This window comes from Trifolium pratense, linkage group LG6, assembly GCF_020283565.1.
Source record: "Trifolium pratense cultivar HEN17-A07 linkage group LG6, ARS_RC_1.1, whole genome shotgun sequence".
In the NCBI taxonomy this organism is placed as follows: Eukaryota; Viridiplantae; Streptophyta; class Magnoliopsida; order Fabales; family Fabaceae; genus Trifolium; species Trifolium pratense.
In genome coordinates this window covers 32,019,289-32,296,675 of record NC_060064.1, presented here as the reverse complement: position 1 = coordinate 32,296,675, position 277,387 = coordinate 32,019,289, and the positions used below count along the sequence as shown (strand labels likewise).

The window sequence follows — 277,387 nt, the reverse complement described above, 5'->3', positions numbered from 1 at the left end:
TAGTTTTTCATAAACAACCCTAAATTCAATGTAGAAATTCTATGAAGTACTTTTTTAGTTTATTTCAGTGTTGAACATCGTAATTTTTATGAAAGATGGTTTAGCCTAACCTAAAGGATAAGATGATTAATTATTTACCCAATGATTAAGGAAATTAAAATAGGAAATTAATAACGGTAAAAAATAAAATTAAATAATGATATCACGTTAACATTGTACCAAAAAAAATTAAATAATGATATCACGTTAACATTAACCCTTTTAGCTTTGGTGAGATATCGAAATTGACTGAAATATAGGAGAAATAAAGTTAATTTAGTGGTTGGGGTAGAATGGTAGGAAATAGAGTGAATGAAAAATCTATAATTCTTTTTTGTCAAGTAATCTAGTGACTTTATAATACTCATCTTATTGGACATTGTCCGAACATCATTCAAGGTCTATTTAAAAATACATATTTTACGTGTTTAATTTGAACAAGAATCATCATGAAACTAGGAAATATTCTCTTATTACTTGTGGTGGCTTTCTTTGCTCTCTTCAACCTCCCATCTGAAGCTGGTATAGTACTTATTACTCCTATTATTATTATTATTATTATTATTATTATTATTATTAAGAAAGTTTTATTAATTAGTCTCTTCAAGACACTAGTTAAAAAACTTAAATGAAAAATAAAATAAAAAGTTATACATTGAAAAAAAAAATTAAAATATAGATTTTTAATGTGTTAACTATTAACATTGAAGGCAATCATTATGCTGATAAGCTAGCAAACTTAGGCCTTATAATTATTGATGGTGTTTGGTTTGATAGTTTTCCTTTTATTATTAGAGGAACTATGTTAAAAATAGATTAGGCTTGTCTTACTTTCATTTCTCTTAAACCTTGGGGAAGGTTTGTTGTTTCCCTCTCCCTGTATCATTTTTCTTTTTTTCTAGTCTTTTTTGGGTAGCCTCTCTGGCTTTCCTCTCTGTTTAATTTTTTTGTGTGGATAAAATGCAATTTTGATGGAGCTTCAAATAGTAACTCATAGCCTTCAGCTTGTGGTGATATTTTTAGAGAAAATCAAAGTAATTTTGAGTGACTTTATTATAAATCGGTTTGATTTGTCTTATTTCCATTTTAGTTAACCTTAGGGAAGGTTTGCTTTGTATCCCCTTCCTTTGTATCTCTCTTTTTGTTTTTATATATTTTAAGGGTTAGTCTCCTTGGCTTTCCTCTATTAGTTTAAAAAACAAAAAAAATATTCATTGTCATCTTTTGAATTAAAATCAAAGCAAATCATTTCCATTTAATAGTTTTTTTTGTGACTACTTCTCTACCCTCACATAAATTGAGGGCATATGCCCTATGATGTGGCACCAATGAAATCCATCCACATGTATCTAAGTCAAACATAAATATTATTTTACCACAAAGTAATTTTGACTACTTTTATTTTTAATTAATTATATTTTAGGTTACTAATTTTCTTTAATTATATTTTAGGCTATTTGGGTAAACAGATCTATTTACCATCAAATTTCATCACAACAAGCTTCAGCCACCAAATTTTACACGATCATCACCGCTTCTTTCCATTCTTATCATACATTGAAAGCTTGGTTGAAGCTTGATTAAAGGTTGAACGAAGATTGAAATTTCAAAAACCTAATTACTAAATTTCAAAATCATACTAAAATTTCAAAAACCCTAAATAATTTAACAATAAACAAATGAGAAACTGGACCTGGATTTTGAAGATCGAAGCTGAAGGTTGAACGAATCTGAGGAGAAACTTGAATGAAGGTGAAATCAGAGAACGAATCTAAAGCTTGAAAGTGAAATCAGAGTGGTAAAAAATGAGTATAAACGATCACTACAAGAAAACATTGATTTACAAACGAAATTTAAAATTACTTATTGGCGGATTTAACCCTCACTAAATTATTGGCAAAAAAATCTGCCACAAAGTAAGAAACAACTGCCACTAACTTTATCAGGAGATTAAAAAAATTAAAATTAAAAAATAAAATACTTATTGGCGGATTTATCTGCCAGAAAATTTGAAACGGAAATTAAAAAATAAAGGCAAAAAGTTTGTGACGGAAATTTCTGCCAATAAATTGTCTAGAGATTCAAAAATTGTACTGTTACACTTAGTGGCGGAAATATCCGCCAATAAATGAAAAGCTGGCAATATTAAATTATGATGCCTCTCTTGCTGGTTTTTCAGCTTTTCTTTCCTTTTCATTTTTTATTTACATTAAATGCCCCATTATCAACTTACTAAAAAAAACTTGGTTCATTTTAACATTTGTTTGTTTTGTTTTGCAAACATTACATTTCTTTTCTATGAGTTTTATGTTCCACCGTTTGTCTTCTCCACCGCAACTCTCAAGCAGCCGCGACACCAATCGTTCCGCCATCTTCTTCATCGCAACTCAGAATTCAACTTCAAGAGATACGAGAAACACTGCACCGTCAGATTCGAACCCAGATTCTGCGTTTCAGACTCGATTCCGATCGTTTCTCTCTTTCTTCTACGAAGATAACGCCGCCGCATGATTTGGAACCAGTTCTACGTTTCAGATCTGAACCTAGTTCTGCGAAGTTGATGTGCTCCACTGCTAAAATGTCAATTTTCGATCACTATCCACAAAGTTTATTTGCTTCATGGTCTGAGCATCTAGCCAATCGACATCTTCTCCACATCTAATACATGCTACAACAAAATCAATGATTCAGACATGCTTATGTGTTTTTAGATCTATTTCATTTTTTCCTTTTTTTTTAAACCATAACATTCATTTAATATTGCTTCAATGATCATTTTTTCCCTAATATTTTAGTAAAGTAGAGTTTTTTTTGTTATTTTCTTTCTTTCTTTTATCTATACATATGAGATTTTTTTTTCAAGATCCATCAAATAAATTAATAAACAAAATAATAAAATCATTGAACATATTTGATATTTTACTTTTGATATAATAATGGGTTGGTGCGGTATTCTAATGTAAATAAAAAATAGAAAGAAAAAAAATAAAAATGTCAAAACGAGAGAGAGGGGGATGATTTAATTATTTTTATATTAAATTTAAATTCTTTTATTAATTAATATCATTAAAAAAGAAGTATTTATTGGCGGAAATTTTTTTTTGTTTGTAAAATAGAAGTATTTATTGGCGGAAATTTCTGCCACTAAATCTACTTTTCTGACATACAGTACTGGCGGAAATTTCCGCCACTAAGTTTGAGAATCTGTTGTACACTTTTTTGACGGATTTACTGGCGGAGTTTTCTGCCACAAAATTTAGTGACAAGCGATTTAGTGGCGGACCTGTTCTGCCACTAAATTATCACTTAGTGAGGGAAAATTGCACTTAGTGAGGGATATATTCTGCCAATATATCAAGGTTTTCTTGTAGTGGATTGGAAGAAGAAGAAGCAAACGATTGGATGAATTGAAAGTTTTTTATGCGCAGAAGAAAGTTGTGTTAGATACGGTAAAACTATTGGAAGAAGAAGCAAACAAATTAGAAGCAATTAGGACAAAAAAGTAAATTCATAGAATATAATACCTAAAATATAATTAATTTAAAAATAAAAATAGTCAAAATTACTTTGTGGTAAAAAATTAATTATGTTTGACTTAAATACATGTGGATAAATTTCATTGATGCCACATCATGCCACATCAGCATAGGGCATATGCCCTCAATTTATGTGAGGGTAGAGAAGAAAATTTTTTTTTTTTTTTTTTACATGAAATGTTTTACATAACATATTAAATCGACAACTTTTGTGCCAAAACTCTACCAAGGTTAGATAGCAAGACCGTGACAAAAATTGTAAATGTGTTACCTAATTGCTTTTCCCCAATAAGTTAGATAGTCAATATTTAATTAATATATTCAAATAAATAATAATATATTTTGTCTTTTATATTTATTAACAAAATTTGAGAATTTAGCATTATTTAAATATCTAGTAAAAAGTTCACGTGAGCTTAACTCATTTGGTAGGGATATGACTCTATATGTGCAGGAGTCAGAGTTTTAACTTCAGACACTCGACTTATTCATATTTAAGGTGAATTTTTTGGCTACTTGACAAAAAAAATAGTAAATTAAAAAAATTTATTCCCTCCGTCCCAAAATATAAGGGAAATTTAGTCAAACAAAATTAATGTATTTAGTCTAAATTTTTAACCAAATACATCAGCTTTCTTTAACCAATTTTCTCTTATATTTTAGGATGGATGAAATATTTAAACTTTCTAAATTAATACTACATGTTGTAATAAATGTGTCAAAAACTTATGTTTTAATAAATGTGTCAAAAACTAAATTAAGTTTCTAAATTAAGTTTCTAACTTATTTATGGTCATGTTAAACGGTGCCCCGGGACGGGACACTTGTTAAGCATTTTCCCTTATTTAAAGTTTCACATGCATTAAGAAAATTACTTGTTGTCATAAATGTGTCAAAAACTTATGTTACTTTTACATGTTTATCCATACAAATTACTAGAGATAATTTATGTTTTCAAATGATAAATTACATAGGATTTTTTTTGTAAATAAATATTTAATATATGTAGAATCTTGAAAATGGTCTTATATTAATTAAGAAGAAAAGAAAAATGAAAAAGTTTTAAAATTAGAGACAAAAGTTTAGTCACAAAAAAAAAGAAGACAAAAGTGACTAATTTTGAACTTTTTGTATTTGACTGATTTTAATAGCTAGACTGAACTGCATATATGTATATATATGTGTACCATTCATCTTATTAGACATTGTCCTAACATAATACAAGATCTGTTTGGAAATATTCCCTTCTTGTTTGAAGCAATATCATCATGAAGCTAGGAAAGATTATCCTCCTTGTGGTGGCTTTGTTTGCTCTCTTCAGCCTCTCCCATGGATCTGGTATATAGTACTAATTATTATTACTACTCTCCCAAACTAATGCATATTGTTAAATTGTGTCATATTACTACCTCCGTCCCATTATAAGATATCATTTGACTAAATGAACTATTCATATATTTTGTTTTGACTGCATTTTTTAAAAATTATATAAATATAAATATTATTATATAAAATTTTGTTTGATTTGTTTCGACGAGTATTTTCAAAATATTAAATTTCTATAATTTTTACTAATACACAATTAAAGATATTCGTAATCAAAATTATGTATTGGTGTACGTGCAGTGATCAATTAGTTCTTATATTTTGGAACGGATGAAGTATATTATTTTGAGACAGGTGAAATAATTTATAAAATGTTTTGATGATATATTTTGTTTCGATTCATATAATGTTATATGTTTAGGTCAAAACATCAAATATTGTCTTCGACAATTGAAGGGGTTGAGAGGTGATTGTCTCCATTCTCTGCGCACATGTGATGATGAATTTAAAGGAGCCCAACCTATGCGTTGTAGATGTGATACCACTTCTTCATATACACACTCATGCTCATGTTGTGTAGTTTGTGGATTGAAAGATGAGAATATTGGTTTTTTAAACCATACTAATTTTCCTCCTCAATGTTAATAATTAAGGGGATTTAATAATGCATCACATCATTGTCAAAAAATAATAATAATAATATCATCACATCTTATTGAATGATGTGTTATATTTTGGGTCAAAATCTTGATTCTCTATTTTTCAATGTATTTTAAAATGTGATGTTTCTCTTTTTCTCTCGATGTCGGATCTCGAACCGAGTTCTTTTAGGTTGAAGATTCACTCCTCATCAAGTGACCTATCGAAAGACAAACATTAAAATGTGATGTTTCCCTCAAATTAAGTTGCTCTGACTGACTTGCCTATTCTGCTTCCCTCCCGCTTTTGGGCGGTTCTTCCTCCTGCAGCCTATTCTTTCACTGTTTTTATGCGGCTTATTTATTATATATAAAATAAAAATTAAATTATGAATGCAAGATGTATTGGGGTCACAAAAAATTATTTATGAAAATAAAACGCTGTTAGTTTAGTTGATTCAATATTTAACAACTCTAAAGTGATTTAGGAAGTAAAAAAAAATAGAACGTACTGTACTTTTTAAGAAAGAAGGGGAATTTAATTAACAAGGAGGTTCCTGTCAAAAAAGTTAACAAGGAATTTAATTAATATACCGATACATTCAAATTATTCGAATGTACCGTAGAAACTCCCTAAATTTATGCCTATGCCTTTAAGAAATACTAAATAATCAATAGTTTATTACTGTAAATCCGTAAACCACCGAAATATCAAAAGTGTACTCCTATACTCTTATGGCCATATCAAAATTTGTGCCTTTTAAATTTTTTTTTTTAATTTTCTATATTGGAGGCGTTGCATTAGAAAGAAAGTTGGACGTTGGAATTAGGGATGGCAAAAATATCCGTACTTGCAGATATTCACAAATAAAATCTGCCACGGACACAGAGCGGATAGCCTAATTAATGAATATTTGCGGGTAAAATAAATGAAAATTTCAACTACCCGATAGTTAATATGGATAATGATGCGGATTTAATGGTATCCGTATCCGCGGATATCCATATCTGTTAGTAAATAAGAAAATTATATAAATATTCTTAGTTATCGGCCTTTTTTATTCTTTAGAATTTTATGATGAACTTTGTTTTGATTATAAGTAAAATGTATGAAATTTTTTATTAAATTGAAAGTGAAATGTATAAATATTATTATGTGTTAGTAATCTTTTTCTTGTTTTTTTATTGAAATTCAATTCAACTTTTAATGAGGCTGTGTGTCAAACAAAGTGAGAGAAGTGATTTTGAAAGAGAAAATTATATAATTAAGTTGATGAATAACGGCGACATGATGCAGAAGTGGAGCGGTTAAATTTTGTAGAGATCGACTGATTAAATTTTGAACCATGAACAAAAGAGAAAGAGAAGCGTTGGATGAATACTAATCTACGGTATAGAAAGTTTACTATACATTATCTAAGTGAATGAATTTATAGTATTGCATGTGTGAGTATGTGTGTGTGGAGTCAACATTCATTTTATGTAGCTATTTTTTTGTGTCCACATTCATTTTATAAAACTATTTTTTATTAGTTTTAATAATTTTTATTATTTAATATTTTTTAAATATAAAATGATAAGTGTAATTTTGTGTCAACACTCGTTAATATAGATGAGGAACAATATATATATATATATTTCCATAAAAGTTGACCTAACCTTGACCACATTTATTTTTGGCGTAACTAATATTTAGAGTATTGAATAACCTTTAGTAATATTTGTGTATATATATGTCTCCTCTTATTTGACATAAAGACACCATCAATCCAACATTTTAAGAGTTTCATCGAAGAATATTGTGTATTTTGAAATAACCATTAAGATGAAGCTAGGAAGCATTTGTATAATGATGGGGGCTTTGTTTGCTCTCTTTAGTGTCATCACCTATGGATCAGGTATACCCATCACCTAATAAGAGAGTATATACTTACATTCTAAGTTAAATTTACTTGTATTATCATATATTCTAAGTTATATTTACTTATGAAATGATTTAATTTTATCATAGTTTCATTGTCTATATATTGTTGTAGATCTATCACTCGTTGAAGATAAGATCCCTTTTTGCCCGCGCCATTTGGACTTGCCAGGCACTTGTCGCAATTCTCGTAGTTGCGGGGAAGACCTCAATGCTGCATTTGGAGCAAGTGCCATGGTTCAAGACTGTATTTGTCAAGATCTTCCCAATAATAAGCATCGTTGTACATGTTGTTGTGCATGTCAAGACGGAAAAGATGAGAAGGCAAACTTTTTTCCAAGGAATTTCAATGATAATGGATTACAATGTAATAAAATCTAAACACTAATGCAATAATCCGTCACATCTCAAGTTTGAATTTTTATTTGTAATAAAATCTACGCATTAATGGAATTTGTCCTAGTTGTTTGACTTTTTAATATTTTTAGTATACAGTACTTTAATAATGTATTTAATGCTTTTTGATGAACAATACCTACAGTTCCCACCGTGGTCAAGAAGCACAAGATTTTATTGATTCTCTGTCTCAAATTATAAATAAAAAACCTTATTTTATACATTTACCGTCCTAAATACATAATTATTTGATTCATAATTTGAACTAAATACATTTATTTTTGTTGAATAATTTTTGTTTATATTTTAATACGGAATGAGTATTTTCCTTGTTCTAAATTATAGGAGAAAATAAAAATCACATTTACTAAAAAAAATTTAAAACATGAAAGTTTGAATTTTTTTTTTTTGTGTTTTCCTTGAAACAAATTTCGTAGGAAAATAATTTTGAGTACTTATTAAGAAAATCAAAACATAAATAATTTAAAGCTTATCTCTTTGTCATATTATTTTTTTTATAGAGAATCTCTTTGTCATTTTTGTAAAATAAGTTTCATGAGAAAATATAAACTAGTTTTCATTAATCATTTCTCCTTAAAACTGTTAGATCGGAATCAGATAGCTTGTGTTTAAATATCAGAATTGTTATATTATAACTACGTACATTTAAATCTGAACCGTTTGATTTCTATCAAACAACTGTGATGCAGTGCTGCATCACGGTGACTGCACTGTATCCATGTCCATGTCCATGTCCATGTCCATATATACTTGCACAGTATCCAATATCCATGTCCATACTATTGGGGACAAATGGAATTGCGGTTCGAATGAGCACCATCCACATTAACTTTGAATTAACTTTGTATCTTCGCATTGAGGTTTTATCCAAACTCTTGTATTCAAATTGCTGGTAGTATTAAGGTGTTGGTCATAATATGAGCATTATGAATTTGATCCACTTGATTGGTAAGATGGTGCCATAGATTACCCTCAAGTTTAGTTTGCTGCGAAAATATCAAGAAGTTACAATCCTTCCATAAGCAATTAACCGCGACTCCAAAAAACAGATTCCATGACCAAAGTGAAATGATTAATGAAAATTAGTTTATATTTTCTCATGAAACTAATTTTACAAAAATGATAAATAGATTCTCTATAAAAAAAATAATATGACAAAGAGATAAGCTTTAAATTATTTATGTTTTGATTTTTTTTAATAAGTACTCTAAATTATCTTCCTATGAAATTTGTTTTAAGGAAAACAAAAAAAAATTAAAAAATTAAAACTTTCATGTTTTGAATTTTCTAAGTAAATGTGATTTTTATTTTCTCCTATAATTTAGAACGGAGAAAATACTACCCCTGTCTTAAAAGAAAAAATTGGTCAAGAAAAATAAATGTATTAAATTCAAATTATGAATCAAATACATTAAATTTTGTTGACTTATTTTACTTATATTTTAAAACGGAAAAAGTATATAATAAGTTTTTTTATTTATAATTTGAGACAGAGAATCAATAAAATCTTGTGCTTCTTGAGCACCGTGGGAACTGTAGGTATTGTTCATCAAAAAGCATTAAATACAATATTAAAGTACTGTATACTAAAAATTAAAAAGTCAAACAACTAGGACAAATTTCATTAATGCGTAGATTTTATTACAAATAAAAATTCAAACTTGAGATGTGAGAGATTATTCCATTAGTGTTTATATTTTATGGAAAATTCTATGGTGCAGCCCCTTATTTGGACGGTTTTGGTGCCGTCCTAATCTGACCAATGAAGATGGAATGTTCATTCACTTTGAATTATACGGTACAAACCACTTATATGGTACTTATCATGTATCTTTATATTTATTAATATTTCAACTAAGTCTCTACCATATTAAAAGTTACAAAACTACCCCAATGTTTAAATTGTTTTTAATTTTAATCGTGATCATAAATCAATTAAAACAAAATTACAATTAAAATTGAAATAAAAAACAACAAAGTCACTAAAATTGAAACTTTTGTTTATCACTTGTGTTCATCAAAGTCACTAAAATTTGAAGGTGTTAAGAGATACAATGAATAGAATTTACGAAAAAAAATTCCACAACCTGATAATCACTACCACTAATAATCGATGGATATGCATCTAAAGAATGTAGAGGACCACACCACCAAGTGAACCAATTTGCAATTCTTGTACACATCGTATAAGACTACCAGTAATACAAATCCCCTATGAATATTTGACAACCCCTTGCCCTCACAGAGAGAAAAGAGAAAATAGCAGTACAGAGAAATCTTAGATCTCGAAGAAAAGGAGAAATTGATGATTTTTCAATTTTCATTGCATCGTTTTCTTCCGGAAAACAACAAGATGGAGACGAACAATAGGTAGAATTAGGGATTTAGGGTTTTCAATTTCATTTTTAATTTGGTCAAATAAAAAACATTATAAATTATATTATCTGATTTGTTTTAAATTGAAATAATTTTTTTTTTGTAATTTTTAAATGAATATTTATTTGATGGGGGACTTATATGCAATAAATAAAAGTTTGTTAAAAAAAAAAGGACTCACCATGGACTTGCGCTAATGTTGAAATTAAATTGAATTCAATTGGTCAAAAAGAATGACTGCACCAAAACAGTCCAAAAAGGAAATGCACCATAGAAGCTCCCATATTTTATTACATTGTAATCCATTATCATTGAAATTCCTTGGAAAAAAGTTTGTCTTCTCATCTTTTTCGGCTTGACATGCACAACAACATGTACAACGATGCTTATTATTGGGAAGATCTTGACAAATACAGTCTTGAACCATGGCGCTTGCTCCAAATGCAGCATTGAGGTCTTCGCCGCAACTACGAGAATTGCGACAAGTGCCTGGCAAGTCCAAATGGCGCGGGCAAAAGGGGATCTTATCTTCAACGAGTGATAGATCTACAATAATATATAGACAATGAAACTATGATAAAATTAAATCATTTCATAAGTAAATATAACTTAGAATATATGATAATACAAGTAAATTTAACTTAGAATGTATGCATATACTCTCTAACTAGGTGATGGGTATACCTGATCCATTGGTGATAACACTGAAGAGAGCAAACAAAGCCCCCATCATTATGCAAATGCTTCCCAACTTAATCATGATGGTTATTTCAAAACACACAATATTCTTTGATGGAACTCTTAAAATGATGGGTTGATGGTGACTTTATGTCAAATACGACGATACACACACATATATATATAGATTACTAAAGCTGTCAAAAATAAATGTGGTCAAAGTTAGGTCAACTTTTATGGAAATATATATATTGTTCCTCATATATATATATATATATATATATATATATATATATTAACAAGTGTTGACACAAAATTACCCATATCATTTTCTATTTAAAAGAAGATTAAACAATAAAAATTATAAATAAAAACAAATAAAAAATAGTTTTATAAAATGGACGTGGACACAAAAGAATAGGTATATAAAAGGCATAAATGTAGTTTTGGCCCCCAAGTTTCACAATTGCTTGATTTTGGCCCATCGCATTTCAATTGCTTGATTTTAACCCCCTAAGTTTCACATTTGCTCGATTTTAGCCCTCCAAATTTCAATTACTCGATTTTGGCCCCTCAAGTTAATCCATTTTGCATTTGCTAGCCCCGTTGATTTTTTTGATTAAAAATTAGTTAATTATTATGTGACATTTTCAAATTAAACAAGTATTTAAAATTAAATAAAAATGTTTTTAAATTTTTTAAAAAAATTACAAATTGTTTTTTAAAAAACTAAATTATAATTTTTTTATTATTATATGTAGTTTATAAAATAATTTTGTTATATAAAAAAGTAAAAAAAAAATTATGAACTATTTTTTAAAAACTTTGTAAACTTTTTTTTAAATAAAAAATAATTATTAAACCTTTCATTAAAAACACAATTTTTTAATACATTTTTGACACACTCACATGGATTCCGTGGGGTGTTCGGAGGAGCAGTGGCTCAAAGCACCAAAATTTTAAGACACTAACTTTTTTTAAGGATATTATATTAATACTAGTGTGATGCTACTTGTATATGTTCAAATTAATTGATACATATGCATAACTATTTTTGTGATAATTCTATTGTAGTTTTTATTTTTTAATTTATTTTATAAGCATGTAGTTTTAATTTTGTGTGATCTTTTCAATATTGTTATAATATTTTACTTTTTTTTTTACAATTATCTATATTGATAATTATATGACTTTGCTTCAAAAAAAATTATATCACTTATAAAGCCGTAAGAAATCGAATTTCTGACCACATGCTTTAACTTTTATCACTTGAAGAATTTTTGCCACTATTATTAATAAAACTTGGGAGAGGCTAAATAGTGTCTCTTGAGAACATACATATATATATATATATATATATATATATATATATAGGGTTTTGCTAACGTACACCCACTTGTTTTTTAGAAGGTGTGTATTAGCAAGTCATAACTAAAAAGTGGTAACATACACCTTGAGGTGCATGTTGCTAAAACACTTCTTCTAAAAAATAAGTGGGTGTACGTTAGTAATTCCTATAAGTATTTGCTAGAATACACCCACTAATTTTTTAGAAGGTGTGTTTTAGCAACTAATAACTAAAAAGTGATTAAATACACCCTAAGGTGAACGTTGCTAATGCACACCTTCATAAAAATGGGTGGGTGTGTTATAGCAAATCCCATATATATATATATATATATATAAAATGCTAAACAGTACCCTCGAGATGTTAAATAGTGCGTACTTGTTGTTGCTGGTTGATTATAGTTGTGTTCTTTTCCCTAGGCCTTAGCCTTTTCTTTTTTTTCTTCTCTTTTTTTTTTCTTCTCTTTTTGTCTATCGTGAAAAATGATACATATATTAAATCAAACTTATTATTAAATGATAATATATAATTGATTTTATTTTTTATCTTCAACATGAATTAACGTAATTAATATCAAACTTAATTTGTATATATATTAGTTTCTATTATTTGTCATTGTCAGCATTTTGAAAATTTCGATTAAGAATATTGAGTTGAAGAAAAATATAATAAAACAGGAGATTATACGGACGTTGTTTGCTCTCTTTAACTGCACCTATTGTACATCTAACACCAATTATTATTATTGTTGTTATTATTATTATTAGTTAACTTGGTTTGCTTTTATTAGTACACATTCAAAATCTTGTATGTAATAATGTTGTTGATTAAAACCTTGTAAACTTATATATCAACCAATTTGTATATTATTAGTTAAAGCTTGTATGGAAATGGTCCAAGAATTGTCTGGGATTGAGTTGTGTAGTGAGTATAGTGTGACTAACAATTGACGATGATGTAGAAATTGTAGCCAAAAGAAAGATGGATCCAGAGTGAAAAAGTAGCATTATGTCAAGCTTTTGAAAAAAATTGAGGTTGAATAACAAGTAGTTTTAGGAACTTATCATGCAAAAAGTCAACTTCTTTGTATTAGTTTTTGTTTGAAAATGGAGAAGACAATTGAAATTAATGAGTGCAGACTACTTTTGTAGCTTTTCTTACTTCTATCTTTTGACTTTGCAAGACTTAGGTTGTCTAAGAGTAAATAACATTTAGGGATGGACAATGGATTGGATAGGAAAGGAATGGTTCGGTCCCAAAAATATCATCAGGCTCAATCTACGGGTGAAGCCGTGAAGAAATATTAAACTAATTTTAGGCTTAAGGTTAGGCGGGTTCGAGTTAGATGGTTGCAGGTTAGTCAGTTGGTTTATTTCGAGTTGAGCTAGTTCTAACCCAATTAATTTTTTTAATGAGACCTTTTTAAAAAGTAATGGAGCATTTTCCTTGTAAAATTGTGCTACTTTGTCTTTTGAAAAATTATCCTCCTCCATGACTCTTTTTTCATTTTTGACCTTGAATAAAAATTTCGGAATACGTTTTTTGAAATTTTCCTAATGCAAATATTATTTTTAACCGTAAATTCAAACAAAGCCCCCATTATGATGCAAATGCTTCCTAGCTTCATCATGATTATTGTTTCAAAACACACAATATTCTTAATGGAACTATTAAAATGTTGGGTTGGTTCAGTGATGATTGACGCTGAACTTGGTAGGGAGGACCGCGGTTCGATCCCTCACAACTGCGATCGGGAGGGGGTTGGAACCAGATGATTGACGCTGAACTTGGTAGGGAGGACCGCGGTTCGATCCCTCACAACTGCGATCGGGAGGGGGTTGGAACCACTTAATACCAAAACTGAGCCCCAAACCAGATTAAACTGGTGATTGAAAAAAAAATATATATTACTAAAGGTTATTCAATATAAGTTATTAGTTACGTAAAAAATAAATGTGGTCAAAGTTAGATCAACTTTTATGGAAATATATATATATATATATATATATATATATATATATATATATATATATATATATATATATATATATATATATATATATATATATATATATATATATATATATATATATATATATATATATTGTTCCTCCTTTGTATTAAGTATTAACTGAATGTGCGTTGGTTTTTTAGTAATGACAAGTGAACCATTCTCTTCTGTACGAATGGATGATGGAACCGGTGCTTTGTGTGCGGTGATAGTTTTGGGTCTGAGAGCTTTTTTTTCTTTCTGGTGTTTGTTGTTGCTGCACCTGCTCTGTTTGTGTTTTTCCTTGTTTCTACATTATTACGCGTTTCTGCTGGTGTTCAGGCAGGGGGTTTCTGGTTTATGTAGGGGTCTGTTTAGTTATGGGCCAGTTTTGTAGTGTTAGCCTGTTAACATTTTCTGTTTGGGCCAACAGTTTATTGTAGCTCTTTTTATTTTTTATTTTTTGGTTTATAACCATCTGGTTCTTAAGGGAAATGGGTCATAGTAATCCAGAGTTCGGCCGCGAGGTAAATAAAGTCTGGCCAAAAAATTGTTCCACCCAGAAATCGAACTCGGGTTCTCCCGAGATCCTTTCTTTTTTGTGAAGCTCATTAACCATTTGTTTAGTTGTATTACTTATTGTGTACTTTGTGAGGGTTGTTGTACACCTTGTACGTTTTCCCTCTCTTTTATAAATATTCATTTTAGCCTTTTTTTTAAAAAAAAAATGAATTTATTTAAATTTACTTGAACCATGTAATTGTTAAAAATTATTTTATGCAATTGTTAATCTAGTATTATTCAGTTATTTGTGCTTAATATTTTTCATATATATGAAGAGAAAAAACCATTCAAAACGTTGTTTATTTAGTCTTTGTGTATTTCATTTAGCTTGCTTTGGTTGTAATTTTATTTTTTTTAATGGCAAATTGTTAGTTATTAGTAATGTTATGTTAGTTTTTTTTCCTTGCCAAAACTTACTCTGAACCTCCAACTACTTTAACTCTTAGCTCAACTCCTTGCTTTGGATGTACGTATAATGCTTTGGTTGTCATTTGTTTACTTACAATTTTTTTTCTTCAAAACGACTTATTAACGAATAGAGTATTGTTTGTTCCGGATAAACCTTGAACTATAAGCAGATCTTGAATAAATTGTTTGGCTGTTTTAAAACATAAAAAGAAAATCTTGGTTATATCGTAAAAAAGAAAATCGACAATCAAATACCATTAGTTAGGTCATTGTGTTACGTCATTATTAATGAAAACGTATCAATTTAATTGTGTGACGTCCCAAAATACAATCTCATCTGTTACGTATTATGTATACCTCCTGAACACCGATGTAAGATATTAATCGTCATAAAATGTAATGTGAAAACATGGGTAAAAATAAATAAAGTGAGGGAATGGGTCAAAAATTAATATATTTTATTCAAAATTTGAATTAAATAAATCAAATTTTTGACTCACTTTTGCTTAAAATTACTGAGATGGAGAGAGTATCCACAATATATACATTTAATTTGTTAATTTATAATTAATATTGCTCACTTTAGAATAACCAGATCCTATTAATGTAGGGATATATATGTACCCAAGGTTGGACCATTATTTGGAGTATGAGCTTCTTTCAAATTTAAACAGACAATTTATTTGATCAAAAAATAATGACCTACATCACAAATTAATTAAATTCAAAATAATATTCGTAATTTTTTTTACTCTCTTAATGTTTCTGGAGAAGATTTAACAATTCATGTGATTCCCCTGTTCTAACAATAATTAAATCATGTCACCTTTATGATTTTCTCCCTAGGATAAAATCTTTTAGAGATGAAAGACAAAAGCTCAAACAAAAAAAACAAAAAAAAAGAAAGAAGAAGAGATGAATGACAAAATTTATTACAGGAAAAAAAATTTTGCAAACTGTGAATCATAATATCACCATTTCAAGCTACATGATTAGCCTCAAGTGGTAAATGAACTCATTTAAAGATAAATCGTTTAAAAATAAAGCAAAGTTAAAATCTTAACTGAAATACTTTGAATCAACGATCTGTCAGCTGAGCTTCAAATTATAAGGTCTCATTATCCTTAAGAACAAGATAGTTAAGACGAAATTAAATATTATCATTTCATTCTCTTTAATTTACATTTAGAAGAGTTGATGACTAGAATAGAAGTATATCAACTACAAAATAAAAAGAAGAAATATTAAGGTATTTATCTTGAATTGTTGATGGACAAGAAATTGAAACCAAAACAAGAAAAGATTAATGAGAAAAACTTCTAAAGGAATTTGTTTGCTAAATATGGCTTATGGATGAAAGTGGCTTAGCCAAATGAGTAGGATTACTCTCTCCAGGCATAATCACAACAATCTTTGGCTCTAAATTCACCTGATCCATATCCATCACATGCATGTTGGATGATTTATCTTCATCATTAGGTGAGGTAGAAGATGAATATTGTTTAAAAAATGAACAAGCTATGAGGAGTAGTGCTATGGTTATAACTCCAAGAATGAAAGCTAAGCCACCAAAGATGTAAGGAACTGGAGAACTCAAGTTTCTTAAACTATTTGCTTCTGATATTGATGTTGCATTCATGGTGGAAAGGTTTCTTGCTAAAGTGCTATAAGGACCCATTTCTAATTTCACAATTTTTTTCTACAAAAAGATTTGGGTAAATGTTACATTTGATGGAATTTATAGTACACAAAGTACAACTGTACAAGTAATATAGGACTCTCTCCGTCTCAAAATAAATGTCGTTTAAAGTTTTTGTACACATATTAAAAAATGTAATTATGTTGTCAAAGAAAATAATATTTTTACTAAATTACTCTTATAAGTTATTGGTTTGTTTTTTTAAGAATAGTCTATTGAAAAGTGAGAGTGACATTTATTTTGAGACAAAAATTTAAGAGTTTAATTGTTGTGCATTGTCGGTGTAAAAATTCTTTACACATACATCCAATGATGCGTTGCCACATCATTTAATGAATGTGACACATCATGTGTTTTTAAATACCATACACGATGTGTCAGTATATTATTAGATGCATGTGTAAAATAATTTTACACTGACGGTGCATATAAATTAAATTCAAAATTTAATCCTAAAATGACACAGTTATTTTGGGATGGAGTAATTTATTTCTAGGAGGATTTGTGAAGTTAATTACCGAAATGCCAACGTACCTTTAGAATACTCTAGAAAAAAAATATTAATTCATTCTTTTTTTTTTTTACCGCATTCTTAAAGGATAAACTTAAAAATATTAATTCATTCTTATTTTATTTTTGACAGCATTCTTATTCTTTTTTTTTTTGGTCAAGTAGCCTAGTGGCAATTCATTCTTATTCTTAAATGATAAAATTGTTAAACATAAATTAATTGTCAACAAATTTTTTTTTTTTTTTGGTCAGAATTGTCAACAAATTTAATACCATAATCAATTTTTTCAATCTCCGTAATTTTTTCAACGCGGTTATATATCAATCAATTCTTAAATGATATTCAATTAGACCACTTTTATCATTTCATTTCACCTACACAAAATAATTCTAGTATGTAAATTTTTTGTTATATTAAATGTATTTTCAGAACACTTGATTTAAATTTCCTGAACAAATAGTAGCTTAACTTTTTTCTTCTTAATCTGTTTGCCTTTTTTTTTTTGGTGGCGTAAGAATATTTTCTTGACCTGCTTTTTTATTCATATTAGGATAAGATTGCGTAGGTTCTCTTCTTCTTTTTTTTTTTTCCTGTAATATATGATTCATTCATGTTATAACAATGAAGCAACTAATTTGAAAATAAATTATAAGCAACTAACAAGAAAACAAGGGGAAAATTGTGGACTACGGAAGTCTTTACATATTCAACTGTAGGCCCCACAAAACGTGTACTCTCTCCGTCCCAAGATATAAGCAAAAGTTTGTCAATAAAAAAGAATATATTTAGTCTCAATCTTTAACCAAATATATCAAGATTTTTTTGACTCAATTTTGTTTATATTTTGGGGCGGGTGGAGTATATGTATATTCAATTCCTAGTATGACATATCAACCGTTTTCTTTTACCCACATTTTTCTTGGCAGATATGCATTTCTTTCGTAATATTTTGAGAAATATATGTCACAATTTTTTCTTTCTTCTATAAAAGTTGCTAAAAATAGTGATTTCTAGTTAATAATGTTGCGTAGGTTCACAATTTTGCTTAAGTTGTTGTAGCCCATGTGAGCATGTGAAACTCACGTGAAACAAAAGAAGACAATTGCCAAATCCCTAGTTTTCATGTAATTGAGACAACAACACAAATAGTGTAATTGAGAATTGAGGGAGTGTGTGACGGCTTCATGGAGAAGAGAAGAGAAGAGATCTTTAGTTCTAAGTGATAAAGAGTGTGTAGCAAATTACTTAGATTGAGTTAAATAGATAGATTAAAAGAATTTTATATATCTCTGTATAACAAAATTGTATTAGAATTTAAAATCTCATAATCTATGTCATATTTTATTTTGTGTGTAAGAATATCACAACAATAATTTTATAATAGGTTATATTACACTTTTGATCTCATTACTTTCACAAATATACAATTTTAACCTCCTGACTTTTCATAAGAATATTTTTGTCCCTTAATTTTAGTCCATTTTACAAAATGTTTGACGGCAATAATTTTGAATAAGTTAACGTACACGTGGATAGTGGCTTACACGCCATGTCAGCATATGTGGCAAAACATGCTGACATAACATGTGAGTCTACGTATGCAAGATATGTTGACATTTCATGTGATTCACTCTTAAAGTTGGTGGAGGATCAACCTTTTGCCAAAAGGGCTAAAATTAGGGAGCCAAAATTGCAAGTTTGTGAAAGGGGGTAAAAAATGTTATTATGAAAGTTAGCGAGTCAAAATTGCAAGTTTGTTAAAGTTAGAGGGACACCAATACAATTTAGTCTTTAAAGTTTTATAGTATATGATAATTAAAACTTCGGCGAAATTTAATCAATCCATCTAAAAATTAGGGATGACAATGGGTAGGGTACTATAGTACCCATCCCCATACCCGTAGTTTGAAAAAATACATGTACTCATCCTCATACCCGTGTGGGCAACACCCTTTGTACTCGTCCCCATATCCTATGAGTACCTAAGTACTCATACCCGTACTCGTTACCCGCAATTTTACTAAAAATAAATCGATCAATTATAAAATATCATATCATTTTAATATAATTAATTCTTTTTTTAAGATTTTAATGTTGACTCGTGAAAATTATAAACAAAAATTTTATTAACATCATGTTAAAGTTCATTTCTTTGTTGACATATTCACATTGTATTTGTATTATGTTATAAATAAACATTTTTATTAAAAATGTGTAATAGTTTAACGGTGTTGTATTTTTTAAAATTGATATACATGTGTAATTATACAATAATATATATATATATATATATATATATATATATATATATATATATATATATATATATATATATATATATATATATATATATATATATATATATATATATATATATATATATATATATATATATATATATATATTATGCGGATATGGAGTGGGGTGGGTACTAAGGTGGTACCCGTACCCGTACTCATATTTGTACCTGTACCCAAAATGCGGGTTTTTATCCTACCCGTTATTAGTATTTTTTGCGGGTGCCTACTGAATATGGGTCAAATTGACATCTACTAAAAATGGTTCACAATTATAAGAGGAAGACGAAAAAAATACACCGTTCACAATTGGTCATAGTCTCATAGACATTTTTGTCAAAGAAAGAAAATAGTCTCATAGACATTGTATTATGTTGTTTAGCATGTCAAAAAGTTATGAAATTTAATGATGTGATTTTTATTAGTCTAAGTTGAAAATCAATGGGCTAACACATTATTATAGATTTAATGTTTGTTTAATCAAGTCATGTGGAAAATAGAATGAAGATCGATGGTAGCTGGGTGGATTGGTATAATTGCATAAAGCAAAAACTTTTGAGGGGTCATTTGGTTTAAAAATAACTTCAAGTGGAAGTAGTTGATGGAAGATGGGTCTCCCTTTAAGACTTGCAAAAATATCAGGTAAGGAAATTTGTGGAAGGGTCCCTTAGCACTCACATTTAAGAGTTTACATTTTGACAATAGAATTCGTATGATATTCAAAAATGGCGAACTGCGGTGTCTGATGTCTGATACGTACTCGATATCGAACCTTGTTTGATATTTTTCGATACACGTATCGGAGAATTATCGGCAATTAATATTATTTTTTTTAAAAAAATATAACTGATACGTGTCGGACAATTAATGCTCTTTGATGATGAAAACGTAGGAAATGAGACTGATACAATTCTTGTTTACTTTTAAATATTGAATGTTTGAGTTTGATATTACCAACTATGTCTTTTTTGGGTAGTACGTATTTTTTTTATAAGTAAATTGTTAGTATATTATATTGTTATGTTAGCTTTTCTTCTTGTCAGGACTTGAACTGAACTATGGATTTTCAACTCCTTAACTCTTAGCTCAACTAGCTTAACCAGTTGAGCTATCCATCGCAACCCCTTTTTGGATAGTACTTAACTTAAGTTAAGCTATCCCGACCGTATCGTATCGGATATTTTAAAAAATTTCCCGTATCGCTGTATCGGTGTCGTATTGTATCGGTATCGTGTTATGTATCGGGGCTTCATATGTGGTTATCTATTTAAACTCACCTTATTTTTTATTGGGAAAATTCGAATTGATTGACTTTTAGTTTGTTTTCCAATTTCAAAGGACTCTGATACTTTTTCAATCATAAACAGTGCATTGTTAGTTCAATCGTGAGACTTATTAATTTAATGGAAAAAAAACTTGTCTCACTTGTAGACTATATATTTAGGGGTGTTCAAAAAATATTTTTACCACTAACCACACCACTGACCAAACCTTACTCAAATTTTAATAGCCCAACCCATTTTAAAAAATAACCACATCAGCCCAATAAAAAATCAACGTAAACTGGACCCCAATAAAAAATAACCACATCAACCTATTTTAGTTTGACTTTTTGTTTTTCTTTTGATTCTTGATATGAATTTTTTTTAGAGTTCCAATTTTCTAAAAAGATTGTCATTCTAATGTTTATTTTTTTAGATTAAATTTAAGTTTTGCTTTGAAGTGTTATTTTTTTATTTGTTTTTGATCTATGTCTTGTGAAATTTGTATTGATTTGAAATCGTTTCCTAAGAAATCCTCTAATGATGATCAAACCAATAACTTTCGTTCTTCTAAGTTATCCATGCGGAAATTATATGGAGACCTGAATGAACTGAAGAGGCTTTCTAATGTTTTTCTTCCCATTTCCATTGTTACAATGTCTTTCATTTTTTTTTATCTAGGATAATAAGTCGGCAATAAGTTGGGCTACAAAATTCTTTATGAACAAGTCTTCTCCAATCTCCATGATCATATTTGTCAATTGATAATTTGGATGGTTTCTTTTTCCGCCCCCAAGTTTTTCTTTTGGGGCAAAATATGTAGAAAACTTTGAAAAACATTTTTCGGAGTGTTTTTTTGGTGTAAATTTACACAAAAAGAACTTTGAAAAACATGTTTTTCAAAATACTCCGCACATAAGGAAAATCTGGAGCTGGAAAGAGAAAATCCTAACCTTAGTAACCTATATGGGCATTCATATCTTTGGTGCAAAGCGTTTTAATGAACTTGGCGGTGATTGAAATCCAAATTCCAAACATTGACAGATAATTCAATTCGTAATGTGATTTGACTTAGAAATGTGTAAAGTGTGAAAGTGAAAAAATTACGAGAATTGATTTGTTTGTAAACACGGAAAAAGCATATTGGTATTGACCAGTTGTAAATAGAGAATCCATAAGTAAATTTGTAGCAAAGATATTTGGAACAAAACCATTAGATTATACCATACAGCATAAACATCAACGAGAACATTGTGTTGTTTACTTGCATGCGACTAAACGGAAATCATTTTATTGAAATGAGTAATAATTTTGCGGTGTATATATATATATATATATATATATATATATATATATATATATATATATATATATATATATATATATATATATATATATATATATTATTTGAACTCTAGACCTCCAACTACTTTAATTCTTAGCTCAACTAGCTTAACCAATTGAGTCACCCTTTTGCGATAGCCTGTATATATATCTTATTCATCTTAATATCCATCACCCACAAATTCCTTTGTCGAGGAGGCGGGTATCGATAGGAATTTAGGGTTTTTAATGGAATTGAAGTTTGTATGTTTTGCCAAAACCATGGTTTTTTTTTAATCTTGTTGATTGGAAATTGGGTTTGTGTTTTCATCATGTTTGAGGATGTGATGGTGTGATTAAATGACTTGCAAAATATATGTGTACACAAGTTCATTGATTTTTATTCGATACTCTCTTTGTTGTAGCTAAGGAGACTAATAGAGGTACGAAGATAGCTGATTGATCGAAGAAATCTGAAGAGTCTCATTATATAGATTTCATGAATTTGTAGTTTCTTATCTGTATTAGAAAATCTAAATCTCACTTTTGTGACTTGTTTCCAAGATATATTTTCTTATCTTGTAGAAGACTCTCTTGTAGTTTTAAATGCAATTGGATGGTATTAGGTATTTGAACAAAATTTACTCTATAATTTTAACGTATCAAGTATCAAGAATTTAATATTCCGTTTAATATTTTCGATATTTTATTTGGGATGTTATATTAGTTGTGGTTAGCTAATCTTCTAATATATTCTTTTAATCAATTATAAACTTTTCAAGTTTCAATTATATGATCGGTTGTCGTTAATCATATGTTTCTGTGTCCAACAAGTGATGAAAGATCCGTTGTACCTATTACTCCTTCCGTACCACAATATAAACTCAATAATTTTGGGGACAATTTTGTTACTTTTCTTAGGTCCATGCACTAGCGGACCTAGGGGTGGGCTGAGGTGGGCCGCGGCCCACCCCCACCCCAAAAAAATATATATTTTTTTATATTAAAGTATTAATTTAAATGTATTATTAATTTAGAGTTTATTATTGATGATTATAAATAACTCGGTGCACATATTAGTTCAAATATTATTGTAAATATTAGTTCATGATTAATTGAATTTATAGTATTAGATAAAATTAGCAATTGAACTAGCATATATAAATATGAAATGACATTAAAAAAAATATATTTAATTAATATTTAATTTTTTAAGTTCCATATTTTCACATTTGTTGCAATTTTAGTCCTATCTCATTTTTTTTCTTTTTTGCCATAAAAATAGCGGATTTTAATGCCAAAAAAATATGAATTTTGGTCTCAAATTTGATATTTCATCTTTGGAGACAATAAATCACCTTTATGGCCAAAAATCTCAATTTATAGAGTAAAAATATAGATTGTTGATACCAAAATTGTAACCTATGAAAACAAAGGGACCAAAAAATTCAATTCGAAAATAGATCGACTATTTGCCGGCCCACCCACAATATTTTTTCTGGTTTCGCCACTGGGTGCATGCCCTCACTTTTGTTTGCAAGTGTAGAAACTATCTTCACACTGAAGTTGGTTCTGCTCTGCTGGAGTTTGTAGATCTTAAAGCAATATATTTGGCCATGGTTAGTTCATCAATGTGCTTTTGGGGCCACGAACATGTTTTCTTTTCAAAGTTGAAAGTTTGAGACAACTCTTTCATTAAGAACCTCTTCTTTTTCTATCTTGAAAGCAATACCATGATTTGTGTAAATACTTTAGCAGCTTACACGAAAAATAATTTTGTTGTGTTAAACCTCCGATTTTCAGTAGAATCAGGCCCTAATTTAGAGTTCGGCCGAAAATAACTAAACTTTTACCAATGTTTGGACTATGTGCATAATTTGAAATACGGATCTTCCAAATTATTTGTTATATAGAAAATAAAATTTTAGAATGAAACATAAGCCTATATATTATTCTCACACTCCCTAAAAAATCACTAATGTTTGTCTATAACAAACAACGTTTCCGACAAATTTTTCCTCAGCAACTACGATAGAAAAACGCGCCTTTCTGCAATAAACTGACACAAGAGCGTATTCTAGGAATATTTTTTCGGTAACATTTGACGTTTGCGAGGAACCTCTTTTCCTCGGAAAATTTTGTAGGAAACAGAGAATTTCTAGTAGTGGATTGATAATGATCATTTCATATGATCATTATCAATTTTATTTATCCGTCTTTACAATTACTTTTTGAAGATCATCTCATATGATCAAAGCCAGTAAAGTGTATGACATACAAAACAAATAAGGGGGTATTAATACCAGTATATATGCAACAACCTTCAAGAGTTTTTCTACTTTGTTCTATATTGTATCTCATGCCTTTTATAAAGTGCATGCACTTTAGAGGACCACTATGTGACTCTTGTAACTAAAAGACAAGCTTATTTCTCCTGTATTTTTCTTTTATTATATTCGAAGATATCTTATCTTTCCAAATATCTCTTCACTCACATCCTTGAAGAGTTCATTTTTTTGTTAAGTAGGGCTAGAAAACCCACCTTAAAGATGAATAAGTGAAGTGTCCTGAGTTCGAACTCGGCTCCTGCACATATAGTGTGATGTCCCTACCAATTGAGCTAAGCTCACGAAGAAGAAAAGTTCATTTTTCTAATCAATTAGGAGTTTGTGAAACTAAAAATTGCTATATTGGGACCCGTTTATTTGAAAATATTTTTTGGGGTGAGATGGGTAGCTTAATTGGTTAAACTATAGTTGAGCTAACGGTTAAGGAGCACGAAGTTCAGGGTTCAAGTCCTGACAAAGGAGGAAAAACTAACATAACATTGTAATACTAACATTGCTTGTTAAAAAAATGAAAATATTTTCTATTAATTATTTCCTAAAATATATGATATAACGATTATTGGGTTTAGTTGGAACAATGGCTTAACCAAACTTTTCTTATTTATTGTTGAACTCCAAATTATTAGGGGCTCATCCCCTAAAAATCAAAGAGTTAACATTAAAAAAAATGTATAGTTAACATTTAATTTAGTTTTTTTTTTATTATGATATTGATATGAAATTTTTATCGCCGTTAGTTATCCACATATTTAAGGAGACCAAAACCCTACCACTTGGACCAATTCATTGTTGATAACATTTTATCTTTATTCGTCATATTAATAACCCACTTCTATAACTCTATTTTTTCGGGTTTTTAAGTAAACCTAACACACATTTTTGAAAGAAATCACAAATGTTTGAAAGAAAAAATATTTGTACAAAGTAAACAGACTCTTAAAATATGATTTCATTGTTAAGTTGTCTCATTTATGAATATACTTTTTATATGAGTAAAGGTCTACAGACCTTTAAATTAGACAAATCCAAAAAATAGTATAACCATAATATATTAACAATTAATATGATTTTTTTATACAGCTTATATATGATAAAGAATATTCCAGCCACTCTGGTATATATCTTTGCTTTGCATTAATTCATGAAATGTGGAATGAATGGTGGCTTTTGTCACTAGCTAAAAAACATGTTGCAACCAATAGCTTTGCTGATTTTGATTATTCCAATATTTATGGACCATGACAACAAGGAAAAAGATAACAAAGCATCCCAACTTGATTCATGCATGATTTTTTAATTATCAAGTGTTGGGGAGTCCACATTGCATGGAGAGCATCAACCGACCAATGATCTGTTCTAATAAGAAACTTTGATACAATATCTTCAAATAAAATCTTAAAGCTTTAGTATATATAGGCTACATATTTATTCAATGAAACTATCTCGATTGATAAGCTAAGAGATATTGAAGGAGTATGAAATCAGGAGATCCCATGTTTGATCTCAGAAACTAACGTAACTATTAATTACTAACATTTGTTTATAAAAAATTATAAATTATTTTTCTCATATATTGGGTGCGTTTGTTTTAGTTTTAAGAAAGTGATTTTTTCTTTGTATTTTTTTTTTGACTAAAAATAAAGGATATTCATTCATTCAAACTGATAGAATACATCGATGTAATACAAATTCAAATTTGCTAAAAACAAAAAGGATGAATCTGCAAACAAACTCACAGCATCCATGTTAATAGCATAAAACGGCAAATTACATAAGCCTACATATATGACTATATTGAAGTGTCTGGAATGTCCATGCCCCCAGATCTGCAGCGTTGATGACACAAAAGTCGACATTGGATAGATTTGTACTTGGTCGGATCTAATCCTTCAACCTGAAACAAATGAACACCGCACAAAGACGGGAAAACAAAATACACCGCACAGGGACGGCACAACAGAATACACCGCACAAGGACGGGATAACAAATAACACAAAACCAAACAAATATGTGAAAAATCACACTTATTTAATAACGAGAAAGAAAAAACAATTTGGAGGGGTGATTTTAGGTCAAGATTTGACCTGAAATCACCCCTTTTTGATAAACTAAGAAGAAGAAAAAAGGTGACGGCTAGGGTTAGAACCTAGGAGATGAGAGAAAAAGAGATAGGATGTTGTAATTAATTCTTTTGTTTTGTTCTTTTTTCTTTTTTTCTTTGTATTTTAAAAATGTTTTTTTATGATAACTTGATTAAAAATAGTAAAAGTTATTTCAAATTCATCTTTTTATGAATAAAAAGAGTGATTTTGACATTCCATAACTTAAATATTAATGTTAGAGATTTTAAGTTAATAAAAATCATAATTTTTTTAAAAAATCTCTCAAAAATGATTTTTATGAAAAGTTATTTAAAATAACTTTTTTTTTTTTTTTGAAATTTTAAGATAAGCTATTTAATCCGATTTTTCATATGAAGCTTTTATAAAATAATTCTTTGTTAATTTTTTTTTAACAAAAGTCAGTACACTACAAAAATAATTTAAAAAAATGCCAAAACAAACTGATCATTATCATCTTATATGAATCTAACCTCTCACACAAATTACATAATCATCGATCGTCATGGATGACTCTGCCCTTAGATTCATTTAAATAATTTTTTCTTCAATTTTAAGTAAAATATTCACTTCCACGATGGCAAAAAGTGCAAGGAAACTTTTCTAGAGCACTCCAAGATTAGGAAGGGGACAAAACATCACAATTTCGCCTTATTGGTGAAGAGGGTCATATTGATTCCTCTTTAAGTTATAACTCACATCACATTGAAAGTAAATCTTGTAATTACATAGCTTTTGTATTTCATTTGAAATTACATTTAAAGTGTTTGCATGATATATAATAGAGAATCGATTAAGCTTTATTTGCTTAAAAGGTTTCTTTATTTGTTTCTTTATTACTTTCTTTTCCTTTATCCCAATCCAATCATATGTCAACTAAAATGTTTAATCATGAATCAAGTTATTAAAGCTAATAAAGTTTCAAATGTATGTTCATACAATTTGTATGTGGTAAAGGTCAATTCTAACATGCACAAGTGCATCGTATTTTCTATCATTATAACAAATACGAATTTTACAAATTTCACTGTTAGATTGATAGTTTATATCATATAGATTATTCATGTCAAATTTTAAAGAAATTGAAAATCATATGATGTGTCATTGAGATCCATCGAAATTAACGGTATTTAATAAACCGTTAATCTTGACGGTTCTCAATGACATATCATATGATTTTCAATTTCTTTAAAATTTGACATAGATAATCTATATGATATAAACTTTCAATCCAACGGTAGATTTTGTAAAATTCGTATTCGTTATAACGCTATTGTTAACTTGTGTATCATAAAAGACATGATACACTTGTTCATATTAGCCAAAGCCTGTGGTAAATCCATCATTACATGTGCATAACTTTTCAAAATATAAAAAAAGGTATTATACTATTATGGCATTGGCAGCTAATGCTAGACGATCATTTATAGAAAAAATATATATTTTCTTCTTTTAGAATATCACAAAAGCTCTCATAATTAAATTGGATGATGTAGGTCCATTAAAACATACAGAGCAATGATAGAAGAAGAAGAAGAAGAAGAAGAAGAAGAAGAAGAAGAAGAAGAAGAAGAAGAAGAAGAAGAAGAAGAAGAAGAAGAAGAAGAAGAAGAAGAAGAAGAAGAAGAAGAAGAAGAAGAAGAAGAAGAAGAAGAAGACAATTTTTTTTTTTTTTTTGGTTTTTTACCACCAGTTTAATTTGGTTCGAGGGTCAGTGACATCAAGTGGTTTCAGCCCCCTTCCTATCTTAGTTGCGGGGGATCGAATCGTGGTTCTCCCTACCAAGATCAGCGTCAATCACCACTGAACCAACTAACGATTGGTTAAAGAAGACAGATATATGGTCATTGGCCATGTTATAAAATCAAAGAAATGATTAAGGAATTATATGCATGATTTATTAATCTCAATTTCCTATCTAATTATTGGTTTTGTTTGGATTTTTTAGGTTCTTTGGTCTATCAACCATAGAACATTAATCCACAAGTATCTAATTATTGAGGGACAAAATTAATTGATATTTGTTCCGGATTGAACTAAGGCCCACAATGTTGGTAGCCCAATAACCTCCTAGGCTCAATATAGCTCACTCTCGTTTCAAACTAGAGATTCTTCTGCCATCTTATCTATTTTTTGCACACCTTACGTGTTTCCATTTATACTCTTCTGCTACTTAAGTAGATGACGTTATAAAAATGATTTTTTTTTAAAAAAAAAATGCCGTCCGCTACTTAAGTGCGGACGTTATAAAAACAATTATGGTTGGATTTTCCACTACCTAAGTGGCGGACATGAGTATTTTTGTAAATTCGTAGGACGCACGAAAAAAATCAGTAGGATGACAAAAGAAAATCCCTCCAAACTAAGACTCATCACCCTCCCATAACGGATAAATGACCCTTGTCAGCTCCCTATGGTGCACTACTCACAACGAATAAATGACTCTCGCATAGAAAGATATATTCTTCACTTCACTCACACTTTGGGCCGTAAACACTCCCACTACTTTAAGGACTAAATTGCTATTTGTAAATTAGAGGGGCTAAATTCACCAACCCTTTAAATTTCATGATAATTTACTATTCAATCCCCAAGTCAAGTTAAATCACTTGAATGCAAATTGTATAAATTTCAAGGTTTGAGGAGCTTATGTAAATATGTGGCAGCCCTTGTATATGAAGCATCTTAAATTTAACATCTAAATGATGAAGTGTTGGAGACTAGAGAGAAACATTCTTATTGCCATATATATGACTTGAGAAGTTAATGAGTTTTGGTCCCTCAAAGTTAGTTAATGATTCTGCATATAAGATATAAGATATAACCAAAATAACAGTCTAGGATAAAATGCAAAAGCAATATTATGGTTATAATCCTCTTTACTGTATCAATATATATATATATATTAATTTATTAATTTATTCTAGAAATTACACACCACAATACAAATTGAGAAAAATTACAATTTTTTCAAAATATGCTGACTATAATTTAATAACTTAATAATATAAGGACTGTATTTACAAATAACAGTCAAATTCAAAATACAAGAAAACAAGATAATAAAACATATATCTAATTAGTAGAAAAACTTAGTAATAGTAAAACATAAGTGATAGCAATTTTCTTTGGTCATGTTTCTCGACCTTCCTCTTAGTGCATATTTAGAATCACAATGAGTTTGACGAAATCACTGTGATTTTGTTGAAATTTTGAGTAAATTTTGACAAAATTACCGTGTACACGTAATTCTGCTAAACTCGATGTCAATTTAAATATGCTCTTAGTTTTCTGGTCATTTTGTTTAACCTCATATTTAGAATGAGGGAACAATGCCATATCCAACTTCCGTAATTAATGATGTGGAAAACATTTGATCAACTTCAGCATCTGCATCTGTTCGCTTTGCGAATCGACCTTTTATACGCGGTCGAGTCTCTGCATAGGCTTTCCTTGAGGCATACCTAATTGTCTTCTCAAATTTTCTTGTTTTCTTTTTCTCTCTATACCTTAGAACTCTGGCTTCTCTGTCCATTGGTGAGAAATGAGAAGACATTTGAATTGGAGGACCTGAAAATAGGTCAATTGTTCCTTTTGAAGTTCTTGAATAGTTCATTGAGACATCTCTCATTGTTGATTCTGGTACAACACCAACATCCATTGATGAAACTGAAACCTAATTTTCAATAGGAAAAAAAAAATGAAATAAAAATTAGTAACCAAAAAAGGTTTATGAGATCGATGTTTTCTATGTATGAAATTTACACAAATGACCATTTTACAACTGTCTTTCGAGAGAATTTGAACTCCGACACTTATAAAATTCAACTCTTACCACTAAGCTGGCATCATTAAAGATCATTATGTTACAACCCATATCGCTGTCGCGGATGGAATTTCTTGACAAAGAAATAGCATCGATATAGAAGTTAGATTTGGCGGAATTAGATTCTGGAGGTGGAAAATTGAAGAATATTGCCCTTAAGATAAATATTCCTCCAATTATTAGTAATCACTACTTGTCCTAGCAAACATATTAGAATCTAAAGGGAAAGCCTTAAACACAACTTGTACTTTTTGTTCTGTACTGATAAAAGGCTATAAGGAATATACTAAGAAAATTGATCAAATCTACCTAATAACATTTGGAAATTAAAAAGCTAAAGCAAGAAATTTTCTTATGTATATTGGAAAAAAACAAACTTAGAACGTTTCTAGCAACAAAGCATGATGCTTGGTCCTTAGATTCCTTCCACAAAAGAAAAAAGTGTAAAGAACAAAAGGCTAAAGAAAAAAGGGTAAAGAGAGTTGAAAAGTTTCAAAAAGAATCAGAAACACCATGTTTGTATGAAATTGTTCAAAATGGAAAACAATCTAGGATGAAGATTATGTTCATAAATCAGTACAAATGCAGAATTTGAACCATAAAGTTAAAGTTTACAAGTTTTGAAGCCAACAATGGCAAAAACAACATGCTATTCTTGGGGAGGCCAAAAAAAATTATATTTCAAAAGAAGAAATACTTCAAATTTATGAAGCAGAAACACGGACACCGAATACAACACTGACAAATAGAAAATTCAACGTATTCAAATGTGTTGGTGACATGTGTCGGACATCAAACAAGCCTTTAGATACCAATTCAAGATGCTCGCACAACCTTGGAGAAATTGATATTACAAAAGGAGATATATACCTCAAATATCATCAATTTATTCAAGATACCAATTTATCTGAAATAAGAGTTTGACTTTATAATCTTAATGAGCGGAGTTAAATCCTCCTCTCAGAACCCGTTGCAAAATGACAATTATTGTCATTTTAATTAATAATTTCCTCTTCCCTAATTTTTTTTCCGCTAAAAAAATACAAATTCAAGAAGCTGGAGATCTTGAATTAGATTAATTTTAGATTCACAAAAATGATTGTTCAAAGAATGCCACTAAGTTCAAAACAAGCTAGAAACCAATAATCATTAAGTCAAACAAAAACACAAGGACAAAAATAAGAATTGAAGAATCTTACACTTTGACTAATAGAACCACCATTGTAACTGAATCCAGCTTTGGAAGATTCAAACTCCAACCCAAGTTGAAAATTCTGTACTTGCTGTTGTTGAACAGGAACAACACTATCCCCAACATAGCTCTTTTGAGGAACACCATAATGATCTTGCTGTTGATGACTATACTCATCATGATGAGTAGTAGTAGTAGTAGTAGTAGTATTGGTAGTGAAAGTGTTATCACCACCACCACAAGAATTACAATCCACAAGATCCAAATACTCATCAACCTCACCACTAAACAAAAAACCATTATTACCCTCTTGATTATTATGATCATTGCTATTGTTGTTGATGTTGTTGTTGTGGTTGTTACTATTGTTATTGCTATTCTTTAGTGGATTCAACAAAAGCCATGAAGCTGCTTCATCTTCCATACCTTCATCCTCCTCTTCCTCCACCTCACCACCGGCACAACCACCGCCGACAAAGCCTTCATCGTCGGCACCTAAAAGGGTCGTCGGAGGACCGTAAAGGTAACCGGAAATTGGGAGAATTGGGACACGTTGATGGCGGCTGGCAAGAGGGTTAGCAGAGTGGATATCAGCATCACAAGAGGAGCAAAGAGAAGCAGCATCAGCTTTACAAAGAAAAGCCGCCGGGGCACGCTCACAGGCCTCACAGACCCAAACACGCTCGTGCCTCGAGGCTACTCGGTTTGCTGCATGGATGCGCGAATCGCACCCAGCGCATAAATATGCTGAGTCTGCGCGGCAGAATACGGCGCATGGAGCAGAGCGGCATGTGTCACATGCACGTGGCCACGTGACCGCAGACCTAACACTTCCGGTGGCCGAGGTGGTGGTGAGGAATTCGTGCTCCAACATTTATGGAGAGAGGGAGGGATGAATGGTTTGTTTGTCAGTTTTGGACAGACAGTGTTAAGGAAATTAAAATATGTGAAGTTTGTATTTGCATCGATTGTTCTTGCTGTTTTGGGAGGTATTTGGAGTTTTAAGAGAATCTGTGTAGGACACGTGGCAGAAAATTAGTGGAGTGGGAAGGTTGTGACATTATCTATCTTGTGGGTGGCTATGATTTGTGGTAGGGTCATGTTTTAGAGTCAGAGGATTGAGATTGTAAATGTGCTTAACAATCATGAGAACAAAAAGTAAAACTACTAACAAAGGTTTAATTAGAGACAAAAGTATGCATTCAGCTTTTAAATTTGATCATTTTTTTTATTGGTCTTTTAATTAATTTATTTTTTATAATTGATCTATGTTACATTCTTTTTGGACGGTTAACTTTTAAGTTAGGTTAAAATATGCATTTGATCGTTTAAATTTACCCCATTCTTTCTAAATTATTGTTATGAAGTATTAAATTTTACAAGCTACTTTGCAAGATGACGTCTTTGGGGATTAGAAGAGCTCAAGGATTAGGCCTCTGTCACGCAGTTTGTCTACGGAGATTTACTTATAAATGTCACAGAAGAATTAATACTGTAATATATGAAAACACCATGATATGACCGCATATTTCATAATTTTATAGTTGTTAATCTTGTTCTAAGATGTTGATATCATTATTCTTTGTTTTGGCATGTGAATTCTTGCATATGGACATGTAGACATGGCAGTGTTAACATTTAACTTGAGCAATATGTTGGCCCTGGTTTGTTATATGTTTGGAAGACAATACAAGAGGCAGAAGCCATGTGTCAGTGTATTTCCATAATGATAAGGTGTTTTCCTATTCAACTCTAATATGAAGTGTTGAGTCATATATGAAGTATTGATATTTTAGATGTTTATGTCACCGACTAATTACTCCCTCCGGTCCTTTTTATAAGGAACAATTTGGGAAAAAAATTTGGTCATTTTTATAAGAAACAATCATTAAATTTATTCTTACAATTCCATTTTTACCCTTATTAAATTGTATCTATTCCAAAGTTATGCATTAATTAGAGTGATATATTCCCTAAGGATAAATTAATACACCAAGGTTAGTTTTGGAATAGATTGTAAATTTTAGAATTTTTATTAAGAAAGATAAGATTTCTTGGTATGTGTGTTTTTTCCAAATTGTTCCTTATAATAAGGACCGGAGGGAGTATGATACATCGTTATATGTAACACTCATACTAGTATTTTAAAACTTTAAAGTTTATCATTTATAAATTTAACATAGTAAGGTTATAGCCTTATAGGGAGGAATTTTTTAATCTTTCCATCACACCATATATTGTATCTTATAATAAAAATAGGAGATGAAATTCCTTCCTTTTTAATGAGCAAAAGAGGTGACAATTTCTTGCAATTGAAATTCCGTCATGTTTTATAGTGCAATAGCGGTAAAATATATTAGATTTAGTGATAAATTTACTCTTTAAATCTAATAATTTTTACTGTTGCACCATAAAAAGTAGTAGAGAAGTAGAGAATTCATATATCAATTATTGAATCTTTTAAGAGATTAGGGTAAAAAAGAAAATGGAATGTAGTGTTAAAAGTGCTAATTAAATAATTAACTTGGAAGGAGGGCTAGCTTTAATTCCAACCAAAAATGAAGATGGTGAAACCATGTGCAAAGTGCTAATCTTTTCTTCCTCTTTAGGACTTTATTATATGATGATAGCGAACTTGTCTTTGAATTAGTTTTAGTTGTTTTGAATTGGAGAAAACATGTGGTGGATAACACTCTAAAGCCTACCTAAATGGCAAGGGGATCATATCCACATTAAGTATATAATTTGTTTATACAATTATATATAAATAATACTAATACTTATTTTTAATATATTTAAATATATCATTTTAAAATATATCGATCAATTCATTTACATTTTAATTTTTAATGGAGCAAACTTTCATGGTGGAAACTTTTGAGAATATATACACTTATTTTTCTGAGGGCAAAAGAATTAATTGCATTTACTTCAATAAGTGTGTAGTTACGCTATTTTTAAACGGTTCAGTAAGCCGGATACCGGTGATTATTATAAGGGATCTTAGCTCTTTTTCTGTTTAATTTGGCACATTTGCTTGCTTTTGTAGATTTACTATTATTTTTTGTATTCATGCTTTTGTAGATCATAAAAAATGATTTGAATCCTAGGTTTGATTTTCTAAATCGATACAAGTGACTACTTTTTGCTAACTTCCATATTTTAATCGCAAGAATTAAGAAGCTAACTTTTTGGTATGTACCTAACACTAATGATATAAGTCAATTTAATTATATTTTTTTTTGCTTGTGTTCTATTTTGGGAGCAGAGCACTGCCTTATCATAATGCTAAAAAAGTGAAGCAATATAACATCAATTAAATCATGTATATAAGGCTTTTTCTAATGTGAACAAGTCTATTAAGTCTTTCACCATACACAAGATTTATAATTCATTGGATTAAGGTATTACATGGAACTTATAATAGACCACCTGTAGAGTATGTTTCCCCTCTCTTTGCAATTCCTAGTGTTTCATGGTAGCATTCGCCTACATATAAATATTGATTGTGAAAACTTGTGTCAGTTAGACCATAGTCCTTACCAATATAAACGTAGTACCTTCACATTTGAAATTTGCGTATCGAGTAATTAGTCTCAAGTGATTAATAAATTTTTTTAGAACAAATCGTTTAAGAAAAAAATTGAGTTTAATTTTTTTAAAAAATTGATCAGATTTTACGTACCTTATAACTAAATTTTATATTATAAGAATAATTTCTTCTAAAAATCGAAAAATTAACATAAAAAAAATATAATTAAAATTTGCCATGAGGGACATGTTTGTTATCACAGTTGGAAAAAAAGTGGAATGCATTTATTTATGATATAGTACCATCATTAGAATGAATGGCTGTGAAGAGGTTGACTATGCAGTTAGTACTGAACAAGTGATAATTCCAATATAGGGTAAGCATACTATATAGTTGGGGAGTTGGCGGTTGGCCTAATGTTAGCTTCAAATGTCTATGTTAGGCAAATGTGTTTATGAAGTCACTTTGATGAAATTACGCTACTGTTAGGTAACGAAGGCGTAGTCGGTCGGAGATCATTCACATTAGATTTAAGAATAACTCTACGACTACAAGTGAGTTTGACATCACACTTTAACCCAAAACTAATGCAGTCGCTTTAAAAACGAGAACATAGACCGAATTTTGTAATCATACCACTTTAAAGGAGGAAACATAGTCACAATTGACCTACTTAGAGTTGTTGTTCTAAGGAAAATTGGGGAACTATTCAGAGCACTTAAATGAGATTACGCAGATATCTTCTAGCTTAATTAAGGTCGTGAGTTCGATCCCTAATTTGGGCATGCAACAATGTTAAAATTTTTAGAAAGAGTTTGTCACTCATTTGAGTTTCATAAGGTTCGAGATATTAATCTCTACAGTTCCGCACAGAAATATCCGATTTATGTAAAAAAAGAATTGGGAGAACTGATACATGGTGTGGAGCATATTATGTGAATGTAAGTATAAACTGTAAACAGGTGAGGTGGGGCAACAATATTTAGAGAAAATGTCACTGTAAGTGTGTAACATTATAGGCAATAAATTACATTCAATACTAGGAATCAATTGATATTGTTGAGACAGTAATGAAGTTTATGAACTTACCCCCCCGAACTTTGTGTTAGTTTAATATCTTAGTAAGTGTTATAGGATGTGACATCATAGTCATAGTGAAAAACAATATCTTAGTAAGTATGCAGGATGTGACATTATAATGAACAAGATATTAGGTTGCATTCAATGGGAGAACACAATCTTAAAAGTTGGTTATTAGTTGACAATTTCTGTTTGATAGGATTTGAGGTTCTATGATGCCTAAATTTGTAGATAATGTTTTATTATTATTTCAGCTTAAATTCACATGTTTTATTATCAATAACATATTGAACATGTTTGTTTCGGCTTTAATTTTTTTTTTATATATTTTTGAAAATAGATTTTCTAAAATTGTTTTTCAAAATATTACAAGTTTTTTATATTTGTTTTTTTTTTTAAAATTGAAACACTAATTTTGACATCATATAACATAAACACATATTATTGAAGATCAAAACATAGTCAAAATCACAATTTTTTTCAAAAAGTTGTACTTCAAAAATGATTTTTATGAAAATCTATTTGAAATAGTTTCAAAATTAAGTGATTTTTCGAAATTTTGATATGCAAAAAAAGTTTCAATTAAATGATCAAATATCTAAAATAACATTTTAAAAATAATTATTTAAACCAAATTTTTATTTGATGTTTTTATAAAAATTTTATTTGTAAAAAAAATTTACGCAAAATTATGTATCACTATAAGGATCTATTTTAAAAAAAAATTATAACAAACAGGCTCATTGTATGTGTGTTGATTTAAACCCAATCATCTATTAACAAACTTTGTCTAACATATAAAAGAGTGTTTTAACTAGTGCATGATGCATAAATCATGAATAACATTATAACGAATATGACTTTTACAAAATTCACCGTTGGATTGAAAGTTTATATCATATAAATCATCAACAATATTTTTTAAAGAAATTGAAAATCATTTGATATGTTATTGATGTCTATCAAAGGTTAACAAAATCAAAAATCTTCATATTTACAAAGGACTATTTTCATATATATATATATATATGGGGAGGGATCAAATTACACCGATGTAACATTTGGGTAATGTTACACCGCTCAATAACGCTTCAACGAATACAAATTTTACAAAATCCACCGTTGGATTGAAAGTTTATATCATATAGATCATTCATGTTCAATTCTATAAAAATCTAAAATCATTTAATATGTTATTGAAATTGATCAAGTTTAACGGTATTCAATAAAAACACATAAAGCGTTAATTTTGATCAGTCTCAATAACATATCAAACGATTTTAGATTTTTGTAAAATTGAACATGGATGTTCTAAATGATATAAACTTTCAATCCAACGGCGGATTTTGTAAAATTTGTATTCGTTGAAACATTATTGAGCGGTGTAACATTACTCACATGTTACACCGGTGTAATTTGATCTCTTCTATATATATATATATATATATATATATATATATATATATATGTATAAAAGCCTAAAAAATTTAATTAGAACCCAAAATGGCAATTAGCAAGAATCAAATTCATAACATTTTAATCACAAAAACACAGTCTTAGGACTACGCCATATAGAATCACCAAGGGACCGAATATAGAATCTTGTGATAAAATATAATTGTTATACATATATGTACCATACTAGTTAACAAAAATATATACCTATTAAAAATTAAAATTTTGGGATGGGCCGCAACCCTCTCCTATCCTAATCTAGTTCCATTCCTATTTATAAATAAATTAAACACGTCAGATTTTGATAGGGAGGACCGCGGCTCGATTCCCCGCAACTGTGATCGGAAGGATGCTGAAACCATTTGATGCCAGAACTGATCCCCGAATCAGATTCAACTAGTGGTGAAAATAAAAAAAATAAAAAAAAAAACACATCAAATTTTTTTTTACCAATTTTTACTCATCATTTAAGATGAATTGAGTATTTATGATTAATTATCATTTGTAAAAATTAGTTAAAAAAATGTGTTCACATTTTTTATACTAATGCCATTAGAATTTTCTAAATCCTTCAATGTCGATCAAGATTTAAAAACTTTGCTTTAAACAAAACAAGGTGTCAATTAAGTTGAAAATTTAAGCACAAACAAGAACACATTAACATCCTAATGATGACTTGTTTGAACCTTATTTACTACAGTTGTGTGAATATATGCTGATGTGTAACCAATTGAATGCTTGAAACAAAACACAACATCAAGAAAAGAGTGAGTCAGATAAAAATAAATATTGGAAATTACAAGACAGAGTATCAAGGTGCCGCGTAGGAACCAAATAGATTAGGATGCCTCACAACCACAAAGTTTGGTGGTCCTAACTAGGATGCTGACCCTTATCTATTCTCTTCACATGGCCTTGTGGGTCACTATAACTTTGTTTTTTCATCAATTGGTATTCATAAACAAAAAAATTTGATGTGCCTTTAGCTAGTGATCTTAGCATGCCAATGAGGCTTATATACGTACTTTGTTTAGTGAATGATGGGTGACTTATTCAAATTTGTTTTGGCTACTATCAAGTTAGTCCAAGGCTAGTTGAGGTCTTAGAATACAATTTTTTTGGTGTCAATAGATTGAGAAATTTTGATTGTCTGCACTCTGCAGCATTTGGAAGCATTTGATATCAATAAATTGAGATCAAACGGTTTAAATATTAATTTCGGCAGCAATTGTGACCGTCCAATTTGAATCCATCAATTTTAAATTTGTGATAGCTAGAATGCATCAAATTATCAACAGCAGAGGATCTAAATTTCAAATCATGTGAAGAGATTTTATGTGTCCATTTTTATTATATAATAATATATATGTATTTTTGCAGGTAATTTTTTTTAACATAAATTGACAGTATTTTTCTTACAAGGCAAATTTTAATATTTTATTTTGATTTTAATATCTGGATTTCTAATGCACCTCTTTAGATTATAAATTATCTGAAGCATGATTTAAATGGTTCAATAGTAGAATAAAGCTTTTATAATATATTTTATATTAAAAGTGCTTATAATTTTTCTTTAAACTAATAACTTACCTATAATCCACACGGGACGCGCGAAATGCGAGTGTGTATTTTTTTTGGTACAAAAATGCGAGTGTGTATGTTTAGATATTGAAAAAGAAACCAAATTTGTTGTTCAATATTTATAAATGTTTGAAAAGTTAACTAATGACTTATATTTAATAAAATAGAGAAACAATTTATTGAAATGTTTTAAAATATAAACACACATAATATATTACATAAGTTATAATAGTGCATAAGAATTGTACATGCATAATATTTAGGAAAATAAAAGATAAACATAGTAGCATAATCTAACTAAACAAAACATAAACAAACTAAAGTACCATAGTGTATAATAGAAAATGACACGGTAATAATACAGTAATAGTCTCCATTGGACTAATTAAGGTTGATGTACTATTCCTTTAATATTATTTAATATAATTTCTTTTTTCCTTTTTTTTTAAGGTTTTTTTCCTTTTACTTATGTTGTTGTTGACCAGAATCCTTGGTTATCCAAGATGACATGCGGGTAAGGTAATATGGTTTAGCAACTTGGTACTGCAAATTTTTCTATTTGATATGTCGGTATACAAGACTAAGATAAATCAAAATATTATAATATTGCAAACACACTATAAATGTGGATTTTTTTGATGTGGTAGGTTAATCATTTGGGGTGGGGTTGATGCACCAGTTAAAGCCTAAAGCTATGTTTGGATTGATGGAGTAGAATGGAATGGAGCGGAATGGAATAAAATGGAGTGGAGTGGAATGGAGCGGAATGGAACAGATATTTCATCCCGTTGTTTGGGTATTGTTAATATGATGGAACAAATTAAAACTTTTTTATTCCAATTTTATCCTTATTTTAAAATATTATTAACATGTAAAATTCATTACTCGTGAACTTTTATCTTCTTCAACACAATTCAACCACTAAAAAAGCTAAAATAAGGGAAAGAAGGAAGAATGGAAAATTCATCCTTCTGGAATAAGAATTGTGTTGCTTCTGGAAAATAAGAATGGAAAATTTATCCTTCTGGAAAATTAATAACATGTAAAATTCATTTTGGTCGAATTGAAATGATTATAGTAATTATAAGCAATAAAACTAAATTGGTAGACAAGATTCATTTATATATGATTGTGGAGAAGAGCTGGTTCACTTGGATATGGTAAATGTTTAGGAACATGACCTGCTTGGCGCAGGTTCAGATCCTAGCATTTGAGGTTGTGGTGATTCTGATGATGGTGGAGAAGAGAAAAACACAAATGCAAAAACGGAGAAAGAAGATATTTATTGGTAGTGCGTGATAATAAAAGAAGAGGGCAAAAGAGTAAATTTTAAATTTGAGAGAGTGATTCCATCCCATACCTCCCAAATTGGATGGACCAAAAATTGGGGGATATAATGGAATAGGATGGAATACATCCCACTATGTTCCATTCCATTCCATCGTAATACTTTAAATCCAAATAATGGAATGATATATTATTCCATCTCATTCAATTCCATTCCATCCAATGCCACCAATCCAAACATAGCCTAAAGGTTTGTCTAAACAATACGTACAATATGTAGACTAAAAACTAATTTAGCATGTGTGTTATGAATTTGAACAAAATACACTGATCAGTGATCAGACAAAGTATATAGTATAAAATTTAATGGCAACTAAATTGCAATAAGAAGTCTCACATAAGTTGAGAGATGGTCTGAATATATATGTGTTTATAAAGTAGAAATAATTTTCACCTTACAAACCGGTTTTGTAAGGATATAGGTCCAACTCAAACCTAAGATGGTATCAGAGTCTCCTCCATGATCCGTTGGGCCGCCTGCTATCAAAAAAAAGCTTCAAGAGCTCAACCAGAGTTGAAAAGCTAGCTCAGCAAGACAAAACTCAATTTTCTAATATTTCCTCTTTCAGGTGAGTTACAAAAGTGACCGAAACATTATCTCAAATTGGTCACCAAGAACAATATTTCACTAATTTTTTTCTCTCAACCCTTCACTTGATAGTTTTCGCTAAAGAGCTCACTAAAGAAATTAAGTTTAGATTTCCTCCCATGATTTTTAGCTATTCAAGTTTAAATTAAGTTTATTTCTCAGCCCTCGATTCTCACTCAAAAAGCATCAAACCTTAGTCCCCAAGTTTCCCTGTGAATAGCCTCGCGCGTGCTAGCTTTCATTTGTGATGCCTCAAATTTTCAATCGACAAGAAATAATAACTAGACATAATCTATCATAAACATTAGCAAATAAATTTTTAATATGGGGTCTTGACAAGTTAAAAAATAAATTTCAAGACATATGTAGACATTCAAAGAATTGAGCACTTTAACAATCAAAATTTATGTGAAAGAAAAATCGTGACATGGTGTTGTCTATTAAATCAGGACATGCAAAATGCGAAGAAAAAAAAAACATAACTTTTAAATGTAAAAATGTAAAAATATTAAAACAATGCAGAAAGATGCATGGTAAATGCTTGAAAATATAAATTTTTAAATGTAAATGATGGAAATTTTTAAAGAACTTAGAAGATTAAATAGCATAAAATGTAAATGACAGAAATTTTTTAATGAATTGAAAAAGTTTAGACAATAATGTAAATGAAATAATTTTTTTAAAGGGCAATAATCTTAAAAAGACCTAAATATCCTCGTAATGACGTGTGAAACTAGTCTTCTTTACCACTAAGCCGTTGAGCTTAATAGGTAAATATGTTTATAAACCTATTAAGATTTTTTTTTGGTGGATTGTGACCCTGAGACAATGGGAAGCTCTACCCCTGCATGTACAATGATCCATTGATGGTTATTTAAAGAAAATGGAGGAACTATAAGGACCCATAACAATGGCATGAACTAAAAAGGTTCAGGGGCATCTCCGAGTTTTAGGAGACTCTGTGCAAAATATAAAAATGGCCCCTTAATAAAAAAAAATAATTAAAAAAAAATTGTTGATTTAAATTGCATATAATATAAAAAAAATCATTCTTATAAACATATAAATTATCAATATTAAATTAATTGCATTAAATTAAATGGAACAAGAAATACAAAATAATTATCTTTGTATATAACGTCAAAAATGAACATCCTAATCTAAGATCAAATTGTATGCAAAGATTAAAATGGACTAAAACTATATTTACGATTATAGATAACTAATCTATTGATTCATATGATATTTTATGAACATTAACAATATATAACTATTATTTTAGGGCCTAAAAATTAATCTATTAATATACATTTGATATTTTATAGATATAAATAATATATAAGTAATATTATATGACCTCAAAGTTTTGAGTTGAGGCGCTCAAAATTTTGAGGCCCGATGCCATCACACACCTCGTACATGTGTGCGAGACGCCTTTGATAAGGTTACGGATGCTTTACACTATTGGGTTATTATGTATCCACGAAATATAGAGATGAAATTAATCTCTCTCCAATAGAGATAGTTTGAGATGCTACTTTATAATTTGAAGACAAAAATGAGCATTTCCAATGTCTAGACGAATACATCGATAAAAATATTCGTCCCTTTTGATAATTTTCATTTTTACCTCTAAATAAATTATTAAGCCAAATTAATCCTAAAAGACAAATAAATTTATTTGTCTGTAGCAAATAAATTCCGTCTCTAAATTTAGAACACAGAGACGGATATCTGCTACATGCATAATAGTCTGTAGCAAATAAATTCCGTCTCAAAATAGTTGGTTGATTTGACAAATTCATGTTAGATACGGTTATGTGTTCTAAATTCTAAAGGAGTCATAGAAGGTCTAAACTTTCATCATGAACAATTTTAAATGAAGATGCCAATGCATAGGGGATCAAGATAAGCATGACAAATTAAGCCTGTCGACAATGAAATTACATAGGCGTGTTCATTTGTGTAGATGTGACATGAAATTACAATGACTCTTTTGGATTATGATAATAATTAAATAAATAATATAAGGGCAAAAATATGAGGGCAAAAATGTGTGTGGCTCAAAAGTAAAAGAAAATGTTAAGAAACGTGGAAGGTTTCTAGAGAGTATCCTATTGCACATCCTTAATTTGTTTGCAGCTAGATTTTGATTGATTTGTTTGAATAGAATTTGGTTAGCTTAATTGCTCAATAGTATTTAATTATATTTTTATTATTCTATAATAAAATGAGAGCCATGTATATCAAAGCCAACCATCTTACTTACTACGATTAAGATTATGGCTAGTCACTATCTACCTACATCTCCTCCACTTTGGCATAAGAATGCCCCAACCAAATAAAATAAAATAAAAACATATAGGAAATATAATTAACACCTTGAAAATTTCAGCTTAGTTAAAAGACTTGTTATTTTTCTCTTCTAAACCACATTAAATAATAAATACTTGTATGCGTTTTTTATATTTCTTTCATAATCCGCATTAAATATTTGTATGAATTTTCTATATTACTCTCATAAATACAATGCAACATTACTCATAAAAAGATATTAAATACACCCACTAACCGCATATGTTAGCGCTAATTTTCTATACTCTTTTCATAAACTACATTGGTAGTACATTATAGATTATACCTTTGTATTTGAGTTCAGTATTTTTTTGGGTTTCACAATTTATTTATTGAATAATAATTTCTTTTTTACATAAATATTATATGTAAAAAAATATTACGATAAAAAACATTTATATAATTTAAAATTTAAGTGAATGATAAAATTATAAGAAAATAGCTTTATATCTAATGAGTTTTCATAATTAACTATTTTTAGAGTCATTTTAATTAAATTAGAGTTCTTGATTTAAATTAGAGTCATTTTAAATAAATTACAGTTCTTGATTTATTGAGTCAATTAGGAGCTAATTCTTTTAATTTCTCTATTAACCAAATATTCTATGTAGTTTTTATTTTCTTGGTTCAAGTTAAAGGTTTATGATAAAATGCAAATATTATTATTATATGTGATTTAGTGTATGGACTGGTGTGAATAGAAAAAGAGAAAATCTTTACAAACTGCCCCAGTGAAGGGGGGAAAAGTACATGGGCCTTAAGGTTGTATGTTGACCCGGATCCAAGAGACCAAGGGTTTTAGGTGACTTGGTTGAAGCAAGGAACAGAGAATTGAAGGGAGCTTGTGAACTCTGTTAGACACCCCCCCCCCCCCCCCCCCCCCCCCCCCCCCTCCCCACCACCACCAACACCACTTTCTTTATTATCTAAGTAAGTTTATAATTGATTATAAAAAAAAAAAAAGTTAGGTTTTTTTGCTTGGTTTAGAATGAACCATGACTAAAATAATTGAAAAACTCTTATGTCTGGTATCAGAGTAGTTTGCTAGCGAATGAGACTAGTACAACTTTAGTACTTGACGTGATTTAAACGAAATGGAATGAGAAAAGTTTTAGATTCACATTATCGTTGCATTACATTGAATGTGATGTATGTAGAGTTCCTTGATGCTTTGATTATGTGTTAGAAACAAGATTTTCATGAAAATGAGGGGTTTTTGGAAGGGTTTGGAGTGGTGGAAAAAAAAAGTTAGTGGTGGAGGATAGAAGGGTGAAAGAATGTAAGTGTGACAAATCAATGAAATTTTCACATGTCCGCTAGTTAACCAAAGAATTGTGTTCCCCGATCAAATAGCGAAAGGGGTATTTTAATCTTTTTAGAAGGCTCGCGATAAAACTTAGGTAGCACCAAAAGAAGAACACTCTAATGGATTTGCTCCATAAAAAATTTAAGGGTGAGCCTTTTAGATGCCTCCATAAAATATGTTCATACATTTCCTTTATTAAAATTTGTCATCTTTCATCGTCGAACCAACCACAAATCACAAAATATTTTAAAATCGATTCTAATCTATTCTCTCTTCTTCTCTTTTTTCATCAAAATCTCTGCTTCATATAATATTTATTTTAGTCCTTACATATTACATGAGCCAATTCTAATATAAATAAGTTTACAAGGACTAAAACTACAGAAATCAAAACAAAAACTGATATATTTGTAGAAACTAAAAAGAAAAAAAAAAGTTTTTACACACCGATTAAAACAAAAAAAAATATTATATTTACAAGGACCAAAAATATATTTAAATCAACTCTTAATTTCATATTCACTCTTTAGAAAACTTTAATATATAAAAAAAAATAATTAAATTGACTCCAACAATTCACCTTGGTCCTGAAAGCTCCATAGCTTGTACTAATAACACAGAATCATCAGTAAGATCAGAATATCTATCTGATAAAGATGGTTCATGGTGTTTGAATTTTGAAGTGTCAGTTCTTTGAGATGCTTCCCATCTCTCAGCTAATCCATCACCTTCAAGCATTCTTACAACTTCAGACATTTTAGGTCTATGACTTGGAAGGTATTGAGTACATAAGAGTGCTACTTGAACCATTTCTTCAAGCTCAATTTTGTCATAGTTGCTTTTTAGATCTTTGTCTACTAGTAATTCAAGTTTCTTTTCTTGATGAATTTTCTTCACCTGAAATGTCAATAATATAAGGATTTTTTATTTGATTTGAGATTGATGAAATGTTTTTAAAACTAGGCCGAACCGACTGGTTTTACTAATTGAATATGAAAGAGCGGCATGATTTTGCCGGTTGGTTTGATTCTGGTTACATTGCAGTCTAGTTGAACTTGAACTAGGGATAAATTAGGTCGAATCAACCAACTTTTATTTTTAATATTTTTTACATTATTTATTTATCTGTTATTCAATTCAACCATGGTTAAACCAATTGAACCATAACATGTAGGTCATGTTGGTTCGACCTCTGATTGAATGTTATCATATGTGTTAGTGTCGTGTCAGTGTTGAACGCATGTCATACATAACACTAGACATGCCTTTGATCTAAAATGTCGGTGCTATATAAATATCTATGAATTGAACCTACAACCTCGAGGTTTCAAGGCAATAACCTTATCGTTGCACCAAGTCTAACCCTCTACGATTTGATTTAAGATAAAGAGTAAAAAAGAAGCATTAGTTACCCAATCAAGCATGGCTCCTTTTTGGTTAGCAGCTTTTCCAAATTCCAAGGCTCTTTGACCAGTGATTAATTCAAGAAGAAGAATACCAAATCCAAACACATCAGTTTTCTCAGAGGATTGTCCTGTGGAAAGATATTCTGGTGCAATATGTCCTACAGTTCCTCTCACTGCAGTTGTGACATGTGAATCTTGATGATCCAAAAGCTTTGCCAAACCAAAATCTCCAACAACAGCTTCACAATAGTTATCAAGCAATATATTTGCAGCTTTCACATCTCTATGAATTATCTTTGGATCACATTGTTCATGAAGGTAGAGTAGTCCCCTTGCTGCTCCTAATGCAATGTTCTTCCTTGTTCCCCAATCCAAGACTGGTTTACCTGAAAAATCACAGCATTGACATCAGAATCAGATACATAAATTCACAAGTCCTAGCTCATCTGGTAAAAAATGCTGAAATTGTTAGGCCGGACACCATGACCAGGGATCGAATCCCGAATCCTCCACTTGTGTGTGTGAGTTTATAATGACTAGGATTTGTATATGAAAGTTCGAGTAGAGTAAATATCTAAATTGGTCTTCGAATTTGTAAGACTTTTTAACCCTAATTAAGTGCACAATACAAAAACTACAACAATGACTCTGTCGTAGAGATATAAGGACAATCGGCCGAACTCCATTGTCAATCATTGTGTTTTTGTACGTTTATTTTATCTGCTTACTTTCGAACCGGATTTTGTATTCCAACAGAAAGTTTGCAAACGAACTTACCCTTCAAACGAGACGCAACACTTCCGTTGCACATGTAAGGATAAACTAAAAGCCTTTCATTAGATGTCATGCAAAATCCATAAAGTCTAAGGAGATTTCTATGCACTGCTAAGCTAATCATTTCAACTTCAGTCTGAAATTGAATCTCTCCTCCAACTGCATTTCCATCTTTAAGCCTCTTTACAGCTACAACAGTTCCATCTGAAAGAATTCCTTTGTAGACATTTCCAAAACCACCTTTTCCAACTAAGTTTTTGCTGCTGAAGTTATTTGTAGCAATCTGAAGTTCTCTGAATGGAAACCTCTTCAAGTTTCCAAGGTAAACTTCTTCGTGATGCCGATCTAAAACATTTAACAATAAGTCACAAATTAGACAAACTATACGGAAACTCATTTTAGAACGGATGGAGTATATTGCATATGATCATTGTAATGGAAAAGTACCTTTGACATCAAAGAATGCTTGTTGATTATGCTTGTGTCTCCACCAAAGAACAAATCCAAAACCAACAACTATCAAGCAGAGACATCCAAGACTCAAACCAAAGACTATAGCCATTTTATGACTTTTTGGTTTGCCTGATGGTAAAGCATCTAGAGAAGCAAAGATGTTGCAATCAGCATTAAAATAGTAACTATGCAGAATATATCAAAGTACTATACATAGGAAGGTGGCACATGATTAACTATGAAGCACCGACACAGACATGACCACCAGACATGATACTCATATGTACACGTAGGCACTGATAATAATATGAGAAATAGAAGTAATTGAATATAACTACACTTGTCAGTGTCGTGTTGTTGTTGAACACCGCACACACCTTCAATATGATGCGTCGGCGACACAATGCATGACTAATTAACTATGAATATGATAAACTGACACAGACAACGAAACCGATGCCAAACACGATACTACTCAGACAAGTAGACACAATTAATAATTTAAAAAAATAGAAGTGATTGAATGTAACTACACGTGTCAGTGTCGTGCCTGTGTTAGACACCACACACACTTTCAATCTGAAGTGTCGGTGCTGCATAGATGATTAACCTTAATTTTGATTTCAAAGATCTTACCTTGAGTATTGTTTAAGTTCATGGAAATTGGCATCAGTGTCATCCCATGACAATTTGGTTCATTTCCAGTAGCACAAACAAGAGGATTACCAACAATGCTGAAATAACAAAAAATAATTCTCACAATCTTTTACATAGTACACAATTCTCAGAAAAACACATGCATTCAAAGAGAGAATTAATTACCTGAATGATTTGGCCAAAATTCTTGGGACTGGTCCACTAAGATTGTTGTAGGACAAATCACTGAAATATGCAGCACAAAACAATAAGAACAATTTTTTAGTACACAAAAAATATAAACATAATTAATGCATAATTTTTTTTTGACACAATAATTAATGCATAATTAACAAGTGAAGAAGTTGTGTATATTACAGAAAAGCAAGTTGTGTCATGTTAGCAAGTGATTCTGGACATTCACCAACAAGACTATTATTATTGAGCCTCCTGAGAAAAAAAAATTAATAACTTTCAGCTTTCAAAATAACAGATTAATACTAAAAAAGAGCTTAAGCTTAAAATTTCAAAATCATATATCCTTACAAGTATTGAAGGCTTCTTAAGTGACCAAGAGAAGGAGGAATATCACCACTGAAGAAATTATTAGAGAGATCAAGAGTTTGAAGCTTAGGGAGTTTTCCTAATTCTGAAGGGATTGATCCAGTTATGTTGTTATTCTGTAGCAACCTGAAAAAAGTAATCAAGAACAAATAATCTCAGTTACATTGCAAACAACTGATTCACCCGATGGTATTGTAAGTTGCAGAGTGGCCTTTCTACCATTATCCACTGAGATTCAGTCCTTATCACTTCGATTCGTCCAAAAAAACAAATAATCTTAGTAAATTAAGTAGTTTTTCAGAATTCAATTACTTACACAATCTGAAGATTGGTTAAATTCCCTATGCTTGGAGATAAAGTACCTGATAAACTTTGACTAGGAGTGCCCCTACACAAAACAAGACCAATTTCATATAATCGGTTTAACAGCGTAACTGCAACCCCGCAATTTAAAACCAAACCATTATAACTTACAATCCAATGACAAGGTTTTCATTAGAACAAGTAACCATAGTCCAACTACATGGATCAACTGCATCACCATCCCAATTATCAAGAACACCATGAGGATCTACCAAAGAGTCTTTTATACCCATTAAAGCTTGCACTGCAAATATAAAAACAGAATTAAAAAATAAATAAATTCAAAACTTATATATTGAAACTATATGAAGCTACATGTAACTATAAAGTTTGAAATTTACCTTCAAAGTTTACTCCTTTAGAAGAAAGCAAAGCATTTGAACATGAAAAACTACTCCAAAAGAAGAAAAATGCAAAACAAAGAAGAGTTTTTTCTCTTGGTTTAATCATTTTGAATTGGAATTTAGAAGAAACAGAACAGAATAAACAATATAGTACTAATTTAAGACTGTTTAACTGATAATGATGATGATGATGATGTTGTTGAAAATGTTTAACTGTTTTGAAATGGAAGTTGTTTCTTAAATTTGATTTGATGTTGAAAAGAAGAAAAGAAAAAGAAAAGAAACATTATGGTTTGTTGTTTCCATGGTAGAATCTTATTCACTCAAAAAATGTTGTGTCAGAGTAAGTGAGGGTGGAAAGAAAAGAAATGAGAAAGAAGTGTTTTTGTGCAGTATAAAGGGAACTATAGCATGCCTGTCACTGAGTCATGAAACTTTAATCAAAATATTATATAATGATGATGTAAGGGTGTGTTTGTAAAAATAATTTGAATTAGTAATTCATTCAGATTAGTAGTGAGTTGAACTTATAGTAATTTATGTTGGTAAGATTCAGTGAAAGTGATGGCTCTATGGTAAAATTGGTAATGAGAGAGCCGTTTGTTGGATTATGCCTTCAAATTAAGTAGAAAAAACAGAGTTTTGCATCTGGTGTCTGAGCTGGGCGCAGCAAGCCTGAGCTGGGCTCAGCAGAAGAAGAAAAAATGAAGCCTTGCTCACTGCCATCTGAGCTGGGCGCAGACCCCCCTGAGCTGGGCGCGGGCGCGATATATAATGCTGTTTTTTGCGTTTTTTCTGTTTTTTAAGGTGATTTTAGGGTTTCTAAAGCCAACAAAAGACTAGGGTTTATTAGAGAACTTCTCTTGGGCATACTCTAGGGTTGGGGATTGATTCATCACCTTGTAAACACTTATTGATTGAATCTCTTGGTCACGGGGAGAGATTCGGGAAAAGGGTAGAATTTAGGAAAACTCTAAATTCTTGCAACTCTTGTATTGAATCTTTGTAATCAAGCTTTTCATCGATAGTGGAACGGAGAGCTGCTCTCTCCCCCAGACTAGGTCATTATTGGACCGAACTGGGTAAACAATTGCTTCGTGTTCTTTACAGTTTTATTACTTATCTTTTGTTCGTGATTATTATTGCTATTTCCACGTTTTGATTGCTTATTCGATTTGCTCCACACATCAAAAGTATTATTGGTGTGATTATTTATCGAATTCACAACAATTGGCGCCCACCGTGGGGCAAAGGATCAAACGAATTAAGTATCATGGGTTCTAAGTGGGAGATTGAGAAGTTCACCGGTAAAAATGACTTCGGTTTATGGAAGGTGAAGGTACGGGCAATATTAACACAACAAAAGTGTGTTGAAGCATTGTTGGGCATATCGAATATGCCAAATACTCTCTCGAACGCAGAAAAGAGCGAGATGAATGATAAGGCTTTGAGTGTCATTATCTTGTGCCTCGCGGATAATGTGTTGAGGGAAGTAGCTAAAGAAAAAACTGCGGCGGCTATGTGGACCAAGCTGGATGCGTTGTATATGACGAAGTCTTTGGCACATAAGCAGTGTTTGAAAGAACGGTTGTTTTTCTTTCGAATGGTGGAGAACAAGCCTGTGGTGGAGCAACTTTCGGAGTTCAACAAGATCATTGACGACTTGGCGAACATTGACGTGAATTTGGAAGACGAGGACAAGGCCTTTCATCTGTTATGTGCTTTACCCAAGTCACTTGAAAATCTCAAGGATGCATTGCTTTATGGCAAAGAAGGTACTATCACCTTGGATGAAGTTCAATCAGCTTTGAGGACCAAGGAGTTGACAAAGTTGAGAGACTTGAGGGTTGATGATAGTGCGGAAGGGTTGAATGTGACGAGGGATAGAAGTGAGATCGAAGGTAGAGGAAAGGGGAAGAAATATGGGTCCAAGTCTAGGCCAAAAGGTGATAATGGTGGCAGGTTCAAATGCTTCCATTGTCAAGAACCGGGTCACTTCAAGAAGGACTGTCCTCAGAGAAGGGGCAGTGGTAGTTCGTCAGTTCATGTTGTCGTTGATGAGGAGGAAGGCTATGAGAGTGCGGGAGCACTCATAGTCACCAGTTGACACCTATAGTTTGCTGATCAGCCTGGAGAGGCGGTGGTAATAATACTCAACATCAGCCTGGAGAGGCGGTGGTAATAATACTCAACATCGGCCTGGAGAGGCAGTGAAATAATACTCGGGATTATGTTTGAAACAACAATTTTATTACTGTGAGAATGCGGATGTGCTAGTGTGGTGAAGTTGGGAATCAATGGAGTTGAAGTCATGGACTTTGGATGCTCCGATCACATGTGTTTTGAGGAAGGAGTACTTTGAAGCCCTAGAGCTAGTTGAAGGTGGAGTTTGTTCATCTTGGAGACGGGAAAGCTTATAAGGTTCAAGGTATGGTTGAATTTCTTTCACACAATGCGAGGTATTGTTCTTGAACTTTGTTACTAGTTGTGATTCTCATGGTGTGGATAAGTTGTGAAACTTCGGTTGGTTGTTAGTGACATTGGTTGGTTTTAGTTGTACCAGTGAAATGAAGTTTACTAGGTGGTGGAACTAAACCGGGAAGTGTTGGAGACTAACAATGACTTGATGTGTGTTTCGGAGTAGTTGAAAAGTTTTACGTTACAAGGTGGAGGACATAGTGGATATACCGGTTTAAGGCTTTGGTGGAGGAATCTCGGTTTGAGGTGGAGGTACACCAAAGTGGTATGACTATGGAGATCTTGTGTGGAAGCAACGGTGATCAAGCTTGGTAACTTGTTAGACTGCGGGAGGTAGTTGGACACAAGGAGAGTTTGAGGTTGCAGCTTGTGAAACCACCTAAAATTCCAAGGTTGGTTGGAGGCAAGCATATCTTCAAGAGTACGGAAAGATACAATCCGGGGTTTGAAGAGGGTACGGTGTAGCTTGTGGGTTGTCCTAAAAATCCAAGGGCAATTGGAGGCAAGCATTTTTCGGGAGTACGGAGAGGTAGACTCCGGGGGCCGAATAGGGTGGTGTAAACTTGGAGAGAGCGGCATGATGGTTGGTGGGAAGTTGGCATCACCATCAATTTAAAGGCAAGGTGGAGATTGTTGGATTATGCCTTCAAATTAAGTAGAAAAAACAGAGTTTTGCATCTGGTGTCTGAGCTGGGCGCAGCAAGCCTGAGCTGGGCTCAGCAGAAGAAGAAAAAATGAAGCCTTGCTCACTGCCATCTGAGCTGGGCGCAGACCCCCCTGAGCTGGGCGCGGGCGCGATATATAATGCTGTTTTTTGCGTTTTTTCTGTTTTTTAAGGTGATTTTAGGGTTTCTAAAGCCAACAAAAGACTAGGGTTTATTAGAGAACTTCTCTTGGGCATACTCTAGGGTTGGGGATTGATTCATCACCTTGTAAACACTTATTGATTGAATCTCTTGGTCACGGGGAGAGATTCGGGAAAAGGGTAGAATTTAGGAAAACTCTAAATTCTTGCAACTCTTGTATTGAATCTTTGTAATCAAGCTTTTCATCGATAGTGGAACGGAGAGCTGCTCTCTCCCCCAGACTAGGTCATTATTGGACCGAACTGGGTAAACAATTGCTTCGTGTTCTTTACAGTTTTATTACTTATCTTTTGTTCGTGATTATTATTGCTATTTCCACGTTTTGATTGCTTATTCGATTTGCTCCACACATCAAAAGTATTATTGGTGTGATTATTTATCGAATTCACAACACCGTTGAGTGATTATTCACATTGGACTTTGAATAATTATATATAAGTGAGTTGAATATATTTTTTATCCAAAATTTTAAGATATTAGGTTTATTTGTCATTTCACTTATAAAGTGTCAAAACTCCACTTTTCTATAGCAATGTGAGACTTAATTTACCTCTGACTCCACTTTTTCAACCATACATTTGTACCACCTTTGTTAGGAAAATTTTCGTTACAATGAACTAGTCAAACCAAAGACCTTGATACCAATGTTGGGCATGAGGGGAAGGCTCACTTGGTTGGATCAACACATTGAGAATTAAGCGACCACATAAATGACTTTGACACCACACTTTCATTGGGCGGAGATCCCAAATTCAAAATATAGTTTTGACTGAAAAATGAAAGGCACTCGTGGTGATTCTGTCAAATTCATCGCAAATCAATTTTGTAAATGGTAGGGTTAGAATGGGAATTCGCATGTGATTTAATCATGCATATGTACATAAAGTAGAAAAAAAAGTTTTGATGATTTATTATTTATATGCATTAAAACAAAACAAGTACTGGAGATTAAGGAATATGAGGTATCATTAGATTTCATTGAACATTAAGCATATCCAGATATATTAGAATTAAAAAATAATAAAACCACAGTGGGATTTTTTTCTTCTTTTCTGTCAATATGGTCATTTTAAAAATTCTACATATATGAATTGGCTTGTGCTTGTTTATTGGGACTGTGGAGAATCCTAAAATTCTCTGAGTTTAGCCATTGAGTAAAGTCCTAAATGACAATATTTAATTTAATATATTAAGGTATAGAATGTGAGAATCTCGAGAAGGTGGAGTGTACTGAGAGATAGGGGTGGACAAAAACCCGGGCCAGCCCATGACCCGCTCAAACCGAACCGATTTTAGAGCAAACGGGTGGGTACAGTCGGGTCACGGGTCAAAAAAATCAAAATTTCGGTTTCACATGAGTTCATATGGTCGGTTTCGGATGTTGAAAGTTGAACCATCGGAACCCGCACCCGACCGAAACTTTGACAGACACAGTATTATTTTACTTGATTATGAGTGTTACACACGCTTATATATGGTCCTAGTAGCTGTCATCCTAATGAAATACTACTACTACCAAGTACCAAGTCTAAATCAATGTTTTTTGAGACACACAAACTGACAAATGTAATAAGTACTGTATTTTTTTTATTGAAAATTGTGTTCTTTACTAATCCTTTTTTTTTTTTCGGTAATATCCCTGCAAATATTATTCGGTAATAGTGTTCATTACTAGTACTATTAGTGTTATTAATATATTTATTATTACTTACTTCCACTTCCCAAAAATAATCAATCCCCCCTTTCACTTTCATCATCACCATGTTTATGTTTCCACACACAACACAACCTCCTCCATCTCTCTTTTTTCTCTCTCCACACACACAACAACACAACATTTTCTTTCTACTCCATGAACTCAAGATCTACTCCCCAGAGAGGAAGCACTACTCCACTCCATTAAGCAAACTTCCTTCGCGTATGCTTCTATTAATGATATCCCCATAGTTTTTAAGCAGTTCTTCACTGTGAAAGTCCTTAAAAAAATTATGAATTTCTTCTTTTAATCATCTCTCCACAAAAAGGAAAAAAATGCAACGTTCCTTGATGTGTAGATTTTATGCAAACCAGATCAACCCAACCGCTAAACCGTGACCCGTCCAAACCAAACCCGTCAAAACCGAACCTCAAATTTGGGTCGAAATGGTCCTTCTTTGTTCACCCGTGATTTGGGACGGGTGGAGGTTTTGGATCCATACCGATCCAACCCGGCCCGTTGTCCACCCCTACTGAGAGATGGAGATTGATGATGGATTTTGTGACCCACCATATATAGAATTATAGATGAACCATGAAAATCTCTAGTGGCTTTCTTATGTTTTATTATTATAAACAAAATAAATAAATAATGCCAATTAATAATGTCATATTTGGTTGGATTGGAACTACTCCTCATTCCAAGGGCACAAGTTGTGATTTTGGTTTAAATTCAGTGGCATTTTTATTCATACTATGAAAAAATTCTAGTTGCTTCAAATATCGTACGATCGATCGATTCAATCAGTTGAACAGAGAATCATTCAATCAACGATTGGTTCATATAGTATAGAACTAGATTAAACATGATTAGAATATGGTTCACCCAAAATTTTTAAAAAATAAATAAATTTTTTAATATTTAAACTTTTTAGCTAACAAATAATTGAACTACTACTATTTAAAAGTTACATTAATTTAATCTCCAATTCAGTTATGACAATATTGGTAAATTATATCCTAACTAATATTGAAATGTTATTTAGACTTGTACCATGTGAGTCATTCAAAATCTAAATAATTTAGGCATAAAAAAGTAAAAAATATATATATATATATATATATATATATATATAATGTACTTTAATTACATAATTGATATCTTTTGTGATGTAAATTAGTATTGGTGATGGTGGCATGGAAAATGCTTTATAGATTCCATAAACCACTATGAGGTAAACAATCAAAGTTGGGTCTTTTTGGTCAATTCCATAGCAGACAGTCATTCCCCCTAAAATTGTTCCAAAAGAGCAAAACTTTAAAAGCAAAAGCTGCAACTGCCATTCCTCTCTATCTCTCTGACCCACACTCACACATCTCTTTCTGCAAATCATGTTTGCTACTTTTTTGTGTGCTTAGCTTAGCTAACTAAATTATTATTATCATGGTGTCACCAATTAGTAAGTACATTTATAGGTCATGCTAATAGTTTCGGGCACTAATTAAACATAGAGTGTTGCTATTTAGTACGGATGACTAAAACAACGAAACACGCGATAGAGAGAAGCTGCCAGTTACAAATAATTTTTAAATATTAAAACAATATAATTTTGGCTTTTGACAGAAATCATGGGTAGAGGTTAGTGTTATTCTTTGTTTTCTTCAATCTATGTTTCGTACTAACCGGTATTTTCCTTAAACATATGAAAGAAGTATTTTATATTAAAAACATTACTTTTTATACTTTTGAAAAATTGACATACAAATTTCAAAGAATTTTTTTTATATTTTGTTTTTTAACTTGTGTTTCAGCATCAGTAGTTAGTATTTTTCTTCTTTTATATATCAAATTTGCCGAATTTTCTTAAGTGGTAATTAAATTTCTTGTACCTCTTAAAAAAGTAATTAGGAATTTAAGAATTTAATCTTTGACGTTTATATATGAAAAAATATTTTAATTAGAATGATAAAGCTCATCTTATATACCTCACAATTTTTTTAACAAAAATTAATTATTGTTAAACTAAATGATAGTGAAAACTTAATAATATATGATAAAAAAAAAAAACTATGCTAACAATGGCATGTGCTTCATTATACTCTAACAAACTTATGAGATCTATTACATATGAGTTAAGTCTTATATTGGATGGATGATTTGAGGTTGATCACTTTATAAGTGAGATAACTCATAAACTTAAAGTTTTAAGATTTTGGATGAAAATATGGTGTTAGAGTCACTTATATGGTTGTTCAATGCTCAATGTGTCGATCCAATTCGGTGAGGCTCCCCTCACGGCCCAACAGCGGTATCAAGCCTGGTTCAGGGGAGCAATAAGTGAGTGGTATTCATGAACATGTTGAGAGAGACTCCCACTTGATGGAGATGTTGAAATCTATCAAGTGCAAGTTAAGTTTCACATTGGTCAGAAGAGTTGATGTTGAAGATTTTATAAACGAGAGAACCAATAAAACTAATGTCTTGTGAAAATGTGGCGTTAAAATCACTTATAAAGTTATTCAATGTTCAATGTATCGATCCAACCCCAATACAAACCAAGTGTTTCTTTGCAGCAATGAGCAATTACTACGAAGAAAAACCAACCTTTCACATCTAGGAGACATATGTTAGTACTTAGTACCCACTCAATGATAAAAACGTTATGAGTTTGTTGAAATAAATAGTATGTGCTTGGCAAAGGTTGATTAACTTCAGATCTTTAAGAAATTATGTTTTTACTAGGTACGGATCCTTTGCAATTTTTACTGAATTTTACTTTCCATTTCTTATCCAATCCAATTCACATTATCAATTATGTACATTCTTTAATTTTATTATTTCATAAAACATTTTAAAGGTTGGGGATTCTTTGATGGATCATTGTATATTTTCTCATTATACCAATATATATTGAAAGAATAGTTCATAAGATCTAGCGCAACTAACAAATGCTATGCTGATATTATTAAATTAGATATTTTTACCGACGTTTAAACAAAAGGTAATTGTCGTTTTCTTTATTAAAAAAAAAAACTGTTGAGAATACTTCTCTTTTTTTTTTTAAACTGTGAATACTTTAATCTTGATAAATGATAAGTGTGCAATTTAACTAATTGATAATATAGTTTTATAGGCACTCATTGCCGTTCAAAATAAAAATAAAAAATTTTATAAGCACTTATTAATTTGGTTTGATAGAAAATAATTGATTTTGCCTCAATTATTTTATATATTTAGTAAAAGAGTGTGAGCACTCAAATAGGAGGAGCTATCAAAGACATTGAATCAAGAATTAAAGAAACCGGAGGTAAGTCAAATTCGCTAAGCAAGCCGAAAGATAGCTTAGTGAAATTAAGGCGAAGTTTGGAATTTCTGAAGAGCGAATCTGCTAAGTGATCATGTTGCTTTGCTTAGCAAATCATGCGGGCATTAGTGACCTGAAGATGAGTTGACAAAGACTTCACCATGAAGAATGATTTTTTAATCTCTTAATTTGACCGATGTGCTTATTCTCATTCTTAATGTTTTTTTTCGAATTGACAACTTTTAAAAATGATCTTTTGATATATTATGCGTTTGTTTTCATTGTGCAATTTCTTAATGCTTCAAAATATTTCAAACCCTCTCTAAAAATTCTTTTTCAAGCACATAATAAATCAAAAGATCATTTTAATTTGTATGAAAAAAAAAACATTAAGAACAAGATCATTAAGACATTGATATAATGAAAATAAAATTATGTCATCATTTAGACTAAGAGTTTTCAAAAGATTCATAACTACACTTAATTTCAACATAAAAAGATAAAATGAAGATGAAATTGCTTCCATAGACTAGTGCAAAAGCTTTACTACTATTTAAGAAGATTGAATTATTTTTTCTCGAAGAAGATTCATAGACTAGAGCACAACAAAGCTTACTAGCTACCCCAACATTCTTCTTTTCGGTGCACCATTGGCTGTGTGTCACATCTTATATTATAGACGTACAATAATACAACAATTATTAGGATCATGTTAATTAGTACTTATGAGAAACTGGTTAACAAAAAAAAAATTGATTTCACGTAGAAAATATTACAACTTTTAAAATTTTTAAGGTATTGAATCACAATACTTTTAATTTTTTATATATTTAACTAACCGACACTAATTATCATTTTTCATATAAATAAAATGTACTATTATTTATTTATATTATAATACATGCATGTTGCTGCTTTAGTCACATCATATATTTTTTTTCTCTTTCTTTTAGAATATTCGTTGAAATTTTTTTTCTCTCTATTTTTTTAAGAGGGAGAATTAGACCAAGTTACAAATGAATATGACAATTAAAGAAAATATTAGTAACATCCTATTAGAGAAGATTAATACAATTCAGAGGAGGATGAATGAGAGTAAGAGAACTCGTAGGTATAAAAAGAACATAATATGTAATCTAGTTAGCGACTTGATTGGCCTGTATATAGATGTCGGTTTGGAAGACCTAATAGTTTTTTTTGGTGGCATGAACCCAAGTTTTTCGGCTAAAAACATCCAAACAAACTTTAACATTGTCTATTAAAATAAATGGTCTAGACGTGACATATATAATATATTGCATCATATCTCTTGTAGGGAGCTAGCTTTATATCATTTGTGATCCTGCTAATTTGATGAATTAATCTCTACAATTGCACTTAAAATTTATTCAGTTCATACCAACAACAAAAAAAAATCTCTCTTACTGTTCTGCCTAACCTATTCTCTGCACTTGAAACCAATAATCAAGAATCAAATCTCTTGGATTTCCTTATAACCAATCATAGAAAATCATATCCAAGAATGGCTTGACAAACAAATTAAAGATTTCATTAGTGTTGGTATCAGATGTGGTGATCCTTTTGGGTAATCAAGTTGTTTGGAATTAATCATTCATTTTTTTAATTAAAGTAATACAAACCAAACTAAACCAATCAATTTTGATTAATTTTTGTCTAGTCTTTACTGCCAATCCAACCCATGCTTATCCTATCCCTTTACCAAACTTCATGTAATAAATTTTGAAATTTATACGAGAAATTATCAACTTTGGTAATATCTTGGTGCATTTGGCGCATACGGAATAATATCTTGTTTAGAGGAGAGAAGGCGGACTACTCAACTTTGGTAGATTCTATTAAATTCATTTCGTGGCTTTGGTTTAGTGGTAGAGCAGGTCGCAATGCAGATTATTTGTACTATAACTGGTGTATTAATCCTCTCTACTGTCTTCATAGTATATGAGAAGTTATCTATATTTAATTTTGTAAGAGTTTGAGTACCCCTTGTACTCCTTATTAATACAAATCTTTGCTTATAAAAAAAAATGTTTAATTGACATGTTCAATTATTTTTTTTCTTTCCACAATTTATATACACACAAATTAATAAGATTTAATGAATCAAACTATACTTACCACTCTCTCTCAAAGGATTTTTAAGAATACAACGCGAATACGCCCAAAAACCTCATCGTCTAATTATATTCTCAACCTCTCTCTCCTCCCCCTAACATACTATCTACTAATATTTGGCTATAGAAAAAAAATTTAAATAATGAAATTGATATTCCTACTTAATTTTACTAATTAATTAAGACTTTTTAAAAAATAGTCACAAGAAGTTAAAGTCTTTTATCTGTATGGTGGAGAGTAGTGGGGTTGGGGTAGGGAAGAAAAAATGGTGGCCAAATTGTATATAGCAATAAAGGAAAATAAATTGACATAACATAAGAAAAGAACATAGCACTTAAATATTACAAAGTGACAAATATCCACAAATTAAGGACCAATACTAAGTGATAACAGCTAGGATGATATTGTCCCTTTGTTCACATCCCTATAACCACAAAGTAAATATATAAATGGCTTCTCATCTAATTAGTTAGGACCATATATGAAATCTTTGATCAAATTTAAACTAAATCTACAATAGTTTTCTTTCTCTATGTCTTTTCTAATATTTTGTCTTTGGCTAGATATCATAATATGGTGACAATTTAGTCACGGTCACATAAACATGTCATGCAATGAAAATATGGCATAGAAGCTATAGGTGCTTAGATTTGACATAAGGCCTAGTGTAATGTGAAAGCTTATTGGAATTAAATGGAATAAGGTCATTACCTAGTTCTTGTAGTATGTACCAAATGTTACCAATAAAGTTATATACAACAAGTTTAATTTTATGCGTCTAAAAGAAAAACAAGTTTAATTTTAAAACAAACTTACATGTAACATATTAGATATTAGAATTTTGCAAAATTATTCCACCACAAGTGAATAGCCTTTTATAGAAGTGATCTCTAAAGAAAAAAAAAAACTATGTCAAAGGAAGTTCAGTTGCATTTCCGTTTTATAAAACCTCCGTCAAAAGAAAGAAAGAAAAAAAAACCTACATATATAATATGAGGAGCTCTTTATTTTTATTTACATTTTCTTTTTTGAGTTAGGTTTATGTGCTCTAGTTTCTTCTTCTTCTTCTTTTTCTGAAATAAATTTTTAGCTCATAAAAAAAGAATATAATAACATCATTTAATAAATTTGACTGTATTTAAGGAATTAGGATTATAATATAAACATCGATTAAGGTTTTAAATTCAAATTTTTGTTAACTTTTTATATATAAAATTTAAGTTTAAATTTGACTGTCTGGTCTTACATTGAACGGCTAAGATGTGATTAAATGCGGTTTGGTCAAGAATCACTTACTACACTCATTCTTGATCCAATTATTCCTTGGTTTGCATGAGGAGTAGGAATAAAAGCTCTTCTACTTAAGGAATTAGAATTAGAATATGTGAGAGAGTTCTTAGTTTACAATAAACCCGATGATTGAACCCAAAATCTCTAACATACAACTTAAATTCTTCACCATTATACTAAACTTAGTGGATTGAATATGTTAGAGAGTTCGGTAACAATCTGGTAGATAAAAAATTAATCTTAAAAGTTGTGCATTCAATTCAAATTTTATAAAGTCAAAATCTTACTTTTTTCAAGATAAAATTTCTATTTTAAGCTCTTTAACTTGTGCCATAATATTAACCCAACTCTTTGTGAATTGATAATTGACATGCAATCCTTCATTTTGACATCTTGTACTTGACCGTTTATTACTTATAAGTTACAACAACAATTTGGTACACTCAACATAACATCTAATTTTTTCTCAAATGGATGACTTAAAACATGCCGTACATGTTTGCTCGCACACTTGTAGAGAAGCCAATGTAGGATTCTCTTTCTTTTAGGAGTGATTTTTTGGAGATAGATTTTGGTTTCCAAACTATTGTTTTACTTTATTTTTACTTTTTTTCCATTGGGTTAGATATTACTTTATATTATTTTTCCTTTTTCTTTTTAATAATAGTATATTATAAGTATGCCGTAGATGATTGTTGAAATTCTAAGAGTGCCAATTTAATTGGAATATCATACTTTTATGATGATGCTTTGTATATTCTTTTTTATTGACCGAAAATGCTTTGTATATTCTTGATGCATCTAATGGTCAAGTAGACAATTTTATTAAAGCCTTAAAAATATATTTTTGGTTCTCTATGCTTTTTAAATGAAATTTTAGTCTTCCTATTCTAAAATCCAATTTTTGGGTCCCAATTTAATTTTTTCGGAGTTTTGATCTCTCATCTTACTTTTGGGACATTTTTTTAACGATTCATGACATGGCAATTATTATTAGGTCAGTCCCATAAACTTATATCGTTATATTCATGCTTGAAAAATGACCATGCTCCTCATCCTTCATAAGCAAAGAGAGGATGCACAATACAATACAATACACTTGAGATCTAGATGCATCCTAAAAGGCATAGTTGGAATACTTAATTGGTTCACATTCAATAGTATGTAGCTAGCACAAGTGAAAGGAAGTGTAATTTAATTAGTAGCTACATAAAATATTATCAGAGAGTTTGGAGTTTAAACTTCAGATTCATCACTTCTCCACATAAAGTGTGTGAATCTAGTCACTAGATTTTTTTTTTTTTTGGTACATAGTCACTAGATAACTTAACCCAACAAAAATACAGTCAAGTCATAAATGAATATGTCACATCATAAAAAATATTCAAAATTATGAGAGATCAAAATTAGAAAAAAAAATCAAATTAACAGACAAAAAAACTAATTTTTAAAATGATTAATTTTTTTAAAATAGAGAAACCAAACATGTAAACTTTTTTTAAAAATCAGACTCAAATTCGTGTTTTATAGGAGAGTCGTGTTATCAACCCTTTTTTTAGTAGTTTATTGGCTGGAATTTAACCTTTTAAAGTAAATAAGTGGAAGTATTGTGTTCGAACTCTAATTCTGCATATTACATGTAATATTTCCTACCAACTAAGTTAAGTTCAGGAAATGTCATACTCTATTGAACCACTTTCGTGAGATTGTTACATTTAAACCATTTTTTTTTGGGTATTTTGTATATAAGTGAATGGAAGAGAATGATGGCTATAGAAAAAACCTGAAGTACTAAATCACGTGATTGTAATTTGACTGTGTTTTTAAGTTTAGAAGACAAATACATAGCATCCAAGCTAAACTCAGATATTTTGGACCCCATCTATTTGGACTCTTTCCATAATAATCTTCGGTTGATGTTTATTTATTCATTTGGTTGAAGGTATTATCTTCATCAAAATGAAAATTGTCCACTTAATTTCACATAAACTTTAATAATGATGCTTAATGTATTGTGGATCTAATGACATCATCACAGTGTTCATTTTGGAGAATATTATATTGGCAATGCCTAGACCATTATTCATTTTGGAGAATATTAAATTTTGTATGTCTCTCGGTTCTGTGTGAGTTTATCTCATTTGATAGGAGCATCGTATTTTATATGTAGAAGTTGAGTTTTGACCTATAGACACTCCACTCATTCATCGTTAAAGATAATTTTTTTTTTTGGACAAACAAAAATTAAAGGTAAAATATTTAGTCACTATACTATTTGACCAAAATAAAATAAAAATTTGGATCTAAAATTTGAGAGGGGACATTGCTCATTGTGTATAACTATACTACTAAAGTAATAAACTTTTGGGAAACAAAATGAGAATATACATGATTGTCAATTTTTCAAATGTTAGTTTAAAAATAAGTTATCAATAGTTCCATCATTTCTCAATTTTCATGTGAATAAAGTGTTTTTATGAGGGTGAAAATTTTAATATTTTCTCATTAAAAAAAAGGGAAAAGTTAATATTTTAATCTCATCTATTGTGTAAAATTGAATAAGAAAATTAATTATAAAAAATTGGACATCATTATTGAGCTTCAGCTTCCTTTATGGCTTGAATGAAAACTTTATGACAAGGTGCTTTACTTGAATATATGTTGTTATATCTCTATGGGGGGCCTGTATTTATAATTTTTTTTTCTCTCTAATTATTTTCTCCTTTTATCTTTGTTGGCATTGCAGGTGGCTACATTATTTGGCATAATAATGCTTGGGACAAAAGGGGATCATATTTCTCATTATTTTTATATGAATATCATTAGGGATGTTTGGAACATTGATAACATAAGAATATGTTTTAAATAAGTCTTCAAGATACAAACAATTATGTTTTCATTTATTTAAAATCATTTTTACATCTTCCCTTTAATTTGGTTCATTAAACCATTTTTTTTACACACTAGCCACTTACAAGCATGATTATATAGATTTGAGTTAATTAAATTTGTGCGTTTGGATCCACTTTTGTAAGAATCAAAAGTAATTCGGAAGATCAAGCATAATTACTGAGAATAAAAAAAAATGTAATTCGGAAGATTTAAAATTGATTTTTATATCTCAAATATCTTAATTTTTATTTGAAACTACTAGTAACTAGTAAGATTTATACTCCAAACACGACTTTTACACAAATTTATTATTTCAAAACTCACTTTTCGTGAGCATATCCAAACATATTATTTTACCTTAACTTATCTTTAACTAATCAAGTTTAACATAGTAGAACTAAACATACTCTCATAACCTTAAAATTGATATATCTATATTTAGATCGTCAGTTTATCGAAATTAAAGTAAAACCTTAATTTTGTTGAAACTACGAAATATAACTTTTACTAAAATCCAAGTGCTTACCTTAATTATGACATTCTCATCACTAATCCTAGGGCAAATGATACATTGGACATGTCCTTCCCTTGAATGTGACACCACTTACTAGTGACTTAGAGTCTAGAACAATGGTCTGTCTAGTTATAGTTTGATTGTAACAACAAGTTATATAATAAATAGATTCTTAACTACACTACACATATATGGAACAAATAAGAGTACTAAAATAAAGAAAATTTCCTTATTAATGTAATTTTAGTGCATGGCAATTTGCAAAAATGTGTCAAAGAGTGTCCAAGGGAGGAAAGTAAAAGTGAATCATATGTCCACAAGATAAAAGACAGTGATGGAGCTAAGATGGCCAAGGGAAAAGATTGATTGAGGGAACAACTTGTCCTATATATTTCTCAACTTTTGCTTTTTTCACACATCCTCTAGAACAAAAGTGTCCCCATTTTCTCATTACTTTGTGAGAATGATGTTTTAACTCTTGAAAAGATTCCAAAAACTGATTATGATAACTTTATACCTGTGAACTTCCAAACACAATAATTCAGTCTTTGCTCCTTTTATTCTTATTTTTACTTCTTACCAATGTGAAACAATGATTTTTTCACTCATCCAAATTTACCGTTTTTTACTTCTTAAAGAGCAAAAATATTAATGTCCATGTATTGAGAGATGAAATTTCCCGTTGTAACCGTGTGACTGCAAATGTTAGTCATCCGGTTAATATAAGGATTGAGACTGTTTTATTGTATGAAATTTGAACAGTTTGATCTAAAATTAACGGACAAGATCTAATATAGCATAAAATTAAGTGTAAAATTTACTTTAACGAATCCATACACATGTATCGATGAGCACAAATAACTTTTTAAGGCCTGATTGCTAATATTTCCTTTGAGAATTAAGCAGAAATGTCAAAATGGGCAGGACTATCAAGCCGATCCACCAACCCTATATTTTAACATGAATCAGCCCGTAAAAAGTATAGGAAAAACAACTGTATTTCTTTGGGCCGGCCCATTGGGCCTATATTTGTCACAAGTCAGCCTTGGCTGGCCGTCGGGCTCTTGGACTAGCCGATCAAAAACTATAAAAAAAAAGTTAATTTGTAAAAAAATTAATTTCTAAAAATAGTTTTCATTCACCTAGCTGGTCAATTTTTAAAAGAAATTCCAACAAAGTCAACTAACCTAATCAACCTTAGGTGACTCCTTCAAAGACAGAAAAACATGAGAGCAACTTTCCATAAGTCTCTCGCCAGTTCTCTATAAACCCTAAGTGATCACTTCTTCAAAGATGTCTGCGAACGACTTCTAGATCTTCGGAGACAGAGTTGTTATGTCCTTTCTTTAGAGACGGCTGAGTGGTTAATATTGATGTTTTGTTTTCATTCTAATTTTTTTCTTGGAAATGTTTGAGGTTTGAATTTTATATTTTCTTTTAGTATATCGAAGATTGTATCTTGAATAAATATAGGAATTACATATTCCCTGACACATGTCAAGCTCTCATATTTATACACATAATTGATCATGTTTAATTTATAATTTATTTTGTTATGTATTTTGAATTGTTAGGTCGAAATTTTATTTTGTTATGTAAGGTTGCAATTTGTGATTTATCGTCCACAAATGGTTACTTTTGCATGGATATTTATGTAGTATTTACCTCTTATGAAATGATGTGTACATGACACTCACTTTTTTTATTGATAATAATTTATGTGATATGATATGTGGTTTTATTGTCCATTGTATCTCTTTTTTAAAATAAAAAATAATAATATGGAAATTAGTCGATCGACCCATTGCGCCACATAGCTCAGTTTTAGCAGCCCATGAAGCAAACATGTTGATTCCTTTTAACCCTTTTTATATGTGTTTGTCCACCAGGTCAAAGCGGGCTGGTCGAGCTAGCCCACCTGACAGCTCTAGAATTAAGACACCCTTTTAAAAATAATGTAGTGTATTCTAGTATAATTTTTTTTTATCAAGTAATTTAATGGTTAAAATTTCACCTCAAATAATAGAACAATTAAGATATTATATACTATCTCCATCCTAATATATAAGACCTCTTTCACAAAAATACAAGAGTTAAGAAAAATAGTATTTGTATTAAATTTGTCAATAATGTACATTGTCTTCAAAATTATCCTTCCATTATTAAGAGATAGCAATAATGATTGTTTACTTTTCTTCATTTAATTAGGGGTATTTTTGTAAAAATTTCATGAATGCACCTTGAAATTTGAAAAAAGTCTTATAAAATGGGACAACAAAATTATACAAAAATGTCTTATGTATTGGAACCGAGGTAGTAAGTTATATACTGTATATATATAACTCAAATGCTATCATCTAATGAAAAAACGCTACTACTTCCATCCATAAATATAAGATTTTCTTTAATTTTTTCTTTGACTCTTTTTATAAGATCTCTTTCAAATTTTCAAGAGCATTAATTAATTCTTTACCGACATAACCCTAATTAAAGTACATGTTTTCTAAAATTTATAATAAATATTCTAGAAAAAAAATAACTCAGGTCGTTATATTTTCTTAATCTTCATAACAAATTTAATACTACAATCAACTTTCTAAATCTTCGTAATTTTTTTGAAGTATTATGTTTTTTTTAATATTAATTTGTGAGTGAATGGCCGTTAGTTTAATCATATGAGCTTATATGTTGCAAGCTAAGGTTTGATGAAAGATTTTAGTAAAATTGTTAGAAGTTACATTTTTTTATAGCAACATTTTTTTTAGATAGCCATAGATGAGAGAAGATGTGACCTAATTGGAGGGATTGGAAATCCATAATAAAACAATTAAGAGCAACTCATATTACCATAATAATATCAATAAAATACAAAAAAGTAGAAGAAGATTAAACCAAATCCTACTTAGAAATTAAGATAAACTTAAAACAAAGCCATAAGCCAAAAACCCATCATACTAATATGTAGAAAAGCAATCCTACTACCACAACAAGAAGCCGTTATGGACCATTTAAACTGCTTTCCATCGACAAAGCAAACTTCAAATCTTTGGTTTCAAGCAACTAAGGTTTGAAATAGACCTATGATTAAAACCATGATTAGATTCCATTCATAGCCGCACACCAAAAAAATAATGTTACTGTTTATCTAGTTTTAAATCTAGCAGTATGCAAAGTACTATACATTTCTTTTACAATAATTATATGCCCTTCTCTAAATCCTATGAAAGATGGAATATATAGGGCACGTTTGTTATAAGTTCAATTCTATAATTTTTGAATAAGTTCTCATAAAAATTATCTTTAATTAAAAATATAAAGTTAAAATCACTTTTTTTTAATCTATAACAAATAACCTATCATATTCTATTTTAACAAGAATATTGTAGCTAAAATTTTAGTCATGTCTATCGATTTTTCCTTTTTGTAATCAAACATTAATCAATATTAACATCATTAGGATACTCTGATGTCCCGATACTCTAAAATCGCTGAAGTATCGGTGTTTGACAAGTATATGGAAACGTTAAAAAAAGAGTATATGGAAGTTTAATTTTTATTTTTTTTTAAAAAAAATAGACGGCCGATATGTTTGAGATACAACTTAAGGGCACATATAAACGGCCCAATATACGACTGAATGACACAGATACGGCACATAATGCGGCAAACTCCAAAAAACTTTTTTTTTTATCAAAAGCCAGAATTCCATTTTTTATAGAATAGAAAAAGAAAGTGAACCAAAGTTGGAAGCTATATTGTTCATTTATCTTCTTTTTGCCATATTTCAATTGGAGCGAAAAAGATATGTTATTGTCACTTATTTTGATAATTTTCAATAATGTGGATGTCTATTATCATTTTTAGTTATATATTTTAAATTTAATTTTCATTAAAGTATGCAGACAATATCTTATCTTGAATTTTCAAAACTTTTTCATATTGCCGTATGTATTTTTTTTTGAAACGGCAAATATTATATTATAAATAACTAGATCTCTGCACAAGATGAACAGAAACCAGTAAGAGAGGATTACAAAACAAAGGTGTCGTATATAAACGGAACACCAATGAAAATATCAAAACAGACATCACTTAATAGAGATCTACTTCTAATCCCATTCTTAAAAAGACATTTCTTAGCTTCCAAACAACCAGAAGACAACAACCCAACGATCATACACATATTGCCGTATGCATATGTATCTCTAGGCTTGATATCTCTAAATAATGTATCTGTATCTCTAGGCTTCATATTAAAAATAATGTTTCTTTCGGTGTTTTGCCGTTGCTGTCTCACGTTTTGAAGTCTTTTTTTTCTTCTTGATTTTTAGAAGCTGGTATTTTAAGTTTTCATTGTAAACGTGACCCATAATTTTTGTCCAAACGTAAAAATTACCACACAAAACCAAACATAGACAAATTTAACTCAGTTTTTGATATTCACAATTTTTATCTTTGCAGGTTTGGTCCATCTTTTGTTTGATAGTAAGATATGCATTAAATTCGGGGGGTAGTAATAGTTACTAATCATAAAGAGATGATGCATTTTTGTCACATTATCTGTAACATTATAACTTGTCTTATATGAAGGTTCTCTAAGTGTGTCACAACTCACACAAGGGATTAAATGTATAACTAGAGAAAGTTCCAAGAAACATTAAATTCTACTTTGGAAAATTTAGTGTAAGGTAGCATACGAATATTGAGGAATAATAGTTAGAATATAAAAATTTAAAAATATAATACAATAAGGACAGTATATTTGTGCTTCTATTGTCACACTCAACCCTCAGTCATCACGTTTTGTTCGTTGTTAAGTCATATTCAGTCCATTATGCTATCACAATGGTAATGTTGTCATGACATGAAAGTGACTTCATATTGAGAAAAAATCATTCAGATTTCAGAGCAAAATGAGGAATTTTTTTTATATGTAATTCAAAAACAATAGTAATTGGTATAATATATACAGGAGTTGAAATTTTTTATTTTTTTTAGATAGATCAAATAACAAACTCTTAGAAATTCACACACATTAAAGTGGTGGGACTAGGGTTCAAATTCTGATCATGAAGTTCAATCTAACAATTTTAATATTTTTATTAGTTGACTGAAAATTAGTTAATCAGTAATGTGCGACATTTTGAAAGGATCTAAATCTCAGAGTAAATCAACATTCGGATCTTCGGAATTGGAAGAGCAATTTAATCTTTCAAATTTATGAAATGGCAAAGTTGAATTAAGGGACTAAATTACTACTCCCTCCGGTTCTTTTTATAAGAAACACTTTGAGAAAAAAATTTGGTACTTTTATAAGAAACATTCATTAAATTTATTTTTTATTAAATACAAAATTTCATTTGTACCCTTATTAAATGAAATCAAATCATTAATTCCAATGTTAGTGCATTAATTAGAGAGACTTACTATTTTCTATGCTAGTCCAAGGTTAATTTTGGAATAAGACATAAAATTTTAGAATTATTGAAGAGAAAAATTAGCTTCCTTGATATTTGTGATTTTGTCAAAGTGTTTTTTATAAAAAATATCGGAAAGAGTATTTTACAAATTTGAGAGACTAATTTAACCGAATTTTACGATTTCAACCATTAAACTTCTGATTTATTCGTAAATCTTATCTTTTGTGTGCTTTAATTAACTATTAAGTCACATACTTTTGAAGAAAATAAGGATAAAGTTAGGAAAAGAGCACAACGCTCATTGGATTCTAATGAATGAAATTGAAAATTGTAAATCCAAATGGCACAAAAATACCAAATATTTTACAAAGACCACACACACGCATGCAACATGCAACTTTGAAAGACAAAATGGAAATAAAAGAGAATTTTAAAAATTCCTTCCCTCCAATGAAAGAAACTTTACCACACTTAAGCATTACATACCAACAAAAAGCATATGCTTTTGGTCCCCTCATACACACTCTTTTTTTTGTTTCACTTTTTCTTTCCCTTCTTTGAAGGCTTTGATATGTAGATAAGTACTAAATTACCTCTTTATCTCAAGCAGCATATATTGTTTGTTGTAATCTAAATCCCACATTTTTATTACAGCCCCTTCCCAATCGCAGATGTAGAGATCGAACTGTGGTCCTACCTATGAAGTTCAGCGTCAATCATCATTGAACTAATTAACGATTGATTAGTTTCTTTAAAATCACCGCGAATCCCAACATACACGTGGAAGATTAAATGTAATATATACGGATGTTATGGAAGACAAATTTTTTGGAGAACTTGTCGTGAACTCATGATCATGGATTAGAACCGTGTTTTTATCAATAAGTATTGATAAGTAAAATTTTGTTTGGTGCTTAATGTGTAAGGAAGCTTCCAGCTACATTATTCTTTTTGTTTGATTACTAACATTTTTGCTAGGTGTATTGTAGTTAATAAGAAACAAAAAAAAAAATCATAGTTTTCAAAGAAAAGTGGAAACAAAATAAAATAAATAATTGTATATTAATGTTATGAACGTTAGTTTGAGATTTGGTGATTAGTTGTACCCACCCAAAATATTTGTATACCATGAAAAGTGAAAAATAAACTTTACTTTCAAATAAAGGAAGAATGTTTAATTGTCTATATAACGTAGAAATTAGTTTGGGTTGTTGAATTTGGAATTATGATATTTAGGGTAGCTGGAAAAAGAGAAAAAAGTTGGAAAATTGATTGGTGAAATGATTTTACTAAGTAAACGTGATTGGGACATGAAAATTAGAGAGAAAAAATGAATCCATTTCATTGTTCGTCTCAAATTTAAGTTACTCTTGTCATTTTACTAATTTGCATTATTACATTTTAAGAGTTTTTTAGGAGAAACATATAACTTGCTCAGCTGTTAAATAAATCTCATAACTTGATCTTAAACTAAGCAAGTTTGATAGATAGTATGCAAATAAAATAAATATTAATCTTTTAAAAGTTACATGTTCATTTTATGAATTAGCTCATTGTGAATTTATGATTATTTTGTGGTAAAATGCTGAAATAAGCAAATATATGGACATAATACAATATTTTGTTGGGCTTCTAATATGCTTTAATGGGCTCAATAGACTATAGGGCCATGCAATCAAATGAACTCAGAAATGTAGAAGAACATTGAAAACATGGGGATTGTTCTTCTTCCCTAGAATCGCTCATACACTTTTTATTACAATTCTTAAATAGGTATTGTTAATAATGAAAATTGAACTTAAAATCCCAAACAATCTACTGAAATCTCTACACTAGTACAATTTAAGTGATTGTAATTAATATCAGTAGATTTTAGTTAGATAATAGAAGAAGCATACATAATCACCACTTTTTTTTTGGTTCCATAATCACCACTTTATTAATAGGAAATGGTCTAAACTACAGAGTAAAACATAATTTCAATTGTTTTGGTCCATCAATCCTATGCTCCTAAACGGTTAAGGTTCCACATGAAACCATGTGATTGCTCAAAAAACCATATTAACAACTAACCAAGTTTAACAACAACCCTTGAAATGTGTTGCATTACCATAAAGTTACACAATACATTGAAGGCATCAATATCTGATAAAAATCCTATTCAAAATAACAAACAGGGGCAACTTCATGCAGGAACAAATCGTACCATTTTTGTATGTGTAAAAATGCTGCTCATATAACATGATCTTGATCTACAATCTATATTGAGACAGTCTAGTAAACCAGAATGACGAGAGAACTACAAAGTCCACTGATATCAAGCACCAACCAAAGCATATGTTAGTTGTCCTTCAATCAATAATGATGCTTGAGACAAGAATTACGAGCAACGTGTGAAACACAAATTGCATGGGAAAATATAACTTAGATTGTCAAAAAGTTATTTGGGTTCTTTGGCCTTATTCAATTTCTAAAATAAATGATTTAGATCAAGGACAAAGAATAAATTCTCACCGAAATTTTTGAACAATTGTCATTGCAAAAATCTTCTGGAGAGTACAATATGAGATACATTTTGTAAACTTAAGCAGCCAACAAACCAGAATCAGAAGCTTCTTTAGAGTTCATGGAACAAAAGAGATCCAAGACATCAGCGTCATTACGAATGTGGCTTGGACATTTGGAAAGGAAATTTTGTGCTTCTTCATGCCTTCCTTGCTTGAAGAAGGCGTTAAACAGTACGTGGTACACAGATGTAGATGGAAACTTCTTTGAGGCCATTAGCTCCCTGTTTAACTGAATCACCTCATCAATAGTTCTAGGTTTTGGTGGTATGTACTTTGAGGTCATTGCCTCGAGTAACAGAACAGCGTCATCACCACTTCCACGCTTTGATATGTGTTCGATCAAGGGTTCAGTAAAAGGAGGAAATCCATGGTCTTTCATTAAAGTCAAAATATTTAAGGCATCGGTGAATCCTCCTTGAGCCAATAAGTTGGTTACAAGCAGCTTGTAAGTAGAATGTCGGGGCTTTAACTCTTTTTCATTCACCCATTGGCAAAGAATCTCGCATGCATCTTTTGCTCTATTCATTTGGCAATACGAATTCATCAACAAATCAAAGGTATAGCCCACAGATTCTACTCCCTCTTTCTCAACCATCTCTTTGAAAGAATCAAAGGCCTTATCAAGGTTCCCACCTACACAATGCCCCTCAACTAAAGATTGCCGCATCTTGTGATCTGGATGAGATCCATATGCTTCAATTCTATTCACAAACTCATTAGCTTGTTCCTTGTTACCAGTAGCACCGAGTCGAAAAGCAATTTTACTCCGCAAACTACCACTAGCAACAAACCCAGAATCTTCCATTTCTTTCAAAACCTTATTCCACTGACCAATCTTACCAACGCTGGTTAAAGACTTGAGTACGGCATCAGCCATGGAATCTGTCAAAGCATTTCCATTTCCGGTAAAAACTTTCACAACCCTTGAAAACAAACCCATATCCAACTCCTTAGAAGAAACAACCTTTCTCAACAAAAAGGTAAAGCACGGCGGCGAAGGCTTATCAGCACCGGCCATAGCAAACTCATAAAGCTCAACAGCATCCTTAATCATTTTCCTCTTACAAAACCGACCCAAAACCTTAACAAAAGTCTCTACTTCCATCTCAAATCCAGCACTCCTCATATCACCAACAAGCTTCCAAAACCGATCAATTGAATCCTCCCTACCAAGCACCCTAGCCATCGCATTATAAGTACATCCATCATGCTTAAAAACTCCACTCTCCTCAACCCACCTAAAAAATATCAACGCCTTATTCGGCTCCGAACCTAAATTCTCCAAAACCAGCTTAACCAATTCACTAGAAAACCCAACATTCAAATCCCTAATTTCTTTCTCAACATCATCACTCCACACATTGTTCCTCACAATCCTACACAAATTAGTAAATTTCCTCTCAACAGTGTCATTATCAAACAATTCCTTCAACTTCAAAGCATCACCATTCATTCCATTCTTTTCAAAATAATCCAAAGTTCTATCTTTCACCCATTTCGAAACACCGAAACCCTTTTTCTTCATAACCCCAACCAAATCCCAAAACTCTTCAACAACTCCATTTATCCCCAAAACGCCCAAAAGTTGATTATACGATTTAGAGCTCAACCTTTCAGGATGGTTTTCCAATACCCATTGAAAGAACCTCCGTGCCGAATCGGGATCAGAATCAAGCTTCCGCAAAACAGCGTTTACCACATCATGATTAATCGAAAGCTGATTCGAATCCAGTTGATTCTTAACGTCATTAAGATCTCTGGATTTCGAGAATATATCAACGATGACAGAGTGATCAGAATCAACGTTTGCGAGAACGGGTTCGGATGAGAAATTACGGAAACTAGGGTTTATAGGGAATTTGGATTGATTAGTAGTGAAACGAAGAGGAATTGAAGAGAAAGAGCGAAGTACCTGAGATTGATTGAGAATTTTGTGGTGATTGCGAAGAAGAAGATGAAGAAGACGCCATTGATTTCTCATTGCTGTGAAAGAACGAATCAAAGGTTTGAGATTTGAAATTGAAAACGAAAAAATGCAGTGAGATTTTGAGTGATGAAATGAAAATTAGGGTTTTAGGGATTTGGATTTTTTTTTTTTGTGGATTTTGATTTTTGGTTTGGGCTTTCAGAATTGGGACTGGCACGTACTTCTACTGTCACAGTCATTGGGCTTTTTTGTTTGTAATAGTCTATTCTTCGACGAAAAATTCTCTTTCCTCAAGTTTCTTTAATCCCCTTAAAATTTCAATTTTGTCCATGCATGAAAAGTTCGAAAAATATTTTCTAACTCTTTCTAGTGTAAAATATCATTTTCAACGGCAAAAAAAAAATTCAAAAAATACGTTTAGAATCTTTTTCGTATGAGCAAAATTGAAATTTCAGAGGGATAAAAGAAACGTGGCCGCGCAGGGTGGTGGGTGGAAGAAAATTTTTCTTCTTCAACTAATGTATTATTGGTCACACAAAAAAAACATTATTAGAATATATCTTTCAGTTATATTTACACTACTCAAAGATGGGTCTGGTTAAGGTGCATAAACCCAAGCTTATGCACCGTGCATAATTGCTATGTGCGCTCCCCATATTGCTACGTGCGCCCCCCAACTGCTACGCCCTCCCCCCAATTGCTACGCGCCCCCCCCCCCCATTTTCTAGCCCCCATTTTCTAGCGCACCCCCCAGGTTTTTTTTTTTTTTTAGATTTCTAGCGCACCCCTCAGATTTTTTTTATCACGCTTTTAATTTTGATTGATTGAATTTTATTTTATTTTATTGATTAGGGATAAATTTCAGAGTATTATGTTTGGTTAATTATTTTAGTAGTTAGTTTTAAACTAAAATCATGCCAAACCATCATCGCTGTAACCGCTGCAAGCTCTTCAATCTTCTTCGCTCTCGCTATCTTCGTTTTCCAATCGGAATCTTACAAATCGATTCTCTTGAATCGAACGAAAACGAGAACGAATTGCAATTTCTGAGATGAATCGGAATTGGAATCAGAGTTTTGCAATTTCCGAGATGAATTGGAATCGGAGTTCGTGAGAGAAGGTGAAGAAGATGAACAGTGATCACGGATGAACAGTGATCACGTTTTCACTGTTTCGCGTAAGAGAAGATGAACAGTGAATTTTCGTTACAATTATTCTGGAAACCATTGTGCTGGTTAAATGGTTTCAGAGAGTTAAAAAGTGAAACCATTTGTATTATAAATTGGTTTTATGTGTTTATTAAAATCAATATTGTGTTTTTATGGTATTAAAAATCCTGGAAATCACTATGCTGATTAAATGGTTTCAGAGAGTTAAAAAGTGAAACCATTTGTATTATAAAATGGTTTTATGTGTTTATTGAAATCAATATTGTGTTTTTATGGTTTTAAAAATCCTGGAAACCATTATGCTGGTTAAATGATTTCAGAGAGTTAAAAAGTGAAACCATTTGTATTATAAAATGGTTTTATGTGTTTATTGAAATCAATATTGTGTTTTTAATATTGAATTTATTGTATTATCGAAATAATATTCCTTCATTATTATTACTATTACTCAACCAAATTAACATCTCAAGATTCTCTAACCAATAATCACTCAACAATTATAAAAAAAAAAAAAAAAATTAATCACTCTACTTTGTTTTCATTCAGCAAAAACACAAATATTTTATCACTAAAAAAAACCTCATCACAAAAAGAAAAACCAAGCTACCCAATTCGATTCTAATTCATACGTTCTTCATTGTCGTTCAAATTCGATTCTGAGGGGTGCGCTAGAAATCTAAAAAAAAAAAAAAAAAACCTGGGGGGTGCGCTAGAAATTGGGGGGCTAGAAAATGGGGGGGCGCGTAGCAATTGGGGGGAGGGCGTAGCAGTTGGGGGCGCGCGTAGCAATATGGGCTTTCAGGCCTAGTAGGCTAAAAATAAAAACAAAACGTGTGCATCAGCAGAAAGGGGGTGGGGATAGCGAGCCTTTGGGGGGGCTGGGGGGCGCGCACGAGAAACTTCTGGGGGGCGCGCGAGTAATTCTGGACTTATGCACCATGCATAAGCATCCCCTTATGCATATTAACTTTTGCCCTCAAAGATATCTTGTAGTAATATTTGTACTACCGGAAGATATTTTCCGGTGGATGGAAAGGCATGGGGGATTTTGGTCAATTTAGAGGGTGAAGAACATAAGTGCTGGACTGTCAAAGTGAGTTAACTTGCCAACCGTTATAAGTTTGAGCTTAATAATTTGAACCCGAATTTTTTTAAGGATATTTTAGCTTGTATTTGTATGGATCACGGTTAGTTCGTAGCCCGCACTAAAAATTAAAAAAAAAACTTCAAAAATAGCTAAATTTTATCTTAGATTTACATTTTTTCGATAAGTAAGAATTTTATTAAATCACGTCAAGACCCATTATCATAGTGAGAAAATTCTACCCATATTCTATGAAGGGTTGTAAAGAACTCACACAATCACGGTTAGAGGAATATCTTAGATTTACCTAATATGATGATTTAATGTTTTAGTTTTATACATCACTAATAATTTACTTTTTCTTGTGTAGATTCTTATATTAGGTTGGGTAAGAGCATCCACAATGGAGATACTCATTTTTGAGTATGTAACTGGACCCTCGTATACACATCACTTATTTATAATTTTTTAATAATAGTACCTAATAAGTATTCATTCTCTCTAACCCAACACATCTTAAAAAATCTAAATCGGTCTCACTAATAACTCATCTCCAATAACTATACATCATTGTAAATAGGTCACACAAAAATTATATAGGTATCACTTTTTATCGTAGAACTAGTACCTAATAAGTACTCGTTTATGTTTTGCTCCAATGGTGGTACCTATTAGGTACTAGTACTTAAAAAATAATTACTCACCATTGGAGATGGTCTAATAATTAACTCAACAAGAATCACATTATCATTCAATTTATCATTTTGCCCTAAAAAAAATTTTATTTGTCATTTTAAAAGGATACAAAACTACCATTTCTAATTTTCCAAGAGCTTCCATTTTGAGTTATAACAAGAGATCTTTTCAAATCAGACCACAAAGAAGAAGAAATGTAACCATTACATGCTTATTTCCTTTTAAGGAACCTATCTTTAAAAACAAGTTCAAGCATACAACGACAAATCGTTAGTTGGTTCAGTAGTGATTGACGCTGAACTTAGTATGGAGGACCACGGTTTGATCCCCCGCAACTACGGTCAGGATGGGGCTGGAACCACTTGATGCCAGAACTGACCCCCAAACCAAATTAAACTGGTGGTGAAAGGAAAAAAAAAAAAAAAAGTTCAAGCATACAACTTGCTTCATTTATCTTGTCAATCCGCCTTAATCCCATCCAACCTTCTTGAATCGAGATGCCAATGAATAACATAACCATTGTCATAGGTATCTAAGAATTTCTCGATAGCTCTCACAAATTTAAGATTTCCTTTAAAAAAATACCATGATATCATCTGCACAAATGCATGACTAGGAATGATGATCCCTCTAAGACCTGTCGTGCCGTCGATCTTACCATTGGCCATACGATTAGAAAGGCCTCTACTAATCACTTTTTCTGCGATGCAAAATAAAATAAGCGATAAGAGATATCCTTGACATTTTTATATTGGGGACAAATCAATCTCCTCTATTATAACGAATCAAGGACCATTTTGATCTCGGAATGAAAATGTCAAGATTAATTTGTATTTTATTTTTGTTGGGACTGAATTGGTATGTCAAAAAATTATGAGAGACCAAAATCGATCTTCATTCATATTGTTATGAAAACACGGTTCTCTTATGACCAACTAGTAGCTTAAGATTAGACTTACCAACAACTATGGTTTTAGTTAAAGAATTCACTATGATGTAATCTCACCCCCATTTAATTATTTTGTTTCCTTCAGATATATAATAGGTGATGAGAAATAAGGAGTTTCACACGAAGACCTTTTATCAATTTAGATTTATCTTTGTAAATTGTAATTTATTTGTACAATAAATTGACAGATAGAATATTGTTATGTAATTCCGTTCTTGTTGTATACCAAAAAAAAAAAAATTGTTATGTAAATATTTGAGTATACATATAAAGTTATATATTCCATGAATATCCAGTATCAAGCATAATACTTTGTATTATAATCTAGTGTTACAAATAAAATATAAATGAAATAAAAAATGATATTGAAAAAAATAAAGAAAAATCCTAAGGATCGGAGGGAGTATCTCTTATTGATCACCTTATCTTGAAGCACTTTAACTAGACAAAGCATGATCTCGACAAAATGATATTACCTTATTCATTCCATCATCAGACATTTCCCACATGAACACAATCTCACTACTATTATTTGTGGCTGCTCACTTTTTAGTTTTTCCTTAATTAATTTATGGATCTGGAACAATTTTTCTATTTGTGTTCATTAGTTATATGTTGCAGAACCAGATCCAAAAATCTTAGACACATGCAATGGTTTACTCTTGTTTTGCCACAACAATGAAGTTGTGAATATTATTTGTGGTGTTTATGACTATTATGTCATGAATCCCGTCACCAAGCAATGTGTGGCTATTTTGAAGCCTACATGACAAACTTCTAGAGGGTATTTATATATTGCTCTGGTATATTACCCTGCGAAATCTTGGTTTTTCAAAATCACGTGTTTTCAAGGTTATTGCCATATGTTAATATTTTCTCATCTATCATTAGTCAAAGTAGTTCAAGACCATTCAATACGAAAAAATATTGACATGACAATGACTCTGAGTACACACAATCTTGAAAAACCAAGATTTTGTATGGATATATTTCAGAGCGACATAAGAATATCCTCTAGAGATTTGTCTTGTAGACATCAAAACAGTCACACATTGTTTGGTGACGGGATTCATGACATAGTAGTACACCACACATGATGTTCACAAAAATTATTGTGGCAAAACAATAGTAGCACATTCCACGTGTCCATAAGCTTTTTTGGTCTGGCCCTGTAACAAATAACGAATGAACATGAAGATAATAAGTGTTTCAAATCCATAAATAGGTTACTGAAAAAACGAGCAATGACAAGTATTAGTGATGGATGTTTCGCTGATAAAGTTGAGTTTAGGATGCGATATACGCTATTGGAGTGAAACACACATTGTATTTGATTGATCCAACAAAGATATCAAATGTTTGAATTTGAAGCTCCATGGGGGGAATATTGTTGAAGAAACATTAACAATTTCTTTCTCCCCATAGTTCTTCATTTTAACAACTTTACTCTCCATTGAAAAAGTGATTGTGATTATCAAAGAGAATAATATTGAGAGCGGGAGGGAGATAAAGATAAAAAGAAGTGTGAGTGAGGTCTCTATTGTTACATCATCTAATTCTTATATATAGAAGTCTAACATATGAAAAGTGGCACACGAATATGCTAGAGAATAATGCATGTAGAAAATAGTGTCCAGATTCAATGTTTTTTTTATTAAAAGAAATAGCTTATTAATAGATAAATTTTAAATATTACATTCTATAATAAAATCTTGGCTTAAATGCACTTTTGATCCCCCTATTTTCAAAAAAATGAAGTTTTGGTCCCCCTATTTTAAAAACCAACTTTTTAGTCCCCCTATTTTCATTTTTTTTAGTTTTGATCCCCCATCCTATTTTGGGGTTAATTTTGTTGATGTGGCCTTGTAACTAATGATGTGACAATATTCATGTGGACAAATTTAATATCCATGTCATTATTATATATTTTTAAATTCAATAAAACTTTATTTATAAAATATTTTAATTGTTAGAATTATCTATTCAACGGAAATAATAATTGTTAAATCTTATAAAATATGAAATTTGAAACCCTAATTATCAAACCTTCAACTACTAGAATTTTATTCACCGTCGGAGAGAATCTTTCCTTATGGATTTCACTAATCTTATGGTTTCCGTTCAAACTCAATAATTTTTGGATTTTTAAAAACGAAAAGAAATTAGAGATGATTTTGTGTTTCAATAGAAATTACTCATACTCTTTAAACTATCTATGACTTTGGATGAGTTTGAATGAAAACCCAAAAATTGTTTTAAGTTTGAAGTTTAATTCTAGATTGGTTTTATATAAAGTTTGATGATGATGAAAGTTGAAGGTTCTTGAAACACAAAACTTGCTTTCAATATGCAATTGTTTGATATGAATCAAAGAAGATCATGTCCATTGTAATTGTTTGTTTTTTCTTAGGTTTAATAAATTAGAGGTTGTGAATTTTTGGATTTTTTATTTTAATGAACTATCTTAGGTTTAATTAAATTATTTTATAAAATAAGTTTTATTGAATTAAAAACAAATAATGACATGGATATTAAATTTGTCCACGTGGACGCTGATATGCATTAGTGACAATGCCACATCAACAAAATTAGCCTTAAAATTGAATGGGGGATCAAAACTCAAAAAAAAATTAAAATTGGGGGACTAAAAAGTTGGTTTTTAAAATAGGGGGACCAAAACTTCATTTTTTAAAAAATAGGGGGATCAAAAGTGCATTTAAGCCTAAAATCTTTAAATACTATTATTTTTTGTTGACCAAATTTAATACTATTACTTAACATATATGATTTTTTTTTTGGTATTCTATTTAAATAAAATAATAGAAAAGAATAGTATATCAAATTACAATAAGAAATATAATATAATTTTATGTGGATTTATTGTACTTTTTTTTCATTAATACACTAATTTGACCAAAATTATTTTAATTTGTATGTTGTTTGACTTTGAATCTAAATAGTTATTTACACTATAGTATTTTATGCACACAATTGTTAATTTTTTTTTTCTTGTTAATTAGCTCAATTATATATTGTTCTATGAATTAAAAATAGATTAAAATAAATAAAAAATAACAAAATAAAAAGGGGATAACACCTAGCTTGAACAAAAAAAGGGGATATACACCTAGTTCAGGAAAAAATTAAAAAAGAAATAAAAAGATTTTTTTTAATCTAAAGCTAATTTAGGAAAAACAATAATAATAATAATAATAATAATAATAATAAGATTCATGCATCAACTACATCTTTTAAATCCAATAAAAAAAAAAGTGATAATTTTTCCAGTCAATTATTTTTACTTATTTTAAACCGTAAACCACAATAGATTAGGAAAAAAAACTATAAAATTAAAAGAAAAGTAGGAGACAATGGAAAGATTAATAAGTAACTACTCATTAACAAATTAGTTATTCATAATACAAAGAATTATTTAATATCAAAGTTAATGAATTTTTATTAGTTTAATTTCTATATATTGTTGGTGTAAATTCTTTATTAGATATCAAAGTAGGGATAAACCTCCCAACATAACTAGGAGGAGGCTATCTATCCTTGTCCTCTACCTATAGTTCATATTATTATTAAAAAAAGAAGATAATTACAAGGGGGACTTAGGGACTAGGTCTTACCTCATCGAGATGAACGTAGTACAATAAAGCCTACCAACTCCTATTTAATTCTAAAAGATAAAATAGAAGTCCCTATTAACTTAAGGTGAATGCACCGACCGTTAGAACGAAAACTTTTTTTTTACATAAGGTTTAGGTCCAGTGCTTTTTAACCTTAATCTTTTTTTTTTTTACATAAAGTTTCAGGTACAATATTTTTAACCTTAGTTTTGTTTTTAGACTATTTTATTATCTAAAATTTAATATTTTATTTTTCTTATAAATTAGTTACTTAATATTTTTAAAATGATTTTTTTTACCGAACCAAACTTAACTCATGTCATTAATACACAAATATTCAATACATAAATACATAAAAGGATAATCTTAAAATTATGAAAACTAGCCTAAGAAAGAATTTTATTAAATCACGTCAAGACCCATTATCATAATGAGAAAATTCTACCCACATTCTACGAAGGGTTGCAAAGAACTCACACAATCATGGTCAGGGGCGGCCTAGGCCCATGTGCGACATGGGCCGTGGCACAAGGTCTCTAAAAATTGAGGGCCTCAAAAAAAAATTTATAGGGTAGTAGTATTAGTAAGTTAGGGGGTGTAAAAATTAATTATGTATGTTAGAAAATGTTGTAAAGGCCCAGCCCAACAATGTTTTCCTAACGAAAAAAAAAGCACCAATAGAAGCCTGCGTTTTGCGTTTTTCACTTTTGCGTTCCTGCGTTCTTTCAGAAAACCTAACGACATGCACCTGCCTCCATTAATTCACCACCAGGCCGGCGTCGACCTGCCTCCTGCCACCATCACCAGGCGTCGGTTAACCACTTATATATACAGCAAGAATGAGTCGATTTAAGTAGCGAGAATTTTTTTTTATAAGCAAAGTAACTATAATGTATTTTGTTGTTATTGTTAGACTATGAATCTTTTTTATGTTAATTACAAGAATGATTATAATTTTATGTTATTTGCAATTTAAATCGATGATGATTTTTTTATAAAAAAAAGTTACGTTTTTTTTTATTAAAGGCCCACTTTCATATTTCGCACAGAGCCCCCAAAAACTCAGAGACGCCACTGATCATGGTTAAAGGAATATCTAAGATTTACATAATATGATGATATTTAATGTTTGAGTTTTATACCTCACTAATAGTTTATTTTTTCTTGTATAGATTCTTATATTAGGTTGGGTAATAATTAACTCAACAACAATCACATTATCATTCCATTTGTCATTTTGCCCTCAAAAAAATTTTCATTTTTCATTTTAAAAGGATACAAAACTACCATTTCTAATTTTCCAAGAGCTTCCATTTCAAATCAGACCACAAAGAAGAAGAAATGTAACCATTAGCTGCTATTTCCTTTTAAGGAATCTATCTTGAAAAACAAGTTCGAATATACCATCCCACCTTCTTGAGTGCACTTCAGGAAAACAACCTATAGAGATGCCAATGAATAGGACAACCATTGTCATAGGTATCTAAGAATTGCTTCATAGCTCTCACAAATTTAAGATTTCCTTTAAAAAACACCATGATATCATCTGCACAAATGCATTACTAGGAATGATGATCCCTCTAAGACCTGTCGTGCAGTCGATCTTACCATTGGCCATACGATGAGAAAGACCTCTACTAATCACTTTTTTTGCGATGCAATATAAAATAAGAGATAAAAGATCCCTGACATTTTTATATTGGGGACAAATCAATATCCTCTATTATAACGAATCAAGGACCATTTTGTTCTCGGAATGAAAATGTCAAGATTAATTTGTATTTTATTTTTGTTGGGATTGAATTGGATTGTCAAAAAATTATGAGACCAAAATCGATCTTCACTCATATGATGATATTGTTATGAAAACACGGTTCTCTTATGACCAACTAGTAGCTTAAGAGTAGACTTCACTGTGACGTAATTATTTTTCCTTCAGATATATAGGTGATGAGAAATAAGGAACTTCACACGAAGAACTTTTATCAATTTAGATTTATCTTTGTACATTGTAATTTATTTGTACAATAAATTGACAGATAGAATATTGTTATGTAATTCCTTCTTGGGGGCTCTGCCCCCCTTTGTATACATATAAAGTTATATATTCCATGAATATTCAGTATCAAGCATAACACTTTGTATTATAATCTACTAATCTAGTGTTACAAATAAAATATAAATGAAATAAAAAATGATATTGAAAAAAATAAAGTAAAATCCTAAGGATCGACAATCACCAAAAAAAATAATCCTAAAGATAGATTTAAGAGTTTGGTTAATTCTTCTTATTTTATTTCTACTCTTTCCGCTACATCTCCCTCGTACTCACTCTTGTCCTTAATATAAGAGAAAAACTACTTTTTAGATTCATTGAGAATCTAATGTATCTCAGAGGGAGTATCTCTTATTGGTCACCTTGATCTTGAATCACTTTGACTAGACAAAGCATGATCTTGACAAAATGATATTACCTTATTCATTCCATCACCAGACATTTCCCACATGAACACAATCTCACTACTATTATTTGTGGCTGCTCACTTTTTAATTTTTCCTTAATTAATTTATGGATCTGGAACAATTATTCTATTTGTGTTCATTAGTTATATGTTGCAGAACCAGATCCAAAAATCTTAGACACAGGCAATGGTTTACTCTTGTTTTGCCACAACAATGAAGTTGTGAATATTATATGTGGTGTTTATGACTATTATGTCATGAATCGCGTCACCAAGCAATGTGTGGCTATTTTGAAGCCTACACGACAAACCTCTAGTGGGTATTTATATATTGCTCTGGTATATTACCCTGCAGAATCTTGGTTCTTCAAAATCATGTGTTTTCAGGGTCATTGTCATGTTAACATTTTCTCATCTATCACTAGTCAAAGTAGTTCAAGACCATTTAATACGAAAAAATGTTGACATGACAATGACTCTGAGTACGCACAATCTTGAAAAACCAAGATTTTGTATGGATATATTTCAGAGCGGCATAAGAATATCCTCAAGAAATTTGTGTTAGACATCAGAACAGTCACACATTGTTTGGTGACGGGATTCATGACATAGTAGTACACCACACATGATGTTCACAAAAATTATTGTGGCAAAACAATAGTAGCCCATTGCATGTGTCCATAAGCTTTTTTGGTCTGACCCTGTAACAAATAACGAATGAACATGAAGATAATAAGTGTTTCAAATCCATAAATAGGTTACGAAAAAAAGAGCAACGACAAGTACTAGTAATAGGTGTTTCATTGATAAAGTTGAGTTTAGGATGCGATATACATCGTGTTTGATCGATTCAACAAAGATACAAAATATTTGAGTTTGAAGCTCCATAGGAAAATTGTTGAAGAAAGTGAATGTGATTATCAAAGAGAAATAATATTGAGAGGGAGAGGGAGAGGGAGATAAAGATAAAGGAGTGTGAGTGAGGTCTCTATTGCTAGATCACTTGATTCTTATAGTAATGTCACGTTAAGAAAATAGTGTCCACATTCAATGTTTTTTAAATAAAAAAGAAAAAGAAATATATACAGTATATTTTAAATTATATTCTATAATAAAATCTTTTAATACTATTACTTTTTTTGTTGACCAAATTTAATACTATTACTAAACATATATAGTATTTTATTTAAACTAATAGAAAAGAATAGTAGTATATCAAATTACAATAAGAAATATAATATATAATTTTATGTTGATTTATTGTACTTGTTTTTTCATTAATACACTAATTTGACCAAAATTATTTTAATTTGTATGTTGTTTGACTTTGAATCTAAATAATTATTTACACTATTTTATGCACACTTGTTAATATTTTATTTTTTTCTTGTAAATTAGCTAAATCATATATTTTTCTATTAATTAAAAATGGATTAAAATAAATTAAAATTAAAATTACAAAAATAAAAGGGGACATACACCTAATTAATTCAGGAAAAAATTTAAAAAGAAATAAACAGATTTTTTTAATGATTTTTTTAATCTAAAGCTAATTTAGGAAAAAATAATAAAAAGATTCATGCATAACCTAAAGCTTTATCCAATATTGCACCTTTTTGTTACTAAAAATCCAATGCACTTTTTTTTTTTTACTAAAAAATCCAATGCACTTAATTCCAATGCTTTTTAACTTTTTTTACATAAGGTTTAGGTACAATTCTTTTCAACCTTAAGTTTTGTTTATAGACTATTTTATTATCTCAAAGCTTTTTCAAAATTAATATTTTATTTTTTCTTATAAATCAGTTACTTAATATTTTAGTAACTCATATTGTTTGGTTCAAAAAAAAAACTCATATTGTTAATCAACAATTTTTTTATAAGAGTTAATCAACAAATATTCAATACATAAAGGAAATATTTCAAAATTATGAAAAATAACTTCAAAATTAAATAAATATTATAAAAAAAATTAAATAAATAAAAAACATAAAAAATAACAAAATCAAAAGGAGGCATATAAAAGGAGTAAAAAAAAAAGGAGGCATAAACCTTATAAAAAGATTCATGCATCATTAAAGGCTTAAGTCCAATGCATGTCGAGATTTCTATTATCATTTCTAACTTTTCAAATAGATCAAATTAAGTCTAACCAAATTACTTGTAGACATGTCTTAATATTATGACAAATACTCGAGAATACATCGTAGTTAAAACATACAAGTCACTTCACAATACATCAAATACTTTGCAAATCAAACAAAACAAACATACAAGCATACTCGACATTTAAGTGTGTTGTAAATTGCCTTGAAAACGAGGAAGGCAACAAATATTACTGATTTGGTGCCTCGGGTGAAAATTAGGTGCCTCATGCGAAAATTTCAGCAGAACAGGAGCTGACTTGCTGTTTTGCGCCCTGGGCGAAAATTCCAGTGTCGCGGGCGAAATCTGCGCCCAAGCGAAAAAAGCTGCGTCCCAGTCGAAAAACTGCGCAGTAATATATATATATATATGTCACATTTTCTAATATTTGTAAGGTGATTTTAGGGTTTCTAAAGCCAACAAAAGACTAGGGTTTATTAGAGAACTTCTCTTGGGCATACTCTAGGGTTGGGGATTGATTCATCACCTTGTAAACACTTATTGATTGAATCTCTTGGTCACGGGAAGAGATTCGGGAAAAGGGTATAATTTAGGAAAACTCTAAATTCTTGCAACTCTTGTATTGAATCTTTGTAATCAAGCTTTTCATTGATAGTGGAACGGAGAGTGGCTCTCTCCCCTTGAGTAGGTTGTTATAACTGAACTGGGTAAACAATTTATTCGTGTCTTTTATCGCTTTTGGTAGTTTTAGATTTTGTGTTTAATTGCTCGTCAATTTGATTTGGTTGCTTCAATTCATTTGTCTCACACATCAAAGGTTTTATTGGTGTGATTTTCGGTCCGAATTCACAACAACGTGATAGAAAACACCGTAACTTGATTTTCTTTCAAAACCTAACTTAACACAAGAAAAAAATCAGCACAAAAGCAATTTAAAATCACAAAAGTTCCAACACTTTATTCAATTTATGGATCTAGACCGAACGACGGTAATTAACAAATTTTGGTCGTAATTGAAAATTTTATATTATTATTTGTAATATAGAGGGAAAAAAACCAAAAAATAATTGCAACCACTTGAACGGTCTATTAAGGTTTTAGATGAAAATGTGACATTCAATTTAACTGTTGTTGTTCTAACCCTATCTAATGGTCGCAAAGCTCTCCACACATGACCTAACAGATTGACTTCAGAGTCGATGATTTGATTAAAGGCGACAAATTCCTTGTATTAAAAATATTACTTACAATTCCCAAAATAATACACTCCTACTATTTTGCTGTGGGATTCTATCAAAATAATTTTCTATTTGGAACACAATATTTAGATGAAATTAGAGTAATCAAGAGCACGAAATCAAGAAGATAAAACTAACCAAAATGAAAAGAGTTTTAGAAGTAGTTATAAGGTACAAAAAGCATGTTTATTGTTGACATAAAGAACATGGTACGTACTACTTGACTATTATAGTTTATTCAACTCTATAAACATTTCATTGATCAATTTATAGTATGCATCTCATCATTGAATCATAGAACAGATTGCAGGAAAAAATGGAGTCACATATGATTCAGAATGTAGAAGCTAAAAATTCAGTTCCAAAAAGGTTAGTAATCTTGTTCAAAGTCTTATAATTTGCATCAAGTGATGCGCCCATGTAGTGTCTGCAACCGCATTAGCTTGCAATTGCGTTGTTATGGTAAGTCACAACAATATCTCGCGCAACGGCCACAGTATATGGTACAACGATTGCATTGAAACACAACCGGGCGTATTAGGCGCAATGAACTATATAGTGATAGAAAGTTGAAAATGAGATAAATTTAAGATTTTATAGAGAAAATCATAAATAAAAAAAAATTAAGATAAACAATAAATTGTAAAATTCGATACAAATTTAAAATTAATTCACACAGCAACGATCGTCGATCGCAATATGTATTGCAAGAGGTACAATATCCACAATCATATTGATTACAACCACACGACTACATCAGCGACTGCAACCACAATTTAGAAACCGTGCTCTCATTTTACCTATCAACTGAATAATTTTTTATTTTTTTTTATATAATTTTAAGGCTAGTAGGCAAAGTGGCAGTTATAACAGGTGGTGCAAGAGGAATTGGTGCTGCAACAGCAAAATTGTTTGCAGAAAATGGAGCGCATGTCATAATTGCTGATGTTTTAGATGAAGAAGGCACCAAAGTTGCTGAATTAATTGATGGTCTTTACATACATTGTGATGTCTCCAAAGAATCTGACATTGAATCAGCAATTAACCTTTCAATGTCATGGAAAGGTCACTTAGACATAATGTTTAACAATGCAGGAATCTCAGGTATGGTGTAATAGGTCGGTTTAGTTTTGTTTTCGAGGTAAATAAATCCGTACAAATCAAAATTTAGTCGGTGTGACTAAATTTGGTTTTTACGATCATTTTTCACAATAGAACAATTTATGTATCTACACCACCTCACGCCCAACACTATTGGGCTTGATGCGTGGATATAAATGGTGGGTGGCCCAAGGGATCCTAGAGAGGCTCTGATACCATCTTATAAATGGGTGTTGGGCCTAACTTATTCTTACAAAACCGGCTTGTAAGATGAAAATTGCCTCTTTGTCCATGCCATCTTATAAATGTGGGACTTCTTAACAGTTTTGATTAGATCTTCGGGTTCATCAGATCATTGGTTTGGTTCTAACGCGCGTAATTGCACAGGCAGTGAAGGAATGAGCATAACAACACTTGACATGGAAAAACTAACTCAAATACTTTCAGTCAATCTCTTTGGAACAATCCATGGAATCAAACATGCTGCAAAAGCAATGATCAAAGGTAAAAGAGGAGGATCAATTATATGTACATCAAGTGCAGCTGCAACAATTGGTGGATATGCTGCACATGGTTATACAATGTCAAAATCAGCCATGAATGGATTAATGAGAAGTGCGGCGTGTGAATTAGGTGTTCATTTGATTCGCGTTAATTGCATTTCTCCACACGGTGTTCCATCGGAGATGCTTTTAAATGCTTTTAGAACTTTTGATCTTGATATGACTAGTGAAGAATTGAATGAGTATATTGGTAAGAATGCAAGTTTGCTTAAAGGGAGAGGTTCAACACTTGAAGATGTTGCACAAGCTGCTTTGTTTTTAGCTAGTGATGAATCTGGATTTATAACTGCTCATAATCTTCCTGTTGATGGAGGGATTACTAATGCTAATTGTACTATGAGTTTCATTTACCAAGATTATAAGTGAAGAGGAAATAAAAAATAATAAGGTGAAATAGGTTCTTTTCACATTGAAGTTGTTACTCTAAATTTATCTCTTATAAGATATATAGTTCTTTGGTTTCTATGTAATATTCAATTGTTGAGAATAATATGTAGATGCATTATTTGTGGTGTCTTCGAATAATTTGATATTATGAAGAATTCTTTTGTTATTTTATTTTCATAACCATGTTATTTGTGTGAAGCATCCACCTATATACTTTTAATGACTATTTTATTCGAAGAATCGAACTTTTTAAATAATTATTTTTCGTTGAAAAATCGGACTGACCATTTTTAGAATGGTCCCCCTCCGATTTATTTCATTCACAATGTTAGGACTCAACTTGAAAGGATTCAAGTAGCGTTAGTTTTTTTTATTTGATAATTACTCTAACAACTATAGCATCTTTCTTTTTTATAAAAAACTAAGGTATATTTGCGCGCAACTAGAGTGGGAAGTCCATCAAGGTAATTGAGATTTGTTTCAGGGTTTAATCTCTTACAACATATAATTCCCATGATCAAATGATTAATTAAGAGACTCAAATATCTATCACTTATGTCATATTTGTATTTTATTTTTTTTACTTTAAAAATGGTGATTCATTTATTGGTGACCTTTCATCTTAGATTGTTCAAATATGATCATATTCCATTGCTAGCTAAAAATGATTAATTCCATGATTAACTACTAGCTAAAAATGATTAATTCCATGATTAACTACTAGCTAGTATAGTTCTACTCTTCCAATTGCCTTCTTGCTGCAAGATCAAGGATTATAATAAGCACATATTTGATTTAGTTCCAAGATTTTAAAAATTTCAGTCATGGTTAAAAACTTAATAGAATATATACATAAAAGTACTTGATAATATTCTAATATAAATTTTTCTTTGATTAATGAATTATGCAAGAACTAGTACATCATAGTTCTCTTGTTGAAACAAAAGAGTTATTCACAATACTCCTTAATAGGGAGCAACAAACAAAATTATAAACACAAACTAAGAGCACCTTTTTATACATAATGCCCTAGAAAACAAAACAAAAAATTATTAAAACAAAAAATTAGTAAAATTGATTATTAGGATCCCTTTCATCTTAATTGGATCACTTTTGGTTTTGGTTCATGCCAGTTGCATTCTTCACAGCATCAGCAGCTCCTTGTGCTGATGCCAACATCTGGTTACCAGCCTACATAAAATAATTTACTCATGTGAGTCAACTATATAATATAATAAATATATGGATTTATGAATTTCACAAATTCAGAACATAAAAATTAACAAAAAATTCAATTTGATGAATTGAAAATTCCAACCTCTTGCATGGTTTCTTTTGCAGATTGAGCAGCATTGCCAGCCTTGTCTAGCAAGTTGGCACCCTTTTCCTGACATACATAGGGAATATATAGAACTCTTTAAGTAATTTCATTGCATTTAAGTAACTTGAAAACAAAAAAACTACAAAAAAAGAAGTTGCAATTTTTTTTGACAAGAGAAAAAAAAAAGTTGCAATTTAGCAACCAATTTTTAAATCGTTTGCTAAATAAATTTGTGAACGATTTAGAGATTAATTTGCAATAGTCGTCAAATCATTGGTCACTAATGTGTAGCAACGACCAATTTGAAAATTCCGATCTCTCAATTGATCACTAACAACAACAATTTTTTCCTATTGAATAAGAATTATTATTATTATAAAAAAAATTAAGGGAGAAAACTTTCTTCAACACAATGATCACTTCAGATGTATATAAAAAAAAAAGTTTTATATCGTCCGAAAATATACCTTAAGATAAATTACACGGTACATATACATACTTTTAGAATAATACTAATAAAAAAAGTTGAAACAACGAAATCTATATATAGATGGAAAAAATCAAATTAATTATTAACACTAATTTGTGACGGAATTGATACAAAATTTTCACTCTTTCCTCTCTAAATTTCTATCGTTATTTCAACTTTTCTTATTAATAATATGTGTTTTTTTTTTTTTAAATGTGGTGAAAAAAGTTGCTCTCAAAATTGACACACTAAAGACTACATTTATGAGAAAAGTAAGAAAACCTGAGCTTGGCCCTGGGCTTGTCCAGCCTCATAGTTCATCTTCTGGGGATCCATATTTGAAATTGAAATGAATGTATTGAAAATCAAGAATAATTTAGGTTTGATAATGATGATTAATGTTCTTGCACCTTAATGATATTTATATGTAAGTTCTACAAAGAATTACTTTGCTAGAGTTTTTAGCTACCACATGTTCAGGGGCCACGTGGAATTTTGATATGTTCTTTGAGGTTATGCTCTTTTGTAGGAGAGACATTTAAACCGGTTGACCACGAATGTTGTGTGGAAGATGACTTTGTTACTATTCTTAGCAGTTGCTAATTTTATGTATGGACAATTTTTTACTTATGGGATATAGTTATAATTAGATTTTATTGATACATTTTTGTATATGTTCTCTATTTTTTAAAAAATTAAAATTTTATGCTGATTGGGAGGCACACAATATATAACTTCAAGAAGAACCACCAATCTCATTGAGTATTTTTTAGTATTTACGTTAGAAAATTTACATATATAACCTACTAAATTGTAGAATTTTAGATGAATCCAAATTAAAGTTGGTGTGAACATTGGTTTAAGTGTTTAACCATTTTTGTATGTGTTTAACCAAATTAAAGTTTATTAAATTAATCATACAATATATTCTTTCTTTCTTTTTTCACACTTTAGTTCCTAGGAAAAGGGGCTCAAGTCGTCTATTCATATCATATTTTCTATGTTGATTAAAGTATTCATTTTACAAGTGTTCATAATTTAATGATAGAATTCAAGAATTTTGCCTTGGTTCAATTTGAGAATTTATTTTGTCATTCTTAAATATCTTGCGAGTCACTTAAAAATAGAACAATACTCTATTGATTTTGTACGTTTCAGTTCTAGAACTCAGATACATATGTATCTAGATGTTACACGTTTCTACTGAGACAATTTTATTTTCATTAAGTTGTTTATGTTGCTTCAAATATTAATGTTCCTTGTGATTTTCTCCGTTGATACAAAGACAGACATTGTTACAATTCTAGTTCTATCAACGTGATGATCCACAATCTAGAAGCAATGTTTGGTTTCACATCAACGAGAGAATCACGAGGAACATCAATATCTGAAACAGCGTAAACAATTGAAGAAAACATAATTGTCTCAGTAAAAAAGATCATGATCTAGAATTCAAAATAGGTTTCAAGTTTAATAATTGAACGTGTAAAATCATGAAATTTCATATATGTATAGGGACTAGGGAGTGTTCGAGGGTGACAAAAGAAATTTTTGGTGATGGGCTATTGGGCCTAGTTAGTCTTCTTAAGGTCATAAATTTAAGCTGCATTGGTAGCATGATACCCAAAAAGAAAACTAAATTCAACAATAAATCCCCAATAAAAAGTATTTGTTAATTTGTTTATTTTGTAAGGAATACTCCCTTCGACTCTAATATTTAGGTCTTGTTTGGATTAACTTATTTTTGAGTTTATGAAAATAGCTTATGCAATATAAATTAGGTTTTATGCTATTTTGAAAGTTCACACTAGTGAAAATTGTATTTTTATAAGCTATTTTATCATAAAGTATCTTGAAAAACTTATAATAATGCATAGAATTTGCATAAGTTGTTTGCATAAACTCAAAAATAAGTTAATCCAAACGGGGCCTTAGTCTTTAACTTTATATTGATCATGTCCCAAAATTTTAATTATTTTAGAATATTAAGATATAATTAAACAAAATATAATTAAGATATATTCATGTCCCAAGATATAATTTTAGCTTTGGTGCATATTTTTCTTTTTGTTGTGCTTGTAGTTGTTTGCTTTACATTATTGATGTTTTTGTTCATTGTGATTCGTAGACATGGTCACATGGATACTCTTTGTACCCTTGATACTCTCTACATTTTTTAGGCACTTTAATTTGCTATTTAAAAAATGTATATTTTTCTAAATGTATTGTTTTTTAATACTAGCATGTGTATGCTTTGAAAGGTCGATCGGGTAAATTATGAAAAATACTTTACACGGGACATAAAATCATCCAAAAATTAACAAAGTCTAATTTTTACTTCATTTTCTCACCTTCTCTTACTCAAAATTATTTCTTGTGATTTTAATATTAAATAATAGAATTTAATTATATGATTGTTGGGTTGTGATTAAGTATATAGATCAAAATAGAGGTGAAGCTGATCGATAATTAAATAAAAATGGTTATCAATTTATCATAAGGAGTTTTGAATTGAAGTGTTGTTCAAACATGTTGGTTGAATGATCATCAACATGGTTGGGAGATCTTTGAAAATAAAATTATTAGGAGAGATAGATGGCTTAGACAAGTAATAGCAAACTCACATTATTTTCATGTTTGTGTTAATTAAAAGAAAATTCCAACAAGAATAGGGAGAGAGATCCCAAAAAGACATCAATTAATAGGGAAAATTGCACCAAAGTCCTTTGACTTGATTTGATTTAAAGTTCAACCATATTTTTTATTTATTTATTTTTTTTATGTTAAGTTGGTCATTTATGTTTAAAAATATCAATAATATTAGTCCAAACTTCATATTTCATCTATGTACGGCACCATAGTCTTTTGGTCATTCTAAAAGGTAACTACATATTTTCATAATCAAAATAACATCTAAATTTACACATAATGACCATTCCAATAATCCATCCATCAAAGTTAACATAATTTGTTTACTTTTTATTTAAGATTGTAAACTCATCATGATTGTCAAGAGGTTTCATTGTATACGGGAGTTTCATCGTATACGGGAGAGGATTCTCTCCATTGCCATAATAGTGCAGTGGAATCTCAGCCATTGATTTACTGTTAGTCTAATGAATCCTACAAAATTGGATGACTATATATGATTAACACTGGACACTCTTCATAGAAAAATTCACCGGAGATGATCTTTTCCCTCATGTATGCAAATATGTAACACTAAAATAAAGAACTAACACATGAAATAAGGATAAAAATTCTTGTTTGATGTAAAATAATCTCTAGACTTTTGAACAAAATCCATCCTATATAGTTTCAAAACCAAACTCTTACGACTAAACTAACACATCATACGGTACATAATATGCCAAAAATGGTTGAATGGTTAGAAAAGAGAAACATCGCAAATTTGAAGAAACCAAAACCAAATAGATCTTGTTATATTTGATCTTCTGTCTAGGCTAACACACATGATTATGAACCACTAAAGTAGAATCAATTCTTACACCAAGCCAAACATAGGAGAGCCACATATGTTTTCAATCCAGCTAGAAGGGCCAACACATATTGGCCAATGCTAGGGTGGGAGACCATGATAGGTCTCTCACCGGTGCACCATATGATATGTGGTCAGGATTGAATGTGTACATGATATTATGGTGTACTGTCAGTATTATATTATTTATATTTTTTTGAAAAAAAAGTTTTCAATTTTTCCGGAAAAAAGTTTTCTATCTTTTTTTCGAGAACAAAATTTTCAATTTTTTCTTTTGGAAAAAAAATTCCCGATTTTTGGGGGAAAAAGTTTCGATTTCACATAAAAGCAATTCCATAGTTTTTCTGGGAAAAAAAATTTCCGTTCATTTTTCGGAAAAAAAGTTTCGGATATTTTTCAAAAAAAAAAAAGTTGTTGCTTTTTTTATGGAAAAAGTTCAGATTTTTTCCGAAAAAAAGTTTCCGATTTTTTGGGGAAAATAGTTTCGAAATGTTCACCTCAAAATTATTGTCGATACAAAAAAGAGTAAAAAAATAGAAAATATTTGAAACTTTTTTTTTCGAATAAAATATTGGAACTTTTTCAGGAAAAAATCGGAAACTTTATTTTCGGAAAATATCCGAAACTTTTTTCCCGAAAAAAGAACGGAAACTTTTTGTTCAGCAAAGACTCCGGAATTGTTTTTTTTTTCTAAAATCGAAACTTTTTTTCCGAAAAAAGAAATAGAAAACTTTTATCCGAAAAAATTAAAGACTTTTTTTTAAAAAAATAAATAAATAATATAATACTGACAGTACACCATAATATCATGTACACATTCAATTCTAACCACAAATCATACGGTGCACCGGTGAGAGACCTATCGTGATCTCCCACCCTAGAATTGGCCACACATATTCAGCAATTAATCACGGTTTGTTTGTAGGGTATGTACTAGAGAGTAGAGACCACCTTCCACGAAAAGACTCCAAGTGCCTTAACGTATAGAATTTGTCCTAGTGGTCCTACCTGAGATTCGGAAAACCCTAAAACCATTTCTAGCCACAAATCCATAACTAACGTTTACTCATTCTCATATTATACTACAGCCACATACCCCAGATTGTTTGGACACTTCACAGCCACAAACTACTAGTACTACACGCAATATGCCAACAAAAGTACATAAATAATTGATTTTAAATACATTTTTTAATAGAATACTACTTCTTTGATAGTGCAATCAATTGACCCATCAAGTTGGTTGCCACATACGATGCATGTAAAGCTGAGTCATAGTTGCCCCACTAGCTTCCTTGTGCAATTTTTTCTCCGCTCTTATTGGGGAATAAATTCGAATAAATTTGACATTGACCAAAAAAAATTCCCATTACATTATGTTTTGTTTTGATTCACTAATCACTACCAAGCATAACTTTATTTTTTGGTTTTTCCAACCAATGCATCCGGTGTACCAATTAAAAGGTTAAAAGGAACAAAAATAAAAGACTTTCAGCTTAGCTGATAGGAACATCGGTCTATATGTGCAGAGATCGAAACTCAAACCTTAAACATGAATAAGTGAGTGTCCGGGGTTTGAGTTATCAGTGTAATAGTTAGACTTTGCCTTATTTTATTATTACATTGCTGCATGAGCACACACGGTCATCATCATAATAAGATGATTGAATGATTTAAAATGTTGTGCTAGTTTGAATTTTTTTTGACTAATGCTAGTTTGAACTAAACAACAAATCTACACAAGATTTTTATTAGATTGTTTTCCATAGATTCACTAATCACTACCAAGCATAACTTTTCTATAATTTTATTATGACTCTGGTCATCATCATGGGATGATTGAATGATTTAAAATGTTTAGCTACACCGGTGATCATCATAATAATAAGATGATTGAATGATTTACAATGTTTTGTAAGTTTGGACATTACTTTCCCTAGATTCACCGATCACTACCAAGCATAACTTTTCTTTAATTTTACTTCAATTTTATCATTACTTTGTCATCATCATAAGATGATTTTTAGTATTACCCAGGTACAATGACAATCATCATATGATGATTGAATGATTTAAAATGTTATGATGATTGAATGACTTAAAATGTTTTGCAAATGTGTTAAAACCAACAAATACTTATTTATTTAGAAATATAATCCGGTACAAACATAACACAAGACGATTATTGAATAACTTTCACAACGAAAGCTCAAATTTATTCAGATAAAAAAACAACACTGAAAACAGTATAGATAAACAAGAGCATAACATAAAGACCAAAGTAATAGTACTATATCTCCTTCACTTCCTCCTCGCTTTCATCCTCACTCCAGCAGCATTTAAGAGTAGACCTAGGAGATGTGCAGCCATCGTTACGAACAAAGGTACGGTACACAACAGCACCACCTTCTCCAAGCACTTCATTGGACCTTTCTCCACAGTAGTATCCTTTAACCTCCAAAGGAAATTTGTTAAGGTTTTCACCACTCATATCAATGTGCAAAGCAACAGAAAACTCAGCTGGATAGAAACATACTAAAACCCTTTCAATAAGTTCATTCAAACATTTCTCTTCATAGTCATAACCCACTGCTTCAAAGCTTGCATAACTGAATCCATCTTCCGGGGTTACATGGATAGTTGATATTGCATTTCCTTCAATTCCATTCATTGAATACCCACATGGTTCAAATTCAAAATCACATATATCAGATTTTGGAAGGATCTTTCTGATTCCAGATTTCTTAGTCATTGAATCTGCTGAAGAGTTATCTGTCTTGAAAAACACTGAAGCCTTTTCTTTATCTAAACCAGTCATGCACATTTCAAGGCCATAGACAGCTTCCGTTGAAGCTTCTGACTTAGCACAGGCAGAGTAAATGTGCCAAATTGTTGACTTGTTAGCATCACCCATCATGTAAGCTTGGCTACCATTACCCAGTTTGCCAAAATAGTTGTCAAGAACAGCAACTTCCTCAGAAAAGCTTCGATGAGGGAACGATTGAGCACCAGGGAAGATGAAGCTTCCTCGAGTGTACCTCACCGATTTCACACCAATGTTAAGACCATCAGCAAGCTTAAGAATTGCAGGGATAGACAGAAGCAATTTTGTAGTCCCGCAGGTTTTGATAATAAGCTTGTAAGAATAAATGAATAAGCTTGACTCAGAAAGAACATATGAATCAACATAATCGTTAGACAATGAGTCAACAATAGTGCATTCTGCTGGTTTCAGAATCTCATCAATTTGGTCTCTAGACAATGCTCGGAGACCTAATCCAGCAGGATCAGAGAAAACACCATTCTCAAAAAAAGTTATCTCAAGCCTCTTTTCATAGCCTTCAAAACCAATAGCTGAGTTTGTCATGGCCATTTTGACCCAAAAGGAGAAAAAAATTGTTTTTGTTTGTAGAGAAAGGGAATAAGAGTTGAAGAAAAACAAAGTGGAGGAGTTGAAGGAGTAAACTAGAATAAGATTGCAGTATGAAAGACCTAAGAACTATAAAACACAAGAACCCAAACAATCTCAGGATGGCTTGCGGATGCACTGCAAAATAGAGAAAAAGAGTGTTAGAAAACAAATCAAAATGAATGAGCCTGTGTTTGGTTTCCCGATGAGTCACCGGGATTCTGGATTCTGGCATACTCGCCGTGATACCAAACATACACTATAATGTTTAGATTTATGAAAGGAATTGAAATGGGAATTTATTTACGTTTGAGTAATCAGCAGATTTGAATTTTTCTACTCCACCGTGTGGTCGAACGTCTTCAATGATGTAATCAAGAGGGGCTTCGTATAAAAAGGATTTACTACTGCTAGACTTCTTTTTACCACCTTTAGACTCCATTAGTTCATCCACACTTTTCCTGGAAAAAGAACAAAGCAAAATGTTAATCACAAAAAATAGGCCAGTAATTGCAAAGAAATCATAAATTCTAGGTCAAGTTTAGTACAAAATGTGTGAAATGCAGAAGAAAAAAATTTGGAAATCATAACAATTTCAACATGTAGCATAGAACAATACATCTTTGAACAAAATTCTTGAGCAATTTTTACAATTGTAATTGAAAGTAAAGACAAAGCTATATAACAAAATCTGAGTGGTTCATAACTCCCAGAATAAAATAGCATAAACAATTTTTTAGGCGATTTTCAGAAAGAAAATATAAGAAACGTTAGAATCAAAAGCTTTCAGATTTTTAGAACAAAAATAAAAGGGAAATTTTGCAACAAACAATACAAAAAAAGGTAAAATTTCAATCATAAAATGCTTTTCAGAAAAATCATCAAATGCTATCATGCAACAATACTGAAAATTAAATAAATTTTCATTCAATTCATAAATTAATTCAACCAAAAATTGAAAATTATATTTCTATGTCCAAAATCATGAACAATAATCGAAAAAATATACAAAAAAATATATAAAATATTGATACTTACAGTTATTAAACAATTGGAGACCGATCTATGATTAACGATTTCCCTTCTATGAATCAAGATTTAGAATTATAATTGACCTAAATCGAACAAAATCAAAAACAGAGAAAAACAATTAGAAATTGAAATCATCACAAAAACAATTGAAAGAAAAACACAAAAGCAAATCGTAATGCACTTACAGAGGAATTGAGGAACGGAAGAGAATTGAGAGAAAATTGAAGCAAAAATTAGGTTTAGAAAATTAGAATTGGTTTGAGTTGTTATGAATGAGGAGAGGTGTCGTTTATATAGTGGCCGAGGTGAATGTGTAATGACTATAATACCCTTTGGCTTTTCCTATTTTTTGATCTCATCGGTTTGACACGTCGTTTTTCTTCAACACGTATCGTTCTCCTACATATATGGTATAGAATCTCTTTTTTAAAAGCCACTTTGTTAAAAATAAATATATTCATCTTTCCAGTAATAAAAATTTCAACTTTTCAATTTTTTTCTATGAAGTTTTTTTTAAATGGTTAAATTTTATTAATAAAGCAACTGAGTGCAAAACGAGCACAGTGCGTAAAATAAACACATTACAATCACATTATAAGGCAAATAAACTAAAACAACACATAAATTCACTGACACACGTAGTGGGCCTTACACCAAAAATCATCAACCTCACCCATCCAACTCAAGCTCCATCATCATAATAACAATCAATCTTGCTTTCTTGCTCTAACACTAAATCACAGCAGCCCCTAAGCCAAACAAAAATCACTGCACCAAATGAGTGATATACCGTAAAAAAAATTCTATGAAGTTGGATGTCCATATAAAGGATGGACTCTTTGAAATGAGTGATATACCGTAAATTTAATTTATAAAAGTTATTATAGATATGGGGTTATATGAACATATTTACTACAAAATTAAGTTTAAGTACAATTAACATTTATTACCAGTGAACTTTGCTGTTATTTTTCTTATCCTGGCGACTTCCACTTTATGCAGTGGAAGTTGATCATGTTGGATAAATTGGAGGATGGAGTTCCTGGATAACTGTTTTGTTGCTACCTGGGCTTCTTGGTGCTGGCGAGTTTTGACAACAAGTCCGCTTTTGAACTTTGTTTCCTTGGGGTGTATGTCAATTCAAAAAAACTGAACTGCGTCGTTAGATTTTGTACCTTTTTGAGGTATTTCAAAAGTTGGGGGTCCTTAGTTTGGATTTCTCGTGAGGCTTGTCTTGTAACCGGTTGATAGTCACTTTTTGCCCTCAGTTCCTCCACTTCCATTTCTTTTCTAACTTCATCTCGACGAGTAGTGCTTCAGATTATGTTTGGTTGTTACTAGATTTGAAATCAAATTGTAATGATTGTTCGATCAAGATGTCGTCCAGACCTTCGAGAACTACTTCAACCTCGCTTCCCCTTAAATTTGAGGTGTCATCTAGCATTTGCTGACATAGTCCATAATTATGAACTCGTCGCGTTAGCAGGGGAGGATAATTCTAAAACTTGAGGCTTAATGCATCCACTAGTATAAAAAATAAAAGCATACTCTGATAGTTGCACATACCATGCAACCATTCTTCCAGTTAGGTCTGGCTTTCTTAACACGTACTCGATGGGGTAATTTGTCTTCATCGCGACTCGATGGCTTTGAAAATAAGGTTTAAGTCTTCTTGTCGTTACCACTATAGAAAAAGCTACCCTCTCAATTTTCTGGTATCGAGCTCCAGCTCCCCTAAAAACTAACCTTGACAAAGTTGTTATCTTTCCAGTTAATTATTGAACCTCATTTAATGACGTTGGACTTTATTCTCTCTAGTCTTTAGAATTCACTTTTTGGCTTCATGAGACCTTTTTTTGCATTACTCTTTTCGCCTTTTATGTAGCATTTCGCCCTCTTCATGACTTCTTCCATGGAGGTTGAAGTGTCCCGCCTTCAATCCATTATGGAAATTAAGTTGCAATGAGCATCTCTTGATTGGGATTAGAGACCTTGATGGTAGTCTCGCTGAACCTGGCAAGGTATTCCCGAAGCGACTCTAAATGACTTTGGCAGATGCTAAATAAACTTGTTATGGTTACCTTGACATGTTTGCTATCGACGAAATGGTGGATAAACTTTCAATGGAAATCGTTGTACCCTGTGAGATAAAGTTGTTTGGTAGATTTGTGTATCATCTCAAGGCAGCGTCCTTGAGAGTTCTAGATAACAACTTGCATTTCAGGTGTTCATATGCTCCAGTAATTGAGTTCCTACCGCCATTAGGCACTCTAACGCGTATGTCTTATCGTCGAACATTGGTAGGTGTGGAATTTTGAAGTTTTTCAAGACTGAATCATCCCACAACGCTTGCACCAGTGGTTAAGACTCCTCCACGTCGTTATGGGATTCTTCCTCAAATGCTTGTTCTTGTTCAATTTTCTCTACTCACGCCTACAGGATTTGGTTTTGTCGGCTAACTCTTTAACCGACAACTGGAGTTGTTTAAGTGAACCAATAATAACAGAGATGTGATTGCAGAAAAAAAATTACCTTTAGCTTCAAACAAGTTTCCCGAGCATATGGAAGGAAAAAAATACAACTTAGCACAAATATTCAAGAGCTTGCGTTGTTACTGTTTTAATTTTTAAAATATAGTGAGAAAGAGAGAGAAAATAGAGTTGCAGTTGGAGTGATGAGAGAGAAGGTACTACATTAATAAAATTTAGAAAAACCATAAAAAGTGGGGGCATTAGTTAGTCTTTATCCTGTGCAATATTGCACAGGTTAGAAAAACTCATGTTAGTTTTATCTTTTGATCTCATTCCTTGAAAGTACATACCGAATAACATAACTTCTTACTCTCCTCTATGCAATTCAAGTATTTTATATTTAACTAAATTTCAATTCTTGTGTTGATATATCGACTTTTAGTCTGTTGTCTGATTTACGTTTTATTTTTTAATAATTTGCTTAATTCTTTCTTCTTTTTTTTTGTTCGGGTGTTTTCCTTTGTTTATGTCCCTCAATTTTTGTTGTTGTTTAGTTTGTCTTTTATTCATTTAATAATATTTACTTGTAATTTTTTTTTTAGTTTGGTTTAAGAACTTTCAATAATGACTTTCAAAGTACTACAAAATATAAAAGAGAGATTGAAACAAAAAAACATTAATTATTGGATATAAAAAAGAGTGAGTGTAATTTAAATAAATCTCCATCATTGATTTATGATTCATATTTGGCGGTTTTGTCTTTCATCATTTGGTCTTTCTTGTAAAATTACGCACAACATGACAGAACTATTAACTTACTCCTCTACGTAATTTAAAATTTCTCATATTTATTGAAATTTATAATCATCCTTAAACAAATTAGTATTCTTCATATTTGAATTCAAATACTACTTCAAATTCACCCCCTCTAAATTAGGTAGATTTAGAGGGTATAAGAATGGTTGAGAAATAGGTGAGAATACTACTTCAAATTCTTACTCTCCTCTAAATCAGGTAGTATAAGAATGAGTGAGAAATGTTTTTAACACAAACATAAGCGAATAATATTTAGAGTCATTCACTCTTTAATCTCTTGCAAATAGACCAAATTATGGATATTGTTTCCAATTTTTTATAACTTGCATATAATTTTGGCATGCTTACATTTTTTATAACTTGCAAATAGATCATTTATATTTTTTTAGGGATGGTATAATTTTTTGTTAAAAGAATTGATAATTAAAATTAATTTATCAATATGTTCATCAATTGTATATATAGAAAAATATCCAATTATTAATTTGATTGAAATGATAATTATTCAAATAACATTTAAATTGCAACTTAGAAGGAAATAGTAAGATAGTTGTAAGAATAAGATGGCATGCTTAGATTAAAATTCATATACATTTAATTCATACTCAACCGATCCATATTTAGGCACATGTTATACGATAAAATGTATGAAGATTATATATTTGGACAACCTCTAAGTCAAAAATCAATATATTTCTTGTATTACAATTATAAGAACCACATGACTTGAGTGTCACCTTCAAAAAAAATTATTTTCTACTTTGTTTTTGTTTCTATATATATATTTCTCTTGAGATCAAGGATCACCTGCACATGTGGACAAAATAGTATTTAAAAATGAGACACATATTTATATTTCTAAATTATTTGGATTGTCCTCCTTTTATTGAACACCTCCAACATCAATATATCCTCAATCTACATAAATTTTAAGGCGCTACAAAATCAATAAAATAGAAGTTTCTTTTATCCTCTTCAACTTATTCACATGAAAAAAATAATTATATTCTCATTAATCAACATAAAAATATAAGAAACAAATAAGCTAAAACATTAGACTAATAAAATAATACACGAAAAGGAAGATTTTTCTAATTAGAAAACATTATATGAATAAAAAATGATGGCTTACATGACTGTCATTAGAGTTAAATACACATCTTACATGAACTGTCATTTCATAGGCTTTCTACGTAATTTTAAATTTGAGTTTTTTCCTAATTCATGTCATTTGACAAATAAAACATAGAGACTAAAAATATAAATTTGACCATCAATAATAAAAAGCTACCACAATCCATACAACGGCCATTCAAGATTATTAAACTCGAGATCATTCCACAACCGCAAACTCTCATAACCTATTATTGACCACTTAAACTTGAGTTTTTATGAATAATTAAATTATAAAAACGATATACCTCAAGATTAATTTAAAGGGGAAGAACATTCCCATTTACATATAGCTCGTTCCTCAATATTATTCCTCTACGTGAAATCAAAAGTACAAATAATACATTAGTTTATCCATATAGATATGTCATTCTAATTGACGAAGGTAAGAAAACTCAAATTAAAGTCATCACAACATTATTAAAATGATGTGTAGCAAAAAACCAATATATGTTAAAAACAAACTAGGATTTAATCTACGCACCAAGTTTTGTTATTGTCATTCTACTTGAATAAAGTTGACATACTGTACCAAAAAAAAGTTGTCATATGACTTGAACTAAATTAATCGAAAAAAGAATACGCGTGCTAAAAGAAGAAATAACATGCGTGCTAATTACACCATTTTCTTGCGATACACACACATCTCTCTTCTATTGATTTTTTAAAATACAATAATAAAATTAAAATACCTGAATCGAATGTTCCTTGAATGAATCCTAGCTCCTTACTAAGGAAAATCAATTCTTTATATGATTTTAAATGCCACAAAATAGAAATGAAGATAGAATAGAATGCGGATGATATTTGAGAAATATTGCTCACAATGGTAGGATACACAGAGGAGAAAAACAGACAAATTGGTGAATGAGTAATTTGTAACTCAAATTTTATATATGAAAAGATAATGAAAAGCTTGCACTAATTGCCATACAAAAGGAAATCTTTGAAACAGTAACTGATTTTGCCATACAAAAAAAAATGTAACCGGCCGGTACATTTTAATTTTAATAAAAGCTTGCACTAACTGTCTAATAACATAAGAAACGTAACATATAATTTTTTAAGTTGAGTGATTTGGTGTTTTATAAATTAAGATTGAGATATGTCTTGTAGGTATTATGCATCTAAACCATGACGGGTCCAAACTCAATCACCTTAAAATTCTCAATATTACTCATTGTAATACTTGCATTTGGGGCTAGAGAGACTACATGCTCTATTTTTCCTACTCCAACTCATGTTACAATTAAGAATAATATATCGCCACATCCAACCCCCATAGATCTTACTGTTCATTGCAAATCCAAAGATGATGATCTTGGATTTCACACACTTACGTTTGGAGGAACTTACACATTTTCATTTAGGCCAATAGTATTTCCAATTTTTAAAAATACTTTATTCTTTTGCGGATTTACATGGCCAAAAAATCCTCACCGTCATTATCTTGACATTTACGATCAAGCTTTAGATAGATGCAAATTTTGCAATTGGAAAATAAATCAAACCGGTGGCATTAAGATTGATACAGATGGGAAGGAATACTTTTATGAATGGAAAAGCATTGACTTAATTGATGCAAATAGTCCATCTAAGATATAACTTTCTTGTGTTTATTTGCTATTGAAATCATGCAAGTCCTATCTATCTATCTATATCCATAAATTTTATTTTGAATATTGTAACACTCAAACCCAATATTTAAATAAATCTAACTATAGAAAATCTTTTTTAAAATACGCAGCGGATAATAAAATTAAAACGACTCGAAGTCGGAGATAAAATATAAAATGGTGGTTTAAGGTATTACATACTTCAAGAACATTGCTAATTAGCATAAACATCGCTTAATAAAAATTGTTTTCTAAATAATACATTTACAATAAAATAAGAATACAAGTACAAGACTCGATAAACCCTTCCCCGTGTCACAATCAGAGCGGAGCTTTCACCAACAACTCGAACACCAACAAACATACAACCTGAGAACCTAAACACCCAACGGTTCAGCACAAACACAAAACGGAGGATTAGATAACACAATTATTAACAGTGACTGAATATAACGCATATCAGACACTGAGTAAAATAAATACAATTGAGTAAATTCAACTCAGATAATCACCACATATACAGACATGTATAGATCTACTCAGACATGTATAAGACATATATCAAATATATTCATACATATTCATTTATCAATTACTCGTCACATTTTAGAAGTACAAACTCTCGAACAAATAAATGAAATACACAACGTCGAGTACTATTTAACATTTAAGAATATCACACAATTCCTAATGCATTCTAATGTCACATAGATATGATGTCACTTAGACATATCTATATGCATGTGGTACCAATTCTTCATAATTTTGGATAACTTAAACCAAGTGATCATCGTCTCTAAAACATTCTAGATCATCGTCTCTAGAATAACAGTAAACTAGATCATTGTCTCTAGGATACTCATCAATAGACACAACTTATGAATGTGCATATACCAAACATATGGTTTTATCTCAATTATAACATCAACATAATATGGATAACATAATCCAAATATTCTAAATCATCGTCTTTAGAATAACTCTACTCATGATAAATCATCATTCATCATCATCAATAAATCAACATGATAATTCAACATCATAAATCAATAACATTATGAATCGTCACTGATACATCATCACGTAATCACACTAATCTTCAATAAGATTTATTCATCAATAATTCATCCAACATAATGATAATACATCAATCATTAATTAACATCAACAACCATCATCATTAATCTTCAACACATAATGCATCAACAAGGGTTAACAACATAATCATCATCAATAACTTAAGGAAAATACATTTATTCCATACTCAAAAGATACTAAAACTAATCAACAATAATTAGTTATTTAATTCAATTAATCAAACTAATTAAGCATACTTTATTACCAAAATATGAGCAAACACCAATAACCCAGCATCATCTCAGAAAAATAATTCCGAAATCGGAATCTACGCGAAAAACAGAGCAAAATAGGTTCCTGGTGCATAAGTCAACAAAAAGTCAAAATTACTCAACACAAGGGGTTACGTCGGCTATAGCGTCGGCCAGTGTTCGACGCAAAACACTGTTCATACTGCAGAATTGCAGAAAACGCGTTTTTGAGTTCGGCTTACTCAAATAATCACTTATTTCAACACGAAAATCACTTATTTCAATCCAGAAAATTATACCAAACATGTACCATAGTTATACATGTTCAAAATCACTTAAAACAATAAGTATAAGCACTTTTTTCATGAATTTTCACTTAAACTTATAAACTTACTAAAAGCACTTAAACTACATCATCAACAATCAAAGTAAGTATTTTTCTCAAAGCAAATCATCCAATAATCATGAATAAATATATAGATTCATGTATCAACACATAAAACTCATAAATAAACATATTCTCAACTCCCACATACAAACCCCCAATTGAGATTAGAGAGTTTGGGCCAGAGAAAAATAATTTTCTCTCCTCTCATGAATTCATCTCCAATAATTATGTTACTATCCCTCTTACCTCTAATTCCTTAAAAATGAAAGATTTGATGTTCTTGAGCTCTCTAACTTTTCTCGTCTCCAAAGCTTTCTTTCTTTCTCCCAAAGCTTCATCTTTCTTTCATCTAGGTTTAAGAAAGAAAAAAAATGAAACTCTCTTACTGATTTTTTTCCCTTTTATGCTAGGTTTTTACTAATTACTACATACACCCCCTCTTTACTCAACACACCCCGCAACACCTCTTAGGCTCAATACTCATTTTAGCCTAATTTCTTAATTTCTACTCATGCTTATCAAAAAAAAAAATAATTAATTTCTACTCATTAATTATCTTGACTCTAATTTAGTCTACAACTCTCAACTAATTAATATCTATTATGATTATAATATACTCCATAATAAAATACACGCAAATAAATAATCTAATAATAAAAATTGGGATGTTACAAATATCAAATTGCAAAGTGTCAATATCTATATGAATAATGGAAATTACGATTATATTATTATTTTGACTAAACACCCTTAGATCGGATGTTATATTTGTCACCAACACTTCTTGCCTGCTTGTTTTTTTCCTTTGTTTGATTCTAGTGATGTCAGTATTCTCTGAGTTGTGATCTGAACTTGGGATGTCAGTAATTCTTGAGGAAGACTCGAGAAACAAATCTTGAAGGAGCTGTGAATTTCTCGACTTATACATGCAAGAACTATGATTCAAAATCAGGATTCTCGACTTAATTACTTCAAGGGGTGAATTTTTAGCCACTAAACTACTTGAACAAAAAACTTATATCAATAAACTAAATTGAATTTTTGGTCCCTTAACTTATTTAGTGGTTTCATTTTGATCCCATAATTCATTATTGTTACACTTTGATGCCTTAACTATGCTTTCATCCGTCAAATAAGTCTTTCCTGATAAAATTTGTCAAAAAAATGTTAACATTCGTCATCTCTTTACTGCCTTCTTCAGCAACTCGTAACGCAAACAATTTCATCACCCCCTTCATCATCAAATTCAGTCAAATTCATCACCCCGTGCCTAAATTTTACCAAAACTTCAGTGCTCAATTTTTTCTCAATTCAAAACCCCAAACCCCAAATTCTTAATGGATATCAAAGAAGAAAGAAGCGTTTAATTAATTCTTCCACTTGTTAAATATGGTTGTATTTCATCCCCAAAAGCTAGGTCATAGGATGAGGTTGCCCTCAAATATTTATACACTTTACATCCCGGTAATCTAAATAATGTGGGACTTCAAACAAACTCCAACATACAACTACATATTCAACTCCCACCTAGACTAGCATGGTCTTGTGCCAAATCAAATGTCCACATTGCATTCATTAATCCGGCTCTGATACCATGTTAAATATGTTTGGATCTCATTCCCAACACACTCGATGGGGTAATTTATCTTCATCGTGACTCGATGGCTTTGAAAATAAGGTTTAAGTCTTCTTGTTGTTACCACTATAGAAAAAGCTACCCTCTCAATTTTCTGGTATCGAGCTCCAGCTCCCCTAAACACTAACCTTGGCAAATTTGTTATCTTTCCAGTTAATTGTTGAACCTCATTTAATGACGTTGGACTTTATTCTCTCTAGTCTTTAGAATTCGCTCTTTGGCATCACGAGACCTTTTTCTGCATTACTCTTTTCGCCTTTTATGTAGCATTTCGCCCTCTTCGTGACTTCTTGCATGGAGGCTGTTTGTTTTTGTGCTAAAGGCTCGTTGAAGTGTCCCACCTTCAATCCATTATGGAAATTAAGTTGCAATGAGCATCTCTTGATTCGGATTAGAGAGCTTGATGGTAGTTTCGCTGAACCTGGCAAGGTATTCGTGAAGTGACTCTAAATGACTTTGGCAGATTCTAAATAAACTGGTTATGGTTACCTTTACATGTTTGCTATCGACGAATTGGTGGATAAACTTTCAATGGAAATCGTTGTACCTTGTGAGATAAAGTTGTTTGGTAGATTCGTGTATCATCTCAAGGCAGCGTCCTTGAGAGTTCTACATAACAACTTGCATTTCAGGTGTTCATATGCTCCAATAATAGCTAGTTGAGTTCCTACCGCCATTAGGCACTCTAACGAGTATGTCTTATCGTCGAACATTGGTAGGTGTGGAATTTTGAAGTTTTTCAAGACTAAATCATCCCACAACGCTTGAACCAGTGGTTAAGACTCCTCCACGCCATTATGGGATTCTTCCTCAAACGCTTGTTCTTGTTCAATTTTCTCTACTCACGCCTACAGGATTTGGTTTTGTCGGCTAACTCATTAACCGACAACTGGAGTTGTTTAAGTGAACCATTATCATGCTGGGATGGAGTTCCTATCAGGATTTCCTCTTGTTGTTTTGTACGGCCGAAAAATGTTGTTTACCGAGCCTTGCGGTGGGGGCCAAATGTTCTTGCATCTGATATATTCGTGAATACTTATTTAGAAATGCCATGAGCTTAAGTTTTTAAAAAAGTGAATATGTAGAAAGTGATGATCTTGACCTAACGGTGCTAGGTTCCTATATATAGGCCCCTGTCCAATGCATTTCGTGGTTATTCTACCTAATGAGCGAGGAGCGGTTGGCTTGGCTTCGCCTCCTTAATGTGTCCCCATGTGGTCTATTATTTCGGCTCTATCCTCTTATGTGTGACTTAGTCCATGATTATTCGATTAACCAATATTCCTTGGGCCAATAATTTAGGTGTATTGAGTTTCTCTTGAATGAGGGAGAGTCTAGCCCACCAATTTTATGGGTCTCACCCAGTCCACTTTATCACACGGAAAAACTTTTTTTTTTTTTACAGATTCCTCGTTTTATACATATGCTTTTTTTTTTACGGTTATACATGTGAGTTATGTAAAATGGAACATATGAATCAATTTTATTTTTATTAACTCTAAATAATAATAGCATTTTGACTAGACTAGACATTAAATAAAATACATAAGGTTTTTTTTTTTTTACCAAAATAAAATACATAAGGTGGAAAATACACATTTATAATTATAAATACATTCAAATCGTTAATATTACAAAATAATTTGAAATAAAATACTCATAAGTATAAATTCATTCGTTTTTAAAATGTAATTTTTATTTAAAAAAGTTATCTTATAAAATTGCATAAATTCTTTTTGTGTTTTAACTAAAATATTAAATAACAGTAGTTTTTTTTTTGGTACAAAAATAATAGTAGTTTTATTATAGTCAAAATGTGTATTGATGAAATAAAATATTCAAAATGCATTTAATGAAGAATATATTTTAATATTTAAAGTGGTATCATTGATTTAGTTATTTAATAACATTATTTTTAATTTAAGAGTAAGGTCTACAAAAAAAAAGGTAATACTTCATCCGTAATACTTTATAAGCAAAAATATATTTTTTAGATTCATTGTATATTTAATGTATCTGTTCTATATTATGGATCAAATACATTAAATATACAGTGAACTTATAAAGTACATTTTTGTTTATAAAGTGTTACAGAGGGAATATTAAATAAAATCATATTTATGCCTATATTAAATAAAGAAACTATATATATATATATATATATATATATATATATATATATATATATATATATATATATATATATATATATATATATATATATATAGTGATATATGATAAGTTGATACAATAGTTTCATTGTTATCCATAAAAAATTAAAAAACTTCATATGTAAGTTTTTCACAATAGTAAGGAAATATTAAATTTTTATAATAAATATACCATCATATGCGGTCAACATGAAATAGTCAAATTATGATTTCTTTTAAAGGTGAAAATATTTATTATACTTTTTTAAGTTGAGTGATTTGGTGTTCTATAAATTAAGATTGAGATATGTCTTGTAGGTATTATGCATCTAAACCATGACGGGTCCAAACTCAATCACCTTAAAATTCTCAATATTCCTCATTGTAATACTTGCATTTGGGGCTAGAGAGACTACATGCTCTATTTTTCCTACTACAACTCATGTTATAATTAAGAATGATATAGCGCCACATCCAACCCCCATAGATCTTACTGTTCATTGTAAATCCAAAGATGATGATCTTGGATTTCACACACTTACGTTTGGAGGAATTTACACATTTTCATTTAGGCCAATAGTATTTCCAATTTTTAAAAATACTTTATTCTTTTGCGGATTTACATGGCCAAGAAATCCTCACCGTCATTATCTTGACATTTACGATCAAGCCTTAGATAGATGCAAATTTTGCAATTGGAAAATAAATCAAACCGGTGGCACTAAGATTGATAAGGATGGGCGGGAATACTTTTATGAATGGAAAAGCATTGAATTAATAATTGATGCAAATAGTACATCTAAGATATAACTTTCTTGTGTTTATTTGCTATTGAAATCATGCAAATCCTATCTATCTATCTATCTATATCCATAAATTTTATTTTGAATATCAAATTGCGAAGTGTCAATATCTATATGAATAATGGAAATTGCGATTATATTATTATTTTGACTAAACACCCTTAGATCGGATGTTATATTTGTCACCAACACTTCTTGCCTGCTTGTTTTTTACCTTTGTTTGATTCTAGTGATGTAAGTATTCTCTGAGTTGTGATATAAATTTGGGATGTCAGTAATTCTTGAGGAAGACTCGAGAAACAAATCTTGAAGGAGCTGTGAATTTCTCGACTTATACATGCAAGAACTATGATTCAAAATCAGGATTCTCGACTTAATTACTTCAAGGGGTGGATTTTTAGCCACTAAACTACTTGAACAAAAAACTTATAATAATAAACTAAATTGAATTTTTGGTCCCTTAACTTATTTAGTGGTTTCATTTTGATCTCATAATTCATTATTGTTACACTTTGATGCCTTAACTATGCTTTCATCCGTCAAATAAGTCTTTCCTGTTAAAATTTGTCAAAAAAATGTTAACATTCGTCATCTCTTCACTACCTTCTTCAGCAACTCGTAACGCAAACAATTTCATCACCCCTTTCATCACCAAATTCAGTCAAATTCATCACCTTATGCCTAAATTTTACCAAAACTTCAATGCTCAATTTTTTCTCAATTCAAAACTCAAACCCCAAATTCTTAATGGAAATCAAAGAAGAAAGAAGCTTTTAATTAATTCTGCCACTTGTTAAATATGGTTGGATTTCATCCCCAAAAGCTAGCTCATAGGATGAGGTTGCCCTAAAATGTTTATACACTTCACATCCCGGTAATCTAAACAATGTGAAACTTCAAACAAACTCCAACATACAACTACATATTCAACACCCACCTAGCCTAGCATGGTATTGTGCCAAATCAAATGTCCACATTGCATTCATTAATCCGGCTCTGATACCATGTTAAATATGTTTGGATCTCATCCCCAAAAGTTAGCTCAAAGGGTGAGGTTTCCCTCACATATTTACACACTTGACTGCCTGGGAACCTAAGCAATGTGGAACTTCAAACAAACTTCAATAATACAACTACATATTCAACACTCACCCTCATGTCTAGCGTAGTCCTGGATCATATGCCCACATTTCGGTCACTTTTCTTTGTGGTGGTGAACCATCTAATTTTTATGATCTTATTAATATTGGCTATTGCACCAGGAACAAATGCAATGAATGGTACGAGCTTTATTTTCATTGCATGTCATTGTCATATATACATGTTTTTCAACTTTTTCATTATAATTCGTTAATAAAAAAAATCTATTATGAAACAACCATTTGATGAAGATCATGGCACAAGCACCAACATAATATATTTTCATGTTATATTACATAAAAAATCGATCAGTTCCAATAGAAGGAGGGTTTGGTAAGGTATGATATGGTAATGAATAAAAAAGATTTGTTTTGTTTTTCCAAAAAAGGAAATAAATACTAAGTACACCAAGTAATTCTTACCCTTCGTACACCAAGTAATTCTTACCCTTCGGATTCAATTATAATAGATTGTTAAGATTCGGTGTCAAATTTAATTTGACACCTTGATGTCAATCGATCCTAACTCGTAATATAATCAAATCTTTGAACTTTTTAATTTTGTTATTCTCATTTCTTTATTTCATTTTTTCATAATAGTCAGGATCCATTAAACCCAGGTGCCCAAGTTTTCTTTTGTCAATTTTTTTCCTGAATTTCATTTGTGTTATCATGAGCACGGTATTTCTTTTCTTTTTATTTTCATGAACCATCACCATTTCACATATTAAATTCTTATTTATTTTTTCAAAACAAGCTTACTCTCTCCAACTTGAATAAAACCCTAATCAAGAATACGTGATCTCATATCCTAAGACAAGAGGACATGACTTTATTTTTTTTTTAAAGATTAAGGATTCAAAGTTTCAAAAAATACAAAATATTTCATTTCTTACACAAAGGGGTTAACAATTGTTCACTTAGTCACGGGTAGGCTTGTTTTGGTCAAGTAGTTACTCTCAAAATTTGAAAAATGACCTTAATCATATCCATAAATCATACACGTTATATTTATTTTTTTGACAAAAATCATACAGATTAATTAATAAGAAAGATTCAAATAAAATCAACAGAGTTAAATGTAATTGCCAATTCTCAATATAAGAAAACAATGGAGGTACACATAGTTCACCAGTTAAGTCTAAAGAGCACTATAAAGAAATTTAATTATCAAGTTGTATCGAATAACTGTTTGTTTAAAAAAAAAAATACCCATTACTTTGGTCAACCCTCACATATCACGATTGAGCAAAAATTTGATGAGATGAGGGGTAAAATAATTTAGGATATAATTTTATTAGCCAAATAGGGTACAGCCCTACCCTTAAGTTTTTATCAAGAAGAATACTAACATAGGCAAGAAATAATCTAGCATAACAAGCGTGAAACTGACATCATGGCCTCTAAACACAAGGGCATTAGCACAAAAATTTGCTTCACACTGAATGCGATTGACATGGATGGTCCAACTATAAGAGCGAAAGTAGAGATAACCTATATGATTGATACTGTGATTTGAGATAAACACACTAAGTTGTGATAAAAAAGATAAAAAGTAAGATATAGAGATAAACACAGTGTCTGGCTAGTTTCAATAACACTATTACTACAAAATTAAAACTGTAACTGGCACACTAATTCATACTATATCCATATGATCACCAGTCTTGCTTGTTTTGAAATCATTAACTGCCTTCTCAAAAGTGCTCCTAACATGCTGGCACATAAGCATCAAATCCTGACAACCATCTTTCAACACCTCACATGCTGGATCCCCTACAGATACAGAAAGATATCACTCATTCATCAGAAAATTACTGATAAGTGACTCTGAATATATCAAACTGCAACTTCAACCAAACTCTTTTCACACTATGTAAGATCGATTAAAACTATATAAATCATAAGAGACAGATTTTAGAACATGAAAGTGCAAAACATTTTAAGAAAAAAAAGTTTATAATCACTACTGACCATGTAATTCACAATGTTGAACACTAGAAAATACTTGTTGATGCTCTACCGTTGCCCTATAATATGTCCATTTAAAGAAAAATAATTTGTATAATGAGTTTTAAATCATTCAAAATTCATCGATGAACCACCAAACCGACAATTTGGTTAAAATATGAACTTACATAAGAAAACTTCGTTAGTTGAACAGAAAATGCAATGCGATAAGAAACTTTCCAGTATATCGCACAAGAAACTTTTCGGTATCACAATAGTGACAAAATTAACTAGCTAAAAAGGTTTGGCTCCAACAATTTCATTTTCATGCTAATAATGGGAGGGACTGACTATGCTATTTGTAAAAATAAACATTAGGATCAAATTATGTAAATTTTCTAAAACTAACAAAAAACTGGTCAGCAGAATGCAGAAGATTGTGTAACAAAATATGAAACTTTTTTTTTTTGACGCAACAAAATATGAAACTGGAAGCTAAAGTACACGTTCTTGTGATATAAAAATAGAAATTTTTTGGCTTAGACTCTGGAAATATTTTGCCAATTACAGTCACATTTACTAGTATATTCACAATGACACAGCTTATATTACCACTTACCAGTTGTCTGGACTCTGACATTAACACGATTTTCTGAAGGATGAGGAATGCTGTATCCACAAAATGTCACTCTTGGACTGCAAAGACAACAATAATTACTCTCATCAGAATATATTGTGTTGAAAACAATAAGGATTAACGAATAAGGGGAACAAGTTGGGCATAGCAGAAAGAGAGATATGAAAAGCCAAATTAAACAGACATTTATTATATAGACGCCAAAAAAACTAAAATCTTTTAAACTTCAGTAATAGAAATCCAAACGGAATGATTGATTATAAACAACAAACTTAATACAGAAACGAACTTCTTGTTTTGATGACAAATCCTTATATCTCCCTAAGAGATGAGAGGCAGGGGTATCTACCATAATCTGTTATTCAACAAAAAGGACAAAACTGAATTCATGTTTATTCTACACATACTCATTTTATTTTGTTGAGAACTATTCCCTAATACTTTTAAGCAGTTTTATGGCTAATAATAAACTGAAATTCATGGTAGGTGCGCATGGTTACCATCTGCCACAAGAATGCTAGACAATATGGGGGATAATAACAGTGTTGTCAACCATAGATTGTAGAAAATAGTTGTCTGTTAATGTTCTGCTACGTAATAGTGCTATAGCACCGTGTTATAGCTGGTTAATGGTTATGTGACAACACTTTGTACAAAATACTAATAGTATATTGCGAGTAAAAATAGCAATTTGTTCAAATTCCACTACGCTGTATGATATGGCCGTGGATCAAGATGAACATCCCAATACCATCTCAAGTCCAAGAAGGCCTGGCGCAGGGGAAGAAAAGCACGCACTTAATCCCTAGCCCTCACTGAGCATCTTTCTGTTACAACCTGGCACAGCAAGCTTCTCTGTTCAGTTGTAGATTCTGTTTTTCTGTTGCTTGAATTTTGGATTACTGGCCATATGGTAACGAGGAATTCAATTATTGTAATGGCTGCGGCTATAAATCTAAGTCATGAACTTCCCTCTAAGTAATTCATCTCTTCTCGTCTGGAATCTCCTCTACTCTAAATTAGAATTTCTTAATACCATTGCATCACTACAGTTTCTATTTGACAACACTAGACAATAAGCTGAAATTTATCGCTCCTATTTGGTGTTCTTGTCATGTGTTTCAAGGTAGTTCATGCACAGAGATTGCAACACTGATTTCCTCATGTCCCTTGTTATTATCTCTAGAATTTTCAGCTTTTGAAGAATATATAAATTAACTGTACATTTTTTCCCCTAACAAAATTACATGTTTTATCTCTAGAATTTTAAGCTTGAGATTGAGTCTTAGATAGCAAAGCTCACTGTTCCCTTTCTCTTCTCTGGTATTGTTGTTACGCAAGAAAGATGGAACTTGGCACATGTGTGTGGATTACAGAGCTTTGAATGCTTTCACTATCAAGGATAGTTTCCCCTTGCCTACCATTGATGAGCTCTTGGACGAATTGGGTGAGGCCAAGATTTTTACCAAGCTGGATTTGACCTCTGGATTCCATCAAATCTGTTTAAGGCCGGAAGATGCTCACAAAACTGCTTTCATGACGGACACTATGAATATCGTGTCATGCCCTTCGGGTTGTGCAACGCCCCGGCGACTTTCCAAGCCACCATGAATGACGCTTTTCGTCCTCTCCTTCATAAGTTCGTCATTGTGTTTTTTGACGATATTCTATTGTATAGCAGTTCAGTGGAATTACATGTGATGCATTTGCAGCAAGTTTTTGAGCTTCTACAACAGCATCAATTTTTTTATCAAACTTGCCAAGTGTTCCCTTTTTTCAGCATGAGGCTTCTTATCTGGGGCATGTCGTTTGAAATGGCACGGTAGCCCCTGATCCGGCTAAAATTCAGTCAATTGTTGATCGGCCAACTCCATCATCTGTTAAGGGCTTGCGAGGCTTCCTTGGCTTATCAGTGTTCTATGGAAAATTCATCCGAAATTATGCTGGCATAGCACAACCACTCACTGCACTGCTCAAGAAGGATTCCTTTCATTGGAGTGAGTCAGCACAAGACGCATTTGACCTTCTGAGCCATGGTCATTGCCCCAATATTATCCTTGCCAGATTTTAATATGCAATTTGAGGTTCAAACGGATGCTTCAGGATTTGCCATGGGTGCTGTCCTCATACAGCAGAAACACCCTATTGCTTAATTTAGCAAAGTATTCTGTCCCCGGTTGGCTTGTGCTTCTACTTACATCAGGGAATTGCATGCTATCACAAGTGCAGTAAAACGTTGGCGTCAATATTTGTTGGGGAATTTCATTGTCAATATTTGTTGGGGAATTTCATAGGAGTTTGAAAGAGTTGCTCACTCAAACCATTCAAACTCCGGAACAACAGCATCATTTGGCTAAGTTGCTTGGGTACAGTTATGAAATCCATTATAAACCCGGCAATACCAATGTGGTAGCTGATGCCCTATCACGTTCGGTTATGGGGGGCAGAAGAGCAATGTATGGCTTTACCAGTTCCTCATCACACTTTCTTGGAGGATTTGAAACAAGACTTAGCTACTGATGGTGTCTTTAAGTCCCTATGTGAGCGTTTGGCCACTTACCCGGCTTCATTACCTGGGTTCAGATTACATGAGGGGTTACTATTCCGTCATAATAGGATTTGGGCGAGTCCACAATCGAAATTTAAGCTGTTGCTGATGAGAGATTTTCATAATACCCCCATTGCAGGGCATGCTGGGCTCGCAAAAAACATGAAGATTGGCTGAGAATTTTTATTGGGAAAATATGAAACAGGAGGTACAAGACTTCATTAAACAGTGTACTATTTGTCAGCAAACTAAGTATAGTACACTGAAGCCAGCTGGTCTTTTACAGCCTTTAGCTCTGCCAACTAACGTGTGGGAAGACATTTCTATGGACTTTGTCACAGGGTTGCCCCCATCCCAAGGGTTTTCAGTCCTATTTGTTGTTGTTGACCGTTTCATAAAAGGGATTCATTTGGGAGCATTTGCTTCAGGTTTCACTGCCTACAAAGTAGCAGAGTTATTTGTCTCCATCTTCTGCAAACACCACAGGTTACCTAAGAGCATTGTTTCGGATAGAGATCCGATTTTTATTAGTCACTTTTGGAAGGATTTGTTTAAGTTCAGTGGTACTTTGCTTCGTATGAGTTCTTCCTATCACCCACAAAACGACGGACAAACGGAGGTCATGAATCGCAGTTGAGCAGTACTTACGAGCATTTGTTCATGATAAGCCAAGCCATTGGGTGTGTTTCCTTTCTTGGGCTGAATTCCATTACAATACCTCCGTTCACTCTGTTTCCGGTGTTACTCCTTATCAAGTAACTTATGGCAAGCCTCCGCCTTCGATTCCTTCTTATATACCTGGTAGTTCGGTTGTGGATGCTTGTGACCAGACTTTGGAGGCACGGGAAGAGCTTCTGGCCCAGCTTCAGAAGAATCTTATGAAGGCTCAGAAACAGATGAAACTTGGAGCGGACAAACATCGCCGTGACATTGAATTTGCTGTCAATTCATGGGTTTATGTGAAGTTGCAACCTTACCGTCAGGTTTCGTTGTCAAAAGCCAAGTATCACAGGTTTAGTAAGCGCTATTATGGTCCTTATTTGATTTTGGAACGCATAGGGAAGGTAGCATATAAGCTGGCTTTACCATCTCACTTGAAGATTCATAATGTCTTTCATGGTTCTCTGCTTAAGCCTTATGAGGGACCCCCTCCTTCTACTGTGGACCAGTTGCCTCCTTTCTCTGTGGACCATCATCCTTTGGTCACACCTCTTGCTATTATACGTTCTCAAGATCGCATCATTAATGGCCAGAAGGTCCGTTATGTCTTGGTGCAGTGGCAGGGATTACCCCCAGAAGACACCACATGGGAAGCTTGGGATGAGCTATGTGCAGACTACAACCTTGAGGACAAGGTTGGCTTGGAAGGGGGGAGTATTGATATGAATCAGGGGGGTGACAATAGCAAAGATTCAGAAGAGGACACAAGGCCCAATTGCTTGGATAGGCCCTAAAAGAAACATCGTTTCACCAAAGAAGCTGAATGACTTTGTTCTTACTAAATAGTTATTCTAGAAGCTTGTAAGGTTGTTATAGCTGGACCAATAGAATCTAAGGAATAATCAGCTATATATGTTTGTACTTTCTGTTATGCAATCTATCAATGAATTAAATTCTGAATTCCTTTCCTTATTTCTCGGAGTCCTCTCTGTACTCAACAGAGAAACAGTTACTCACCCTATCATTATATCTCCCTAAGGGATGAGAGGCAGGGGGGATCTACCAATTAATCTGTTATTCAACAAAAAGCACAAAGCTGAATTCATGTTTATTCTATACATACTCATTGTATTTTGTTGAGAACTACTCCCTACTTTTAAGCAGTTTTATGGCTAATAATAAAATGAAATTCATGGTAGGTGCGCATGGTTATCATCTGCCACAAGAATGCTAGACCATATGTGGGATAATAAGTGTTGTCAACCATAGATTGTAGAAAATAGTGATCTGTTAATATTCTGCTACGCAATAGTGCTATAGAAACCGTTAATAGCTGGTTATGTGACAACACTTTGTACTAATAGTATATTGCTGAAAAAATAGCAATTTGTTCAAATTCCGCTATGCTGTATGATACGGTCGTGGATCAAGAGGAACATCCCAATACCATCTCAAGCCCGAGAAGGCCCAGCACAGGGGAAGAAAAGCATGCACTTAATCCCCAGCCCTCGCTGAGCATCTTTCTGTTATAACCTGGCACAGGAAGCTTCTAAGTTCAGCTGTAGATTCTGTTTTTCTGTTCCTCGAAATTTGGATTACTGGCCATGTGGTAACGAGGAATTCAATTATTGTAATAGCTGCGACTATAAATCTAAGTCATGAACTTCCCTCTAAGTAATTCATCTCTTCTCGTCTGGAATCGCCTCTACTCTAAAGAAGAATTTCTTAACACCATTGCATCACTATAGTTTCTATTTGACAACACTAGACAATAAGCTTAAATTATCGCTCCTATTTGGTGTTCTTGTCATGTGTTTCAAGGGAGTTCATGCACAGAGATTGCAACACTGATTTTCTCATATCCCTAGTTATTATCTCTAGAATTTTCGGCTTTTGAAGAATATATAAATTAATTTTACATCTTTTCCCCTAACAAAATTGCATGTTTATCATGATCATATAATGATAAAATAAAACAGCAGACAGATACTTGAAAAGCATAACAATTTGGAGGAATAACAGAGGAAAATGAAGCTAAAAAGGGGATGGAAAAAGAGGTAGTTAGAGTTGGGGGAATGACTAACTCTTGATTCAAAGTGAATCTGACAGAATTAGCAAATGTGTGATCCTCATCCATGAGAGAGAACGTTGATTTACTCAGATCAGTGTACGAACCGTGCTCCATCACTCACAATCAATCTGCAACCAAAATAAAATTCTATAAGAAACAAAACAACAACTCTAGTGCAAATCCAATTGAAAATTGAACTTATTCTAACCGCAACTTAAACGTGAACTTAGTCTGTTTGATTCAACGGTGGCAAAAATTAATTTCAGTTAAACTCATTGGTGGAGCCAGGATTTTTGGTGAGCCTGGGCAAAATTTTAACCGCAAATTCTCACATGTGACATAGTAATATTTAAAAAACTATGTACCGCAATGTTAAAAATATTTTAGCTTGTCGTCCAATCAAATTTCACCGAGTAGATGTCTATTAAGATATTTAAGCTAACAATAAAACAAATTGATGTCTATTAATATTAAGGAGCAAAAAGACGAACAAATGGATACTTATAGAATAATCCTTAAGGAATCATGTCAAATACTAAAGTAAATTCACATGTAAGTTAGGGAATCAAGAATTTCCTAGCAAGAAAAATCAGTTACTACAAGTCTATAACATACGAAATAACAATGTATTGCAACCAAATTTCTTCAAATTTTCTAGTCTAAGTTAAAGTTAACAGCAGAAGAACCGAACAGCAACAAAACCCCCAAATTAAGCTTAACAGCAGACGAACCTGGAGGAGTTGCTCACTGTTTGTGACGGCCGACGGCGAACTCTGGCTTAGTTTTCTGGGCAGTTTCAGTTCGACGCCAAGTTGTAGTTTCTGTCTGCACTCTTTTGTTGAGGGTTTTAAATCGTTTCAATAAAAATAATAATAATAAAAAAAAAACATTGTTACTAGTGGCTCATTGTGAGTCAATTGACTGGGTCATGTATGTCAATGCGTAACTTTCACGATTAATATTTTTAATTGTATAATAGTAAAAATTATAAAAATATAAGATTTTAAAAATATTCATCAAGATGAATCCAACAACATCTTATACGATAATATTTGTTTTTATTTATTAGTAAAAGAATAAGATCAAAGTAAGATATGTAAATAGTATATATAGTCAAAATGACTCACTCATTTTGAGACGGAAGAAGTACTTACTACTTAATTTTTTTTGTATAAAAGAATCTATGAAGATTTCTACGAGAGCCTCAAAAACATATAAATCAAAATAGTTTAAAGATAGATTAAAATTAACTAGCCAATCATCCGATGTACTTCAAATATCGTTTATATAACCCACCGGTTCATATTTTTCGGAGAATGTTTCACTCTATTTAAGTTGAATATATCACTCTCTTAAGAGTGTGTCATCTTTCATGTGTCTCTCTTTGACTCATTTATTTCTTTCACATATTGTTTAATCCACTTTGGATCTTTGTTCATGTTATATTTGTTTGTGTGCCATTGATCAAAAAGGACAAAACTTTGCTCTATGTGCCTCTTCTCCGAATAGAAGTTGTGCACACATGTGGCCTTGTGGGTAAAGGTTCAATCCAAAGGTTCCCTCTTTAATGTTCATTGTTGAACCTTTATTTGATTTGAGCTCATGGTGTCATAATTATTCTCATCCATAAATAAGGACGATTAGGAAAAAATAAATTTGTCTCCAAGGATCACTTCAAATAATTAGTGAGCTTAAGGCATGATAAGCCCAAAGTTGAGAAAAACTAATTCTATCCCCAACTATCACTTCAAGTAATTTCATTTCTTCTATAATATAGGTCTCACTTACTCCAAAAAGGAAACATATTTTATGTTGTGCATTTTAACACACTTATTACGATGTATTGTATCAGGACCGTTCAATTTATAATGTGCGGTCGAAATCATTTTAAGAGATTTTATCACAAATCAAAGTATATCGTCTGATTTATAATTAAATTAAAAACCATGTGAAAATTGTGTGATAAACTATTGTAATAAATCTTGACCCCTCCAAAAAACTCTCGTTCAAAACACTCAACTCAACTCAATCAACTTCAAATTCATTCATTAATTTTCTTTTTCTTTTTATTCCTCAAACCAAACAGAGCCTCTTATAATCAAACACACTTTAAAAATGTCACCTTCAAATAGTTGTTTTCCTAATCATAGGAAACATCATGCTTAATTTTTCTAAACCAAATTGATTTTCAATATTGGTAGGCTAAAGTGATGGGGACCAATCATGGCCAATTCAAGCACAAGTTGCTATCTTATTATTGCTACCTTTTTGTATTTGTAATTTTCTATTTCCCGTCACTTTTCGACCTGCCCGTCGTCCAGCTATATTGCAACAAAACCATATTATTTAAACAATAAAAAATTGACTACATATTTTTTAGGTTACAAAGCTAAAAAATAAAGAGAAATTTTTAAGAAAAAGACACCGCAAGAGTTAGTCGCAAGAAGAGTCCAAAGTTCTTGAGGAAGAGAGGAATGAATAAGAACTTTAACATTAGAAGAAACGTCTAGTTGTATTATAAAATTCACATAAGAATTACCTTGTTTTGAAGAAGCGCATAAGAATTATCTTTTCGAAGAGGTTGAATCAACATCGCAGTTCCAGTATTAAGTAGTAAATCTTTAATGTTTTAAATCAATACAACATAAACATTGAAATATGTTTATTTCAATGTTTTCTTCATTTTTTTTTATTTATTTATACACTTTGCGCAAATTTTAAAAATACACAAAAAATTTCATCTAGTTGGCTCATCGGAATTTAGTATTGCAATTTCCTATATTAAGTCATTGTTATTGTTACCTCCAAACTTTGAGGTCAAGTTTACTAAACGACAAACGAATAATGTTGCTCATCATTTAGTAAGAGCGGCTTATTCCATAGCTAGTCGTCGTATCTTTAAAACGATTCTTCGTTGTATTGAACAATATTTAATTATTGAAATGAATTAAGTTTATTATTATAAAAAAAAAAATACACAAAAAAAATTCGATAATAAATTTTTGATGTCCAAACTCTTGCAATAATGGTGTACTTAGCACATGCAGCCGTATAATAACAAATTATTAATTAATATTAATTTGGTCATGTTTTTTTCTTCTTCTATAAAGACAAGTGGTTTGGCTGGCATTCCTCCTAATTCAATGGAAGTGCATTATTTTAATGAAAAGGAGGATTTCGACTTAAAATTGACAGAATAAATAATAGACAATTTGAGTTGCAACTTGGATTTCGTTTACGTCATTTGAATTGAAATGGAATAATGTAGTCTTGTCTAGCACACGTTTGAAAATGTACGTTTTTTGTATTATATTATCATCAATCATCATCATCAGCTGTCTCGAGTGTGAGGTTAATCTCTAAGACAAAAGTTCTAACGTGCGAATAATTGATAAAGTTAATTTATAATTGACAAGATAATTGATTAAACTTGTAGTGTTTAATAGTAAAATTAAATATTAAACTAGTTTATTAGAGGCTTGTTTGATGTATGCTCCATATATATGGGTCATATGGCATAGGCCTCATGAAAATTTGGGCCTCAAAAAAATTATAGGACAGTAGTATTAGTAAATGAGAAATATGAAATAAAGGATTGTGAGCTTTCAAATGAAAGATTGTACAGTACAAATATTTGAGATTCTATTTATTCTAAAATGAAAGTTTTTTTTTTGACTAATAAAATGAAGGATTTATTAGTTATAAAATGTCTAAAAGATATTGTTCTATTGTGAATAATTTATGAAATTGAGATGCGCGTGATGTAGATTGTTTTGTTTATCAATTTTTTTTTATATTAGTGAAAAAATGATTATTTTTTAGTGTTATTGATGTTATTTTTAATTTAAATTGATGACAATTCTTTTAAATTTGTTTGCACTTTTTCTTTTATTAGGGCCTATTTTAATAATCCCACTTGGCCTTTAAAAAGTCAGAGATGGCAAGCTTATATTTAGATGACATAAAATTGAGACAGAAAATCATAAGATTAGTTAATTGAATTAGTTTATCAATAAGTTATAAACTTGTGATAAAAAGATTTCATCAAATAGTCTTTTTTGCCATTTGAGTTATAAGCTAGAAATTTACTATTATCAAATATATCCCTTACTATTGAAAATTATTTGGCTTTAACCTAGAGGAGGAAAACAAACATAAGGTTATGTTTGGATGGATCATTTTGGACGGGAGGAGAAGACTTCTCTAGTTCTCTTTTAAATTAGGATGGCTATAAAATTCTTTTTAAATTCAATTGAGTGTAATTGAAGTATATATAATGATGGAAAAATGGTCAATCCATCCCGCCCCACCTGTCATTAACCCATCTAAAAAGCGGCGGGGCGGGTTAACTAGTGGTAATGAGTTGAAAATCTCACCTCCGTTCCTTTTCTTGGCGGATGGCGGATTGGCAGGAGTGTCCGTTCAATAAAATTTTAAAAAATAATTCGGAAAAGTCAATCCACCCCATAAAAAATGGTGGGTTAAACAGGCCGACCCGACGAGCTTGACCCGTTTTGCTATTATTTTCAACACTCACTCTTTAATCGTGATATTAATGTAATACTTGAGTTAAATTATAGATTAACCATCTACGATACCTAATTTCACTTTATCACTTTTTTTTTTTGTTTGAAACTTCACCTTATCACTCTTAATTATTCAGTGTCTCACACCTTATCTTTCCCCTTCTTTCTTTTCCGACTTCTTTATTTGTTTGAGAGTTAGAGAGGAATGCATCTCCAAGAGAATCCAACTCATTAAATGTCACCTTCAGATAGTTGTTTTGTTAAGAGTTGTGTTATTTGTACAACTATTTTGCTACAACATGTTTGGACAACATTTTTTTCCTTCTTCATCTTGCACAAAAAACAATAAAGTGAGAGAGAGTAAAAATATAATGTGAGTATAAGAGAGAGTTGTCCAAAATGTTGTACAAAATTGGTTGTACAAATAACATTTCTCTTTGTTAATTAATCATCAAAGAATATCATGCTTAAAATTTGTCCCCACCAGTCACACCCACATTACTTTGTATAAACCAAATTGGTACTTATCTTTCAACATTGGTATGCTATAATGATGGCTACCAATCATCATAGCCAATTCAAGCACAAGTTGATATCTTATAGTATTATTTTCATTTACCTTTTTATATTTGTAATTTTCTAATCAAATTCAATTGGAATCACCTCAACACCCACACATACACATATAGTACTTTATAAAAATAACAAATTTTTGATTTCATTGGCACAATGTGCTTACAAGTAGAATGAATACACATAAAACAATATGCACATTTCATAAACTTGAATGGCACAAAATTCAAGCAAAATTCAAGCAAAATTCAGGATTCTCTACTTTGTACAACAATAAGTGTGAATCCTGTTGCCTACATTATTACATCCCATCAACTCATTCAACAAATTCAACAAAATTAAAACACAGATGATTTTAGTCTCCTAAACAACTCCTTCCTGTTCACACAAAAACAAAAAACATATCAATGTTAGAAACAGAATCAAACCAAATGTTTCGTCGCAATACTAACATTGGTCGATTAAAACAATAACGATGAACGGTTAATTTTCTTTGAAAGTTTTTACCTCATCAGTTGCCTGTCAAAACCTGATGCAGCCAAAACACCTCTATTCTCTTCTGCCCTTCTCAAGAGGTAAGGCATAACAGTCTCTACAGGTCCAAATGGCATATACTTGCTAACCTGAAACCCTGCATTGCTTAAACCAAAAGAAAGTGCCTCTGACATTCCATATAATTGTGCAAATTCCATCTTGTGATTCACCTTTCCAATCCCCAATTCATGTGCTTTTGCAGCAGCCAATTTTCCTATACACAAAAACATTAATTAAATCAGACTCATACACTTCAATTTCATCAACTAATTTTCTTATTATTATATCATATTATACCTGATTCAATGTTATGAGTTGCAAGAACAAGTCCACCAGGGCCATTAGCAATCTTCTCAAGCATAAAGTTAGAACAATCATTGAAACACTTATGTGTATCCTTAATAGTGTTATGAATTGGTGAAGCAAAACCCAAATCAGCAGCCAATTTTCTTTCACTAGACATATAAGCACCTCTAACCAACTTAAATCCCATTGGAATTCCCATTTTATCAGCAGCCTTTGATGCTAACAACAATCTATCCTTAGCATCTTTCAAATAAGTCTGCATTGTATTAAACACAATTGGGTTTTCGCCTTTGTTATGAACAATTGCAGCAGCATAAGTAAAGTAATCAATTGCAGGTTGAACTGATGTAAACTCTGCATCAACCAACAATGGAATATTGGATTGCACACACTTTTCACATAGTTCTTGGAATCTCTTATTAGCAAGCTCAAGATCTCTCTCTTCTTGTGCAGTTAATGGCTCTGGTCTCTTCCTTGTATGGTACAATGGACTTAAGTCGGAGAAAATCGGCAACGAATCTTGCTTCCATGGTAAAACCATTGAAGGGTCTTTCTTCTGCCATCTCAGCAAATCACTCATTCTTTCTAGCAAACTCATTGGACAGATTGCAGTAATCTTCACAATGTTAAAGCTCACCTATAACACAGAAAAAGTTTAATTTTGAAAACATTAGTACATAACATCATAATATAATAGTATTAAACTCAATTAAAATAACCCTTCTAAATTCTAATTCATAACATCAAATCTTTCATATAATAATTAAAAAGCTTTTAAAAAAATGCACCATCAACCACAGTTTTTTTCTGTGTGGCTTATTAGTGCTTGAGTCTTTTACCAAAAACAATTGTTTGTTTGGTCCAATTCCATTCCAATTCCATTGTTCCATGCTTTGATTGATTGATTTCATCATGAATGAATCTTAGTTTTCATTTCTATTCCATTCTGTCCACTCCATTCCATTCAGTTCAAAATCGGCGTCTTCAGCGGCGGCAACAATCAGCACAGCACCCTCAAAACGGTTATTCTCAATTGAATTTGGATTCATTAACGGACACGTGTCAAGCGCAGATAGCTTCTATCGTCTGGAAGAAACGGAACAAGAAAAGCAAAAAAAAAAAAGCAGTTACATTTTGAACCAGAGAGATGAAACAAAGAAGAGATTACCGAAGATGGAGGAAGCGATCTGCTGACATCACAGGTATGAAGAAAAGCTTTGAGATTACGATCACAAGCATCGTTATCATGAGCATCTTCAACGCCATAAACAAGCATTCCACGTAATCCAGATTCATTCAAACCGGCAATACTTTTACCGGCGGTGACAGCATCTTCTCCGGCGCAAAAGTGATCGAAAAATGTGGCGCGTGTAGCGGATAGAGCAATGTCTCTTACAGGATTATTAGTCTGCATGAGTTCAGATCTCATGATCCATGTACCAACATCAACAAGTGGTTCAACAGCAGTAGCATGGAGGACGGCGGTTGATCGGAGAAGTTTTGAAGTTGGAACGTAAGAGAAGAGTTTTTCGACGTCGTGGAAGTTAAGATCAGCGACGGCCGGAGGAATTACAGTTGTTGTTGATGATGGCGGTTTTTGGTCGAGAATATTAGGAGGAGAGAGAGCGGGGGAGGTGAGGGAAGGTTGAAATGGTTTAGTGGCGGTGTTGTATCGGAGTTTCTTAAGAATTCTTGGAGGGATCACACGGGTGGCCATCAACCGGTTAAAGAAATAATTAATGTTTATGATATACTCTCGTGAGCGAAATGTATGAATATTATTATATATATTAAACTCTCTCTGATGTCGGATGTCGGGGATGATTTGTTAGTAAGATGAATGAATGAATGAATTGGTTTTTTCCTCACACCCTCTCTTATTGATATTTTTCTTGACCTAAAAACACACAATATGAAACTATGATGAGATGCAACAATGAGTAAGGCTTGAAGTGAGAATGAAATGTAAGAGGGAGTATAAATAGGGGTGAAGGGAAATTTAAAATGTGGTAGCTAAGTAGCTAAAAGTAAGGAAGGTGTGATTAATTATGTAATTAATTAGTTAAAGAAGAAGTCAAGTGGTGATGTGTGTGTGATTTGGATGGATATGATTAAGTTAATGTGGTTAATTTTAAATTTAGAAAAAATGTTTTAGTAATGTTTCCCTTAATTATTGGGAGTAAGGTTAAATGTATTGTTGTGCAAGTTGAATGGAGCGTGAGTTGAGGGAGTGAGTTTGTTTGTTGTAACAAATAAAACAAAAAAGATAACAAATTGAAGATTCAAGATTTTGAGATCAATGAGATGGGTATGTAGTAGTTGCTGAATGCTGACACAGATTCTACGCGGATACACTCATCATGTGTTGGAACTTACTCGATCATAGTAATACTGTACTAGTCCTAACTCTACACCTAACACTACACCTCATGTTGAAAGATTCTTTTTTATCTTTCCCTACGTTTGACTATTTATTACCATCTCCGTCAATTAATATACCATTTACACCTAGTTTAGTACTCTTAATTATGTTAAGTCAAAAGCGATGTGTTTTAAGGCGGCAACTTAAGCATTAACCAAATCTCTCTTATAAAGAATAAACATGTAAAACTATACAAATTGTAAATAAATTTAAGGTTAATTTTTATTTATTTGTTGTGTTAACCCTCCGATTTAAAGAAAAAAAAGACTCTAATAATCTACAATTCAATCACAAAGTAAATAAAGTCTCAAAATAAAATATAATTAAATTGTTAGATACCTTAAAATTTGATTTGGTATTAGAACTTTCAAAAATTTATTTTGAGCATTAATACTGTAATCATTAAAATGTGTGCGTGTGTGTAAAAAAAGTTTTTAAAATATACAGTAGCTCATTACCAACATTTTGTGGATATTTTCTTCGACTGATGGATTTTAAAAACTTTAAATATAAAAATTTCCCACTTTTGTGGCAATATTTCCCTTCAACCTGATGATGAACCTTGGCATATAATCTAAAACCCATTAAAATGTTCAAGAAAGGAGAAGTTGTGTACTTGTTCTGTAAATATTTATATGTACCGTTGTCACTATTCTTGTAAAAAACATTAATCTTCGCAGTGAATGACACCACGTTAGCTAGGTTTTGTTTTAAACTGAACGATAACTAATGCTTTAACGACATTCATTAAGGAATACAAAAATGAAAACTATAATTTTTCCTGCCAGCTGATGTACACATTCACAAACGAAATAAGTCAATTGTATGTCATTTAGAAGTACACTTCTAGACAAATTATAACGTTCAAAAGTACACATCGAGAGCTAAGTATGATTTTTTTTAGATATACGAGGGTTTGAAAATAGGCCCCCTAAATAAAGGCCATATTGAAAGAAAGAAAAACAAATCATCAGATGAGAGAGAGAGAGAGAGAGAGAGAGAGAGAGAGAGAGAGAATTCATGTTACTATTATCTAAAATTCGCAACCAAAAAAACATCGAGGTTATACTATAGCACAGTGTAAATACAATCAGTTCATATGAACCAATTAACAGTAATGTTTCCAAGCCATATGAACAATGGAAACTGAGCCAAGGCAATAAAGAGCAAGAGATAATGGTGTTTGCTTGAATCATAACTCCTGACTTCTGCAAAAAGGACTCTTTTCATTGTTTTAACTAAGAATACTCCCATGCATAAGCAGGTCCATGGCATCAAAATGTAGTAGGAATAACCGGAGATTATTTTTCCAAGAGCAGCCAAAGACATGCCTGCAAAAGTATACCCTGCATATGCTACAATGTCCAATAGTGGTGCTTCTCCGCTTCCTAATGAAAGCAGTGTCACTTTAAGTAGCGCGGTTTGCATAAACCAACCAACCAATCCCTTGATGAATAACCAGTTCAAAGCTTCAGGACTAAACCTGGTAACATATACAACATGCTTAAAAAACTATGAAAAACCAGGGAAAAAATATTATAAAGTGGAGATAGAACAAAACTTAACACTATAAACTTGGTAGGAACCCGGAGAAATTGAAATGGAAAATTGATGGAAAGAATAAAAAGAAAAGAATGGTTTTAGTATTATAATATTGTTCGATGAATGATTGAGAGTAGGACAGAAATATCTCCTCCAAGGGTCTCCTCTTCACAATGGATTTCTTCTATTTATCCAATTGAGTTCCCTTCTACATAGCTAACTACCCTGATTAATCTAATTACTTTAACTCCCCTATATTCTTTATTCTAACAAAAGCAAACTAAATTCTTAGTGTAACTTGCCAAAAAAACATCTATGGAATTTTCAAAATAACAATAATACCAAACTAAATTCTTAGTGTGACTTGCCAAAACAACATCGATGGAATTTTCAAAATAACAATAATGAAAAGAGAACTTGCAATGTTTATAACATCAAAGAGATTTTTTACTTTTGAATGGAAACTGTTAGTAATTAGTTATTAGTAATATTAGTGGGAGGTTTTGAACCCACAGTAGCTTATCTCTCATATCCCTATGTTCACCCCCCTAAACAACCTTATCAGTCGCATAACATCTAAGAGACTAAGAAGATCATTATTTGTTGAAATCACAAGACAAATGACTCAATTATATACACACCAGACCAGACATAGTGGGAGAGAACAAAAGCAAATTATAGCCTGAAATACAACTTTGTCCTTCCGAATAGAGTTGCCACTGTTGGACTGTTAATTTTAATACAGTACAACTGTACAAGCAGATACATGAACCTTTCACAAACTGATCTGCCAACTCTTCATCACAAAGCAAATAACTTCGTAGTATAGCATTGTGGAGTTGGAGAGCTTTATATATTCCTTTACAATTTTAATGATCAAAGACTTTCGGTATCAAATAGTTTGCGATTTAGTTACTGCACGTAACATTTATGGAATTCTTGAATCATTTTTGCAAAGGATGTTATCATTAACAATAAGAGATGTATCAGCATGAATGGAAACTTTATTCAGCTACAAAACTATGTTATGTACTAATCAGAAGAAATAACAGTGTGAAGCTCTAGGATGCGCTCGCGCACACACACACACACTGACACACACATAAACAAATTTGAGGATATAATTCATGTCAGTACTATATATAGAATTAAGATATCAAAGATATTATACTTACTTTCCATGAAGACCCAGTGAAATGCCAGCAAGAACAACATAGGTACCAAATGCCATCAATGGAATGTATAAGTCAGGTGCATTTATGTCATAAATTGGAGGTTTATAAGAGAGTCTACCTCCCACTGGTTCAGTGATTCTAGTCCAATGACCCTGAACAAGAGAAAAAAGAGATAAGAACAAGCAAGAAGATAAAATAATAAAATCAAATAAATGGATGCAGAAAAGAATAGCTTTACTTCTTACCCGGTGTAGGAATGGGAACAAAACAACCTTTAATTTGTTCTTAACATAGTGGTCATTCACTTGGAAGTAATATTGGGGATCCGAGAAATACCGAGTTATCTGTTGTTGAAAATATATGATTAGTTACATAAATAAACCTTGATTCACATCACACTTAGAGATAATATCTATAATTAAGGAATTTGAGATACCCAAAGCTATTTAAAATTACTTTTAGTTTCATTACTTTTCCCCTCTCAAATTGGTGCAGCCTGACTTGACTGATATGTAAGTATTATCAAAGTGAGATTGTACACCATGCATGAAATATATTTATAAGTGAAGTGCATGACAAGTTGTGCACTACATTAGTTTCTGATTATCAATAGATTAGTATTGTCCCAAAATGATCGGCCAAACTTCCTATTAACATGGGATGGAATAGTTCATCTCTCAGTTTTCCACACACAAATTAAATACAGTGAAGACAAAAAAAACCAACCACACTAGATTTTTTTACAGAACCAACAGATTTAATATTATTATCAACAATGAGTCAGTGTGTTAAACTGAATCATTAAAAGTTATATAATGGTGATACATACATTGCTTTGGACGTACTCAGAGCTCGACCCGAATATTTTTTCTCCGTAAGCACCCAATCCACCTCGAATGAGTCCAGAACCAGCAGCATTAAATGCATTCCCAAACACATTAGGTTGTGAGCTTCCAAACACATTAGGTTGTGAGCTTGATGGAGGTTGTTGAGGATGAAATTGAGGCATCCCCATTTGCGGCCTGACATTATTATACATTCTCACTGCCATGTCCAAAACCAAATAATAAATCAAAAACAACTCTTTCAAGGTTATAACCTAAGGAGAAAAGGGACTATCGGGATAGAATTCCACCATATAATTATTAATTAGATGTCTATGTAGCACCGACACTTCATGCTGAATGCCTGTCTGACAACGACACTATACCAAATCATTATAATTACATTCAATGATTTCCATGTTCTTAAATTATTACCGGTGTATATTTGTCAATGTCAATATAATGTCATGTCTGTGTCGGTGCTTCATAGATCAGAAATAATTAAGAAACCAGTTGAGAATCAATTTCAATAAGCAGAAGTCAACATAATATAAACAAAAAAAGCTCTCTTTCACCACATGAAGAAACCCATTTCAATTCAGATGTAATAATGACATTAATATCACTCCAAATTCCTAATTTTTTTATGCTATAAACATCCTAACCATCCAAATCCAATCATACATCATACATTGGATCATATAAATGATGATTTTCAGTTACCCCTTTTGGCAAAACATTCAATAATAAAAAAATGCATCACAGGGGATTAGGGTTTAACAAAGAAGAACAAGTGTTAAGGTTTCTATTTCTAATTCTAACTAATTCAATTCAGTTAAGCAATAAATGTATAATGATAAAAAAAACATAACAATCATAATTATTAATACCCATTAATTAAGAAGTAAAAAAGCATAATTTTTTATAAATCTGGATTTAAAGTACTAAATCATACTCCACAATAAGATGAACATGAGGATTAAAAGGGTTAATTTATAAAAAAAATAAAAATAAATCATAGGGTTTAAGTAATCTAATTGAAGAGAAGATGGAAAATCGGTGAAATTTAATTTAACAGAATAATTAAGGGGAAAAATTAGAAGAAGAGAAGAACCTGCGTGAAGATGGAAAAGAGGAGTGAAGTGTGCAATGCAAGATAACAAAATCAGCAACAAACGATGGATTCTAAATACGCACCGTTTTAAAGCTTTTTCTTCTACAAATATTATACTAACTTCTTTCTATATTTATTAATTTTTTTTTAAGAAAAGAATAATTTAATTTTCAAGGCGAAGCCACGTATGACACCCAATAAAATCGTATACACGTGGCCTAACATGGTTTTGACTTTTGAAATCCACTTATAAAAAAGGTTCATGCTAAACAGTGCTCCCGGGTACTTGTTAAACATACCTAAAAAGGAAATAAAAAATAAAATTTATATTGAAAAGATAACTTTTTATATTTTTGATGCATTGAATACACATATTTCGAGATAGAATTACTATTTTAACATTCTTAACCAGTGCCCGGGGGACTGTTTAACATTTTCCTATAAAAAATACCTAAATTTTTCTCTCACTCATAGTAAATTTTTTTTCTTAATTATTTTACAAAACTCCTTAAAGGTGAAAATAGGCTAGACCGAACTAGGTTTTGTAAAGTTTGAGTCTGGCCTGTCAGAAAATCGAAGGTTTGAGTTTGGCATGTGGTATTTCATAGGCTTAATTTTCGGCCTGTGTCTGACATTTTGAAAGTCTCACGTGGTCCGTCAATCTGTTTAAAAGCCTTTTTTATATATATTTATTTTTAAATATAAGAGATTATCTATTTAATAAAAAATAAATTTAAAGAGTGTTTCTTATAAAAAGGACAAAAAATTTTTCCAAAGTATTCCTTATATATAGGACCGAAGGGAATATATGTTAAGAACTAATATAGATTAATAAACTTAAACTACTTAAAAGTTAATAGATTCATAATTTAATCAAAGTATATATATATATATATATATATATATATATATATATATAGGGGGAGGGATTAAAATTAAATTACACCGGTGTAACATTTGAGTAATGTTACACCGCTAAATAACACTTTAACGAATACAAATTTTACAAAATTCACCGTTGGATTGAAAGCTTATATCGTATAGATCATCCATGTTAAATCTTTTATATTATAAGCTTGTATACACAAGCAAACTTTAAACCCTAATTTGTTTTCTCTGTTTTTCCTCCATTTTATTTTGCAATTTTTATTAAAAAATAATACAATTTTGTCTTGAATAGGATTCGAACCCACAACCCCTCAATGCTAGGCAATATTTCTAACCACTATGGCAGGTATACCAATTTTGATTAAAATTATGTGCAATAATTGATAAGCACCATCAATTTTAAAAGTATATCATATCAAAATTATTGTTGACTATATTATTCATCACGAAATATTTTTATGTCTTTCCTGATCAATGATTTTTTTTTCTACCGGATCATATTTTTATGTCTTTCCTGATCAATGATTTTTTTTCTACCGGATCATAAATTTAGAGAATAATTATCATGTGAGATTTGGAAAGTTATTATCACGTATAATTTGGAAAGTTATTATCAAACTCAATTCTGCTAAATCAATTTTTTTTGCAATACAACAAAACACAACCATAGTCATGTCACTAATCACATTCATTATTTTGATTTTAATCACATTCATTATTTTGATTTTAACATTGCAGATTTAATATTAACCGATGATCAATTGATACAATATGCACTACCAGACCAATTGTGATTTAAATTATGTCCACAAAGTGTTAAGCTCCATCAACTGTCATAGGAAAAATTTCATACGATAATTAAGCACCATCAATTTTCATTGCACAATTTAAACAATTCAAAATCGATAATCTCTTATATTATAAGCTTGCTAACATAAGTTAACCCTAAACCAAATTTTTCCCCCTCTCATTTTCTCTTTCTTTTTATTGCAGCTTTATATTAAAAAAATACAGATTTGTCATTGAACCTGCATCCCTTACTTACAATAAAACCTTTCAACCGCTAAAACATGTGCTTCAATTATGAAAGAATTTAGGAAACATAATATGTAAACCCTGTTTTCAATAAATTTGAACGGCAGAATTAATCACAATTTTTATTTATTTATGGATGTCTACTTAAGTTTATGTTCTTGATTATGTCTTTAATTTTTTTTTTAACCTTTAATTATAATCAATTTTTTAACCTTTAGTTATCAGCAATTATTTTTTAATAAGTAAACAAATTACGATAGGGTTCCAAAATTATTTAAAAAATATATAAAATATAAAATAAACACATAAACAAATATAGAATAATTAGTCCATGAAATTCCCTATACTACTCTTATTGAAAATGCTCTTGAAATTTTTGTATTTTATTTTTTATTGTTACATATTACACCTAATTAGACCCATGCACCGCATGGGTCAAAATTCTAGTTTTACAAAAATCTAAAATCGTTTGATATGTTATTGAGACCGATGAAGATTAATGGTTTATGCGTTTTTATTGAATACCATTAATCTTGATCTATCTCAAAAACATATCAAACGATTTTAGATTTTGATACAATTCAACATAGATGATCTATACGATATAAACTTTCAATCCAACGGTGGATTTTGTAAAATTTGTATTCGTTAAAGTGATATTGAGCGGTATAACATTACTCAAATGTTACACCAGTGTAATTTGATCCCTCCTATATATTTTTTTTGTTTGAAGCATTGATCCCTCCTATATATATATACGTAATAAAAATAATCATAGTATACATAAAAAAAATCGAAGTAAAAATATTATTCATATTAACTTAAATAGTTCGGTCTAATAGGTCTTAAAAACATTTTTAATGTCATACGACTGACATTTTTAGCTAAATAAATAGGTTTATAAAAAAAAAAGGTTGGTTTGACCGAAACCTATCATAGGCCTTTGTAAGCCGGTCGGGCCTATTCCCACAATATAATTATAATTATTATAATATAAAATAAATTGAGAAGCTCAATTTCACTGTGTCTCTATCTGACGCAGGACGGAAGCGTGAAGGAAAAGCAAGCGCTAATCCTATTAGATAAAAGCTCTGGAATCCACCAGATTTTCGGAATCCACCAGAAAAAATAACTAATCTAGAATCCACTAGACTTCCGGAATCTACCAGAAGGAATAATTTGGAATCCACCAAACTTGAGAAAAATCTCTGTATTTTTATTGAATCAAAAGTTTGCCTTCAAGACTACAATAATTTAGTTTAAACAAGAGTGAAAAATAAAATTAACAAATCTCCTATAAGATTGTAAAAATAAAAATAACAAACCTAACTAAATAAAACTAACAAATCTACCTAAAATATAAAAATAACTAATTTAGGTGAAATATAAAAATAAAAAATTTACCTAAAATATAATAAAACTAAATCTATCTAAAATAATAATAGTCTCCTATATCACTATCTCTCTTCATCTTCTCTCTTCGTTTTGCTGTGTCACTTCATCGTCGATTTTCTGAGCTCGTAACCACCGGGAATTTGGGAATAAATAATTGTATAACGGTAGTAGAAAGTGGAGAGGATTGTGTCTTTGGTGGATTGGTTAACTCCGGCGGAGTCGACGACAAAGTTCCCGGCGTTAGGTAACTAACAACTGCAAGTTTCTTCAATTAATTTCAAGTTTAAATATTAGCCTTTAGATAATTTGTTTGCCACATGTCTTACATCCAGCACCTAAAATGGATGACACTCTAAATGCATGCAGCTAGCATACCTGAACCCTATTTATACTATTATTCTTTCTTTTCTTTTTTCCATGATGAAGTGAATGAATGAACATTGAACACTAACGAACGAGTTTGATACCAATTTTTGTTATGGAAGGAATAAATAAAGGTCGATGAAGAATAATAAATAAAGTGATTCGGATTGACAACATCTCTATCTATCTGCACTTTTACTGCCAACGGCAACTCCTCCCATCGGTGCACCGCCCACAGATTGCATCGGAACTTCATTTTCGGTTAGTGCTCAGCTAATTCTCTTCAATAATTTCTGTTGATTCATCATTACAACTTGAATCTTTTAAAAATAATAATTCCTTGTTTTTGATTGATTCAACACAACACCCACCCACTTTTTGTTTTTTCGATTTTATTTTTCTTTTGTGATTGATAAATAGCTATTGTTGTTGTCTAAAAAGACCATTTTTTTTGGTAATTTGAATCACCAAATTTGTTAATTGTTGTTAATTAATGTTGAATTTTGAAATAATCAATTTGCATGTTATGTTTTATTGTTAATAATGTATCATATGATTGTTCTGTGTGTTTTTCTATACTGCTGGTTTGTGTTTTGGTTTCATATGTAGACAGAAATAATGTTTTACCAATTTGAGTTGTTTTATCAAGTTTCAATCTTGTTGGTGTGTTTTATTCTTATTTTTTGGTGTACCAGATTGCATAAATTATTTAATTTTTTCAAAGAAAAAATCACAGGTTGAATATTATTTGTTTTGCCTTGTAAATCGTGAAATCCAATTACTCAAAGATAACATCTTTTTTATATACTGAATGATGACAGGAATTTGGTAATACGCTGCTTGTGCTATTCGTGAAGGAACCATATGAGTGAAGTTGCTGAATATATATTTTAGAGTTTGTTATTTGCTGTATAATCTGAGAGAACAAAAAAGAAGAAGAAAGTAGAATGGGCAGTCCACATTTGCCAAAGAAAAGAGTGGCCTTTGTGCTGATTGATGGGTTGGGTGATGTGTCACTGCCAAGGTTGGGATACAAGACACCTCTTCAGGCAGCAAAACTTCCCAATTTGGATGGCATAGCATCTGCTGGGGTTAATGGATTGATGGACCCAGTTGAGGTTGGCTTAGCTTGTGGAAGTGATACTGCTCATCTTTCTCTTTTGGGTTATGATCCTCGAGTTTATTATCGTGGTCGTGGGGCTTTTGAATCAATGGGGGCTGGATTGGCCATGTCGCCCGGTGATATTGCTTTTAAGGTTGGTTCAGAACTCTATTGTTATTATTTTTATAATAAAGCATAGTTTTAGATGGGAACTGTTAGGACTCTATGTGCTAAACTCAGCTAAAGTAACTATCCACTACCTTGATGGTTAGGAGTGCTTGTTTCAATTGTGAATTTGGGGAAAAATTGATGTTAAATCACCCTAGATATTTTTCTTTGGTTGGTACTAGTATAATATTGAAAGGTGTGTAGTATATACTTCATGGTCAGCACATACTAGTAATTGATGGTAACTCATTGCATTTCTGAATTTGATAGCTATGAAGTGAAAGCTTGTAAAGGATTCTGTGTTAAATTATAAGATTTGACTATAAGACATTTGGTATATGTTTTACCTGTTTTTTGGGGAAAAACAAATGAAGAGAAAAAGGATCAAATGTTTTACTTGTTGAGTGTATATTTTTCATTTACTCACTATTCTCGTATTCTCTTATTCAATTTGGCTTTATATCTATTAAATTTACTTTTTAAAAGGAGATAAATCTCAAATATTTTTCTGCATGTGTATTAGCTTGATGAAATGTCTTTCTGCAGTCAAATTTTGCTACTCTTGATGAGGAAACAGGAGTTGTCACCAGTAGGAGAGCTGACAGACACTTTGAAGAAGAAGGCCCTATACTATGTGCTGCCCTTGATGGAATGAAGCTTCCATCTTTCCCTCAATATGAAGTCAGAGTCAGGTGACGATGTCTAAGGTTGCTATAACATTTAAGGGTTCATTTTAATGTAGGTAACCGCTTATTACGGTTAATATCGAGTTTTTAATGTTCGCAGTCTACTATTTTTTGGCGCAGTCTCGAGTCTAACATGGTTCTTGTTAAAGAAATTGTTTTAAGAAATTTTTATGTTAGTCTTTTAATAAGTTTTGGAAGATCTTGGATGGGTGTGCTTTATTTTATCTGGTTTAAAGATTTCATTCCCAAATTTTTAAATTCAACCCAAAAAGTAAAGTTGATAAGTAGATGCTTACAAGTCCAGGAAGATAGGAGCTCAAGATTTAAGCTGACTAATATTAACCGGTCTTTATACGTTTTTCCATTCTTTTCATAGGTATGCTACAGAACATAGATGTGGAGTGGTTGTTAAAGGACCAAATTTGAGCGGAAATATATCAGGAACAGACCCTTTAAAGGATAACCGCTTACTTTTGAAAGCAGAAGCTTTAGATGATTCTCATGAAGCAAGGAACACTGCTGCTGTTATTAATGAGTTGTCTAAGGAAATAACAAAGATTTTGGTTTCTCATCCTGTGAATGCTAAACGTGCTGCAGAAGGGAAGAATATTGCAAATGTAGTTCTTTTAAGAGGATGTGGCATTCGAATTGAGGTTTGTTCAAGTTCATTAACATAATTTACACATTTATCTTTCAAATATTAAATCACACAACACTTATGAAAACCAAACTTCAATACTTTTTATCCATTTACATAATAATTTGAATTCTTTAAAATTTTGAGCTTATCTATCTTGAGTTTCATGGTATGTCATTTATTTGAAAATCATTAACTTTAAGACGGTGGGAAGTATAAGGTTTTTTCGTATTAAAAATGCTTAGCTACAGAAGTTGTCTTTCTATAACTTCAGGGCATGGTACTATTATGTGACTAGTAATTAGTATACTTTGCAAGTATTTGGACAAAAATTAAATGATACTGTGGTCTGTCAATTTTCTCCTCTGATGGAAAAAAAACTATTGTATGATGCACTACAATTTGTGTACTAAACGATTATGCGTATCCATGTACTAGCTAGTGCATTTATTGCTTTTAAATTCTATATTATATACCACAGGTTACGCCATTTATAGAAAAACATGGTTTGTCGCCATGCATGGTAGCTCCAACGAAAATAATTGCTGGTCTAGGCTTATCACTTGGTATTGATATTCTAGAAGCTCCTGGAGCTACTGGAGACTATCGAACTTTACTAACTTCAAAAGCAACAGCAATAGCTAAGGCACTCTCGGCTCCTTCGCAGTCATGCCCCCAAGTTTTTGTACCTGGAGAGGATGAGCATAAAGCTGGCCGCCCGGATGGCTATGACTTTGGATTCCTTCATATTAAGGTCAAAATTTAGAGTTTTTGTTTCTTTATCTGCTTTTACTTTTCAGCATTTTGCCAGAAAACTTTATATCTATTTGAGAATCCCACATTAAAGATGAAGAGTTTTCTGCCACTTGTTTCCTTCAACGCATAAATAATGAGGTGATGTTGTTGCATGATCCTCTTGTAGATTGAAAACCTTCAAGGACAAGCTGGAATACAGCAAAATTAAAATGAAAAATGAAAAATTTTCTTAGCATTTTATGGAGAATTAAGGGTTCATCAATGCTAATAAATTAAAGAGTTGAATCTTTCATCTTTTATGGAGAATGTTTCTTTTTTTATTCTCCTTCTTCTTAGCATTTTCTAAGCTATGTATTTTTTTCTAGATTTTTGCACAATTCAATTTTGATGGATCTCATATCATATGATACTGCAGGCAATAGATGATGCAGGCCATGACAAAGCAAGCATTCTCAAAGTCAAAGCATTAGAAGCTGTTGATACTGCTATAGGGCAATTGGCAAGATTACTCTGGGAAGCAGAATCAACCGGAAAGTTTCAGTTTTTCCTTTGTGTCACAGGAGACCATTCTACTCCAGTAGAATATGGAGATCATAGCTTTGAACCAGTTCCATTTGCTATATGCCGTTTGAAGGATTTCGTTGGTGCAATTGGTGAATCCGTTATTCGCGGAACTTCTCTCGATTCATTTCCTCTTCCAAGTGTTAAGTCTGGTGAAGACTTGACTTTTGATTTGGAAACAGAAGAGAGAGGAGACAAACGCTCTAAATCTTATAGCGGCGATTCAGTATATGAATTAAATGAAATTGCAGCTGCAAGAGGATGTTTGGGGCGTTTCCCTGGAGGAGAAATGATGGGAATTATAAAGAATTTCCTTAACCTAGATGCAGAAACTATTTAAATAAGGAATGTCATGGAGATTTATAAGTTAAAATGTTTCCCTCTTTCTCTGAAATCAAGTGATACAAGTGTCTTTTTTGTGCTTGAGCATTTGTACTATGGCAAGTATTTTCTACAAATAACAAAGTAAACTCAGCTTGAATAAATTTATTTCTGTTATTTTTTTATTGTTAACAAGCTTAGTAGGAGAAACCAATGGATATCTATGAAGCATAGACATGAAACATAACCTGACACGTCAACACTGATAATAATTTCAAAAAATGTCATAATTCAATATAATCATGTGTGTCTGACACCAATATGTGTCTGACACCAGAACACACCTAATCCGATCCGAGGAGTGTCCGCGCTTTAAAGTTGGATATTACATAGCCATCAACCCAACTTCATTTACTGGATGATGCTAGCTATAGCTGTCTTTGAGTTTCTGAGACAGTTTCTTCTTTTTATTTATTTTAAAGGTTTATATTTCCAAATTTCTTTCATAAGGAAAAAATAACTTACCATCATCAGATACAAATTAAATGCCAAGACTTGGGAGAGTGGGTAGTCACATTATGCAACACTAATCCAAAACATCAGATAAAATGTAAAGCTAAAATATAATTTGAACAGTACAAAGTTATTTAATCTCAAGAATTGCAGTATTCACTCACAATCTACTACCCAAAAAGAAAGGAAAGAAGAAATATCATATACTTTGGAGACAAGACAACCTCTTGTAGTATTTGTTAAGGCTACACACTTAATTCAAGTTCACAATTCAATATTAATATAAAACCCACACACACAAATAGAATATATCGGGTTCAATTTCAATTTTTCATTAAAAAAAAAACCCAAAATACCACAAAGATTTAGCTTCACAATTTCAATTTTTCATTTAAACTATATCTTACATATATGTCTAATATAGTATATAATATTTTATTCAATAATATATCTTACGAAATTTTGTCAAAAATCCATGTAATTGAGTGTGATCCATTTAAATTTTTCAATCAACAAAATAGTGTATATAAATGAGTGAATTATAATTTTTTTTTTGTTGAATAAATTATAAACTAAATTTTGGTGTATACATAATACATCAATTACTTGAATTATTTTTTTGACAAGTTTATATACACCAGTGTTAATTATTCTTTTTTTTTTTTGGTATATTAGTGTTCAATTATTCTTTGAAGAATTCTAACATACGCCTGAAACTCAATATAAAAATACATTATTTTAAAAATTATATATTCAACTTTTTAAATATTAAAATATTATTTTTTTCAATACAAAATTTCCACTTTTAAATTTCTTAATCAAAACCCTTTTTTTTTTTACACAAAACCCTTTTTTTTAAACTAGTAAAAAAGTGTAATTTTTCCCACATCATAAGTCAATCATAAGTGTTTATAATATTTTAAAAATTTGACTTTTATTATACGTATAATATCTAAGTTAAAAATCCTAACTTAAAAATTCATACAAATGATGTCATGTGAATGATTGTGTCAAAATTATTATACTAGTATTTGTTGGTTTTCTTTTTAATTATTTTCCAGAAGTATATAAAAGGCTAGCTGTTACCAACGGAACAATTGTTGTATAAATTGATTTGATGAGTCACGTGACCTAATTTGAAAAATGAAGAAACATATCACATGCTACAACTACAACCACCATTTCAATTTCAATTTCAATTCATAATATAATAATCATTCCATTTTTGAATCCAAATCAAAATCCCTCAATTTCGAATTCTAGAACAAACCCATTTCAATTTCAACAAAAACAACAACTTTGGAATCACAGAGCTTAGATTAAAAGCTACCATGGAAGCAATTCTTATAGATTCTGTTCAAAAGAGTATTTCCCATTTCATGCATTCCAACGCCATCTTCCTCTCTCACCGTCTCTGCGCCCAATTCCCTTCCGAAGTCAGTAACTCTCTCTCTCGCCGAGAAATTCAATTCAATTCAATATTCATTACTTTCAAATCGAGATCGGTTTCTGTTACCTATAGCTCTTTCATTCTACTTAGTGTGGTAGTTTAATTTTTACAAGATTTAGGGTACAATTTATTACTTTTACTTTTGTTTAATTTCAAATTTGAATTTTTTTACTAAAAATTGGATTTTTTTTTACTAAAAATTGGATTTTTTTTATAGAACTAAACTGGGTTATGTAAGAGTGTTTGTAGAGATGAGAATGAGATTTCAGTAATTGAAGTTTTGTTATGTTATGAGGTCTTCTTTATTAATTTTGTGAAATTACAGAATTGATGTATTGTGAAAATTATCATCTTCCAAGGTTTGAGGATGTTTTTGTGTGCAGAGTTTGTTTACTATGTTTAGACAGTTCTAGATATTTTGCCAATTGGTATACGAAGGTTTTAAATAGCGGTCGAGGTCGCGGTAAGGATTTTGCGATTTCGGCTGTTTTGTATGATGCCTTATGGATTGCCGTTGTCGCGGTGTGAATTAATCACAACATTGCACATCTTATTAAAATTATTTGTATTATCATATACGGAAGAAAACGGTAACGGATACTACCGATACCGTTTTGCCGCGGACGGTTTTGCAGTAACGGACTGTTTTATAAAACCTTCGATTTTATTCACGAAGAATAAATTTTCAATTGAATAGAAAATGCCATTGTGTAGTTTAGACTTGGCTATTGTAATGTTTTATGCATGTCAGTTTGCCTGCCGACCTATTTGCATTAAAGACCGTAAATCGAATCTTTGTTTTGCTTGGCTTGACGATCCCTTTCGAATCAGCTGAAAGCCCGACCCCTTCCCATGTTTTAAAGTTTTAGATTCCATCCTTCACATCAAATACATGCCGAACCCATATTTTTATATGTATTGAATTCTTTTTTAATTGATGTCTATTTGTCATTTTTGTATGTATTGGTACGTTATATACATGCCGAACCCATATTTTTATCATCATAGAACCTTGTTAACTGTTACTTCCTTGACTGTATATTCAGCATCACTTGCTAAAACGTATACTCATTCTTTTCATGGTATTGTTTATAATTATTATATTTCTTGTATGGTATACAGACAAATCTCCAATTGTTGGCTGCCTGTTACTTGCAGAGTAATCAAGCACATTCTGCATACCATGTTTTAAAGGGTATGTCTCTTTCAATATTTACGTACCAACCAGTTTTAGAGTCACATTTGTAGTCCTGTTTGTTTTAAATATTACCATTCGTAGTTATTTTTCCTGAATTTCCTTTTAATAGATAACTGTTTTCCCCTTTGTTTGCCATTATCTCGTAGCAGTGCTTCTCATTGTATGTCTTCATAGTTATTCATTATGCCTTTATTGATTGAAGGAACACAAATGGCTCAATCTCGGTACTTGTTTGCAATATCATGCTTTCAGATGGATCTTCTTAATGAAGCTGAAGCAGCATTATGTCCTGCTAATGAGCCTAGTGTTGAGGTACAAAGCATAATTTGTAACGTACTTTAAATTAAGAATTATTTTACAAACTATTAGTGAAATTTGTAAAAGCATGTAGGTGGCCTTGATATATTTTTCTCAAATTGAATGCATGTGATTTTTCATCTTTTTCTTTTATTCTAAATCTCATTAGCTATTAATAACATATGCCATCAGTTCTATATGTTGCTCTGCTTACATTGTTTTCTCATTAATTTTTCAGTGTATGTACTAGGAGAACTTGAATGACTATTTTTGTTGTCTCTTTTTAATGTGTAGGTTCCCAACGGTTCAGCTGGTCATTATCTATTAGGGCTCATTTACAGGTTGCTTATTAGTCTTACCATTAATTGTCAAAATACATAAAAATGAGTTTTTGATTACATTCTTATTGTTGTTCAAAATTTTATACGAAAGATTATCATGGTAGATAATTATGATCTAACAATTGAATTGATAAAAGTACATTCTTAAAAGATATTCGGTGACCCTCACCCTGTGGTGTATGTCATATGTATGAGATAAGTTCATTCTTTAATATTCTCTTTTTCAGATACACTGACAGAAAGAAAAGTGCCATACAACATTTTAAGCAGGCATTGTCAATGGATCCTCTAATGTGGGCTGCGTATGAGGAGTTGTGCATATTAGGTATGTAAGATGATATTCACCTGATTTCTGATGCTCTGTGGCCATACTTGATGAATTATGAACTTATTGGAGACGACCTAGTGTTTAGTTTTTGGAGCTGTTTTCTATGCTGTAAAGTCATGTGGTTCATATTTAAATGAGTGTTTTAGGTTTGATTAGATAAGCAACTTTAAAAAGACATGTTAAAAATTACATGATAAGAGAAATTCTATAATATAAAAGAAAAGTTACAGGGAATCTTTATCTTCTGATGATTAATTTTAGAATTTTTTTCTCATTTTTTAAATCTTAAATTTGAGTTGATGTACTAAAATGATATTATTAATTTTAAAGATAATATGGTGTTGATATTCAAACGTGATTGTTTTCGTGGTTTTCTAGATTTCTTTGTTGTTAAAGTGGTAGTTTTGTTGTTGCATTCGAAAAATGGTGATTGATCATTAGAATTCTCATGGCTATAATTGATTTTACATCTTATCTGTATAAATACCTATGCCTTGCCTGAAATATGGGCCTAGACTTCTAGACTGTGAGGGTGGTGCTATCATGTTATGCATCTTTACATATCTGAATGCATAAATAAGTATGAATTTAGTTTGTGTAAATATAACTATGTGAATATTATTACATATTTCACAATTGGTATAGTTTTCCATGTTCTTTTTTATCACCAAATGCACCTGCTTGTGCTTTTTTTAGGCCAATAATTTGGTTTACTTCTAGTTTTTGTTTGGTTTGCAAGTAGCTGGTAACATGTATCAGATGCTTTGATTTTTTATGACTAAAAGTTCAATGAACACTCTTTGGGTTTTCTTTGTGTATTAGTTTTAAACCTTCTTTATGATGAATATTACTTTACAACTTCATTTAAAGACTATGCTTTACATCAACAAATTTTGTACCAGCCACTCTGGACTAGTTGGAATAGTCTGACTTCCTAAAAGCTGTGTCCGCTGAGTTTCTATGTGCAGTTGATTTTGGAAACCACTTTAAAAGAAAGTTTGAACGAGAATTGTATCTCATTGAAAGCAAAAACAGTTGTCATAAGCAGTTTACTGTTTTCTGAATTCTTAGGTGCTGCTGAAGAAGCAACTGCATTTTTTGGTGAAGCAGCTGCTCTTTGCATACAAAAGCAATACCTAAATTGCTCAACCTCTCCAAAGCTGCATTCATCAACTGAGGATTGTAATTTAGTTGACACTAGAAACTGTGTGTCAGAAGATGCAATTCCAAGGCAATCGAAACTCATGCAAGGCCTAAAAGATATTCCTGGAAACCATCATGGGGCACCTATATTAGGAGGAAGTTCGGGTCAACCTACTAATAGTGGTCTGTCTAACATATCATTTTATAATACGCCATCTCCAATGATGACACAGGTAATTGGCTAATTGCATCTAATTTCATATTTTTGTATGTTACTTTTTGTTAAAGATTGTGAATAAGCACTACTTACCGAACCACAGTTTTTATAATTTTAAAAATGGTCAGGTATATTCAGAAATATAAAAGTTTTCTATTATGCCATAAATATTGATACAGGTTCATTGGTCTATTGAACATGTGCTTGATCCTATTTTTGTTTCAAATGGTTGATATATTTTTTTCAAATCTTTTGTAGTTGTCAGGTGTTGCTCCACCCCCTTTGTGTAGGAACGTACAGCCAAATGGCTCAAATATGAGCACACAAAGTGCTGATAATTCTCCTAGATCGACAGTGAACTCTACTATTCAAGCCCCTCGAAGAAAGTTTGTGGATGAAGGAAAGTTAAGAAAGGTTGGGAAACTGTTAGCTATAAATCTTTTGTTGTCTGCTTTCTTTGCATTACTAAATAAACCTCCCGTTTGTGGCTTTTCATGTCTATAGACACCAATTTGAAATTTGTATTTTAAAGAGTCCAATAGATTTGTATAATGCATCACCTAGTGGAACAAGGCTTGGTTGATGGTATAGAGATTGATTTGATTTGGTGACTTAATCTTACGTACCATGGCAGTTTTGGACTCATTTTCTCTCTGGTGACGGTGTTGGTAATTGGTATTGACTATCATGCATTTTATTAAAGGGAATCTTAATTTACCTTTTGATTTTCATGTTACCAATTTCATAGTTTATGTGGTTAATTTTGCTTTTAAAAAGAAACTTATGATCAAACTGTTGAAGAAAAAGATTTTGAAATAATGAAAACCAAACACATGCATTGTCATGAACCAATTGTTCCAAATGCTAAAGCCTATTCGGTGAAAGAAAGTAAACAAATTTATATCTAACACGCCTCCTATGCTACATTCCTTTGAATTGAAGTGTGAATAATGTACAAACCCACCCAACCTTGTGTTGACATCTAACTTCTAGTTGGAAGAGCGGGGACAACAAGGATCAGACTCTGGGCCACTCGGTGTTTGAGGCTCTGATCATATCAAATACTTATGCTATTAGATATAAACATATAACTGGTTTTATATCTAACACACATCGTTTAGTTCCTTAATTTTCCGTATCTCCTCAACATCACAGCTCTCTATATGTTACTATGCATTCTAGTTTTCATGTACTTCTATATAGTAGCTGGCTCAGATAAGGTAGTGTTCTAAATATATTTCCATCATGTGTGATTGAATTTATCATAAATTTTGTTTAATAATTTGATTACGTAAGCAAGTTTTTATGTTTTTGTACACTGGGTGTTGAATGCTTGAGTGATATAGATTATATGTTACTGTTGTTTCTCACTTTTCAATGTTCCTTGTGATTATTTTATTGTTTCAGATTTCTGGAAGATTATTTTCTGATTCTGGTCCTCGACGTAGTTCGAGACTCGCAGGTGATGCAAGTGTAAATGCAAATCCTAATACAACAGTTGTCTCTGGAAATGGAACTGGTTACTCTTCTAAGCATCTCGGTGGGTCAAAGCCTAGCTCAATGGCATTCCGTTCTGTGACAGTTCGCAAGGGACCATCATGGGCCAATGAAAACATAGATGAAGGTGATAAACTTTATATATAGCACTATTCATATTATTGTATAATTGTCTTTATATATAGCACTATCTTGATAATTTTATTCTTCATATTAAAGACTTTTTTTTGAGGAGCATTATCCTTCATATATGTGCAAAGATGCATCCAAGCTGATGAAATTATATCTGTTTTGTCAAATATGTTTACGCTGCTTTATTTTGGAAAAATAATTACAAGACCATAATTATCAATCCTGAATAGGGGCGTAGAGTAGTCCTGCCCCAAAATGGTGTATAAGGATAACTGCTATCCACCAGGCGATGGAGGATAATACCACCAGTTTGATACCATGCTAAAATTAGAGTCTGGATAATTATGATATGTTACATCTATAGCAAAATACTAACATAGAACTATTTATTCTGATTATCTAAATTAAGTTGTGATGTTTTACTAATAGTGCAAACTATTAACTTATTAAGACTCATAACGTAATATTAATTCTAATACAAAATATTTCTGAGCAGCTATTTGAGAATACTTAATGAGTCCTCAACTCTTTATCTTCAGGAATTAATAATGACATTCTAGATGATTCTCGTTTAAATATTACATCAACAAGTTCTAGTTCCTCGCCTACCATGGAAGCTAAATCTTATGAACAGGAAGTAGCGAATATTCCAGTTGGTGGACAAGTTATAAGTAGTTCAAAAGTCATAACTGGTGCTTCCGAAATACTCACCCTTCTAAGAGTTCTTGGTGAAGGTTTTAGACTTGCCTGCTTGTATAAATGCCAGGTATTAATTAATTATTGCTTCTGCAGGAAGAATGCTTATAATTTCTATTCATGTATTTACTATTTTTTTAATCATGGATATGAAAAGCCAGAAATAAAATAAAAATACTTAATTGTTGATTGCATTTAATTTTCTAATACGTTTTTATTGGTGGCACAGGATGCACTGGAAACCTACCTGAAACTTCCGTATAAGCATTACAATACTGGCTGGGTTCTTTCCCAGGTAATATTGGTTACCCAGCTAGCTTTTCTCTGGTCTTTCATAGGAATTCTTTCTATGCATGGTTATCAAAATTAGATGTTTTAAACATTGTGTGCACGCAATGTGTTGTACCACCTCACCTACCTAATGCTGAAATTTAACTTTTTATTTGGAAAATGAGAATGATAAGGATTGTATTCTAGACCATTTAGCCTTAGCCCGTAGAGGCATATTACATGTCAATATGTCATAACCAACTATTTCAAAACCTTAAACTGCTAGGCAAAGATAACATGTTTATATAATATCGCGTTTGTGCTAAAGATTATTAGAGGTGCATACTAATAACAGTTTGTTACGATACTTGGATGTTTTAATCAGGTTGGAAAAGTGTACTATGAATTTGATTATTTAGAAGCTGATCGGGCCTTTGGTCTTGCTCGTCAGATTACGCCTTATAATTTGGAAGGAATGGATGTATACTCAACAGTTCTTTATGTGAGTTTATATTATATTTTATCAACTTCAGTAATATATTTAGAGTGTGCAAGTATAAGCACTAATACCTTTAATGGTCCGAACTGTTTAACTTACAAGTACTTGAAGAAATAGGAAAAGTGAGAACAAAGTTTGAATAGTAGAATATAATTTTCATACATGTTGTGTAATGATTAGTAAAATACAGTGATTAACCCCTATATATGCTAATAATCCTAATCCCAATTGAGCACGGAAACAAATCATGAATAGTGATGAAATGCAAAAACCATTCCTAAGAGACCACTAAAGATATTCTTACACATTCTAAAGCTATAAATTATCTAACATATTTTAGATATTTAAGATTTCTAACATGAATAAAGTATGCGATGTGTTTTTCTCTGTAGCCTTTGAAATTTGATGGTTGAATTGATGATATTAGGTGAATTGAGGGATAATCCCGAGAGTAAAATTAATTCCACTTTCTTGTCTGTTGCAAAATTTTTTGAGGAAACTATTAAATAGTTAATGCTTGAGACTAAGGATTCGGTTATGTTGTCGAAACTAGTCTACAGATTACAAAAGCGCCATGAGACTAAGGATTCGGTGATGTTTCTGAAACTAGTCTACAGATTACAAAAGCGCCATGATCCATGAAGATTAATGTGTGGCAATGATCTTTTAGAGTTATACTTTGTTGCCGTATTTGATTAGCCTCCTGCTTTCATTTTATGCTTAAACTTTAAATGCATTCCTGCCTTCTTGCTGCATGATCAAAGACTAATTTATCTCTTGTGTAGCATCTCAAGGAAGATATGAAGTTAAGTTACCTGGCTCAGGGACTGATACAAACTGATCGCTTAGCTCCCCAATCTTGGTAGGCTTCTATGGAACATTTTTGTGATTATTCAGTATACTAAATTTTTTATTTCCTGACTAAATTTTTACCCTTAAAGTCATTTCCACTCATTAGCATCCATCACTTTTCCAGGACGCCTAAAATTACATTTCTATGTTCGTGTGTGTGTGTGTGTATGCGTGAGTGCTCGTGATTGAGCCAAAATTGTTGTACGATTGCAAATTAATGCATATGTTTTCAGGCTGATACCACCACACCAGTTATATGTGATGTACATTAATAGACATATTACATACTATATCATTTATTTATTGCATTATTATCTGTTTATTTTTAAGGTCTTTAATTGCCCTTTTGTATATTTTACTTTTTGTCTTATCTTAGGTATCTGTTCTTTAAGCATTTTTATTAAATATACTTATCATCATAACATTGCCTTCTACTTGAACCATAGGAATGCAATTTTTGCAAATTAGATCTTGGGAGTTGAATGTTTTTAGTTTTATTTTTGTTAAAGTTCTCCTGTATTTAGATGTTCTATTCCACTTATTACAATTTATCCTGGTTTATCATTATTATTGGATGCTCTTGCAGGTGCGCAATGGGCAATTGCTACAGTCTGCAGAAAGATCATGAAACTGCACTGAAGAATTTTCAACGAGCTGTGCAACTAAATCCCAGATTTGCATATGCGCACACCCTTTGTGGACATGAGTATGAACATCATCTTACCCAGAATTTTATAATTCATGAGAGTCGGTGTCCAATATGATGTGATTGTTGTCAACCTATACTAATTGCCTACTTGAGGACTTGGTTATATTTTTTAGGGGAATATGGGTAGTAGACCACTCAGATAGAGGTCCTATGTTGGAGGATAATTTGCAGCTTAACTTACCGGGAATGGGACATAGAAGGATGTAGGAGTTAGTTGACTGTTAGAGGGGAAGTGCTTCCAGAAACCATTACTAGAGAGAAAGGGAATAAAACACATTGATAAAGCTCTTGCATCTTCCTTTCATGTTTATCTCAATTCTTGTTTTTCATTTATCAGCAACATTTATGGCTTTCTAATTTGTTTCCCCTCACAGGTATGTTGCACTAGAAGATTTTGAGAATGGAATCAAATGCTACCAGAGTGCACTCAGGGTTGATGCAAGGCACTACAATGCTTGGTATGGACTTGGAATGGTATATCTCCGCCAAGAGAAGTTTGAGTTCTCCGAACACCATTTCCGAATGGCTTTCCAAATTAATCCACGCTCATCTGTTATATTGTCATACCTTGGTACCGCTTTGCATGCTTTAAAGGTTGATCTCTTGCTGCACTGATTATAGTAGAGCAAATAGGAACTACATATGTCTTCTGTGTGTGCTTTGTATCCCGAATTCTAAATTTGTCCAATCTTCTATGATTTGACAGAGAAGCGAGGAAGCACTGATGGTGATGGAGAAGGCTATTTCGGCAGATAAGAAAAATCCCGTTCCAATGTATCAGAAGGCCAATATACTAATGAGTTTGGAAAAATTCGACGAGGCTTTGGAAGTCCTAGAGGAGCTTAAAGAGTATGCTCCCCGCGAAAGTAGCGTCTACGCTTTGATGGGAAGGATCTATAAAAGGCGTAACATGCATGAGAGAGCAATGCTTCATTATGGTATTGCTTTGGATTTGAAACCTTCTGCAACAGATGCTGCTTCTATCAAGGTGATAGGGTCGTTTTACCTAAACTGGTCAATAATGTTCATAATTACATTGGCTTATCTAAGTGTTTATGGTGATAGTCAAGTTATTAACCAATGTATTTTCATACACTGTTGTATTTTTTATGCAACTTAAACTTCTTATCCATTTTTAATTTTTAACAGGCTGCCATTGAGAAATTACATGTACCGGATGAGATGGACGACAACTTGTAGCTCTGCATGTGAAGTGCAGAACTGATAACTTCGTGCAGTTTATCTGCATACAAATCCTTTACTATAAGGATTTGGCTGTGCTTGTGCTTTCGGCATTGTGCATAGAAGCTGTAAAAAATGGGCCCATCTAATCGGCGGGTCTGAGTTTTGTCGGAGAATCATATATATACTTAATAAGAGGACATGATACAACAGAGGTACCAAGTTCCCATACTTGTAAGAATAGGTTTTTAAGGAAAAATATATGTATCATTAGTTCATCAATTCATTTGTTCATAAATCACAGCTTTAGCCTGTAGCTCCTGGTTAACATTATCAGTAGTGTTAAATGGTTCATTTCTTTCATAATTTTCCACTTAGCCATTCTGTTTTAAGACAACATAGCAAATTCCTTCTATCCCCATTGCCACCCAAAAGTAATTCCTTTGTAATTTGATTTTGTTTATAATGATATCATAATGACATAATCAAACTTTAGTTTGGAAGGAAAAAAAAATTATAGTTTTTGTCCCTTTATCTTTGGCCACTCATGAAATTAGTCTTCCATTTAAAAATCTCACAAGTTTGATCTCTCCTTAAAAAATTTCTACTTAGGTGATGTGATATATTTTAAATGGCGTGACATATATCTTGATGATGTAAGATCATCTATGTAAATTAATTATCTACTTAGGTGATGAAATAGATATTTTAGAGAGGTTTCTTGTAATTTTACAATTGTTAATTGCTCCACATTATCAATCTGTATAATAAATCATTTAAAATATGCCTATAACTATTTTTGAGTCCAAAGTGGTGGAAAGATTAAAATAGGGATATGAGTAGTTTCTATTGTTAAAAAATATGTTTCATGAAAAAAAATTGTTAAAAGTAATAAAAATACACGCAATTTCACACTTTTATATCTCAACCGTAGATTTGAGATCAGACGATTTAAATTCAAATCTGTGTCTTCTTAGCTAAAATAATTCTAGCCATTGATTTACGATCGAATGATTAATAATTGGCAGTATACGCCATTAAGGGAACCACTCCAAATGAGTTTATCAGCCATGTTGTGATAAATGGTAATGCTACGAATACAATCTTTGTAAACGGAAAGAAGATTAATATAGAGTTTGTTGAAGTTCCAATCACATTCTCGAACAAGTCACATATACGGAGGCTAGTATCACTAACGTCAACATAGGGCACAACATTAAATAGACAGACATTATTTATCCATTTATCATATCAAACAGATATATCGTTTCCCCGCCTGTTTCTCCGATAGCCACTTCGTTGAGGAGTCACTTTGCAACCTAGAGGTACTTGGTTCGAAATTTGGCACTAACAAAAAAAAAAAAAATCGTTTCCCCCAACTTTGCAAATAAAACCTGACCCTAAAATTTCCACAACCTTCAGGATGGCATGCCAAATACAAGAATAAAGAAGTATCCATGATTGGGTGTTTGCCCTCTCATGTACAAAAAAAAAAAAAAAGAAGAAGTATATATGATATGAGTGTTACTCAAATTTTTCTTGAAGTAATCTAATGACAAGTATTAGACAAATAAGTATACATGATATGATATGAGTGTCACTCAAATTTTTCTTATTGATGTAATCTAATGACAAATATTTATTCCTCAACATTTGAACACAAAGTTTTTGCGGTTGGTTTGGTGGAACATGGGTTACATGTCCCAAATAATACACTAACCTATAATAAGGTGGAGGGTACAATTGAAGTCGCGTAAGTGAAATAGAAGTAAGTAGTAAGTACTTCACTTACACACCTTCGGGTATCAAAGCTTGCCTGTTGTTATCAAAGCTTGCTCGGGTATGTGCGATGTTTTGGTTGGAAGATCGGTTCATGGGTTGGTGGTGAAGTCTGCCCTATAGATAATGATATATTTGTGGGCACAAGTTTGGTTGATTTATACGGTAAGTGCGGTCATTCACGGTTTTGTAGCTTCATGCAAAATGCAATGCTATGATTCACGCTTTTAGGCTGGTGATTTGAGTGGTGCTAGGGGTATGTTTGATGATATGCTAGAAAAGCGTGTGATTTCTTTTACCACAATGATCGTCGGGTATGCTAAGGCTGATAATATGGCGGATGCACACTTCTTATTTGAAAGAGAAAAAAAAGAACAAGGATGTTGTTACATATTCTATTACGATATCAGGCTATGTTCACAATGGTGAGTCTGCTAAGGCATGTATGATTTTTCGTAAAATGAAAAACAATTAATGAGAAACCTGACGAGTTCATATTGGTTGGTTTGATGTCGGCTATTTCAACATTAGGGGATTTCGAATTGGCTTATCGGGATGATGCATTTGGTTGCGAAAACTCTCTCGATGTTCAGCAAGACTATGTCGTTACCGCAGTTTTAATGCAGTGTGGAAACTTGGAAAAAGCATTAAAATTGTTCCAGGGAATGCCGAACAGAGATTTAGTCTCTTACTGTTCGATGATTGAGGGGCTTTTGATTCACGAACGTGGAAAAGATGCGGTGGATCTATTTAATAGAAACTCGCTTAAGATGTTTTATCTAAAGGTATTTTTGTACTAGTGGAGAAACAAGTTATTGTTGATAAAAATTTTAATTAACTATTATACACGATTTTTATGGATAATATAACTATTATACACTATGCTTTATTTTAAAAAATTCATTATTAATTTCTTTTATTCTCTTTCTTCATTTTTGTGAGTATGCCTAAACACTATTCATTTGTATTTGTGTCCATATTAGACTTTCTCCTCCAAATAGATATTGCATTGGGACAATCACGAAGAGCATGCATATCATTTTCCACATTCGCACCACACCTATGACAAAAAGTGTTAGTGGTAAGATGACGTAAACCTCTAAAGGCATTAGTAGGAAGACAACCATGCATCACTCACCAACAAAGACGCCTTAGGTTTTCAGTAACCGGTAATCACCAAATCCAACTCTAAGAAGTATCGGGTGCATCATGTTGAGTTGAAGCCAAACCCAACCACCTATAACCATTAAGAGAACCACTCAAAATGAGTTTATCAACCATTTCGTAATCAATGGTAATGTTACGAATATAATCTCTATAAAAGGAATGAAGATTAATATAGAGTTTGTTGAAGTTCCAATCCCATTGTCGAACAAGTCACATAGACAAAGGCTAATATCACTAATGTCAACATAAGACACACCATTCCAGAGATAGACATTATTTATCTATTAATCGTACCAATCAGATATATCGTCTCTCCCAACTTTGCGAATAAAACCTAACCCTAAAATTTCCACTCAAATTTTTCTTAGTCAAGTAGACAAATATTTATTCCTCATCAAACACAATTTTTCCGGTTGGTGCAACATGGGTTACATGTCCCAAATAGTACACTAACCTGTGTCCTATAATAAGGTGGAGGGTACAATTGAAGTCGTGTAAGTGAGATAGAAGTAAGTACTTCAGTTACACCTTCGTCACTTTTTTTGCACTTCAAATTAGGGTTTTCGATTCTCTTCAATTTCATCGATCCAAATTCCACACTCTCCTACGGTATCACTTCCTTCATCATCATCAATTCAATTTCTCAATTTCATCTTTTTCAATTCATCCCAACAAACCCTAATTTCACGATTCTCATATCATCTTTACTTTCAGATCCGCGCCATAATAATGGGAAGCAAAGGTCGCATGCCACCGCCACAGCATCTACGGCGGCCTCATCCACCAGGTCCCGCCATGCTTCACCATGAACAAGTGGGTCCCCCAATGCACCACCCATTACCACCTGGTCCTTTTGATCTTATGCCACCGCCACAGGTGATGGAACAGAAACTCGCGTCGCAGCACGGTGAAATGCAACGGTTGGCCACTGAGAATCAGAGGCTGGCTGCCACTCATGGTGTTTTGAGGCAGGAGCTTGCAGGGGCACAACATGAGCTGCAGATGCTTCATGCGCATGTTGGGTCTCTTAAGGCGGAGAGAGAGCAGCAGATGCGTGCTGTGGTTGATAAGATTGCGAAGATGGAGGTGGAGTTGAAGGCTGCGGAACCGTTGAAGATGGAGCTGCAGCAGGCGCGTGGGGAGGCGCAGAATTTGGTTGTTGTGAGAGAGGAGCTTATGGCGAAAGCTCAACATTTGAGTCAAGAGATTCAGAGGGTTCATCCTGATGTGCAGCAGATTCCTGCTCTCATATCAGAGCTTGAGCGTCTCAGAAAGGAATATCAGCATTGCAGGTAATCTTTTGCCCCTTTTGTTTTGATTTTTAGCTTAGTGTGTTAAATGTATAGTTTTGATTTCTAATTTCTAGAACTTTGAAATTGAAATAAGTTTGTAGATTTTAGTGCTTAGAAGCTTATGTGTTAAAGGAGTAGTTAAATGAGAAAGTTTCGACTTATAGGCTATCTATTTTAGTTTAATTAAATAAGCTGCCATCGGCAAGTTGTCCAATACTCTCCCCATGTTGGCCTTTGATTTGGCTCATTAACCAACTGGCCTTGGTTTTCCCCAGTATCCCTTTTTTCCAATATCATTAGGCCTAAATTGTTTCAAAAGGTGAACAGGAAAGGAAAAACTGATATACATTGTTTTTCACTTTCTTTCTTGTAGCCTTGTTGAAGGTTGATATTGAATGAAATAAGTAAACTTAGAAATTACATGCGTTGCATGCAATTTATTAAATTTAGTAGAAATATTGTGAGTTATTTGTTTCTTAAAAGAGTTGAGATTGGAGAAATCATGATTGCTGGAGAAGATGAATATCAGTAAACCGATTTGGACGACATGTATTGATCCTTCCTGGCCCACTTTTGCATGTTAGAATTTATAGTGACTGAAACGTAGGAGGTTTTAGTTTTATCAGACTTATGAGGTTTTAATATATGATTGATTGTTGCTGTCCAGGGTACCAACATAGTTGGGTGTTAGACTTCATTGTGGTGCCTTTGGACTCCTGTGCTATAAATATTTTTGGAACATATGATTAAACGCTAATAATATGCTGCATGAATCCAACATGGCATGCATCTTGATTCATTCTGGTGAATCGCAACGTGCACTTGAATCTTGACATATTTTGATGTTCATATACAATATATCAGCATATAAAAGTGTTATATTTTAATTTATCATTTATCTTACGGTTCATAATAAGATTCGATTCATGATTAGCAGAACCAGTTTGAATAGTTCTCCTTTGGATTTGTAACTTGTTGATCTAGGATTTTATGAATGTATGCGTGGTTGGATTGTTCAGTCTTTTTATGAGTGTTATCATGTCTTTTTTCTAATGTCTGGTGTTTCTTTGTGGGTAAACTGCTTAGCAGTAGTTGATAGATGAGACTATGTGTGATGCAGGAGCAAGGGTGGCCACTATTAATCTGGCTTTTATGACATAGTGTTATTTTTTTTTTAAACTCCATCCCATCTTTACATTTTTTCCCATGTTAGGTGGGCCTTTTGCACTGGGCTGTAAATTTTATTTTGTGTATTTATTTAAGATCGAGTCTACGTATCTCTATAAACAGGGATTAGTGTTTAGTCTTTAATATATTCCAGTCAATATCAAACATATTTCACTATATATATATATATATATATATATATATATATATATATATATATATATATATATATATATATATATATATATATATATATATATATATATATTATTTCTCTTCTCCTTTTATCTAAAATCCCATAACTTAAAACATGGTATCTAGAGATTGGGTTGACTCTCTATGACCTGCCCTGTTACTATTCTGCTGTCTGTTGAAAGTTTCAGAATGTTTTCTATCTCCCTAGTTGCAGTAACCTTGAACAACCATTGTTGCTGTCATCTCCAGCAACAATCGTGGCTGCCAGCCATCGTCTGCATTCGGGCCAGAGTACTTTATTGTCCCAAAAACTCCTTCCGATCGCACACACTGTCACCTGCCTCTACGGCAACACATTTCAAAAACCAGTCATCGCCTTCTATGTTGGTGGTGATGCATCTGGTGAGCTGTCTGGTGCTGTTTTTATACGTGAAGGTTGCAGCACAATCTGGTTATAGATCCAACATTTTTTCCGTGTTTCGGAAAATGGTTTCTTGTGCAAATAACCTTTTTCCAGCGCAATTTCTGTCTCCTCTACCAGCATTTGTCCTTGATTCTATTATAACTCCAAGGCACAACTTGCTATTGGTATAGTTTCACCGCTTCTTCAGTGTTTGTCATGCAATTCTTTTCTCACTGACAAATGATATCAAAGGCCTTTTATTTCCACCGGCTATCATTTCAGTGGCGACTCTTTTCCTATATACAAATCATATTAGTGATGACTTCTTTTCCCATTGATGGTCATTCTGACGATGACTTTTGTTAGTTATAACTTACTTGCCCTGCTCTCTGAATTTTCTCCTCGAATGTTAGAATATATTGGTTTTCCTCCTAGGATGATTTTTTATACAACCTAGCATCTGTTTTCAATCTTAGCATATTTTAGGCTATCCCTCCTCTGATTAATTACCATATTTCTTATATAATGCATGATTAACGGATTCTCTCAATAATACCCCTGCATACATTGTTCAGACTCCGAGTACCCTATCCTGTGTATTGCATATTTTTTTCACCTTAGTGAAAGTATTGTGATATTAATGTATACTGTGCTGGACTGCATGATTTCAAATTTCGGTTGCAGTTGTGAATGGAATCACAGTTGTGGCCACTATGATTATAGGCATTGTGGCTGTTGTGATGTGTATTGTGCTTGTAAAATTTTGGATTTATTTTATGTTTACACCAGGTATTATTCTTTATGGTTTATCTTAAAATTCTCACATTTCTTGTTCCTGACTTACCCTCCAAAACGTTATCCCTCCCTCGTTACCAACTCGCTATCATATTAAAATATCTCCCACCCTTTATAGTTCCCTATAAGTCTACGATATAAAGAGAAATATTGAAAAACAATGTGTGACGACCATAATGCTTGTTGTGGCCCAATGTGGCTTTTCACATGATGCATTGCAGATTATATGGTGATTCCTCAAAACAACACCTTTGCAACCGTAGTATTGCAGATGCATTACGTGATGCTGTCTGCAATTTGAAACTATGATGGAACATTGTAGGAACATTGATTCCTATCATACAGCATTTGAAATATGTATTTTGAGATTCCATTTCTGTGGGATGTGTCCATCAGTTAAATTTAAGGCAAATTTTTGTTGGTTTGGTTTAGAGGCTTTTAGTGTAAGAGCAGACTGCAAAATTTTGTGGAGATGTGGCAAGTTTAGCTGTAGTTGAATGGTTTCTGTTACATTTATCTTTATTTTTTTATGGGATACGAGATAATAACTTGATGAATTATATGTGAATGTATGGGCAAAATTGATATATTCATATTTTCTTTTTCTTGCTCCTATTGAGTTATAAAGAAAAGAAATGAACTTTAAAATTACTTGCATGCATTTTATATACGGGAAAACTATTGTGAAGTATTTGTGCCTTAGGATTATTACAAAAGCTGAATATTTGTCAACTAATTATGAAATTAGTGACTGACATCAGTAGCTATTGAACTGCACAGGTTGTGTCACATCACAATTAAGAAATATTATGAATGCTCCCCTTACTTTTAAATCCTGTTGTTGTGCTCACTTTTACATGGTAGAATTACTAGGGGATTTACAAACTTATGTAATTATCTGGAGTGGGTGTAAATAGAAGAGGCCACTTGCAGGATTGGCAGCTCATCATGTATGATGAGGAGGACCTTGGTCTTCTCAATATCTTCCAAACTCCATTTCTTATATGCTGAGAAATTATTTATTTTATTTTTATTCCCAAGCATGCTCCCCTTTTCCCGAAGAAAGGTTTTAATGTCTATAGCTCTACTACTGAAATTTGCTTAGATGGGACATTCATAATAGGAAGTTGGCCTAGGATGGGGGAGAGTTTGGCTCTCTGTAACTTGGTTTTGGAAGATGTTATTGCATATTCATCCAGTGTTTGAGTTTATTCTAGTTAAGTGTACTCATGTCTTTATTTCAATGTTCAGTTTTCCTGTGAGTTTGGACTTCTAAGTAATTAGTAGTAGCTGAGACTAGTGAGAATCTGTTACATGGGACCGTGAGTGTGATATCTGCACGGGTTCCTTTGGTTATGCTTCCAAAGTTTGGATTACATCTTTGGAAGTCATGAGTTTAGAATTTTAGGAATGGAATATCCTTCAGATCGAGTGTTCTTAGAGCCAGGTTTGTTTATTATTTAGTATGAATGTTCTTTCCAACCTGACTAACTCTATTCATGTGTATGGATCTCATATCATTTGTGCACTAGACATTTTCAATTAAAGTATGGGTTTTTCCTTTTTACTAGCCTAGCTTTTACGTGTGAGTTCTCCTCTACACCACTTAATTTGGGTTATAAGGTTTATAGCAATGCTTGTAGTAGTTTGTCCCCCCTAGATGTTCAGATTTATCAATGGAAACTGTGTTGTCTATTGCAATCAAACCCTCAGTTGATGGCTAACTCCATTATGTCTTAACATTTGCCCTACATTGGTGTAGAGTTGCGCTCTGAGCTGCAATTTTTTATTCCGTTCTATGTACTTCACTGGTTAAGCAATATTTTCCACAGATTCCCCTACTTGCGATTTCCCTGTTTACTCCCATGATTTTTCGTTCCTCCAATATGTATCAATTTCTCATAGCTGATTATTTCTGATGTCATAAAAATTCCACTTTAACATGGTAGATTACTTTACCTTGATTTTATCTTTGAATCTGTTGAACCTGAAACGCAAAAATCTGGGTACAGAATCTGCACTCATGAGTGATGACTTCCAAAGATCCCCAATGGTCAATTTTGTTTTGAATCTATACCAAGTTTTTTAATGATCCCCCCACCCGGCAGTTTGAATTCTGAGTAATTTCAATTGCCTAGTTATTCAAACACACGGGAGTCTCTTCAATCCAAAATCTATAGATTTTCCTAGCAATTTGCTAGCCAGGGCATGCTATTCACCCTGTAATACCAGGGCACCTTCCTATACTACCATTTTTATGCAGGCCTGACTGGTTCAGTTTAGGTGGTTGGAAATGCTAGGCTTAGAAGTCAAAAACAGGTCTAGCAGCTATGCATCTGTGTTTTGGTTTGGTGAACCTTCCATAACGTCCATATGCCCGTTCTGTCTAGCATCCAAATGGCCAACAATATGACCCTTCAAATCCATCGGTGACCTCCAATTCAGAAAATGAATCATCAATCCCATTTATGCAGACCTGATTGGTTCAGTTTAGGTGGTTGGAAATGCTAGGCTTAGAAGTTAAAAACAGGTCTAGCAGCTATGCGTCTGTGTTTTGGTTTATTGGTGAACCTTCCATTCTTCATGCCCCATATGCCCATTGTATCTAGCATACAAACGGCCACTAATGCGACCCTTCAATCCATCTGTGACTTCCATTGATCCTTACATCAGATTCACCCAATGGATTATCAATCCCCACCAATTTACACCTGTAATTCACCCAAGTTAACCCTGAACCAACCCATTATTTCTATTCTCTCTTTCCTTACAGCTTGCTAGTGTAGTGTCAGACTACCATGTTAAGTGCCCCTGATATTCTGTTGTTCTGGTCGTGCAGGGCCACTTATGACTATGAAAAGAAATTATACAATGACCACCTTGAGTCACTTCAGGTGATGGAAAAGAACTATGTTTCTATGAGTAGGGAAGTGGAGAAACTTCGAGCAGAGCTTACAAACACGGCTAATGTTGATCAAAGAAGTAGTATGTATCTTATCTGTTACCTGTTTTCTACGTTAGAGTCCTTAGTCTTCAATTTTTCATGCTTTGTGGATTGATCATAGCGTGCAATACAATTTAGGTGGGCCATATGGTGGCACCTCTGGAACTAATGATAATGCGGCTTCTGGTCTTCAATTGGGACAAAATGCATATGAAGATGGTTATGCTGTTGCACAGGTGTGTGATGACCCCATGTGTTACGTTATTTTAAGTTCCTTGCGGGAGTGTAGCAATATAGTCCTTTTTCTTTATTTATTAGTTTATTAATTCCTGAAGTTTCTTTGATAACGATTAATGTCTGGATTATTTTTTGCTTGTGTTGACTTATTTATTTTTATAAAATGTATCCAATTAAATATAGAATCTATTTACATTGATTACAAGTTGATAATTAGAACTACCTGTCTCCGGTCTGTTTTCAACTACCAATGATATGTTGCTGCCTTGCTGGGATTTGGATGCTTCAAATCCAACGTGATGAATTTTTCCTAAATATCTAAATGCTTGGCACTAGGTAGTTTGTTTATAACTTCTAGAATCTAGAGGATACTTGAGTTCAACAGCATTGATCTGTTTTATAGTATACAAGCTTTAAGATAATTATCTGATTTGTGTAATATAGACACTTATTAACAATTTACTTTTCACCATTCGGATGGTACCAATTTGACATGCAACAGTAGTGTTGGTTGCCTAGATAAAAAAATTTAAAATCTATAAGTTATCATGCCCGTTGTTATCTGGTATGTGGTTTGCTTGATAACATTACGAGTAGCTATTTTTTGTATGTGCAGAGAAAATTGGACTGATTTGGAGTTTATATAGATGTATAATAGAAGTTGTGTGTTCAACTGCTATGTTATTAAATGTGCTAAAAAGATATAGTGCAAGTATAATGTCACCATAACAAGAGAGATTTTAGTGTAGTGGCAGAACTGAATGAGTACCATTTAGGATGGCTATATGTCTTTATCTTCCATGTGGATTTTGAATATTAATGCTCCACCGTACAATTATTTTTTACAGGGACGCGGTTCTCTCCCTGCTGCCAGTAGTGGTGGTGGCAATGCTACTACAGCTAATCCTGCTGGAGCTCAACCTGCTCCAGCTTCTGCAGGGACTGGTTACGAGGCTCCCAGAGTAGGGCCTGGTTACATTCCATCTGCAGGGCCAACTTACGGAACTCAGAGTGGATCTACTTACGACCCACAGGCGTTGACTGGTTACAATGCATTTAGAGGATCTGCTTACGATGCAACGAGAGGACAAGTCTTTGATGCTCAGAGAACTGGCTATGATCCACAGAGAGGTTCGGGTTATGAAGTGCAAAGAGGACCTGCTTATGATCCATCAAGAGCAGCAGCTGGCTATGATGCTCAATCAAGGGGTGTTGCTGGTCCACAGGGACAAGTTCCTCCTGTAAACAACATGCCTTATGGGTCCGCAACACCACCTGCTCGTAATGTAGGTGGTGGTGGATACGATGCTGCTCGAGGTGTAAACCCTGCTAGGAGATGAGTTTGAGTCTTCGAGATGCCATGCCATGGCATGCCAATCATATTATATTTATGGTACTCAAGTCAGATATAATCTGAATGTGGAACTTCTGTCTAGTGCTTCTGAATGCATGGCATCTCGAAGACTCAACTCCGGAAGTCACATAAAGTGAATCCCATGAAAGTAGTCGCCATTGAGAAGGAAAAAAAAAACAGCATCAGCCATTGAGAAATACATTCTTAGAGCATATGATTGCCTTAGAATAGATGGTTAACAGTATCAGCCAACATCTATATTTTTTCTGTGAAGCAATCAACACCTATCTATTTCTTGTAAATTTTAATTTTGTGATTTTGGCAGGCTACAACTCCTATATTAAAAGAATCTGATTGATCTTATGCAAGTCAAGTAACTTTACCTTCCAACTAGACTGTTATAAGACTTGGATCCAGATTATCAGTTGTTGTATGAACGAGCTCACAATTATTTGTTGAGTTTCTTAAGAATTTTTCTTTCATAAAAATGTTGAGAAATAAGTATTCTGGTTTCATCATGCTTTAATTCAATACTAAGATAGTAGGATTTACATTTAGAATCTTTAGTGATCACCTTTTTGAACTCATCAAACATTTTTTCATTGCTGAGGTAATGAATAAAGTCATCAAGATGTTTAGGGAAAATCATTAATGAAATTGTCTTCCATAGAGCCATGCACATGAATAAGCATTAAATAATTAAGAGATACAACAAAAAAAAAATGGAGACATAAACCTCAAATAGAAAAACAAATCAAACAACAAAAAATTAAGCAAATAAAAATAACCTAGACTAAAAAAAGTTCGGATAAAATTCCACCAAATAAATGTTTAAGTGGAAACTCCAAAATATGTCAATACATCAGCACAAGACTTACATTTTCATTAAATATAACTTCAATTGCATGGAGGAGATTGTAAGTTGTTAGTAAATGCTTTCAAGAAATTGAATCAAATCAATAGATGAAAATGACAACCACCATAATTTTTATTGTAAAAATATTTTAAGTGTCTCTTAATCAAACTCGTGCAATGTATGGATTTATAACTAGTGAACTCTAATTACAAACATTATTATTTTGTTTTATGTGAGATTTCGTTCTATAAACTAAATGGACAAACATGATACATAAATGTCCTTTAGAGACATTTAATAATTATTCTAATCTTTTTGTTAAAAAAAATTATTCTAGTTTTGAAAAGGTTTTTTGCATCAACATATAATTATATTAAATTGACATGAAACATTACATGATGTGATCAAATAATCCAAAAAAAAAAACATTACATGAAGTAACTAAAAAAAAAAGAATATATAAAGTGATCAAAGAAACAATGCATGAGTAATCCAAAAAAAAATTAAGAATTCCATGAAGTAATCCAAAAAAAAAAAAATGGCTGAAAATTTCAAATTTGTTTTTCGAGTGATCATTTTTGTTTTCCTCTTTCTTGTTGTAGTCAAAGGTATAGCCACTACAAATAATTTATCAGCTTTCAAACCAGGTAAACCAGTCTCTTTCTTTTGTTATCTTATATACAAACCTTTCACCCCCATTTTAGTAATATTTTTGTATTCTTTCTTTACATTACAGGAAAAGAATGTGTTACTAACAAAGATTGTCATAAAATTCTTCGGAAAATTAATGATGTCAAACGGAATTGCTTGAATGGTTATTGTCGATACGAAAATAAGATGGGGTGGTGGGTCAAATCACCCCCCTAAATTCTAAATTGTTTTTCTTTTCAATAAGTGATTTTCACAAGAGCGGTGCTAAATAAGACAGAAATAGAAATTAACAAACACAAGAATGAACATGCGTTTTTACTTTTATGAGCTTAAATATTATAATATTAATATTATAATATTAGCATTTGGCGGAAATCACCCCATTGTTAGTGTGGAAATCAACGGATGACATGTATTCACATGTTTCGTTTGTCTAGTCCTTCGTACTATTAACCATTTCCGTTTTCACATATATTTAGCTTTTCTTTTTGTGATTTCTCGTCTTAGTGAGACGTTTGTGTTGGTCGTCGTCTTGTTGCGGCGTTATTGTGTTGTCCTGTTATGGTACGATGTTTGTTCGTTTTAGATTGACAGATTAGATTCGGCTTAGTGCATATTCAATCAATGACTTTGGCGCCGTCAACGTTGCATACTCGGAAACATGAGTATTTCTAGCACTTAAATTTCGTCATTTTTGTAGGTTTTGTCACACTTGTAGGCGTTTTACCGTCGAAGCTATTAACATGAATGCTGCGAGTTTGTTCACAAATTCATTCTTTTCAGTTTTTAGCGATTATGAATTGTATTATTCGATATATTCTATCAATTTAAATGAATGAATTAATGTCGTTGTTTGTAAAAATAAACCAAGAAAAAAAACTAAAACTACAAACAACGAGAAAATTCCCGTAAAACACCGATATAGGACAAAAGAGCCCCCACAACTCAACCACCAAAAATAAAAGACTACATGTTTTAAACCGCGAGAGGAGAGTGATTTATTCAGGTTTACACTTTAGGTTGCTAATAGTCAACATACTATGAAGAGATATAATCCTCTTGGGGGAGTTGCACCTTGGCACCATGTGAATTTCAAATAGTGCTTGATGAGCATTGACTAATCACTACAACATTTTTTTGCTTTAAAACAATAGTTGAAAAGTGCAGCCAAAAACTGTGAAAAATGTTGCCTAAAAGGTATAGGTTTCAAGTCTGGCTAATGTGGTGCAGCTTTCATCTTCCTCTGCTAGGTTTTGGCAATTTGCAGCTTTCATCTTCCTCTGCTAGGTTTTGGCAATTTGCAGCTTTCCTTCCATCTTCTAACAAACCGACCACCAACACCTCCACCATTCGCCTTGCCTTCTACATGCAGTCTCTTGAGAGCCAACCACTTTAACCTCCTTCACTAATAGAAATCTCGTGTTTAGAGACCGATTTAGTGATCGAAAAATTTCGGGCACTTTAGAGACCAAAATTTCAAACGTAAAAGTCAAAAAATATTTAGTCGCTAAATCGGTCACTACATAATTATAGAGACCGAATTGGAGACCGACAATTAGTGGCCAATATTTCGGTCACTTTAGAGACCGAATTAGAGATCAAAATATTGAGCTTCAAAGTAAAAAAATACTCGGTCGCTAAATCAGTCGCTAAGTAATTATAGAGACCAAATTAGAGACCGGTTATTATCGACAGCACCAACACAAACATTTTTTTCTTCCAAATCACTAAATTCTTTTTTAATATTATTACTATTTGTTTCCCACACTCACTGCTTATTGTGACTAGGTTGTAGTCAGCTTTTAATTTTTCAAACTTTAAGTTTTCTTTTTTTTCAAACTTATTGTGAAATTGACAAAGCTTCACAAAGTGAACTCTCCCTTTTCTATTATTTATCAAAGCTTTGATGGCAAATCCATTATCATTCTCTACTTGAGATTTGAACAGTTTGATGGATCGGTTGCTTCCAAACGACATCACATGGACTCCTTACAAGGTCCATCAAGATGTTTGTCCCTTTGAGGATATATCTTTGTTCTCCGGTTGGATCAGGTGTAGGCCGATCAAAGTAAGATATCTTCCAGAGAGAGTGTTACGACAATTTGGCTACGTGCAGACTATTTCCCGTCATCCAGATTCCGCCGCGAATATATTGGACACGGTAAATCATATTGATCAGTATTGGCTCAATTACACGGATCACGTTCTGACATGCTTGGCAGTCGTGCTACCATTCCGTCAGACACCGCCCCTGGATACATGTCGTGGTATTTCAGGATATCACATCCTTACATCGTCCGTACCCCGGCTAGACACTCTATTATGCTTGGTATATTGGCTAGCATCCGGAACATACTCAAGGGTGTTATGCACAACGATGAAGTTCCAAACTGCTCTCGTGTTTACAACGAACTCGAGTCTGCATACAGTTTGACATTTGTACCGAATCAGGGTGGACCCTGTTCTAGTAGTCAACACTAGGAAATGTTATTTTTAACTTTGGTTGTTTTATTTTGTTTCTATTTGATGCTTTGGAATATTTTGGATAATAATTTGTTTAATGTTATGTAAATAAGTATTTTCATAGATGGATTATGCAGGAAAACACAATCTGCAATCTGACTCTAATATACTCCCTCCGTCCCAAATTATAAGGGAAAAAAGCCTCTTTTTTTTGTCCCAAATTATAAGAGAAAAAACTCAAATTTGACCAATTTAATTCTAAAGTTCCAGAAATACCCTTAGTTATGTTTTCCAAAACAATTCAATTTATTATGATTACTAGAATTTATTATGGTCAAGAACTTCTTGGTATTAAAATTTGAATTAATGGATGACCCTTCTTTCCCCTCTTTCTTGGTATTGAACCCATGAATTAACCAACTTTACGTATTTCAATTGCTTCATCAACAACATTTATTCCTTTATAGAGTCACTCTAATTAATATTATGATTATCATTTGATTTTTCATGTGATAAGTTAATAAGGGTATTTTTGGAAACAAAATTATGTTTTTGACAAATTTTAGAATATTAAATGATTTTCTTAATAAGTGTGTTTTTTGTTTTTTTCCTTATAATTTGGGACGGAGGGAGTACATTACGTTCGCTCGCTCCCTAGATGGCGAACACTGGGTGTTCGCTCCCGAGGTGGCGAACATTGGGGTGTTCGCTACCAAGGTGACGAAAATTTGGGGTGTTCACTCCCAAGATGGCGAACTAGGGGGTGTTTGCTCCCAAAAGGGTGAACAATGATAGTGTTCGCTCCTAAGATGGCGAACTAGGCGGGTGTTCGCTCCACAGATGGCGAACTAGGAGCGTGTTCGCTTTCAAGATAGCGATTGTTTTGTACGAAAAGAATAAATATCACATATAAACAATTTTGTTTTATTTAATAATTAGACAAAAAAATTACATCATTTTGAATATTACATCCAACATTTTCATTTTCAATTTAATAAACTAAACAATCTCAATGTCCTCTTCGTCCTCTCCTCCTAAGCTGAAACCTTCGGAGAATTCCACCCGAGCCGGAAATAAACATATAAATACGGCCCTATTTCTCTTTCAATCTCCACTACCATTCACTTAATCTCCATGGGAGAGTCCCATTTGTGTCCACTACAGTCCCAACCGCGTAGCTCAAATATGAAGCTTGATAGTACCTATTTCGGTTAGTTATAACATTCTCAAAAAATAATATTAAATTACAATAACCAGCCTCAACCAACAGACCCATTCCAAAACTTTGGTAGTTTGAACCAAAAAGTTTTGCATAGACCCATATAACTCCTAAACAAATTACATAAAAAGTTAATAAAAACGAACATGCAAAACCGAAAAGTTGACGGATGGGAAAACATCAACAACAAACAACGTAGCACCGATTTTGATTAGTCATAATATTCCTAATTAATATGGGACACAAAAAAGTCAAATGTTGATTACCATAACATTCACAATTATGGTGACAAAACAACGTAGCATTCCCAACTATGGTGACAAAATAGTGTTATGGGTAATCGAAAACATGCGACCCTTTACACAAAAAATTAACTTAAATAACAATAAAAACTACCAAAAAAATTTAACAGAATGAATGGCCAAAGAAGGAAGAAGAGATTTTTGGTGTAAATGTTTTTCACACAAATGTATCCCTTTTATAGAAATTTTGATGCATTCTAATTGGTTGAGCCACTATACGCACCTCACTCGTAGCCAATCATAATTGGCCACGTGTCAATCAGTTTTGACTGCTTGGGGGCTGTGTTTTTACTGCCGACACGTTCCCTACTTGGAAAGCGAACCATACATTATCATATCTCTCGCAACGCTGCAACCAATCAACGGTGATTCACTTTTGCAAATTTGTACGCTCGCTTCTTAAGAAGCGATGGGGGTATTTTGAGAATACCGGGGGCCTCGTGTCTTCCGGGGGTGCGAGAAGTAAATTTCTTTGGTAAATGCTTTCAAGAAATTGGATCAACAGATGAAAATGACAACCACCATAACTTTTATTTGTAAAAATATTTTAAGTGTCTCTTAATCAAACTCGTGCAATGCATGAATTTATAATTAGGGATGGTAATGAGTAAGGTATGTGTATGGTACTATAATACTCATCCTCATACTCACAGTTTGAAAAAATACTTGTACCCATCCCCATACCCGCATGGATAGCAATCTTTGTACCCATCCCCATACCTTATAGGTAGCTAAGTACCCATACCCGTTACTCGCACTTTTGCTAAAAGTAAATAGATCAATTATAAAATACCATATCATTTTAATAAAATTAATTTTTTTTTAAAGATTTTAATGTTGACTCATGAAAATTATAAACAAAATTATTACAAACCTCATGGTAAAGGTTTCTTGCATCAACATATAATTATATTAAATTGACATTACATCAACCTCATGGATCATGGTAAGCGTTTTATATCTGATTTTCATCATGAGGTGATTTCCACCAAATGCTAATATTATAATATTTAAGTTCATAAAAATAAAAACACATGTTCATTCTTGTGTTTGTTAATATTTGTTTCGTCTTATTTAGCACCGGTCACATGAAAATCACTTATTCAAAGGGAAAAGAAAAACAATTTAGAATATATGGACATATCGACAATAACCAATCAAGCACTTCCGTTTGACACCATTAAGCCTCGGAAGAATTTTATAACAATCTTTGTTAGTAAGACATTCTTTTCCTGTAATGTAAAAAACCTTTCTAATTGTCTAAGGGTCAATTATTAAGACCTTTCTAATCTTTTTGTTAAAAGAAATTATTCTAATTTTGAAAAGGTTTCTTGCATCAACATATAATTATTTTAAATTGACATGAAACATTACATGATGTGATCAAATAATCCAAAAAAAAAAACATTACATGAAGTAATTCAAAAAAAAAATATATATATAAAGTGATCAAAGAAACATTGCATGAGTAATCCAAAAAAAAAAATTCCATGAAGCAATCATAAAAAAAAATGACTAAAAATCTCAATTTCTTTTTTCCAATGATCATTTTTGTGTTCCTCTTTCTTGTTGTAGTCAAAGGTATAGTCACTACAAATTATTTACCAGCTTACAAATCGGGTAAATCAGTCTCTTTCTTTTGTTATCTTATATACAAACCTTTCATCCATTTTTAGTAATATTTTTGTATTCTTTCTTTACATTACAGGAAAAGAATGTCTTACTAACAAAGATTGTTATAAAATTCTTCCGAGGCTTAATGGTGTCAAACGAAAGTGCTTGATTGGTTATTGTCGATATGTCCATATATTCTAAATTGTTTTTCTTTTCCCTTTCAATAAGTGATTTTCATGTGAGCGGTGCTAAATTAGACGAAACAAATATTAACAAACACAAGAATGAACATGTGTTTTTACTTTTATGAACTTAAATATTATAATATTAGCATTTGGTGGAAATCACCTCATTGTTAGTGTGGATATCAACGGATGGCATGTATTCGAATGTTTCATTTGTGTAGTCCTTCGTACTATTGACCATTTCCCTTTTCACATATATTTTGCTTTTCTTTTAGTGATTTCGTCGTCTTAGTGCGACGTTTGTGTTGGTTGTCGTCTTGTTGCGGCGTTATTGTGTTGTCCCGTTATGGTACGATTAGAGTGATTTATTCAGGTTTACACTTTAGGTTGCCAATAGTCACCATACTATGAAGAGGTATTATCCTCTCGGGGGAGTTGCACCTTGGCACCATGTGAATTTTAAATAGTGCATGATGAGCACCATGTTAATCACTACAACATTTTTTTGCTTTAAAACAATAGTTGAAAAGTGCAGCCAAAAACTGTGAAAAATGTTGCCTAAAAGGTATAGGTTTCAATTTTTACTTAGCGAGTGTTACCTATTGTCTAAAGAAACATTCCATGTCTGACAAATGTGGTGCAGCTTTCATCTTCCTCTGCTAGGTTTTAGCATTTTGCAGCCTTTCTTCCATCTTCTAACAAACCGACCACCAACACCTCCACCATTCGCCTTGCCTTCTACATGCCGTCTCTTGAGAGCCAACCACTTTAACCTCCTTTACTAATAGAAATCTCGCGTTTAGAGACGGATTTAGTGATTGAAAAATTTCGGCCACTTTAGAGACCAAAATAGAGACCAAAATTTCAAAAGTAAAAGTAAAAATATATTTAGTCGCTAAATCGGTCACTACATAATTATAGAGATCGAATTGGAGACCGACAATTAGTGACCAATATTTCGGTCACTTTAGAGACCGAATTAGAGATCAAAATATTGAGCTTCAAAGTAAAAAAATATTCGGTCGCTAAATCAGTCGCTAAGTAATTATAGAGACCAAATTAGAGACCGGTTATTATCGACAGCAAATCCAACGCAAACATTTTTTTTCTTCCAAATCACTAAATTATTTTTTAATATTATTACTATTTTTTTCCCACACTCACTAATTATTGTGACTAGGTTGTAGTCAGCTTTTAATTTTTCAAACTTTAATTTATTTTTTTTAACCTCTATTGTATAGGTTCATTTACTAGTTTTTTTTTTCTTTTTCAAACTTACTGTGAAATTGACAAAGCTTCATTTAGATTTGCTCATGTGTCATTCTTTTAATCTCTATTCTTCCGTTCCAAAATGTAAGTTACTTTGACATTTTGAAGAGTACACGCTATAAGTGACGACATCGTCCCAAAATTTATTAGCCATATTTTTGCTCTTTAAAATGCTTCTTGCCATGTGTTGATTATGGATCTTTTTATGTAAAGATGATCTATACGATATAAACTTTCAATTCAACAATGAATTTTGTAAAATTCGTATTCGTTATAATGAAACTGTGCACCATACACCATATATCATCTATTTGTTCATGGTAGAACTTGCCTGCTCTTGAGGTGGATTTGTAATTGAAAAACTCTCATTTTTGGATTAATCAATCATGAGATTTAGTATTTATAACATGAATGAAAGTTATGCATTATTATAAAGAATTAAAGATGTTGTCCGATTGATGCCTATAGAACAAACACAAGATAATTTCAATTTAATCTTGAACTCTATTAATTTATATATTTTTCAGACTTTTCCTCAAAACTTTCAAATTTTCATTTTTGATATCATTTTTGGTGTTTGCATGCTTCAGAGTTTCGAAGTCTCATAATTGGTTGTGATTTATTTGCAATGTAAAACGTTTAACACCAACAAAGTATATAAAAATTAAACTCATTTTAAAATGTATGATATATGCTTATCCATGCATTACTTCACGTGTCTGCCTCTGAGGCAAAGATTTTGGATAATTATAGACCATGTACCAATGCTACTGAGCATATAATATAAACACCTTATATATAATTTAACATAATTACTCAAATGTAAAGTTTTCCAATTCTTAGACAATAAGTGCTTTAGGAAATTAGGTACAAAGTAGTAGTTATAATAAATTGTTTATTATTCGAATCTTCCAATGTTTATAATTTTGTTTTTGTATTTTTGTTGATAGGTTGAGTATGACTCCAATGTGCATGTCACCATAATGAATTGAAATTGGGAAAATGTAAATTCCTTCATGTGATGATATATCCAATGTGCATGTCACCATAAAATCCATATTGTTTAATGTTTTGTTGTTTTGAATTATGATCAAAATTCCAACTAAGAGAAGAACATGTTGTTTGTGTCACATGGCCCCCATTTTGTCCCATATTAAGAGAACATTCACAACCAAAATGTGTTTCCTTCAATTTTGTTGTTTTTCTGTCCTTTTGCTTATTCGTTTTGCATTAGGTGACCGTTGCTTTTGGCTTCATTCTTGTTAAATGGGTTTGAATTTCACTTTTGAAAGTTAACACTTTCCAAGTCCGTTTTAATATGAGAATTGATCTCAGATCCACTCCAATCGTGAGAGTACGTAGTGGAGTGTTATTTTTCACATTGTCAAAGTTTTTGAATCGTGCAATGTACATCTGTTTGATCATCGTCATCGTAGGAGTTACTTTTTGAGAGTGAGATGGAAGTCTATTCAACAATTTTAACGGTGGCCCATTTGAAACAAGAAATGAGAGACGCTTTCTCCCTGCTCGTAATGTAGGTGGTGGTGGATACGATGCTGCTCGAGGTGTAAACCTTGCTAGGAGATGAGTTTGGGTCTTCGAGATGCCATGCCAAAAAGAAAAATATATAAAGTAATTCAATGCTAATATGACAAGTCACTTAAATGACTCAGCTGCCACATTATTATTTTTTTATCTTATAATTAAAAAAAATATAAAAACTCAAACACGATCATGAGGCGTTGTGAACATTCATATTCTCATTAACACTCAACACAACATTCCTCATCTTATGAAAGATGGAGACAAGTAGAAGTTCCAAAATTGCATAGGCAAGTTGCTTCATACATACAGTAAACTAAAAAACAAGATATATAATTGTTAGCTATTTGGCAAATGCTTTCAAAGAAATTGAATCAATAGATGAAAATGACAACCACCATAATTTTTATTTGTAAAAATATTTTAAGTGTCCCTTAATCAAACTCGTACATGGATTTATAACTAGTGAACTCTAATTACAAATATTATTTTGTTTTATGTGAGATTTCATTATATAAACTAAAGGGACAAACATGATACATAAATGTACTTTAAGAGACATTTAATAATTATTCTAATCTTTTTGTTAAAAAAATTATTCTAATTTTTAAAAGGTTTCTTGCATCAACATATAATTATATTAAATTGACATGAAACATTACATGATGTGATCAAATAATCCAAAAATAGAAAACATTACATGAAGTAATTAAAAAAAAAAACATATATATAAAATGATCAAAGAAACATTGCATGAGTAATCCAAAAAAAAAAAAAAAACATTCCATCAAGTAATCAAAAACAAAAAAATGGCTGAAAATCTCAAATTTGTTTTTCCGGTGATCATTTTTGTTTTCCTCTTTCTTGTTGTAGTCAAAGGTATAGTCACTATAAGTAATTTACCGCCTTTGAAACCAGGTAAATCAACCTCTTTTTTTGTTATCTTATTTACAAACCTTTCACTCCTTTTTAGTAATATTTTTGTATTATTTCTTTACATTACACAGGAACAGAATGTGTTACTAACAAAGATTGTAAGAAAATTAATGATGCCATGCGGTATTGCTTGAATGGTTATTGTCGATACGAACGTAAAGAGGGGTGGTGGTAAAATCACCCCCCCCCCCCCCTCCCCAAATTCTAAATTGTTTTTCTTTTCCCTTTCAATAAGTGATTTCTAAATAAGACAGAACAGATATTATTAAACACAAGAATGAACATGTGTTTTTACTTTTATGAACTTAAATATTATAATATTAGCATTTGGCGGAAATCACACCATTGTTAGCGTGGACATCAACGGATGGCATGTATTTGCATGTTTCGTTTGTCCAGTCCTTCGTACTATTAACCATTTCCGTTTTCACATATATTTAGCTTTTCTTTTTGTGATTTCGTCGTCTTAGTGAGACATTTTTGTTGGTCGTCGTCTTGTTGTGGCGTTATTGTGTTGTCCCGTTATGGTACAATGTTTGTTCGTTTCGGATTAACAGATTAGATTCGACTCAGTGCATATTCAATCAATGACTTTGACGCCATCAACGTTGCAAACTTGGAAACATGGGTATTCCGAACACTTCAATTTCGTAATTTTTGTAGGCTTTGTTTGTAGGCGTTTTACCATCGTATGTTATTAACGTGGAAGCTGTGACTTTGTTCACAAATTCATCTTTGCCAGTTTTTAGCGATTTTGAATTGTATTATTCGATGTATTGTATCAATTTGAATGAATGAATTAATGTCGTTTCTTATAAAAATAAACCAAGAAAAAAAAAACTAAAACTACAAACAACGAGAAAATATTGGTAAAACACCTATATAGGACAAAAGAGCCCCCACAACTCAACCACCAAAAGCATGATAACTAAATAGTAGGGAAAAAAAATAAAAGACTACATGTTTTAAATCGCCAGAGGAGAGTGATTTACTCAGGTTTACACCTTAGGTTGCTAATGTCTTTGTATAAAACTATCTGATTGGTACACAAATTCATCTTTTTATGGCGCACTCGTAATGATAGGATTTTTTTGGGGAGAATTGTAGAGCTACAAGAGATGGTGAATAGAATTAAGCTTGTTTCTTGGAAATGGCTTTTGGCAAAAAAGATTGGTACACCTTGCTTGTTTAATGAGTGGTGTATGAATCTTTTTGATTGTATAGCTAGATAGTTTTTGGTATGGTTTTTTCGGATTGGGTGATATACTATTTGTACTTTTTCTTTAGAAGTGGATTGAGTACCACTTGTACTTTTTTCCAATTCTTTTTTATAGATAAATATTGTTGTGAATTCGGATTGAATCACACCAATAAATCTTGATGTGTGGAGCAAATCGAATAAGCAATCAAAACGTGGAAATAACAATAATAATCACGAACAAAAGATAAGCGATAAAACTGTAAAGAACACGAAACAATTGTTTACCCAGTTCAGTCAAAACCGACCTACTCTGCGGGAGAGAGCCACTCTCCGTTCCACTATCAATGAAAAACTTGATTACAACGAGATTCAATACAAAAGAGTTGCAAGAATTAGACTTCAACCCTAATTCTAGCCTTTTCCCAAATCTATTCCCGTGACCAAGAGATTTCAATGATAAGTGATTACAAGATGAAAGAATCAACACCCAAAACCTAGAGATGAACCAAGAGTAACCCTCTTAACCCTAGCCGCCATTTTGGTGAAACAAACCCTCAAAACTTGCTGTCAAAAAACAGAAAACGTGACCCTTTAAATACCCTGCAACAATTTTCGCCCGGGGCGCCAACTTTTCCACCTGGGGCGCAGACTTTTCCGCCTGAGGCGCAAAAACATAAAGCAACCCCTTTCCTGCTGCACAATTTCGCCCGGGGCACCAGAATTTCTCCTGGGCTACCAAAACAACAGCTTTTGCTGTTTTTCCACGTTTTCAAGACAATTTACAACAAATATCATTTTGCCGTTAAAAAAAAAACAAAACTATCTGATTAATTGTCACCAAACTATGTGAATTTTAAATAGTGTTGATGAGCATTGACTAATCACTACAACATTTTTTTGCTTTAAAACAATAGTTGAGAAGTGCAGCCAAAAACTGTGAAACATTCCAAGTAACTATTTTCTAAAGAAACATTCCAAGTCTGACTAATGTCCATTAACTGGGTGCAGCTTTCATCTTCCTCTGCTAGGTTTTAGCATTTTCCATCTTTTAACAAACCGACCACCACCACCTCCACCATTCGCCTTGCCTTCTACACGCCGTCTCTTGAGAGCCAACCACTAACCTCCTTCATTCTCTACTTGAGATTTGAACAGTTTGATTATGTCCAAAAGCTTCATCCTTTGTAATCCATGTTTTGCAAGAAAATTGAACAAGCTGAAATTGTTTGATTGCTCTTGAGGTGGATTTGTAATTGAAAAAAACTCTCATGTTTGGTAATTGATCTAATTTATTTACACAATCATGGTAAATGATTTTAATCATCCGATCAATCACAAACCATCAAATCATTAAAAACGTAAATTTAATAATTATTATTTCTAAAGTCACACTTATAATTGGTTGTGACTTATTGGCAAAGTAAAACATTTAACACCACCTCAAAACAGATCAGCTGATTGATTAAGTATGATGAACTCTTTTACTTTATATATTTCTCAGACTCCTCCTCAAAACTTTCAAATTCTCATTTTTGATATCATTTTCGGTGTTTGCATGCCTCAAAGTTTCAAAGTTTCTTAATTGGTTGTGATTTATTTGCAATATAAAACATTTAACACCAACAAAGTATATAAAAATTAAACTCATTTTAAAATGTATGAAATATGTTTCACGTGTCTGCCTCTGAGGCAAATATTTTGGACAATTATAGACCATGTACCAATGCTACTGAGCATATAATATAAACACCTTATATATAATTAAACATAATTACTCAAATGTATAGTTTTCCAATTCTTAGACAATAAGTGCTTTAGGAAATTAGGTACAAAGTAGTAGTTATAATAAATTGTTTATTATTCGAATCTTCCAATGTTTATAATTTTGTTTTTGTATTTTTGTTGATAGGTTGAGTATGACTCCAATGTGCATGTCACCATAATGAATTGAAATTGGGAAAATGTAGATTCCTTCATGTGATGATATCCAATTTAGAGTTGCATAAAATCCATATTGTTTAATGTTTTGTTGTTTTGAATTATGATCAAAATTCCAACTATGAGAAGAACATGTTGTTTGTGTCACATGGCCCCCATTGTCCCATATTAAGAGAACATTCACAACCAGAATGTTGTTTCCTTCAATTCTGTTGTTTTTCTGTCCTTTTGCTTATTCGTTTTGCATTAGGTGACCGTTGCTTTTGGCTTCATTCTTGTTAAATGAGTTCGAATAATTTTGAGTTTATTTTTAGGGGTAGAGTCATTTTTTGGCTTAATTTTGACCATTGCTTTTGGCTTCATTCTTAATTGTTTTGCATTAGGGGTAGAGTCATTTTTAGATTTGTGTCTTATATTTATCTAAGCACTATTTGGTTTTGTCATTGAGTTGTTGGAAAGAAAAGAAAAGAAAAGATGTGTGGTTAACTTAATCAAGAAAAGAAAAGATGTGTGGTAAAATGTTGTGTAGTCATGACTAGAGAAAAAAGAAAAAGAAAAGATGTGTCGTGGTGTACAATAAAAATACAGCAATACTATTTAGAATATGCAATATTAATTTGTTACTTAATATTATATCCTCATCCCATGTCACAAAATAAGGCTATGTTTATTTTAAATGTTTTCTATTTTTAAAGTAAAATAAGGCTAAACTTTTTTGGTACATAAATAATAAGGCTAAATTTGATCATGGCAAATGAATAAAAAGTAGCTCTTTTTTTTTTTTTTAAGTATGTCTAGTGGCTAGAAATTTCATCTTAAAAATGGATAAGTGTGTCCGGAATTCGAACCCCAACTCTTGCGTATATAACGCAATGTCACTACCAACTGAGCTAAGTTCATGAGAACAGTGGCTTGCTTTCTTATTCTTGCATTAATCACAACGAGCATCCATATAAAAAATGAAAAAAAAATAAATAGAGAAAATGAAAAAAAATTGTTTTATTGCTTTCAAAACGCCACATTTTTTGTTTTTCAATATCAAGAGGGCATGCGGTGCAAATAGAAAAATAGGGTTTTCTAATTTGTATCATAAGAGTACATGTTAAGAAACCTAAAAGAAAAACGTATTGAAAAACACAACAATTTGATTTTTGAAAAGTTGAATGCGCAACTTCTATATTAAGTTACTTATCATGAATCCTTAGAGCACATATTAGCATTTGTCAGAAAAATATTGTCCCTTAATTAAACGCGAGTTGAAACACCAATTAGAAAAATGGATTTAAACAGTTACACATGCTAAATTAGCTAAAATATTTGCACTGCACAAGAATTAGTCTCTCGATATGGGGCCTTCTAAATACGCCACACTTATTCACCACAAACATATGATGAGGTTGAATAAGTGTTCAACCTTATCGATAAAAGACTATTTTTACTTACAAAACCTAAAAATAAACAGAGGAAACATTTCATCGACTAAACATGCATGTACTTAATTAATGAAAGTTTACCCTATAGTGATCTATAAAAGACTATTTTTACTCATAAAATGAAAATAAAAAAAGAGGAGACATTTCATGGAAGTAAACATGCCCTTAGGTGCTAACCAAAAAAAAATGCCCTCAGGAATTGGTTTGCTTTTGAAAATGCATGAAAGGTAGTTGAACTTGAAAAGGCAACTTCACTATAATTTTAGGACCTATGCTAGTGTAGTTCAATTTTGTCCAATTAAATTAAGAGAACAACTTGGACTTTTGCCCTCTCATGTACAAAAAAAATATAAAGGCTTAAATGCAGTTTTATCTCCTGTTTTGAATAAATTATAAAATAAGGGGGTAAAATTCCGATTTTTTCAAAACAGAGAGGATAAAACTACTTTTAAGCCAAAAATAAATTAAGAGAACAACTTTACTCATTCCCACATTTCTTAGAAACTCGTACACGATTTCATAAGTACACATCCGAATAGCACAAAAACTCTTACTCCCTCCATTTCATTTTATAAGGTTCACTTTGACTAAATGCACTATTTATATGTCTTTTTTGACCATATTTTTCTAAAAGTATATAAATGTAAATATTATCATATAAAAGATCTTGTTTGATTTGTTTCGATTGATATTTTCAAAATATTAAATTTTTATAATTTTTACTATTACACAATTATAAATATTCGTAATTAAAATTATGTATTGGCATACGTGTAATGGTCAATGAGGTTTTATATTTTGGAAGAACCGTACACATACTTAGAAAACACACAATTTGTGTTTTTTTTTAGAGAAGTGTTAGCAATACCCTCTCTAACATATAATTTTTTACCATTGTTTCTTTTATTGTTTAAAAATTATATGTGCCCCACAAAATTATGTAAGTCCTATATAAATTTGGTGGAAGTCATATAAATTTTAACCAATAAAAAGAAGTGTGTTGAAACATGCGTATTAAAGAGAGTATTGCTGACATTATTCATTTAGGATGTATATACTTTAGAATGGAAATTTTCTCCATTAAAATAACTATCTATTCTTACGTGGAGTATTTAGTAACCAATCATAATTAATCTTGGAATTTTCTTCTTGATGATTTGAAAAAACATAATATCTATAAATTTGAACAAAAATAATATGTTGATGGTTGGATATGATCTATTGATTTGGACTTAGTTATTTTTTGGAGTAAACAACTCTCTCAAGTCATTTTCCTCTACTAAAGTGTCTTTGTGCATTGTTTAGTTCAATTCAATTTTACGTGCAAACAAAAGAATAGCCAAATCATAAACAATTTCCTATCTCTTCTTTATCGTCATCCCCACATCTCATATGGTTCACATGCAACCAATTTCCACATCAGGAATTTTCAACCTTATTCTCTCACTATACCTATACCTTAATTAGTGGCTATACCCACTACACTAACTGCTAATAACGGTATTTAATTAATTAACTATTGCCTCCTTCTATTTTTTTAAATTATCATTTTACTTTTTAATATTTTTTTCCTTTGTCATCTAGTTCTTTTTTAGTTTTACTTTTTTTTTTGGATATGTTATATATATTGATATAATTAAAAAAATTAATATTGTCTTGAACTATTCAACAAAATTAATATACTTCTATTCATTATTGTAAAAATGTAAATAACATTTTCTGTTCTCCTTCAAATGAAGTCATGAATCAGAAATTGTAGAAGTTTAAAAGATGAAATTTAATATATAGCATAAAATATAATAAGATATAGCAATTTCCCCAATTAGCTTTTCAGTAATTATAAAAGAATGAATGATATTTTGTTTTTCATAGGTTCTCTCTACTAAAAGTAATCTTACTCGAACCATATATCATGCACTAAATATATAGATATAATATTTCTAAAAAAAAATAAATAGATATAATAACTTTCCGGCAAATTTTGAATGTTAACTTGTCATATTGTAAGAGTTTAAATTCTTTCGTTAGATCCAATTTCCATTGGTAAGAATGAATGATTTTGTTTTTGGTCAAGTAGAATATTGACAAAAATTTCATTTTTTAAGGTGAATAAATGGATGTACAAGGATTCGAACTACGATTTTCACATATTATATGTGATATCTCTACTAATTGAATTACATTTTCGACGAATTGAATTTTGTGGTGAATGAAACCTCTGGGATACAAGGAAGGTGTTCTATAATTGAAGGCGAATCATCGGCCTTGCTTGAAGTTAATTATGAATGAATTGGAGCAAAGAGGACTCACAAATGTTATATTCGAAACCGACTCAAAGAATGTAGTGGAAGCAATTTATAGTAGTTTTCGTGTTGGTGTCTCTGAATTTAGCTACTTAAGGTAGAATTAAAAATGTTATATATTTTCATTCGAACTTTGAGGTTAAATTTTATAACTGGCGACAAACGAATATAGTTGCTAAAAATAAAGTTTGTCATTTAGTATAGTCGCTATATTTGAGTTGTTGCCTCCATGTATTGAACTTTTAGAAAATGCTAAAGAGTGTCCCTGAACACAAGTTAAACATATTAATAAGAAAATTTTATCTTAAAAATTGTCCAATCGACGAGTAGTACTTTAGCTTTGAATTGTCATAGTTGGTGGTCTAGTCCTATGTTTTGCTTGAGTCTTGTATAGTTCTTTTGGTTCTTGTATTTTGACTTTATTGTAACCTTACTCAGTCTCTCTTGGCACGTCTTGTGCTGAGAAGATTTTTGTTTATATATATATATATATATATATATATATATATATATATATATATATAATTTTGGCTTGTTAAAAAAAAAACAAAAAAAAATTGTCCAATTGATATTTTATAAATATAAAAAGTTATATTTCCAATATTAATTATATCTTTAATTTTCGTTTTTGATATGCATAACAACACATATATTGTTTAGCATGACCCTTGAACTTATTAATGAAATGTCTTGAATTTGCTATTGTAAAAGAAAAAAAAAACACTTTCAACCAATTATTATTTCATATATCTTTATCATCAAACAAAAATAAATAAATTGATGACTAAGAAAATAAATTAATGACTCAAAAAACTAAGCATAAAATAATAGGATATTCTTAGTTTTCTTTTTCCTTCCTATTTTGGGGCTTTGCCCCTCTTATGGTACCCAAAAGAAAATAGGATATCCTTTTCTTTCAATAATTCTCATCTATAACGATTAATTATACTACTACCCGTATGAGACGTAACCAGCAAACGGGCTAAGCTAACATGTGCCATAAGAACACATTTTAAAGTGTATTTAATTAACTACTATTTCACTTAATGTATTTCAAAAATAGTAATAATCAACTTTATTAATTAAAAGATACGGACCACTATATTTATTAATTATTTAAATGAATTTGAAAAGCAAATTATGATACTTTTGCCAAAGATCATGATGATACACGCGTCTGGCTAATTATATGCATCCTTAATAAAAAAAAATTATATGCATCCAATTTTTCTTCGTTTGTTAACAATCAAGCCTTTTTAAATTATATGCGTCTACTATATTCTTTTTCGTTTGTTAACAATCGGGCGTCGTTAATAAATTATATGCATCCACTATATATATACATGTTGATTTTGATGTATCTCATTGACATATCAAACGATTTCCATTATATTCTATATATATGATCTATGTTATAGTATCTTTCAATCCAACGGTCGATTTTGTAATACGATTATGTGATAAAGAATTATCGAAGGTGTCATATAAAAAGTTTAACACCTTGCATTGGTGTCATTTGATCATAACCCTATATATATATATATATTCGGTGAATAGGACTCATTATTATAGTATTATGTTGTGATAGTAACAATTGTTATTGTTATTTTGAGTTTTGAATTGCTAATATGTTTTGGAATTTTATAATACTTATAATTTTTTTTTTCCAGGTGTGTATCATCATGATTTTTTATAAGAGATCTTAATTTGCCTTTCAAATTCATTTAAATAAATAATAAATATAGTGAACTCTTGACCAAAAAAAAAATATAGTGAACCATATTTTTTTAATTAATAAAGTTGATTATTACAATTTTTGAAATACATTAAGTAAGATACTAGTTAATTAAATACTCCTTAAAATGGCACATGTTAGCATTTCTCAGCCATTAAATTTCAGAAGTTTACGGTAAACATAGTTCAGTTTTATGGTGGAATGAATAATTCAGCCGGTTAAATTAATCGAACTAAGCATTATAAGAGTCAGAAGTTTATGGTTCAAGTCTCGATAGATATTCCATGTAATATGTATGGACAAGGTTTGAAAAAAAATTAGAAGTCCATGTACTTACTTGCTGATATATAATGCATATATAATTATATAGGTTTATTGAATAAATGATATATTTGATCTATATTGTAAATTATATATATATATATATATATTTTTTTTTTCTCACCAGTATCCGGTTCGGAATTAGTTATGACATCAAGTGATTTCAAACTCCTCCTGATCATAGTTGCGAAGGATTCTCTCTATCAAATCCAATGCCTAATTAGATATATTAATTATTTAACAAATCCAAAAAATTAACTACCAGAGAAGTATCGGTATGTCACACTTTTCATTTTCAAAGTACTAAAAGCAGTTTTCCATTTGGCAAAATAAACCAAAAAATGAGTTAATGTGACATAAATAGCCTTGTACTCTTCTTTCTAAATGGTCCAACCAAAACTGACCTGATGTTAATATGCAATAAATATGAAAATGATCGGTGCTCAATTAAAAAATCCATAACTCACAATAAAAACAAAGATTTCTCCCCCAATTTTTTACTCTTTTTATTTCCATTTACTACCCTTGTTGCTTTCCATTTTTATCTAAACATATAGCATGTCAAATCTAATTCATTACGATGAGAGTAAAATTCTGGAATTATACATTGTCATAAAAATTTATTTTGGTCGAAAATAAATTGAATATAGATACTATAGTAGTTTGTTTCATAATTGCTTTAATGTGTGCATATATAGTAGTAGTATATATTGTCAATAAATTTGAGAAATACTGTACTAGTATTTATTAGTATTAAAAAAGGATAGTAATTGATTTTGTAACTGAAATTGAAAAGTCAAACATAATAATTTATGCTCAAATCACACGTTTAACTAATGTAATTCTGGAGGTGGAGGTACAAGCCTTGAACCAAATATAAACAATTATAAACCAAAACATTGAGGTCAAGGGTCAATGAGTTCCTCCAACAAAATCATTCGAAAAAATTAAAATTAAATTTTTTGATAAAAACAATTTTTTTATTAGACTTTACTTAGGATCGAATTCTAAATTATCGAATTCTAAATTATTGAAACTTTATTTCTCTGAAAATCAGAGGTAATACCAAAAATAAAAATATAAACTAAGTATATACATGTTTGATATCTCTGTAGATACAATATATGAGAATCACGATTAGTCACCGTAATTCCGAGACACTATTTTATTAAACATGCAATTATTTGTCTACAAACTTGATATGTGAGCACTTGGTGGATGCATGTTCTTGATGAGAAGAAGAGTTGGCATAAGAGAGAAGAAAATTGATAATTATTTATCTTATTGAAATTTAATAGATTACATACAAAGAGCATAAAAGAACCTTAAAAAGGTTTGCTACATATTAAGGTAGATAATTAGCATCAGAAATTGAAAGTTTTATTACTCTTTGGTGAATCAGCAATTTTGAGTGTCTCTTCAATAATCTTTCTGGCCTTTCTGCTCTTTATCTCCACTCTCATACTCTCACTTTTCTCCATCTTATCATATGGTTTCTTCAAAGACTTTATTTTGGATTTTAGTGTACCAATCAATCTTCCAAGACCCATAATCACTTTCTGAATTGTTGTTTCTGTTAAAAAAACAATGAAAGATAGGGAGAAAAAAATTATAGAAAATTGAATATGAATAGTTTGAGGAAGAAAAGAGAAGAGAAACAAACCTTTTGTTGTGTTAAAACAGAACACTCTGCACTCCAACTTAGTAAGGAAGACAAAAGTAAAAAAACAAATTTTCTCTTCTCTATCTTCTCTCTCTATGTGAGGACTATATATGTGAATTGTGATGTATTCCCTCCGACCGCAAAAAAAATATTTTCACACTTATTAAGAAAAGTAAAATATGATAATTTTAAGGATGACTTTTTGTGTTTTTGTTGAAATAAGTTTCATGGGAAAATATAAAAAGAGTTTTTATTGGTTATTGATTATGGGAAAAATAAGAGAGAGAATAAATTAAGTAAAAATCTATCTTAAAAATGATAAAAGTTTTTTTTTTTGCTTATAATTTGAGACATGAAAATGTTTTTTTTTCTCCTTATAATATGGGACGGGGAAGTATGTGTAGAGAGAGAAGAGAGAGGGAGAAAAAAACAAATAAGGAAGAGGAAATGAATGATGTGTAAGTAGTTACGGATGACGGGAAAACTCAAATCCGAGAGACTCACCCAAACCTAAATTCAAGTCAACGAGTAAAATTCAAGTCGTCTGAGTTTGAGTTTGGGTTCGGGTAGCACCCTATACCACGGGTGTGGGTTTGAGAACCCGAAACCCCAACACCCATCCGAATATATGTTAAATTACCTATATTTGCATTTTCAATTGACATACCTTGTTTTGCTTTAATTCTCATCAATGACAATATATTTGGCTTAAATTTACAACATATATTTTTGCTAACTAATTGACAATATGTTTAAATTAACTGGTTTTTGCCTAAATTTACAATATGTTTTGCTAACTGATTGGTTTGACATACCTTGTTTTGCTTAAATTTGCAAAGTAGTACAAAATGCGCTGCGGGTTTGAATTTGGGTGGAAAAACCCGAACCCAATGGGTGTGGATGTGGGTGAGAGTATTGTTTTGCCACCTGAACAACCTTTGAGTTTGGGTTCGGGTGGTGATTTCCGGTGTGAGTTTGGGTAGTGTAAAATCCGCATCTGTGGGCACCCGTTGCCATCCCTATAAGTAGTTACTTGCACCGGTCAAATTTGATTTTTTTTGTATATTAAAAAAATAATGTATCTTATCTATATTATGTATCAGGTACATCATTTTTTAATGTAATATAAAGTCAAATTTACTTATAATAGTGACGGAAAGAAATATGACTTATGATGACTACTCTTTTTTGTCATTAACTTTTTATGTAAATTTGACTTTTTAGTACATTAAAAACATGAAGTATTTGTTTTTCGTTTTTGTTTTTGTTTTTTAAGTTTGTCGTCGTCTTGTGCGGCGTTTGTTGGTTGTTCATTTTAGTACGACATTTCGTTGATTCAAATATCTCAACTCATTGCAGATCTGATGAAGACTTGGACGTCAACGTTGCAGATCTGAAAGTATATGAAGATTCCGGTTACTTTTATGTTGTGATATTTGTAGGCACTTTCATGATGCAGTTATATGCTATTAACCTATGTGCTGCAAGATTGTTTATAGATTCACCTTTTTTAGTTTTTAGCAATCTTGAATTTGTAATGATCGATGTACTTTCAATTTGAATGAATGAATCGATATTTTTTAGTAAAAAAAAACATGAAGTATTTAATATATAATATAGATCAAATATATTAATTTTTTAAAATATTAAAAAGATCAAATAAAAAAGTCAAATTTCTTTATATAGGTCGCATAATGGATAATGTGAGAGGGTGTGAAATGGTTAGCATTAAGAGCATGGAGAAAGGACCACGCATATGGTGCGGAAAACATGGAATCTAAACTTTTTTTTTATTGAAACCATAAATAAATTAACTAAGTTATTAGACTCAATTGGTTAATGAACTTTATCAAAAAGGACGGATTTTGGGAGAATCCGGGTTCAATTCCTAGGTGGAACAATTTTTTGGCCAAATTTTACTTATCTCGCGACTGAGTTGTATACTACTAGGGCCCCTTTCCCCTAGGAACTAGAGGGTTATAAAGAAAAAAACCATAAATAAATTAATGCATTTTAGATAATGAAATGAGCAATATATGGTGGATGCTGATAATTGTTTTGGACTTTTGGTAGAAAATTTCATTTTTTTATTGTTTGTGTTAATTGATTAATTTTCTTTCCTAATTACAAGTTATTATGTTGATAAATAAATGTTTGTAATAGTGGACTTGACTTCTTTTTTTAATTTAGTCAAAAAAAAAAAATTCTTTTTTTAATGATAAGCCAAAACGTTTTTACCCAAAAAAAAATTCTCAGCATTAACATCATCTAATAACTGCATCACATCGTTAAAGATCTTGGTCCCCTTAAATATGTGGTCAGTGGTTCGATTTCTTGCCTATGTGTATGGAGAAAATTTGGTTGGGAGGGGAGAATTCACCTTGTGTGCCCCACAGATTTGATGACGGAGATTAGTCATCACTACTAGTGGTGGAAACTTCGTACCAATATCGTGATAAACAAAAAGAAGACTTAGTCTCTCATATGAGTCATTAAAAGACTCTCATTTCTAAACGACTACAACAAAAGTCGTATTAAAAATGTGACTCAATGACAATTTTGCAAAATTTCTAAAATCATTAAATTGGTGGAGTATTCTTCAATCAAAATCATTACATATTCAAAATTTCTAAAAACTAGAAAAGATGAATCTGCGAACAAGCTCACAACATCCGAGTTAATAGCATAAAACAGTTTTATCTTTAAGCCTACAATTAATATGACGAAATACAAATGTCCGGAATAATCATGCCCCCAGATCTGCAACTTTGAAGACGCTAGAGTCATTGAATCTGTATTGGATATGGATTGAAGCAAATTTGCAAATCTGAACAAAACAAACACGTACTAAGACGGGACTCAAAACAAACACCGTACCAAAACGGAAAGTCAAACAAAAAAGACAAACAAAAAAAAAACTCAAAAGAATATGTGAAAATCACTTATTTAATTAAATAAAAATGTAATTAGAAAAAATCAAGAGAGGTGATTTTAGATTAAAATTGATTTAAAATTATCCCTTTCTAATGGATGAACAAGAAGAAGAAACAAGAAAATTAGATTTTTTTTTTCTTAAAGCGGTGGCAGCCAGAGAGAGATAATTTTGCAATTTAGTTGATGTCATGAAATATGGTAATTCGGATAAGATGAAAACTTCAAATCTCATTCAACATTTAAAGATGACGGTGAATCGTATATATTCGCTCTGACCTTATTTATAAGTAAAAGTCAACAATTTGTTTTGGCCTTAAATATAAGCAAAAGTTATCAAAAGTAACTTTATTAAATGCTATCATTCCAAAAGTACCCCTAATATTGTTCAACTTTTTTACATGATTGTAGAGTTTCAATGCAAATTTAAAATATTAGAAGGTCATTTTAAGAATTGTAATAGAAATGTCAAATAAAATCAAGACAAAAAAATAACTCCTTAATAAGTGTGCAAAAGAAAATTTTGGCTTACAAAAATGGCCGGAGGGAGTATATACTAGTAGTATATTAACATGGTTTTACATTTAACAGGAGTATATATATATATATATATATATATATATATATATATATATATATATATATATATATTATATAATATATTTTTAAACAAGAAATAGTGTCACTCAACATTCTTTTCCCTTCACTACGAATCCATAAGTTGTTTTATCTTTCATTATGTAACTTAGAATTAAGAAAGCAAAATTACACTAAAAATTACTCCCTCCGGTCCTTTTTATAAGAAACACTTAGGGCAAAAAATTTGGTCCTTTTTATAAGAAACTTTGACCAATTTTCAAATATTTTAAATGTTCAATTTCACTTATGCCCTTATTTATTATGAGAGAGAATTTAAAAATAAGTAAGTTAGTTGAATAAAGAGTAATTAAATAAGGGTATACACGGAATAAATTTAAATTTATAAGAGTATTAAATAAAAATAACTACTCCCTCCGGTCCTTTTTATAAGGAACACTTAGGGCAAAAAATTTGGTCCTTTTTATAAGAAACTTTGACCAATTTTCAAATGTTTTAAATGTTCAATTTCACTAATGCTCTTATTTATTATGAGAGAGAATTTAAAAATAAGTAAATTAGTTGAATAAAGAGTAATTAAATAAGGGTATATATGGAATAAATTTAAATTTATAAGAGTATTAAATGAAAATAATTATGTTAAATGTGATTCCTTGGTCTGTGTGATTTTTTCAAATTGTTCCTTATAAAAAGGACCGGAGGGAGTAAGTTAAATGTGCTTCATTGGTCTGTGTGATTTTTTCAAAGTGTTCCTTATAAAAAGGACCGGAGAGAGTATTTTTCTTATTTATTTGTAATTGATTTGACACTTTTTTTCACACAGATCATTTATGTTTGTTAAAAGCGCACAGAGTTACTATATTTTTTCATTTCATTTTTATAGAAAACTATGAGGTGCGAGCCATAATAGGACTGACCCAAAAATGAATGCCCTAAAGCTACAAATTTCTCCTTTCAAATGTGGACCAAAGTGTTTATGCAAAAAAAGAAAGTTAGTCAGAAAATCTACATATATTAATCATATATACTATCTATTTTTTTTATCATACTATAAGGAAACAATATATTCTTTAAACCATTATGTTTGATCTAGTAATAAGAAGTTTGTGTAGTATATTAAAAGTTATGAGTTCAATCCAGCTTCATTGTAAATAAATAAAAAGTTTTTTTTTAAAAGGGTTTAGGAAAAATGTCTCGCCCAAAATAATAAACTAAATAAAGATAGCGAGACAAAGAGCAAAACCCACAGAAAAGATAGAAGCAAACAAACAAACCTAACTAACAAAAAGAAGCAAAGAACTATGCCTAGTAGAGAGTAGTAGGACAAAAATCTTACAGGCTCATTTATTGAATTTGATCAATCGGTGTTTACAACAAACTTCTTCATTTACCAACTGTTAGTTGGTTCAATACACTGAATTTGGTATGAAGGATCACAGTTTGATCCTTCGCAACTACGATTAGGAGGGGCTGAAATCACTTGATACCTCGAACCAGATTAAACTGGTGATGAAAATAAAAAAAAATTAAAAAAAGAGAAATGCTAAATAGTACCTCGGACCAATTTGTTTTTTGACGCAGTCTCATACCAATAGTTAAAAGAAACAAAAATTGTAGTAGTACAATTTTTAAATTAGTATTCAATACACTGAAATTTTAAAAAAGAATTGTTTCTAATAAAAAAAAAAATTTATTTTCATTTTTGTTTCCTTAGGGACATCTCAAAAATGTCCAATAGGGACCAAAACAAAATAGAAAGTTTTACGAGTTTACAAAAATATTTCGTTTTTTATTTTTAAGGACTAAAATAAAAATTTGTTGTATTTTAAAAGACGAAAAACTTAGTTAATCCATTTTAATATGGTATGATTTTACTTAGATTCTAAGAAAAATGATTTGAAAAATATCAAGTCAGGTTTTCTCATTTGAACTAAGTTGGTACCAAAGAACCTAACTACTCCGCGCCAAATATCAAGTATTCTGTCATGTCATTAATTAAAGTATAGTGTAATAGAGTGATTTGATGGAATATATGATTTGGATGATAATGTAAAATTATTTTACACTGTTAATACATATCTTATTTTCTGAAAAAGGGAAAAACATAGGGGGACAAAGCAAAATCCATGAAAAAGATGAAATCAAACAAACCTAACTAACGAAAGGAACTATGCTTATAATTAGGACAAAAATCATATCATATCATATATAAATAAGGAAAATGCTAAACAGTGCCCCCGGGGCACTAGTTAAGCATGTTAAAATAGAAATTTTGTCTCGAAATGCGTGCATTCAATGCCTCAAAAGTATAAAAAGTTGTCTTTTCAATATAAATTTTATTTTTTATTTCCTTTTTAGGTAAGCTTAACAAGTGCCCCGGGGGCACTGTTTAGCATGACCCTATAAATAAAATGAAAAAGTTAAGGGCACAAGTTAATGTTTCAAAAAAGGAAATATTTTATCATAATTCATGTATTTAATTCACTTTTTAAACTTGGTTACAAATTAATTATACAAAATCTAAGAAAATATTTCTAACATTTGCCCTACCCTTAAAACACATGTTTGCAAGACCCAAAAAAAAACTAGGTAGAAGAGCGCACACCAAGTGTAGTTTCTATTTAAAATTATTGGGACATCTTTTATTTTCCCCTTAGATATGCAAGATAAGGTATTTCGTTTGAGAACACAATTGCAAAGCATTACTTACCATCTATTTTTTAATCTTCATACACTGAGAATTTTTAAATGTCTTCACCACAAACAAGAAATCACATTCAAGCCGAAAGATCAATCTTTATCAAATGAAATTTCAATTGCCATAATAGCGTTTGTTAACTCAATTTCAGAAATTGTCGCACTTCCAATGAAAAAAAGTAACCAACAATAAATCGAAGCTCTACAATTTCTGAAAATACCATCACACGAGAAAAGAACCGGAGAACATTTTGAAACAGTATCTACAATACAATTGAACCACCTGCAAAGAGTAGTTTTCCATTGCACATAAATCATAGCATGGGCATTGAGGTTTCTTGACAACGAAGTTTAATTGTGTTAAACATGCGACCAGAACAAAAAGATCCAGCAAAAACAGTATTCCAATTGGTTAATTGACGAACATATAGACGATAATATGATTTTAATTTATTAATTTTTTTACAATAAGAATATGATTTTATTTAAAATGCATTATCAGTGGAAAAATTGGCCAAATGCAATGTATAAATAGTCAATAAAACAATTGGAGTTGTTTGACCAAAAAATAAAATTGGAATTGATTCCCTCATGATTTTGGGCTTTTAAAAACTACATTTTAAGTTGAAATTGGACGGGCTGGCCTCTTGGCTTTGGGCTGGCTGAGTGACACTTTAAAAAACTAGTACATTTCCAAAATATGAGGGAATTGCTCTTTGCCTGCCCTTAATTGCTCAGAGACCTCTCAAAAATTCCAAAACTATCCTTAAAATTGTCTATTGGGAGTTAAACTCTATTGGCACCTTATCGGGAGATAAAATTCGATAGCCTATAATGCATACCCCATAAATTCTAATTATAACATTTTTTTTTGAAGAAGCTAAAGTAGCCCACCTAAATTGACACCAGAGAGAATCGAACCTCAGACCTCTAGAGGAGCACACTCCCAGGTCCCAACCCAGGTGGGTTTGAATTCTAATTATAACACTTACATGATTATATCTTTCTGGTAGACATGAATTTTAACACCTATCCACTATTCCTTCATAAAGGAAGCCTTCTTTTAAAGCTCATATGATGACTTGATCAAATATCATAGCGTTTGGACCTATAAAAAGCAAAACAAAGAAAATGAAGTAAAAGAGTTCCAATAACTTAACTAATAAACAAGTTTTATTATGCAAAACTATTACTAAAATCATGTATATTTTAGAGGTGTCAGTATTCTTCGGTGGTTGGGTGTGGAGCTGGTGCCTCCTCGTGCTGTTTTAGGTTTTTTTTAGGCTTTCATGGGCATGGACTTAGGTAGAAAAGACAGATTGGAGCGATTGTTAATTTGACATACTATTGTGTGGATTATTTGGAAATATCAAAATGACGTCTTCTTTTGGAAGAGACATTTTCTGTCGAGTGTTTGGAAGTGGTTTCTAAGTAAAACTCCGGCTCACCCTATTCCTTTTACGAGTGGAGTATCCACCTTACTTTAAGCTGGAATCGGTAGAGTTTGTTAAAGTGTTAGGTCAGAGGGATTGGAGACCCTCTTGTTGCTTTGTTTTATCCGTGGTTGATCCTTGCCTCTATATTCCTCAAGGGTTTTATTTTTCTCATGGTAGTGCCCCCTTGTTTTCCTCGAAGTTTTATTTGCTTGTTTGTTTTCTTGTCTTTCCTTAGAGATATAGTTGAATTCTTATATAGAATACTTCTGATAATTTTTTTTCTTCCTAAAATTTTTCTGTACCTTTTTCGTTCTTATATAATATAATATATTTGCCATTTAAAAAAACTAATCCTGAAATATTATTAAAATATTCAAATTTTTAATATGAAAATAGAGATCTGGATCTAAAGTTCTCACATGCAAGCTTGGTTTTATATTCCCTAATATCATGATACTTGTTGTCTTAAACGACCAATCAAGAGTTCAATTGCCTAATTTGCCCCTGAACCTAGATAATTCAAGGTGTGGAAATATAGCTTTGGATTATCACATATCGCAAAACATTGTTCAGTTATTTACGACTTATGTCTAAAGTTTACTTGCAATTTGCAAATTAAAATTGAGAGATATGATTTTTCCATAAAAACTAAAAAAGCGAAGATAAACATTTGTCAAAAAGTTTGCCCAAAAAAATTATTAGTCAAACTTGAACATGTCATCGTTTTTAATTTATTTATTTAACTCAGTAATTCACCTGCTCGTTTAATTAATTAGTTGCTTATACGTACAAGTAAGACATTTGAATTTGTCTAAACAGGCAAAAGAAGTCTCACATGTATGTTATAAAATGGAATTGAGAGTGTGAGTCTATTGATTTGAAATTTTGAACTATGCATGAGCCTCAATTCATATTTAAGAACACATACTTAAAGTTGTTACACTCTGATCAGACATATGTATAATAATCTAAATAATATTATAGTCTCGACATAAGAGAGTATTTGAAAATAAGAAGTTTCACATCGATAAGTTATAAAGTGGTTAAGAATTTGACTCGAAAAACATCATTATCGACTTTATTGTAAAGTTCCTAAACTTATACCAAGAATTCCTTGTTATGGCTTAAAGGAGTTTCCTAATTCACAATGGTTTCTTTGTATAGGAATGATTTCTCTTGTTGTTTTTGTTGTAATTTATATATTACTCTAATATATTGTGGTTATTTAGTGCGTCTAATGAGACTCATTTTTAAACTTTTTGATGGGTTGATGAATATTTAAAAATATAGTTGAGTTGTTAAAATATTTAAGTGAGAAATATAAAATGATATAAAAAATTAAGTGGAGACTATTTAAAAAATTCAAATGAATAATGTAAATATACATGTGCTCTAATAATTTTAACTTTTAGATCACCTACCTTCATGCTTAACTAATCCACTATTATATACCTCCAATTAGACAAGTGAAAAAAATAAAAGACATAAGAAAAGATTAATTAATAAATTATATATTGTTTCAAAAAAATTAATTGATTATATTGAAAGAACAGAAAAATAATAGCAAGCTACAAAACATGTGGAGTCACGAGATAAAGATATAAAAAAATCTCAAATACTCCAATACCATGCATGTGGAATTTGTAAATAATCAAAACCATAGGGACAAAATAATTAAGTGTAACTAGACCAAACAAGTACCTACTCTAGAACCTCAAATACTATTATCAATAGATGACTGATTTTAATTATACAAAAACCATTTTTCAATCATAATCCAACCAAAATCAAGAGAGCTATCATATATCATAATTTAATTTGGACACTCACATACACATGACAAGTGACACAATATATAAAAAACCAAAACTTCATCAAGTCCTCTTCTTATCACTTTTTCTCTCCAAATGAAGTTCCAAGCCATGGAACTTCTCTTTGGTAAAAACACACCAAAACAAATGATACCAAAAGTAACATTATTAGCAATTTTTGCTATACTTGTGTTCACTGTCACACCACTTTCATACCCTTTATTTAGATATTCTTCATCCATGAAAATATCAAAGAAATTCAACAACCATCTTCAGCATTTGATGATTTGAATGAATCATCAAGTTTACCTTCAACTTCTATAAAAAAGTGTGACATTTTTAATGGTGAATGGATTCCAAATCCAAAAGGACCATATTATACAAATAAAACATGTTGGGCAATTCATGAACATCAAAATTGCATGAAGTATGGAAGACAAGATTCTGATTTTTTGAAGTGGAAATGGAAACCAAATGGATGTGACCTTCCAATATTTAATCCTTTTCAGTTTCTTGAAATTGTGAGAGGAAAATCTCTGGCTTTTGTTGGAGACTCAGTTGGTAGAAATCAGATGCAATCCATGATTTGCCTCCTATCAAGGGTATGTCTTCATCCTATGACTTTGTACATGTTTAGATATTTGAATTGGTTATGATTTTTATAAAATTATAGTTACACCGTAATTTTATTGAAACTCTGAAGTATATATTCTTTTTAAATCACACCGGTAAACTATTATTTCATCAAATTCATCGACATTCAGACATATTGAGTAAAATTATATGTTTCTACCACTAAATTTTCGATTACTTTTCTTTTTTTGAGAGTTTGTTATTTCATACAATAATATCATTTTTTTATCATTATATATTCTCAAGTAAATTTTTAATCGTTTGAATACTTTCGGTATCTATTTCTTTTCTAATAAAGTTCTCTATTTCTTTTGAGAAATTAATCTCTTTAAATTACCTTAATTTAAGATCTGTTAACGTACACGTCTTTATCTTTACCTAAAATTCAGAGCCAACAATACATTAATTAAATATTAGATTTTACAAAAATTTCAAGGGGTCTATTTATTCAAAATTTCAAACAATTAAAATTCATATTTTATTTTAAAAATTTATTAAGAATAAGGAAAATTTAAATAAAAGTAAAAATAAAATGATGATTTTATTTATTTACCAATAAATTTGTATTTTTTTAGAAAGTTTTATAAATTTGTTTGGTATACAACTCAAATTTATCACTGACTTACGTTCCTTAAGAATGGTCAATGGTTTATTCTGACTTATATGTGTATAAAAAATTATCATTTCAATGAAATAATAATATTTGATTACAGTCTAGAGATCTTGAAAGAGATTATAATTTTTATATTATGCACGGAGAATCCTATACCAAAAAGAAGTTTCATAATGAAATATCATGAGACCAAAAACAATATTTAATTTTAAGCTGAGAAAGTGGGAATTCAAAACTTGGTAAAAGCCATCATTGATTACTATTTATCCACAGTTTCATTATATTCTCGATAACTCGGGTTCTTTCAAAACGAATATTAATTAATTGGAAGTTCAGTTGAAAGATAAATATTTTTTCGAAAAATTGAATTTGAATTTCCTGAATAATTTGTTCTTAGGAGGAACTCAATCAACTTAAATGTTTTATTTACATCATATTTGCTTAATCTTAATATTTGCCTAACCAAAAAAATCTTACTCTTCTCTTTTTCTTTACAACAATTTGTTGTATAAAGATATCTTTCTTTATACCAAAAACATAAGCTATCTCTTTCTGATTTGCATCATACATGTGAAAATATGGGGATAATAGATGTAAACAAAAAATATCTAGGTGTAAGTGTAACAGAGATTATTGAAAATTAAACAATACACACTTAGCCAGCTGTATAATTGGGTTTACTCAAAAAGTCTTTGTCCTTCCTTCTTGTTTCGATTAGACCTATTTTGCCATCTTTATTTGATGGCAATGGCATGGTTCTTTCTTGGTTGGTTACCTAAGCCCATAATCCTATCCAAGTGAATTAGGTAAATCACAAAATGGAAAGTAACATGCATAAAAGCATCAACAGTGTCCATATTCATGTATAGGGAATCTTAATTTTCCCTGATAATTGTGTCAATCACATTAAATATAATTTGACACTTTCCTCCATGTCCCTATCGTAGAATGAGTCCAAATTTGTACCATATTAAAAGTGGTAATTTCATTCAACAAATTTACCTTAAAAATAATGCTCACAAAATAAAAAATTACTGCTAATTAAAATGCATGACACCATGGCCTCTTGTCCTTGTATCTAAATAAAATGTTTGAACCAACAATAAGTAATTAGAGATTCGATCACCAAAAAAAGAATTCATCTTATATGTTTAATAGGTTATCCAACATGAATATTTTATTTTAATAGTATTTCACTAGCCTCCTATTTGAATTACTAGGCATGAATGTTACCACTAAAGTTTATAGTTGTACAACAAAGTGTTAATTACCAAACCAAAAAGTAGAATGGTTGAAAAGTGAGACATTATATTAATATTTTATTTTATATAAAGGGAAATAAAACACTAGATGGCCCATCTTTTTGTTTTATTTATAAGTAGTTATGTTAAATTGTCTTTTACAATATTCCTACCAATTTGCATATGGCCAACTTCTTGTTTGATTGCATGGCTTTTTATATTTGTAGCTATTAGTTATGAAGTTCCATATAAGAATTAACATAAAATTGGCCAAGATTAATTTGAAGTTATAGCTAAACACCAAAATAATGTTGAAGTTCTAGCTTCAAAAATTAAATCTAGCTGAACCAAAATAATAGACTTGGTTGAGAAGTCACATTCCTCAAAATAGAAAAACAAGTAATATGCTTTGTGCATGTATGTCTAGCTAGTAGCTAGTCTTGATGTTACAACCTTTATGTTGGATGCTAATTAGTCATTGTTTGTATAGATATACTAATTAATGCAATATTAATAAATATGAAAGGAAATTAAAATAAATAGCTCCACATAATTAGTGTGTATTAGTTTGAAAGGAATCTAAAATAATGAGAAGGGTGGGGACCACTCAATTATTTTAGTTAGATGTAGTATTACTACACTAGTATGTATTATTGGCAGCATTATTAATGAGATTAGTCGTCATATTGTGTGTCTTATGCGGAAAAATTCACATGTACTGTGTAGTAAACAATACTATGTGCTGGATCCTCCAAGTTTGTAACATGCATTGCATGCAGGGTGTCTTTTTTCTTTTCACTTGGGAGCTGAAAAGCATGGCTTAAAATAATAAAGGAAATTAAAAGAAATGGTTTAAAAAGATTATTTACTCATAAAATAATTTGAAAAGCTTGGCTCAAGTTTGAGTTTCAAGGTTGTATAGTACCTAGGTTTGGAACATCTATAAAGCAATGTTAATTTAAAATTTACTAGTATAATATTTTTTACTGTAAATTTGTTTTTAGATTTGTATTTTCAAATCCATTGTTTATAACGTACTCCCTCCGTCCCAAAATATCAGCAAAAATGAGTCAAAGAAACTTGATGTATTTGGTTAAAATTTTGAACCAAATACACTAATTCACTTTTGTTGACCAACTTTTACTTATATTTTGAGACGGAGAGAGTATCAACTTAACAGTTAAAGAGTTGACCTTATAATTTCAATGAACAAATTTCAGATTATTTCAAAATACAGTTGCAAATTGACCAATAATGATAGTTTTCCTCTTCACCAATATGAAAAAAAGTAGTACTTCAAATTCCTAAATTTGAGAAAATAAATTTCTACACTTCAAATTATATAGCTAAAGCTAATAATAAACAAACTATCCAAAATTAATTAAATGAATAAAAAACAATGGACACATAAATTCAGCTCAAATTAAATTACATGATTGAAAACTTTATATTGTCTAATTACTACACAATGACAAGCATTAGCAATTTAGCATATATCATAATTATTGTTTTTTGGTAAATTATATTGTATGGTTATTTATTTATTATTGGTACAAATATATTATGATTAGTATTAACACAAAATTACAAATTTTTGTTTAATCTTTATTATTTATCAGGTGGAATGGCCCTTAATTGTATCACATTCAGAAAATGATTATTTCATGACATGGACCTACCCAACTTACAATTTCACAATGGCCTCATTTTGGACACCTCATTTGGTAAGATCAAAAGAATCAGATTTAAAAGGTCCAGGTACAACTGGACTCTTCAATCTTTACCTTGATGAGCCAGATCAAAAATGGATAACCCAAATTGAAGATTTTGACTATGTTATTCTCAATGGTGGACATTGGTTTACAAGGTCAATGGTTTTCTATGAAAAACAAAAAATTGTAGGGTGTCATTATTGTCTCATAGAAAATGTCCCTGATTTAACCATGTACCATGGTTATAGAAGAGCATTTAGGACAGCCTTTAAAGCCATAAATAATTTAAAGAATTTTAAGGGCATAACATTTCTTAGGACATTTTCACCCTCACATTTTGAAAATGGTTTATGGAATCAAGGTGGTAATTGTGTTAGAACAAAACCATTTAGAAGCAATGAGACACAATTAGAGGGATTTAATTTAGAGTTTTATATGATTCAATTAGAAGAGTTCAAAATTGCTGAAAAGGAAGCCAAAAAAAAGGGTAAGAAATTTAGATTATTTGATACAACACAAGCAACATTGTTGAGACCAGATGGTCACCCTAGTAAATATGGACATTGGCCTAATGAAAATGTGACATTATATAATGATTGTGTTCATTGGTGCTTGCCTGGTCCTATTGATACATGGAGTGATTTCTTGTTAGATATGTTGAAGATGGAAGGTGTAAGATCTGCTGAAGAGAGAAGGCTTCATTTGCAAACAAATTGACAAATGTAATAGTTTTTATATACATTTTTATTAATTATCAATTTTATATGTAATCTGGCTTGTAATTTTTTAAGCTGTGATGATGAGTACATGTTTTGTAAATCTTCTTTTAAGATCAAATTTGATTGATGTTTTTAATAATAGAGAACTGTTTTTTTTTTTTTTTCTTTTTTCTTTTAATTATTTAGTTTTTCTTCCAATTAAATACTTGTGCAAATATTAAAATTAATTAAGTAAATAAATATAATACCATAAATTTATAATTGAGTAAACCTTCAAATTAGTCTATAACTTTGTAGGACGCTCTCAAATAGGTCATTGATATTATGAATATTACAAAACGATCTCTAATTCTTTAAATTGTCAAATTAATCCTTATTTATATTCTTTTGTTAAATTAGTCTATAACCATTTATTGTCAATTTAGCCTCTAAAATATTCTTTGAAAGACCGATATGAGTAAAAATTTATAGAATCACAAACTTTTTTTGAATTATACATAATCTCAAGAACCTATTTGAGAACACACTATAAAGTCGAGTACAAAATTATTAGTATACTTCCTCCTTGACATTTTATAAGCAAATTTTATCGCTTTAGGTTCATTGCGTAGTCCAGTTCAGATAGATTAATTATGCAACTAAATCATAAAGGTAAAATTTGCTTATAAAATATTACAAAATGAGTACTATAGAATCCGACTTGGGGCCTCTATAAACTATCGGTACTATAACTCTGTTTGCAACTATCAGATATACTGACTCCGGCCATATTTATAACCAAAAGTCAACAAAATAATTTGGCCTTAAATATAAGGAAAAGTTATCAATATCAACTTCATTTAATGTTATTCTTCTAAAAGTACCCTTATTAATTGTTCTACTTTTTAACATGATTGTAGAGTCCCCATACATATTGAATATTATAAGATTATTTTAGGAATTTCAATAGAAATATCATATAAAATTAAGATAAAAATGATACTCCTTAGTAAATGTGCAAAAAGGAATTTTTGCTTACAAAAGAGACCGAAGTAATATTATTGGAGGGGTAAAAATTTGAACTATAGATTTCATCACTTCTCGACAATTATGTGAGTTTAGTGACTAGAATACTTGATTGAATAAGAAAATTATAAATTATAATAATGGTCATCAGTTATTATCGTTACCCTTGGGTAAATAAAATCTAATTATAGGTTAAAACTGAAATTCTACGACAATCATTTGATTTATTCGTGACCAATAAAACCAAAAGATAAGTGGTGGCTATATAAATCCAAGATTTGTGTCTTTACTTTGTTGACAACTTCTTGATGTCACATCCTACACCCTTTGAGTACCCCACTAGGATAGATAAGCTTCAATAATATAACGCTACAAAGCCTACAATAGTACGTGCATTTAGAACAGAGCCCCTCAATAATGTGATACTTTTTCTTCTTCAGAAAATGAGATGAGAGAAATCACCAATTTACTTCTTTAAATTATAAGATTTGGAGATCTTTGAAATATGTCAATAGGTAACTAAAACAGTTCTTGATTTTAATTTACATCAAATAAATGTGTTGGATATTTGAATTGGCTTAGTTTTGCTAAAACAAATATACTAACAAGATGTTGGAAAACATGTTACAACATCATATTTATTCAAGGAAATCTCGCGCATTTATGAGAGCATCTGCTATTTATGGAAATCCACTTAAAGAGCACGCTCAATGGAGATTTGATCTGATCAGGTATTTTAAGGATAAGATAAGACTTAATGATACAACGGTATGATCACAATTATCCTATAAAGTCCTTAAACACCTTTGGAAAGTTTCTATACATTCTTGATGAAGATCAAAAGAAAATCAGATCACCTTTTATGAGCTACAAGGAGCGTCCTATCAGTAATGAAGAAAGAGGAGCGTGTTAGATCATTATATATACGAAGACCAAGCTCAAGACTAAGTATCTCATTGAAAAATATTAGTTCATATATTGAGTCTTTGTTGAGTCTTTTATTATTTGATTGTAATTCTTGCTTGTGGATTCTATAACACGAGTTAAGAAGTAAGTTTATTAGTTTAAGGTTGCTCCTAAGCTTTGAAGTACGGAGTTTACCGTGTGTGATTCACTTGAAGCTTTTAAGCAAAAGTGAAGTGTTGTCTTGACAAGTTGTCGCCACATCATTCCCAACATTGTATAATCAACACAGGTTGTGTTGTGTAAGTGGAAGTGAGATGGGATCTCATGTCTAGGAGTTCCTAGGCAGAAGTTGCATGAGTAGTGTCGAGGTTATAAGACGTAAACCAGGGGTTTGCTGGAGGTCTTAGTGTAAGGCGTAAATCCTAGGGTTTGCTGGAGGTCTTAGTAACTAGAGCTATTAGTGGATTTCCTTCCTGGATTGGTATCCCCCAGAGTAGGCAGTTGGCTGAACTGGGTTAACAATTACTTGTGCACTTTATTTATTTTCTGTCAGTATTTTATATGTTATGTAAGATGTGCCAACAATAGAAACAACATTATTCATAAAGTAGTTGTTGGGACATCTTCGGTAACATCATTCCAGTGATACCAGAATTTCAATTGGCATCAGAGCAGGCACCCTGTTCTGTTATTTTTGGGTGAGCTCCAGGGAGAGTACTTTCTGGTACAATGGATAAAGAAGGAGGGTCAGTGTCTAAACCCCCCCTACTGACAGGTCCTGAGAACTATGATTATTGGAAATCTAAAATGGAGGCTTTCATAAAATCAATTGACAGCAGGACATGGAAGGCTGTGTTACGTGGATGGGAACCACCAATGGTTCTTGACAAAGATGGCAATAAAACTGATGTCAAGAAGCCAAATGATGAATGGACTAAAGATGAGGATGATCTGGCACTTGGCAACTCCAAAGCCTTGTATGCTATTTTTAATGGTGTGGATGCAAACATGTTCAGGCTTGTTAAGAGATGTATTACTGCTAAGCATGCCTGGGAAGTTCTGAGAAAAGCTCATGAAGGAACATCAAAAGTTAAGCTATCTAAACTTCAGATGCTCAAAACCAATTTTGAGAATCTCAGAATGAAGGAGGAAGAAACCATTCATGACTTTCAAATGAATGTGCTTGACTTTGCAAATTCGTTTGATGCACTTGGAAAACCTATCTCAGATGAGGAGCTAGTTGGAAAAATACTCAGATCTTTGCCTAAAAGATTTGATATGAAGGTGACAGCTATTGAGGAGGCTCATGATCTTTCAAGTCTAAATCTAGATGAACTCATAGGATCACTTCAGACCTATGAAATTGGCCTAAACAGGAGAAATGAAAAGAAAGATAAGAATCTAGCCTTTGCTTCAAAAAGTGCTGCTGATGATTTACAAATTGAATCTGAAGGTGAAGAAAGCTTAGCTGAGTCTATGGCTATGCTTGGGAGACAGTTCAACAAGTTGATGAAGAAAGTGGATCAAAGGCACAAGCCAAATGGTCGATTCAACAACAACAACAAACAGTCCAGCCTTCAGAAAAAGACAAATGAAGATGAAAGAGGAGTAAAATGCCACGAATGTGAAGGTTTTGGACATATCAGACCTGAATGTCCAACCTTTCTAAAAAGACAAAAGAAAGGTCTTGTGGTTTCATGGTCTGATACAGATTCAGAGGAGGAAGAATCTGCCAAATTTGTTAATGCCTTAACAGGAGTTTGTGAATCTGACTCAGAATCATGTGATGAGGAGGTAACATATGAGGAACTAGCTGCTACTTATAAAGATCTTCATACTAGAAGTATAGAAGTTTGCAAAGCATTAGAGAAACAAAAGAAGATCAATGGTAAACTACAAGCTGAGAAAAATGACCTACTCATAAACATTGATAATCTCAATGCTAAGGTTGAAGATCAGAATAGTCAAATTCAACAGCTGGAAATGGAGAAGACTAACCTCCTGTGTAAAGTTGCTGAACAGAATGAAGAAGTAATCAAATTAAATGCTGATTTAGATCAAGTCACTAAAGTGGCTAAAATGATGACCAAAGGTACTGATGCCTTTGAGGAAATGTTACAGAGACAAAACTATGGGAAACCTAAGCCCATTGGTTTTGAACATGAAAGAGTAAAGCAGCAGATGAAGTTCAACAATGCTACTATACATACCCCAATCAACAGCACGTTTGTGTCAGGAGGATTGTCGCAACATCTGATGGGACATTCTATGCCCAGGTTCTATAACTGGACATGTCATCATTGTGGCAGGAAAGGACACATTAGGCCTTTCTGCTATAGGCTGCACGGATATCCAAGGAGAGTTCATCAAGAATTCTATACTCATGTCTTTCCTAATGTTACGACAAGACAGGAATGGAGAGAAAAGAAGAAGATCACCGGTCTAATAGCTCATACATCTTTGAGAGCTTCTTCAAGAGAAACCTGGTACTTTGATAGTGGCTGTTCTAGACACATGACAGGTGTTGAACATTATCTTGAAGACTTGAAGTCATATGCTACCAGTTTTGTGACCTTTGGAGATGGAGCCAAAGGAGAGATCAAGGGAGTTGGTAAACTTGCAAACCATGGCTTACCAAAGCTTGATAATGTGCTGCTTGTAAAAGGGCTTAAAGCTAATCTAATCAGCATAAGCCAACTTTGTGATCAAGGCATGAAAGTTAACTTCACAAAAGCTGAATGCCTAGTTACAAACGAGCAAGGAGAGCTGTTGATGAAAGGAGTAAGGTCTAGAGACAACTGTTATCTCTGGATTCCTAAAGAAGAAGATGTATCCACATGTCTTATTAGCAAAGAAGATGAGGTAAAATTGTGGCATCAAAAACTTGGCCACCTACACCTCAAAGGCATGAAAAAGGCAATAGCTAAAGAGGCAATCAGAGGTCTTAGTGTAAGGCGTAAATCCTAGGGTTTGCTGGAGGTCTTAGTAACTAGAGCTATTAGTGGATTTCCTTCCTGGATTGGTATCCCCCAGAGTAGGCAGTTGGCTGAACTGGGTTAACAATTACTTGTGCACTTTATTTATTTTCTGTCAGTATTTTATATGTTATGTAAGATGTGCCAACAATAGAAACAACATTATTCATAAAGTAGTTGTTGGGACATCTTCGGTAACATCATTCCAGTGATACCAGAATTTCAAAATGGATTCTTTTGTTAAATTGTGTGGGAGGCTGCAACATGGACGTTAAGGTGGATAAGTGGGATGACTGAGTTCGAATCTCGACTCCTGTATATATAATACAATGTCCTGTCAACTGAGCTAAGCTCATGAGATGATAGACTATTAATTCTTTGCTTTTATGGGTTGATGATGTTGACTAGCTAGGTTTGCTTGATGATCACAATACAAACCAAGATGTGTGGAAAACAGTGCTTTTGGGAATGTTAACAATTTATTTAAAATATCTTCATCTAAGTACAATGGAGTTGTTGATGTTTACAAAACAAGAATAATGAAATAAGTTGAGTATTTAGCTAAGTACCGTGGAAATGAAGTTGTGTAAAAGTTAAGAATGATGGAACAGTTGAATACTTGATGAATAAAATGAAAATAAAGAGATATTTTACATGTTTAGCTTAGTGTTTTTAACACTTATTTTATTTGTATAACCTTTGTTTACGTTGTTCATTCATAGGATATTTCAAAGAGATATGCAAAGCAGCAAAAAAATGCCTATAATTTCCTAAAGTACATAATAATTTTACCCTTGCACTATGGCCCCATATTTTTGGTAAAAACCAATCTGAATGTAGGTTGGGAATAGGCAGGCGGCCTACAGGCGCCTTCGGTCTGGCTTGTGTAAGCCTGACCTGATCTGTTTATTAAAAATGTCAGACTTAGGCTTTGAAAAAAACATGTTTACATAAATAGGTCAGATTCATGCTTTTAAAAAAGCTTACAAAGCCTGATAGGCCAGCCTGTATATTTAATTATTATTATTTATATTTTTTTGCCAAAGAAAAAATATACTATTATTTAATCATATTTGTTATTTTATTAACTTTTAATTATTGTGCTAATCATTTTATTAGCTTTTTCTTAATGTTGAAGAAATTATAAAAATTTAAATGTGAAATAGGCTTTTAATGCCTGTTTAGCCTATTTAAAAAGACTATATAGAGACTTTTATGTAACACAGACTTTTAAATAGGCTACAAGGTCAGGCCAGACTTTAAAAAGGCTTAGGCCACGCCAAAATAAATAACATTTGTAAGGCCATAGGCCAGACTCAGGCCTAAAGAAAAATCGTAGGCCATGCTCAGGCCTATCAAGGCCTGGTCTGGCCTGTTCCCAACCCTAAATGGTAATTCTAATTACAGCCTCATGTATTTGTCTATTTAAACTCATATAAACTTGAAAAAATTACAAAGAAAAAAAATTAAATAATATTTTTTTTATATGTGTGCTCAAATAAAATAATGTATCTAAATAATTGTGACCATCTTAATATTTTTATAAATAAGGCAAATGTAGCATAGGTCACTGAGATTGATACTTTGATTTTGTCATTATCTCAAATTGCCAAGGGTTCTTTTGGTCACTATTTTAATTAATCTATGAAAAATGAAAATGACTAACTTAATGGGTGTCACAAATGTGGAAAAAAAAACATTAATATTACAGAATTCACTCATTATCATGGTTACAGAGGCATTTCAAACTAACTGCATTTAGAACAATTATAAGTAATCTAAAAGTGTATAGGGAGGGTGTCACATTTTTGGAAAATTCTATCTAGATCATTTCTATGGCTAACTTGTAGAAAAATTCTCTTCCCACCCCTCATGTTTCTTTTTCACCCCCTAGAACATAAAATACGTTCCGAAGTTGTTTTCTAGTGTAAATTTTACTGAAATTTACACTATAAAAAATTCGAAAAACGTTTTCCGAATTTTTCCGTGCGAAAAGAGAAATGGGAGGGGTGGGAAGAGAATTTTTCTAACTTGCATCCGCGCAATAGGCCTCAGAGAATATGGGCTTAGTATTGGACCGCAACACTTCAATATCGTGCAACCAGCAACAACAAAGTAACATTTTTATTTTATTTTTTGACACACAAGATTTTTTGTTCTCTTAAAAATGGCACTTAATTTTAATTCTCTTAAAATCTAATTTTCTTTTTGGGACAATCCTTTTCTAGCTTGAATGAAGTGAGAAAATTATTTGGCCAATTTTTCGAGCTATTGTTTGCAATCATCGGGTTTACAACAATGAATACAAGTATGGAAAAATCTCCACTATTCATGGCTATAGTTTTCATACTTTCTCTTTACTACATGGTTTTGGTGCTTGTGAGTTGTGACAATATTACCCCTTCACATAAGAGCTGTTAAGATACTTAGTTGAAAGAACCTAGTGCAGTAACTTGTTGAGCAAGTTACAGAGTTTGTTATGCTTTTTTTTGTTACTTCTCGCCATTTTAACAGCTAGTAACTAACTTAGTTTTCGTTAGTATATGTGCTTGTGTAGCTAGCTTATCATATGGATTACTTCCTCTATAAGTAGCTTGATGTAACAAAATTTCATTCAATTGAACAATGATGGATTCACTCTCACATTTTCTCTCTGCTAGATTTACTTTTTAACATGGGTATTACTCGCTATTTCGATCCTCTAACCGTTTTCCGCTGCCATAACTGTTTTTCTCCTGCACAATGCCACCACGTGTAGCACCTTCCTATTTTACCAAGATCAACAAACACGACAACTACAATTTTGTAATTTCTATTTTCTTTGGTTAAATTAGTTTGTTTCTCATGTAAGGGGCAACCGAAGAGTAAACAAGTACCTTTTGTCTTTGAAAATGGAAACAATTTACTACAAAAAAAAAAAAAAAAAACTCTTATAAATTACAAGTTTCATTAGCCTATATAGTAGAAAAACGTCTTGGAGAAAAATATAAAAACCTCTTGAGAAAAAAAAGTTACAAAAGTGAGACAATAACTTTGCAACTTCTCAAGAATTCAAACAACAATCTTTCAAACAACAAATTTTTTGAATCTCTGCGTATTGGAACTAGAATTAATAAAATATGATTTTAGATCAACAACATCTAGACAAAGAGTAAAATTAACAACTGAAAAAGGTTTAGAGCAACTACTATTAGTATGCAGATTATCCCTTTTTTTTATCACCAATGTAGAACACAATAGTTTCCACTGGTACAATGTTTGTGGATGTTTTCTCTCCAGGCCCCGCATGATTCTTTTATACCCTTCAATATTCCAATTTTGCCTTTACAGAAAAATTCGGTTCGCAGAAACCGAATTTTTTCTAGTGCAAATTCAGAATAAAATTTGGTTTTTAGAAACCGAAATTTGTTTTCAAGAGAAAAATTAAAAATTCAGGGTGTATAAAAGAAACACGAGAGATCAGGAGAGAAAACCTTATGTTTGTGGGTTAAGAGCATTGCCGATCCAAGGATAACGCTACTAAAGCACTTGCTTTAGGCCTCCAACAGTTTTTTTTTACTACTTAAAAAAGTCCTATATATACATATAAAAATGCCTCATATATATATATGCAAAAAAAACCTCATACAACAAAAATTTGCGTTAGGCCTTACTTGATTTTAGATTATTGGGCCGGCCGTGGTCAAGAGAGTATCATTGAATAAGGATCAAGTAATCTACATCCTAAGGTTTGAAGCAATATTTTAGTCGGATGTTTTCTCTCCCAACCCCCCTCAATTCTTTTCTACCTCTTGAATTTCTGTTTTTGTCCTTGGAGGTACTGCGGTTTATACGAACCGAAATAATACGACATGCTGATAAATTTCGGTAACCACTTACCGAAATTTGGGACATTTCGGTTCGCAGGTACCGAAACAATTATTTCGGTAAACTGCTACCGAAAATGACCTAATTCCAGCGACCAACGTACCGAAATCTATCACATTTCGGTTCGCAGGTACCGAACAAGCTGACGTTCGTTTTCTGTGTACCGAAAACGCTAATGTTCGGTTCGCAGTTACCGAAATGGTCTAATATTTGGCTTCGGTGAATATAAACCGAAGTTTTTTTGGCAAAAACGTTTCAAACCACAAGGGGCAAAATTGAATTTTTGGGGGGTATAAAAGAAATGAGGGGGGTCGGGAGAGAAAACATCTTTTAGTTGTCTCAAGTCCTTGGGAAGTTGGGATGCATATTACCTTAACCTTATAACCAATGCAAAATAGTTTGATCAAGTTGATAAGTTTCTATAATTATAGATTTTTTGAATGAGAATATTGGGTGTGCATCCTGAGGTTTAGAGCAATACTATTATTTGCGATCATTGGGTTTGCAACAATGAGTACTTGGAAGAAATCTCCACTATTGAGTATTTATGGCTTTAGTTTTCATGCTTTCTCTTTACTACATTGTTGTGGTGCTTCTTGTGGCAATATTACAGCTTCAGAACAAGAGCTTCTTTCCATTCATGTGTAAATCTCTGGTACTAGTATATGCATGGTAGTTAAAATCCCGATTTTAATCCTAAAATCTTACGATTTTACGATTATGTTTGCCCTCAGGGATTACGAGTACACGTATAATCCTATTTTTGTGGAATCTGGTGGAATCCCGATTTGAATAGTAAAATTTTACGATTTTGCGATCATGTTTGGCCTCAACGATTATACGTGCACACATAAATCTTCTAGCAATTTAGCGATTATGCTTACGTCTAGCTCAAAAAAAATCTTCTCCCTTTTCATTCTTCTGTTTCATTTCCAAATGGCTTCAAACTCTTGTGCTAATAAATTTAAATTTACATAGTATTCAAATGTGATTTAAGGTTTTCTTTGTCTTATACAATTTTATATGCATATATATGAATTTATATGCATATATTTGAGTTTTCTGAATTTTGTATAATCTTACGATTAATGTTACAATTGTACGATTTACGATTTTACTTCCTCTTTCCGATTTTACGTAAAATCCCGATTTTAACTACCTTGAGTATATGTGTGTAGCTTGCTTCAGAACAATAATAAGTGTGTTGTATTTTTATTTTGTTGTTATCGTGCTTGTTAAATTAGTTCCTTATTTTGGACTGCTAAGGATCCAGATTGTATGAAAAACGTACCCAATTTTATACTAAATCCAAAATTATTTTCTTAAAATCTTAATGGTTAGATTTTTTTATCATTATTTTTGAACTAGTAATCATAATCACATAATTTTAATTAATTATGAAATAATTAAAAGAATAAAATAAAAAATTTCAATTTTGTAAGTGTGATCAATACATTATATTTGGTTACATGATCATATAAGAATAATTCGTCCAATTTTGATTCCATTTGTATTGTGCATTTTGTGGAAATAACTGTTTGGTTCCATCCCCTCGAGCGCTTATAAAAGCAAGGCAAAGAATTAACATAAACATCAATTCTTGTAATCGCAAAAGTTAAGTTAAGAATAATATGTTTAAATATCTTTTGAAGTTTTTTTTTTTTATAACATTGAAAATTTTAGATTTGAATATAGTTTAGATTTATATTTAAAATAAGATAATAATATTTAGGATAAAAGAAGATATGCTTAGAAAATTTAGAATTAGTTTGTTTTTTTTTTTAAAGATATGATTTAGAAGTTTGTTTTATTTGTAGCTATATGTGATTTAAAAAATTTATTGATAGAATATTAGGATTACAACAAGAACCTGTAAAAGATGAAGAAATAGCACTAATCTGTCCACAGCCTACACGAGTTAGTCCAAATGGGCATGACTTTTACCGCCTAATTCCAAAGACGGCCCAAACTCTTGTTTTTTTTGTTTTTGTGCAAACGACCACCATTCCTATCGGCCACCACTCCACCACTCCTTTTGGTATAAATATAGCAATGCGGAAGCATTTTAAGCTCAATTTAAACTCAAAATGAGATAAATAAATGGCACAAGAAGATGTAGCTGCAAATTCAACAAGGTAAATAACTTCAAATTCACTACTAAACATTATTAACTTACTCTGTTTTGGTACAAAGACTCTGTTTTTTCATTTGAGTAAAATTATTGACTATATTATTCCTAACGCTTCATTTTCTTATATTAAAATTCAATCCTTACTAGCTTGAATGAAGTGGGAAAATTATTTGGCCAATTTTTCGAGCTACTGTTCGCAATCATCGGATTTACAATAGTGAATACAAATATGGAAAAATCTCCACTATTGATGGCTTTAGTTTCCATGCTTTCTCTTTACTACTTGGCTTTGGTGCTTCTCACAATGTTGCAGCTTCAGAATGAGTGCTTCCCACAATCCATAATGGTTATTGTTTTACTTGGAAGTGTTGTTTCATTCTTAGCTTTGATGATGATTTCTCCTTCAATGGCTTGTATTAATTTGGGATTGTGGATTTTCATCATAGCTTTGATGTGCTATAAATATCGAAAAGAGCTCTGTCAAATGATAAATTTGCCTTTTATTGAGGATCAGAGTATCAATGGAAATGGTATGTCAATTCACAATTCAAAGATTCCTGGAATTGAGTTGCTTCCGGTCTAGAGCATTTGCTTCAGAGAACAATTTGTATGTTGTGTTTTTATTTTCTTGTTTGATTGTGTTGTGCAAACTTAAGAAAATAATTAAGTACTGTTGCATGTGTTTGTTAGGTGAATTTCTATTCATAGTGATATTGTTGTAAATTAAAATTCCTATAGCTATTGTGACAAAATTAAGTTTAGCTTCATCACAAGCTCCAGCTGCTAGCTGCTTCAGCTGTATCATATGTTCCTAGCCAAGAATTGTTGATCATTAGAAATAGAAACAAAATCACTTTGTTGAATGGAACTATTAGCATAGAATTGTTTTTGCATTGAACAACTGTTTCAGGGAAATTAAGTTTAGCTTTTGTGCCTTTGAATTTAAGTTCTTTTCCTTATTTTTTTTCTTATTAATGGTACCAACGGCTTCAACTCTTTTTTTTTTATTGGTACAAAGTTTGAACTAGGCAAAGACATATTGCAATTATAGTTAATTACATTATATTATAATGTATGATTATAATATTTTAGGGACCAGGAAGTGTCGGGAAGCCTCTAGGAGTTGTTGTGCTGCGTCGGGCAGCCTCTAGGTGGTGTCGGGCAGCCTCTAGGTGGTGTCGGGCAGTGTCTAGAGGAGGTCGGGCAGCGTCGGCCAGCCTATAATTGCAATAGCCGTTTGTACACAGTAAATTAACTACAAACGGCTTCAACTTGTTTTTTATTTGTACAAACGGCTTTAACATTTTTTTTTACAAACAACTTCAACTCTTCCCATTATTATATACTTTTTTTTTGTTGGTTAAGTAGTTTAGTGTTAGTGACTAGAAATTTCATCATTAATGTCGATAAGTGGGGTGTCCGAGGTTTGAACTCCGGTCCTTTCATATATAATGGAATGTCCCTACTAATTGAACTAAATAGAAACGATAAATCCGCAGTTAAACGATATTTTAAAAATAAATGGATGAAATATTAAGTAGAAACCAAAACCTACATATTCATCTCAAAATAGACGGATATTTTTATTTTTTTGTTTACAACGGAGCAGATAATCGAATCTAAGACCTCTTACATACTACCAAAATCTCTTACCACTAGACCAAATTTAGTGACTTAAATAAACAGATATTTTACTAGACTTAATTAATTTATTTTTTTTACTGACTTTTACTCTCTTCATTTATCACACTTTTTTATCCTTGAAGCATTTCCTTATTTATTTATATAAAAACACAAGAAATGGTGTATAGATGAATACACGCTAATGAATTGTCATATATTTTTTGTTACTTGCATGTAGGTATAACACGGATTTGGATCATCTCATTCACTTTCCTTCTATATTTTTCACCTTCCTTTTTATCTCTCTTTTAATTTTTTATTGATTACACAAGAAAGAAAAAAACAACAAAAAAGCCACAAGGGATTCACTCCCTAATAAACTCTACACCTCAAGCATCATCTCAGAGTTGTTTAATTTTTTATCGAAGAAAGAGATTGAAATTAAGAAAGAGATTGAGAGAAAGGAGAGATGTAAAGGAAAGTGAAGCAAATGATCTAACTGCTTACAATACTACAACTAGGACAACATGATGTCTTGTTTTATTTATTTATTTTACTAAAAAATGAATTGGTAAATAAATGAACATAAATTTGATATTTAAATTTTGCCATGAAAACAAATTTCGGTTAAAAGGAGACAACACGAGATTTATACTTTACAGATTTTTCGATAAAAATTAGTCATTGATAAACGAGGTGAAAACTTCAATCTATTGATATGGTAACCCAATTTATGCGAAATGCATTCAAAGGTCATTTAAGTCTCACGTTTATAACAGTTAGGTCACATTAATTTTTTAGGTAACAAATTGGTTTTTATGTTTCTAACTTATTGTATTGTTACTCTTCTAGTTAGGCATGGCAATGGGGCGGGGACGGGTTTTGCCCTCCCCAAACCCAAACCCAAACCCATAAAGTTCGGGTTTCCCCAAACCCATCCCAAATTCGAGCGGGGATAAAAATAATAACCCCAAACCCATACCCAACGGGGATCGGGTATTCCTATCGGGTTTCGGGTATCCTCATTATGTCTCTTTCCACATAAATTTAGATTATATTTTAGTATTTTTTTATTAAAAAAAGTTAAATGTCCAAAATTATTTTCTCTCAACAATATTTTTTTAAATAAAGAAAAAAAAATAGAGAAAATGATTTGTTTAATACTCAAATTAAAATAAAAAATAAATATATGAACGTAATTTAAGAGATTGTTTAAGCGTTTCTAATTTAAAAAAGGTGAAATCTAATTTTTAGTATAAGCGAGGCGGGTTCGGGGACAGGTTCGGGGTGGGTTTCAATGTACCCTTCTTTTACTTGGAAGTGTTGTTTCATTCCTAGCTCTTATGATTATTTCGCCTAAGGTTGGTTGGATTTATTTGGGCTTGTGGATCTTAATATTTGCTTTGATGTGCTTTAAAAATCAAAAAGAGCTCTATCAAATGATTCCACAAAGGATCAAGAACTTTATTGAGTGTCGATGGCAATGGTAGTACTGTTGTATTTGTATACGTTTGTTAAGTGAGTTTCTATATTTTGTGATTTTGTTTGAAAATTAATATACAATGTCCATTTATGTTTGTGATAACGTTATAATTGTGTTTAGATTTTGTGCCTTTGAATTTGAGTGTTGCTTTGTTTGGATCCTTAGCTGCAAAGTTCACTGCTGCAGTCTCTGCTGCATATACAGCAACCGTAGGATCCATCCAATGTCTGTGATTAAAAATGAAAAATTGTTGAGTACTTTATTTGTTTTTTCTTTTCACGGTCTTCCTTTTTACTTCTGAAGTTACACATCGCACATAAGCACAATAGCCAATTTGCCATTAATTCCATTATCAATACCCATATTTTTCATCTGAAAATTGGGTAATCCGTGATCATCTTTTTCATTTTAATAGCCATTATCAACTTGTGTTTCTTAATAATTTTCCTTCTCATTTTGTACAGACAACACGACATAACAACCAAAATGAATGTTTATACTTAACTGAATCCAAAAATTTGCAGCAAATATTTTGTATAATGTTAACAGCAACTAAACTCTAGCTGCTTATTTTTGGTCACGCGCGCATTTCAAACTACCCATTCCCCCATGATCTCTGTCTCACTCCCTTTTTCTATCAAAAATAATACTCCCTCCGTTTCAAATTTCTTGACATTTTAGAAAAAAATAAGAAAGTGAATTTTTGCACCTTATTTTCTTATTATACCCTTATTTTAATTCACCAATTTTTTTTGCACACAATTTCTCTTTTCAATAAATTTAATATGTTATGTACCAAACAAATTAATGTTACTCCATCCATTTCAAATTATTTGACGTTTTAGAAATTTTTTTTTTTTCAAATTACTTGACGTTTTGATAATTTAAGGTTATATTTTGTCTATTATATCATCATGTAAATTCCAAATATTTATGAGTAGTTGTTGAAACCGAAAAAGATTTAATATATATTTAAAAAACTAAAGTTTTTTTTTTTTTATGATTTTAGTGTATTTATTAGAGATTCTGGAAAAAAATGTATTATAATTAAGGTGTATATGTTGATAAAAATTAAGGACGAATATAGTAATATTTTGTACAAACACACACTTTTGGATACTGTCTCTACCATTGTCCACGTGGCTCTTTTGAAAATTCTTGTTTACGGAATGTGTTTGATTTTAGGGGAAAAACGAGGAAGGACATAAATCAAAGAATAAATTTAGACAAAATTTTAAGTCTAAGTTCATTCATTAGTTTTTATGTTTTCCTTCTCTCCTACTTTTTTCCCTAAAACTAAACACACCAACAGAGTCACGTCTACGAGACATGACGCCTTCATCATAATGAGCATCAAGTCAAACTACCAATGTTGGGCTATAAGGAGAAACCTTACTAAGTTGGATCAACACATTGAGATAAGAACAATCCTACAAATGACTTTGACATTACATCTTCGTCTAAAATCATAAGATATTAAGTTTTTGGGTCATCTCACTTATATGTAGTTCAACAACTACTCTTCTATTTAATGTATGATTTTAAATCACATTTAATATATTTTAAAATATTACTTCAAGTGTGAGACTCTCCGTATTCGCTACCTAACACCGAATTTAACTCACTTAATATATCTCAACACCATAAAACGACCACAATTATTGTGTTTTATTTGTTAAAATATATAAGTGCAAGTTAAATTTGTTTTGGATACTAATTGTCATTTCATTTGTCTAAAAAAAAAAAATTATTGATGTAATAATATTTTTACTATATTAGGATTACAAGAGAAACCCGTAAAAGATGAAGAAATAGGACTAATGACTTTGACCGCTTTAATCTTTGCGGCTAACTCTAGTTAGTCCGAATCGGCATGACTTTTAACTATAGTTAAACTCTAAATGCCAATAGTTAAACTAAATGCCAAGAGAGACTTGGCAAAAAACACTGCCAAGCGATCGAAGACTTATGTTGCTAGGGCTGGGACCCATGCATCAAGAGAAGAGTAACATTTCCTTTGTTTGGAAGACACAAGAAAGTAAGAGCAAACTGAGAGGAAAGATTATGGATAAATTGCTCTTTTGATCATTAATTTATTTGTTGGTTTTATTTCGGTCCTCTAGCTAATTTTTATTCTGTTTCGGTCTCTTAACTATAGTTCTATTAGTCATTTTGGTCATTTTCATTAATTTTATGCTAAAAATATTAATATTCATCTTCTTCGCATGAATCTTTTATCTCCTTCACCCATTTCTCGAAAAATAAGAAACATTCATTTTCTTCATTGTGGGTGGAAAGTTTTTGGACATGTGACAAACCAAAACAAAACTTTCTTTCCTCCCTGACACAAAAACCAAACGGTGGAAGCATATTTTCCAAGAAACTTTCCATCAACTCACTTTCTTTGGAACCAAACACAATGTTAATTCCCTTCCCCCACTATATATATACCTCTTATTATAACTCTAATTAATAACTTACCTCAACTCAATGGCGGAAGGAGCTGCAGCTACAAACCCAACCGGATTCATTTCAACTTCAACAAGGTAACACTCTTTCTCCTCTTTTTTAATTTTTGGGTAACAAATATATATGTAATAATCGTATCAATTCCGTGTCTAACTTTATTTTCGTGTATCAATTCATCCATTTCTAGATTGATTGAAGCTACAAAAAATTTTGGCCAATATTTAGGGCTATTGTTTACAATAGTCCAGTTAGCTTCGATGAATACAATCAAGGATCAATCTCAACTGGTGATGTCTTTGGTTTTGGTGGTTGATCTTTTCTACTTGCCTTCGGTATTTGTGACAATGTTTGAGCTTCAAATCAAGAGCTTCCTTGATCTATTATTCAGAATGGTAATGCTTTTAATTGGAATGGATGCTTCATTCTTAGCTCTGATGATTATTTCACCTACAATTGCTTTGATTCATTTGGGTTTATGGTTCTTAACATTTGCTTTCATATGCTATAAAATTCGAAAAGAGCTTTATCAATTTACAATTCAGAAAAGGATCGAGAGCAATGCTATGTCAATTCACAATTCAGAGATTCCTGGAATTGAGTTACTTCCAGTCTAGAGCAAATGCTTGTATTTGAGAACAATTTGTTTGTTATATTTTTATTTATTACTTGTGATTGTGTTGTGTAAACTTAAAGAAGAAACTTTAGTATATGTGTTTGTTATAGTGAGTTTCTTCTATTATGTGATTTTGTTTGAAAATTAATATACAATGTCCAGTTATATGTTTGTGATAAAATTAAGTTTAGATTCTTTACCTTTGAATTTGAGTACTGCCTTGGCTTATGAAATAGCTGCATCTTCAGCAGTTTCAAATGTTCCTAGCCAAACGTAGTTGCAAATATTCCTAGCCAACTAACCCCTAACTCTATCCAGCTGCTTTTTTTTGGGTATTTTGGCCTGTCTCACTCCCACGTAGCTATAAAAAATAATAAATTTTAGTATATATTAAATTCTATAAAAAGGTATATTTATTTCAAATTTTTTTCAAGTAGTTTAGTTGCTAAAAATTTCACCCTTAAAGATAGATAAGTGTGATGACCGTGATTCGAAATTTGATCTCTAAATATATAATTGTTTACACTGATTTTTGGTAAACAAACGCTAGTTTAAATTAATTACTTGAGAGATCAACTAATAAATCTCGGGACAAGTTTTGTGCATTAAATTCAAAAGAGTTTTGAATGTTCATAATTGAAATAAACATTTATTATGCAAAAAGATATTAAATGCTAAAAAGATTTAAATGCAAGTAATGGTAAAAGGGTTTTGAAAGATAAAAGTAGCAAAGGAAAAGTAAATTGCGAGTTTGAAAGTAATAAAATGAACGAAACTTCACTTGAATAAGGGAACCATTTAAATGCAGAAAAGTAAGTTTGAAGGTAAAGACTTTGTAGAAATTTAACTTTGCATTGAATTGTAAAATGATTACAAGAAATGTAAATCGTTCACAGATTCATACATGTTTCTCTTTGCACTCGTTTCTCGCTTTAGCATAGGTACTTTGAGTTTGTGAGATTTTCTGTATGTGAATTTTGACCAAGATTTCGACTAAAAAACTAGTATTTATAGTTACAAAGATGATAACCGTTACTTAACGTCCCTATACTAATCTTCTGTCACGTATCCTTTGCATTTGAAATATAATTTCATTTGGAACGCTGCATCCGTCGAAATCGAACTAAAATATGAAACCTCAACAAGGAAAATATCCTAAGTCCACAACAGATATTACTTCGATCTGTTGACTTGTCATAATCGAAAGACAAAATTGATCGAAAGACAATTCTGCCTTTTAACTTAGAATATATTATAAGTTTCACACTTATAATTATTTTTCATTAAAACTCTTTTAGTCTTAAACACATTACCCTTAACCTTCATAATTAAGAGAATTTAAATAAAAATTCTATTGTTCTTGAAGACATTTACTTCTTAACTAAATGACAGTCAAAGTCAAGGTATTTCTGAATATAGTCAATGCTACTTTAATGCATATTTTAGCTTAACTAAAATATGGGATAACAATAATGCAATGTCCTACCAATTGAGCTAAGCTCACAGAACATATTATTACAAGTTTTAGATTTAATCATCAACTCTCTATTTTTTTTTTATACATTTTTGATCTTCAGCTCTATTGTAAAGTAAGAATAAAAATAATATTAGATAAGTAAAAATGATATTCATCAAATATAGAGATAAAAATACTTCAAAATAGAAAATATTTTTCTGTCAAGACATATTTTTCATCTCCAAAGTACTCTTAATAGATTACTAAAAATAAAAGACCGCTACCCGTCATCTCAAAATAAAATAGGTGGAAAGAAGTTTTTTTTTTTTTTATGTAGATGAATTAGCAACCACTAAAATTTATTTAAATATAATTGTGAGATTTTGGATTTGAATTCAAATGAAAATTTACAATATGGTAATATTAATATTTATCAGGCTAAGATTTGTATAGAAAAAAAACTAATTATAGCCTATAAACCTAACAATTGTGCACGTTGTTGTCAAGGCTAAAGTCCATAAATGTCAACATATACGGCAACTGCTTAAATAGAAAGTTAAATTGAACAATTTGTCTTTTAATTTATTTATTAGTTTTGTATCGGTCCCTTAACATTATAAATTGTTCCTTAATTTAAATCTGGTTTGTATATAGGTCATTTTCGTTAGTTTTTCTTAAAAACATTAATTTTATTTTCTGTTATTCATTATATGTAAGCATAAATGATTTATTTATGAGTGAAATATTGTTAATCGTTCTAAGGAATATGATTATAAGTTCAAACATCATTCTTAGACTGAAGATAAAAGTATTTTTTTTTTGAGAAAAACTAACGAAAAAGATCAATATAACAAACATAATTAAAGTTAAGGGGTCAATTTATAATGTTAATTAATTAAGGCATCAATTTGTAATTAATTATATAACCAATAAGAATTTGATAAATAAGTTAAGGGATCAATTCTCCAATTTAGTCACAAAAAAAAATGTACGGTTATATGTTCCCGTTAATTTTTTTTGTTTACAATAAAGCTGAAAATTGAATCCAAAATCTCATGCATACTAACCAAATCATTTCCCACTAGACCAAATCAAATGACTCAAATTAATTAATAGTTTATTTGAAAATCATAGCTCATGCAAACTATCCGAAATCGCAATGAAGTAATATTGTCATGTATTTGTTCACAAATCCTAGATCAACCGATAAAAACGCAAAATTGCTAAGTTGAACGCTACGATTGGAATTCAAACCTCGGTCTCTCTATTATTTTTTTTAAAAAAAATTCAATAACTCGTCATTTCTTCTACCTAACGAAAAAATTTTGCCACGCATTTGAAAGATGAGGAAGAAAAAGAAACTAATGTAAACACCAAGTACAACAGAAGCAAAAGAATCACATACTAACACTCCCACCCATCCTACTCAACATTAAACCAAAATAAAAATTTATTAGTATATATTATTTTTGTTTAAGGATAATTATGTCATTTACTAAATAATATATTTTTCTTTCCTCTCACTTTTTATTCACTTTCATTCAAACCAAACAACTAAACAATCATCTCACTTTTCACTAACATTCATTCTTTCAACATTCTTTCCTCTCACTTTCTTTCCTTTCACTTTCTTCTCTCTTCCAAACAAAGCCTAAAAGAAAATGTTGCGACGCGAAAAACAAATTGACTGTCAAAGTTTAAATAAGACGCAGAGCAACCAACAACCTCTGAGAATAACTAAATCGAAAACAAAATATACAATAATATAACAATGTTTCATAAAACGGAAATGAAAGTGGCCAAATAGTGATTAAAATCAAGTGATCCAAATTTAATATATCAAAATGTCTTCATCAGATTCAAGGGTTGTGATTCACCTGCACTGAATCCATATCCCTTATTGTACACCTTTGTGCTTTTAACTAACTCTTCAAACTCGTATCTTTTCATTCTTCTTATAACTCTAATTAATTACCTCAAGTCTTATAGCAATATTGAAGCTCATAGTGAGAGGAACAATGGCGGAAGGAGCTGTAGCTACAAACTCAACCGCCTTCATTTCAACTTCAACCAGGTAACATTTTGTTTCTCCTTTTTTGTAACACTCTGTTTTTCCAGTTAAGTTTTTTTTTTTTTGATAACAAATATAATATATATGTAATGATAATAATATCAATTCCATTTCTAGCTTCAATGAAGTTGCAAAATTGTTTGGCCAATTTTTCGGACTATTGTTTGCAATAATCGGGTTTGCATCAGTGAATACAAGCAAGGAAAAATCTCTACTAATGATGGCTTTGCTTTTCATGGTTGCTATTTACTACTTGGTGTTAGTTCTTGTGACAATGTTACAGTTTCAAATTAAGTGTTTATTTCCATTCATGATGCTACTAATTTTACTTGGAAGTGTCATTTCATTCTTAGCATTGATCATTATTTCGCCTACGGTTGCTTGGATTTACTTGGGCTTATGGATCTTAATAATTGCTTTAATGTGCTTTAAAAATCGAAAAGAGCTCTATCCAATTATTCCACAAATGATCAAGAATTTTATTGAGGGTCAGAGTGTCAATGGCGATGGTATTTCAATTCCCAATTCAGAGATTCTTGGAGTTGAGTCACTTCCAGTCTAGGGCAATTGCTTGTATTTGCTAAAATAAAATCTGTATGTGTATCTTGGTTGAGAACAATTTATCTGCTGTATTTTTATTTTTTCTGAGTATAGTTTTTTTTTTGTCAAATTGAGGTGAATAAATGGGAGATTCTGAGTTAGAATCCCAAACTTACCTATAAAAGGCAATATTCATACTAATTGAGTTATATTCATGGGGACCATTGTATGTGTTTTTATTCCGCGTGATTTTGTTGTAAAATTAATGTAAAATGTCCATTTATGTAAGCAAATTTAATTTTTTTTTTTAATTTATTTTCATCCTACTGACATTATTATTTGGATTGATTTGATGTCATACTATGTTTGAATGTTCTGTTTAAGAAGATAAGAAACCAAACTTATATGAAATTGGATAAATGTGGAACTATTTAGTATTTATTGTACTAGAATTTAGAAACGAATATAATTGTGGTGATTGGCGGGCTAATTTCAGTTTTTATTTGATTTTTTTTTTTAATATTCATATTATGGAGACTTTTATTGGAATTAACTTAATAACTTAATCATAAAACATGCTCAACAACAATAAAGATTAAATTCATAATCTTACTTTAATGCGGAAGCCAAATAAACATATGAGCATGTATATAAAACATGATCTACGACATGTTGGTTTATCAAGGATTATAGTAATACCTGGATGATGAATCCCTTAGATGAACCAACCGTAGAGTCTCTCGGTAACAATCCTGAAACACAAAGAGAGAGACGAACGACAAGCATCCGTTGGCTTGTGGTTCTTCCTCAACCGGTACTCTAATGCCTTAAGTTCTCTTCAGATGAGGAGAAGAGATTATTTGCTTATGTACGGTATATTGAGGACCATAGCCTATATATAGTGTGATGGCCAATAAGGGTTCCTATTATTCCGAAATGGGTCATCCTGACATCTACTCATATTGAACCATATCCAATTAATTAATTAATTAATTCTAAATAGAAATCTAATTAGCCTTTTACTTTATTTGATCACTTAATCAATTAAGGCTCATAATTGATAAATAGCTAATATAATTATATATAAAGATATTTACCCACATAATATTATTAGAATATTATAAAATATGTCAACAACTCCTCCCAATGAGGGTTCGAGTCTTCTCTTTAATGACTTTTTTTGGAGCTTGCATGCCTAGAAATATTCATGTAATTCTATAGCTCTTTTATTTTTTTTTGGACGTTAGCGTTTTTTTCACTAAAAAAAATTAGAAACGGATATAATATATTTTTTATTTTTTATCATTATTAATTGTACTAGTAATCGTAACCAAAAAAAATTGTGCTAGTAATCATAGTCAAATATGCGACATGTAGTAAACCATGAATTGGCACACACTAGTTGGGAGAGTGGCTGACTCAATATGTGACACTATGCTTATAACCAACCAGTAATTCCTCTGACACTATGCAATATGTGACTATTTTCTTCTCCAAATCCTGTTTCCTAATGTATTCCTCTGTTACTCAAGTCATCACTTTTTCATCCTATTTTGTTTCATTTTAAATTTTGTTTTATATTCGTTCCCTGTTACGTACGTTATTACTGTTATGGTAACTATTACATAAATGGTGTGAGCAAATTGTTCTGAGTTCATAACTTCAATTCTTAGCTCATCACTCACTAGTCACTACTGGTAAAACATTAGTACTCTGTTTCTCCTTTTTATTGGTAAAATTAGTAGTCTGACAAAGATATTGATCAGGTTGTCATTAGTAAAAAAGGGTCAGGTTGTCAGAGAACAAAATTTGGTTGGGATGAGTAAGTCATTGGTTTGCCCAGAGTACAGTTATACTTATACCCAAGTGGAGTATCATAGCTCTTTTTCCAAGTTTTTTCTTCATAAAAGTTAGTATAACCCAAATGCAGACAAAAAATAACTGCAATCATTGGCTTTTCAACTGCAACAATGACTACAATAAAGGAGTATTAAAAACTAAAAAAAGAAATTTGTTTTTGGTAAATTAAAGATATATTTCGTGCTTAAATATACTGAATAATTCTTTCGAGGTAACTGGAATTTATTTAATGGATAATCTTTTCCAACAAATATTTCTCCATATACACTGGTTAGGAATCGAACCCATGACCAAATGATTAAGAAGACCAAATATCTATCACTTATTTCACACTATGTTGATACATAAAGAATTTTTGAAAGAAGAGAACATGCCATTTTTTTTATAAACATAAAAAATTAAAAGTTCCAAATTTTATAAAAACAAAAAATACATTTACTACTAAAGTTTTCTTTGGTAAGTAACATATTTTTTTTATATAATATATTAAATTTATTGGAAAGAGGAAGTGTGTGCAAAAAAGTAAAAATTTATTGGTGAATAAAATTAGAGTATAATAGGAAGATAATGCGTAAAAACACACTTTCTTAATTTGTGGTGCAACGGTCGGCGCTAGCCACCCGCACCATCCCCCTCCAGATCGGCAGCTGCTCATTTGTGTCCAGATCAACTACGGTTCGTTTTCTGGCACAACCGACTGGCTCTGTCCGGCGATTACTCGTACCGGTCGACGGTGGTGGTGTGTCTCCTGAGACTCGGAGTCAGTTCTGGCCTTTTCCTTTCCGGCTGTTTCATCCGTTCTAGAAAATAGAGGGTTGTTTGTGGGTTTTGTTCATTCACAAAATATTTGGTTTCACCTGTTGGAGGATCGTTTTTCTGTGTAGTGTTCACAGATTCACCAACAACAGGCTGAGGCAGCAATTAAAAAAACCAATTCTATAAGGCAATAATTCAATTGGAAGTAATTGTATTGCTGAGGGGTTGCTAGTTGCAAGGGGAGGACACGAGATGTGTGTTCTCTTTACAGCATATGCAGAATGATAAATCAATATTGGCTGTTGGTGGAATCTTTTTGTTGGAAGCTTTCCACAAGCTATATTCATCATGATCTTATTTAGACCGACATTGCTCGAAAGGGCTAGGTGCTTAGATACTTTGTGTTGACGGTAGTAGTCGTTCATGGTGCCAAATGGTTTGTTGAGTTTTTGGTGTTTTTTGTGTGCTTGTGATGCTTAGTGTCGTTGATTGACCATCCCTCGATCTGGCTTTTGATTGGGTCTGAGTCGCTATCAATAAAATCGGATTCGTCAAGAGGTTGATAGAGAGCTTTCCTATTGTCTGTCTATCTCTCAATATCTGTATCATTCATTGATTTCGGATTTTTTTGCTTGAAAAAGCATCATAGCTTGCTGCGCGTTGCAGGGAGTAGTGGGTACGTGGATCGCTTCCGTGTTGACGGTCGGTTCATTCGCCTCAATTTTCTAGATTTCAATTTCTTTCTTTGGGGTAAGGCCTAGTCCCCTTTGTAATTATTTATTTTCTCTTTTTTTAATAATATGCTCTTAATTTATCAAAAAAAAAAATTTGTTGTTACTATATAAGTTTGTTTGCAGATTTATCCCTTTTTGTTTTTAGCGAATTTGAATTTTTATTGCATCGATGTACTATATCAATTTGTGTTTCTATAAGTAACCCGAAAAAAAATACTATACTATATATAACAATGGAATTTCAATTATTATTTTTTAATGGTCAAGTAGCTTAGTGTCTAGAAAATCCATCTTAAAAGTGAATACGTGCAGTGTCCGGAGTTAGAACCCCGGCTCCTGCACATATAGTGCGATGTCCCTATCAACTGAGCTAAGCTCACGGAGACGGAATTTCAAAATTCTATTTATATTTTATATTTTATCGTAAAACTTATCGATCAACTGATTATTAGCCTTAAAATAATTTTTACTGAATTAAATTACAAACGATAAATTGTCACATATTATCTTGAATTCTGGATCTTTATTCTTTAACTCTCTCCACCCTTAGCTAAAATCAGTTGAGCTATCCATCCCCACTCCACAATCACATTATAATTTCACCCTTAGCTCAAATCAATTGAGTTACCCACTCAACCCTAGTCACATGTTATAATTAATTGATATTCTTGCACAATTATTAGAAAAACACGATTAATTTAAACTACAATGCGAATTCAATCAACCCTATAACAAATGCTAAAGATTCTATATATGAAATCCTCAGCTGGATAAATGGGCAACTCATGTGGTTAAAATAGTTGAACTAAATGTTGAGGATTTTATGTAATGAAAAAATAATTTTCAAATTTTAATAAATCTAATACGGTCAATAATCTAATTTAATAAATCTAACCTAAAAAGTTTTGTGAAGTGGCACTAGTTCAAGTTGGGACTTGGGAGCGTCCGACTCAAAAGGAAAAAGATCTCCTCTAGTACATTTCCTTCAGCAGTGCAATCTCATCCTTTGATTTTATTATAGAATCCGGACTCCGACTCAATATGTGACTATGCTAGTAAAATGGAACACTTGACTCTCCTATTTTCTTCTCCAATTCCTGTTTCCTACAGTATTCCCCCTGTTTCTCAGGTCATCACTTTCTTCATCCTACTTTGTTTCGTTTTAAATTTTGTTTTATATCCATCACATGTTACGTTATTACTGTGATGGTAACTATTTTGAGCAATTTGTTATGAGTTATAAGTGCAGTTCAAATAGTAACAATAAGAACATTTTATATCAAATAGTGTTTAAAGATTAGTAAAAGGGAGTGTTGGTACTTGGTAATACTATTCAAGAAATAAAAAGACAAGAACAGAGATGAGAAATTCTCTTTTGTGGGCCAATGACAAACTCATCTGGAAGATCTAAATTCTCTTTTGTGCATTTTGTGGAAATAACTGTTTGGTTCCATCCCCTCAAGCGCTTATAAAAGCAAACCAAAGAATTAAAACAAACCTCAGCTCTTGTAATGGCAAAAGATAGGTTGAGAATAATATGTTTAAAAATATTTAAATTAGAATATAGTTTAGATTTATATTTAAAGTGAGATACTAATAGTAATTTAATATTTAGAATATTTAGGATATGCTTAGAATGTTTAGGATTAGTTTTTTTTTTTTTTTTGAAGATATGATTTAAAAATTTGTTTTTTTCTTTTTTTTTTTGGCTTAAATGCAATTTTGGTCTCCCTATTTTCAAAAAAATGAAGTTTTGGTCCCCCTATTTTAAAAACCAACTTTTTAGTCCCCCTATTTTCATTTTTTTTGAGTTTTGATCCCCCATCCTATTTTGGGGTTAATTTTGTTGATGTGGCCTTGTAACTAATGATGTGGCAACATTCATGTGGACAAATTTAATATCCATGTCATTATTATATATTTTTAAATTTAATAAAACTTTATTTATAAAATATTTTAATTGTTAGAATTATATATTCAACTGAAATAATAATTGTTAAATCTTATAAAATATGAAATTTGAAACCCTAATTATCAAACCTTCAACTACTAAAATTTTATTCACCGTCGGAGAGAATCCTTCCTTATGGATTTCACTAATCCGATGGTTTCCGTTCAAACTCAACAATTTTTGGATTTTTAAAAACGAAAAGAAATTAGAGATGATTTTGTGTTTCAATAGAAATTACTCATACTCTTTAAACTATCTATGACTTTGGATGAGTTTGAATGAAAACCCAAAAATTGTTTTAAGTTTGAAGTTTAATTCTAGATTGGTTTTATATAAAGTTGGATGATGATAAAAGTTGAAGGTTCTTGAAACACTTGGTTTTATATAAATATGTGATTGTCAACTTTCATTCATACAGTAATACATCAAGTCACTGTCAAGTTCTTCAAACTCCAATGTTATAATATGCCGGTTTATTTGTACACCTTTGCTTGTCTCCCCCCAAACACATACAACAAGGTTAATAGTAACTCGTATCTTCTCATTCTTCTTGTAACTATAATTAATTACCTCAATTCTTATAGCAATATTGGGTGAGGCTCATAGTGAGTGAGAGGAACAATGGCGGAAGGAGCTGCTGCTACAAACTCAACCGCCTTCATTTCAACTTCAACAAGGTAACACTTTGTTTCTCCTTCTTTCTTTGGTAACACTCTGTTTTTCCTTCAAGTTCTTTCGGTACCAAACATATATATAATAATTGTATTAATTCATCCATTTCTAGATTGATTGAAGTTACAAAATCGTCTGGGCCATGTTTAGGGCTATTGTTATCAATAGTTGGGATCGGGATTGGATCAAACAATACATTCAAGGAAAAACCTCTACTAATTATCCCATTGGTTTTCATAGTTGATATTCTCTACTTGGCTTTGGTGTTTGTGACAATGTTTGAGCTTCAAATCAAGGACTTCATTGATCTATTATTTAGGATGGTAGTAGTCTTAATTGGAATTGCTGCTTCATTCTTAGTTCTGATCATTATTTCACCTACTATTGCTTTCATTCATTTGACCTTTTGGTTCTTAACGTTTGCTTCCATGTGCTATAAAATTCGAAAAGAGCTTTATCAATTTACAATTCAGAAATGGATCCAGAGCAATGCTATGTCAATTCACAATTCAGAGATTCCTAGAATTGAGTTACTTCCAGTCTAGAGTAAATTAATGCTTCTATTTGACTCTCTTGTTTATTACTTGTGATTGTGTTGTGTAAACTTAAGAAGAAATTTTAGTATATGTGTTTGTTATAGTGAGTTTCTTCTATTATGTGATTTTGTTTGAAAATTAATATACAATGTCCAGTTATATGTTTGTGATAAAATTAAGGTTAGATTCTTTACCTTAGAATTTGAGTGCTGCCTTGGCTTATGAAATAGCTGCATCTTCAGCAGTTTCAAATGTTCACGCGCCTAACTGTAGCTGCTTTTTTTTTGGGTTTTTTGGGTCACGCGCCTATCTTAAATTCATCTAAAGACCGAATCTAGAAAAATGTGTGTTTGGACAATTTTGTCCAAAGAAAGAAGAAGTATTTTGAAAAGTGGTTGTCAAGTGAAAAATTGCAAAAAAGGAATTGGGAATAAGATCTTGACTTAGGTATATCTTAAACTCCAAGTTTTTCTACCTATACTTTTGAGAAGAAAAAAAATCATACCCTTTAATTCTAGCCACATTACAACCCTCAAATCCTCTAAAGTGTGTATTCGTTTGTGATTGATTAATTGTTATAATTCTTGCAAACTTATGGTTGAATAGATTTGTTTGTGTTGATTGAGCGATTAACCTTCTAAACACTTGAGAGTTGGTGAGGGAGTGAAGTGATTATTGAGCTTGGTTAAATATTGTGAATATAATTCTTTAGTATTTTGTTTGGATTGAAATCATTGTGAAGAGAAGTTGCATTAAAGGTTTGATCATTGAGGTGCTTAGGGAAAATGCCTATTGAATTGTGTTTGAAGTTGTTCAAGGATGTTGTCGATCCTTTAAGATTTTTCATTTAATAAAAGTGTTTCTTGAGGACAAGGAACAGTTCAAATTTGGGGTTGTGATGAGTTATTATGTTATCCTTTTATTAGTTTAGTGTTTAATTTAGAATCATTTTAAATAAATTGCAATTTTTGATTTATTGAGTCAATTAGATGTTTTTCTTTATTAGAATAATAGTTTGTGTAGTTTTTATTTTATTGGTTCAATTTAACACATTTATGGTTAAGTGCAATTATTATTATTATTATTATTATTATTATTATTATTATTATTATGATTTTTGGTGTTTTAGTGTTTGGGTTGGTGTGAATAGAAAATGAGAGACTTTACAAAAGCTGGCCCAAAAGAAAACGTGGGCCTTATGCCATGATATGACCCGATCCAAGAGAAGAAAAAAAAAGGGAGAGGAACAGGGGTTGCTAGAGGAAAAAGACACAGGAGACGTAGGAAGGATTGAATTTGACATAACCTTTTTTTAAAAAAAAAAAAAAAAATAGAGACTAAAACTAGATTTGTGCAATTTTATAGGTCAATAAAAGTTGATGAATTTGGTTTAAAATTTAGTCCAGATACATTCACTTTTGTTGACCCACTTTTGCTTATATTTTGGGACGGAGGGAGTATGTTGTAAACAAGTTAACATAGTTGTATCTATACAAATTAATCACCTTTATATAGTTGCATACAAAAAAGTTTTTTTTTTTTTTATAAAAACAGTAATTTTTATTACAATAATAAACAAGATGGATTCTATTTTCTTATCAATTTTCTAAACTATAGTCTCTAATTTATTTTTTTGGTGTGTTAACTATTGAATACTAAAAACTTTTCTAAAAACTTCCTGAACAATTTTTATAGTGTAGGAAGAATGACTACATGTATCGAAGAAGAAGTTGTGCCTCAAAAAGGTTTGACAAGATTTATGAAAGTTTGGTGACCTATAGGTTTTTTATGTCATCCGAGTTTGTTTCAATCCCAAAAAACAACATTTATTTCTTATTATCCACAAATATCTGCCCCGTGCAAATACAGGTAGTTTTGTGATTCCCAACCATATTGACATTGTTTATACAAATGGGGAATGATTGCCTAATTCCAAATACAAACGGCCTCAACTCTTTTTGTTTGTTTTATTCTTTTTTGGTAGAAACGGCCTCAACTCTTTTGGGTATAAAAAGTACAAAATCAATGTTGAAGCACGTGCTAAGTCAGATTGTTCTCTAGCACGGTCTTTTACAATACTACTCTTATAAATATCTTTTAAAATATCTTTATTGAAGCATGTGTTAAGCCGATAATGAGAGAAAAAATGGCACAAGAAGTTGGGAACAGGATTTAATGCTGTTCAAAAAGGTGCAGTTTTCACACAGTTTAGATCAGAACCGTCTGATCTAAAACATGTGGCTGATATTGTTTTAATATATAAAACTGTGTGTTAAATCATAACCGTCTGATCTGTAATGAATGGCTGCGATCTGTTACTGCGTGAAACTGCATTAAACTCCAACAGCAGGAAATCCGGATCCAAGAAGTTGGAGCTGCAAATTCAGCAAGGTAAATAGGTTCAATTCTTAGCTCATCACTCACTCACTACTGCTAAAACATTACTCCTGTGTTTCTCCTTTTTATTGCTAACAACATTATAGAAGTATTTTTGTAAAAAAAAAATTATTATAGAAGTATTTTACTCCTAGTAATAAGTATTGAGTCTAACTCATCCTTACAAAACCGGCTTGTAAGGTGATGATTGCCTCTATCTAGTATATAAACACTTAGTCAGGCCATCTCGCAACCGATGTGGGACTTCTTAACAGTAGTCTGAAAAAGAAATTGGTCAGGTTGCCACTAGAAGACAAAAAACATTGGTCTACCATATTTTTTCTTTTCTTGTGCATCTTTAATTAAGAATGTACAAAAAATTCATGTTGTTGGGACAAGGATCACTCTCCACCATTACCAATTAAACAACACAATTTATATTTGGGTCATGCTAATTACTAGTAATCTTAGAGCACTAGTTAAAAAAAGGAAAATGTTATTTCAAAACATATTTTCAAAAAAAAAAAAAAACGACAAACATACATACATACTTATGCATTTTTATTTTTTATAATATTTTTTGCTCTCCTAAAAAATTATGTATAGAGTAGAACAAAATACGATTTTGTATTTTTATTAGTGAAAATGAGTTTAAATAACGCATCTCTTAAAAAAATCAAAAGAAGAAATTTTGATATTGAAAAAAATATTTTCTATATTCTGAAAAGATAAATTACACGAATTTCGAAATCATTTTATTATGGGCTTAAACTAGTGGTTAATTTAAGAAATCTAGCACGGTCTATTTGTGGTGTATCTATTTTTATTATCTTGTCTTTATTTTTCGTTGAGTATTTCTGATACTCTGAATTTATACTCCGACTCTTGCTTTTTATTTATATGTAACTAGCGGGTCAGGTAAGTGCATTTCCCGCCTGCCTGTGTCTCACTTATATTCAATTAAAAAAAAAATCTTATATTATGGTGAGTTTGTTAATAAAAGATTTTTTTGCTGTTAAAAAAAATGTTTTATGTTATGATGAGTTTGTTAATACAAGATTTTTATTGCTACTAAAAAAATCAAGGGTATTATTGGTATTATGAAAAGTCCACGTCAAAACTCATATACTTTCATAATAAACAAATAAAAATATACTCCGTAGCTGATCTCACCTGAGAATCTCTGATTTGTAGGCCTGACAAACGGCTCTGGAAGAAAACTGCTCTGAACTGACAAAAGTGGCTGATATCTGAGAAACTCTGTGACAAACTGCTCATATCTGACGAACTCTGTTTTACGCTTTTGAGTTCTGACAAACTGCTTTGGGAAAGTTCTATTTGTTCCATTCCATTGTACCCTCAAGCGCTTATAAAAGCAAAGCATAGCAAAAGCAACGCAAACCTCAACTCTTGTAATGGCAGAAGGAGCTGCAGCTGCAAATTTAACAAGGTAAAAATAAAGTTCTCTACTTACTCTGTTTCTTCTTTGTTTGATAACTCTGTTTTTCATTGATCAAGTTATTAAATATACTATTTCCTAACATTTTTAGTATATTCTTGTACTTATTCATGAATAATTAATGACCCCTTTGTAGATTGAAGGAAGTCACAAAATTATTTCATCAATTTTTCGGCCAATTGTTTGCAATAATCGGGTTTGATAAATTGGAATGTCTACTTACAGTTTAGAGATTCCTGGAATTGAGATGCTTCCTGTCTAGAGAAATTGATTGCATATGATTAAGTAAAATCTATATTTGTTGTATTTTTATTTTTATTTTCTTGTTAATGTTTTTAGTTAAATTAGTTCTTTGTGAGGTTGTAAAATATAATGTACTACTCTTTTCCTTGTTATATATAAATAAATTTTCACTTTTTTAATATAAAATTATTAATATATTTGGTTCACAATATGAATCAAATACAATAATAATTAAATGAATCTAAAAAATAAAAATTTGTTTATATAGTATACGATCGGAGGAAATATGTTCATTTGAAATTAGTTAAAGGGAGTTGTATCTAAACAAGTTTATCACTTTTATAAAATTGTATCCATAAAAATTAAAAATAAAACTATAAAAAAATATTATAAAAAAGTAATTTTTATTACAACAAGATGGATTTTATTATGTTTTATAAAATCTCTAAAATATAATTTCTAAATTACTAGATGCAAAATCACTTTTTTCTTAATCCATAACAAACGGACCCTATTTACATTATTTTCTTTCGGCTAAGTTTATTATTTTAAAAGTTAAATATGTATTTTGTTTCTCTTAATATAACAACTTATCTCTTTAAAAAATTTATTCAAATTATATTGATAAATTTCAAATGTTACCGAAGTCTATTCTTTTTAACCAAAGCTCACGGGTCATATTCAAAGTTATTCTCTCTCTTTCTTTTTTTTTATAAGAAAAGTTATTCTTCTTTTATGAGATGTCAATTATAAAACATTATTAGTTTAATAAATTTAGCTATTTTATATTTTTTAATTTAACTATAATTTCAAATTAAGATTAAATAGTTAAGTTATTAATTATATGTTATTTTAAGGTCTTAACAATTAGTATATGTTATGTCCTCGTAAACTAGACTCGGTTGGTAGAAACATGACATTTTATATGTAAGGTTGATGTTCAAATCTCAAATACTCCACTTATTCATTTTAACTGTGTAATTCTAACCACTAAACTATTTGGAAAAAATTATTAAAAAAGGCCAATTGAAATATTGTGCCATAAATTTTTGTTAAAAACTAACAACTACTATTTGTTGGGTCATCAACGACGGGGCAGCCGGCATCCACATTGGACTCAAGAACAACTTCACAAGTGAGTTGGACACCACACTTTAACCCAAAATCTTAAGGTGTTAGGTTTATGGGTCCTCTCACTTATAAAGTGTTCAACCTCCACTTTTCTAAGCAATGTGGGACTTAACCACTCACACTTGCTGTTAGGAATAGGCTTATGTTTGCTTAGGCTTAGTAGTGTGTGGCTTGGCTTGTGCAGCAAGCAACATATGCAGGCGCGCGCGTTGGCTGGCCTGGCCTGCTGTTGGGCTTGGCTTGGCTTGGCCTTGTAACTAGTCTAACTCATTGTATTGTAACTAAGCCTATATAAGGCATTGCCTATGATGAATAAACTAGAGATTCCACTTTGCAATTAACAAGTGGTATCTAGAGCCTAAAGATCTAAACCTGAGGAAAGAGAAAACTGCAGTTTTCTCAAGAACAAAACCGTTATAACCGTTTTTTTTTGCGCTAGCTTCTTCTTCATCTTCAAGCTTCTTCTTCAAGTTTCGTTCTTGATCCATTAATGGATGAATACAAGCACTCTCAGTCTCGTGTACCAAAGTTTGATGGACATTACGACCATTGGTCAATGCTCATGGAGAATCTCATTCGTTCCAAAGAACTTTGGTCCTCCATTGAAGAAGGAGTCACGGTGGCACCTGCAAACGCCACAGCTGAAGAAATTCAAGCTGCTAATGCTAGCAAGCTGAAGGATTTGAAGGTGAAGAATTACTTGTTTCAATCGATCGATCGTTCCATTCTTGATACAATTCTTGATCGTAGTTCCTCCAAAAGTATTTGGGATGCGATGAGAAGAAAGTATCAAGGTTCTACAAAGGTTAAGAGAGCTCAGCTGCAAGCTCTGAAGAGAGAGTTTGAGGTTCTTGAAATGAAGGAGGGAGAATCTGTGGAAGATTACTTTTCAAGAACCCTAGCTATTGCAAATAGAATGTCTGCACAAGGTGAAATATTGCAAGAAGTTGCAATTGTTGAAAAGATCCTGCGATCCATGGTGACAAAGTTTGATTATGTGGTGTGTTCAATTGTGGAATCCAATGATGTAACTACAATGTCAATTGATGAATTGCAGAGTAGTCTCATTGTTCATGAAGGAAGAATGAAGAAACCTTCAACAAAGTCACAAGTGAACACTGAGGAACAAGCTTTGAAAGTTTCACAAGGTAGAGGATCTGGTTCTGGTAGAGGGAGAGGAAGAAATTCCAATAGAGGTCGAGGAAGAGGCAGGCAAAGCAAAGAGATGGTTGAATGCTACAACTGTCACAAACTAGGTCACTATCAATCTGAATGTCCAGATTGGGAAGGTAATGCCAACTATGCTGAATTTTATGATGGTAATGAAGAATTATTGTTAATGGCTAAAACTGAACAGCAATTCTCTGATACAATTGGAAAATCTGAGAACTGGTTTCTAGATTCTGGTTGTAGTAATCATATGATAGGACACAAAGAATGACTGTTTAATTTTGATGATAGTTATAGTGACTCTGTGAAGTTGGGAGATGATTCAAAAATGCCTGTGAAAGGGAAAGGAAACATCAAACTCAGCATTAATAACATTGTTCATGTAATTAGCAATGTATATTATGTGCCTGGTTTGAAGACCAATCTTCTGAGTATTGGTCAAATACAGCAAAAACAAGTTTCAGTGGTGTTTAAGAATGATGAATGTAAGGTGTATCATGATGATAGAGGCCTATTGTTCACTTCACACATGTCCAAGAACAGAATGTATGTGATCTCTGCACCTGTTATAATGCCTATGTGTCTGAAGACTGCCAAGCAAGAAAACACCCAACTGTGGCATGATAGATATGGTCACTTGAGTTTTAAAGGGCTCAATACCTTGTCTAAGAAGCAAATGGTGAGAGGTCTACCTGAGTTAGAAGACTCTGATGAGAATTGTATTGATTGCTTGACTGGTAAGCAACACAGAGACATCATTCCTAAACAAGCTAATTGGAGAGCTAGTGTGAAGCTTGAGCTCATTCACTCTGACATCTGTGGACCTATATAACCTCAATCCAATGGTGGATGCAGGTATTTTATGACATTCACAGATGACTTTAGTAGAAAGACTTGGTGTTACATGTTAAAAGAGAAATCTGCTGCATTTGAAGTTTTTTAAAAGTTTTAAAGCATTGGTAGAAAAAGAAGTTGGTTGCTCTATCTTATGCCTTAGATCTGATAGAGGAGGAGAATACACCTCTAATGAATTCAATGATTTCTGCAGTAATGAAGGCATAAAGAGACAATTGACTGCTGCATACACACCACAGCAAAATGGTGTGTCTGAAAGGAAAAATAGGACCATTTTGAATATTGTAAGAAGTATGATCAGTGCTAGAAAGGTACCTAAGTCATTTTGGCCTGAAGCAGTCATCTGGGCAACATATCTTATGAACAGGAGCCCTACTTTTAGTGTTAGAGACATGACACCTGAAGAGGCATGGAGTGGTAGAAAACCATCAGTAAATCACTTTAGAGTGTTTGGTTGCCTAGCTCATGTTCATATACCTGACAGCCAGAGAAAGAAGCTTGACAGCAAAAGCAAGACATGTGTTTTGCTGGGAGTAAGTGATGTATCCAAGGCCTATAAACTCTATGATCCAATTGACAAGAAAATAATCACTAGCAGAGATGTTGTGTTTGAAGAGTCAAAAGGATGGGAATGGAACAAGCTACCACAGACACATAGTCCTGATAATGATGACTGGTCCAATGATGAAGCAGAAGATGATTCAATTCATGAGGATATTCATCCAGTTGAACCAGTCAATGAAGTTGATGAAAATGCAGCAGGCAATAGTGAAGATGAGGACATGATTATAAGTAATAATACCAGTGATAGTGAAGGCAACAGTGATGGAACAACACAGCTTGCTCCTAGAGTTAGAAAACCTCCAAGGAGACTTGACATATATGTAACTGGTAGAGCAGCAGAAGAAGAAAGAGAACTTCATAATCTAGCCATTTATAGCACTAGTAAAGATCCCAGCACATATGATGAAGCAATGAAACTTGATGTTTGGAAGGCTGCTATGGATGCTGAGATGGATTCAATCAAAAGAAACAACACCTGGGAGCTCACTTTGTTACCAGATGGATGCAATGCCATTGGAGTTAAATGGATCTTCAAAACAAAATTTAATGAAAAGGGTGAGATTGAAAAGTACAAAGCAAGGTTGGTGGCTAAAGGCTACACTCAGAAACAAGGTATTGACTACAATGAGGTGTTTACACCTGTAGCTAGATGGGATACAATCAGAGCTATACTGGCTCTTGCAGCTAACAACAGATGGAGTGTGTTTCAGTTAGATGTGAAGAGTGCTTTTTTGCATGGAGACTTGACTGAAGACATATATGTGGTTCAACCTGAGGGGTATAGTGATGGCAACAAGAATATGGTGTATAAATTGAAGAAGGCGTTGTATGGACTAAAGCAAGCCCCTAGAGCTTGGTATAGTAAGATTGAAGCTTATTTCACCTCTGAGAAGTTTGTGAAATGTCCCTATGAGCACACTTTGTTTGTTAAGTATGGTAAGAAGGATGAGATACTCATTGTTAGTCTCTATGTAGATGACCTAATTTTCACTGGAAATGATGTCAATCTAATAGAAGACTTCAAAAACTCCATGAAAGGTAGATTTGCTATGACAGATTTGGGCAAGATGAGATATTTTCTTGGAGTTGAAGTAATTCAAAACAGTGAGGGAATCTTTATGCATCAGCATAGATACATTGCTGAGATCTTGGTTAGGTTTGGAATGGAAAGTTGTAACAAAGTTAGTAATCCAATAGTGCCTGGGTGTAAGCTTGTCAAAGATGAAAGTGAAAGAGTAGCTGATGGTACTACATATAAGCAAATGGTAGGGTGTTTGATGTATTTGTTGGCTTCAAGACCTGACATTGCTTATTCTGTATGTTTGGTAGCTAGATTTATGGACAGGCCTACTGAGATGCATGCTGTAAAAAGAATCATAAGATATCTGAAAGGAACACTGGGATTAGGGATTTTGTATAGAGCTGGTACTAGTGAGGATTTGAGGCTCATTGGTTGGAGTGATTCTGACTATGCTGGTGATCTAGATGACAGGAAAAGCACTAGTGGGTTTGTGTTCATGCTTGGTTCAGGTGCCATCTCCTGGTCCTCTAAGAAACAACTTATAGTGACTCTTTCCACCACAGAAGCAGAGTTTGTATCAGCAGCAGCATGTGCTTGTCAAGGGATATGGCTGAGGAATATTCGGAGTTACTTGAGAATGAAGCAACCTGAGTGCACTGTGATCTACTGTGATAATAGTTCTTCCATTAAGCTCTCCAAGAACCCTATTATGCATGGTAGAAGTAAACATATTGATGTCAGGTACCATTTCCTTAGAGATCTCACTAAGGACAATGTCATTGAGCTGGTGCATTGCAGGTCAGAAGAGCAATTGGCAGATATTCTCACCAAGCCTTTGAAGTTTGACAGTTTTTGCAAATTAAGGGAGGGACTTGGAATTTGTGATCTGAATGAGTTTGTGAAGTAAATTGTATCTGTTGGGGATTCAATTTAAGGGAGGGTGTGTTAGGAATATGCTTATGTTTGCTTAGGCTTAGTAGTGTGTGGCTTGGCTTGTGCAGCAAGCAGCATATGCAGGCGCGCGCGTTGGCTGGCCTGGCCTGCTGTTGGGCTTGGCTTGGCTTGGCCTTGTAACTAGTCTAACTCATTGTATTGTAACTAAGCCTATATAAGGCATTGCCTATGATGAATAAACTAGAGATTCCACTTTGCAATTAACACTTGCCACAACAATCTCCCCCTCAAGTGTGAATCCATCCATTCTAGGATATGCTCCCTCTCGAGCGGAAGCTTTCTTCATCCTACACTTGTACCGCCGTTATCCACACTGCTCAACGGGACCCGCCGCCTAACCACCTGTCAAGAAGACTTTCGATACAAGGAGTCAGTTCAACCCTTCGTCGAACCATCGACTCTGATACCACACACTACAAGAAAAACAGTGTATACCCACGGCCATTTTTATCATTACCCACGGCTTAGCCTTGAGTATATGAAAGTTACCCACGACATACCCACGGCATCGGTCCGTGGCATTTTGCTTCGTTGGTAATTCGCTATCCAGGAAAATACCGTGGGTAAAGTTACCCACGCATTACCCACGGCCTAGTCCACGTTATTACTCGAGACTTAGCCGTGACTAATACCCACGGCATTACCATCAATGTCTCTTTCCCACGGCTTTACCATCAGAACCTAGAAAAGGTTTAGACCAGCATTTCTACGGTATTGCCGTGGGTAATGTCAATTTTTTTTTTTTTTTTTACTTTGTTAACCTGTTCCAACAAAACTAAACAACTGAAACAATTGTCAAGAGTTGCTTACTCCAATTTCATCCAACATCAGAACCAATTCCAAACAAACTAAACCATAACTAAATTTAAAATTAATCAAATTGTGTTATCAAAAGATCACTTCATCAAACTGAAATGTATTGTTAACAAAAATTGACACTATAACAAGTGTCAAAATAAACAAATTAGAAACTAGCAATTTCGACAAAAGATGTAGCCACAAGTCTAAGCTTAATCGGTCATAATAACAAAATGCACCGTTAATAAACTAAGCATAAGATGAAGTCATAATAACAACACAAACTAAATATCAATTTTCCTCGTTATCCTCGGATTCATCCTCAGACCCTTCCTCGGATCCATCCTCGGAACCATCCTCGAACTCATCCTCATCATAATCTGGATGACAACGTCGACGACGGGAGGGCTCGGCCTGCATGGCAGCTACACTTTTTGTCAACGCTATCAGCTGCATTTGGAACTCTGCAGCACGCTGTTCTGACTGCTGAGCTTCCTTTTGTCGCTTAAGCTCTGCTTGCCTAAGCTCCTCCCTTGTATTCCGAACCTCATCCTCTGCTGCCTTTGCTCGCTCCTCAAGTGTGGCCAACTGTGTTGCTATCTCATGAGAATAATGGGATGAAACTTGGCTGCAACCCATAGATGGAACAGTGTCTGGGGCAAGACTTGAAACACCTGGTCTATAATTTGGGGACCTATCTCCTACACCATATAGACGTCCTCGATTTTTCCCCCCAACAGATTTGGCCCACAGTTTTAAACGAGTCACAGAGTCGACCATTTAGGAGTCACTCTCATCTGCACCTTCTGAGGCCTGATTCAAATTACTTTGGAAACTACCCTGTTCAAAATTTTAAAAAAACAATGTAAATGCTACAGTACTAATATTAAAACCTAAAACAAAAAAAATAATGAATCAATGCTTTAATTTTTCTTACATAAGTGTATTGAGATCTAAGATCAACCCAAGTTGAGTCCTTCTTACGAATGTGAGTTCTTAAAAAGACCTCATCCACTGTGGGTTATCTACCCAACTCTTCAGCCTTTCATAAAGCATAAAAACAAGTTCAGAATTCATAACAGTTCATCCTATAACAAGTTCAGCCTATCACAAGTTCAACCTATCATAACAGTTCAACATTTTAATGGCAGACAAGTTCAGCCTATCACAACAATAATAACAGTTCAGCCTATCACAAGTTCAGCCTATCATAACAGTTCAGCCTATCTTCGCCGTGACCAGTCCAATACAAATAATTTGGTTTGAACCCATACTTATACAAGTGAAGTTTGACTCTACATGCAGACTGTATACTCCTACACGTGCACCTGTCACAAGGACATCTGATTCCACCATCGCTTACAAACTGAGGTCGACTTTTTGCCTTTCTTACAAACTCTTTAACACCAGATATAAAGGCGGGTTTCAACCCCCCTCTACGAGGGTTAAGTCTATCATATACCCAACTACGATCAGGTGGGTAGCCATTCATTTTCAAAAGAAGCTCCTAAATAGGAAAACAACTCACAAGGCTGAAGTTATAAGATGTCAAGAAAGAAGAGCTACCAATTCTAAGGCCCAAAAGAAAAAAACCAGAACTTTTTTTTCCCAATATCATTACCTCATAAACACACACACATAAACATATAAACACAATTACACAAAAACAAACAAACACACACAAATAAAAGAAAAAATAGATGTAAAAATCGAAGATTTACATGAGAAAGTATCTAGAAATTTCATAAAGCCTTCAAATCATAGAGATTCCAAAATCGCAGTTTAGATTTAAGGGAAAGTTCTACATTATGTAACATACAAACACACAACTATTTTTATACTTTTACAGTAACATACATTAAGTTTGCTTAATAATTAAACTACTTTAGTGGCTCTGTGCTGATCTACTAGAAAATTTAGCAGCTTTTGTCAAAATATTCAGCATAATAACTAAGCAAATCCTTAATAACAAACCCACTTGAAAAAAGAATCTAATCCCTCAATTTTTACTCAGCAAATCCTTAATAACTTAGTTTTGAATTACTCAACAATATTACTAATTCATGTGACTGTGTTGGTTATTTTGGGACATAGTGTTTTTGGGACATAGTGAAATTAAGTTACTAAAAAAAGGATTCAAAGAGCTAAAAACCACCTAGACAGCAGCAAAAAGCTAGACCATCATCTTTCTCCATCAATTGAAACATGGATCAAATCTTATTGTATGAAACCAAGACCAAATCACAAAACAATGCAGGAAAATGCTAAAAAAAACCTAAACAACAAATTATAAAATTCCAACAAAGTAACTAAGAGCAAATCCCATAAAATTTCATGTCTACCAACAACAACAAAGTTGATTCTAAGCTTCACAGAACAACATTATATCATTCAAGAAGAAGAATAAGAAGATTGAGAAGTAAGGATTAAACTCACTGTTCGAATTAGAGGGAAGAAAACGGCGCTGCTGGGTCTTCGTAGTAGCTGAGACGGTCGCGCCGACTGAGTGGGTCGTCGGAGATGAGAGCGAGACGGTGCTTGAGTTGGGTTATCGCCGTAGTAGCTGAGAGGGAGACGGGGCTTGAGCTGTGTTGCAATGGGAAAGTGAAAAGGAAAGGAAAGGAAAGGGTATAAAGTAATAACTTTAAGATAAAAATTAATTATAATTATATTTTATAATTTTATATACGAAAATTCCGTGGGAAACCAAAATTAATTTTTATCAATACAGACGGATATGCCGTGGGAACAGTTAAAAGATAGATAAAATTATATTTTATACATACATACGGAAATGCCGTGGAAACCAAAAATTATATTTTATACTTACATACGGATATGCCGTGGGTAACAAAAAATCTATTTTTGCACCAATCTTTTTTAGGTGGGAACAACATTTTCGTGAAAAAAAGTTAGAGGGAAAGAATAGTTTTCATATTTTTACCTTATCCATGGCCAAGCCGTGGGTATTATCCACGGAAAACAGCCCTGGGTAAAAAAGCCGTGGGTATGTGCAATTTTTCTTGTAGTGACTGTTGGGTCATCAACGAGGGGGCAGCCGGGGGATCATCTACATTGGGCTTAAGAACAACTTCACAAATGAGTTTGACACCACACTTTAACCCAAAACCTTAAGGTGTTAGATTTATGGGTCCTCTCACTTATAAAGTGTTCAACCTCCACTTTTCTAAGCAATGTGAGATTTAATCACTCACATTTGCCACAACACTATTGATAGCAAAAAATTTAGAGACTAAAGTAGTAATTTTAGATGATTTTTAAAAAAATGTTGATAAATAATTTATAAAATAGCAATGCTTACTACTATATCTTAAGACAAATTGATAGACAAAACATTCAAACGCGTTTTGAGTTGAACATGCGATTGGTTCATGTGTTTGAAAACTCACTTTTTAAATACAGTTCCACTCTCCAGGAAACTATATATATACATCCTACCATTTCCATATGTTTTGACTTTTGGAGTATATATGTTTTGACTTTCTAAATATAGTTCCACTCTCCAGGAAATTTGTTTGCTGCCATGATTTTCTTCTATCTTTACCATCAAGTAAGAATAAAGAAAAAAAAGTAGAGAATTGTTATGAATATAAAAAGTTATGTTGATTTTATTGACCGCAATAATTTTAATTTCTTGTGGGTTTAGTGTTTGAATGTGATGAATATATACAATGATGGAGAGTTACGATTTTGTCAAAATTTCACAGAAAAGGAAAAGGATTTATTTGACGGATTAAGCGACTAAAGTGTAATATTAATTAGTTAAGGAATCAAAATAAAACCAATAAGTTAAGAAACAAAATATTTAATTTAGCATAAATTTTATTGAGCTATTGGGAAAAAAAACATTTAAATACCTGAATATAAAAATAATAAAAAAAACATTTAAATACCCCATTACCAAGTCATAAAAAATCAGCGTGTGGTTTGTAAAAAAAAAAAAAAAAAAAAAACAGCGTGTGACAATGCAAGAGTTGAAATAATGTCAAAAGTTTAAAAAGTTAAAAGAATAAAATGAGCAGGTGAGGAAGATATTGATATAGATGTTAGAGCATCGAGAATTGAGCTCCCAATTTTTTTTTTACCTATACATATCACTTTTTATATTTTTTTAATAATAGTACCTAATAAGAACTCAATCCCTCCAACCCAACACCTCTTAAAGAATTCTAAATGAATCTCACCAATAACACATTTAACCAATAACTATACATCTTTATAAACGTGTCCCACCAAAATAATATAGGTACCAATGTTTATTTGAGAACTAGTACTTATTACGTACTCATTTGTATTTTGCTCCAATGGGGGTACCTACCTATTAGGTACCAATTCTTAAGAAATAGGTACCCACCATTGGAGATGGTCTTAGGATTAAAGAATCTTGCTAACGAGTGTTCATCGGACACTCTTTAAACATTTCATTTAAAAAAATTATTTATTCAAAAAATAAAATATTTCAATTTTCAATGTGTTTACTTCAAACATTTTCATAAATATTTAACAAAAATTATTTAAGGTGCTTAAAGAGTACCCCAAAACATTGTTTAGCAATTTCCTTAATTAAAAATAAAAATGGGTTAGTGTTTTGAGGAATACTACTTTTAGTTTAATTTTTAAATAAAAAAACAAAAATGAATTAGAGAAAATTAATGTATTTAGTTTATATTTTTTTCTTATCAAAAAGAAAATTAATGAATTAACCATACATTAATTAAATTAATCCATTTTATCGTCATAATTAAGACTGAGGACTTGATATTGTCTTAATTATTAGGCTTCATTGTACTGTTTATATTTTATTTTATTAATGACAGGTGGGATGAGTAACTCAACTGATTAATTAAATTAGTTAAACTAAGAGTTAAGAAATTTGAGGTCTAGGTTCAAGTCCTGTCAAAGAGAAATACTAACATAACATTATATTATACTAACAATTAACAATTTGCCATTATACAAAAATAAAATAAAAAATAATACGACCTTTAATGTTTATGTTATTCCTTTTCAAAAAAACAAAATTTATGTTATTGAGATTTTAGGTTAGTAGTTTAGTTCATTAATTTTTTTATTTTTGGTAGAATAGTTCATTAAATATTATTATATCCTTTTGTTTAATTTTGACTAATTATTTTATTCATAATATTGAAATATTGGCCTCCTTTCCTTTAACTATTTCGTATCTCTAATATGTATAACTATTTGTATTGTTGTTAAATTGTGGATGATGAATCAACACAAATTTGTTTAATCTGATTGTATAAATTGAGAATACAAATAATGAAGGGATACAAGGGCTAGCGCCTAGTGTAAAACTTGATTCTAATATTTATATTGCAATCCTTAATTTTGATATTATATTAAATGAGTTTGAATTCATCCTAAAAACTAGCTAAAAGGATGATGGTGCTCATAAATATTTATCCATTAATATTCTGAACATTTGAGCAATATGATTCATTTCAATTCTTTTGGTGCTTTAGTGAGAAATAAGAAAGGTGTGAAAGCCCGTCATTTAATTTGATTAGCTACCACTTGAAGTATTTGCAATCTAGTTGATCAAATATATATATTTCTTGGTTTTGGTTTATATGCCGATTATGGAATAAATCTTCCTTTGTATTTTCTGATTGGTGTAACGATCCATTAAATTATATCCAAAGCATCTAATGACATCCTCTTCGAATTGTAAGGGTCGATTACACCTTATAATCTTTATAATTCAATTTTGCTTATAAAAAAAAATTCAATAGTACACTTGTAGTGACATGTCCAATAATTATGGGAGGGCATCAAATTAAAGTGTCACCATCACATTCACTTTCTCTCTTTTCTTGGCAAATATTTGCAAACCTCTTTTTCCATATATGTTTCCTTGGCTAGTCAAAAAGAGTCTGAGTCACCATCAAAGAGGTATCGCGCAATTCATATGCAAATAACACTCAAACTCTTATATAAGCTGCATATCATCAATATGCAAGCAAATTCACATGCAACACAAACCTCAATTCTTATAATGACAACTGCACTTGAAACCGGTGTCATCTCAACTTCAACAAGGTAAATAACTTCAATTCTCAGCTCACTCGCTACTATAAAACATTTTTTTTAATGGCGAATATAATATTACTATAAAATATTATTAACTACCAATTGTTGGTCATTGATGATTGACACTAAACTTGGAAGGGAGGACCACAGTTTGATCACCGTAACTGCGATTGAGAGGGGTCTGATACCACTTGATACCATAACTGACCCACGAACTAGATTAAATCGTCTAATAGACCGGATACTTATGATGAAAACAAAAACTGAAAAACATTATTAACTTACTTTGTCTCTCTTTCTTCTTTTCTTGTAACACCATTTTGTTTAGTTTCTTGTACATATGGATCAATATGCATGTCTAACATTTTATTTAATTTTCTTGTATTCAACCCTTTGTAGCTTGAATGAAGTTGCAAAATTGTTTGGCCAATTTTTCGGGCTATTGTTCGCAATCATCGGGTTCGCATCAATGAGTACAAGCAAGAAAAAATCTCTACTAATGATGGCTTTGGTTTTCATGGTTGCTCTTTACTACTTGGTTTTGGTGCTTATGATAATTATGTTACAATTTCAAATCAAGAATTTCCTTCCATTCATGGTGCTAATAATTTTACTTGGAAGTGTTGTTTCATTCTTAGCTTTGATGATTATTTCACCTATGATTGCTTGGATTGATTTGGGCTTGTGGATCTTAATCTTTGCTTTGATGTGCTATAAAAACCGAAAAGAGCTCTATCGAATGATTCCAAAAAAGATCAAGAATTTTATTGAAAGTTCATCTGGCAATGAAAATATTGATATCTCAACTCACAATTTAGAGATTATTCCTAAAATTGAGTCCCTTCCGGTCTGATGAATTTGCTTAACTAAAATTTGTATGTCTAGCTTGCTTGAGAACAATTTGTGTGTTGTTTCTTTATTTTGTTGTTATTGTGTTTGTTAAATTAGTTTTTTTTTTTATTTTTGTGATGTTATAAAATGTACTATGCTCATGCTCATATGAAGTTTGTAATAATATCGTAATATACACCTCGGTCACTGTTATAAACAAAAAATTAACTTTTTTTGCTTATAATAGTGACCGAATGGTGTAGTTATTGTCGAATAATTAATTGTAGTTTATGGTTTTTTCTCCTATGAGCTTATTATTTTAAGGGTTAAATTTATATTAAGGGTTCGTTTGACCCAGCTTTTTTAGAGCTTATGCAAACAGTTTATGCAATATAAATTAGGTTTTATGCTATTTTATAAGTTCACACTAGTGATAATTGCAATTTTATAAGTTATTTTATCATAAACTACCCTGACAAACTTAAAATAGTTTATAAAAATTGCATAAGCTGTTTGCATAAACTCTAAAAAAAGTTGGGTCAAACAAGCCCTAAATCTCTTTAAATATTCTCTCTAACTTTAAATATAAGAAAAACGTAACTTTTAAAATTTATCGAATAATCAATAAATTTGGTTTATCTTGTAAGATCAGTTTCATTAATTATTCAATGAATAAAAAAAAGTTATTGTTACTTACATTTAAAATTTAAAATTGAAGTCCACAAATCCCAGCTCAACTGGCAGAAATGTCGAAATTATTAGTGTCGAACGTCAGGACCGGGGTTCAAACCCCAATCACTTCACTTCGTGTGTTTCTGTAAAAAAATTGGAAGGAGTATATTAAGTATGTGGAACATTAATAGTGCAATAAGACTTTAGTGCAATACCCACTTTGCTTTGATTTTCTACACTCACTTTAGTATTTGTTGTCTTTGTTCAAAGATGACGTGCTTTTGTGGTTGATAAATTCTTCGTTGTGTTTAAAAATTATGTTAAGAAACTACTTACTGGCACCAATGTAAAACAACCATTTGTATGGCTTGCCCTTTCTTTGCCATTTCTTTTGGTACAAAACAGGGCCGACCCAACACACTGAGGTTTAAAACGAATATTAAAATTAGGCATTTTATGTAAGAAAGAAGTAGAATAAAAATTTAACTTTTTTGGCAAAGATTTTTTTTTTAAGTTGGTATCTGGATCGAGGACAGACTAATTCGAGGGATCAATTTCATTGTCTACGAGTAAATGTGGGTGATAAGTGCCCAATTTTAGTTAAAAAGTATCATGAATTATGGGCACTTACCAATACATTTATGAAGAAATCTTGATTAAAACCCCTTTTGATGTAAATATAACATTAAATCAAAGAAAAATTGATCCCAAGGCATTTTGTTAGGAATGGCTAGAAAAGGCAGGATTTTGAAGCCTTCGCTCAGCGAAGCCATAGCGAGCTGCAGCGAACAAAACCAGTGGGTTAAGGGTCCATAGCGAGCTTCAGCGAGATTCAGCGAGCAGGACAACAAAATAACCATTTGCTCAGCGAAAGATAGCGAGAGATGGCGAGCACAACCCGGGAGGAATGGTCTGATGGCGAGACATAGCGAGCTTCAGCGAACAAAATGATGAGTAAGACTTTTTGCTACGTGTCAAGAAACCCCTTGCTTAAGTAACTAGTTCGCTCAGCGAACATCATTTCGCTTAGCGAACTCCACTGTCCTAAAAATCTATAAATAGAGCTCAGAAGTCATTCTCTTAGATATATAGTTTTGTGATAGTTCAGAAACATAAGTAACACTAGTTTTAGAGTTCTTGAAGGTGGATTCATCATTGTACTTGAGAAATCAAGAAATATTCTTCATCCCTTTTCATCATTGTTCTTGTAAGTTTACTTTTATCATGTCTAGCTAAATTCCTTTGTTGTTGGGATTAGATGTAGTTATTTTGTGATCATGTAGTCAATTCAATCTTAATATATATGTTTTCTTTATCAATCATTATAAGTGTTATCTTGTTTTAATCGTCTATTTCTAAAAGATTTGAACGGCATAGACATATATTGTTTGAATCGAGAGTAAAGATAATCACTTATTAAACTTCAATGTTTAGACATAGATGTCGAATTTAATAATCACGTCAAATATCAGATCTTAATGCTATTATGTCGATTAATGATTCGAGACATCGAACGTTAATAGATATAATAGATTTCACGGCGTAATCCGGACACGGATACGTTCGATGTGTGATATGTGATAATAATGATTGGTAAATGAAATATATATAGTGAGGTTGATTCATACATGCTAACGAGATAATGAATCTAGTTCCGACAACTTTTTGTTATCCGAAAGTTTAAAAATCCTTTTAACCAAATCGCACTTTTATGTTTTCAAAACAAATCTTACAAAAACCCGCACTTAAAATCATGGAAATCGCAAACCAACGTTTGATATCACACTAGTCCCTGTGGATACGATATAACGAAAATACTTGCTTTTGTACTTTCATCAGTGGGCAAATTAAAATTAGAGTGAAACATCCAATAAAAATATTATCACGAAAGATTAAAATCATGTATTTTTTTCATCATAAAGACTTGATTGAAGTTTGAGTGAAGCACTATATAAACTTAACCAAAACCAAAATTATCTATATTATTCAAACTTAACTAAATTTGGATTGTGGAAAAGCAAAACAATTTTAATTAAATTTGTTAAAGAGCCTTATTAAGAAAATATTTAAAAGTAAAAGAAAAAAAAATCAGTAAATTAAAATAAATAAGAATACAAGGGTTTAGTAAAAAAAAAAAGAAAAGAAAAAAGAGTACAAAGGTTAAGGAAAATTAAAACTCTGAGTACAAGGGCTTAGTCAACAAAACCGAGTACAAGGCCACAAGGGTTGAAACTTGAAACACTGACCTCCCAGAGTTCCGAACCTTTGTCCCTTGGCTAGACAACACAACAATAGGCATAACCAGTTCAACCGGATGGAAAGATTGAAATTTTGGGCCTTTCTTTAGTATTAATATTACTCAAAGTTATAAATTGATGATTTCTCTTTCCACCTCTCGTGAATCTTTTATACCCCCAATATTCCAATTTTGCCCTTGCAGAAAAATTCGGTTCGCAGAAACCGAATTTTTACTAGTGCAATTTCAGAGTAAATTTCGGTTTTTAGAAACCGAAATTTGTTTTCAAGGTAAAAAAAACTTCGGTTTCTACGAACCAAAGTTTTTTCAAGGGCAAAATTAGAAATTTAGGGGGGATAAAATATTCACAGGGGGTGGGAAGAGAAAATATCTTATAAATTTGGGACCTTTTGAACTTTAAAAAAATGAAAATATTTTAGGGGCCTAAAGCCCTAGCTTGGATAGCATTACCATAATTGTTTCTCCAAATCTATTATTTATATGTTTAGGAGTTTCTCTCTCATAGTCTTATTCATATGTGGCACCATTTCATTGATCCATGTCTTATGTGGCATTCTAATATTTCTCCAATTCCTATGTGGCTAACTATGAAGGCCTTTGCAATTTCTCTAATACATGATGATATCATTTTACTTAGAATCTTTGACTAATTTGGAAATTCAATCATTTCTCAATTATTGTTTATAAATCGTATTTAATGCACCTATTAAAAATAATTTTAAAAGGAAATAACTCAAATTCAAATATAAATAATTATATCTCATTAATATATATATATATTAATATAATACATAATATTATACATGAAATTTTTTTTTTGTGAAATTATTATATATGAAATTTTATATATACCAAATAATGGAGTTTTTTTACGTAATATTTTTTTTTTATATATCCCACAAGAGTTTTTTTTATAGAAATTGCTCAATCAGGTTTTATGAACAAATGTCTATATATTAATATTTTGATACAATTGAAATTTTACGTATGGAAACTTTTGATTATTGACCAACTCATTTTTGGAATATATATTGATTAAATTAAATCAATGCTGAAATAGATGGAAATTTCAAAAATTAAGGACCAAAAATCTACTATAGTTTCTATATATACGGGTCAACATGTAAGAGTGAGGGTCATTGAGTGTCTCAGCGCCCCTTATTTTCTCTTCTCTTCTCACCTTCACTACTCTTTTTTTTTTTTTGACAGCATCACTACTTTTTTTTCTATCTATTGCTATTGTTGGTTTTTTTTTAAAAAAATTAAAAATCTATTGCTGTTGTTGGTTATTTCTTATTTATTTGTTCAATATAATTTTTGTTGCTCTCAAGTGGAATGAAATCTAAATTTTATTTGTTTTTCTTTGCAGGTATTTTGTTTACTTGTGTTAGGCTACAATAAGAGGATTCAACATAAAAAAGAGAAATCATTTTCTTCTCTAAAGTCAATAATATTTTGTAAACTTTTTTTTTTTTGGTAGAAATTGTAAACTTCTTTTTAAGAAGCCAAAATATTATTCATCTATCTTTGTAACTTTTATTTACTATTTGGATTCTTGCAGAGACTGATGAAGATGACTACGAGGGATAAATAACATCTGGATTGGGAACAGAGGAGTGGATAAAATATTCAAGTTTAATTCTACAATCAGAAAATTGAACTAATTTTGAGTTATAAATCTTTATTTGCAGGTCCATATACAAAAGAACAACATTGTTTGTTATTCAAATTAGGATTAAGTATTATCAATTGATGTTAGAGTTTTAAGTATTTATTTATATTTTTTTTATATTTTATTGTCATTTTTTTTAATCATATGTTTACTTATTAAAAAAGAATTGTTGTTCATATTATTTTTTATTGGATTTAAATCATGCTTATAAATGTTTTTTTTACTATTATTTATAAATAAATGTTGTACTCTATTTTTTTACTCATTATTTTTTTATTTGTCTAATTTTTCATGTGATATTTAACAAATACACTGAATAGAAACTCCTCGAATGACTATAATATAGAATGAATTGAAAAAATGTGGAATTGCGAAATTGATATGCTTAAAAAAAATTATTCTTAAACTTCATACTTATCAAGTAGAGAAAAAAGTGTCATTGTCTGAAATATAAAAGGAATGGAGTAATTGACTTCATAGATTATTTTTCTATTTCATTTTATTATTCTATTAATTATGGTTTACCTTAACGTGATTTTTCCAATAAAAAAATACATAGTGATTTGTACCAAACAAAATATTAAAATACGGGGGTATTGATAAAAAAAATAACCTACATGGAGGTATTAAGCAAAAAATAACTTACACGAGGTGAGACATACATTTGTAGATTTTATTATATAAAAAATACGATATCAATTGAAAGCAGGGAAAGTAACAATGATTTTATATATTAAAAAAAGAAAGAATTAAAAGCAATAATATCATGTATTACATTATTTTTATTCTCCATACATCACTGTAAAATAAACAAATAAAAATAAAAACAAATAGATACATTTTTTAAAATTTGCACATTAACAAATGAGATATGCTTAACAAAATTATATAAATTTTTTTTGTGTCAAGCAAATGACAAACAATTCTACTGTTCATTACTTTTAAATAAATAATATTAAAATTAAAATCGGCCCATTTTGCTTCTCAAATGTGAAATTTTTTCACACGGGGACATGAGATAAAATACTCCTGAAGAAAATAAATGTCTAAAGGAGAGAGATGACGATTAAGAACAAGTATATTAACCGTTAGATTAGTTTTTGCATAATGACCTTTTTTTCATGAAAATAAAAGAACAAATATATGAACATGTGAGTTTGGAACGGGGAGTGGAGTATCACTCTCCATTATGTCATTTCTCCTTAAAATATCCAAAATTTGGATCTTTTATCATATTTAAACAAACTATTACATTAAATATAAAATTAATTTTACAAATAATTAAAAAAATCACAATATTAAAATTTTAATAATCCATATTTTTCATGTGTGAAAAAAAATGATCTATATTTTTCATAGAACATTAACCCGGGCGATAGCACGGGTAAGTTATACTAGTTTTGAATTAAATAGGGGAATCATGTTCCATTAATACAAACCCTCATAATTATTTCTCCATTTTATTGGTGGATTAATTTTGTCTACTTTATCATCACCAAGGAAACTGACTTGTGGTTGGAAGTTGATGTAATCTTTTGTTGGAATTTTCATTAAAAAAATGAATGGAATTTCGAATTAGGATAACTAATTATCATGGTGAAAGCAATAGATTCACTTGATAGGAAAAGAAAATTGGGGAGCCTTTAAGGAGAGGTTCAGGTGAGCATGTATTGGAAGAAGAAATTAAGAAAGTGTATTTTTAGAAAAAAGTTCACGTGAGCATGTAAGGAGAGGTTCGCTTAATTTTTTAGAAAGAAAAAATAATTAAGAAAGTGTATTTTTGCACATTATTTTTCTATTATACCCTTATTTTAATTCACCAATAATTTTTTTATTTTGTATACACTTTCTCTTTTCAATAAATTTAATATGTTATGTATCAATTTTTTTTAAACATATTATACAAAGAAGTTTAGTAAAAAAAAAAAGTTACAATAAAAAGATTTAAAATAAAAAAAATTAAAATAAGGAGGGTATAATAGACAAAATATAACATAAATTATCAAAAAGACAAATAATTTGAAAAAAATTAAATTTTCTAAAAATTCAAGTAATTTGAAACGGATGGAGTAATAAATTATACCAACTTCTAGTTAATCCTAGAAGACTAAGGGTCTGTTTGGCAAGCCAAAAAAACTAGTTTTTAGCTTTTGTCTTATGACTTATACGCTAAAAGACCTGTTTAGTAACAGTCTTTTCATAGAGAGATTATAGCTTCTAGCTTTTCTTTTTTTCTTCCTCTTTTACCCTTTATAATTTATTATCATTAGAATTTAAAATAAAATAAATAAATACATGTTTTAACGTTGCAACCCACTTGAGATTGATCTAGTGGTGTTGGCTTGGATCCTTGGAGTAAGCTCCTCTCAAGGTCTTAGGTTTGATTCCCCCTGGTGCCAATTTCGGTGGGCTAAGTCCATACAGAGAAAAAAATCTGACTTTAAATGAGACCCCCGCAAGTGGGCGGTGTGATTGGTCCCATTGGATTAGTCGGTCCTAGGGCCGGATACCAAGTTTTCAAAAAAAAAACAAGTTTTTACATAGCTTCTTTTAAAATCACATGTATATAATAGTATGTTTTAACGTTGTCTTATTATCTATTTTAATATATGATGGTTAAAACATATTTTTTTATCAATTCATAGGTACCTTACTATATTTATTTTTGAAACAACGTACCTTACTATAATTATTCATTATACTATATTGTGAATATATTTTGTTGTTATTTTTTTCATAAAGTATATCACTGAAATGAAAATAATTTTTTTTAAAAAAAATCAGCATATAAAAATTAGTTTAATAATAATATTTGAAAGTTATATTTATTGAATTAATAAACTTAAAATATTGTAAAATAAATAAATTTAAAATATTAAATTCTAAGTATCTTAAATAGTAGTATTAATTTGATAATTTTTTTTATTGAATTAAAGATGTCCTTTTGTGTCATTTTACATTTATCAGTCAGTTAAACCACAAATTTTACCAAACACTTCAATCAGCTTATTAGCTAGAACTATCAGTCATCAGCCATCAGCCATAAGCTATCAGCTAGCTTATCAGCCAACCGATATTTTTGCTAAACAGAGCCTAAATAGAGAAAGTTGAGGTGAATGAACTGGCTGTCAACACGAAACGGTCCACGTACCCGCTACTCCCTGTAATAAGCAGGAAGCGATGACAACCTTTTCAAGCTAAATCGTCCAAATCAATGAATGATACGGATATTGAAATACACCTAGCGAAGTAGCTCTTTATCAACCTCTAGAGAAAACATTCTTGTTGAAAACCTAAAACAACTCAGGACCAATCGACTGCCAGATCGAGGGATGGTCAGTCAATGGTACTGGGCACCCCGGAATCACCAAACAGATCAGCAAACTCTTGTTAGTACGACAAACGACTACGTACCACCGTACGTCAACACAGAGTGTCTATGCACTAAGCTTTTTCGAACATTTGAAGGCCAAATCAGGTATGAAGAAATTCGTATCATGGGAGGCTTTCAACAAAAGCTTGTACAGAGATGAAATTGAAGCAACTAAAGAGACTCTGAAGGAGACTCTTTTTAATTGTAAAATATATTGTCTATGCATAAAAAATTGTCTATGCATATACTTTTCTGGGTTGAGGATTACTAACATAAAAAATTCTCCTTTGAGTCTTTCAGTCATTGTTCTGGATTCCATTAACATTTAACAGGAAGGTTAAAAATACAAAGAAAGAAGCATAGAATAGATTGTGGTATTTTGCTCTTCCAATTTAAAATAAAAATAAAATTCAAAAGAAAATACAAAGCTGGGCAATTAAAAGTATGATTTATCATGAATAACAATTCACAAGGACGTATACTAAATCAATGTGAGACCCCATCGAAACTGGCATAATAGGGAAAAGAAGAAAGAAAGAAAAAAAAAAAGGACAAAATCGGTGGCAAAATGGAAAAACAAAAGGGCCGAATGTGCAGCTTAAGGAAAAGAAGATCTCAACCATTAATTTTAATCATCGGTGTCCCCATATATATATATTGACGGAGCCAGACATTTTGGATGTTGGGGGCATCACAAATTTTGAGCATTTTATATATATATATATAGAAATTTGTTGACATACACATATACATCCACTTATATTTTAGAAAGAATATATATTTTTAGAGTATAAATATACAATTTAATTGTTCTCTACGACTTGACATATTCTTTGCCTTAACCCACAATCATTAGGAAGTTTTTCTAAATCGAATTGCAAGAATTTTTTCAGGGATGTACCCAATTTTATATTTTTATATTCATCAAATATATAATGATTAGTAGTTGATGATTGCTCTGGACTTGACTATATTTTGAATATAATTTTTATTGCTTATTGGTAAAACTAAAATAAAAATACCACATTTAATATGCAATAATACCAAAGAAATTGAGAGAAAATAAAATTGAGAAAAGACTAATACAGTACACAAAACTTAAAAAAAAAAAAAAACAACAACAACAACAACTGTAAAACCATGTTGAAAAATCTACAGCAGCACCAACAGAGAAGAATAATGAAAATTGGGTTGGTTGGTTATGAAGGAGAGTGGGCGTGTTTGTTTTTAGTGAGAAAGAAAGAGTGAGTGAGTATGGTTTTTGGTGAGTGTCGTCAAAGTAAATGAAACTTTTAAATTAATACCAAGTTTCTATTGGATAAGAGAGATGTGCGCCTAGTTAACATATGCTATGTACTACTCCCTCCGGTCCTTTTTATAAGGAACACTTAGGGCAAAAAATTTGGTCCTTTTTATAAGAAACTTTGACCAATTTTCAAATGTTTTAAATGTTCAATTTCACTTATGTCCTTATTTATTATGAGAGAGAATTTAAAAATAAGTAAGTTAGTTGAATAAAGAGTAATTAAATAAGGGTATACATGGAATAAATTTAAATTTATAAGTGTATTAAATGAAAATAACTATGTTAAATGTGCTTCATTGGTCTGTGTGATTTTTTCAAAATGTTCCTTATAAAAAGGACCGGAGGTAGTAGTATAGTAAAAAAAATTCTCCAAACTTTGTAGGCATGAGCCCCCACATGCTTGTATGCCGCTCAATTCCTAATATATATATACTTTTCCTTATATTTTGGAATGGGGAATATATATATATATATATATATATATATATATAGGGAGTACTTCAAGTGAGAGGAGTGTGTTATTGTGAGATATGAGAGGAGCAAATAATAACCATTAGATTAAATTTTACGGTGTAGATTAAATGTTCCAAATAAAATTAATTGCACATGATTGTTTTCCCTCAAAATTCTCCTTCCTCGTTCATTTTTGGAAAAGCTGTAAGATCCACCGATTATTGATTCTTCCTAGTAATTTCTATCAATAGAGTTGATCAATATTTTTGGTTATATCAATCTCAATTTAAGACCCATATATTGTGCTTTCAAATCCATATCTGGCAAAAAACAATAACTTATGAAATAGAAAGCTATGGTTTTTTAATCAAGTAGATGCAAAAATGAAAATTGGAAACCGTTCAAAAGGGGTTGGATTAATTAGATGCATGGTGACTGATTTTCTTTATTATTAATTTATTATTATTATTATTATAGTGATCCATAACATTTTTTGCCAATAAATCTTTGAAGTTAATGGTTTCCTGATTATGAGGGGAGGCGAGAAACAAGAGTGGAAGAGAAGGAGACTCATACGCTACTAAAAGAATATACGAGAGTAATTAAATCTTAACCATATATTTTAATCCAATGGATATTAATTATTCCTCTCATCTCTCATTATAAGACATCCTCTCACTTGAAGTGTTCCCTATATATATATATATATATATATATATATATATATATATATATATATATATATATTTACAATGAGCTGGTATCAAACACAGAACCTATGATATACTACCCAAATCTCACATTATTATATTTAATTTTATTAAAACATTATGGTATAGAGTTTCTTCTAATTATTTTTAGATAGGTAAGCCGTAAGCTCTATTTTTTTTAGCTATTATCGATAATTTGGTAATTTTTTAACATGAGAATTACTCATGCATCTTTTTACTCTTTTTTAATCGAAATAAGTTGTTTGTCCTTGTAATTGACTTGATTTGAGTAGTGTTTTAGCATATCTTCTGCTAATTCACTCTTTAATAATTTTTTTTCTTTTTAAAAAATAATAAAATTATAGCTTCTATTTTTTAAAAAAAATACCTAAAAAAACTTTATAAATTCTAAAACAAAATCACTTTCTTTGAAAACAACTACCTCAAATTATGACGGTGCTTAAACATATCTATACATCCATTCAAAAATTTGAGTCGAGAAATGTGAAATTGCAAACAACTTCAACTTCATTAATCTTAATTATTGGCATCCATAAGTATCACTTGCTTTATATTTCACTTAAATTTTTGGTAAATTGTGGACAAATAATGCCCATAAATTGTGACCCCAATTTTTAGAGAGATAAGTTCCTCCTTCTCTTAAGTTTTTTTTCATCTTCTTTCATCAGAAAAGGGGTGATTTTGGGTCGAAAACGACACAAAATCACCCATTTACATCCATTTCTATTTGCTTTAATCTAAATAAGTGGTTTTCACGATTGTAATTTTCTTTTGTGTATTTTTTTGTGATTTTGTCATCCATCTTTGTGTAGTGTTTTTTTTCCGTCTTGTTACGGTGTTAGTTTGATTGAATTGGAAGATCAACCTCGATCAACTACTGATTCACACAGTAATTAAGTTCGTCAACGATGCAGATTCGGAAGCATAGATATTTCGGTTACTTTGATTTTATCATATTATTTGTAGGCATGAGTATGCCGTTTTATGCTATTAACTTGGATGACATGAGTTTGTTCGCGGATTCATCCTTATCGCTTTTAACGGTATTAAATTTGTACTTGAATCTAATGTACTCTATCATTTGAATGAATGAATCTCTTTTATTTTAGTAAAAAAAAAATGCCCGTACACAAATTTATTTAACATGAGTGTGTACTAATCTTATCTTACTACGAAGATTGATTATATTAAATTAAAATAACAAACAAAATTGAGAATAAAAATAATGGAGAAGATACAAGGAATCTACATGGTGGGGCATGATCAATAATCAATATTTGTGCCGTGGGTTACTTTTGAATCGAGGATATAGTACGTATAAAAAGATGGTATTAAACGTTTTATTGAGTCGAGCCAATGTTTGTTCATAAGCTATTTTTCTATGTTTATTAGTCAACAAGAGTCACCATCAAAGAGGATGTAGAAGTTCCTATGCATCAAATTCATATGTGCAAGCCAAAAGCCCAAAATTCAACCCATATATAAGAAAATGATCAATATGCAAACCAAATTCATATGCAACTCAAACCTTAACTCTTACAATGGCAGAAGGAGCTACAACTACAAATGCTTCAACAAGGTAAATAAAACTTCTCTACAATTACTCTGTTTCTCTTTTTTTTGGCAACTCTGTTTTTTCATAACATTTCACTTGTATTAATTAATGAAACCTTTCTATAGCTTGAATGAAGTTGGAAAATTATTTGGCCAATTTTTCGGGATATTGTTTGCGATCATTGGGTTTGAAGCAATGGATACAAGTAAGGGAAAATCTCTACTAATGATGGCATTGGTTTTCATGCTTGCTCTTTACTACTTGGTTTTGGTTCTTGTGACAATGTTACAGTTTCAAATTCAGAGTTTGCTTCCATTCATGATTGTAGTACTTTTACTTGGAAGTGTTGTTTCATTCTTAGCTTTGATCATTATTTCTCCTATGGTTGCTTGGATTTATTTCGGCTTGTGGTTCTTAATCTTTGCTTTGATGTGCTATAAATATCGAAAAGTACTATATCAAATGATTCATGAAAGGATCAAGAATTTTATGGACGGTCAGACTCATAATGGCAATTCCGAGATACCAATCGGAGTAAGGTCGCTTCCGGTCTAGAGAAATTGATTGCTTTTGATCATGTAAAATCTGTACGTGTAACTTGCCTTAGAGCAATTCGGGTTGTTGTAATTTTTATTTTAATTAGTATGTTATAAGTATAAAGTTTCTACGAGAGTTCGAACCATCGAGAAATCGTTAGGATACACAAGATGATCTTTTCCTTCAAGAGTTCGAACCCTAACCATCTGCTGCTTAAGGGGTGAATTGTTGGTGTTGTAATTTTTATTTTATTGGTGTTGTGTTTGTTAAATTAGTTTCTTGTTTTTTTGTGATGTTGTTGTAATATGTAATATGTTCACAATATAATTTCATTTGAACTTAATTTGTATAATATCCTATAATAGCTATTGTGAATGAAATAATAAATTGGATGGTTTTGTTCTTGCTGAGCTAATTTTAGCAAGTGTGTGTGTAAGTTTTTTAGAAGGAAAAAATAATCATTATTTTATTTTACAATCATACCGTGTTTTTGTACAAAGTGTGTGTGGAAGTAAAATAGTGCAAATTCCTCTTTTTTATTTATTAGAAAATTCAAAACGAGAAAACATGGCGTATCTGTTTAAATATTAAAAATTTATAGTTGAAAGAAATATTTACAAAGATTTGTATTTATCATCCTTCAAATACACATTTGCATTCATCGATCAAAGATCGGGTGTGGAAGAGGATCAACTCATGGAGAGGTCGTCCGTTGTCTAAAGTGTTTTTCATATTGCTGATACTACGGTGAATGATATAGAGAAGATGTTAAACTCTTTTTGGTGGGGTGGCGGTACCAATAACAAAGGAATAAGGTGGTTATCTTAGGAAAGGATGACGTGTCCCAAAAGTGAAGGTGGGCTCGGTTTTCGTGACTTCAAGGCTTTCAATATGGCTATGATCGCGAAAGAAGGGTGGCATATAATGATGAATCCGAACACGTTGGCAGCTAGAATTTTTAAAGCAATGTACTTTCCTCGTTCATCTTTTTTTGAAGCTAACCTTTGAAATAATCCAAGTTATGTATGGAGGAGTTTATGGAAATCCTGCCATGTGCTTAATCTTGGATGTAGATGGAAGATTGGAGATGAAAGAAAAATTAAGGTGATGACCGAGCCGTGGCTTAGACGTGACGGAAAGGGCTGGATACGTGCACCACAACCCCAAGGTGTGTACAATATAACTGTCAATGATCTTATGTTGGATGATATTAAGCAATGGGATAGTAATAAAATTATGTAGTGGTTTTCTAATGATGCTGCAAAGGTTATTCTAGAAGTACCCCTAATTGATGTGGTGAAGGAGGATAGTATGGTGTGGAGGGAAGAACAACACGGCGAGTATTCTGTTAGAACGGGATATAGATTACTGATGCGGGAAACAGGAGAAAAATGTAACAGGAATGTTGGAGGGCATTGGAGCAGTTTATGGAAAATTAGAGCGCCACCAAAAACTAAACATTTGCTTTGGCGAATTGGTCGCGACTGTCTCCCTATGCGAGTTAGACTCCGTCAACATTATGTTCAATGTCCCTCCGTTTGTCAGCTATGTGAGAATGAAGTAGAAGACAACTGGGCATGTTATGTTCGGATGCGAAGAAACCAGACAAAGTTGGGCAGCAGCTGGGTTAAGCACAATTATTGAGTCAAGGCTGTTACAGTTTAACGAGGCCAAGGCGCTGAGGCTGGGTTAAGAGGATTTTGCATCTCAAAGGATTTTGCTGTTCCTGCACTTACAAACAGCCCCATTGCATCTCTAATACACCAGCCTCTTTTTACTATGCGTCCATGATCATGAAAACCGGCATCGACGTTGCGTTTGACCCATCTAATTCGTGGTGGCTGCCAAGTATCTTGCTGCTGGGATTACTCTTCATCTCCATTAGCTTGTTTGAAGTTTTGAGCCTTGAACCAATCATTCCACATTTGAAAAGCTTGCATACCAATTTGAGTTGCACTCTTTTTTTCTTTGTTCCATAACCGGTCATTTCTATTGTTCCATAGCATCCAAATCATCACAGCAAACCTTCCAGCAACCTTCTTTTCTTCATTGTGACAGACATCATGAATCAGTAATCAAACACCATTATTGAAGAACTAAGAAGAAATTTGCATAAGCAAAATGTAAAACTATGCTAAAGCTTAGGCGCGGTTTGAGTCTTAAGCAAGAAGAGAAATTGCATTAATAACAAAATTTGAGTTCTTACAATGTGATACACTTATTTATACAATGTAAAGGGCTAATCAACAAATCTAACTAACTAACCAATCCAACCAACTAATTGACAACTCATCATAACTAACTTTTGACCAAAGTAGTTATGGAAGCTAGATAACTTGTGCAGCAAGATAACTCTTCAATTCTTCTTGCCTTGAGCTTTAACATCCTCCCTCAAGGTAGAATAAATATCAGTCATTTCAAGCTTGGTCTGTAGCATGTGAAAAGGACCTGGATGCAAGGATTTGGTTAAGATATCTACAACTTGCTCCTTTGAGGGAACAGACAGCAAATGAATGAGCCCATCTTGTACTTTCTCTCTAACAACATGTCAGTCCGTTTTAATATGTTTTTTTCTTTCATGGAAGACAGGATTTGAAGCTTTGTGGAGTGCTGATTTGTGGTCACGGACTCACGGTAGATCACAATAGGTGTAGGATGTGAAATGTGAAGGTCTTGCAGCAAAAATTTCAACTATTGGCACCAAGGAGACCAGTGTCAGAGTGTCTTGAATTAAATCCAATGCATACTTTCTTTGACATAGAGAGACACCTATTTTTGTCCTTGCTACTTCAAAGCCTAAGAAGTATTTGAGAAAACCAAGATCTTTGATACTAAATTTTTCATCTAGTAATGCTTTCATATTTTGGATTTCAGCATTGTCAGTTCCCCCTAAAACAAGATCATCATGTTCTTTGCTTTTGGTCTTTTCGGTTCTCAGTTTTTTTTTTGGCTCTGTGTTTCTAACCTCTCAAACTTCCTCCCCGTACGTTCTCATTTTTTCCTCTATGATTTATGCCCAAAGGATTAAGGTTTGATTGATCAAAAAAAGGTAAAAGACAGCCCCCTTTAATTCGCTTCGATTTCTTTGATGAAAATTTGGCTTGAATTGGAAAGAAACAAAAATGGAAGCTTGAATCAAGGATATGAATTGGAGTTGACAGAGACAAGGAGGCATATTTCACACCGTAACCCTTCAAACACTCTATTTATCACCAAACAAAGTCACATATTAGAAAAAATAACGCGACCAAAACTTATATGATAATAAAAATGGGCAAAATTTAGGGTACCGAGTGATGTAATGGGAATTGCTACCCCTAGAACCATTGTCGTTTAGTTCCACTTTCTCTTGGGCTTAGGCCCGTATTGTAACAAAAAACTAAGTTTCTAATCAAACGGAAAAAAAAAAAAAAAGAGAAGAAAAGAAGACTACAACACACTTTCAACACCATGATTCGAAAAGACATATTTGTCCCGTTACCATGATGACATATTTGCTACAATTCTTTTATGAGGAATGTTTTTGATAAAAAAAAACAATAATTCACAAATTCATTGACTGCCTTTTTGTCTTTTCTTATCTAATAAAATAATAATGATAAAATCACCTTTTTTCTAAAAATAATTCACAATTTAATTGACTGCCTCTGTTTTTTCTTGTATTAAAATTAACAATAATAATAATAAACTATTTCTTTGTGAGAGGAAAAGTAAAAACTGCATCTAAAGCAATGCATGTAAGTTTATCCTAATAAAATCACTAAAGTGTTCTAGTCTCAAAGAGAAAAATTACTCCATCCGTCCCATAAAAATTGTCACATTTACAATTAACTCGTGTTGTCCTTTCTAATAACTATCTTTTGAAAATAAAATACACAATAAGAGTAGGGGTGATCGCGGTGCGGTTTGGTTCGGTTTTGAGCATAAAAGTCATCCTAACCGCGAGATAAAAATGAATGTGTTTTGGTTTGATTCGGTTGATTTTTAAAAAGTCATTCAAACCAAATCAAACCAAACCAATGCGGTTTGGATTGGTTCGGTTGGTGCGGTTTACAGCATAACGTTTTAGTACCGAACAATTTTAAACATATAAAAAAAAAACTTGAAGTTCCAAAATAACATTGTAGTACCAATAAAAATTATTGTTTATCCAAAATAACATTATAGTATCTTACAATTTTAAATATCCAAAAAAAGAAATTGAATTTCCAAAATAACATCACAGTACCGATAAAAGTTGTTTATCTAAAATAACATTACAACACCAAAATAACGTTACTGTATAAAAAATAAAAACAACTTGCAGTTCCATTAATTTGATCGACTGAATTGGTAATTGGGCTATGTATATTGGAATATAAATATATAATAGTATCTTAATGTGGTTTTTGCGGTATCCACAGTTTTTACGGTTTGCGGTTCAGTAATGTTGAATATGCCTTGAAATCTTAGTTACAAGAAGTCAGAAAAATCTTTGTTGAATCTTTTTGCATCTTTGATGTTTTGAAGATTTTTTGAAAAAAAAAAAAAATTTCTTGGAAGATATTCTGACTTGGATTTGTTTTATTTTAAAACAGATTTGTTACTAATTTTTGGCATATATTTTTCTATAAATAGGGAGTGCTTTATTCATAGAAAAATTGAGAGAGAGAGAGAAAAAGAGAGTAGAGATGTAGAGGCAAGGATTAGGGTTTGCCACCACATAAAGGCTAGGCTCTTAGAGAAGAAAAAGGGTTTTTTCTCTTGGTATAACTCTAGGGTGGGCAAACTATCTTTGTGGTACACCTTGGGAAACACTTATCAAATTGAGTCTCTTGGCCACGGGAAGAGATTCGGGATTTGGGTAGAATTAAGATTAATTCTTGTAACTCAATTGGAACTCTTTGTAAAGTTACTCGTTTGATATAGTGGAACGGAGGGGCTGCTCTCTCCCCCAGACTAGGTCATTATTGGACCGAACTGGGTAAACAAATATCTTGTTCTTTCTTCTCCATTTATCTTCTTTATCGGTGTTGTTATTATTATTGCTTATTCCGCTTAATCATTGGTTGTCGTTCTATTGCTCCACACATCAAGTTCTTTTATTGGTGTGATTTTATAGAAGAATTCACAACAATTGGCGCCCACCGTGGGGCAATTGGAACAATTTGAAGCGAGCGGCATGGGTTCTAAGTCGGATATCGAGGGACTTTCCGAAAGTAATTTGGAATTGTGGAAAGTGAAGATGGCAGCAATTTTAATGTTCGGGATGATGGGTAAAACATGGAGTGTTGTTATCCGGTGCCTCGAAGATAACGAGTTAATGGAGATGGCGAAGACGGTCGGCCTGGAGAGGCGGTGGTAATAATACTCGGGTTACTTCTGAAACAACAACTTTATTATGTGGAGGTTCTAGTGGAAGTTGAGATTCAGTGGAGTGTTGAGTCATGGACTTTGGATGCTCCTTTCACATGTGTTCAAAGAATGAATACTTTGAGACTCTAGAGCTAGTTGAAGGTGGAGTCGTTCACCTTGAAAACGGGAAAGCTTGAAGGTTCAAGGTATGGGTTCAGTTTGTCTTACGAAGTTTGACAATCGTGAGTTTCTTTACAAGATGTGAGGTATGTTTCTGAACTTAGATGCAAAGATAGTTGGTTCTACTATTGGTCATGCATCTATAACTAGTGGTGATTCTCATAATGTGGTTGAGTTGTGGGACTTCGGGTGGACCTGTTAGTGACATGAGTTTAGTTGGACTAGTGAACAAGGTTTACTAGGTGTTGAACTGAACTATAATTGTTGGAGACTAACAATAGCTTGAAGTATGTTTCAGAGGAGTTGAAGAGGTCTTGCGTGTTACAAGGTGAAGATCATGGTGGGTATACTTTGGTGGAAACTCAGTTTGAGGTGGAGTCTTCCAATAGTGGTAGACAGTCAACATTAGCTCTTGGCTATCTAATCGTAGATATGGAGGAGAGTGGTATTGTTGAACCAAAGGGGATGACCATGGAGACCTTGTGGATTATGTTTCAATTGTGGCTGAAGAAGTGCAAGACCTTGAGAGGATCTTCAGGGAGGCAATTGAAAGCAACAGGTGATCAGACTTGGTAACTTGTGAGACTGCTGGAGGTAGTTGGATACAAGGAGAGTTTGATGTTGCAGCTTGTGGAACCACCTAAAATTCCAAGGTTGGTTTGGATCCAAGCAAAACTTCGAGAGTACGGAAGGCATTCCGGGGTCGAAGAGTGGTGAAGGCTTGTAGGGCTATCGCAAAAATCCATGGATAGTCAGAGGCAAGTGATTCTTCAGGAGGACGGAAAAGGCACAATCCGGGGGCTGAAGAGGGATGGTGGAGCTTGTTGAGCTATCTAAAATTCCGATGATAGTTGGGAACAAGCGTTTCTTCAGGGAGATACGGACTTGACCAGTTCGGAGTCTGAAGAGGGTGCGGTGAATCTTGTGGGGCTACCTAAAATCCTATGGTAGTGGGATGCAAGATCTTCATGAGAGCGGAAGGCATTCCGAGGATGAAGAGGGAGGTACAATCCGGCGATCTTGAATAGAAGATTCAAGATGGAGAGAGCAGCACGGTGGTTGATGGGATCACCATCGATTTAAAGGCAAGGTGGAGAATTGTTGAATATGCCTTGAAATCTTAGTTACAAGAAGTCAGAAAAATCTTTGTTGAATCTTTTTGCATCTTTGATGTTTTGAAGATTTTTTGAAAAAAAAAAATATTTTCTTGGAAGATATTCTGACTTGGATTTGTTTTATTTTAAAACAGATTTGTTACTAATTTTTGGCATATATTTTTCTATAAATAGGGAGTGCTTTATTCATAGAAAAATTGAGAGAGAGAGAGAGAGAGAGAGAAAAAGAGAGTAGAGATGTAGAGGCAAGGATTAGGGTTTGCCACCACACAAGGGCTAGGGTCTTAGAGAAGAAAAAGGGTTTTTTCTCTTGGTATAACTCTAGGGTGGGCAAACTATCTTTGTGGTACACCTTGGGAAACACTTATCAAATTGAGTCTTTTGGCCACGGGAAGAGATTCGGGATTTGGGTAGAATTAGGATTAATTCTTGTAACTCAATTTGAACTATTTGTAAAGTTACTCGTTTGATATAGTGGAACGGAGGGGCTGCTCTCTCCCCCAGACTAGGTCATTATTGGACCGAACTGGGTAAACAAATATCTTGTTCTTTCTTCTCCATTTATCTTCTTTATCGGTGTTGTTATTATTATTGCTTATTCCGCTTAATCATTGGTTGTCGTTCTATTGCTCCACACATCAAGTTCTTTTATTGGTGTGATTTTATAGAAGAATTCACAACAAGTAAGAAAGTCATCCAAATACATCCAAACCAAATGTGGTTTTTGGTTTGATTTGATTCAGTTTACAGTTTTACTTTTGGAGTGATTTGGGTGCGATCACCCCTAAATAAGGGTGTGCTTGATCTGCTAAAATATAAGACAATTGAAAGAACAACTTCATATGGATTGTGTTTAATTTTAAAACTATTCATATAATTGCACAAATTAGGGGTAAGGGATATGAAAAAAATTGAAATTTTTGTCCTCCACTAAACTATGAGATAATTTTTTACCATCTGTACAAACCGTCTAATATACAAAAGTTACATTTTTCCATGTAAAAAAAAAAATTCAATATCTTAAACTTTGTAATATGTTATGTCATGTACTATGTATTATCATGTTCCATACTTATACTTGTCCCGTTTGGTGCGCATGATAGGATAATGACGGGATAAGATATAAAGCAGAATAAGATAGGATATAAACAGGATAACAGTTATCTTGAGTTATCCTATCATGCGTTTGATGCACACAGGATAACAAACATGATAACTATCATATCATGTTTTTAATACATACTCTCTCATAATAATATGATAAAATATATGCTATACTTAAATGATAAAATTACCCCTGTAAAACAATTATTATTTTTATAAATTATTTTGTAATACTTTAAATTTTATAAATAAAAAATATAAATAAGTAATCAAATAACTTTATATAATTTTAAATAAACATCATGAGAAAATAAACAAGTTAATTTTTTTTTATATGAATCATAATCAAATAAATAACTCAATTATATTTGTTAGATAAGCTAAATAATATATTATATCGCATATGTAATAATAAAACTATCATTGCAAATGAATTATATTTAATTTCTTATAAAATTTAAATTAATATCATTTTTTGCAATTTTTAATAATTATTTTACTTTAAAATATTGTAATTTTAGTAGAATTTTGATTTTTTTAGATTATTTAAATTACAAAATTACCCTTACGAGAAAATTGTTTATATATTTAAAAATTAATTATTTTAAAATTAATATCAAATTATTTTATTATTTATATTTTTATTATTTAATATTTTATTATTTTATGATTTTATTATTTATATTTATTATTTATATTAATTTATATTTTTTATTTTATATTTTATTAAAAAAATTACTAATAAATTATTTTCTTATCTTATCTTGCTGGTAACCCAGCTCAAATTTAGGACAAAAATTTTAACTAAAAAGATAGAATATGATAAGTTTTAAGATTAACTTATCATATCCTGCTGTCACAACAAATACTAAATTGAGAGATGATATAATATAATTATCTTATTTTATCTGTTGTCCTGCACCAAACGGGCGCATATCAAAGAAATGTTAATTGTTAAGACCGATAATTTGGTAAGATCACTTTTTTCTTTCTGAAATTTATTTTTTTTATTTATTACAGTATATTTTTTTAATTTATTGTGGGACCAACTAGTACAAAATAAAAAACAAAACAAAATGGTTAATGATTGATCATTTACGTTTCTTTTGGGACAACCATTTTCCCACTGTGTGTGAATTGAATGAGACCGCGTGAGAGAGAGAAAGAGAGAGAGAGTAGTGAAGCTAGCTAATCATCCTCCTACTCAAAGTCGTCTCCACGTTCTCTTGCTGTCTGTATGTATCTGCCACTATTCATTTCTATATTCCAATTAATTCCTTTTTCTTCTCTCATTTTTCACTTTTTCTTCACAATTCCTACAATACATTGTCAAAAATTTCACTTTTTGAGATCTGGGTATGCTACATTTTGCCATTAACATTCTCATTTACTCATAAAAATGCTTAATTTATTGATTTCTTATTGATTTCTTTTCATCAGCTTGGTTTCTTTTCCCAATTTGTGAAATTTCACTTTTGCTTTAGTATTGTCAGGTTCTGCAGACTATAAAAAAGTGAACTTTTTTTGTAATTAGTTTGTGGGTATTGAAATTTGGGAACTGGGTCTTGCTGATTGTGTTGTTTTATGTGTAGAGATATTAGGATTCAGCATTGCTTGTTGAAGAGTTGATCTGAAATCTTATGTTTGATCTGAATTGTTTCTGTTGCTCTGAATCTTGTGATTACTGTGTTTATGGAGAAAGAAAGATTCGAAATTTGAGTGTTGTTGTAGGGTTTTGGAATTTAGTGACTTAGTGAGTGTGTAAGTGATTATTTTTAGTGTATTTTGTTGAATTTTGAGGGAAGATTTTGTAGTGTGAGTGATGGCTTCAATCACTCTTTCTCCAAATGCTTCCCCCATTGCATTGCCTCCGTCATCTAGTGCTGCTGTTTTGTCACCACCACCAACACCTAACACTTCTCAATCCAATCAATCATCTACTCCGCCGCAGGCCGTGCCTGCAACTTCTCCTCCTTCTCCGTCTCCACCGCAGGCCGTGCCTGTAACTTCTCCTCCTGCACCGTCGAATGCACCACCACCAACTTCACCACCATCACCTCCTGCATCACCACCTCCTGCACCAGTTGTAACATCACCTCCTGCACCAGTGGTAACTGCCCCTCCTCCATCTAAAACTTCACCTTCTGTCCCAAATTTGTCTCCACCACCTCCATCAGCTGATTCCCCTCCTCCTCAATCATCAAAGCCACCTCCTTCTCAATCAATTTCGCCGTCTCCTCCTCCTCCGGCCAATGTACCAAATCCACCTCCTTCTCAATCAATTTCGCCGTCTCCTCCTCCTCCAGCCAATGTACCAAATCCACCATCTTCCAATTCTCCTCCTGCACCACAAGCAAAGCCACCAAAAAGTAACACTCCTTCACCTCCTGCACCACAAGCAAAGCCACCAAAAAGTAATACTCCTTCACCTCCTGCACCACAAGCCAAGCCACCAAAAAGTAACAATCCTTCACCTCCTTCACATGATGCATCTCCTCCATCGGTTTCTCAATCTCCTCCTTCCCCTTCCACCGGTGGTCCTCCTTCGGCTTCCACTGTTGTTCCACCTCCATCTACATTGCCATCAACTCCTCCTTCAGTCCCTTCAGGATCTGCAGCACCTCCAGCAACTTCTTTGCTTCGTCCTCCTACGAATGAAACAGTACCTGATGGTGGTCCAACTGAGAAACCAACTGCTAGACCAACTGTTGATGGCTCTGGTAATATAGGCACGAACAACACGCCTTCAAATTCAGGAGGGTTAAAGACCGGAGGAGCTGTTGCCATTGGCGTCGTAGTTAGTTTAATTGTTCTCAGCCTTCTTGGTATGGCTGTGTGGTTTGTACAGAAAAAGAAGAAGGGAAAAGGACCAAGAGATGATTCTGCCGCACCTTCCCCATTTGCCTCTTCTCAGAATTCAGGTATTACACTGTGCACTGGAAACTATTAGCAATGTATGTCCTTGTTAGTTATTCATGTTTTTTATTCACATTGATTATTTTCTAATGAGATGAATACCAAAGGGTTTTCGCGGAACTGTATAAATTAAATTAGATATAGCTTGCGATTCTCAGGAAAAATCTGACTAGTCTGAAATTAGAAAATGCAAATGTATCTCTGATTTACATGTCTCATAGTTATGTTTCTAATATATTTGTTTTAGCAGCCTTTTTACTCCTTGTTATCTCATTCCAGTTTTGGTCCATAACCAGCTTAAGGTGTAACTCATACAACTTTGGTTACACTCTCTTGATTCTTCGTTATACCATAATACCTTAACATGTGTATGTTGAAGCCTAAGCATTTGAATTGGGTTAATGGTGATAACTTTCGGTAGTGTGTAGTTTCTTTTGGTTCAAACCTCTATGCTGTCCTTTTAGCCCTGCCAAAAAAAAACAAATGTTGCACTCATATGTGGTGCCTTTGTTTTGACAAATTTTAGCTGATTAAGCTGGAAAATTCTTGTTAGACTTTACTTCTTCTGACAAATTTCTGAATTTCGTTGCATTATATTTAAATGGCAAGGCACTATACGAATGCTACGTGTTTGTAGTAACTTTTGAAATTCAGTGACTCTTAAAAAGTGTAAATGGCTGATGAAATATTTGTTTTTAAACATTGATATTCTCTGTTAGGTACATTGTTCTTGAGGCCACAGTCTCAAGCTAATTTTGTAGGGAGTGGCAGCGGCAATGAATATGTGTATTCACCATCAGAGCCAGGTGGAGTAAATAGTTCAAGATCATGGTTCACATATGAAGAACTTATCCAAGCTACAAATGGGTTTTCAGAGGCGAATAAATTGGGAGAAGGTGGATTTGGTTGTGTCTACAAAGGTTTGCTCACAGATGGAAGAGAAGTAGCTGTGAAGCAGCTTAAAATTGGTGGTGGACAAGGGGAACGTGAATTCAGAGCAGAAGTTGAGACTATTAGTCGAGTACATCATCGTCATCTGGTTTCTTTGGTTGGTTACTGTATATCTGAGCATCAAAGATTGCTTGTCTATGAGTATGTTCCTAACAATACTCTTCATTACCATTTACATGGTAAGATTCATACCTACGATTAAGTAATTTGAACATCTGTGGCCTTTCGTTTGATATATTTTGTAGTATGTTGTACAAAGGTTGCATGTTTTTGATACACTGAAATGACACAAAAATGGAGCCGAGATTTTTTATACCTTCGTTTGGTAAACCATGGAAAATATATCATTTATGAAGTTCATTTATTTGCTTGATGAAAAATTATTTGAACCTTTCTTTTTCTTATGTTTTTAATATGTAAGAGATGATTTTGAAGAAAATATTGAAAACACTATTTTTAGGTTGATAAATTTTTGAAAATATCGACAACTTATCCTTTCTCAGTGTGGTATTGGAAACACTATTTATTGTTTCCCGTAAATTTTATTATTATTACTATCGCCATTGATGTTGTGCTTGAATTTTACAATCTAGTTAAGTTGTTCAGTAAGCTCTAATAATTAGGATGTACCCTCTAATTTAACTATTTTACAGATGATAAAATACCTGTTCTGGACTGGTCTATCAGAGTTAAGGTTGCTGCTGGTGCAGCTCGTGGAATATCTTACCTCCATGAAGACTGTAAGTTTCTTCTTTTAGACACATTCTTTTGAAATGTACATTTTTCTGTAAACTATGCACATGGATCCATTATTGTCAATCGCAAATTTAGAATAGCTCATGTTTTTAAGCTTGATCTTTTTGGTTCTTATTGCAAAATGTATTCATCTAATTTCTATTTGATAAATTTATCAGGCCATCCACGCATTATTCATCGAGATATTAAATCATCAAACATCCTTCTCGATCACAACTTTGAAGCTCTTGTAAGCCACTTTTATAATCTATACCCTCTGATGCAGAATACTTTATAATTTTATTTTATTTTTAAGAATTGTTGGTTTAGTAAGTTGATTCATTCTTAAATGCCAGGTTATGCTGAGCACCTCCAAATTGATGTTTCACCTTTTCTAATTGCGTTTTATTGATATGATTTGGTCAACAGGTTTCAGATTTTGGGCTTGCGAAATTAGCGTTGGATTCAAACACACATGTAACTACACGTGTAATGGGAACCTTTGGGTAGGTTAAACCTCTGTTTGTGGTATAGCTTGAGTCATATTTCAGTGTTTAGTTACATATGGAATCATATTATTTTCCCTCGAATGTTATTATTTTTCTGCCTATCAAAATGAATACATCTGTTACATCTATCCTATGAAAGCGGTTATTATATAAGTGTAAAGTGCTTACATGTAAGTTATTTCTATGACCAAAAGATAAAGTAAAGTCAAACTAGCTTCATATAAGTTATAAGTTGTTTCCGTAAGCTATCATGGGAAGCTTATGGCAAAAGCTGAAAACAGCTTATGGATAGATATGTCACAAGTTGTTTTCATAAACTCATCCGAAAAGTCTCACAAGTGTTTATTCCATTAGGTAAGCTCAAATGAACTAATCCAAGCAGACCCTAAGTAGCTTAGCTCCTTGCCACTATCTCTTTCTTTCTATTTTCCTTGTGAATGCTGGTTGTCACCAATATTGATAATACTCAAGTATGTACTGACCCCATTCTGAGTATATCTAATTGGAATAATTTGTTCCTAATTGCCAGGTACATGGCACCAGAATATGCGACAAGTGGGAAATTGACTGATAAGTCTGATGTATATTCCTTCGGTGTTGTGCTTTTGGAGCTAATTACAGGTCGAAAACCCGTAGATGCCTCTCAGCCAATTGGTGATGAGAGCCTGGTTGAATGGGTGAGTCACATATTTCAGCAACATTTCATTGCTTATTATTGTTATTGTCGTTCTTATGATATGGTTAAGATTCAAATATTGTGATCTAGTTATTGCTTAGTTGTTAAGCTGAGCTTGTATGACATTTCACAAGCAACTAGAATATGAACATCTTTTTGTTTTTCCGAGAAAACCTATTATTAAGTTTAAACCAAAAACCGGTTCCTAATCATGTAAACAAATTAATGGAACTACTTTTTGGACTATCTTGTTCCATTTTGAAACTTATCAAACCTTTTTGTTACACTATCTGAAAATATTTCCCTGTATATTATAGTAATTATGTTCGCCATGACTAAAATTACTCAATCACATGCTTTTCCAGGCTCGGCCTCTGTTGAATGAAGCCCTCGAGAAAGAGAACTTTGAAACTTTGGCGGATCCAAGACTAGGAAAGAACTACAATAGAATTGAAATGTTTAGGATGATTGAAGCTGCAGCAGCTTGCGTGCGTCACTCCTCGGTTAAGAGGCCACGGATGAATCAGGTAATTTTAGAACATGCCATTGCCATATGTACTTGATTTTATTTTGAAGATACTAATTTTGTTGTGCGTGCTTTTGTTTGTTCATCGTCACTTGCCAGGTTATGAGAGCTTTCGATTCCATGGACGAGTCTACAGATCTGAATAATGGAATGAAACCGGGGCAGAGTTCAGTGTTAGATTCTGGACAGCAATCTGCAGAGATAAGAAGGTTTAGGAGAATGGCTTTTGGAAGCCAAGATAGTACAAGTTTCTATAATGAGTCTCAAAGTAGCTATAGGAGTAGAGACCAGGACTCTACAACTATGTTCCCCCAAAATCAATCTCGGTCTTGGAACGTTCGAGACGACTCTTTATAGCTGCACCATGACTGCAGAAGTTTTCATGTGCGTATGCACATAGGTCTTCCATTTTGTACATCTTTTTATTTATTTTTTATACCGTTTTGGTTCTCATTTTCCTAATGCGATTTTATTTTGGTGGCGAGTGATGATTTCAGTATCCATATGATTTGTTGATTGCCGGTAATCAAATAACTCAATCCTATAGAAGTTACAGAACTGTATCTCACAATGTCATCAAGTCAAACTAATTATTGGATATTATTTTTTCATTCTTTTGAAATTTCAGATGCCCCCCCCTTAACCCTGGACTAACACCTAACCTATTTGAACATGAGGCTGGTATATTTACATAATTTAACTTTGCTTTTTATGTATATATATACACAACACTTTCACATTTTCTGTGTTGGAGAATCTTATGTGTTACACAATCCAAACTACAATCAAATCAACATATTACTCTGTAAAAGAGAAATATGAGACATGGACATTCCAAAATAATGTATAGCTTTCGCTATAACCGGTCTGCCAACTGAGGAAATCGTTGAAGAAGCCATGTAACACTCTTTATCACTGCCTGCATGTATATTGTTTCCAAGAGGATCAGTCTGATATCTTATTTTCATGTACGACACAATTTCACTAATAAAGATTAATTCACATACCAAAGTTGCATCCCCTGGTTTGATCGCAGGTTCAACACTGTCTCGCCCATATCTGTTTATCCGGAAATATAAGATTTATCAAGAAATTAAACTAATGATACTTTTTTTGACAGTATATTAATACAGAAACACATTCAAGAACAAATAGTGCCCGAACTGGAACAAAAACATTAATAGTTTGATACAAATAGACTAAGAAATTCAAAACTGAGTAAAGAAATTCCAAACCAGTTGCAATGCTTAGAAATTTCTACCTGTTATAACAAATAAACATATATGAATAAATCTATAAAGCACAAAAACCTACGCACCAATACCAGGACATTCAAACAACAGAGGGACAATTGCTAGAAGGTATGAAGAAGCTACTATAAACTTTTCTGCCAAAATCAGCAATCTTAACTGATAAAACAGCACAGATACTGTTGAATTAAACAGATACAGAGTCGCAATTCCTAGCACGGGAGCGCTCTAACCAAACACTGGTACAAGTGACAAAAAAATTCTCAAGCTTATGCCAGAAACAGGCACCACAGATACCCAGAGATATGGAAAGAAAAAAAAAAAATCTGATATTACAGAACTCTCATCAATTACACACTAAACCTAAACAAGCTGGTTGGCGAAACATTGAGAAATAGAATACATAAAAGCATTGGCTTTAGCGTGCAACCCAATTCCACGACATCATTTTAATCTGTTCGGTGATTGCTTCAATTGAAACATCTTTGTCATGAAAAATCACTTGATTCCTAGTTCTTCAAATAGACGAAATACACGCAAACCATGCTGTTATGAATTTTAAATCAATCACTTTTCCTCCTTCAATCAACCTGGCAAAATTAAACAACTGACTACTAACATTGTCCGGTAACACCATTTCCAAACCCAACTTGCCCCCTTGACACCTTCTCTAACCTCCCTATCTCCCGCCACCACGATTTTGCCCTCAACGAGCCCATACTTAAAATATAACAGTTCAAACCACAGCCTACTTTTCTCAGTGATTAGCCTCCACAAGAATATAATCATCATATCTAAACAAAAGTTCCATACAAAAATCTTGCAAATTGTTTATATTCTGATTTACTAAACATGCCAATGCCAGGCCACTCTCATCATGCATGTTAATGTACAGCAAATACAAAAGTATCATTAGTCATTACTTACGTTATCTGTCGCTTGCCATTAATCACCTCCAAACGATAAAAACTGCATCCTTTGCTAAAGGGAAAAGCTTTTCCTTTCCATTCTGCAGTCATTACCAGAAAAGCAAATGTCATTACAATCTTTTACCATATGAGTTGTACTTACAAATGTTCTTGTTAAATATTTATGTAACTCTATGAATAATATGGAATTCAAAGAGAATAGTTCAATTTGAATTTGAAATGCACCTAAATGCCAAATCACTCCAACTGATGATGAATCCTCTGTAGACAAATCATCAATAACAAACTGCAGATCTATGCTTGTAGAATCAGTGAACTTTTTGAAGAACTCTATAATTTCCTGTAATAATTAAGAAATTTTTTTTAATAAACTTCTTCTAATTAAGTACAACCACCAAATTAATTATTTGATTAAAAATAATCTTATTCCACAAATTACCTTACGACCCACAAAGGGAGATGGAAAAACAAGATCTTCATAAACACAATTTTCAGCTATAAGATACTGTACAGAATCCACATCATGTGAATTGATTCCATCATAGAAATTTCTGACAACATTTGAAGCTGAATCTACAACGTTGTTATCATCAAAGTGTGTGGTGGTAGTTGTAACTGAGTTATTTTCACCACTCTTATTAACTGCCATGTTCCATTTTCTAACTCTTTTTGTTCTATCTCCAACAACCTTAGTAACTGAATTAGAAGCATAGTTTCTTCTATGTGACAAAGAATCTAAAGGTGAAGCTAAGTTCAAAATTAGAGCTTGAGTGCTGTTGGAACTACACAACACCATAAACATTGTGTGCTCCAATCCCACTTCAACAACTACCACAAAAACACTTCAAACTTCACACTTTATCTTCATGTTTTACCTTCCAAAATTTTCAATCTCTTGCTATTAACTAGTACTACTATTTATGTTCCTAAACATAAACTTTTGACAAGATATTTATTAATTTTTTTTAGAAAAAGACAAATTAATTATCTTTTAAACATAAGTATTTTTTTTTGACAAACATAAGTATTGTTTTAAATAATTATTAGGTACTATTTATTGTTTTTTTTATTCATTAAATAACTAGTGTATCTAATCTATATTATACGATACATATATTAGTTACACAATATATCTAAAAAATAAGTTTTCTCTTATTAAGGAAAAGAGGAAGTATTTTTATACTACCGAGTACAATTAAATTTTCTTGTTAGAAAAAATATTAAAATATCTCCTAAGTACAACTTAGTAGTTAGTACTATAAAAAGTTATAGACACATTTGATATTTTGATATGTTGAAGTGTGTCGTCAAACTTACCAATATAATGACTTGAAGTGGTTAATGAGATTTTTCTATAATAAATTGTTAGGAAGAATTCAAATTTAATTTTTTTTATGAGAATAATTTTTGGTTAAATTTTATTTATTTCGTAGCCGTTTACCAACAATTAAATTTGTTTTTTTATTTTTAGTCAAGTAATTTAAGGGCAAGACTCACACATTTAAATGTGGAGAAACATAGAATCCGGGTTTCGAACCCCGGTCAATGTCACTGATAACTACCATTTGAACTACATTTATGAGACCGTTAAACAATTGAATTTCAACTCAATATTTGAAGCTTTTTAAGTTAAGGGTAAAATATATTTCGCTCTCTATTTTTATGTTGAGTTTTGGTTTTTGTCTCTATTTTAAAATCACTCTTTTTAGTCCCCAATTAATTTTCATTGGTTTTAGTACCAAATGTTTTTTTTTTGAAAAAGCCAAAATGAGATAAATATATAAAAATCTCTTTAGCACAAGATGTGCTAAAAGAGACTAAAGAATGTTACATGAGTCACAATACGAAAACAAAAAAAAATCATACAAGGCCCCAACAAAAAAATCATACAATTAATATTCTTTTTTGGTTTTAGTACCAAATGTTTGGTCAACTATTGTTGACTAACGGAAGTCCACGTGACACTGACACGTTGGATTTCATTGACATGTAACATCCTATGTGGACTGCCACGTCATATTTTTAAATTTGTTAAAAACCCTTTTTTTGGGTCAATAATAAAAAAAACTTTCTTTCATTTAAAACTAGAGGCCAGACAAGCCGCGTTCCATTATGCAAACTTATGTAAATAAACAAATGTCTTATGTTTCCCCTTGGTTCTGCTTTCGGGGCATCTACGTCTCCATCACTTGGCTCAAGCGTTTTTGGCAACACCCAGTCATCCCCATTATATAACTCCACTGGGTCACATGGCTCTATCTCTATTGCACAAGGTTCTGCCCTTGAATTTCAACCCGTTCCAACTGCAGATGATCCTTACGATAATGTACTTACAAATGTTCTCGTTAGATATTTATGTAAACTCTGAATAATATAGAATTCAATTGTATAGATATAAAGAACAGTTCAATTTGAAATGCACCTAAATGCCAAATCACCCCAACTGATGCTGAATCCTCCGTAGACAAATCACCAATAACAAACTGCAGATCTATGCTTGTAGAATCAGTGAACTTTTTGAAGAACTCTATAATTTCCTGTAATATATAAGTAAGAGAGGTAAATTATGATAAACTTCTTCTAACTACTAAAAATTAATTATTTAATTAAAAATAATCTTTATTCCATAAATTACCTTACGACCCACAAAGGGAGATATAAACACAATTTTCAGCTATAAGAT

The 277,387-nt window shown here is 31.7% G+C and overlaps 17 protein-coding genes, 4 long non-coding RNA genes, 1 other non-coding gene and 1 pseudogene across 31 annotated transcripts; 11 read left to right on the top strand and 12 right to left on the bottom strand.

Moving 5' to 3' along the window:
- Window positions 1–16,577: 16,577 nt before the first annotated feature.
- Window positions 16,578–16,919, bottom strand: LOC123892113 (protein GLUTAMINE DUMPER 5-like). Its single transcript, XM_045941952.1, has one exon. The coding sequence runs from the start codon at window positions 16,917–16,919 to the stop codon at window positions 16,578–16,580; it is 342 nt and encodes a 113-aa protein (XP_045797908.1).
- A 4,624-nt stretch (window positions 16,920–21,543) lies between these two features.
- LOC123893323 lies at window positions 21,544–21,631 on the top strand. The gene has a single exon (XR_006803430.1). It is a non-coding gene; the product is annotated as a small nucleolar RNA Z159/U59 (small nucleolar RNA).
- An 8,136-nt stretch (window positions 21,632–29,767) lies between these two features.
- On the bottom strand, window positions 29,768–32,961 carry LOC123889374 (zinc finger protein CONSTANS-LIKE 2). Its single transcript, XM_045938674.1, has 2 exons — window positions 31,828–32,961; window positions 29,768–30,478 (listed from the first exon to the last, which is right to left on the bottom strand). Exons 1-2 carry the CDS (start codon window positions 32,692–32,694, stop codon window positions 30,119–30,121), a joined length of 1,227 nt encoding a protein of 408 aa, XP_045794630.1. The 5' UTR covers window positions 32,695–32,961; the 3' UTR covers window positions 29,768–30,118.
- A 12,435-nt stretch (window positions 32,962–45,396) lies between these two features.
- Window positions 45,397–50,117, bottom strand: LOC123888731 (protein NSP-INTERACTING KINASE 1-like). The gene is made up of 11 exons (XM_045937876.1): window positions 49,603–50,117; window positions 49,373–49,505; window positions 49,215–49,286; window positions 48,881–49,024; window positions 48,713–48,784; window positions 48,521–48,580; window positions 48,335–48,432; window positions 47,693–47,842; window positions 47,249–47,590; window positions 46,478–46,857; window positions 45,397–45,962 (listed from the first exon to the last, which is right to left on the bottom strand). The coding sequence occupies exons 1-11, from the start codon at window positions 49,709–49,711 to the stop codon at window positions 45,642–45,644; spliced, it is 1,881 nt and encodes a 626-aa protein (XP_045793832.1). The 5' UTR covers window positions 49,712–50,117; the 3' UTR covers window positions 45,397–45,641.
- Window positions 50,118–72,103: 21,986 nt separating this feature from the next.
- On the bottom strand, window positions 72,104–74,841 carry LOC123890577 (pentatricopeptide repeat-containing protein At5g15980, mitochondrial-like). Its single transcript, XM_045940214.1, has 2 exons — window positions 72,713–74,841; window positions 72,104–72,509 (listed from the first exon to the last, which is right to left on the bottom strand). The coding sequence occupies exon 1, from the start codon at window positions 74,744–74,746 to the stop codon at window positions 72,782–72,784; it is 1,965 nt and encodes a 654-aa protein (XP_045796170.1). The 5' UTR covers window positions 74,747–74,841; the 3' UTR covers window positions 72,104–72,509; window positions 72,713–72,781.
- Window positions 74,842–88,287: 13,446 nt separating this feature from the next.
- LOC123891558 (short-chain dehydrogenase reductase ATA1) lies at window positions 88,288–90,259 on the top strand. The gene is made up of 3 exons (XM_045941434.1): window positions 88,288–88,397; window positions 88,873–89,132; window positions 89,517–90,259. The coding sequence occupies exons 1-3, from the start codon at window positions 88,345–88,347 to the stop codon at window positions 90,056–90,058; spliced, it is 855 nt and encodes a 284-aa protein (XP_045797390.1). The 5' UTR covers window positions 88,288–88,344; the 3' UTR covers window positions 90,059–90,259.
- A 691-nt stretch (window positions 90,260–90,950) lies between these two features.
- LOC123891222 (stress-induced protein KIN2-like) lies at window positions 90,951–92,331 on the bottom strand. Its single transcript, XM_045941070.1, has 3 exons — window positions 92,152–92,331; window positions 91,398–91,466; window positions 90,951–91,270 (listed from the first exon to the last, which is right to left on the bottom strand). The coding sequence occupies exons 1-3, from the start codon at window positions 92,203–92,205 to the stop codon at window positions 91,187–91,189; spliced, it is 207 nt and encodes a 68-aa protein (XP_045797026.1). The 5' UTR covers window positions 92,206–92,331; the 3' UTR covers window positions 90,951–91,186.
- A 5,156-nt stretch (window positions 92,332–97,487) lies between these two features.
- Window positions 97,488–100,103, bottom strand: LOC123889181 (S-adenosylmethionine decarboxylase proenzyme-like). Of its 2 annotated transcripts, XM_045938402.1 has the most exons (4): window positions 99,995–100,103; window positions 99,816–99,892; window positions 99,085–99,238; window positions 97,488–98,915 (listed from the first exon to the last, which is right to left on the bottom strand). In XM_045938402.1, exon 4 carries the CDS (start codon window positions 98,739–98,741, stop codon window positions 97,659–97,661), a length of 1,083 nt encoding a protein of 360 aa, XP_045794358.1. In that variant the 5' UTR covers window positions 98,742–98,915; window positions 99,085–99,238; window positions 99,816–99,892; window positions 99,995–100,103; the 3' UTR covers window positions 97,488–97,658. The 2 variants fall into 2 exon arrangements, with proteins under 2 accessions (XP_045794358.1, XP_045794359.1); XM_045938403.1 differs by having other exon boundaries at window positions 99,085–99,892; window positions 99,995–100,079.
- A 5,917-nt stretch (window positions 100,104–106,020) lies between these two features.
- On the bottom strand, window positions 106,021–107,949 carry LOC123889180. Its single transcript, XR_006802427.1, has 2 exons — window positions 107,848–107,949; window positions 106,021–106,262 (listed from the first exon to the last, which is right to left on the bottom strand). It is a non-coding gene; the product is annotated as an uncharacterized LOC123889180 (long non-coding RNA).
- A 6,769-nt stretch (window positions 107,950–114,718) lies between these two features.
- Window positions 114,719–122,052, bottom strand: LOC123889179 (DNA-directed RNA polymerases I and III subunit RPAC2-like). Its single transcript, XM_045938401.1, has 4 exons — window positions 121,927–122,052; window positions 121,209–121,323; window positions 115,899–115,975; window positions 114,719–115,105 (listed from the first exon to the last, which is right to left on the bottom strand). Exons 2-4 carry the CDS (start codon window positions 121,307–121,309, stop codon window positions 114,969–114,971), a joined length of 315 nt encoding a protein of 104 aa, XP_045794357.1. The 5' UTR covers window positions 121,310–121,323; window positions 121,927–122,052; the 3' UTR covers window positions 114,719–114,968.
- A 4,358-nt stretch (window positions 122,053–126,410) lies between these two features.
- Window positions 126,411–129,423, bottom strand: LOC123889178 (proline dehydrogenase 2, mitochondrial-like). The gene is made up of 4 exons (XM_045938400.1): window positions 128,303–129,423; window positions 127,126–127,771; window positions 126,802–127,042; window positions 126,411–126,672 (listed from the first exon to the last, which is right to left on the bottom strand). The coding sequence occupies exons 1-4, from the start codon at window positions 128,849–128,851 to the stop codon at window positions 126,633–126,635; spliced, it is 1,476 nt and encodes a 491-aa protein (XP_045794356.1). The 5' UTR covers window positions 128,852–129,423; the 3' UTR covers window positions 126,411–126,632.
- Window positions 129,424–130,564: 1,141 nt separating this feature from the next.
- LOC123892715 (protein YIF1B-like) lies at window positions 130,565–134,329 on the bottom strand. The gene is made up of 5 exons (XM_045942570.1): window positions 134,212–134,329; window positions 133,103–133,317; window positions 132,519–132,617; window positions 132,274–132,425; window positions 130,565–131,039 (listed from the first exon to the last, which is right to left on the bottom strand). Exons 2-5 carry the CDS (start codon window positions 133,310–133,312, stop codon window positions 130,652–130,654), a joined length of 849 nt encoding a protein of 282 aa, XP_045798526.1. The 5' UTR covers window positions 133,313–133,317; window positions 134,212–134,329; the 3' UTR covers window positions 130,565–130,651.
- Window positions 134,330–137,574: 3,245 nt separating this feature from the next.
- LOC123889694 (probable 2,3-bisphosphoglycerate-independent phosphoglycerate mutase) lies at window positions 137,575–142,308 on the top strand. 5 transcript variants are annotated; one of them, XM_045939153.1, is made up of 7 exons: window positions 137,575–137,773; window positions 138,015–138,153; window positions 138,714–139,148; window positions 139,709–139,854; window positions 140,225–140,501; window positions 140,967–141,239; window positions 141,657–142,308. In XM_045939153.1, the coding sequence occupies exons 3-7, from the start codon at window positions 138,840–138,842 to the stop codon at window positions 142,140–142,142; spliced, it is 1,491 nt and encodes a 496-aa protein (XP_045795109.1). In that variant the 5' UTR covers window positions 137,575–137,773; window positions 138,015–138,153; window positions 138,714–138,839; the 3' UTR covers window positions 142,143–142,308. The 5 variants fall into 5 exon arrangements, with proteins under 5 accessions (XP_045795109.1, XP_045795110.1, XP_045795111.1 ...); XM_045939154.1 differs by lacking the exon at window positions 138,015–138,153 and having other exon boundaries at window positions 137,623–137,773; XM_045939155.1 differs by lacking the exon at window positions 137,575–137,773 and having other exon boundaries at window positions 137,917–138,026.
- Window positions 142,309–143,782: 1,474 nt separating this feature from the next.
- On the top strand, window positions 143,783–153,981 carry LOC123889960 (cell division cycle protein 27 homolog B). The gene is made up of 16 exons (XM_045939490.1): window positions 143,783–144,072; window positions 145,209–145,281; window positions 145,487–145,596; window positions 145,876–145,922; window positions 146,150–146,247; window positions 147,322–147,626; window positions 147,869–148,024; window positions 149,018–149,234; window positions 149,779–150,005; window positions 150,165–150,230; window positions 150,591–150,707; window positions 151,490–151,566; window positions 152,143–152,262; window positions 152,640–152,859; window positions 152,972–153,253; window positions 153,415–153,981. Exons 1-16 carry the CDS (start codon window positions 143,968–143,970, stop codon window positions 153,463–153,465), a joined length of 2,271 nt encoding a protein of 756 aa, XP_045795446.1. The 5' UTR covers window positions 143,783–143,967; the 3' UTR covers window positions 153,466–153,981.
- Window positions 153,982–156,726: 2,745 nt separating this feature from the next.
- On the top strand, window positions 156,727–165,268 carry LOC123889709 (protein FLX-like 2). Its single transcript, XM_045939171.1, has 5 exons — window positions 156,727–157,002; window positions 157,108–157,685; window positions 163,085–163,230; window positions 163,328–163,425; window positions 164,275–165,268. The coding sequence occupies exons 2-5, from the start codon at window positions 157,123–157,125 to the stop codon at window positions 164,764–164,766; spliced, it is 1,299 nt and encodes a 432-aa protein (XP_045795127.1). The 5' UTR covers window positions 156,727–157,002; window positions 157,108–157,122; the 3' UTR covers window positions 164,767–165,268.
- A 780-nt stretch (window positions 165,269–166,048) lies between these two features.
- Window positions 166,049–172,687, top strand: LOC123892721. 3 transcript variants are annotated; one of them, XR_006803270.1, is made up of 3 exons: window positions 166,052–166,283; window positions 166,373–167,537; window positions 167,575–168,848. It is a non-coding gene; the product is annotated as an uncharacterized LOC123892721 (long non-coding RNA). The 3 variants fall into 3 exon arrangements; XR_006803271.1 differs by lacking the exon at window positions 167,575–168,848 and adding an exon at window positions 172,636–172,687 and having other exon boundaries at window positions 166,053–166,283; window positions 166,373–167,484; XR_006803269.1 differs by lacking the exon at window positions 167,575–168,848 and having other exon boundaries at window positions 166,049–166,283; window positions 166,373–166,942.
- On the top strand, window positions 171,660–172,250 carry LOC123892720. Its single transcript, XR_006803268.1, has 2 exons — window positions 171,660–171,891; window positions 171,980–172,250. It is a non-coding gene; the product is annotated as an uncharacterized LOC123892720 (long non-coding RNA).
- Window positions 172,688–175,603: 2,916 nt separating the features above from the next.
- Window positions 175,604–176,247, top strand: LOC123892722. Its single transcript, XR_006803272.1, has 2 exons — window positions 175,604–175,799; window positions 175,889–176,247. It is a non-coding gene; the product is annotated as an uncharacterized LOC123892722 (long non-coding RNA).
- Window positions 176,248–195,920: 19,673 nt separating this feature from the next.
- LOC123889403 lies at window positions 195,921–200,964 on the top strand (annotated as a pseudogene).
- Window positions 200,965–239,131: 38,167 nt separating this feature from the next.
- LOC123891244 lies at window positions 239,132–241,607 on the bottom strand. 2 transcript variants are annotated; one of them, XM_045941086.1, is made up of 3 exons: window positions 241,457–241,607; window positions 239,958–240,062; window positions 239,132–239,860 (listed from the first exon to the last, which is right to left on the bottom strand). In XM_045941086.1, the coding sequence occupies exon 3, from the start codon at window positions 239,798–239,800 to the stop codon at window positions 239,312–239,314; it is 489 nt and encodes a 162-aa protein (XP_045797042.1). In that variant the 5' UTR covers window positions 239,801–239,860; window positions 239,958–240,062; window positions 241,457–241,607; the 3' UTR covers window positions 239,132–239,311. The 2 variants fall into 2 exon arrangements, with proteins under 2 accessions (XP_045797042.1, XP_045797043.1); XM_045941087.1 differs by having other exon boundaries at window positions 239,132–239,817.
- Window positions 241,608–257,776: 16,169 nt separating this feature from the next.
- Window positions 257,777–258,704, top strand: LOC123892752. The gene is made up of 2 exons (XM_045942611.1): window positions 257,777–257,966; window positions 258,068–258,704. The coding sequence occupies exons 1-2, from the start codon at window positions 257,929–257,931 to the stop codon at window positions 258,495–258,497; spliced, it is 468 nt and encodes a 155-aa protein (XP_045798567.1). The 5' UTR covers window positions 257,777–257,928; the 3' UTR covers window positions 258,498–258,704.
- An 8,593-nt stretch (window positions 258,705–267,297) lies between these two features.
- Window positions 267,298–273,147, top strand: LOC123888726 (proline-rich receptor-like protein kinase PERK8). 2 transcript variants are annotated; one of them, XM_045937871.1, is made up of 9 exons: window positions 267,298–267,447; window positions 267,805–269,133; window positions 269,848–270,258; window positions 270,733–270,819; window positions 270,994–271,064; window positions 271,244–271,320; window positions 271,853–272,000; window positions 272,365–272,526; window positions 272,625–273,147. In XM_045937871.1, the coding sequence occupies exons 2-9, from the start codon at window positions 268,035–268,037 to the stop codon at window positions 272,880–272,882; spliced, it is 2,313 nt and encodes a 770-aa protein (XP_045793827.1). In that variant the 5' UTR covers window positions 267,298–267,447; window positions 267,805–268,034; the 3' UTR covers window positions 272,883–273,147. The 2 variants fall into 2 exon arrangements, with proteins under 2 accessions (XP_045793827.1, XP_045793826.1); XM_045937870.1 differs by having other exon boundaries at window positions 267,302–269,133.
- A 64-nt stretch (window positions 273,148–273,211) lies between these two features.
- Window positions 273,212–275,911, bottom strand: LOC123888727. Its single transcript, XM_045937872.1, has 5 exons — window positions 275,144–275,911; window positions 274,930–275,044; window positions 274,703–274,784; window positions 273,533–273,584; window positions 273,212–273,444 (listed from the first exon to the last, which is right to left on the bottom strand). The coding sequence occupies exons 1-5, from the start codon at window positions 275,504–275,506 to the stop codon at window positions 273,382–273,384; spliced, it is 675 nt and encodes a 224-aa protein (XP_045793828.1). The 5' UTR covers window positions 275,507–275,911; the 3' UTR covers window positions 273,212–273,381.
- Between the last annotated feature and the right edge of the window lie 1,476 nt (window positions 275,912–277,387).

Excerpts from the sequence above, each read along its gene's own strand:
- LOC123889181 (XM_045938402.1), bottom strand. The coding sequence starts at position 98,741 with ATGGCCATGACAAACTCAGCTATTGGTTTTGAAGGCTATGAAAAGAGG.
- LOC123888727 (XM_045937872.1), bottom strand. The coding sequence starts at position 275,506 with ATGTTTATGGTGTTGTGTAGTTCCAACAGCACTCAAGCTCTAATTTTG. Across the intron at positions 273,585-274,702 it reads AATGGCAAGCGACAGATAAC|ATATGGGCGAGACAGTGTTG; the intron begins GTAAGTAATGAC and ends CCGGATAAACAG. Across the intron at positions 273,445-273,532 it reads AACCAGGGGATGCAACTTTG|GCAGTGATAAAGAGTGTTAC; the intron begins GTATGTGAATTA and ends ATATACATGCAG.
- LOC123889709 (XM_045939171.1), top strand. The coding sequence starts at position 157,123 with ATGGGAAGCAAAGGTCGCATGCCACCGCCACAGCATCTACGGCGGCCT. Across the intron at positions 157,686-163,084 it reads AAGGAATATCAGCATTGCAG|GGCCACTTATGACTATGAAA; the intron begins GTAATCTTTTGC and ends CTGGTCGTGCAG. Across the intron at positions 163,426-164,274 it reads ATGGTTATGCTGTTGCACAG|GGACGCGGTTCTCTCCCTGC; the intron begins GTGTGTGATGAC and ends TATTTTTTACAG.
- LOC123891222 (XM_045941070.1), bottom strand. The coding sequence starts at position 92,205 with ATGGATCCCCAGAAGATGAACTATGAGGCTGGACAAGCCCAGGGCCAA. Across the intron at positions 91,467-92,151 it reads AAGCCCAGGGCCAAGCTCAG|GAAAAGGGTGCCAACTTGCT; the intron begins GTTTTCTTACTT and ends TATGTATGTCAG. Across the intron at positions 91,271-91,397 it reads CAAAAGAAACCATGCAAGAG|GCTGGTAACCAGATGTTGGC; the intron begins GTTGGAATTTTC and ends TATTTTATGTAG.
- LOC123888726 (XM_045937871.1), top strand. The coding sequence starts at position 268,035 with ATGGCTTCAATCACTCTTTCTCCAAATGCTTCCCCCATTGCATTGCCT. Across the intron at positions 269,134-269,847 it reads TGCCTCTTCTCAGAATTCAG|GTACATTGTTCTTGAGGCCA; the intron begins GTATTACACTGT and ends ATTCTCTGTTAG. Across the intron at positions 272,001-272,364 it reads ATGAGAGCCTGGTTGAATGG|GCTCGGCCTCTGTTGAATGA; the intron begins GTGAGTCACATA and ends ATGCTTTTCCAG.
- LOC123889374 (XM_045938674.1), bottom strand. The coding sequence starts at position 32,694 with ATGTTGGAGCACGAATTCCTCACCACCACCTCGGCCACCGGAAGTGTT. Across the intron at positions 30,479-31,827 it reads GTGGTTCTATTAGTCAAAGT|GTTTCAGTTTCATCAATGGA; the intron begins GTAAGATTCTTC and ends ATTGAAAATTAG.
- LOC123889178 (XM_045938400.1), bottom strand. The coding sequence starts at position 128,851 with ATGGCCACCCGTGTGATCCCTCCAAGAATTCTTAAGAAACTCCGATAC. Across the intron at positions 127,772-128,302 it reads GATCGCTTCCTCCATCTTCG|GTGAGCTTTAACATTGTGAA; the intron begins GTAATCTCTTCT and ends TCTGTGTTATAG. Across the intron at positions 126,673-126,801 it reads TTTGACAGGCAACTGATGAG|GAAGGAGTTGTTTAGGAGAC; the intron begins GTAAAAACTTTC and ends TTGTGTGAACAG.
- LOC123891558 (XM_045941434.1), top strand. The coding sequence starts at position 88,345 with ATGGAGTCACATATGATTCAGAATGTAGAAGCTAAAAATTCAGTTCCA. Across the intron at positions 88,398-88,872 it reads AAAAATTCAGTTCCAAAAAG|GCTAGTAGGCAAAGTGGCAG; the intron begins GTTAGTAATCTT and ends TATAATTTTAAG. Across the intron at positions 89,133-89,516 it reads TAACAATGCAGGAATCTCAG|GCAGTGAAGGAATGAGCATA; the intron begins GTATGGTGTAAT and ends GTAATTGCACAG.
- LOC123892715 (XM_045942570.1), bottom strand. The coding sequence starts at position 133,312 with ATGTATAATAATGTCAGGCCGCAAATGGGGATGCCTCAATTTCATCCT. Across the intron at positions 132,618-133,102 it reads CTGAGTACGTCCAAAGCAAT|ATAACTCGGTATTTCTCGGA; the intron begins GTATGTATCACC and ends TTTCAACAACAG. Across the intron at positions 131,040-132,273 it reads TCACTGGGTCTTCATGGAAA|GTTTAGTCCTGAAGCTTTGA; the intron begins GTAAGTATAATA and ends ATATGTTACCAG.
- LOC123888731 (XM_045937876.1), bottom strand. The coding sequence starts at position 49,711 with ATGATTAAACCAAGAGAAAAAACTCTTCTTTGTTTTGCATTTTTCTTC. Across the intron at positions 48,785-48,880 it reads TTAAGAAGCCTTCAATACTT|GAGGCTCAATAATAATAGTC; the intron begins GTAAGGATATAT and ends TTTTTTTCTCAG. Across the intron at positions 48,581-48,712 it reads ATGACACAACTTGCTTTTCT|TGATTTGTCCTACAACAATC; the intron begins GTAATATACACA and ends TGCATATTTCAG.
- LOC123892752 (XM_045942611.1), top strand. The coding sequence starts at position 257,929 with ATGGCAGAAGGAGCTACAACTACAAATGCTTCAACAAG. Across the intron at positions 257,967-258,067 it reads ACTACAAATGCTTCAACAAG|CTTGAATGAAGTTGGAAAAT; the intron begins GTAAATAAAACT and ends ACCTTTCTATAG.
- LOC123889179 (XM_045938401.1), bottom strand. The coding sequence starts at position 121,309 with ATGGAGCACGGTTCGTACACTGATCTGAGTAAATCAACGTTCTCTCTC. Across the intron at positions 115,976-121,208 it reads AGATTCACTTTGAATCAAGA|TCCAAGAGTGACATTTTGTG; the intron begins GTTAGTCATTCC and ends TTGTCTTTGCAG. Across the intron at positions 115,106-115,898 it reads TGTCAGAGTCCAGACAACTG|GGGATCCAGCATGTGAGGTG; the intron begins GTAAGTGGTAAT and ends CTGTATCTGTAG.
- LOC123891244 (XM_045941086.1), bottom strand. The coding sequence starts at position 239,800 with ATGGTCGACTCTGTGACTCGTTTAAAACTGTGGGCCAAATCTGTTGGG.
- LOC123889960 (XM_045939490.1), top strand. The coding sequence starts at position 143,968 with ATGGAAGCAATTCTTATAGATTCTGTTCAAAAGAGTATTTCCCATTTC. Across the intron at positions 145,282-145,486 it reads TGCATACCATGTTTTAAAGG|GAACACAAATGGCTCAATCT; the intron begins GTATGTCTCTTT and ends TATTGATTGAAG. Across the intron at positions 152,263-152,639 it reads CACACCCTTTGTGGACATGA|GTATGTTGCACTAGAAGATT; the intron begins GTATGAACATCA and ends TTCCCCTCACAG.
- LOC123892113 (XM_045941952.1), bottom strand. The coding sequence starts at position 16,919 with ATGGGTCCTTATAGCACTTTAGCAAGAAACCTTTCCACCATGAATGCA.
- LOC123890577 (XM_045940214.1), bottom strand. The coding sequence starts at position 74,746 with ATGAGAAATCAATGGCGTCTTCTTCATCTTCTTCTTCGCAATCACCAC.
- LOC123889694 (XM_045939153.1), top strand. The coding sequence starts at position 138,840 with ATGGGCAGTCCACATTTGCCAAAGAAAAGAGTGGCCTTTGTGCTGATT. Across the intron at positions 139,149-139,708 it reads CCGGTGATATTGCTTTTAAG|TCAAATTTTGCTACTCTTGA; the intron begins GTTGGTTCAGAA and ends GTCTTTCTGCAG. Across the intron at positions 139,855-140,224 it reads CAATATGAAGTCAGAGTCAG|GTATGCTACAGAACATAGAT; the intron begins GTGACGATGTCT and ends TTCTTTTCATAG.